General features: G+C 40.6%; 3 protein-coding genes, 1 long non-coding RNA gene and 1 pseudogene across 9 annotated transcripts; 3 read left to right on the plus strand and 2 right to left on the minus strand.

The window, feature by feature from the left end:
- Positions 1–5,477: 5,477 nt before the first annotated feature.
- LOC141577819 (uncharacterized) lies at positions 5,478–6,942 on the plus strand. The gene is made up of 2 exons (XR_012507287.1): positions 5,478–6,341; positions 6,849–6,942. It is a non-coding gene; the product is annotated as an uncharacterized LOC141577819 (long non-coding RNA).
- An 11,135-nt stretch (positions 6,943–18,077) lies between these two features.
- AP4E1 (adaptor related protein complex 4 subunit epsilon 1) lies at positions 18,078–157,722 on the plus strand. Of its 5 annotated transcripts, XM_074366108.1 has the most exons (30): positions 18,081–18,324; positions 20,105–20,176; positions 22,623–22,746; positions 26,728–26,801; positions 27,915–28,036; positions 30,534–30,693; positions 32,270–32,436; positions 35,597–35,670; positions 41,694–41,816; positions 41,920–42,029; positions 44,606–44,745; positions 45,790–45,902; positions 46,014–46,132; positions 49,497–49,799; positions 51,750–51,864; positions 57,096–57,219; positions 61,804–62,062; positions 65,117–65,671; positions 66,761–66,951; positions 68,469–68,626; positions 69,689–69,831; positions 72,996–73,117; positions 134,906–135,128; positions 143,824–143,935; positions 144,466–144,595; positions 145,981–146,208; positions 146,314–146,402; positions 153,105–153,245; positions 156,184–156,222; positions 156,933–157,722. In XM_074366108.1, exons 1-22 carry the CDS (start codon positions 18,175–18,177, stop codon positions 73,053–73,055), a joined length of 3,456 nt encoding a protein of 1,151 aa, XP_074222209.1. In that variant the 5' UTR covers positions 18,081–18,174; the 3' UTR covers positions 73,056–73,117; positions 134,906–135,128; positions 143,824–143,935; positions 144,466–144,595; positions 145,981–146,208; positions 146,314–146,402; positions 153,105–153,245; positions 156,184–156,222; positions 156,933–157,722. The 5 variants fall into 5 exon arrangements, with proteins under 5 accessions (XP_074222208.1, XP_045380333.2, XP_074222209.1 ...); XM_074366107.1 differs by lacking the exons at positions 134,906–135,128; positions 143,824–143,935; positions 144,466–144,595; ... (3 more) ...; positions 156,184–156,222; positions 156,933–157,722 and adding an exon at positions 128,365–128,482 and having other exon boundaries at positions 18,078–18,347; XM_074366109.1 differs by lacking the exons at positions 134,906–135,128; positions 143,824–143,935; positions 144,466–144,595; ... (3 more) ...; positions 156,184–156,222; positions 156,933–157,722 and having other exon boundaries at positions 18,110–18,347.
- LOC123619720 (small nuclear ribonucleoprotein E-like) lies at positions 94,883–95,742 on the plus strand (annotated as a pseudogene).
- Positions 99,896–132,833, minus strand: TNFAIP8L3 (TNF alpha induced protein 8 like 3). Of its 2 annotated transcripts, XM_074366123.1 has the most exons (3): positions 132,640–132,776; positions 111,138–111,239; positions 99,896–101,385 (listed from the first exon to the last, which is right to left on the minus strand). In XM_074366123.1, the coding sequence occupies exons 2-3, from the start codon at positions 111,187–111,189 to the stop codon at positions 100,823–100,825; spliced, it is 615 nt and encodes a 204-aa protein (XP_074222224.1). In that variant the 5' UTR covers positions 111,190–111,239; positions 132,640–132,776; the 3' UTR covers positions 99,896–100,822. The 2 variants fall into 2 exon arrangements, with proteins under 2 accessions (XP_074222224.1, XP_074222223.1); XM_074366122.1 differs by lacking the exon at positions 111,138–111,239 and having other exon boundaries at positions 132,640–132,833.
- A 69,643-nt stretch (positions 157,723–227,365) lies between the features above and the next one.
- LOC141577820 (aromatase-like) lies at positions 227,366–257,046 on the minus strand. The gene is made up of 10 exons (XM_074364811.1): positions 256,985–257,046; positions 254,185–254,370; positions 249,233–249,383; positions 239,689–239,843; positions 236,599–236,775; positions 234,063–234,177; positions 231,809–231,923; positions 231,209–231,371; positions 229,489–229,730; positions 227,366–228,309 (listed from the first exon to the last, which is right to left on the minus strand). The coding sequence occupies exons 2-10, from the start codon at positions 254,330–254,332 to the stop codon at positions 228,052–228,054; spliced, it is 1,524 nt and encodes a 507-aa protein (XP_074220912.1). The 5' UTR covers positions 254,333–254,370; positions 256,985–257,046; the 3' UTR covers positions 227,366–228,051.
- Positions 257,047–273,092: the final 16,046 nt, after the last annotated feature.

Consider the following 273,092-nt stretch of genomic DNA (forward strand, 5'->3'; position numbering starts at 1 on the left):
AGGGAGAAGGAAGAGAGGAAAGACTAAGAACCAGAAGTCACAAGATTGAGGATAAAATGTTGTATTTCAACTTATTCAGGAACAGGGAGAGTAACATTTTAAGTCTAATGCCAGTGACAGCACATTACTCAGGGCCTCCTAATCATTTTATATACGTAAAGTCTCCTAGAAAAAGACTAATTTGGTTTATTGCCACTTTGGGGCCATCCTGGCTCTGGGGCCAGAGTTGTTTTCCTCATCTGTTCCCTCTGGGTGCAGTTAAGTGGCCACCTAGTGACTGGGTTGGGAATTGCAGCTCCCCTACAGCCCTAGGGTGGGGGTGGAGAAGGGGTGGGGCAGAAGTTTACCAATTCTGATGTTGAATGAGACAAATTAGCTTGATAAACCTCTCCCTAACAAAAACCTCCTTAATGATCCATCTTGCAAGCCTGTTTCCTTGTCCAGAAGTATCTCTCATAGACCCTACCCTTAAATTCTCACATTACCTAGCAGGATTACCAAGGGGATAAACTGAAATTACATAAACTGAAACACATAAACGCGGTTTTAAAAAATTACTTCTGTGTTTGTTGTCAAACCCTTGGAATAGGTCAGCGAAGAGGCTCAGAGAGGTAAAGAGGAGGGACTTCACAGGGCTGTTACACTTTCATCCACTTGTTAACAGAAACTGTTCACTGAATTCTACTTGGAGCAAGGTGCTGGGGAAGGATGGATGGATAAGGCCCAAGGAGCACTCTGTCTAGAAGGGAGCTGGACTTGGAGGCAAGAAAAAAGTGTGGGAGTGCAGCGGTGGAGCTGTGCAAAGGACCTCCTGACAGATCCACTGGAGACACTGGGTTCCATATAAGGCAGCACACATTAAAAAAGCACACAGAATTTAAAAGAATATGGTATATCTTTGTAACGGAGTATTATTTTGCTTTAAAATGGAAGGAAATTGACACATTGTACAACATGGATGAACCTTGAGGATATTATGCTAAGTGAAATAAACCAGCCACAAGAGGACAAATAATGTATGATTCACTTATATGAGTTACCCCGAGTAGTCATATTCAATGAGACAGAACATAGAGTGGTGGTTGCCAGGGGCTGGAGGAGGGGCAGATGAAGAGTTGTTTAACGAACACAGAGCTTCAGTTTGAGGAGATGAAAAAGTTCTGGAGACGGGTGGTCATGATGATTGTGGCACAACATTGTGGATATACTTAATACCACTGATCCGTACACTTCAAAATGGTTACAGTGGTAAATTTTATGTCATGTATATTTTACCACAATTTTAAAAAAAGTGCAGAGAAAGAAATGAGAATGAATCAACTATAGCGCCACACAATGTGACATGAAACTCTTACAATGTTGAGCAAATGAAGGCAGACACAAAAGGATGCAGACTGTGTGCCATGTATTAAAAGTCAGGATGGTGGTCACTTCTGAGGGAGGCAGAGATGAGACAGCATGGGCTTCTAGGGTTCTGGTAATGCTTCTGTTTCTCAAGGAGTGACTTTGTAAAAATTAATTGCACTGTATACATATAATCTGTGCAGTTTCTGTACATATATTAAGCTTCGGGTTTTTGTTGTTGATTTATGGGACACAGACAGACTGAAGAGGCATCAGTAGGAGAGTGAACGGATTTCAGACTTTCACAGGAGGAAAGGCTGAATATTTCAGGATGGTAAAAGTAGTTTGTAGTCTTCAAATATCTGAAGGAGTGGCATGTGGAAGACGAAGACGACTTTGTTTGCTATACCCAGAGGGGCAGAACTTGGAGGTGGTGGTGGGAAGGAGGTAGAGGAAGACAAATTCAGCTCATTATAAAGCATGCTTCAGTTGTAGGGTTAGAATGGTATCTCTCAGGAGATCATGCCATCAAGTGGAATGAGCACTGACTTCCAGGCCAGCTGCAATGGGTATGAATCCGGACTTTGCCACTTACTTGGACTATGTCACTCTATCGAGTCTTGGTTTCATATGTAATATGGGGCTAGGACTAACTACCTCGCTGGGCTATTTTCAGGATTAGTGATAATGTATACAAAATGCTTAGCTCAGGCCTTGGCCCATCGGAGATTCTCAATAAGTGATAGAAGTTATTTTCAGTAGAAAATTAAATAGAAAGTGTGTAACACCTGTGTAAAGTGTTAGATTATGTATTCAAACATTGGTCTCTCTTAATCCCAAGAACCTAAGATTCTTTGTAACTCTCCCAAGATCACACAGCTACTAAGTGGCAAGGCCTTCTGTCCCTGAGATCAGTCCACTCCAGCGGGCTGCCTTAGGCAAGAGGGTTACGAGGCCAGCCATAGCCCAGGGGTAATTAGATAACCGCCATCAGCATTAGGCCCTGGGGGATAGGACCCTGTTCCTTTAAATTCTGAGCGTGCTCTGGAAAAGTTCAAAGGGGAAAACCTGGGAAAGTTGTTCAAGTGATGGGCTGTGAACATACCAAGGTTACAGCCTGAGGATATCGTGGGTCTCTGGGGTGAGGGAAAAGGGAAAGGAGTTGGGGAAGGGGCAGACACTGGGGAATTATTTTTAAAAAGTGGATTAAAAACAAAATTTGAAGACAAGCTTGGCCTGCCTCACCATTTTTCAGGGTCCAGATACTATTGGCCAAATTAATAAATCATAAGGCACAAGAAAGAGAGGCTACTTTGAAAACCAGTTTCTTCATTTGTAGGAAAAGCAATAGATTCAATCCACAAAGGAGAGAAAAACCTGAATTAGTTTAGCACTTTCGGCTAAATTTTCCCAAAGCCTCTTTCTTATTCTGACTCCAGGCTTATTAACCTTTACGTTTCCAAAGGAAATGACTTGCTGAAGTGAGGCTTCCCAGTTTTACTCAAGGCTCCCTTCCTGACCTCTGTTGAGTATTTCCGCCTTGAACTTATGCCCTGGAAACAAGGAGAGTCCTTGTGACAAGAGACCTGAGGAAACAAACACCTAGAAACAGTCTCTCTTTGTCTAAGGCATTATACATTCTAGTCAGACTGGCCCTTTGAACTTGTTTTTTCTCTATAGCTGCTCAAGTGTTGTGTCTTGGCCCATACAACTTTCATACTGGATGAAAAATAAATGGTATGAATTTAGCCCACTATACCTTTGGCCTTAGCCAAAGAAAGAAACACCAGCAGCTTCCTTTTGCAAGCAGTGACTTATTTTAGCATTTCCCCTCTTCAGACTAAAGTCCTTGGTAGAAACCAGCATTACAGCCCAAGCCCACACAGAAACCTCAGATTTTAGTCATATGTCTCACAGGATATTACATCACTTTTAGTTTACCAGAGACATTTCCGGAAACACAGAGACCCACTACAAGCTTTTGCCTAAAGGATTTTGGGATGGTGTGTAACTAGATGGCCTTAGTTGGCTGTCCCACTGCAGGTTTTTTCTTCCACCTTGGTCAGCAGGCCTGTCCTTTTCACAGGTGGAGTACAAAGCAGCTGGTTGTCTTACTTTTGGATCCCAAGAAGCCCCTTGTAGATGGTGTTAGGGTCCTGCGGGAAACGATGGCAGACTCAAAATGAGTCATTTGAGGAGAGTATAGTAAAGGGACTACTTACAAAGGTAAACAGGGTTTGGGGGAAGCAACAAGGGATTGGACAGTGTCCCAGAGTTAGTAGCTCTGAGCAGAGAAAAAGGAGTAGTTAGTTACAGCAGTGGTTCTCAAACCGTTTATGTATCAGAATCACCTTGAAGTGATAAAGTCATTTCTTTGGGTTATTCACTGTTTTTTAAACTCTTCAGTGGCAGGACTACTTAAAATCTTAATTTGGAGGCTTTGAATAGGTCAATAAACCACTGCTCTTATTCGCCCTGTGTTCAGAACCTCTTGAGCAATAGACACAGCAATCAGACACATGGAGATAAAAGTGTTAGCTTTGACAGGGGTGGAGTCAAAGTGGAAGAGCCCTACAGGTCAGGGCTTACAACTAGACTTCTCAATGCTTGCCTCCTAGCCCTTCTGGGGAGGCAGGGGTGGGTGCATGTGTGTGGGGCTCAGGGCTGGAGGCACTGTTCCGGTGGGCAGGCAAGTCCCAGGAGAAGATGCAGAAGGGGCCAGGCATGCTTGGTTCCTTCCCTGGTGCCCTAGTCAGCTGAGTCCCTCCTTCCTTGGGGATGCAGGAGAAGGGAATAGCAGGAAGCCAAATGCCCTTCACAACTTTGAAGAAGAAGTGGAGTTTCTATTTTATGGAGCTGGGAGAGGGAGATAATGACTTCCCCCAGCCATAATGCCCTTTAAGGAACATCTTGCTCTTAGCAGTAAGAATGCTGGATGTAATTAATTCTTTCATATGATGTAGGTACTGTATTTTTAAAGACTTGACCCTCATTAGTATATTAGGATAGCCTCATGCCTCAATGGTACTATCACCTCTTTGGAATGCTACTTGTTTCTTTTACCTTGATTTATTTCTGACCCCTTGATCATTTTCTACAGTGCTCTGGATCAGGGCCTGCTTGAAGACTGAGAAAGTTCCCATGCTTTCCTTCTGAGAAGATTCTTGCTTTCTTGTCTATCTTTCTTTCTTTCTTGTCCAGGATCCGGAAGACTATTGGGAAAAGTCCTTACAAAGATTTCCTGGGAACTGGATTTTTAAAACAAGTGTCTGTGGGAAAATATTTTTCAAGTATGAAGGGGCTCTGTTTTTGCCTCTACTTATTTCTCAAGCTCCTTGGGGAAAAGAAAGTATTACAGGTCAAATCTTTTTACAAGTAGGTTCCACCGGACTGTCCGAATACGTGGTATGGATTAGAATTTTGTTTCATTGACAATGGCTTGAATTAAGTTAAACATAAGCTGTGTTGCAGAGGACTCTTGGTTAAATAGAGATTTTCATTGCAAAGGTATTTGTTGTAGAGGAATTTACCTGGTAAACATAGCTGTTTTCCAGCTTAAGTTTTAACCAGGCTGATTCAGACTGGGGAGCAGAAGTGGGAAAACACTGTGGACACAGTCTGCTGGCTAGTGGTCAAGGCAGAGGAAAGAAAACACAGGCAAAGGTCTGTGTGAAATGTGAATCTGAGTCACAGAGGGAGAGGAAGAAAATAGCGTCTGTCATTCTGAAAAAGCTCCTCTTTGGGCAGTTTCTTTTGGCTGTAACAGCTGCCTCTCCCCTGGAGAGTCACAGGGCCTCAGCTGGCTCTTCCTGTCCCATTTTCAGACTTAAAAGGAAAGCCACCTTCAGGCAAATTCTCCCTTCCTCCCAAGAAAGAAAATAAAAGGAAATTGATCTCTGAAGAACCTAGGTGGGTTTTGAAAGAATCCAGGAGAACGCCTTCCCTCAGCCCGGAATGGCTGCAGTCACACTGGGACTTGCTCCTCTGGTGCCCCCTTGGGCATGAGGGTGGAACTGTGTTCTTTAAAGTCACTTAAATCCCCACTATTGCAGTTAGCAGAACTCTATGCAGCATGTCTCCTTTTTCAGGCCTTGCCTCTCAGTGTGAAGAGTTTCCTGACCAACTTCTGGCAGTTCCTAAGGCTTCTCTCTTGAAATTTTTCTCTGGTCACCCCTATAGATCCTCCTTAATATATTCATTTTTCTAAACAAATTCTTTCTTTCTGTTTTTCATGCATCTCTGGTCACTAAGTCCCAGAAAGATCCTGTACAAACGGTCAATCAGTAATGAATAAGAATTTCTAAAATTTATTTAAATATTTTACAGTTTTATTGGGATATAACTTACATACCATAAAATTCACCCATTATAAGCGTACAATGATTTTTTAGTAAATTTATAGTGCTGTACAATCAATGTTCTAGATTTAGAACATTTCCAAAACCCCATAAAGTTCCCTCAGGAGTATCTGCAGTCAATCCTCAATTTCACCTCCAATTTCAGGCAACTAATGATCTGATTTCTGTCTCTACATATTTGCCTTTCCTGATCATATATAAATGGAATCATACGATAAGTAGTGTTTTGTAACTGTCTTCTTTTACTCAGCATAATGTTTTCGAGGTTCATCCATGTTGTAGCATGTGCTTCATTCCTTCATATGACTGAAGAATAGTCCATTGTAGGGATATGCTACATCTTGCTTATCCATCATCAGTTGATGGACATTTGGGTTGTTTCCAGATTTTAGCTATTATGAATAATGCTGCTATGAACATTTATGTACAAATTTTTGTGTGAACATATACTTTCATTTCCCTCGGGTAGATACCTAGTAGTAGAATTCCTGGGAAATTTGTTTAGCTTTTTAAAAAACTATCCAGCTATTTTACAATGTGGCTCATCAAGTTTACTTTTCTACCAGCAATATATGAAGATTTTCCCACATCCTGTCCAACACTTGGTATTGTCCGCCCTTTTGATTACAACCCTGGTAGGTATGTAATGTTATCTTATTGCGGTTTTAATTTGCATTTACCTAAAGACCAAGAGTGTTGAGCATCTTTTCAAGTGCCTGTCAGCCATTCACATATCATCTTTGGTTATATGAGCATTTCCCCTATTTTAAAATTGGATTGTTAACCTTATCAAGAAGTTACAAGGGTTCTCTGTATGTTTTGGATATAAACGCTTTATCAGATATACAACTTGTAATATTTTCTCTCAGTCTGTATCTTGTCTTTTCAACTTATTAAGATTAACTTTTGAAGCAGAAAAGTTTTCAGTTTGATGAGGACCAATTTATCAAATTTTTATTTTGTGGATGGTGCTTTTGATGTTATATTTAAGAACTATGCCGAGCCTAAGGTCATGAAGATTTTATCTTATGCTTTCCTCTAAAACTTTTATAGGTTTACTTTTACATTGAGGTGTAAGATCTTTTTTTGTGTTAATTTTTGTGTACCGTGTAAGACAAAGGTCTAACTTTTTTTTTTTGCGTATAGATATCAAATTGTTCCAGCATCATTTGCTGAAAAGACTGTCCGTTCTCTATTGAACTGCCTTCGCTACTTCATTGAAAATCAATTGACCACAAAAGTAAGAATTTATTCCTGACTCTCAATATTATTCCATTAATGTATATGTCTATCTTTACACCAATATCATACTGTCTTGACTTAAAACTTGCTATTGTAAGTCATCTAGCTTTGTTCTTCGTTTTCAAAATTGCTTTAGATATTCTATATAAAATTTAGGAAGAGCTTTTCTGTTTGTGCCAGAAAGACTGCTGCAGTTTTGCATTGAATCTATGGATCAGTTGGGGAGAACTGCAGTCTTAACAATCTTGATTCTCTCCAATTCATGAACATAAAGTATCTATCCATTCATTTATATCTCCTACCTCTTAACAGAAACAAAAATTGACAAAATTGAAAAGAGAACTACAATGCTACAATAATAGATGGAGACTTCAATATCCACTTTCAGTAGCGGATAAAAACTACACAGAAGATTTATAATGAAATATGGGCCTTGAACAACACTATACACCAATTAGAACTAACAGACATGTACAGAACACTGTGCCCAACAACAGCAGAATACACATTCTTCTCAACTGCAATGGCCTCTAGGATAGAGTATATTTTAGGCTACAACACAAATCTTAATACATTAAAAAGGCATACATACGTGTGAATTATCTTTTCTGACCACAGTGGAGTGAAAGTAGAAATCAATAATAAAAGGAAAACTGGAAATACATGGAAATTAAACAACATACTCTTAACCAATAGGTCAAAGAAGAAATCACAAGGGAGATTAAAAAATACCTTGAGATGAGTGACAAAGAGAACACAACATACCTAGACTTATGGGATGCAGCAAAATAGTGCTAAGAGGGAAATTTATAACTGTAAACATATGCATTAAAAAAGAAAAAGAATTTCAAATCAATAACATAACTGTACACATTAAAAGACTAGAAAAAGAAGAGAAATCTAAACCCAAAGCTAATGGAAGGAAGGAAATAATAAAGATTTCCTGGAGAATAGAAAAACAACAGAAAAATCAATGAAATCAAAATCCAGTCTTCAAAAAGATCAACCAACTTGACAAACCTTTAGCTGGATTGACCAAGAAAAAAAAAGAAACACCAAATAACTAAATTCAGAAATGAAAGAGGGGATATTATAGCTGATGCCACAGAAATGAAAAGAATTATAAGAGAATACTATGAATAGCTGAACCAACAATTTGGATAACTCAGAAGAAATGGATAAATTCCTAGTAACACACAACCTACCAAGACTGAATCATGAAGAAGTAGAAAATCTGAGTAGACCCATAATCAGTAAAGGAATTGAATCAGTAATCAAAAACCTCTCAACAAAGAAAAGCACAGGACCAGATGGTTTCACTGGTGAATCTACTGAACATTTAAAGAACAATGAATATCAATCATCTTTAAATTCCTCCAACAAGTTGAAGAGGAGGGAACACTTCCAGATTCATTTTATGAAGCTAGTATTACCCTGATACCAATGTCAGACAAAGATATTACAAGAAAAAAAAGTTCATGCCAATATCCCTTATGAACATTGATATAAACATCTTCAACAAAATTCTAGCAAACAGAATTCAATAGTATATTCAAGGACTATACACCATGACCAAATGGGATTTATTTTTGGAATATAAGGATGATTCAACATAAAAAAAAATCAATCAATGCAATATACCACATTTACAGAATGAGGAAGTAGCTCATTCAGATTTAATAAAATTATGAATATGATTGAATTCATGCCTGCCATTTTGCTATTTATTCTCTATATACCACATTTTTTCCTGTTCCTCTTTTATTGTCTTTTGTTACAGTTGATAAATATTTTTATATTCTATTTTAATTCCTGTGTTAATGTTTTACTATATTTTTGGAGTTATTCTCTAAGTAGTTGCTCTAGGAGTACAATATGCATCTTAATGTATCATAATCTGTAAATATAATTCTTGATTTTTCAGCTCTTTGACTATCTTGCCACACTGCCTTCTAGCTGCCATTGTTCCTGATGAGAAGTCAGCTGTTAATTGAATTGTTTTCCCCTTTACATGATAAATTGAGTCCTCTCCAGCAGTGAAGCTGTTGGTTTTCATGACTAGCTCCAACCTGGTCGATTATGGTACCACCAAGCTGGCAGGGGCTGGGTCTGGAGAAGCAACCCCAGGGAGGAACACCACAGACTCCCTCTATTCTTACCTGATGTGTAGCTTTTCATAAATTGTAGTTTTTAAGACTTCTCAACTTGCCGTGTACATTTGATTGATTTCTAGAGCACTGAAATGGATGTTTTTGATAATTCTGCTTTATTCTTGTTTTCCATAGAAAGGATATGCTGATGTCCTTTCTTCATCATGTGAGAAGTCCTGCCCAGAAATCCATTTTTATGTTAGGTAAAACTTGCCAAGCAGTCTTCTATAAGATACTAAATTGTTGACTGATAAAAATTTGTTTCATATTTTATAAATGTTTGGGCAATGTTGAGTTAAATAAAATTAAATAGGGTTCTTCATTAAAGGACTTCACCATGTCATGAATAAGCCAAGATGCATTGCACATCTCTAAGAATAGGGTTGTGAGTAGAATATAAGGATGCAGCATTTTCCAACTAATTTAGCCACAGAATACCTTGTACAATGAATATTAACAGTTTAAGAAACAGTTTGATAAATACTAGGATTAATAAACTGTTCAGACTTTAGGACAAATATAGGGATTGGTTATAGTGAAGATGGTCATCAATGAGTATTTCTTTATAATCCTACAAATTATAGCCAGTGCTGGGGAACAAATAACCAGATGCTCTCCTAGCAGCTCTTTCTCTCCATAATTCCTCCCTTGGTTGTTTTAATTCCTTACACTCAGTTCCCACAGATCCCATATCTAAGGCAAACTCTTATCAGCCACACTGACAGAGAAAGTAGGATTGGGGCCTGGATAGGTCTCTGAGTTCCAAGTTCCTTGCTTCCTTCATAAAACAGTTTAAATTTTCCTTATGATTATAAACTTAATATACTATGTTTAGAAATTCAACAAATATTAAAAAGAATAAAGAAAAACTCCACCATCTTAGGCAATCACCTTTACCACTTGGGTATTCATGCTTCCAGATATTTTTCTATGCACATCCCTCCCTCCTATCAGAGTCTTAAAAAAAAAAAAAACAGAAAACAAAGAACAACAAAAACAACAACAACAAGGAAAAAAACGTAAAAAGAGGGCTTATTAAATGCCAGGCACTGTGCCAGTCACTGGGCAAATGGTGATAAGCACCTGATCCCTGCCTTCAAGGAGCATTCAGCCTAGTGCAGGAGAAAGACATTAAATAAATCAGGCAAATAATTTTATATTTACAAACTGTGATAAGTGTGAGACACTATTTTGGTGAAGATGGACTCAAACCAAACACACATATCTTTCGTAATCTGTTTTCTTCACTTATATCAATGTACCTTGAATATCTTTCCATGACAATAAATATAGATTCTGTTCTAGAACTGAGAATAAGAAAAACATGCTCCTATCCCTGAGGGTTCAGTTCTAACAGGGGAGAGAGACATAAAAATGGACCATCTCAATTCAATTTTAGTAGAGGTTGTAAAGTTAGTTAAATTACAAACATGGGTCAGGGAAAGTGTCAAAGAGGAAGTCATACCTGAATTTTGCTTTAAAGGAATAAGTAATAATTTTCCAGTTAAGTAAAAAGTAAAAGAATATTTTCCAGGTCAGTGTGAGCAAAAACATGAAGAGTTAAAAGTCTCACATGTTCAGGGAACTATCAACAGATCGGTATCGCTAAAACAAGAAACGCTAACCAAAGCCTAGTAGGAGAAGAAGCTGGAGAGGTGGGCAATGGGAAAGTCACCAAGGTCTAGATCCCCCAGTAAGGAGTCTGCATTTTAACCATCAGGCTATTTTGAACTGAGAATAATATGATCATACTTCTGAAACAGAAAGCTCTCTCTCAAGGCCCAGCTGAAAGGAAAAGAAATTGTTGGTGGTGGGTGACTAATTAGAAGATTTGTATAATAAACCAGGACAGAGATGAGGTACTAAAGCAAGATGGTGGCAGGGGAAATGGAGCAATAATGGTGTATTAAGCATGTCACTAGGGGTAAACGGAGGCAATTTAGCTAGAGTGGGATATCAGAATTATTGGTGAGAGCTGACGAAAGCTTTGCAGGTAAAACATTGACAAATGTTAAATGCAAAGAGCAAGGGGATGAAGAAAGCTAAATGGAGTTTAGAAGTTGAGGGGATTGGGAATAGGGCAGATGACTTGGAGCCTAGGTGAAAGTCTGGCCAAGGATAGAGGGTGAGAACCGGGGCCATGGATGTGTGTGTTCTGAAACTCCTCTTTCAGGTGGTTCCCACACACATTCCCAGGACAGCATGGCATCCTTGGAGTAAGAGAGCATGAACAGCTGTGGTCTGTTTTCAACAATCCCATCAATTGAGGACAAAACTTTTCAGAAAAATGTTAGATGAAGAAATGAATCCCTGGAGATAAATCCTGAAAAGAAGTGGGCTGAATGCTCTGGGGTCACGGGGGTGGAATCTAAGGCTTTCAAAGTGAAAGCTAATGTTTGTTTGTTTGTTTGTTTATAGTCAGTTTACAATGTTGTGTCAATTTCTGGTGTACAGCACAATTTTTCAGTCATACATGAATATACACTCATATTCTGAAACCTCATGTTTATGTATAAAATACTTCTGAAGAAATAGATTGTAGCAATTGCTTCCAGGGAGGGGGAGGAGTGGCTGGGGGATGGGAAGGGAGGAAGACTTTTTTTGGTAAACTTTTTGTATATTTTGAATTTTGAATAAAGTAAATTTAACATCTATTCAAAATAAGTTTTTAAAAAGGAAGCTGAAGAAATGCATTGAAGACAAATATTTACTACTCTTTGCACATCTGTATATATTTTCAAATGCCACAGCCCTGCTCGGAAAGTTTGTGGTGGGGCTGCTGACGTTATTGTAGGGAATAAACTAGTTTGCCCCCTGCTGTCCTAGGACCACTGCATCTTCTTAAAATGTACAGAGTCACCTCTCTGCCCTATTTTCAGCTCAATAAGAGACACCTTCCTCCCTGACTGGGAGAAAAGGCAGAGGAAATCTAGTTCCGGAGTATTTAATTTAATAGGTTCAGTCCCTGTGATAGTATGTAATTCTGAGTGAAATTACCTGGGACAGAGGTGGAGATGGGAAAAGGAGAAAGAAGAGACCACATTTACAGAAAAAAATGGACAGTCTAAAATTATAAGCTTAAAAGAGAACAGGCATATCCCCTTCATTTTAGGGCAGGACTTGGAGCCAGAGTTTCTGAACAGGAAGCCACAGGCAATCTCATCACTGTCAATAACATGAAAGTACAGGGGAAATGCTCCAGGCTCACAGTCTAGATTCAGGGCTGTAATTTCTGTTCTGTCCCTTGGGTTGTGTGACCTTGGTCAAGTGGCTTCTACAATCAAAGTATCAGAATGCTTTTCTACAAAATTAGGTGACTGGGTGTGTAGACGACCTTCAAATTTTCTTCCAGTTCTCACATCTTATAGTTCTAAGTCTTAGCAGGTCCTGCTATATAATTCAGTAGTTTTTCCTACCAGGAATTTCACTTCTGGTCTTTGACATTTGTTTCTTAGCTCTATTGTTAACTTTTAGCTTTGGTAGGTGGAAGCTAGAGGAGGAAATTGTAGGAATTGGTCGGTATTCAATGATCTTTGTGTCTACGTAACAGGATAGGAAGTTCTGGGTGTTGTTCCAATAATGTCTCCTTCATAATCTGGTCAGTTGGAGATAATTTTGTCTTTTTTTCTAAATTTATCTGCTTTCTAAGAACTTCTCTGTCTACTTCTCTTGAACTGTTCACCTTACCCCTAAACTCTTGCTCTTCACTGGCCTATACTCATACATCGATTGTTGTGACTGAATGATAAATGTAATGATTACTTCAACAAATAACTGAGCACCTACTATGTACTAGATAATCAGTTTTCAAATGTTTTGGTTTCGAGACCTCTCTACATGCTTAAAGAATATTGAGAATCCCCCAAAGCTTTTGTTTATATGAGTTATATCTATAGATATTTGCTGAATTAGAAAGTAAAACTGAGAAAAACTTAAGCTATTAATTGATTTTAAAATAGCAACAATAAATCTATTACGTTAACAGTATTTAAAAAATTAAAAAACAGCTATAGATTCAAAACAAAAAAAAGAGAGGAGTAGCATTGCCTTACAATTTTGTAAATCCCCTGACATCAGTCTTAATCTGAGATGACTGGATTCTCATGCCTGGTTCTGCATTTAATCTGTGGCTTTGGGGTTTATATTAGTTTCCTGGGGCTGCTGTACCAAATTACCACAAACTTGGTGGCTCCAAACAACAGAAATGTTATAGTTATGGAGGCCAGAGGTTCAACTGAGATCAAGGCTTGGGCAGGGAAGCACTCCCTCTGGAAGCTCTAGAGGAAAATTCATTCCTTCAGGTGGCTGCCGGCATTCCTTAATTTGTGACTATATCCTTCAAATCTTTGCCTCTATCTTTATATCAATTTCTCCTCTTTTGTGTGTGGTGGCTTATCTCCCTCTTTTTCTCTTTTATAAGGACATTTATGAGGGTATTTAGGGCCCACTGGGATAATCCAGGACAATCTCTTTATCTCAAGATCCTTAATTTAATCACATCTGCACAAATTTTACATATAAGGTAACATCCACAAATTCCAAACAATAGGACATGTCCATAGCCTTGGGAGACATTATAAGCTTTCCACTGATTGTTATGTTGTTTGAAATTTATGAAGAAAACCCAGTCTCATACAGATATATAGTTTGGGAGCAAAGAGTATTTTAATAGCCTTTTCAAATAATTGTGGTTATTCTTCTTTGATACAATATCCACCCAAACTCTAAAAGCAGTAGTTTCTTAAAGGTTTGTTGCAATGTGGGATTTGAAAACATATCAGTGACCTTTTCATGTTGGGTTATATTAACATCATTGGTCCATATGCACTTTGAATAGATCTTCATGCATAATTTTATAACATCATGCATTGATCATTTGGAAAATATTGTTTCATTGAGTTATATCGATCTTCGGAATTTTGACACATTTAATTATACAATATCAAAAAATAACATGCATTAATGTCACCACTGATCTTATCAGAACAGTTCTTACTTATCAGGAAATTATCAAACTTCTGGTGGCAGATACACATTTTTCAAAATTCTGATTTTCACTTGAAAGCTTGAACTTTCTCAGTGGTAATGAATATTGTCAGGTTTTTCCCTTGAAGTGACAGACTCATTGTTCATTTTCAAGAAAACCATTGTTTGTTAATCAGTTAAAATTGTATTCCATGAAGAAGTGTCTGGTTCAGCTTTCAAGTCAAACAACTGCACCAGTGCTTTTCCCTGAGAGATCCTGGTTGTGCATCAGAACTGCCTCATGTGTACTTTCCATTTTGTCACACACAATATTTAAAAGAAATAAATGTACTCAAGGGTCAATTTTTAATAAAATTAAAAATTCTTACTGCTTAATTAAAGTTATTCTTTGTGGAACAGGCATTTTTAAAAAAAATGAGTGTTTGGTGGTGAAGAGAACACTTGGGAGCATCTGCCTTGATTTGTGCCAAGGTGCCGGCAGTGTAGTCCAGCGTTGATTTTTATACCATTAGTGCAAATATCAGCACAGTTGTTCCAGGATAAACTATGAGACTTAAAAAAAAATTGTAGAATGTTTTATTTCAGTGCCACTTTAGTTTATTGCCAAGCATTTATATAAAAGATCTTCAGGAATTAGTTGGTGCTGACACTGGATAGATATAAGCAAAGAAAAAAGTCTAGCTGCATCTATAATTATATAATTTTTGTCCACCTTAAAGGCAGTATAATCCTGTGGATAGGATGTTAACTTAGTCTTTATGTTTGCAACTAAATTCCTAAGTTGGTGAATTACTGCCTCTTTGGAAAACAGCATTGCTCTGATTTCTTCAACTGATTTTTCATCTTGCAGGCATTCACCCAGGAACGAACAGACTTTTTTAGTCTCTTAGCTATTTTATGCCCTTCTCCAGCCAGTGCAATACAATACTTTAACCTGTAAGATGCTTCAGTGGGTTTTTCATTTCTAGTTTCAGAAGTGATAACAAAAAAAAAGCTTTGGCTTTTAAAGTGGTTATCATGTTTAAAATATTCAATTCCCTTTTCTTTAAACTCTGAACGATTGGTCTCAAAATGATGCCTAAATCTAACTGGCACCATAATAGTATTAGAAATGTTCTGAAGAATAAGACAACATAAGGTAAATTATTAACATCTCTAAAGCAATGGAGAAGAAAGATGGTTTTGTCATGCTTTCCTTTCTCATTTACAGTTCTACCCAGATTCTTCCCCTTACCTGTGTTAGAGAATCCTCTGCTATTCATGTCAATATCATCTTTTTCAGCATCCTTAGCTGTGGGAAGTTGAGAAAGCAAGTCTTCTAATCTCTCTTTTGTGAGCCAATGAAAGAATCTAAAATTTAAAAAAATTACAAGTAAAATTTTATTTTTACTGTAAAATATTAAATTCTAGGAGAATAACAGTTTTAGATAAGATTTAACTATTTGGAAAAGTTTTCAATGAAGTAAAAAAAATGCTTGCAAAACAAGTAAAAAACTGAATTTTTTCTTGTGTTTCTGCATAGGTACAAGGAAAATTTGGAGATTTCAAAAAACGATTTATTGGATGATTAATCAGGTTACAGAGATTAGATACAAATGAATGTTGACAAAATTCTTTCTTAGAAAGAAATGGAAAATTTTATTTGAGACAACCTGAGGATTATAACCTGGGAGACAGTCTCTCAGAGAACACTAAGAGCTGTTCTGAAGAGGTATAGGGGAAGGTCAGTGTATATGTGATTTTGGTGAAGGGGTAAGTGCAATCCAGCACACATCTTAGCAGAGGAATAGATATGTAAATTAATGGTTTCAGTGCTTTTCTAAGTATAAGAAGATGCAAGAAACTGAGTTCATAAAAATTTCTCCTGAAATTATCTAACTACCTGGGGGCCAGTTCTGTCAGTTTTCCAGAGCACAAAGTGTCTCAACCTGATCTTTGCCCTGAATTCCTTTCAGGGTGTATTGTAGGTCAGTGACTGCAGTAACTAATGACTTGATTTTTGTAGAACTGGATGGTGGTCAACATCCTCTATTGTACAATCTCTTCTCTTTTGGTCTTACTTTTGACTGAGGTTTGGGAGGCATTTCGTGACCAATTTGTCTCATGGTGCTAGGAATGCTCATTCCCAGGGCAGGCGAGGATTTCACTGATAGGCCACTCAAGGTACTATTACCAGACTGGGCCCTGTTAACAGTAACCAAAGGCCTCTGGACTGCCTATCTTATTGTCTGTTATGGCCCAAGAACATATGATGATTCCCTCTTGTCGCTCCTTCCCATATCTAGACTTACATTATTAGAATCGTTGATCTTATAGAACTATATATTGGATCAACTGTTTCAAGTCCCCTTATCATCATTAATTTCATCTGAGGCTCAGTCACACATTTGGTAATGCAAGAAACAATCTTGAAAACAGGCCAAATAGAAGTAATATACCTACTAGTACATTAATAAGGTCATAAGTAAGTATGCAAGCTAAGAACTTCCATAGGTGTGGCCCAGTATCTCCCCAGGTCATCTGACCAGTCTGTTCTGCATTAGCTGCTATCTTTCAGGGAAATGCTCTACTGCCATTGTACATAGAGTTCACCTAAGACGTCTGCATGTACAAGGTGAACAGTAGGTCACTGTACCTCCTTACAGGATTGAGAAAGGAATGTTATCTTCTAAGAAGTTACATGGCTGGAGCCAGAAGAATTGAGCAGGTATTTCTGCCATTGGGGAGGTTAGATTAATGAATAACGCAGATGCACAGTGCACACAAAAGAGGAGGGAGGAAGCGCAAACCGGCAGAGGAAAAGTTTATGTTTAAATGTTCCTTGCCTTAAAATATGAATTTTTATTTCATCACGAAGATAGTTTGTAAGAACACACTAGAATCCCTGAGGACAAACTGAGTTAATTCTGAAAACGCACATATTTATACCCTAGACCTTAGAAATTCTGAGTCTATAAAACACAAGAGCAGTACTCAAGCAAACACTCCACCGGCCAATCATCTACCCTCTTGAAAACTTTTCTGTGCATTCTGGAAAGGATGAGGGTGAAAACAGCAAATAACATTTAAATAGTATTAGGAATATAGCTTGACTTCCTAGACGCCCTGTTAGGGTCTTAAAGACCCTCAGAAGTCACCAGACTGCATTCTCAAAACCACTGTACCAGATTCTGTTCTAGGCAGAAGCTGGGGAAATAGCAATGATTAAGATATCCTCTCTCTAGAAAGAGAAGTATTTACGTAGTGGCAACTGTGATCGGTTCTAAAATGGGAAAGAACAGAGCGTTGTAAGCGGGTAGGACGAGGAGACCTATCCTCGTCGGCAGGGCCAGGAAAGTGACATTTAAACAGCGACTTGCAGAGCAGGAGCAGGCGGGAGGCGGGAGGTGGCCACCCGTCCACTTCCCGGTCTTGGCTTGCCTCCTCAAATCCCAGGAAAGGAGGGGTGCATGGGACGGGACAGTGGCCACGAGCCCCAGAACGCGGCGGGCGCTGAACCCGGCAGGATGAATCTGCAAGACAGCCGCGCTGCCATTCAACAACACCGGGGCCCCCAGCACCGCCTAGGCCGAGGAGGCACACGGCGCAGTGCCCCGCACGGCTCCCGCCCCTCGGCGTGTGGTGGTGGGAGGTGGGCTGATGGCCGTCGGTTCCACAGTGAGCGGTGGCCGAAAGGAGCCTAGGAATGTGCACCTCCCGGGGCGGTCTCGGGCAGCGCAGAGACGGCTAAATGGGAAAAGGAGACCTTGGCGGACGCAGTGTAAAGAAGTGGGGCGGGACTGGCTACCTCAAGAACGCCCAGAGACGCACGGGTTGCCCGGGTTGCCGGCGAAACCGGGAGTGTCCCGCCCTCCTACGGCTCCACAGGCGGTCAACATCCGCGCAGGCGCGGCGGGTGGCCTTTCTCTCGCGGACTCTCGCGCCCCCCCGCGGCGTCTCTCGAGAAAGACACTGTGCTTGTCCGTGCGGGGCGCGAATAAAGATTTCTTCTTCAAACAAACAGGAAGTGCTTACGGTGGCCGGGCGGGCGGCAGGGCAGGGGCTGGGCATGAGGCCGAGCGGCGACCGGCGCGCGGGCGGTGGCGGCGGCGGCGATGAGCGACATTGTGGAGAAGACGCTGACGGCACTGCCGGGACTCTTCCTGCAGAACCAGTCAACTGGTGGGCCCGGGGCTGCCAAGGCGTCCTTCTCCTCACGGCTGGGCGGTCTCGTCCGCGGCATCACCGCGCTCACCTCCAAGCACGTAGGTGCCCGTCGGGCCGGAAGGTCAGGAGCGCCTCCCGCGCTGGGAGGCCCGGGTCCCGCGACTAGCCTCCGGGATCGACCCTCCGACGGGGTTCAGAGACCGCGTGTGTGCCTGTCGGTCCTGGTGTCTGTCCGGAAGTATCACTTTCTAGCCCGGACTGACAACTGGGAGGCCAGGTTTCCACGGTTGGCCCTGACACTGACTCATTATTATCTGGCCCAGATCTCTTTAATCTTTGAGTCTCCCTGTGCTTCTTGAACGTTGAGGTGGAAAAGTACCAATATGTATTTAATAGGTTGCTTCGAGGATTAGATGACACATCAACCGTGTAAAAATACCAAGTGCCATGGAAATGACAACATTATTGTTCTAAAAAGTTTCTTTCCCACTGAGGTTCTTTCTCCCAGCTCTATCAACTGCTAGATGTCACACACCAGAACAGACCCTGCCGTCTGTACCTGTTGTTAAATACGTTTGGGGAGCTTGAGGTTCTTAGATAAGACTAACGGGTTGGACAAAGAAAAAGCGTAATTCTCCCCAAATGTAATACTTGCTGAGTAAGTCTCTGCCTCAGATGGGCTTTGAAAACAAGAAATTATAATGGAAGTTATTAAGTTCCCACAGACATTTGGTAGTTGTACAGGTGATGTAAGATAATGATTCAAAGTTTCAAGAATTTTGTATCTTAAAGATCATGTGGTATGTATAATTTGTTCGAAAGATATTTATCGAAGAGGCTTTGTGTTAGACACTGAGGGACTAGAGTAAAACACATTTCCTTTTGCCAAAGAATTGGTCAGTCATAATGGATTTAAGACAAGTATAAGAAATACACAATGAAATATGTCTTAGGAGGGAAAAAAAGACAAAAGGAGGAGGTTTTTCCTTCAAAGTGCTCTGAGGGTTTAAAATGTTCTTTTTAAACTGAAATAAGATGATGCTGTACTAGAGAGGGTCTGCTTCACATCAGAAGTCATAATTTGTGGATTTAATATTGTTTGTCTTTTTGTCATTTAATTTTTATGAGGTGCTGAATGAAATAGTTTATTTTTGGTTTTAAATTGCAGTTTGAAACTGTATATAAGATATCTAAATGTGGCAGTACTTCACTGGTAGTTCTTGGTTAGCTACTAATGGACACTAATGGACATAATTCAGTGTGTGATTTAAAGATAGCATTATACTGGCCAAATTTGGGGCCAATTTTCAAGTGCTTAAGGAGGTGAAATGCAATGCAGATAGTGGAAGTGACCATATTGGTGAATTTATTGTGTATGTAAGAGAGAGAGAGATGGGAAGTGAGGGAAAGGGTGTGAGGAATAAGGAGAAAAGGATAGGGGAGAAGAATATAATTTAAGGGGAAAAGGTTTCTGTTTCTGCCCTCTTACCCTGTTTCTCTATTCCATGAAGAAGGAGAAGGTGTGAGAACCTTATCCTGGGCCACTACATTAAGAATTTCTTTTCTGCTTTCTCTCCACCATTAACTTAAAAAAAGAAAAAGCCAAACATATTTTCTGCTAAGCTGTCCTTAGGGGACAGTAACTAAGTGAAGAAAAGAGGAATGGTGGGCTATCCTGGAAATATTTATTCTTTCCAGGAATGATTCTGAGGGTTGGAGACATGATCTTTAGGCACCTCGTAAGTGCATAGTTTTTATAACTCTCCTTTAAAATAATTTCTTTTTTTATTGAAAATACTATATTTTTCCCTTTGAGAAATACGGTTAACAGTTTAAAAAGACAGTTATTCATGCATTTAAATATTTTCACTTTTTCAGGAGGAAGAGAAATTAATCCAGCAGGAACTGAATAATCTGAAAGCAACTGTTTCTGCTCCTACTACAACTCTGGTAAGTTTGTGTAGTCTGTGCCAGCACATTTTGAATTTGAAATCTGGTCCACTATGGATTCAGTAGTGGCATTAATTGGTCAGTTGTTTAAATATAATTTATCACAGTCAAAATCAGTTATGGATGGTAACAAGTGAGACAAATTAACTTTAGGCTTTTATTGACTGGCTGCAGTAAACGAGGCCGTGCTTGACTGATGTCAGTTCAGTGCCAACATGATGATAGTTACATAAATGTGGCAATACTATGGGACCCAAGTGCCCATCTTATTGTTTTAATGTTGTGCAGTGGAAGAAGCTTAGGATAAATCATTTAAAATAGTATTTTCAGACCTGAATTGATATATTGTAGATCTTTCATTTTATTGTTATGTATCTTGGAGTATAGGTTGGCTGACAAGGTGGAGAAAATGATTTTCTGGCTGTAAAACTGGGTATATTGCACAACAGCTAAATCAAGATTTAATTTTTAAAAAACTTAGTTCCATATAATTTGATTTTCAAACAGCATTTAGCAACTATTTAAGCAGTGGCCACTGTGGAACTGTCCCTCTATAGTTAGATTAAGGCCATTTTTTTTTCTTTTAATTTTCCTGTAGTTTCAGATAATGAGATTTTTCCAAACAACATTTATTCAGCAAATATTTAGTGAGTGCCTCTCTGTGTAAGTTGCTGTGGAATGTTCTCCCAATAAAAATATCGGGGTGTTTATTTTGCATAAGAACATGATCATGTCTGTGAATAACACTTGTAAAGTCTGAGAGAATGTATATACTTCCTTTTATGGTCATGATAATGTGTGGACAAATGAAACTCAAAACATAGTCAGTATGATAGATCTGTGTATATATATGTGTGTGTGTGTGTGTGTGTGTGTAAAGATATGTATATGGTTTTTTGTGTATGCATAAAATCATTGTGTTGTGATACTTGATAGAAATGTTAAGTAGAAGTGGTTTCTCTCTTTTTATTTGGCTTGATTTCAATTTTCTGTAATTAGTATTAGTAAATAAAGTTTTTCTTGCTACCATGCATTAACCTGGTGTTGGCAGAACTAAGATAAGTAGGTAGAAGTTAGGGAGCCAGAGTTTGAAGGAAGATTTTATAATAATTATGGCCATCCAACTCTGAGCATATTTTACAGAACAGGCTGTAAGTTGGTCAGGTAGAGGCTGGATGACAATTTGTTAGAGCAATTGCAAAAGAATTCCTGCATTGGGGAAATACACTTTTTTCTCCAAAAATAAGAGAATAATAATGTATGCAATAGAATTTTACTTAAAGTTCATAATGACTTTTAAAAAACTAAGAGATAAAATATTACAAAATCAGGGTTAATACTTAATGGCTTAAATGAACACTTTCACTCCTCACTGATGCAGAAGCCTTTGAAGAGGGGCTTCCGGTATCTTTTAAGCTTATTTTTTCAGTATGTAGTAGTTTTAATCAGTGAGCTAATGAATTAACTTTTATTACTTTAAATACAAGTGACCTGAATTAAATCTTATTCCCTTAAGATTTTATTATGGTTTCTTTTTAAAGTTACTTCATTTTTACATGTATGTATATATATATATATATACACACACATTTATCAAATATTAAATGTTATCCTTAATTTAAAATGTTTTATTTTAGCATTTCCTAAGCATTTTGTGATTAAGTAACTTTGTAATATATTAACTAATTTTTAAATATAAAAATAGTCAACTTTTCTGATTTAGAAACACTTGTATTTTTTATTTTTAATTATAAGTTGTATAAATATTGAGAATGTAAGATTTTCATACGAATAAAGCAATTTTATAGACTCTCCTAAAGCAACTTATTAGCTTGAATTGTAAATATTGAAAGAACTAGTTAAATTAAATATTGGAATGGCTATACTATTAATGAAATCATAATAATTGGGAGAGTTGTTGAATGCTTATAAAACAAACTATTGCCTATTATATACAGCATAATAATTCTGAAGAAACTCCAGGTGCAGTTTGATCTTTAAACGTGAAAAATATTTTTGTTACAGAAATTATTGCCAACTTGTCGAAGTTCTATAGATGTTTTCATTTGACAAAATATATTAAAATGATGTGCTACATCCTAAAAGCCAGGTCAGATTACCATGGATGAAATTTTGTGAGGACCACGTGTCTCACATTATAACTAAATTTTACATGAGGGAAGCCTAGAATTAAAGATAGCTACAGTTGATTTATTTTCTACAGTTGCCACTAACAAAATATTGAAATAATTTTACTAAAATGAGTATTATTGTTAGTTAAATTTGGGAGTAGCTTTTATTTATAAAATCTGACTTTGGGTGATTAATTTATGATATATATGATATCTCTTCAGTGTCAGGATTCCCCTGATAAATGATTACAACATAATAAAAAAATTAAAGCATTCTAATTATTTGTACAGTTACTGGATATTTTGCTTTTCAGAAAATGATGAAGGAATGTATGGTGAGACTTATTTATTGTGAAATGCTTGGATATGATGCTTCCTTTGGCTATATACATGCAATTAAGTTGGCACAACAAGGGAACCTTTTAGAAAAAAGAGTAGGTATGTATGTATTTAAGACTTTTATACTTAATGTTGTCCTTAAAGTTCTGGCTCTTACATAAAATGAATGATGTAGATATGTAGTATGTTTTCAGAACACTGCCTTGTAAATTCCAAAGCTTTATAAGATAACACTTCAAAAACTCACTGTCTATAAGTGAAATCAGTTTTCCTGATTCATAGCATTTTGGAGAAGATGGAAAGTTACTTGTTCTTGTGATGGTGGTTAGATGACTTTATATATTTGTTAAAACTTATTGAACTATACACTTAAAAGGGTGATTTTCTTATTTGTAATTATACCCCAATAAAGCTGATTTTAAAGTCTGTCTAGTCTCATCAGTTTAATAATCAGAAATGTTTTTTTTTAATAGAATAAAACTGAAATTGACTTGAGTAATTTAAAATATACTGTTCTCAGTTTCACAGATGTTAGCTATGAAGATTAAAGGTATTTTTTAAAATTTTATAATCAACCTTCAGGGCTATTAGGAAAAAAATTCTTTCAAGGACTTAAATCTTGTGTTCATAGTTTCAGCTTTATATCAGAAAGTTTAAGAAGGAAGCAGTTTAGAATAATAGGAGTAGAACATGTTATTTATTCTAAGAAGTTCATAGTGTCATGTTAGGAACCAGCATTCCTCTTAAGTTACAATGACCTGTGCTGTTAGATGTTGGTGGGGTTGGGAGATGTCTTGGTAAAGATTTTGAGACTTTTTGTGCACAGTATTCCACTTGTTGAGCTTCACTCCACCCAAAATACTCTTCTATCTTTTATTTTTTTAACTTCTTTTTAATTGAGTTATAGTCATTTTACAATGTTGTGTCAAATTCCAGTGTAGAGCACAATTTTTTAGTTATACATGAACATACATATATTTATGGTCACATTTTTTTCACTGTGAGCCACCACAATATCTTGTATATATTTCCCTGTGCTATACAGTATAATCTTGTTTATCTATTCTGCATATGCCTGTCAGTATCTACAATTTTGAAATCCCAGTCTTTCCCTTCCCACCCCCCATTTTTTGGGGGGGGTAGGTAATTAGGTTTATTTATTTAATGGAAGTACTGAGGATTGAACCCAGGACCTCATGCATGCTAGGCACATACTGTACCACTGAGCTATACCCTCCACCCCTGTATCTTTTATTTGTTGTATTCTTCCTTCCAAGTGGAATGTCCCGTGGCATCCCGTCTCTCCCTTTCCGTATTCCAAACCAAGTTTTAACTCTTCTGTCATCACTCATTTGGATCCTACCATCTGTTATCTTTTCACGTCTTTTTCCAAACTAATTCTAAGATCCCTAATGTGGGAAATTTTGAAAACAATTGATAGTACTTTGTGCAACTGTTGCTATATTGTGCTTCTTCGACTTTAATGTAATTTTTCATTTTCATTTAAACTTCATTTTTAAAGTATGTAAAAATTACATGTGTTACATGGTTCAGAAGTTAAGACCTGGTAGAAAGGTACAATCAGAGAAGTCTTACTTTCATCTCTAGCCCCTCTACCAGGTTTGCCCCTACCCCCATGGATACCTGTCTTGATTAGTTTCTGATTAATCTTTCCACTGTTTCTTTTTGAAAAGACAAGCAAATGCATGGGTGTGCACTCATATCCTCTTTCTTACGCAAAACAGAGTGTGTGATAGAGATTATTCTACACCTTGTTTTGACATCTTTATATTTCTGTACAGTTTTCATTGGGTGGTTGGGTATACCATGGTATTTTCAGCCAGGTCCCTATTTCTGGGCATATGGGTTGTTTTTACTTTTTGCTCTCATAAATAATGTTGCAGTGAATGACCTTGTACATGTGTTTTTCATAGTTATAGTAGCTGAGTCATTTTTATTAAGATTCCTGACCTTCCTTAGGAAGATACTTTATTGCCACGTAGAGAGAGGTATATCTCTGTGTATCAGATATTCTTCATGTGTGCAAACTAGTGGAAGTTTTTTTTTAAACCTTTTATCTTTAGTCTGGTACTATGGCCTCACCTACTCTCCTGAGATTCCTAAGGCTAGCTTTGGTACTTTCTTTGATGGATAATGCCTTCTTATTTTGTACATGAATATTGTTAAGTAAATACATTTCAGTATTCATTAAGTCAGGCATTATGTTAGGTACTTTAATCTTGAGAGATGGTATTTCATTTTACAGAGGAGAAAACTGAGGCTCAGAAAGGTCAGGTCACTTGTCTAAGGTCATAGAGCTACTAAATGGTGGAGCTAGACTACAAACCAGTTTCTATGAGTCAAAGCATGTATTCTTATCCAATATCTCACTCTTAGTCATATCAAATGTACTCTGTATTCATAATTGTTATTCTTTGTTTTTAAAATAACCTTTTTCTTTTTTTGAGTCACAGAATATCTTTTCCCCTGTTTCCCTAGTGTCAAAAGTTTCCCTGATTGTCAAAACAGGGTATTCTTTGTAACAGATAGAATTGAAGTTTCATTGAGATGGCCCTTGGATTAGTTTGTTGATCTTCTTGTATCTTGGTATTGGTGACTTGAATGTGAGTGATATCTTAGCTGAACAGATGTAATCTGTTCTCAGCAATCTGTTAACACCTAATTCCTGCTTTAAATGTTCTCTAGGGTGTTTCTCTTCTCTTTCTTGGCCTTAGTTTGTTCTTTTTTTCTCTCTAGTGATGGTGGGCATAATAGCTCTGCTCTTCTCACATTCCATGAAGATGTTTCAGGGGGTCATGCTGCTATTCCTTGGTTATGAGAATAGGATGTTTCTGGCAGTTTTCCTATCTTCCCCAACAGACACAGAAATTATGGATGTTAGGTAATGATGGGGATAGTTAACATTTAGAATCTCTAATAAAAGGGCTGGTAGAATTGAGAAGAATGAAAAACAATGAGAATGGGAGTCAGGGAATAGGGTCTCAACATACACTGTGTAGACAGACAGTATTACAGCGTAGAGGTCCCCTCATAGAGGTTAAGAACATGAACTAGCTCCTACTGCCTGGATTGGTGGAGTAGCCATAGACCTCAGGCAGCTAGCCCTTTCGGGCCTCATTATTATATTGGGGATAATAATAATACCTACCTCATAGAGCTGTTGTGAGGATTAAGTGAGGTGAGACTTGCAACATTTTTGACCCATAAGACCTGTCTAACAAATATTATCAATATGAGGGGTGACAGAAAAATGACAGGGGGCATCTGTATTCCATGTGCATGGTATTTGTCACTGTATTAATGTACTTCCTCAATTTTAAGTTATACTTTTTAATGTTTTGATATTAAAATTAAAGTGCTAAAGTCAGTGAGTACATTTAATGTGGTAGACAGTGTTTCTTTCCTCAACAATTATTATTTATTCAATAGTGTATCTTTAAATTGAGAAAATAAGAATTGTTTATTGCCTAATACATGATTTACATCATATGGATTGGTGTTAGGTAGCTCATTCAATAATACAAATAGCTAGTAACTCATTGATTTTTTTTTGTTTGTTTGTTTTTGTGGTTTTTTTGGGAGGGTAATTAGGTTTATTTATTTAGTTAGTTATTTTAATGGAGATACTGGGGATTGAACCCAGGACCTCGAGCATGCTAAGCATGTACTCTAACCATTGAGCTCTACCCTCCCCGCTAGTCACTCTGTTTATTAACTACAGTAGCTATTAGTTTTTAATAATTGTTTTGCTGCAAGACAGAGAATTTTGATTGATTGCAGAGAGATTTACACAGAAAACAGAAGGCAGATATTTCAAATGTCACCTAGCTTCTTTTCCACTTCAGGTATATCCTGTGAAATACATATTTTCAGGATGAAGAATACCTGAAATCTAATTTACTAAAATTTTTGAACTTTATGTTTTGCTCTGTGTTTTTATATTTATCTGTAACTGGTATTTTTGGCACTTAAATTTTGGAGTATATTATTGTCTTAACTTCTTGGGAAAAGCTAATTTTGGGGAGGTAATAATAAGACTTTTCCTCTCAAATTTTATAGGTTATTTAGCTGTTTCTTTATTTCTACATGAAAATCATGAGCTGTTGCTTCTCCTTGTGAATACAGTTGTAAAGGTATGTATTATATATTGGCTAATATGACATCTTAAATTATCCCTTCAGGCATCTGACATTTCTCTTCAATCAAATTGAATTAGGTATTTTTGCAAAAAGGTAGGCTTACAGAATGGGCTTAGAAAGATCTTTTATTTGGATCAGTTTCTTCATCTGTAAGATTAGGATAAATAATAGAACTTAGCCAAGTTGTGAGGGTTAAATGAAACACTACAGAGAGTAGTAGTTGCTACTGCTACTGTTATTATTGTTTCATTTTAAAAAAGGCAGAATTAAGAGTTATAACTCAGATATCCAGACTTTTAGTTAGATTCACTTTCCATGCTGCTGTTTTTTTCTCTAGGATCTGTTCTAAAGGGATATAACCTGAATAATTAAAGTCTTTTAAATTCTAGGAATCATTTTAAAGGCAAACAGTATAATTAGGTAATTGAAATGTACAGATAATAAATAAACAAGTTAATTCACATTCACAATATCTTTTCCTGTTAAATTTTAAACAAAATTGGTACTGAGGTACAATTGAATTGTTGAGCTTTTTCATGTTTATCTTGTGTCAGTTTTTTCATATGCTTGTGTGTGTGTGTGTGTGTGTGTGTGTGTGTAATACTTTCTGAATTTTAAGTCATATACTCTGTTAAGGTTACTAGTAGCATACATTTTTCCAAACTTTCAAAAATACATTTTCAGTTTATATTAGAATTGTTTATAAACTGCATGTATAAGTATATATGAGTGCATGCATTTTATTGTATGCATGAGAATTACTTCCTTTTAAACTTTGACTTATATTATTAACAAGGAAAATTCATTTTTTGTTAGTTTAGAAAAGTTTTAAAGGCTATAATAAAGGAAACTACTTTGGTCAGTGTCAGAATAGAAATACCGTTTCCTTTGGATCGGTTGCTTTTGGGCTGTATTTATCTGTTGACTCTATTAAGGCAAATGGACCAGGGACATTCCTGTAAAGTATGAGGTGAGCCTGAATGTACAAATTAATTATAAATAGTCAGTAGAAAACTATTAAATATGTAGGACCATTGCAATGTTGAGCTCACTATCCCTAGTTTAGAATTTGCACTGAATGTTTTCTTTGCTTAATAATTCTGTCAGGACTTGCAGAGCACAAACCTGGTAGAAGTATGCATGGCACTTACTATCGTCAGCCAGATTTTCCCTCGAGAAATGATTCCAGCTGTTCTTCCATTAATAGAAGATAAACTTCAACATTCTAAGTAAGTAAATTATTTTTGGTTAGGTGTCTACACTATGTATTTCAAAAGAAAAATTTATAATCAGAAATTTATTATAACTTTAACTTAATACTACCAGGATAGAGGACATTCTTTGACTGCCTGATATAATGCGAAAATCCCCAGTATCATCATCCTTTGTTTTTCATGTGGGTTTAGAAAAATGTTAGGCAGCTTTCTAAAGTTAAACCCAGAGACAGTGAGGCTTAGTATCAGGAATTTTTGGCTTTCAGTGGTCCTGTTTTCCCCTTGGCTAGATGAGGTTGGTTAATGCCCCTTAGTTTTCACAAAGTTGTTTTGAAGATAAAGTGAAGTAATGAAAAACCACTGGAAATGGGTCATATGCTATGAATACAGAACTTCTATGTATTTGGAATGCTCTTAGATCAAAATTAAAGCATTCAAAGTCTATTGTATAGCCGATAAATAACCCTTAACTTGTATCTTGCTAGTCTTCTCTTGTAAAATTTCTTAACTTTCTCCTTATCAACTTGATTACTTTTTCATCACACTTGGAATTATTTTGTTTTTGACCAAGTGTCTTAACTTCATAACCTTGAAAGCTAGGAATAAGTTTACAATCACTTGCCATTTTTCCTCTGTGATTGTCGTGTTTTAGTTAAATGTACGTTTTTGAGAAAGATTTTTTTTTTTTTGTTACTCATAATACTTCTTTATTTTGTATACTTCTTTAAGTCAGTATTTTTAGTGTCTGAGATTATAAAATGTCTTATGGTTTGTATTCTTTAAGAAATCTTGGACCATACATTTTTCAGCTAAAATGGTAACTTTTACTAAGAATTGTAGAATAACTTCATAGGTTTTTCAAGCTTGTTACAATGTTTTATTTATGTCAAATAGAACAAATGACAGGTATGGACAATTAGTTACTAGAAATGAAAGGTTAGCTTTGCTTAGATAATTGCAGGTTGATCTGATCATAGCAGAGCATATTTTTATGAAATTTTTCCATGCCACCACTGTTTCGTAGTCATATTTACTCTTTGTGTGAAATCCTTCTGAGAATTGAATTTTTGCTTATTGTTTCCCATATTCTCTAATCTCAAATCTTGGCCTCTCCTGTCTTCTGCTAGTTAGAGTTTAGACTTTTTGAAACCCTGCTCTTGCCATTATGGCCGTGCGTAACTCCATGCTATGGAGTAAAGAGCTAAAGAAGGTGGGACAGAGCTCCAGGTGGGCCAGTGGATATCACAAGATGTGAGACAGGGCTTAGACCTAACTTTTGAATCCCTAGCTATATTTCTGCAGGCCAGGTCTTTTGATATCTTGTGTTAGTGCCAGCACTTAGGGCCAGGCCTCAGGATTCCTGAGCATGTTCAGAGTTTGTATTCATTTTCTTCACCTCACTTTTACCTACTCTCTCCCAGCACTCATATTGGATAACACCCAGCAGCAGTACATTGGGATGTAGTTTACATTTACAGTATTAACACTAATGGCAAATGTGTTGTTAATCTGCTTTTCTTTCTATGTGAAAAGAATTTTCCATCATGACATAGTTTCCCTGGGAAGATGATGGGTTGCTTGTTTATGCAGAAGCTGGATGACCATTTGTTAAGAATCTTATGAAAGGTATTCTTGAGTAGAACACCCAGGATTGCATTGAATAATCTCATTTTTGAGATTCCATGATTTTAGGTAACAGAAATACTTATTAAGGAACCCTAAAAGTAAATACTTCACTGCTGCTATTGTGAACTGGCAGCATGGTCTGCCAATATGAGGTGCGCAGAAATAGGCATGAGAGAGAAAAACAAGGAATTTACTTCCTTGGAAACTGCATTATGTTCGTAGGATAGCAACTGTTTATTTTTGCTTCTTGTGTGCTAGACATTATCTGTTACAAATGAAGTGCAAGACTTGTGTATACTTTCCTCTTCATTGTAATGAGGTTTTTGAAACATGAGCTGGGCAAGGAGAGGAGTAACATCTTTTAATGTAAGTCCCCCCTATACTCCCCTGCCCCCTAAAGTATTTGGAGTATGTTTGCCCATGATATAAAGAAATATGAAAAGCTAGAATGTTAAGGAGACTTTTAATTTAATAAAAAGACTGTTTAATATTACCAGTCAAAATGACCTTTTACAAATTTAAACTTACTGTGGATTCTTTCCCCAATTTCTAGAGATAACGGCTTTCAGAAGTGGAATTAGGGAATTAAGGAATGTTTCTGTTTGTACTGGTTTCGAAAGTAATATGCTTATTACCAAAAAATTTTATAACTAGAAAAATATATAACATGGGCAGTTAAAGTCTCTTGAGGTCTTACCCCCTTGAGATAACCACTTTTTATAGTTTGATGAATTAGAATAAAGAATTAATAGTAAATGTATAATTCTTTCTTTCTTTTTAGATTAAGGTAGTAGCTTGTATTTTGAAATCATCTGGTCCATAGTCTTCTCAAATTGAATGCCTGACAGTTCAGATGGTTTATTTAGTTTTTATTTTTTATCTTTAGGGAGATTATACGAAGAAAAGCTGTCCTGGCGTTATATAAATTCCACCTCATCGCTCCTAATCAAGTGCAGCATATCCATATTAAGTTTCGGAAAGCACTTTGTGACAGAGATGTTGGGGTCATGGCTGCTTCCTTGCACATATACCTTAAGATGATAAAGGTAAGTTGCAACTTTGAGCAGGTACTGAGTAGGTACCATTAGAAAAATACAATTGTGGAATTAAAAGAATACTCAACTTACCAAATTTTTTCAGTAAAATGTTTAATTAACATTTTAAAATTTTATTATTGACATTTTAATAGTAAGTTTTGCACATTGTTGATAGCATGAGTAGTAGACATGTTATAGATTTAGTCTGTTTTTTAACGCCTGAAATATTTTCGTGTTACTAAAGAAATATGGAAAAATGGTAGCTCTAGAAGGTGGTTGAAATTTGCAGATTTGTGGTTTTTCGAGCAGTGACTCCCTTTATACAACTTCATGGGATGTATATAATAGCTTATAGAAATGAGGAGAATTGATGGAGGATGTACAAGGCATAGACTGCAGTGTTAACTCCATACATTGACTCTGTGTTAGAGGAGGAAGGAGGGTTGAATGGTACAGTAAAACATTTTTCTAAATGATGATATGGGCTTATACTAATTCAGCCCCTGTGTATTGCCTGAAATCCTTTGTGTCTGAAAGTATATATTTGTGAGAGATTTCGTCATGCCTCATAATGAAATGAAATATGCTTTTGATACCAATTTAAAATTAAAGAACTGAAGATTATCTTCTCTTTTATGCATTGTGTGTTCCAAAATAGTGGGGTATAAATAGATATTAAATCTTAATTTTCCTCTAACATTTATTAAACTTTGAAAGAGCTATTACCTCTCTTCCAAAAATTTGTCCTTGATACATAATAAAAATTACAATGAAGAATCTAACATTCATTTTGAGGAATGTGTATTTAATTTCCCCAGTCCAGACAGATGGTTACTTACAGTTACTTATAGTGGTGATCAATTTGTAATGTATATAAATGTCAAATCACTATGTTGTACACCTGAAACTAATATAATACTGTGTAACAACTATACTTCAGTTAAAAAAAAAAGATGAAAAAAAATTTCTCCGGTCTAAGAGATTAGTCAGGGAATCAAGGCACACTCATTCAGAATCACAAATATCTTCAAATATTGTAGGGTTAATTAATTTTTAATAAGCAGCCTTACTGATTTTTGGGATTTTGGATGTTATTGTAGGCTGTGCTCTTCCACTTAGGACGTCTTTAGTTCAATTACATGATAAGCCTTTTGCAAACAAAGTTTAGAGATGGTAAACAGGCCTTGATTTTCATCAGAAGCAGAGGTATTACTTCTTTTTTTCAGTATGCCAGTTCTTTTCAGTTTTTGCTTTAATTGCTGATACTAGCTATTAAAGTTTCTAAGATGTAATTATAGAACATTTGAAATGTGATTAAACTGTGTGTGGGGACAAGTAAGAGAGTGGTGGGAGTTTTTTGGGGATGACTCAGCTTCAGATCTGGTAGCCAGAGGAGTTTCATCATGGAAGAAATTATGCAAATTAGAGGACTGTTTCATTAACTGTGAACATTAATCTTCTAAGTGAGCATGTATTCAGTTAGATTACATATGGCATTTCAACTAGGTCTCTTTTATTTTTAAGACAGTATTATTAACAGAAAGTTTTTTGTTTTTATTTTATTTTGTTTTGTTTTTGGATGTAGGAGAATTCATCTGCATATAAAGACTTGACTGGGAGTTTTGTAACAATTTTGAAGCAAGTAGTTGGAGGAAAGCTTCCGGTAGATTTCAATTACCACAGCGTACCAGCACCGTGGTTACAGATTCAGCTGTTGAGGATACTAGGACTTCTAGGGAAAGATGATCAAAGGTAAACTATTCTAAGTAAATTTGAGTTTTAAGTTTTAGTCATCTAGAGGTTTCATGATAAACCAGATTTTCCCATTGCTTCATTGGCTTAATAGTGATACTTAAACCACTGTAAGTAGTCTGTAAATTCAGGTTGCTGGGATAATCCTGTGTCTCTGCTTATCTAAATCCTACTCCTAGGGAAAGGTACTTTGAAGTTCCTTATCTTCTTCGAAACTTTCTTAATCATTCTAGTTTGGAGGTTAGGAAACGTTTTCTGTAGACAGGTAATAACTATTTTAAGCTGTATGTTGCCTATGACAGCCTTTCAACTCTGCTGTCGGATATAGCTCAAAAGCAGCCATAAACAGTATATAAATGAGCACAGCTGTGTTCCAAAAAACCTTTTTATAGACATTAAAATTTGAATTTCATATAATCTTTGTGTCATGAAATTCTATTTTGATATTTTTTCTTTTCATTTTTAAATTTATTTATCTATTTTATTTTTTAGTAGAAGTACTGGTGATTGAACCGAGGACCTCGTGCATGCTGAGCATGTGCTCTGCCACTGAGCTATTACCCGCCCCCCATTCTTTTGATTTTTTTTCCCCCAACCATTTAAAAATGCAAAGACAATTCTTAGTCTGAAGCCATATGAAAACAGACATCTGGCCAAGTTAGGCATGCTCACTATAGTTTGCTGACCCTGTTGCTCTAGTTGGAGCAGCTCATTTGCCTGAATTACTCTTTTAGGCAATAATTTTATTAAACTCTTTGAGTGTCTTTCCAATTGTATGTATTTTTTTATATAAACTTTTTTTATTGAGTTATAGTCATTTTACAATGTTGTGTCAAATTCCAGTGTAGAGCACAATTTTTCAGTTATACATGAACATATGTATGTATTTTTTCTAACTTTTAATTTTGCCATAGTTTTTCAAACTTAAAAGTTTCAGGAGTAGTACAAGGAGCTCCCTTTACCTAGATTCATCAATTATTTATCTTTATCATTCTTTCTCTCTCTGTATGTGCATATGTGCACACATATTCTTTTTAATTAAAATTGTTTTTTTCTGAACTGTTAGAGAGCAAGTCCAACTAGATTTTACTCCCTTTGATAGCAAGGAGCGTGGCTTGAGTCCCTGCTGTGTTTCTGTCTTGAGAAGATATTTGCAGTCAGGTTCTGACTTCAGAGATGCGGTTCTGTTTTATGCAGTAGGATGCATTTACATGCTAATTCTTTAGCCTTGCTTTATCAAAAGATTGTCCTCTAGACTATTGCTCCTGGTAATAAAGCCTCCTCAGAGTCATGTCAGCATGCGTCTTCAGTGAGCTCCTGTTGAGCACTAACTGGGTTGTATCACTCTTGGTATTGCTGTTTTACTTTTTTCTGCTGATGAATCTCAACTTTGATTGAAACCTAGGGTGAAAACCTGGAGGTGATGGAGCAGACTCGCATATTAGAAATGTTTGTCTTATTGTGGAGCTCTAGATGGATTTTGCTGGAATTTTGTTTTAAAATCACAAATTTCATAGTAATGCATCCAGACCTCACTGGTCTAAAAAGATTTAATGCCATCATTTGTTGTCAGGAAATAACTTTGGAGGCATTTAGTGAATTTACTAAATTCATTAACTCATTACCTTCCTTCCTTTTTCATGGGTGAATGTGGAAACTTCAAAGATCAGTATGTTGAATAGAGTTTAGGGAGCTCAGCTGAATAGAAATTAGGCTTAATTAAATGAATAAAGAGTGGAACTCTTTTATAATGTTATGGAACTTTAAAATATTTTATCCTTTGTTGTCCCAACTCTAATGAGATGTTTTCTTAACATAGATTTCTTAAGACATGCTTAGATCAATGTGGCAAAGTGAAAATGTTAAGTTCTTTTATTATAGGATTCTAATGCATTTTATTGAAAGAAGTAATTTACTGGAAATTCTCTTATACTTATGGTCTTTTATATCTGTTGTTTGAATATTTTCCTGTGTTTTATGTCTTCTTAGGTTATTAACATTTAACTCAACCATGTCTGCAAATGTTTCCACATTTCATGTGGTTAATTATGGATGCCAGACATTGGCTTTTAAAATTGAGAAACTAGACTGTAATCTAGGTGTAGTATTACCAGATTTGGTGGGGAGGGATTTGTAATGTCTGTTATATGGTTGTTGTCTGTGGAAGAAATGCTTACGTAATAAAATGAGGAATTTTAGAATATGGTTCTGGATTCTCCCTGGGTATTTATACTTCAGTTAAGATGGAATAAAAGTACATGCACTTCAAATTGAATTTTACAGCTGTATATTTGGGAAAAAAATTTTCTGAGAAAGATGTAACATACATGATATGTAATTTGTATAGCCTCAAATTATTTTGGTAGTTCTGTTTGTTTTACAGTATAGTTTCTCTGCAGGGCACTATTGTCTATATTCTATGTTGATGATGGTTTTTTTTCTATTAGTGCTTTTTTAGTTTATAAACCATACAAAAGTATCAGCTGAGAAGCCATAGTTTCACATTGGCCTCTTGGAGAAGACTTTTCTTTGGAGAAGAGGCTTGCAGGCACAGTGCTAGGGCTGTATAAAGTACTGCATGTTTGTACAGTATGTACTTCACCCTAGTTACTGTAACTATAATCAGTTACTTGAGGATGGTACAAATCTGTTAGTTCCACAGAATATAATTTCTTTATATTTAAATGAAAGTTAAAATTTTCTCTCTGAAGAACCTGGTGCTGCTCAAAGAAAGACTAGTATTTGAATACTTTTTAAAATCAGTATTTAAAATATAGATAATATACTGTCTGGAATAATCTGGATATATGAAGTATTACTGTAGTAACTTGAAACAAATAATTCACTACAAAGAAAATATAAAAGATAGTATGTTCAACCAAAGAAAAACCTGATTTGTAAATTAGGTACAGGTTAAGGAAAGAGTTGATTGACTTCTTTTCATTGACTAGTCAGCTTTGATTAAGCAGGAAATTATAACACTCATGAAAAAGAGTGAATGGAATCTTTAAGAAGTGAAATTCCCATAACTTCATAAAATGAATTTCTTTCACTTCTTTTCTGTAGATCCTCAGTTTTAAAGAGAGAGAAGTTTGAAAAACTATGTTTTATTGGGTTATAATACTATAATTCTGCTGCAAATAAAATATCTTTTAAACAGGACAAGTGAACTAATGTATGATGTTCTTGATGAATCCTTACGAAGAGCTGAGTTAAATCACAATGTCACATATGGTAGGTAACATATGTAAATGCTGTTCTAATGACTAATAGTGTTTTCATTATTAAAGCTAAATCTGTGTTAGAATACTGTAAATTCCAATAGAATTTTAAATGTTAATTTTTAAGGGGGTTTCTGGGTTATTATTTTTCACTGGAAGCATTGAATAACTAATAGAAATAATTTGAAATTACAGCATTGTTTCAAATGTTGACGTAAATTTATTATTATAATTGTCTCTCTTTTTATTTTAAGACTTTATTTTAAAGAAAAATTTTCTCTTTATTGAAAATATTCATCAAGCATCTAATTGACTGTGAAGATAACCCAGTAGATCTATTCCATACTGCAGACAGTTCTTAAACCAATCAGTCAACTAGTCAAATATTTCTTAAGTTTTTGTTATTTATCAGGCCCTGTGCAAAATGCTTGGAATACAACTGTGAAGAAAACAATGTTATCACTGAGCTCACAGCCTAGATAGATGGATAGGGGCAGGTACTATAAACATTACAGAGAAGAATTACAAGTTACTGTGCAGAGCATAGCAGCTAGTCTTAGATGAGGGAAGAACAAGGGAGGCTTTTCTGAAAAAGTGATATTTGAGAAGACAACTGAAGGCTGAGTATAATATAGATAAGGATATGGAATAATAACATTATTTTGTGAGGAGACAATAGCTGTTTACGTTAAATACAATTTTAAAAAGTAATTTAGTGATAGGAGACAAGAGTAAGATGTTGGGGAAAAGGTAGGAGAAATAAGAAAAGTAACCAAAAAAGAAACCTTTAGTCTTAATAGCCAGAGGGAGGAACTGTTCTTTATTGATCGGTCTGAGAACACTCATTGAAGAAATTGACATATTTGGAGATATTTAAAAGATAGAAGTAAAGCACTTTGAATTTTGCATGCTATGGGGAAGAGCAGTAGAAGAGGCATTGAAAGATATAACTCAAATGAGAAGTCATTTATTAACCTAGTAAAATACCATGAAGGAGGGGATGAAGAGCGTTACTTTTTCTTCCAGACAGTGGTAAACTCTGGATCTTTAAGAACAGTTGTTGTAGAAGTTTAGGGTAAACTAGAGGGCAAACATTGAACTAGTTTACTGTAATAAAAGTGCTTGACAAAAATGCAGTAGGAATAAGAAGAAAAGATTGCATGCATAAGACTAGTACAGGAAAAATAATGCACATGGTAGTGAATTGGGATAGGAAATTTTGAAGGATAGATACATGTTTTGTTTTGCATGTATAAATGGTAGTTAAGGCAATAAGATGGGTTTATTCATTTGTCCAATCAATATTTATTGAATGCCTACAAAACAAAAACTTGATTTGTAAACTAGCTACAGATTGAGGGAAGAGTTGATTGACTTACATATTCCTCCATGCTAAGTGTGGAAGATTAAAGGAAGAATAAGGTAGACACAGGCCCTGCCCTTACGAATGTATAGTGTAATGAACCATTGATATTATCTAGGATCCTACTATGTAATAGAAAGAATAAGGGACCAGAGATAAGGATGACCCTTACTGAGTCAGGTGGTTTGTCTAGGAGCTGTAGGAAGGTCCAGAGAAGTGTCAGAATCTTTGTAGATAGCTAAAGTTAAGTTAGAAAGTTTCGCTTGAGATATAATCATGGTCTAGGGTAGGGTTTGAAAGGCTCTCAAGGAATTCTGCTTAAAATCAGTTAAGAATATGCTTTTTTTCTTGTAGAGATTTTTTTTTTGGTAATTGACATTTCAGCTTTAATTTTTTTATTTTTTTGAATAGGTAATATATGCACATGGTTCAAAATTCAAAAGGTACAAAAGGGTATACAGTGAACAGTAAGTGTCCTTTTGACCCTTATCACTCACCACCAAGTTCCCCTTCCTGGAGATAACCACTGTTACCTATTCCTTTCGATTTAGAGAATACTGTATACCTGAGGAAGTTTTTTTTCATGTTCTCCATTAGGACATCCTTTTATTAAGATTGCTGGGACCAACACCAACAATTTATTTCTTTGTAGGCTGTCAGTCCAGTGTTTCACCTTGCCACAGAAACTTAGTTTCTGTTGTTTTGTTTATTTCCTTTATTCATCTTTGCATTGTTCTGCATTTTCCCCATATTTGTATTGATACAGTTTATAGCTTACATTGCCTTTATGAATGGTAGAATATTCTCTTGTAACCTTGATATAAATATTTGATTGCTTAAGAATGTGTATTTTAAATTATAAACTTCATAAGGGCAGGGACTGTGTCTGTCTTATTGATGAGAATGTCCCAGTATCTGGCACTGGATTAATCAGTGAGTAATATGTTTTAATTGAATTAAAAGAAGAGAAAGTTATTTTACTTTTATCAGTTACATTATTAGGTTTCAGCTTTAATACTTTCTAAACCATATTTTTGTGGAAGTTCCATTCTTATAAATTACCTTAGTGCCAAATCAAGAAATAAATCACATCAGGGGCATTTATTGAGTATCTGCTATGTGCCAGGCATTGTATAAAGTGATTTGAAGAAGTGAAAATGTAATCTTTGCCTTCAAGGAATTTACAGTATAATGGAAAAGATTATTTATGCGGTCATAATGCCAGTATAAGGCAGAATGTGAAGGGGAGGTGCAGGGAATAAATATTACAGGAGTCCAGAGGTGGTAAAGATCTCTGTGGCCTTCAGGGCACAGAAGGATTTTTTGATATAATAGGACTCTGAAAGGTAGGTAGGATTAAAATAGCCAGAAGGGAGACTGAAGGGAGTTCTAAGCAGAGGGAACATGAAAGATTGTGTAGAATGGAGAATGTTTAGAACAGTTTCAGAGAACAGTGACTCACCACCCTCATTGGACGATTTGTAGTGGGAGCAGTGGAAAGGCCATATTGTGGAGGTCCTCTCATAGCAGCCAAGTGAGTTTGGACTTCATACTGTATAAATACAGAGGTATGGAATAGTTTTGGGCAGGGTAAAGATAAGATGAGAATGACCTTAGTCAACTATGTAGTGAATTGGAAGAATTATATAAAATGAAGTTCAAGGGATAGAACCATCAAAAGAAGATAGAAGTATTTTCCTTGTTTTTCCCACTAAGTACACAAGACTCTGAAAGGTGGATGAAGAAGGTAGAGTAGTTAGGAACCTTGTCTTGTAAGGAACGACCTTGGCATGCAAGGAATGACAGCAAGGTGAGTACCCTGGGTTTTCTTTTTGCCTCATATACCCCAGACTGGGTACTGGAGAGCCAGCAGTCTGGAAATGCCAACAGGCACAGATAAAAATGCACCAAAAAAAGTCTGCTCTCCAGTCAAAGGGCTAAGAAAAGAAGGGCAGACTAGCAAGATAGAAAACTTTTAGACAGTAGCCCCTCTATGGCAATCAAGCACCACACAGGAAAAGCTATGGACCACCCACAGCAGCAAAGACTGAGTAGAGAGTCAAGGTTTCCACCCTCACCAGATATAATGAGGTGCCCCAACCCTCCTATGGGGCTGGTGGTGGAGAAGCCCAAGAGGGGAGCTGCAGTTTCATCTCTGCCAGGTTTTAAGGGGGGCCCTTCTGTTAGTGGAGATGTGGGAAGGCTGGATTTCGCATTATCCAGGAGTAGGGGATAATGAGGTACCCCTCCCATCTTTACTGAAGTGGTGTTAGAAGCAGCTTATTAAAAGAGTCAAGGCTTTTACCACTGGTCACACATATTGGGGCCAACCCCATTAATCTCAGTAGAGACCACATAGGGAGCAGTAATGGGGTGCCCCTCCCTCTCTACCAAGCGAGATACTCCCATCCCCCACCCAGAAGGAACCAGGATTCCCTCCCTCTCTAAGGAGGCAGAGTGGAGAATCTGGACTACTACCCTCACTGGGCGGTACCCCCATCTCCTTGCCAGAGTGGTAACGGTAGATAACTCACTTAAAACTGAAGTCTGGTCTGAAGGATAAGGTGCCAGTAGAAGTTCTTCAAATTTTGTGCGTAATCCAACCCCAGATATCTATGATAAAGTCACAGTGTCACAAATGTTAGGACATTACTAATTTTTAATTTGGTAATTTTTACTTGATGGTGTTTTTGTTAGGACTTGGGTTGCACCGGAGGAGTAAACAAAGCTCCCTGTTGTGTTTTTTCATTTAGAAATCCTTAGAGGTGCTTTTCTTTTAACCACTGCAGTGAAAAGACAGCAGAGTGACTGCTTTTTCATTTATGGACTTATACTCAGATTTTTGCAGAGATGGAGAATAAAGGGACTTGGCCTCTAAATTATTTAAAAGTAATAAAAACCTATTAAGTTCATTTTCAGCTTATTTATGCCTGTTGACTAATAAATGCATTTTTTGAATATTAAACTAGGTTTTAGAAATCTTATGAGCATCTGAATATAAAAGTTTAAATTTTAGGTGGATAATGAGAAGCTTTTGTTAGTAAAACATTTTGATAGCAGGAGAGCTCTGAATAGCAGAAATCCATAAAGGAAAAATATGTCAGTTATGATAGAAAATGAAGCATCATCATTTTTAATCTTTCTTAGGACTTTCACATAGCTTCAAGGTTTGGCATACTTTTTCTGAAAAGGGGACCAGATAGTAAATATTTTAGGCTTTGTGTAGATTATATAGGTTTCTGTCATACATTTGCCTTTTTTTTAAAAACAACATTTAAAAATGTAATTGTACACCTAAAGCTAATAACGTTATATATCACTTACATCTCAAAAAATGTAAAATCATTCTTAGTTCATAGAAATAGGCTCAGGGCTGGATTTATTGGTAGTTTTTCTGCTCCTGGCTGAGTTGATTAGTCAGTTGCCTAAAGGCTCTCTTTATTTAGTTCATTAAGTCATTAAGTCAGCTTTTTCATAGCACAGAGTAAAGACATTTTACAGCATAACATCTGAATATATAAAGTATCTTTTTAGGTTCATTTGACTTACTATGTAGATTTTCCTTTAATCAAAGTCAGTTCCCTTTTTAAAGAGAGGTTTATTTCTTTAAAATGTTTATTTCTGATTTTTTTCCTCTCCTTTAGGAGGTGTTTGTTTTTGTAAAGTTTTTGACTCAAAACTTATGTGTGTATCAATTGATAGGCACCTTAGCAGTGTAAAATCATAGCTAGTTGAATATTCAGGATCTACCTTATATCTTGTATAGGAAGAAAATGTTTTAAGCTTTTAGAAATGGAGCAGGAGTGATTCTATCAAAGATATGATATGCTTCAACTTGTAGTAGAACTGTCTTTAAGTCTGCTGATTCTGTCTCACTTCTCATACTGTGATTCCACAGGACGTGAAGGTGCCTCAGTGATTGTTCTTTATGATGGCAAAGCTCCAGCTCTTTGACTCATGCTCTTTAAGAGAGTTTAAAATTTTTTTTGTGTCTACTTTGATCCTCTATTATAGTTATCAGATCTTTGACAATATAAGAAAATCAAATTTGAACACTATCAGGATGTTCAGTAGATCTTCTGTATCCTTGAAGGTTAATTTTTAAAAAGTGACCTATTTGAGTAGTGACTCTATTTTGAAATAAATGCTAGAGCACACTAAAATGATTATATTAAAATAAACCACTTTGAAATAAATTCCATATACGGTTTCTGTGTATAAGTGGTAAAACTGTCTGGGAATAAATTATTTTGAAGAATTCAAGGAGTATTGGAAATACCTATTTACATAGGAACAATGAATACATTACTTTGTGTCCATTAGAATGTGAGTTCCTTGGGGGCAGAGGTTTTTGTCACTGCTGTATCCATACTAGTAGAACAATGTCTGGTTCATAGGAGGGTTCAGAAAATACTTGTTGCATGAATGAATATGTCATTCTTATCCTTTAATATATATATAACTCTTTTTAAGTTGTACTGTGGTGATGTAATCCTAATAACTGTGTAAGCCTGAAAATAGTAAATTTTATGTCTTTGAAAAATTTCCGTAAATAAGATTTTTGACTAAAACTGACCTTTTGATTAGTTTGTTTTGTTATGAGTTCTATACAAATATGTTCTTTTATTATGCCTTAATAAGATCCCTGATATTTTTATATTTTATTTCTCTAGCTATTCTGTTTGAATGTGTGCATACAGTTTATTCTGTTTATCCCAAATCAGAATTACTTGAGAAGGCTGCCAAGTGCATTGGAAAATTTGTTTTGTCACCTAAAATAAATCTCAAATATTTAGGTAAGATGGTTGGTCCTTTTGATGGAAATTACAAAGAGAGCTTTTTGAAATTTGCTAGCTATTTGTTTTAAGTCACTTTCCATAATGTAATCTTTGTTTCTAGGACTGAAGGCTCTTACCTATGTTATCCAACAGGATCCTACTCTGGCTCTTCAACACCAGATGACAATAATTGAATGCTTAGACCATCCTGATCCCATTATTAAAAGAGAGGTAAACTGGCATCATGAGTAGTGTACATCAAGTGTTATAGTTTTTAAACTTTTTGTTGGTATTATGGAGAGAGAGTAAAGTAGGCAGTGTGTATGTGTGTGTATGTGTATATGTATATGTCATGTATTTTAACTTTCGAGTGCATTTTGTTCTTTCTACTAAAGTTTATGGAACTTCTCTAAAAAGTATTTGTGTCAGTATCCACAAGAATGGTTTTAAGTTACAAGTTGGAGGAGTTAGGTCCAGTTACCTGTATAGGATTCATTAATATCTTTTTGGTCCAAGAACTGTATCAGTAGAAGATCTGAATTCCATTCCCAGATCTTCATATTAGTACAATTTTAAGATGTAATTTGTGATGATTAAAAAATTTTTGTTATTTTCTTTGACATCTATAAAATGGGTAATACATCTCCTATTAAATATGTAGGAATGTTGAAAGAATTAATAAAGATATCCCTAAAATTATTTGAACTTATTGGAAAGAAAGGTGTATAATTTACTTTTTTTTTCCAACTTTTTCCTTAGACAAAATTGCTTCAGTATCTGCTTGAGTGTCTATGTATATATATCTATTAATTCTCATGTAGAGAAATCTCTTCATTTAAAATGGTATATGGGATCTAGTTAACAAGAGTGGATACTTTTATTTTTGATTTTAAAAATAATAAAAAGAATCTACTAAACACCTAAATTACTTAAAAGCAATGAATTAAAAGTTGAGAGAACACTGTATTGCATTAAATAGTTGTAATTTTTAAAAGATAAGATGAGTTTTGAATTTTAAAAGGTACTAGTTTTAAAACAAAGTACGTATTTATAAATATATATATCTACATGTATATGCATGTATATATATATGTTTTACTTTCATATTTATTGTCTTCTGAAAACTGTTACCTGCCTTGACTGAATCCAGGAAGTTTACAAATGTACTAATTGTTATGTGTAGACATTGTGGAAAATGACAAGGTACCATGGGACAGTAACAAATAATTACATGGCTCTTCCACTTTGAACAGATATAGAGCATGCATTTTCTTTGTGTGGTTAACTACTAAATTGAACAGTGTTGACTTAGGTACAGTTTTCTTATTGCTATATTTAATTACTGGGCTCTCATTTTAAAATGAGAGTCAAAGGGAAATTAGACAACTTTTAAATTTATCAAGTCTGACCTGTTTGGTGCATTACCTGCAGTGAGAAGAGTAGTTTGAATTCTTTGGAGAAGGTGCTATCAGAGGTACCCCAAGAAGGCACTTCAGTACCGTCTCCTCAATGCCACTCTCACTAACCTCTATCAGCAATTATATGGCAAGAACTTTGGTCCTTGGGTATTGGAGTGACCTGTTGTTTGGGGCTGTGAGTCCCCTTTACCTTATTTTATTACCTTTCTTTTTCTTCAAGGAAAAAAAAGGCAAGAAGGAGCTAACAGAAAAGACCTCTAGCCATGCAAATCCTTATAGCCCATTTAGTCCTGGGAATGTTAAATTTCATGGTCTTAGAGTAGGAAGTAAATTTAGTATAGATTATCTAAAAATACAGAACATACAGTTTAGAGTCTACAGGAAGCATGTCTGAAGCATCTTCAAAAGTTGAAAACTACTGATGGAGGGACCTGTGTATTTATAGATTTTAAATGGTGTTAAGGATTAACTGGAACAGTTTTAAAAAAAATTCAAAATCTGTTATCCTTTGTACTTGAAGTCCTGGGTGTTAGGATTGAAAAATTAGAAAGAACCCTAAAAATATTTTGAATGCATTTGACAAGTATGATATGTAGAAATTTTCTTGCAGTTTGTACTGTTGATCCTGAAATGCCAGTAAATGATACTTTCTCATTATTGTCCTTGTCTCATACTGATTTCTGGGAACTATGATATTTTTAGAACTTTAATGTAGGGCCTTAGAAAGCCAGCCAAATGGGGGCTTATTCTGGTACTGGTCTTTCTTCGTCTTGCTTGAGGCACCAAGAGATATATTCCTCAGCCCTGAGAAAGTAGCTATAAAACTTCTTTGAAATCTGAGATTCTGAATATAGGCCCTGCTGGGCTTTGAAACACTTGAGCTTTGTCCATACATTAAAGACCATTTGCCCTTAGCAGACAAACCCATGCAAGTGCTGTTTTTTGTCATTTGGGTAGTGTGGAAAAAGCAGTTTGCAAGGCAGGATTTTTATATATATGTGTGAGTGTGTGTATGTATATGCACATGTACAGCACACAGGGATAAGTAATGTAGATTTAAGAAGCTGTTATGTTTTTAGAAAACATAAACCTTTTAATTTTTTAGTCTTCACATGGCCTTTAATGTAGAGATGTCAAATCATAATTACATCAATAGAATGCTTTTAGACTTTGGAATTAATCATAATTGGGACTTTTTTTTGGACAATAGTTTTACCTTTCTTAACTTCTATTCCGGTTGAAATGTGCATTTCTTGAGCGCCTATTAACTGACAGTTGAGTTACAAAAAAGTAAAAGAATGAACCGTTATAAGCCTATATATTACTGTATTTATTGGTGTTGTCATGCATAGTGTCATAATACTGTTTTTATTTCTGTTTCTTGAATAGACTCTGGAACTTCTTTACAGAATTACTAATGCACAGAATATAACAGTGATTGTCCAGAAGATGCTTGAATATTTACATCAAAGCAAAGAAGAATATATTATTGTCAATTTGGTTGGCAAAATAGCTGAGCTGGCTGAGAAATATCCTTTGTTTGGACCACAAGTCATTCAATACCTTTAGTTACATAATGATTTTATAGACATGGTTACTAGCAGGTTGAGTTCAGAGACACAGCAATAACTTCCATTCCTGATATTGAGGCCTTTCTTGTTGTCAAAAAAAGAAAATTGAATTTGTGTAGACTTCTTAGGGGATGACTTTTTTCCTGGTTCTTTTCATTCCATTGGTATTATCAGCAGGAAGATACCAGAATCTCTGTGTGATCCGTCTTTCAGTCCCTTCTTGTCTTTGACTTTACTTCCTACTCAGTTTCTTTTCTGAGTAAAAGTTCATACTGTTTTGGGGAGATAAGTGGGGCACAGAGGATCAGGATGCTAACATTTATCCTTTATTGTTTAAACTGGAAATTGTCACAATAAAGTAGTTGGGAACTCTATTCACATGTGACTTTCCTTGAGTCAGAGGAACTTTACAGATCACAAGGATATTCCATTCTTTTTAAGATGTCTGCTGTTTAAATCTGAGATTGAATGAATGAATAATGTTGATCAAATTATCTTGGAAATTGCCTAAGTATAGTTTTGTCCTGCCAGTGCTATAGTTCTGGCCAGCAGAGTGATAGAACTTTAGAACTTAAGAGGACCAAATTAGAAAAGAGAATAAACAACTTGTTCAGATAGATGTGCCACAACGTTTAGCCTCCCTGAAGTATATATCATTTTCCTTTATGTATTTGTCCATAGTTAGCTGAAACATTTCTTTAAATTATTTCACTTTTGTTTATTGGATACCTATTACGTGCAAGATAGTATGCTAAATAAAGCAACATGAACTTGGTTTATTAGGGTTATTAAATGAACTTTTACTGAGCACCTATTTTACATTAAGCTGGAGTCCAAAACAGTTTATTGATAGAGGTTAAAGGTATAAATGCTGAACTAGGATGAATTGAAGTGTTTTTTGTTTGTTTGTTTTGAGGGTTATTTTTTTTAAAGGTTGATACAGAAAGGATAATTTTAGTAAGTGGCATTTGGAAGTGTACTTGTTCTTAACACTGTGGACACATATGCTCCTGATAATGCATGGTTTATTCAGACAATGAATGCTGTGTTTTCAGTGGGAGGAGATGTAATGCATCCTGATATTCCCAATAACTTTCTCAGACTGTTAGCAGAAGGTTAGTAAACTATTGTGTTCTGCAATGTAAAGATTTTAAAATTAAGTGCTTTTATTACAGAGTCCTTAGAGAATTTAGAGGAAATTAAAATATGTCTCAATTTCTTTGTAGGTTTTGATGATGAAACAGAAAATCAACAATTAAGGCTTTATGCAGTTCAGTCTTATCTCACTTTACTAGATGTGGAAAATGTGTTCTATCCACAGAGGTTTCTTCAAGTTATGAGCTGGGTGAGCAGAGTACATTAAATTGTAAATGTTTATAACATTATTTTTTATAAAACCAAATGCTAACAGCATTATTTCTTCAGAAATCATTCAGTTCTACTCAGCTAACTCTTTCAGCTGTCAGTTTTCTTCCCCAGTGGCCACCTTCTGTCACTTAACTATTTAATTGTCTATTCATTCTCACTGCCATCTCACTTGGCTGGTCTTTTATATATGGGTACTTATTTGCATGTCTGTCTGTTTCTGCAATACATCTGTTGTGTTTTCTATGTGAATCTATATTTGAATATGTGAATACTCATGTATCTGTGTTATGTTAGTTTTCTATGTTGCATAGTAATGTTACCACAAAATTAGTGCTTAAAACAACATACTTGTGTTATCTCACAGTTTCTGTGGGTGAGGAGTCCAGGCATGGCTTAGCTGGGTTCTCTGCTTAGGGTCTTTCAGGGTTGTAATTAAGGTGTCACTTGGGGCTGCTCTTTCATCTGAAGCTTGACTAGTAAAGAATCTGCTTCCAAACTTACATGTGGTTGTTGGCAAAATCAGTTTGCTTTTTCTGATATCCTTGCCAGCATTTATTACTTGTAGAGGTTTTTTATAATAGTCATTCTCACAGGTATGAGGTGATAATCTCATTGCTGTTTTGATTTGCATTTCTCTAATAATTACCGATGTTCAGCATCTTTTCATGTCCTTGTTGGCCTTCTGTATATCTTCTTTGGAAAAATGTCTGTTTAGGTCTTCTGCCTATTTTTTGATTGGGTTATTTGTTTTTTTGATATTGAGTTGTATGAGTTATTTGTAAATTTTGGACCCCTTGGTGGTCACATCATTTACAAATATTTTTTCCTATTCCATAGGTTGTCTTTTCATTTTGTTGATGACTTCCTTTGCTGTACAAAAGCTTTTAAGTTTGATTATGTCCCATTTGCTTATTTTTGCTTTTACTTCTTTTGCCTTAGGAGACAGATCCAAAAAAAATACTGCTATGATTTATGTCGAAGTGTTCTGCCTTTATTTTCTTCTAGGAATTTTATGGTTTCAGGTCTTACATTTAGGTTTTTAATCCATTTTGAGTTCATTTTTATATATAGTGTGAGGAAATATTCTAATCTCATTGTTTTATATTTAGCTGTCTAGTTTTCCAGCACCACTTACTGAAGAGACTAGCTTTTCTCCATTGTGTATTCTTGTCTCCTTTGTTGTAGATTAATGGACCATAAGTGCATGGGTTAATTCCTACATTTTGATCTTGTACCCTGCAATCTTGCTGAACTCACTTATTAATCTAGAAATTTTTTTGTAGGTTTCTTGAGACCATGTTAAAAAATTTTTGCATCTCTGTTCATGAAGTGTATTGGTCTGTAGTTTTCAAATTTTTTCCTACTCTATCTGTTTGGTTTTGGTATCAGGATAATACTGGCTTCATAAAATGAGTTGAGAGTGGTCTTTCCGCTTCTATTTTCTGGAAAGATTGTGTAGAATGATGTTGTTTCATTTTTTTAAGTGTTTCGAAAATTTCCTGTTATTTTTCCTGTTGCAGATTTCTAGATGGTTTCCATTGTCAATAGAGAAAATACTCTATAATTTCAGTTCTTTAAGTTTGTTGAGGTTTATTTTATGGCCTAAGATATAGTCTGTCTTGTTACATGTTCTGTGAGTGCCTGAAAAGAATGGGTATTCTGCTTATTGTTGAGATATGTATTCTATAAATGTCGATTAAATTCTTTTGGTGATGGTATTGAAACAGCGTGTAGAGATCCGTAACTGTGTGGCCACCACTGATACTGAAGGGGTGGCCTCATTATCTGAGCCACCTTACTTTCAATTAGGCTTCCCCTTACATCACCCCAGCAGAGAGGGGGAGGGCTACCTCTTTATACTTAGGTGGAGGTGAAGTACAGGCTTCCTATGTGGTCTTCACAGACACTGCAGAGGAGTGGGCCTTTTTTACAGCCTGATGAGGATGAAAGTCCTGGCTTCCACTCGCTCTCTCTGTAATCACCCATGTTGGGAAGTTGGAGTGCCTCTAACAGCCTGGAGGGGTGAAAGTCTTGGCTCTCCTCTCCATTTCACTTTTGCTGCTGTGGGAGGGACTAGTTTTTTCTGTAGGGTGCTTGACTGGGGTAGAAAGATTTTTGTCTAAAAGTTTCTGTCTTCGTGGCTCTTTGGCTGGAGGGCAGACTTTTCTTGGGACTTTTTTGTCTGTGCCTATTGGTGTTTCTAGATGCTGGCTCTCCAGCATCTAGAGTATATAAGGCAACAGTTAAGCTAGGGTATATGAGGCAACAGATAAGCCACTGTATTGTTCCTTAGGTACCATGGTCCTTTGTGATCTGCCTTCTTTTCTCTACCTTTCAAAGTCTTTTTATGTGTGTTGTATGTATAATATCAAGTGTTTTTCAGTATACTTAGCAGGAAGATTAGGGGGGAAATGCATCTACTCTATCTTTTCAAAAGCTTAAGTCCATTGATTTTTGAACTGAGTTTTAGGTTACCTGCTCTTCTAAAGCTATCTCCCATCTTTTATTAAACCACTCAAAAAATTACCTAATTATTTGAGGACTGAACTTATGTAGTCCTATTTTCCTATTTCTTTTTTTTCCCTCTTGTTACTAACTATAGATCTCCTCTTGCCTATCACCTTACCTCCCTGTTTTTTTCTTGCTGGTCCAAATATTACACTAAAGATATGAAAATGCTTTATAAATACCATTTAGGAAAGATCTCATACTCCATAAATTAAAACTGTTAAGTTTATTAATGATTCTTAGACCAATGGGGTTATGTATCACTTGAGTAAGTTAGATGTAGGAAAGAATACATAACAGATCAGTGTTCCTCAGAGTTTCTTCTGTGGATCATCTGCATCAGAATCAGCTGATGCTTGTTCAGAATGTATATTTGTAGATCCCCATCACAGACATACTAAATCAGATTATCTGGGGGCAGAGCCTAGAAATCTATTTTTATGAAACACCTCAGGTTGCTCTTACGCATATTAGCATGTGAGAACCACTTGCTTAAATGCTTAATGGAAAATAATAACAGAATGTGAAAGTGCTTGTAAAAACCAACATCTAAACCTGGAAGTTCAAAAGAAAGCTAACTTGTAAAGGTATGCTGCTTCAATATATTGTTAACGATAAAGATGTGGAAAACCTTTTTGTGTTTAGTTCCAATTCTTGGTGTAATTTTGGTCCTAAAATGTACAATTGTATCTTAAATAATTTCTTCACCATGAGAATATGTTTAATCTAGATTATATTTACTCCAGCAGTAGGTTTTGTGTAGATTTCTGAATATGGATGCTGTATAACTTCATATTTGTGTATATATACATATCTCTTTGTTTTACTCATAGGTGTTAGGGGAGTATGCCTACCTCTTAGGTAAGGAAACACCAGAGGAAGTTATAACCAAGCTCTACAGGTTACTTATGAGTGACTCCATTTCTTCAGAAACAAAAGCCTGGTTAATTGCTGCTGTGACCAAATTGACACCGCAAGCACACTCTTCTAATATAGTTGAGAGATTAATCCAGGAATTTACCACATCTTTGGATACTTGTTTGAGACAGCATGCGTTTGAATTAAAACATCTAAATGAAAATGTGGAATTTATGAAGAGCTTGCTTCCAGTTGATAAGAGTTGTGAAGATATGGTGGTGAGACATTTGTGTTCCATCTTTTTAAAAATTCCATTATCTTTAAACAGAAAAATTCTTGCATTTGTGTTGTATCTGGAATATATCAGAATGTAGTTTTGTAGCACTTAAGATGAAGGTTGGAGTTTTTCTCACATTAGTATGAGAGAGAATTTGAGAGCTCCATTCAGTAGTGATTCTAAATAGTCAGGATAACTAATTTTTTCTGGAGAAATGCAGTGAAGGGATTTATATTCTCTGACAGTCTCTTTTAGTATATAGTAATTTGAGAATTTTTAGTTTCTATTCCCTTTGAACTTCTTGAATATGCCATTTTATTATTACTCTTTTTTGTTTGAGACTGTAGGGGAAAAAAAACAGTTCTCCATTTTATTTTGTCCATCTACTATCAAAATCTTTACCGCTTTGGAACCTGATCGCCCACCTTCCCTTCTCCCACCTACTTTCAGCCACTGCCCCTTTTAACCCAAAGTGCTCAGTTACTGCTCACCTCTGAATTTGTACCCGTCCCTCCTTCATGTTGGTATAAATCTGACAACTTACAAAAGAAAGTCAGATTTGTTCAAATTTTTATGTTCGATGTAATACAGTTAAGAAAGAAGAGAGGATGTCCACTAATTCTGACTGAAATGTTCATGGCTTGTATTAATTTTGAACCTTTGTTCATTAATTTTTTTCATTAGCTCCTGAAGGCTAGAGGCCTTGCTTTGACATTTGGTAGGTATTCCAGAGACTATATGAATAAATGTACTATACATAGTATTAAACTAGGAGGTAACTATACTTTCCTTTCTTCCAATAGAAGATAATGATGACATAGCTTTAGCTCTTAAGAATCTTATGGAAATGAAACCTTTCCGAATTCAGAGTGTAATATGCCAGTTAAATGTTTGAGAATTATCTGCTGTTCTCAATGATCTGAGCTGCTTGCATACCCTTGGCTAAACCAAGAAAAGCAAATCTGTGGTTTGTCAAGTCATCACTGCTATATCCTCTTGTGAATCTCATTTTTCTTTTTCTCCTCACTTTTTCTTTTCTCTTTTCCCCCTTACTCTTTCTTCATCTCTTATTTCTTTTTATTAATCATTCTCTTGTACCTTTTTTATTCATGTATTTGTTGAAATTAAGTAATTTTTCACAGATTTATGAAAAATGTTTTTAGGTAGAAGGGAATAGGATAGTTAAAGGTACTGTAGGAAGCTGAATAATGGACCTCCCCAAGATTCACACCTTAATCCCTGGAACCTGAGCATATGTTACTTTATATGGTAAAGGGAACTTTGTAGATGTGATTAAGTTAAGGGTTTATAATGGGGAGATTATCCTGGATTATCTGGGTGGGCATGATACAATCACGAGGGTCCTTATGAAAGTGAGGCAAGGGGTCAGAGAGGAGAAGGCAAAGTAACAATAGTAGCAGTGACTGAAGTGGTGTGGACACAAGCTGAGGAATGCTGGCAACCTCTAGGAGCTGGAAGAGATAAGGATCTTATTCTCCTCTGGAGCCTCTGGAAGGAGCTAGCATTTGCCAACACTTTGTTTTTAGCCCCTAGCAGGAGGAAACTAATACAGATACTATAGCTCATAGTGTATGTGTCTTCTCTAGTAGATTACAAATCTCATGAAGGCAGGACCTGTATCTTCCTTTGTCTCAATCATAGTACCTAAAATGATGCCTTAACATGCTGGATGCTCAAAAAGGTATTCTGCAATGCAGTGAGGTTAATAATAAGTGCGAATGACTTATACTGTTAGATTCTTAGCTGAGTGATTTGATTATAGATGTTTCAGAAAGCTAGAGAGTTTAGTAGCACTTCTAGAATTGAAGTTTTGTTTTTCACTTAAAAATTGTTTTTAGGAAATACGGGCTGAAATTACTTATGTGAATGTACAGCCTACTGTTTAGGGTAAGTTTTTTTAATTCCTAATGTTTGCTTTACATTAATATAGGTGGATTCTTCGTTATCTTTTCTGGATGGTTTTGTGGCTGAAGAACTAAGTCAGGGGGCAGCACCTTATAAACCTCACCACCAACGGCAAGAGGAAAAGCTTTCTCAGGAAAAAGGTAATTTTTCATGGGTTTGTAATGAGCTATATTGTAGTGACTGTGCCACACACCCAGTGGTCCATCAAGAAATGAGGACTGCAGCCTAAATTCCAAATACCAGAGACTGAAATCTTCAGCCTTGCCTAAGAAAACACCTCAATCTTTGAACAGTTTGTGTTGTATAGGGCATTCTCTGTACTAATTTGTTGTGGTGATAAAGCAATTACCAAAACAGCTTATATTTGTATTTATTTTCTAGTCCATACCTGTCTGCCCCATATTTTTTCTTTTCAAAATCCATTCCTTTAAAGAAAAAAAAAATCTGTTGAAGAAGTGTGTGTTAATTTTTAAAAACTTGAATAAAAAATATATAAATGAAAAAAATCATTTTTTATGCACTTGCTATTATAGTCATGTAAGTAAATAACTGAGGATATTTACTTATATTATCTCTCTTTAAATCTGCTTGTTACTTGTTTACCCTGATCTTTTTTGGGGTACACAGGAAAAAAAAAGTTAGCCTGGAGAGGTATTCCCAAAGTCATAGATTCCATGTACATAAGTGCCTAAGATACGGCAGCCATCCCAGAGTTTTAAAAGGACTTTAGGGTAGAATTATCATGTTGGTCACTATGTTAGAGGGCTGACAGATACTAATGCGAGCATATCTACAGAAAAGTTTGAGGAACAAACTGGTTACTGTTGACTAGAGAGTTTCATTTTCATTCTGAGCAATCTTGTATAGCTTAAGCGTGTTAGAATGCTTCCTCCAACAGAATACCTGATCAGTGAGTTTAGGAACAGCTAAGATAGGAAAGAATATCTTTACAGTTAAGAAGTGTAGCCTGTCAGGGAAAGACTTCTGTCATGATTTTAGTAAAGAGGAAATCATTGAGATATTTGGATGGTGAATGGGCATATATATGTGAATAAGGGGAGACCATTAGATATTGAATATTATCTATATAGGAATTCAGAATGTTAATACTGAAAAGTTCAGTGTTGAAAGGTCTTTTTTTTCCTATTTATTATTTAATGATTTTGTTGAGTACTTATTATTTTCCAGGCTCTGTCGTAGGCATTTGAGTACAACTAAATGGTTGATCCTAAAATGAAACCAAAAAGTATAAACAATAACTATAGGCTTGATTTTATCTTTTTTGCAGAAGTATTTGCTCTTTTAAGGTTTTTGACGTATTATTTAGCACAGTGATACCTAGTGGCCTAGAAAATTCAGTTTTCTTTCAAAAAGTAATCAGTTTCCTACTTGTTGAACTCCTCACATATTGATAGACTATGAGGAGGGGGTGGGGAGTAAAGTTTGAATTACAATTGCTGAACCTCTGCCTATAGTGCGTATAGAAGCCTTGATATCTAGGGTATGGAGTAAAAATCTGGAGTTCCAGAAGGGGAGACATGGTCCAGTTGCCTAATTTTCTTATTTTCAAATATCTGGGGGCCATCAGTTGCCATTGTTACTGCAATTCAAGGGAAGGGTAGGGACGGGGAGGTAGGACAAGGAGCCTGATTCCTGGCACTGCCTGTCTTCTCCCTTAAAATAAGTTAAGTGGCTGATGCAAATATAATAACCCTGAAACTCCTCAGTCTAATCCATTCCTTTGCCAAGTACTTTTCTTCCCATGGAATCATTATAAGTGGGGTTAAACTGTCAAATTAATCTCTTCCTCTCTCCTCCCAAATCTTTTTTTCAAAAGTTCTCTAAAGTAAAATTGAAATTTTATGAGTTTAGACTTATATCATGGAAATAGAAATCAGTTGCAAGACAGGGCATAGTGAGTATTTAATAAATACTTGAGGAATAAGTTGTAAAGTTATGTGTCTCATATTTGGATGGCCATAAGACAGAAAATAAAGAGTAGGGGAAAATAGGTATTTTCTGCCTAAAAAGTTATTAATTCTGGAATCCTTTAAGTATCAGCTGGTTCTGATACTAATATTATTTGAAGTTTTTATAAATCATTTGCAGAGAATAGTAGTTAAATGTCACTTTATGAATGATACAGTACTTTGCTCTCTTAGATAGAAAAATACCAAGTCCATAAGAATAAACTTAAGGAAAATATTGTAATATAGTAAGAATTGGCAAAAATAGGTGGGATAGTAGGGAACAAAATTTTATTACCAGTTCCTACCCAAGAAAAGCATTTTGGAACCAGAGTGGATTATTCTATTAAAACATTATTTGAATATATTGTAGCCCCAGTGTTACCAAAAACCAGAGATAGTGAGGGGAAATGGCAGTATAATCTTTTGTCTGTGGAACAATGGCTTTTAGAAAACCACATGAAGTAGAGATTGTTAGAGTCTCAAAAAATAAAATAATAACAGCTGGGGATGGTCAGAGAAGTATAGCCAAGTGATCAAAGTATAAAAGAATTGCAATACAAGGTAAGATAAAAAAGGAGTGTGCATATAATCAAGGCCTCTAAAGTTGTGAAGGTTACAAACGGGTTTTGAATTACTCACTTATGCCCAGGATAGTTTATATTTTTCTCTTTCACTTGGATTACCTTCAGTAACTCGCAAATCCCAAAGGACTCTCTCTGCCTCTAGCTCGTGCTTTCTCTTCTGGATAAATTGTCCTTTGCTCTCATTCTTCATCTGGTTAACTTCTGCATATCCATTAAGTTGCAATTCAGCTACCTTCTTCCTTCTCCTGATTCTATCTGCATACCATTATTCTCTCCTTGCTTCCTAGTTGCACATGAGGTCTTGTACATCTAGTTAACTTCCCCAATTTTTGACCCTCCTTCACCTCTGTAAAGATCTTGGGAAATTTTCACTAAAACATGAAAATAATGTGGTTTGAATTTCATTCTCAATATTGAGCCTTTCCAGACCTTTATTAGATGACAATCTTTAATTGCTTTGTCTCAGGATCAGAATTTTGACTATTTTCTAGATACTGTCCCCTTCCATGTCTGGTCTTCTTTTCCTCTGTTCTCAAACTCTCGATCTCAAATTTTGAATTCTTTCTGCTCTTTACTTAAACGTTTCGTATTTACTTACTCTTTGGCTTAAACTCTTGAAACATTTCTTGAGCTCTTCACTGTTACTGGAAGTGTTAATGCAGAGGCTGGATGACTGACTGTCACATATGCTACTTAAAAGAGGCCAATATGGGATAGAAGGTTAAACCAGATGATTGGAAAGCTTTAAGTGAGAGGATATTCTAGCTGCGAAGGACCTTAGAAAGATTTAGACAAGTGGTTTCCAAACATGATTATGAGTCAGAATCACAAAGAGAGCTTTAAAAAAATGATACAGATTTTTGAGCTCTACTCCTATACCTTCTGTATCTAAATGTCTGAAAGCTTGGCTTACGTATAAAAAAGAATGAGATAATACCATTCACAGCAACATGGATGGACCTAGAGATTATTACCATATCAAGTGAAGTAAGTCAAACAGGAAAAGACAAATGTCATTTGATACCACTTATGTGTAATCTGAAAAAATGATACAAATGAACTTACAAAATGGAAAGAGACTCACAGACATAGAAAAGAGACTTATGGTTACCAGAGGGAAAAGCTGGGGGAGGGATAAATTAGGAGTTTAGGATTAACAGATACATACTACTATATGTAAGTTAGATAAACAAGGTTCTACTGTATAGCACAGGGAACTGTATTCAATATCTTGTAATATCCTATAGTGGAAAAGAGTCTGGAAAAGAATATGTATATGTACATGTATATGTATACCTGAATCACTTTGCTGTACAACAGAAATTAGCATAATATTTTAAATCAACTATACTTCAGTTTAAAAAAAAAGATAGTTGAGAGATTCTGTGAAGTCAGTTTGATCCTGGTTATCAAATCAGCAATTAGAAACTGCTGATCTAGTCCAATCCCTTCACTTTACAGAAAAGAAATTAAGTTCTAGTTCATATATCTTGTTAACACCCAACCTACATCAAGAACTAGTTCTCCTGATTATTAGTTAGCCCATTTTTTTCCTACTGAACAATCATTTCTATATCATTAATTTAGCTAACAAACAAGGTAATTTATTTAGTATTCTTTGGATTAGGTGCTGTTTCCTTTGGAGGAGACAGTATGATATTGTGATTGAGAGTGTAGCTCTAGGACCAGAGTATCTGATTTCTTATCTGGCTCTTTCATTTCTGTCTTTGTAATCTTGGGTGAGTTCATGGCAAACTCTTTGCCACAGTTTCTTCATTTATAAAATGAAGATAATAATTGTGGAAGGTCACATTTTATTTTCTAATATTTTTTTACGATTTAAGAAGGTCCCTTGTATTACAATCCAGATAGTCCAAAAAGATAATGTGCCAGTTATGATTAAGCTTAGCTAAATAGCATATTAGAAAACAGGTAAGCAAAGTGGGGCCTTATACAAGGTTATTGCTCTTTCCTATTAAAGAAACCCAGAAGTAGGCAGCCTAGGATTGATGATAGCTTCATGAATATAAAAGAGGAAGGGAGAGAGGAGGTTTTTTTCTTCCAAGAGGATTCCTTCCAGAAGTTGTGCACAAAATATGTATATAATTTTATTGGTCAGAATTCAGTCACATGGCAAAGGAGTCTGGAAATGACATCTCTTTTCTGGATAGCCATGTACCTAGCTAAGAATCAAGGGTTCTGTTACTTAGAAAGGAGAGTGGACTTTGGCATCTGCTCTACCTGTCTACAATAGGTATCTATCTGCAGTAGCAGTAGAAATTTTCATGGCTCTAATTGAATTCATTTGGGTATATAGACTCAAAGGAATCTGAACCTGGGTAAACCTTGTTCTTTGTAAGGGAGATTTCACATTGAGGGCATCAGTCCATTTGGTACAGGAATGTACCTAAGAGCATTTTGTTAAACAAAACACGGTCATCTCTTCATTCAGAGCTCATTAATTTTTGCATAATAACACCAACTTTTCAGTAGACCTAGTTTACCAATTGTCTTTCTTAATTAAATTCTTTTTTCCCTTTTAAGGGAGGTAAAAAGATAAAAATAAAGGACTGTTTGCCTCTGATCAGCTAATTGTATGGAGACTGTAGTAGATATTCAATAAATCATAGGTACTTTATTATTATTACTATAAGTATTTGATTATATCATCTCCAAAGTCCCTTCTAATTAAAAAATTATCACTGGGTTATAGTCTTCAATTATTTTATTTCAGTAGTGAATGGTACTTTGACAATTTTTTTCATAACTTTTGCTTTGTTTTAAATATGAGCCTCTGTTATTGTTTTAAAATTCCAGTTCTCAATTTTGAACCATATGGACTCTCCTTTTCTTCATCTGGCTTCACTGGACGACAGTCTCCTGCTGGCATTTCTCTTGGTTCAGATGTGTCTGGAAATAGTACCGAGACAGGGCTAAAAGAGTAAGTTCCCTTCTTATTAAAATTGAGAACATGGGAGTGTTTAAATGTCTTTAGATGTTGAAGGATTCCTGAAAGCTAATTCTGCATGGACTGTTGTTTCAGTTGTTTCTATTTGTCGCTCTCAAGGTGTTGATAGTGTACAGTCTGTCCTTGTACTTTAAGAGAGCTTACTTACTTCCAAGACAGAATAGGATGTGTACTAGCTTTATACCTAGTAATGATGTGTATTATCACTGTATATCTTGCTTACACACACACACACACACACACACACACACACACACACTTTAAAGAAGCATATCAACTTATATACCCAGGTGAATTCAGCATATCATTCTGCATTCCTCATAATCTACTTCTTGCAACTATCTCATTGGAAGATTGACACATATAGAGATGAACATAAAATGAGGTGACTGACTTCACTTTAGGAAGCTGTATACTTTGCTCAAAATTCTTTCAGAGCTTTCCAGCCACCCTGAAAATTGGTGATATATTTGTCTAAACATCTTAATGTGGAGCCAAATCTTCCTCCTTTTTAGGTACATTTTGATTTTGGAAATACTAATAAATTACTGAAAATGTGATTAAGTTAATAAAATGAGATAATATATGTAAAGTGTCTCATACAACCCAGTGTATAATAAGTGATTAATAAATAGTAGCTGCCATAATTAATAATTGTCATTGTTACCATTATTCAGAAGCTGAGTTTACCACACAAAATTTTATTGAAATTTTGATTTTTCATTAAATTTTAGTGGTCAATTTGGATATCTTTGGTCACTGTACTGATATGACATAAAGTAAGAAAATGGCTTTCTTGTTGTAAAGGAGCTTCTAAAAGAGTTCAAAAATGTTTGAGTAATGGCAGCATTTTTGGAATACATGTGGTAAAGCTTCATAGGTGACAACTTTGAAAGATGACATTTGAACATTGAGTTCTCATGTTCATTAAGGAGTCAGTCACCTTATTTTATGTCATCTTTGCATTTGTCAGTCTTCCAGTGAGATGGTTATAAGAAGTATTTATCAGAAGAATGACACATAATGAGGAGTGTAGAATGATATGCTGAATGAAATGGCGTAAGTTCAGTTCTCTTATCAGGAAAGAGTTTTTTTAACTGCTCTGTTGGCACCCTTTTTTTCCCCCCAGACTTTTAATTTTGGTATTCCAAACAAGGGGAGCAGATATGGTTTGTGTTCATGTGATGGTCGTGGTGGTAGCAATTAAGTGCCTCAAACAGGGAACAGAGGGGCAAGGGAAAGAGAGACAGAAACTCTCCAAGGGAGAAACATCCCTTTTACCTGCACAACAGATGACAGCATCTGCTTTTGTAGTATTGAACTAGGATCCGGAGAACATGACAGGGCCTTGTAAATCCTGTGTGTGTACATGTACTACCCTCAGAAAAATGACATCTGGCAAAGCTTGAGGAATTCTATATATGCTATATTATTGTGAGGGATCAATTTAAAATTTCTTTCCAAAGAGGACCGCAGCTCACAGATTAGTAACCTATATGGTAATTGACAAGGTGAATCCGCTTTAGAGATGAGATGATTATTTTTCTGTGTTCTCTGGTAACCTAAGAATAAAGTGTAGCAAGCCTAATTTAGAATTTCTTACCTTAAGCCCTAATACAGGGCAGCACCGTACCTCAAATGGGAATTACTAGAGCTAAGTATATCCCTAATCTTTTGAAGGTTGCTTGGCCATAATTTACATATGTGTTTGAATGGTCTGATTAAACATAATACAAAGGTATACCGTATAAAACCATAAATTATATTATTATTGTCAAAATCCAGGCAAAGATGACTCATGTTTAAAAAATTCTTTTATATTATGTTTCATATCATAAAAAGCATATTTTGTGTTTAAAATAGTTTTATGCTGCCCTCTTATATATTTTCCTGCTTCTTTGACTTTCTATGTGTAATTCATGACAAAGAAAATTTATATTGATAATAGGCTCAGATGCAATGATTGTAAGCCAGAAAAATTTAATAGTTTCAGGCTCCTTTTAGGCTCCTTCCCCCCCCCCCCTTTCCTGTTTTGCCTGTTATTGTGGGCTGAATTCCCTGGGAAGAGCATTCTGAGATGGAATTTAGCGTGCAGAACACTAAGGAGTGCCCTTGGCATCAACAACTGGAAGGAACGGGAAAGGAGAGGATTTGGGCAGAAGATGCGATACACTTCCAGCAACAGTGTCTGCCAACCCCAGCCCATCAGAGCTGTCCTGAGTTAGGCTAAAATGAGTAGCCAGGATTCTAAATGTCTATTCATCAACCACTGGATGTGGGCTGCCCTGGAAAGGGGCATGATCTCTGGTAAGGTGACTCTCTGCAGCTGAGGCAAATCCCTAAAAGGATCCAGCAGCTGGGGCAAGAAGTCCTTCACTGAAAGGGGATCTGAATGGAGCATCCCAGTGTCCACCATGCCTATATTTTTGTTGTTGTTGTTAACCTAATGTTTGAATCATTTATTAGTAAAACGTGGGAGTTGCTTTTGTTTTTCTGTTTTTTAAAAGAAAGAATGTATTTTGGTAAACAGGGTTACAGAAACACTATAATCCTGCTGTGGGCATTCATGAATCCCTTTGAGTTGCTGTTGAGCATCTTAGAGATGCTGGGGGTCATTTTACTGGTTCCCATGACCACTTTTTTTGTCTGCTTACATAAGATCAACCAGTTTTCTTCTAAAGGGTTTGATAGATAACTTACAGTTTTTGTTCTCTTTTTAAAAACTTTTTTGAAAACTCTTTTGGTACTTGAAAGAAAGGGAGAAATGAAGATATTTCTAGGGGAACATTCAGCAGTAAAATTGATTGAGGAGGAATGGACTAATTTCTTGTAGGGCGTTCTTTATTATTAGATTTTCTTTTAGCCAATTAGTGCTTAATAGCATTAGTTCTTCACTCAATATGAAGTATAATGACATATTTTTGTTTCTGGCATACTAAAGAAAATCACACTGATCATGATTCTGACAAATTAAAATGGAATAATAATCAGTACAAATATTTCTGAGTCTTTCTTTTAGATTCATTTCATGATTTGTCTCTCTTGCTGTAAAAATTTTAAAAATGTAGTTTTGAGTCTTGATAGGGGTGCTTAAATGAACCAGTGTCAAGGACACATAGTTGTTATATGAAAACAATAGAGGCAGTCTTTGGCTGTTTCAGCCTGCTCTTAGGACTGTCTTAGTCACTCCACATTCACACTTACAGCTTTTGGGACAACAGTAGGTGAGTCCAAATTCCAGTCACTATTTTATACTTCTTTAACTCAGGTGTAAAATAACTTGTGACCTTCAGGCTTTTTCCAAAGTATTACTATTTTCTTTTATAGATCAAACCTTATTTCATTTTTATAAATGTACATTTATAATAGTCAAAAAATGTAGCTAGTGCTTACATTAAAGAAACCTTTTGGCTTAAGTGTAAGTTTACACATAGTACATTTGAATGATTTTTTTTTTTTTGCTCTTAATAGGATTTTATGCAGTGAATATATAAAGGGTTAATTCCATCACTCAGTGATTAGAGCTATGAATCTTGAGTCATTTCTGATCTTTAACCCATCAGAATTAAATATATTTTTGATGAGTCAATGGGTGAAAGGAACTGATTTACAGTAGTTCTATTTTTAGACAACTTATTCAAGCAGTTACATGAAAATTAAATGATCTAAATTTTTAACTAAGTCTAGAGTTCTGTTGCGTTAAATACTTTGGCTGAAGGATTGGGGGAGGTTGGCTATAACTGAAATACTCTTGAGATCTAGGTTTTACTTGTGGCATATAGAATATGAAAGCTATTTCTTTTTTTTTTTCAATACAGTGTGATACTTTATTAACTCAGTGCCAGTATTAATTCTTTAAGTCAAAGTAAGTTATTAAAAATATGAATGCAATGGGTACTTTCATCTTTTTCAGTATTTGCTGCTTTCCTAAAAGAAAACATACTTAGAAAAATAATACAAGTTTGAAATGAAGCCTTTTTTTCTCTTAACTGGTAATGCTACCCACAAGAGTTTTGTTTTATTTTATTTACTTTTTGTCTATTTTTTTATTGAGGTTTACAGTATTGTGTCAATTTCTGGTGTACAGCATAATGTTTCAATCATACGTGTATATACATATATTCCTTTTCATATTCTTTTTCATTATAGGTTACTACAAGATATTGAATAGAGTTCCCTGTGCTATACAGTAGAAACTTGTTGTTTATCTATTTTGTATATAATAGTGTCTGTAAGTCTCGAACTCCCAATTTATCCCTCCCCCCTGTTCTTTACCTCCTGGTAACCATAAATTTGTTTTCTATGTCTGTGATTCTGCTTCTTTTTTGTAAATAAGTTCATTTGTGTCATTTTTTGGATTCTACATGTAAATGATATCATATGGTATTTTTCTGAAAGCTGTTTCTAAAAGATCATGGCAGTGATGTATTTTTTTAAATGCCTCAATTACCTTTAAACAATGGATCAAATTAGTAAATTTTAAGGAAAAAATGCCTTAAGAAGGTAACTATTTAGCAATTATTTAAATTGACTTGATTTCATTATCTATCTCCTTAGGACAAATAGCTTAAAGCTGGAAGGTATAAAGAAATTGTGGGGGAAAGAGGGCTATCTTCCCAAGAAGGGAAGCAAAACTGGTGATGAAACTGAAGCACCACCTGTTCCTCAAGAAACTATGATAATGGAAAATGTAGATCAAACTATGACAAAAAAAGATCAGTCTCAAGTCCCTACCCAATCTAAAGAGGAGAAAGAAAAGCAGCTGCTGGCATCATCATTATTTGTTGGGCTAGGATCAGAAAGTACAGTCAATTTGGTAAGTAGTTATGAGAATCTGTGTCCCCTGTTTTGTACACAAAAACTGGCTCTATAAAAGCTCTTGGCTGTTATCTATACACATGGTGGGAATGACTTCCCCACCTCCAGAGTCACCAGTGACATACCTTTTATATAGAAAGAGAAAAATCTAGTTTATTTGGCTTGAATTAGCTGTTCCCTTTAGTCAGTAAGGGCAAGGATCAGTGTTCAAATTAAGTTACAAACATGACCACAGGTATTCTCACCCCCATGGATAGAGAGGACAGGTCTCAATGGAAAAGGGTCTTGATGTAAATATTGTCAGTAATAGTAGTTCAACAATATTGGTATGTCTATAGGAAAAATACTTCTTAAAATGTTCTTTTTAATAGTGAAAAATAGGAATCAGATGTCTAACAAGGGGAGTGGGTACATAAATCATATTAGCTCTAAATATTTTCATCATTAAGATGATAAATACTGCATTGTAAAATTGAAAAATACTTATACATTTTAAGCAAAAAAGCAGAATATGAAGTTTTACTTATACCTTGTTTATAACTTTTAAGAAAATAAAAGTGTATTGAGATTGAAAGGAATTATACAAAAATGAAAATTATATTCAGGCATTATGATGATGATGATTTCTAAAACTTTTTATGCTGGTAGATTATTGTCTTAGTAAAAGAATGAGAAATTGGAGTGAAGGACATGTGCTATTTTTGAGTATCTGAGAATTCCATGTGTAATTTTCTGTTTGGTGGGCAGGTGAACCTACCTTGTGAAAACTTGTGATGAGAGCTACATTTTCTTCACTTTTAAGTCATGCCAGTTCTTTCATCCTTCTTCTCCTTGGTGAAATTTTCCTTCCGTCTGTCTACACTAGGATAGACTCTAGGCTACACTTTTTGCCTGTATCTCTTTCTTTTCCAGACCCCATTTCTGTCAGACTTGATATTCCTTTCTAAGAAAAAATGAATTCAGCCTGAAAGTGTTACTAAGTAATATACCTTAAGTAACGTCTCAGTCAGCATTTGCAGTTTAGCAGCAAAGTAACTGATCTTGGGTCTTTGAGCTGTCCCAGCAGGCTCTGATGAGGGTCCCAGTGAATGATGTGGCACTGATAGGGCAAGTTCTCAGTGGTCAGAGTGCCTCAAGGTCATAGTGCACCCAGGCTTATGGAGCCCTGATTTGTGTACCTCATTGCTGGTGTTGACAGTTTCTTGCCTTTTGTACAAAGTGCATAGCTTTCAGTTGGAGTTTCCCAGGAGAACATTCAGAGTGACAAGTTAATTACCAGACTTTTTTCTTGTGGGCTTGAAATAAAAAATGTATTTAGGATGTTTTTCTATTTAAATTAGGTTAAATCCTTTTTGGATTACCCCTTAACACTTTTCTTTTCCCCTGAGCTATCAATAGAATAGGTTTTTGTTTTTTTTTAAAAAGGAGTGTATTTCCCTGTTTTGTGCGGCCCTGAACTCTGTCAGGAACTGTGTTATAACTCAGATGGCATCATGTAGAAAGGAGGGGAAGCAATTAATTATGTAAAATTAGCATGTATCCTCTTACCCCTCAACCCTAACTTTTCCTCTGTCACTAGGGCAAAGCAGGCAGGATTGGCACTGGCTATAGTCCCTCTGTATCATAACTCCTTTTGAATGGCTGTTCTTCTCTAGCAATCCTAGTCCCTTCTTATTTTTCTAATGTTTAAAGTCCTTAGTTCCATAGATCAAGACTGTATTGAGTATTTCCTTGTAACTAGCTTTTATTTTTAGGTCTATGCTCCACTTTGAATTAATTGTTTTTACATAGTTCACTGTAAGGGTCAATGTTTTTTCCCATCTTTGCTTTTTATTTCACCTTCATTTTAAAAAATATTTTCTATCAGTCATGAATTTGAGGTAGACTGTTTCTTTTCTTTAATTTAACAAAGATGTCACTCCATTGTCTTCTGACTTGTGTTGCTTGTAACAGCCGATTAGACAGTACAGAAGAAAAGATCATTACACTTGAAGACAAAGTAATAGAAATTATCCAAACTGAAACACAGAAAGAAAAGATAAAACAAAAAACAAACAAAAAACCCCAGGGCATCAACGACCTGAGGAACAGTATCCAGCAGCCCCTCTACTGGAAATGGAAGTCCTCCATTCCCCCTACCCTCCCCAGCTTGGTTTCATTTTTATGTTAATACAATGTTCTTGTTTGATGACTTCTGAATTGAAAGGTAGAAGATAGACTTATCTCTGAGAGTTGGAAGAGATGTTGGAACTTGAGGGGATGAGAGGGTATGAAAAGGAAACTAGAATCCTAGTTAACTAGAATCATGTGAGGGGTGGCCACACAGTGTGAAAGGCCGCAGAAGGATGGACTTAAAGTAGTGCCAGTCTGCTGCATAGATTCCAGAGAGAACTATGAGGCAAGGGGGCACTTGGGCCATTACTCTTCTTACATAGATTTGCAGATATTTCCTTGAGAAGTTTAGCTTAAGGATGACAAATAAACTGTTTCCACTTCCTGAGTCAGTAGCAAACATCACTAGTCACTTACAGAATTCTTTCCTGCTGTGTCTTCTAGTTGGCCACTACCAGTTGATTCTTGAAGTAAAATCAGTTTTTATTCTCTGTTTATTGACTCACAGGTTGTGAAAACATGATTATTATAGATTACTGAACCAAAGTTTGAGCCATACCTATATTTGAGAGTATCTTAGCTTCTTTAGGACATCTGGAAACTCAAGAAATGGCTAGCTTTCTCACTCATTTTGTGTACTATATTCTGGTATTCTGAAGTCTAACAAGTTTTTAGACTTGTTCATGATCAACTTTTTGACCTTATTTCTTTTTCTGGTTTTATGTGTTTTTAGTGAGAAATGTTTTAGCTAATAGTTCAAAGTTATGTAACTGTCAGAATTTTAGGACTTAACATTTTATTCATCTCTGATTCTTTGTTAATCTATGCTTTATAGATAGAACCTTAGCAAGTTAGTAAATTGCTCATTTGAAATTACAGAAAATGTTTAAAACTCATGACTTTGAATGATTTCTTTTTATATTATACTTTATTTTTGCAGCTAGGAAAAGTAGATACTGTCTCTCACAAGTTCAGAAGAAAATCAAAAGTCAAGGAAACGAAAAGTGGGGAAACAACCAGTACTCATAATATGACATGTTCTTCCTTTAGTTCTTCATCAAATATGGCTTATGAAGAAGATTATTATTTGGATAATTTTCAGGATAGAGGAGATAAAGAATTAAAGAAAATTTCTCTTAATTCAGAACTTTTGGATTCTGAGTCACTCTCAGAACTGCCCTTGGTTGAGAAACTCTCAAATTGCAGACTGTCTGCACCCTCTTTGTTTGCTGATAACATGGAAGTTTTTCACCCTCCTCAATCCACTGCAGCCTCGGTTGCCAGTGAAATCTCTTTAACTTCTTCTTTGTTGGAAGAAACCACTGAACACATGCATTCAGATCCTACAGAAGTCTGTAATAATGAAACCATATCAGTGTCTTCCTACAAAATTTGGAAAGATGATTGTTTGTTGATGGTCTGGTCACTTTCGAATAAGAGTGGTTTGGAACTGAAAAATGCTAACTTAGAAATTGCTCCTGTAGAATATTTCAAGGTAAGACAATGAGTGGTTCATTATTTCTGCCTTAAATGAACAGCAATTCTTATTAGTGTTTCTACTGTTGTCTGTTCTGGTTGCTTATAAATTTCTCCCACATCTTTTCTTTCTTCTTTAGCAAAAAAAAGTAAAAGGTGTGAGAGTTTTTAAAATTATTTTAAGTAGGGATGTATTATTCAAAAGAGACAACAAAACATAGTAAAGATTGTTTTGGGGAAGCCCTTAAATATAAAGTGAGCTTCAATGGAGCACAGTAGTTAAGAATGTAGACTCTTGACTTTGAATCTTGCTTCTGCAGCTCATTAGCTGTGTTACATGGTCAAGTTTTATAAATACTTTGTACCTCAGTTTCCTCACATTTAAAATGAAGATATTAATAATGTGAGCCTATGTACTTTACTGACTGCTCAGGCATCAATTCTGTTTCTTCCCTAGCTCCAAGATACTGCCATTGTGATATCTGGAAATATGCTAATTGCATTGTTGTGTGAATGTCCTTGGTGGAGTTATAATGAGATTTAACCAGTAATCAGTATTCCACAAAACTGACCCAGCTTTTCCTATGAGCTAGAATGTATTGAGTGGGATATTACCTGGGCCTGACCTGGGCAGAAATTCGTGCCTCCAGATGTGCATTAGAACCACCCGTGGAACTTAAAAACACAAAACAAACCCAAATTCAGTTGCCTGAGCTTTACTACCAGAGCTTGAGTAAGGGTGGAGAATGAGAAGGGAAGACACCTGAATTTAAAAAAAACTCTTCCTTTTTTTAAAAATCTGTTGCTAGCTAGTGTTGAGAACCATAAGACTAGAATTTAATGGATTTTTTTTGTTGTTAAATTATATAGATGTTTACATTGTAGTGCCATTTACTACATAATTTTGTCCTATGTTCTATTATTTCTTGATTATCTGTATTTGTGAATTTTTCTCAAGTGAAATTGTCAGTTATCTTCATAATGTGGTTCATTATTAACATCTCACAATAGTATGCTGTTTTACCACTTCAATTAAATAGAAAATTGGTATTCATATGATAGTATGTATTGATCCCTGCTTCAATACTTATATTATTTTTATTTACAGATCACTGAGCAACTTGAATGCTGCTTGCCTGTAATAGAAGCAGAAAGTACCCAAAACTTTCAATATAGTGTGCAGATGGAAAAACCTTTTACAGAAGGGAATCTTTCTGGTTTTATAAGTTATCAAATGATGGATACACATTCTGTTCAGCTGGAATTTTCAGTAAATTTATCACTGTTAGATTTCATTAGGTAAATATTTTCTGGAATGTTAATTCAAGTTATCCATTCATTCAGGAAATACTTATTAGCCCTTTTCTCAGGACAGAGCACCATGCTAGATGCTTGGGACTATAACAACTCAAAACCAGACACAGTCCCTACCATTAGGGAGTGTTCAGTCTAGGGAGGAGTCATCAAACAGTCATATAAATGCATATATAATTGTGAATTGTGCTGTAAAGAAAAGGTAAATGTATAATCAATGATTATAATATGAGACCTGATTTAGATTCAGGTTGGTTATTGATCTTGGAAAACTTCTGAGGGAAAGTAATATTAAAGTAATGTTTAAACTGAAATCTCAAAGATTTTTTTTAAAGCTTTTTAAAGTTTCTCTCATTTTTATTTCACTTGATCAATTCTTTCATAAAATCTGTTCATTAATTAAGCCTTAGAGATCTTCAAGAAAACTATTCAACAAAGTTATTGAACTTTTATTGGACATACAGTAACTGTTTAGTATATTTAGTAACACTAGACGCTATGTAGTGTTACCCAAATAATTGAAACCAGCCTTTTAATTCCTCTACTCTCCTTTAGTATTATGAATATATTGTACTACTGTATTCAAACATTTTTAAAATGAGTCCTCTCTGAACCAAGGATGCAGAATACCCATGAATATCTATAAATTTTTTTTAAAGCTTCACATGTTTACTTGTGTTACACTACCATAATGTTTGCCCATTCTTTAAAGTCTTTTAGCAAGAACATGTTTATCAGTTAGTCATAGAGTATTTAATTATGTCCATGGTGCTGAAAAGACAGAATCCAGCCTTCAGAAAGCTTAGTCTATGACTATAAAGGTATGTCCCATGGTGATCATTAGTAACATGAAGAAGCACAGTATATGTGACCCAAACAGTTCTTCTGTATGTATTAGTAAAATCCTCTGTACCTGAAAAAAAATTTTCTTAATTATAAAATCAGTACGTACTTATACAAATTGAAATGCTTCTAGAAAAATTTAAGTAGAATAGAAAAGTTTCCTATAATTCCACCGGAGATACCCACTACTATTTGATCTTTAGTCTCTTGAACCATTTAAAAAATATATTTGTTAAAATCCTTTTTCCTGGTCCATTTTGCTTAAGGTGCTGGGTCTTTGTATTCATACTCTTGTATATAACTTTGATAGAGTATCTCATTTTCCCCAAGTCTAAAGGATACATGAAAGAAAAGTTTTATATTTGAATGATTCATGAATTACTTGGTAAAAGTCTTACTGAAATGACTAATAATATCAGAAAAAAGGATAATTTATTGAAAAGACTTTTGTTCTTTAATAACATCTTTGCTTTCAGTATTTTCTTTAAGATTGGAGGAAGATGGTAAGCATTCTAATCACATTTGGTGTAAAAACAACTTTTGTGGGATCCAGAATTGTAATGGCTTTTTTATTTCCATGAGTCATTTGAAATCTATTTGTTTGCTTAGAATTATTTCATTCTTTTGGACATAAATCTAATTTAAAAAATTATTTTCAGACCATTAAAAATCTCAACTGAAGACTTTGGCAAACTCTGGTTATCCTTCGCAAATGATGTGAAGCAAAATTTAAAAATGTCAGAATCTCAAGCTGCTCTGCCTTCTACCCTGAAGACCCTGCAGCAGGAACTAAGACTTCATGTTGTTGACATTATAGGTTCGTAGAGCTCTGAAAAGGCAATGAATCTTGTATTTATAGGGGCTTTCACATAGTCAGAACACAGATCAGCTCTTAACAAGTATCAGGTTTCTTAGAGCTGTATTTCCTGTTATGAGTATCTTTCAGATGACTGTTATTTAAGAATTTATTAAAGAATTTTTATGTATGGTAAAATTTATTAAAGAATTTTTGTGTATGGTAAAGTATACATAACAAAATTTACCATTTTAAGCATTTTTAAGTGCACAGGTTTGTGGCATTAAGTACATTCATCTTGTGCAACCATCACCAGTATCATCCCCAGAACTTTTTCCTCTTCCCTAACTAATACTCTGTACCCATTAAACACTAGCTCCCCATTGCCCCTCTGTATACAGCCCCTAACAACCACCATTCTATTTTCTGTCTCTATAGAATCTGACTACTCTAGGTACCTCATCTAGGTGGAATCATACAATATTTGTCCTTTGTGATTGGCTTATTTCACTTATAATGTCTTTAAGGTTCATCCATGTTATAGCATATGCCAAAATGTCCTTCCTTTTTAAGCCCGAATACTGTTCCATTGTATGAACATTTTGTTTACCCATTTATCTGCTGTTGTATACTTGGGTTGCTCCCAGCTTTTGGCTATTATGGAAATGCTGCTTCGAACATGGGTGTACAAATATATGAGTCCCTGCTTTCTTTCTTTTGATTATATTCCCAGTAGAATTGCTGAATCATATGGTAATTCTGTATTCAATTTTTGAAAAACTGTGATACTGTTTTCCACAGCAACCACATTATTCATATTTCTGCTAGTAATGCACAGGGTTCCCGTTCCTTCACATCTTCACCAACACTTATTTATTTATTTTAATAATTGCCATCCTAATGGGTGTGAAGGAGTATCTCTTTGTGGTTTTGACTTGTATTTCTTGTATTTGACTTGTATTAACGATCAGTGATGTTGAATATCTTTTTCATGTGCTTATTGGCCAGTTGTAGATCTTCTTTGGAGAAATGTCTATTGAAGTCCTTTTGTATTAAAGAACTTTTAACTCTGTTTTGTTGTAGGCAATGAAGGGCTATTGGCTTGTCAGCTTCTCCCAACCATCCCCTGCTTGCTGCATTTCCGAGTTCACGGTGACATACTAGCCCTGTGGTTCAGATCCTCCTGCTCTACTCTTCCTGACTATTTACTTTATCAGTGTCAAAAGGTGATGGAGGGATCCTAGCAGAAGCTCTGCTTATGTTTTACTCCATCAAAATAAATGGTTTACATAGATAAACTTATTTACCAAAGTAAAAAGAACTCACGGTACTTCTAATGAAAATGGGGATTATTACAAGTTGTGGTTTTATGTATTTTCTTTATGGTTCCTGATCAAGAAAGATCCCCAAGAAGCTATCTCCCTAACCTTCTACTCAGGATTGTACAGTATGTTTGGGTCCCCAAAAAGTGACCTAAGCTAATGTTACAAACTGCTAATGATTTCTATATCACTTAGTATAGAGGGACTGAAAATATTTATTTTGTTACAAATAATTTTATAGCAAATTTACTGTAGTGCTAGCTGATTTTTAGTAAAGCCAAGTCTCAGTTCTCTGCATTAATGGAGGGGAGACATGGAACTGATAATCCCAAACCTAATTCATATTTGGCTTTGGAATGCAGTGTGTATTCTCTGGTAGGCAAGTGATTACTTTGAATTATGTTTTGTTTAGATCAGTGTTGAACTAAATTGGCACAGCACACACTGACAGTTCAGGAGAGCCATGAGCATGTTGGTTATTGGGAGGATCCAATCTGTGATATAGTTTTTGTTGTAACTTGTTACAAATAATTGCAGATAATTTGGTTACAAAATTTGTTCTCCATTTGTGTTTATTTTTAGAATTCTAAGTGAACCACTGTATTCTTGTTTTAAAAACTCAGAGCCATTTACAAAATATTATCATATAGAAACAAAACCTGTAAGAGCACACAGTACTAAAGTAAACAGATATAAAAGGACTTTTTAGTTATGGTAAGTATCTTAGTCACCACTTAGGTTTTTTTTGGCAAATTAAAATTTGTAATTGGAGTATAAATGGCAAAACCATCTTTCCTGGCCTTTGAATCCACTAGTACTCAATTGATACAAAAAAAGAGTAACTGTCTAAGTATACCATACAGGTTCTTCAATAAAATATATCATTTCATGGCCTCTGTTAGAACTATTATCGGTAAAAAGTTAAGCTTAGTATGATTGATAGACCAGAATCTTGAGATTGTACATTAATGTTAAAAACTAAAATAGTGTTTTATAAAACTTTATGGTGCTGTGGAAAATATTTATTATTTCACTTTTTTTGACACTTCACCATGGAGACTATTCAGGTAATATAATTTTAAGTCATTGCAGTTAATACGCTGGTTAATTGGTACTATTCATCATCCAGGTGTGGAATTCTCGTTTTAGGTTATCTCTTTAATCATAGCTGATAAAGATGCTAAGGTGATTCCCCAAAGCTGATAGATTTCATCAGTCATTTGTGTTTAGCATGTTTTTCCCTAAAAATAAAAGCAATGTTTTTAAAATTATTTTTAAGTTATTCATTTAAAAAAATAACACCTTATTAATTTCATGCTTTTTAAAAACATGCAGTAAAACCTTGCTACAAGAGCAATGAAAAGTGACTAGAAATTTCCTGCATAGGTTTCTCCTTTTGAATAGAAGTTCAGATTGATCTGAAGCTCCCAGCAGTGTCATGCTGAAGGGAATGTGCTTTCTCTGGGGTGTGGTGGACACTGGTGGCTAGACTCATCAGCTTTCTCTTTATTCCTACCTCTGTCAGTAGCACCCCCACCCCCCACCCCACCTGATTCTTTATTCTGACAAAGAGATGGGAAGTGCCCTCTCACTTGGCAGAGGAATGTGCCATGTGGTAAAAGAGATGCTTCAGTTTTTTGTGTCCTTATTTCTGTGATTTGCATGGTCATTGAGGCTGGTTCAGGTGTGGCACAGTGGAAGTAAGGGGTCCAGCAGGCAGATGGACAGCTGACTGAGAGAGAGTACAATGAGCTACTGTGCTTTGAAACACAGGTGTTCATGGGTGGCCTACAGTGCTGTGTAATGGTAGGAACGTGGTAGGTTAGGGCTGGGAGCATGATTTTGCTTCTGCCAAAGGAAACATGGTGTCACTTTTGTTCTTTCTGAACCCACTAATTAAAAAGTAGAGTAACAGAATTTCTATTGAAATGTTTAGTAGAATGTTTACATTTATATATTTTTAATAGTTTTAAAAACAAATAATAATAGGAAAGAGCAGATTTTAAAGAACTTGAAAGCAGTATATGTTCTGCCTGAACTAATTCAATGTTCTGAGTTCTAGATCAGGCATCACCAACCTTTTTTGCATTGTGGAAGATACGACTATGAAATGAGAAGAAAGATTTTTGTGGGTAGATCATCTCTTTATTTTATAGTCATCATTTAGTCAAGTAAAGGGACAGTATCTCGGATAAGAGCTGTGGGAGGAGGATACTCAGCTGTGTGAATTCTGTGCAAGACATCTTTGCTGAGAATGCAGGTCGCAACAAGTTTGAATCAGAGGGACAATAAAGGGAAGACACGAAAGTCTTAAGAGCAGATGGAGGAAGAACAATCAGACTTCCACTGGCATAGTCCCTGTAGGATCAGGCAGATTAGTCTCAGGGGACTGTGGGCCCTGAGTAAGGGTCCTTCTGACAAAACTGCAAATGGAAGCTGAGCAGTTACCAAGTGCTAATGTGCCAAGCATGCCAAGCACAGTATATGCTCTGCAGAGAAGCATTATTTTAAAAAATATTCTGTCATCTACCAAAACAGTTATGGTGAAAATTTAGTATTTTATTTTTTCCTTTATTTTTCTTCCTGTCACTAATATTTAAAGATAATTGAGCTATTTGTCTTTTTTTAATGGGTAAACGTGGTCTTTGTCTTATGATTGTGAGCCACTGAAAGCGCATTGAACCTATCTTCATGTCTTAAGGTGTTTTGCTGTGTTAAAATTTTAGGATGGAAAAATACAAGTGAATAACAACTTACTAGGCATTAATTAACTTATTTTGGAGCTGAATTCTGTAATTTGAAAAAATTCACTTAAACATAAAATAAATACAAAGTGATGTATGCTGCTTTTTGGTCTATACATTCTTTATTAGCCAAATAGCTGAATAATGAGTAATACTATTCAGTAATTTGATAAGCATTAGCTTAAAAGAGCAAAAGCAATTGGAATGGGATGAAAAGAGTAATTTACTCATTACAGCCCCAAAGAATCTAGTTTAATTAGTTAAAAGTCAAGATACTGCTGTTTCTGTATGATGTTCAGAGAAAACTTTGTGGGCTTCCGACAGGTTAGAGCATGGATCGATCCTCAGGTGCCTGTCATATCCCCTGCTTTCGTCCTAGCCTGACCAGAGCATTCAGAGCAGTGTTTTGTTTCTATATTGCCTTTCCTCAAGATGCAAGAAACATGGTAAGTCAGATGGAGATTTAGTGTCCAAAGACTCTGAGTCTCCTGGCCATCTCTGCATCATGTATCCTAAAACATAAAGCTAGGCCAGAAATGGTGTTAAATCTCACTTGATTTATTCCTCTTGTTGCCTATAATGTATAGCAGGAAAGAAGTTCTGAGATTTGAAGCCTCATCTTTGGGGCATTGAAGGTAAAATAAGTTTAATGTACCACACTCACTGCAGTAATTAAAAAGGAGGCTCTTGAAGGGAGGGGTGGCCTTCGGCCAAATAGATCGGGGTTAGTGATTGTATGAAAGTTACTTGTTCATGTGCATACATAATGAAAGACTATGAGCTTTTTATGGCTAGGTTTTTATAGTTGTGCCAGTTTGTACCACGTGGGGGAGAGGAAATATGACTGCTTGATGAGACCCTTACCAACCTAAGGCTAAGTCCCATGAGAACTTGCCATGCCATTTTAGAGGTCTCTCTGCCAGTGCAATGTCATTACAGATAGAAATTATGACTTGGAGAAGGGGGACTTTTCTGTAATATGACAGATGTCCATAAAGTCTTATTGGTCTAGAAGGACTTGTTCTAGGACAGAAAGCAGTAGGCAATTGATCAGTGTAATTAAAGACAGGGAGCTAATGAATATGATAAGGCAGACTTACCAGCTAAATTAGTATCTTTGGGGCACTGGAGGTAGAAAATAATGATAATAAGAGAGACAACTATATTGACATTAATAAAGCCAATAGCTTCAGGAAAGTGGTGAAAAACAGGCCCTCTGGGATAAAGCACAGGAAAAGGAGTAAAAGGAAATATGTTTCATTTGCATCACATGGGAAACTATGGTAGGTACATGGGTCTAAGATAAGAGGAGACCCCCCAAAATGAGTCCCAGAGTACCATGAGGAATTAATGCTTATGAACTGAATATAGAGAAGATGGGCCTGGGTGTGGGCAAGTACAGATGATGTCAAACACGTGAGTTTACTGGAACACCTGTAATGCTGAAAAAATAGTGGATCCTTGTCAGTGGTTGCAGCTAGATTGTGGGCTTCCTTCCAAGGGATGGGATCAATTTCTTTGAGTTGTTTTAAACTATTTTCCTAAGTGGATGAGTACTTTTCCTTCCTTAAAACATTAAATTGCCAGTGTGAGTAAATGGCTGATCTCAGAAAGATTTTCCCTGATGGGGTCTGGCAGGACGTGTGCCAAGTGGATAGAGTCTAGGGCCTATAGATTATTTGTATTTCATTGAGAGAAAAATAATTAGAAAACTGTTTAATTGCACATATTCTCCACCCCTTAAATTACGTGACAAGTAGGAACAGAGACAAGGCATAAATATTCTCAGGGAGAGGCATTTGGTCTGATTTGCTACCACATAATTTAATGACAGTAAGGGCAAAACCAGTGACTGGAACAAGCTGGTCCTCGATGATATGTATCAAGGGATAGGAATTTAATGTTTTCATCTTAGTTGACTGATTAATGGTTGATGGGATTAAATAGAAGAGTTTTTGTGAGCTAAAGGAAAGGTGAAATTACTTGAACCCAAATATTGTACCAATCTTCACCTACCGAAGTGATAGGAGTATCTTTTGTTATTCATAAGGAGCCTTTTTGAGCACACTTGAGTTAATGCTAATGAGGTAACTTTAGAGTAAGGCCCCGACAGAGCCTCAGAAAGGGGCTGATCCCCTGAGAGACCAAGTAGTTAGAGAGTTAGAACTTTCAGCCCTACCCACTGACCTCAGGGAAGGGGAGGGTTTGAGGGCTAGAGATTAAACTGTAAAAACTCTTCAACAAAGGGATTTACTGAACTTTTGTGTTGGTGAATGCATCCACATTCTGAGAGGGTGACAGACCCTAGTTGACAGAGACAGATGTTCCTGTGCTTGGCACCCTTCTGTTCCTCAGCAATGCACCTCTTCATCTGGTTTTTCATCTGTATCCTTTATAATGTTCTTTATAATAAGTTGGTAAGCATAAGTAAAGGTTTTTCTGAATTCTGTGAGCCAATCTGGCAAATTAATTAAACCTGAGAAGTGGGTCATGGGACCCTCCAATTATAATCAGTGGGTCAGAAGCACAGGTGACAATCTGGACTTGCCACTGGCATCTGAAGTGGGACTGAACCTTTAACTTGTAAGATTTGATGCTATCTCCAGGTTGATGGTGTCAGAATTAATTTGTAGGACAGCCAGCATTTGTCTGCCCAGAACTGGAAAATTGCTTGGTGGTATGGAAAAACCCCGCATCAATTGACAGATAAAGATTGTATATATTTAGGTTATACAATGTGGTTTTTTTCAAGTTGTGTGGCATGATATAATATCCATTGTGAAATGATTACCACAATCAAGTTAATTAATACATCCATCACTTCACAATTACTTTTGTGAGTGTGTGTGTGGAACACAAATACAGAAAATGCTATTATTAACTGTAGTCACCATGGTGTCTGTTAGACCAGGGAACATTTTTAAAATCCCTTAGCCTAGGCCATAGTCAGAATTTCTGAGGGGTTGAATCCAGGCCTTAGTAATTTTTAAACTCCACAGGTAATTAACAGCATGGAACCAAGTTTGAGAACCACTGTTTTAGATGCTACCTCACCCCACTCTCAGTGGGATTGTTTTTGGTTGTGTTTTCTCCACATTCCCTCCTGCGGTGGAGATTGATTAAAAGTAATTAGTTATTGAGTGTTTGGGTGGTAGGTAATGGCATTATTTGGGAAGATTTGGTAGGTACAGGGGAGGAATCCTGTGTGAGTATATAAAAAGTTGTAGGTCCTATGGCAGTAGCAACTTCGTGTTTGAATTTTCCTAAATCTCCACATAAAAATGGGCAGAGAAACTAGATAGCAAAACCAAAATCCACATAAAAATTTTACAACAAAACTTAAGTGACAAGTTATCCCTATGAGTCCCAACATACAAGCAGGTCGGGACAAGTCACCACAGCCAAAATATATACATATTACTTGGAACTCTGCAGGAGAAAGCAAAAGGAAGCAATTGTATACTAGACCTGAGAACAGGACAACTCCAGACTAGCCAATAGGGGTCTGGAAAGCACAGTAGATCAGTTTGAGATTAGCATCTGAAACTGGAAGGGATTTTGCACAATTCACAGGAAGTAAGTGTAGGGCACAGTAAGATCTGAAGCAATCTAGTGGGTATGAATTCTTGAAAGCAACTGGTCATGGCTCCCTTGCAGAATAGGGCAACATACAGAGGAGAAACTGGTGAGTTATGAAAATTGAGCAGGATACATAGGCTCTGTTGTCAGACTCATTTTTTTTTCCTCTCTTTTTTTTAATTGTGGGAAAATATACATAATAAAACTTTACCATCTTAACCACTTTTAAGTGTACAATTCAGTAGTATTAAGCATGTTTATGTTTTCATACAGATCTCCAGAACTCTTCATCTTGCAAAACTGCAATTCTGTGCCTATTAAACACTAATTCCCCATCCCTCCTCCTAGCCCCTGGCAACCCCCTTTCTGTTGCTTTCTATTTCTGTGAATTTGTCTACTCTAGTACCTCATGGAAGTGGTAACTCAGCTTTAAAAAAAAAAATAAAGAAAAGCACCAAGAGTCAAACAAGACCATTTGGGACCCAGTTGCTTTCCTGTGGTCACCAGATTTTCTCTGGAATCCCTTCATGGTGCCAATGAGAGACACTAGCTGGTGGTTCTTGAAGAGCTTTGTTTTTTTAAGTTACTGATAGTTAAGTTGAACAATGATTGATTCTAAGCCTGGCTGTCTCTCCAACTTCCCCTCTTTTAGTATTGCCCGGACTGCTTATTCTGCATTTCATAACCCAACCTCAAAGCAATACACACTAAAAGCAACAGTCTTGCTCTTAAAATGATAGCATGGTAGAATTTGAGAGATGAGGACTCATCAAGTCTGAGTGGTAAAGTACTGTAGAAATCATTAGGTAACTTGCAGATTGAAATCAGATTGTCAGGTTTTAATTCCTTGCTCCACTAATTGCTAATTTGTGCCTTTAGACAGATTACTTAAATACTCTGTGCTCCAGTTTTTCATCTGTATAATGATGATGATAATACCTACCTTACAGGATTACCATGAAATGAGAGAATACACATAGTGGTTCATGTAGTCATGATCTATCGGTTTCTTGTATCAGTTGATTAATGTCATTAAGGAAAAAAAGTGAAAAAATAGGAGGAGGCAGTAAGGTTGAAGGAAGGAGAGAGTCCAGTTAAAATTGAGGAAATTTAGAACAGCAAGAAAACATCACAAAGCGAGTTGCTATATTTTTTAACATTGTAGAAAAAATGGAAAAAAGAGAGCTTTGTGAAATTAAAAAAGCTCTTCTCAACCATGCCTCCTAAGTATTTAGGAAAATAATTTTATAGAAATATAAACATCAGAAGAATACCATAGTCAAATTCCATATAAACTTATGAGAGAAAGAGACAGGGAGAGCTATTGAGATTAAGAAGTGGAATAATATTCCTACAGAAAAGCACACTAGTATAACATGCTCTCAAAATAGATCAAAACCGTTAATCTGCTGTTTCAAAACAAGCTAAATGAAATTAGGAAAATGATTTAAGATGTGAAATAACAACATAAATTAGAGCTATATAAACTCAGAAATTAAGTGACAGAACTTAGGGAAGAAATAGAAATTTTCAAAAAATTTCAGAACTGAAAACTAAACTAGAAGAAACAAACATGAATAAACACAAAAAATAATGCCTTTGAAGAAGTAGAGGGTGAAAATGGAGATATTTTAAAAGTAAATGAAATAGTAGTAAATATTCAAGACAAAGTGCCAAATATTGAAGATAGGCCAAAAAAAAGGTCCAACATATGGATTATAGGAGTTCCTGAAGAAGAAATCCAAAGCACAGGGCCAAAACAAATACCAAATGTCATAATTCAAGGGAACATTCTGGAAAGTACAATTAAAAAAATGATTTGAAACTGGAGGGAGTACACTGTGTACCTGAGACTCAACCAACAAACACCAAGACAAGACATTCTAGTAAGATTACTAAACTGTTTTTAAAACAGAAAAAATTCTTTGGCCATCTAAGAAAAAGTAGCAAGTGACTCATAAGGAAGAGAAGTTAGATTATTATCGGACTTTCTGACACATACTTTATACCAGAAGAAAATAGGATAATGTATTTTAGATATTCAAGAAGAAGATATGAACCAAGGATTTTACGCTCAGTAAAACTGATCCTCAAGTATAAAGAGCACAAACTGCTATCACCATGTAAATAGTCAAGGAATAGTGTTCCTATGAACTCTTCCTGAGAAGTTTACCAGAGAATAAGACTCACAAGGACTGGTTGTAAGCATTAAGTATTTGGTTGTTTGTAGAACTAGAGGTAAGTGAGGATTAAAAGGGAGAAGGTACAGTATGTAATGGCTATGTGCACTGACATTGCAGATATAGTACAACTGAAAAAGGAGGGGACAGAAAAAACATGCAAAATTTAATACTTTTGTAATTATATCAGTAGTTGTAGTATTAGCTGAGACTCTTTGAGCAATGTAGGGTAAAACAAATGTGTAATTATGGGATACTTTAATTTTATCATAATCTGTATCCTTGAGACCAGAATCCTCAGAGTAGAGGAAGATAAATACATACATAATACAGAAGAGGGTGAGCAAATTCTGTAGTTCTCATTTTGTGTTGAGGATACACACACACACACATACGGCACCCCTACTGCCCAGATTATGGTCCTGAAATGTAACACTTTCCCACTAAAAGGGCTTAATTTCCAGAATATATAAACAGCTCATACAACTTAATAACCAAAGAAACCCAATCCAAAAATTAGCAGAAGATCTAAATAAACATCTCTCCAAAAAAGACATACAAATGGCCAAAAAACACATGAAAAGATGCTCAGTATCATTAATTATTAGAGAGACACAAATCAAAACTACAGTGAGGTATCACCTCACGCCAGTCAGAATGGCCATCATTTAAAAGGTTCACAAACAGTAAATGCTGCAGAGGGTATGGAGAAAAAGGAACCCTCCTACACTGTTGTTGGGAATGTAGTCTGGTGCAGCCATTATAGAAAACAGTATGGAGATTCCTCAAAAAACTAAAAGTAGACTTAACCTATGATCCAGCAATCCCACTCATGGGCATATATCCGGAGGGAACTCTAACTTGAAAAGATACACGCACCCCGATGTTCATAGCACTATTTACAATAGCCAAGACATGGGAACAACTTAAATGTCCATTGAGAGATGACTGGATAAAGAAGTTGTGGTATATTTATACAATGAAATATTACCCATCCATAAAAAAGAATAAAATAATGCCATTTGCAGCAACATGGATGGACCTGATCATCATTCTAGGTGAAGTAAGCCAGAAAGAGAAAGAAAAATACCATATGATATCACTCATAAGTGGAATCTAAAAAAAAAAAAAAAAGACATGAATTTATTTACAAAACAGAAACAGACTCACAGACATAGAAAACAAACTTACGGTTACCAGTGGGGAAAGGAGGTAGGAAGGGATAAATTGGGAGTTCGAGAGTTGCAGATTCTAATTACTATATATAAACAACAAGTTTCTGCGGTATAGCATAGGGAGCTATACTACATATCTTGCAGTAACCTATAATGGAAAAGAATATGAAAAGGAGTATACGTATGTATATGTATGACTGAAACATGCTGTACACCAGAAATTGACACAACATTGTAAACTGACTATACTTCAATTTAAAAAATAAATAATTTTTAAAAAAAGATAGAAACTAAGGCTCCTTGGAGAAATGATTGATTCCAGTCTGGGGCAGAAATTCTACAAGATGAACCTGAAATATCTTTTATACCAGGTAGCAAAAAATCTATCAAAAACCACTAAAGTCATAACAAAGGGCACAGTAGCTAACGTGAAAAGGCTCCCACTGGCCAAAAATGAGATAATTTGAGCTTCAATACAGGTATGCATTGAAATCCAAATATGCTTAAGTCCTTGAGTCCGTAATGCTTACCATTGGAGGATTGCAGGGAATGAATTCATTGTCTTGAAAACTAGCAAATAAAGAGATTAAACCATTGAGTAACCAAATAGTAGATGAAGAGAAGCATCTCTTAATAAACTATTCCTGCTAATAAATGAAAAAACAAATGACAGAATTAGAATATCTACCCTTTGCAATCTTCAGTGAATTAATGGATCTGGGTATTGAACACCAGTGATTGCTAATACCACAAAGAAAGGCAACCAGATGTTTTGTGTCTCCTGCTGAAAGAATACAGATCACCTATGGTCTTAACCAAAGTGATAGAATAATCTGAGTTTATTTAAGTCCCTGGATCTGCTTGTCAGCTTGCAACTCAAAATATAGAGGAGAGAGCAGTAAGTTAAACTGCATCACAAGTTTGCAGTCAGCAAAATCCAGACTGTGGAAAACCCTAGAGGCCTTTCAGCAAATAAGGAAAAGAAAGATGGAATGAAGTCTTCAGATTAAAAGAGACATACCAAGTTTCTTAAAAATGGGCAAGACAACATTATAGTGTCTAGGGATGCACAGTTGAGTATTAAAACTGAAAGAAATGCAAGGAAGTGATTGTAACAAGTGCAGGGCAGTGTTACTGTGGGGCAGGGGAAATTGTGATTGGAATTGGGTACACTGAGGGGCTTCTTGTGTGGTTGGCAAAGTACTATTTCTTAACATGTGTTGTATTACAACAGATTCCGCCTTATTAATAATTTATTAAGTTATCCATTTGTATAGCATGTTTTCTTGTATCTGTGTTTTATTTTACAGTTTAAAAAATGTTTTCTAAAAGTTGCAGGTCATTAAGAGACCTCCAGTAATGAAGTTTGAGCCGTTTTCTATAATGATGGATGTTTTCATGCTGTATTTTTGTTTATTATTCATCTATGCTATGTCTTCCTTGGAGAATATGGAAGCAGCATCACTACCACTATCTGTGGAGCAGGAAACCCATCAGTTGCTCAGCTTTGACTTCTCTCTTTTCCAAAGACTTTTCAAGTTGAACCATCCACAGGTTACGATAGTTCTTTGTCCAGCACATCTCATTCCTTTTCTCCTTCCATTCTTGTTGGTATGGCCAGTGGGATGTTAGCAAACCTAGTATGAGCAGAGGTCTTAAATGCGCATGTGTTTGGTTGGGCTCTTGGATGACAGTGACTTGCCATGAGGGGAGTGTGCCGATAGCTGCTGCTCCTTCTGTGGCATGGCCTGACTCCCTGCTCATTAGGTGGGTGGATAAAGAGAATCCAGCGAAAGTCTCCAGAAAAGAGACAGCAGACCCACTGGCTAAAAGACACCTTGAGTCCCTGAACGAGGCAGAGTTCTTTTCCCTATCAACCTCCTTTGACTGTAAGCTGAATTGAAAATAAGTCTTGGGTTGTGGTTAAGCCACGGGGATTTGGGGGTTATGACACCTAGCAAGCATTACTCTGACTGATGCAGCTGCTTAGACTAGTGTTGTCCAGTATGTTAGCCACTACCCACACGTGGTAACTGAGCCCTTGCAACGTGACTAGTCAGAGCTGAGATGTATTCTGAGTATAAAATAAACATTGGATTTTAAAGATTTAGTACCAAAGATGTAAAATATTAAAATTTTATATTAACAATATTGAAATTAAAATATTTTGAATATGTTAGATGAAAATACATTATTAAAATTGATTTCAGCAATTTCTTTTTATTTTTAATTTGGTTACTAGAAAATTTAAACTTACAGATATAACTGCATTATATTTCTATTGGACAGTGCTGCCTTGGAACTAATGTTCAGCCAAGATCTCAATTTACAGACCTACAACGATCAAATCTAGAAAAAACAATCAGCGGTTATTCTGTTCCTTCCTTGCTGCTAATCCTAATATTAAATCCATTATCCTTAAACTTTAATGGCAATTCTGAAATTATGTCTTCTTAAAAGAAAGAATTTTCCTCAACTTCTGGAAGAGTTTGTTATCTATTCATCCTTGCCTTTGTCTCCTTCCCGTTTCTAACTTACCTTTTCTAAACTGGAATTAATGTGGTTTTCAATTTCATATGTAGTATTCATCTCTAGCGGTTTCATTTGGGCCTTTTTTGTATCTTCATATTCTTTCTGTTCACGTTTTCTTCTGCTTTCTTAAAATATGGAATATTTTAATTTTATTTCATAGAGCTGTATTTTTTTAAAGTATACAAAGGATTTTCCAAGAATATATGTATCAAAGTGTTTTATATATAGTCTCTGAACACATGGATTTAGGGCAAATAGGATTTTTGTGGGGTTTTCTGTACATTCAAATATTTCTGTAAGTCAATTTTGCCAAAAAATGTTATCACTTGAGATATATCATCATGGTGATATAATAGCAAAGAAATTAGATCAAAGATCTAGGCTTTATCCTAACTCCACAACTATAATCAGTCTACTTGAACCTGCATTCCCTCATTGTAAATAATAAGTGTCACATAAATCCATGCCAAAGTGAAAACTACATAAGAAACACTCTAGTAAGAAATACTTCTTTTTCTTTTCAGCCTTCCAGCAATGTTTGAGATAGATATTTATTTCTCCCTTTTTCCAAAGTGGAAACTAAATTTTATCAAGGTTTATGACCTTGTTCACTTGTATTTTTGAATTCAAATTAAGTGTGACTTCAGTGGCTTTTCTCTGCAGTTGGAAGAGGTAAAATGCAATAAAACAGTAGCTGTACTCATTCTAGATGAATAGAAGTAAAGGATCAGTTAGAAAGATAGGCATAGGTGAAGAGATTTAAAACAAACCAAAGGAAGAGAATTAAGAGCTAAGGCGAAGTATATATTTTTAATAGCTGTTGTAATGTCTTTTTTTGGATAATTCCGGCATCTCTCTCATTTCTGTGTTTGTTTCAGAGTCCAGAGTGCAAACAGTTACACATGGGGCCTGTGTCTGTTTCTACTGATTGTATTTTGTCCTGTAATTGGTCATACTTTTCTGCATTTTTGCATGCCTGGTAATTGTTTTACTAGGTGCCAGACATTGTGAATTAAAGCTTGCTGGTGCTGAATTTTACTGTATTCTTTTACGTAGTGTTGGAGTTTGTTCTGGTGCATGGTTAAGTTACTTGGAACCAGACTGATCTTTTCAAGACCTGCCTTTAAGGTCCAGAGCAGTCTTAAGGGTTAATTTATCCCCCCTGAGGCAACAGTCTTCTGAGGATTCTACCTCTGTATCATGAGGGCACTCTGGCTGGTGGAAACGTGAACTTTTTCATCCCCAAATCTAGCCATCCTGGCCTCCCTGGAGCTCTTAGAATTTTTCCTCCCTATCCTGTGCTTTGGAAACTGCTTCTAGGTAGTAGGGTGGGACAGTCACAGGGCTTGCCTTGCTTTTGTTTCCCTTCTCTCAGGGAAATTAGAGTCTTGTGCTGGTTGTTTTTCGATGTCTGAAAAAAATCATGATTTCATGTAATTTCTCTAGTTTCCTGGTTGTTTAAGGCAGAAGGGTAAAATCAAACCCTTGTTACTCTTGGCCAAAAGGTAGTGCCCTAACCAGTTTTTGATTTTATGAAGGACACATTCCTGCCCTATTTGGAATTCCTAAGGCACTTGATCAATTTCAGCATAGCATTTGGAAGGAAGAGGCATGTGTCACTCTGCAGACAAAGAACCCTCCTCTGTATGTTTTAGGTTTGGCTGGGTTATTCAAGATCATAAACCTACAATTAGGCAGTGCACTTAGCATCAAAAGGAAGAGCCCCATATTGTGGCAGCTAAGTGTTGATTAAGAAGGCAGAGTGAAGTAGAAGAGAACTTCTTAAATCTTCCCATCAGAATGAAGCCTCTGAAGACTTGGGTCAGCAAGCCAGACAGGCCAGGAGGGCACAAGCAGAGGCCTTTGCTGGAGCAGCTCCAGGCTAAAAACTCCTTGGTAGGCCAGTCTGAGCTGAACTCTCCCCAGTATTGGCAGTGGTATTTGGGAATATTCTTTGTGGGAGAATGCTGTGGTTTTTCAACATGAATGGTAAGTTTTTTGGGGGGGTGAGGGAGAGAGTGATTGTTTCTTAAAGTTTCCTTCCAAGGACATGAAACTTAAAAATGTTGAAAATGTTTGCTAGCTCCTGGGCTGTCCAACAGAGTATCCCTTCCCAGCCTCTTTTCCAGTTTCAAAGGCATAAGTCAGTAAAGTAGGATATCCCTGAAGAGTTGTCCCTGTAATACCATAGATCTTACCGGTGCTGGCATTTTTGTTAGGTTTTTTTGTTTTTTTTCAATTGAGTGATTCTCAACAAAAATATCTCTTGGTTTAAGAAATGCTATTACTTGTCTGAGTTTCTCTTGTCAAGATGGCTACCAGAGTCATTGCAGATTTGTCCTTTGTACACAGAAGATCAGGAATGGTACATGCTACCACTTCCTCTTCTGATGCCAGGGCAGACGTCTCAGTCTATTACATCCCTCCTGCCGCTGGATTCAGGACTCAGCTTCAGAATTCCTTCTACCATAGCACGTCAGGCACCCACTACTAGTTAGCCTGAATTGACACTAAAAATGAAACTCATTTGTCCTCTGTCTTAAAGAGTACATAGCTGGTTTAAGATATCAACCTCCCTCACATTAGGCGGTTCCCAATTTGTATTCTGCAAGCACCTCTCAGCCTTACCTCTCTATATAATTTATCTACTATCTATAATGACTCTCTACCCCTAATTAAATCCAAAAGGCCTCCAAGGAGAAGTGATTTGTCATCACAACAGCAGGGAAACATTTATTAAGTGCCACTACATCAGAAGCTTGTTCCAAATACGATTATGGGCTTTATTTCCCCAAACCCCTGAAGACAGATACTATTTTCGTATTTTATTGATGAGGAAACTGAGGCTCAGAGAGCTTAAGTGACTTGCCTAAGGTCACACGGATATCTAGAAGCAGAGTTAGAACTTAGACTGGGACTTCATGATCGTCCTTGAATATCCTCTGTCTGTTTTCTTATTTCCTTTTTCCTTTTTCTCTTCCACACCTCTTGCCTTTGGTGAGGAACAGCTGGCCCTTTGGGAGTTCTGCCAATGAGAGGGTGCCATAACTTCTGTGTGTAGATTGACAAGCCTGTCACCGGGAGGGTTCTTCTTTTTCTACTGGGGAGAGACATATTTTGCTTTTTCTTTTCTTGGTTACTTCCAGATTTGAAGCCATTCTGAGTGACGGAAGTCCAGCTAGTCTAAAGGAAATTGAGAAATTACAATGATTTCTTTTTATTTTAGCTCAGTTTGGCAGTTGGGTCAGGAGATTATATAATGCTGTGATTATTTTATTTAATTGAAGCAGGTAATTGTGAAGCCAGAGGAAGACTATTTTTAACAAACTAATTGTTGACGATTGATTATTCACTGGTATTTTTTTGGTCTTGTTTTGTATTAGAACAGTTATCACCAAAATTGAGAGAGAAGCAGATTACTCCAGCATACATCCACAGATACATACACACACAGGTACATATATAATTATTTAATGAAGTAATTATTTCAGCCACATCAACTTGAGATGCTCTGAATATTAAATTTCTCAGCCAGTGTGCCCTGACTGCTCTTAACAGGGCATAATATAGAATCATCAGACCACAGCTCATGTCCAGAGTGCTGGGAGCAAGCCTAGGGCTGCATTGGAGGTCAGGGATGCACGTCTCTATCTGGGGCAAGGGGGTCTGTCTGAGACTGGACGTGAGGCTTTACTGTCAGGCTGAGGAGAGGGGTGCTGCTGCCAGTCCCAGGAGCCTAGAGAGGAGAGGGGGCAAGAGCCAGTTGTCACGCCAGGTGTCTCATGGTTCTTCCTAGACCCCACACAAGAGACTAGAGGAGTTCACGACCCCCAGAGGATTGGGGCTGCAGGAATAGAGAAAGTGGGTGTAGTCTTCCCTCCTTCCCTTCCTTCTTCCCTTATTTCTTTCCTTTCATCGTTTAAGCACCTTTTATAGGTCAGTCATGTGCTAGATCTTGGGGAATGAGAACGGGTCCTTGCCCTTAGGGAGTTCTCAGTTTGGGGGAACTATCCACATGACAGAGTGTAGTGCGGGTAGGGAAACGGGTAACTTCATGAACTGCACAAGGTGTTCGGAGGAGACCTTCTCCTCACTAAGAGTGTGCAGTCTCCTGGTTCCTCAGGTACAGAGGAACCATTACCTATTACTCCAGATTATTTCTTTCTAAGCAGGACTGTATAATTTATGGTGGAAACTAAGACACTTTTGAAAGTGAATAAGAGCTTTAAATATAATTTAAATTATATAATTTTTGAAATATTCATTGATGAAGAAATTGGTTTTATTATATTCATAGATTAATAAAAAGCTATTTCCAACAAATTTTGGGGAAAAAAATAACACAAATCTGTGTACATCAAAGCAAAAGTTAATGTCTTAAATTGATTAGCCAATCATTTAAAAAATAATGTAAGCAGAATTATTTTTCTTGGAACATATTTCCATTTCATAGCCATTTCTGTTCCAGAACATGTCACAGATGTTTTTCTGAAGAATGCATTGAAATATATATCTTATTAATTTTTTTCTCAAAATTGCTCATAATTTTCTTCAAAGTTGCATTTTGTAGTTAATACGTTTGAAATTCTTGATATCACTCTCTGAAGGCCATATATATTTGTTAAATTTTAGCATTTTTATTGATACATAATTTACATAGTGTAAAATCCATCATTTAAAAATGTACAGTTCAGTGTTTTTTTAGTGTATTAACTATGTTGTATAATCATTACCACTATCTAATTTTTGTCAACCCAGAAGGAAAACCTGTGCCTATTAACAGTTAGTACCAATGTCCCCTTCTCCCCAGCCTGTAGCAACTACTAATGTTATTTTATCTCTGTGAATTTGCCTATCCTGTACATATTATAAAAATGGAATCACACCACATGTGGCCTTTTGCGTCTGGCTACTTTCACTTAGCAAAACGTTCATCCATGTTGTAGCATTTAACGATAATTCATTATTTTTTATGGCCAGATAGTATTCCATTGTATGGATATAGTACGTTTTGTTTATCCTCTCCAGTTGGTGGACATTTGGATTGTTTCCACTTTTTGGCTATTATGAACATTTGTGTATAAGTTTTTGCATGAATGCATGTTTTCTGGTCTACTGGGTATACATCCAGGAGTATAATTGCTGAGTTATATGGTAACTCTATGTTGAACTTTCTCAGGAACTGCCACATGGTTTCCCATAGTGGCTGCAGCATTTTACATTCCCAACAGCAATGTATGGCAGCTCACATTTCTCCACAACCTCATCAACACTTGTTATTGTCTATTATTTTTATTATATCTCTCCTAGTGGGTGAATTGACATCTCCTTGTGATTTTGATTTGCATTTCCCTAATTCTAATGATCTTGAGCATCTTCATGTGCTTAACATCACAGCTTTTCTGGAGAAATGACTATTAACCTTTCGCCTGTTTTAAAATTAGGTTATTTCTTGTCTTATTGTTTGGTTATGAGTTCTTTATATATTATGGACATAAGACCCTTCTCAGATGATTTTCAGATATTTTCCCCATTCTGTGGGTTGTCTTTTCACTTTCTTAACAGTCTCCTTTGACAGCTCAAAAGTTTTTAATTTTGATGAATCCAGATTATCTATTTTTGTTCACTGGCTTGTACATTTGGTGTCATATCTAAGAAATCATTGCCTAATCTAAAGTCATGCAGATTTTCACCTCTATTTCCTTCTAAGAGTTTTATAGTTTGTACTCTTACTGATACTTTGTTAAAAGATGACCATCCCAGGATGTATGCTAAAAAGATGGGATGCCAGGATAAGTATATATTGACATTGTCCTTAGCAAGCCAAGGATATATGGTCTCCCTACCTCTGACAGACTGGGGTACGGAGCCGGCTGGGGTAGGGAAGGGCAGGGGCGAGGATTGATTCAATTCATTTCTCTCCTTTATGTTTATTCAAGATCTAGAAAAACTCAAGATTTCTTTGATGCCTAATGGGATCTAGACTGAGTTCCACGGGGGTACAGAAGTACCTTTAAGTAATCTATGAATAGATATTCACCCTCCAGTCCTAAAAAAGGGGGTTACATAGAAATGGAGGTGGGAACATGCCTAAAACCTACTTCAAATTTTCATTCAAACTGGACACCCTGGATCCTGAGAGTTAGTAACGTTGCCTCCTTTTGTGGCTCCTCCAGCCCTAGGGATTGATAGCAGCTTGTGCGCATGGTTATTGCTGATCACTGGGATGCATTAATGTACCCTGTTAGACTTCTCAGCATTTATCAACTTTGTAATCAACTCCCTTCCCAGATTCTCTCTGTTCAAAATGTCTGGTGTGCTTTCTGTTTTCTTGGTCAAACCTTGATTGATTGAGAGCTCTCCCCTATTTTCTTTTTTTCATAATCAATAGGTGCTTAATGTTGCCCACTTCATTTCCATTACAGTGATCTACTTTGGAATATTGAGCCATCTCTTACTGGGTTTTCTGTATTTTGTACACCCTATCTTCTATCTGCTATCAAAACTTACCATGTCAGTATCCCATTATATTGTTTTTCAAGAAAACAGCTAGCTATTTGACATTCAGTTGTGTATACTTCCCAGGAATATTTGAACTTTGCAAAGAAATGTGTGGTAATATGATGCTTTACTCAAAAGAAAGAATCCAAATGTTAGAATTTTAGGCTTTTCCGAGGAACTCCTAAAATCTCACCAAGTATGTAATACTTACATTAAGTTGATCCTTTCTGCTGAGAGATTATCATTTTCTCAAACTGACCAGAATTTGAGAGGCCAAAAATGAAACAAGGTGGGCTCAGAGAGACCATGGATTGAAAACAGCAGAAAGTTTTTTGTTACTAGTTTTTCTGAAGTGGGCTTCCAGGCAAGGCCTGCCGATAACAGAATAGCTAAGTCCTATTCTCTAGGGGTGAAATTGTGGCATGGCGGAGGAATTTGGGTTAATAGCCAGGAAGAGGGCAGTTATGAACAGATGGAGAAATGACTGGGCAGGTAATTGTGTTTGAACTCCAAAGCAGTCAGGTTTTTGTCCTTGTAGGAAGAACTAGAACAAGGAGAGAAGCAGAGGAAGCAAAGGGTGAGGAAAGAAGCATAAGCAGACATGCAGCGTAGTGAATCCTCAACTGCCTCAAGGCAGCCCGTGATACAGCCTGCTACAACCTGAGATCAACATACACCACTCCACCTGGGCACACACCTCCACACACACCCCTTTATATGCAGCCTTGGCTGCCTCCCTCCAGGATCAACCTCCTCTTAAATAGTCATCCAGAAATTCCCCAGAGGAAGGTCCAACAAAGTGACCCGCAGTGAGGGAGTCTTCCAAAGCCCCCAAAGCAGCCATTACCCAAAACAGTCATCTAACACCTTCATTTGTGACTTGCCGTAAATAACCAGCATTAGCAATATTATCTTCATATGAGGAGTTGACTTCATAGTGCTTTAGAGAGTAGCATCATAAATATCTATGAATGTGTTATTTCATTTTCTGTCCAAATTTGTCTGCTCCTACAGAGTTCTGGCCAATTTTAGAAGTTTCCATGTAAATATATGAATATAATGGTAACAAGATAAAACAGAACAAATGAGGTCAAGTATCACATTTAATCCACAAATATTATGATAGAATGAAATTGTTTCATGAGTGGCTAAAGTAAATCTTTGTGTGTGTGTGTGTTGTGGGGGCTGGGGTGATGTGTACAGCCACCAGGCTACAAGGAGAGAAAGGATGCCTAAATAGGGAATGCAAGGAGCAGGCATCTTTAGAACTTCTTTTTTCCCTCTAGTTAATGGTGTTCATCTTTATAAATGATTTGACGGTGACCTAATATACTAGACTCAGGACATTTATGTACATGTAAATTTAAACCAGCACTTTGAGAGTAACCAAAAAATGTTACTTTACAACACTCAGTGCCCTGTGACATGTCTGGAACTGTGCCATTAAAGGAAATTAATTCTGAAATGGAGTTGGTTCCCATTTATTGTCACTGAAAGTCATTCTGGTGAAAAAACGGTTTGTGGCTGACTCGTGAAGTGTTAATTAAGGGAACAAATATACAAATGAGTTAACAATCATTGCTCACTTCAGTTTTCTGAGAAAAAATATGCCTAGGGTCTGATCTGTGGTTTTCTCTTCTTTCCTTGAGTTTAGAATCCTCTCCTGCTCACAGTTACTTTTCCAGCTGTTTGAGACTCTCTGGGGGAACTTTCCTGATGGTTTTGATTCCCAGATGTGCTGCAGGTTTGAAGCTGGCAGGTTTCAGGTTGAGGAGGTTCAAGACCAGTGCCCAGAAGACACATGGGAGGGTTCAGCTGCTGTTTGAATGTCCATGGTATATAGGTAAATTGGTGATAGGGTGGACTAAAACCCACTGCTTAGTGATTTGCTGGCAACTGACTTCCTCTCAAAGGTTTACAGTGAACTCTGATATTATTTCCAGGAAGATGTGGAAGTGAAGGTGATGAGGATATTGATTTGGGACCAGCAGGAATGCCTAGGTCTAGAAAACTTGGTTCTTCCTTTTTCTGAGACTTCTGTTTATTAGGATGGGAGATGTGGCTTTGGAGAGCAGGTTATCTTCCGTATAATCATTACTTTGGAAGTAGCAGCAACAAAGAGGGAATGAAAAAAAAAACAAAAACCCTAATGTACCATTTAGTCTAAAAGAAAAAAAAAAAGCCTACACCTTATATTTCACCAATTTCTTAGATTTATTTTTATTTTTTACTTTTTGTAATGTGGTAGCTGCAGGATCACACTGCATAGTGAATGCCAGTGATCAACACCTTTTAAATGCCTCCCACTTGAGAGTTTGTTCTCCCTTGTCCTGGTTTCAGTGGAAACTCAGCAACCTCTGGGTCCTCTTACAAAGCACAATTGGGGGCTTACAAAGAAATAAGACAAAGGTAGGAACATCTGCAAGTAAATTCACCCAGCAGCTGTTCTGAGGGCTGCAGGTAAACACACCAGATACTCAGAAAGTTTTGAAAGCTGAAGGTGAGGCACAGTGAGCTTATTACAGAACCTGGTGGAACTCAAGGAATCATTTCTGGGATAAACATCCTTATTCAAATGCCACAGACACACTGTTTCCCTCAACATAGAGACTTGCGGCCCAGCAGTTTTTATGTTGGAGCAAAAGATTTGGGTCAGAATCAAAGTTTTAAAGACTTTTTATTGAAGAAGTTCAAAGATTCATTGGCCAGCAGCCAATGTGGTCTGATTTGTTTGCATTTCCTCTGGGAACTCACAGGCAAGCAAGGAGCTGGCCGGCTGCGACTGTGAGGGTTACCCGCTGCCCTGTGGGCCTCTACTCCCTGGGCTTTCACAAGGTGGGGGAGGAGAGCCGGGGGGAACCCGTTCCTTACAAAGGCCCAGTTCAGCAGCCCAGTCAGGCTGCACTTCTCTGCAGAGTAAGAGGCCTACAGTCTCCCCTCCCATCAGCCTGGTGTTTATCAGTCCACAAATAAACCAACAGGGTGAGAGGCAGCAAGAGGAGAGGCGAGAGGGGAATGTCACCACTTCTTATCTCCACTGGTGCTGTTGGGAGGACCTGCTCCAGGCCCAGAGGCATCGAGCATATGTGCTCCTGGGCTGGTTTTCCTTGTTCAAGTTCTTGGAGATGATAAGTTTTGCCAAGAATCTTTCAGGCAATCCTATTGTTTGCAGTTAACCCAGAGAGCTTAGGGGAAATTTGTCAACAGAATTTAACTTAAAAAAAAAAAAGGGAAAAAAAAACTGGCTGTAGTTTTGGGAATTAGAAAAGGAGATTCTTGTGCATCCACACGTGTGTACACATACACAGAGCATGAAGATCCCTCTCTTTTTCTTGGGATTTTGATCACATTGGTAGAAAATTAGGCAAAAATGTGGAAGGATACATGATTGCAAGAAGGTGAGGGGAGGGGTTGAAAGATTTAAAGAGGTGGGTCCCTGGTTCTCCTGGACTGATTTGAGTCCTAACATGTGGCTGATGACCCTTGTTGAACAGAATTTGTGACCTCTTCAATGGGCTGAACACCCAAGTAGGGGGTGGAGCAGGAAAACTGGAGCATACATATATAGATGTGAGAGGGCATGGAGTGAGTAGGCAGGAACCCAAGCGTAGATGTACCAAGAAGGATTCTGGGAAGATGATGGAGTAAGAAGCAACAGGAAGTCAGTCTCCCCACCTAGAACTACAATTGCACTGGCATAATTTGTCTTATGTAGCTATTTTGGAACTCTGGAGTTTGTTTAATAAGGCTTAAAACTTCCAGGGGAAGACCTGGATGGTTAATTTTGGTCAATTTCAGCTCTTAGCACAGTATCAGCTACCCATTCCCTATCCCCATGTGCAGTGGTGCACATGTTCCTGGAGCATCTTAACACACAGCTTGCAGGAACCAAGCTGGGCAAAAAGGACCGTTTCTTCCAAATATCAGGAATCTCTGTCCTGATCACTGATTGCTGCTTCTGATCACAGAGGTGCAGGTGATCATTATTGTCACACCTCCCACCATTGCTGCAAGTGCCTCACCTTCCAGCCGATGTGACTTCTATGGGATTTTAAGAGCCAGCACCCTCCCCTCTTCATATTTCTCCATTTTCCTTTTTGGGAGCCAGATTTCAAAGAGGAGGGCACTCAAAAGCAACTGCCTATATAGGGAAAATTAGAAAGTGACTGTGCATGCCCAGGGAAAAGTGCAGGCTCAGAAAAGATCTGAGAAGACCTTGGGTTTACACCTCAGGTTGATCCTTGGCACAGAGACAGCCTATGACAATAAAACAACAACAAAAAACAATAACAAAACCCAGCAAACCTTGAGAAGGGGGAGAATCTGATTTCCAGAATTACCACATTATTAGATTCAAATGTCCAATTTTCAAGAAAGAAGTCATCAGCCAAGAATCCTATATCCAACAAAACTGTCCTTCAAAATTGAGGGAGAAATTAAGACATTCCCAGAAAAACAAAAGCCGAGGGAGCTCCTTACTAGACCTGTCCTTCAAGAAATGCTCAAGGGAGTGAGTGCTCAATGCACAGTGAAATGAAAAGACACCAGGCAGTAAGTTGAAGCTGTACGAAGACATAAAGATCTCAATGACAGTAAATACATGGGCAATTATAAAAGTGACTTTGCTTATTACCTTGTAATCTCTACAAAGATACATTACTGGAGGTGGACACATTTCAATTTGTAATATATGTCTCAGTAGAAAGTCAGTCCTAACGTTGGATCCCAGTGGGCCCCTGCTAAGCTGGTGACTGGCAGACTATCAGGGCGTACATTGCACAGTTCACTGGTCTTTATGGGTTTTACCTTGCATTTTCTGGCTTTTCCCTTCTGAAATCATGAACTTAGATCTATACTCAAAAATCTTTTTTTTTAAATATATGTATAGTTGATTTACAACATTGTGTTAGTTTCAGGTGTTACAGCAAAGTGATTCTGTTTTTTTTTCAGATTATATTCCATTATAGGTTATTACAAGATATTGAATGAATAATTCCCTGTTCTGTATTATACAGCAAATCCTTATTGCTTATCTATTTTATGTATAGGAACTTGTCTCTGTTAATCCCATACTCCTAATTTTCCCCTCCTTCCCTCTCCCTCTTGGTAACCCTAAGTTTGTTTTCTATGTCTGTGAGTCTGTTTCTGTTTTGTATATCGATTCATTTGTATTTTTTTTAAGATTCCACATGTAAGTGATATCATATAGCATTTGTTTTTGGCTTACTTCACTAATTATAATATTCTCTAGGTCCATCCATGTTGCTGCAATTGGAGTATTTGCAAATATTTCATTCTTTTTTATGACTGAATAATATTCCATTGTGTGTATGCGTATACATGTGTATGTGTGTGTGTGTGTGTGTGTGTGTGTGTGTGTGTGTATAATATATCCCTACCAGCAGTGTAGGAAGGTTCCCTTTTCTCCACACCCTCTCCAGTATTTATTATTTGTAGGCTTTTTAATGATGGCCATTCTGATAGGTGTGAGGTGATGAGGTGATACATCATTTGACTTGCAATTCTCTAATAATTAACAATGCTGAGCATCTCTTCATGTGCCTGTTGGCCATCTCTATGTATTCTTTGGAAAAATGTCTGTTTAGGTCTTCTTCCTACTTTTTGGTTGGGTTGTTTGTTTTTTTGATATTGAGTTGTATGAGTCATTTGTATATTTTGAATATTAATCCTTTGTCAGTTGCATCATTTGCAAATATTTTTTCCTATTGCATAGGTTGTCTTTTTGTTTTATTGATGGCTTTCTTTGCTTTGCAAAAACCTCTAAGCTTGATTATGTCCTATTTGTTTATTTTTGCTTTTATTTCTTTTGCCTTAAGGGACTGACCTAAGAAAATATTGCTACTATTTATATCAGAGAATGTTTTGCCTATGTTCTCTTCTAGGAGTTTTATGGTGTCATGTTTTATATTTAAGTCTTCAAAACATTTGGAGTTTATTTTTGTGTATGGTGTGAGGGAGTGTCCTGACTTCATTGATTTACATATGGCTGTCCAGCTTTCCCAATACCACTTGCCAAAGAGACTGTTTTTTCTCCATTGTATATTCTTGCCTCTTTTGTCATAGATTAATTGACCATAAGTCTGTGGGTTTCTGTTGTGTTCCATTAATCTATATGTCTGTTTTTGTGCCAGTACCATGCTGTTTTGATTTCTGTAGCTTTGTAGTATTGTCTTAAGTCTGGAAGGGTTATGCCTTCAGCTTTGTTCTTTTTCCTCAGGATTGCTTTGGCATTTCTTGGCCTTTGGTGGTTCTATATAAATTTTAGGATTATTTATTCTAGTTCTGTGAAAAATGTCATGGGTGATTTGATAGGGATTGCATTAAATCTGTAGATTGCTTTGGGTAGTATAGCCGTTTGAAACAATATTAATTCTTCCAGTACAAGAGCATGGGATGTCTTTCCATTTCTTTGAATCATCTTCACTTTCCTTTATCAGTGTTTTATAGTTTTCAGTGTATGGGTCTTTCACCTTTTTAGTTAAATTTATATTTAGGGTTTTTTTTTTTTTATGTGATTTTAAAAAGGATTTTTTTTTTTTAACTTTCTACATTCAAAAATCTTGAAGGAGAGCGGTCTTTGTGAGCTTCCACCATGGCGTACCGTGGCCAGGGCCAGAAAGTGCAGAAGGTGATGGTGCAGCCTATCAACCTCATCTTCAGATACTTGCAAAATAGATCTCGGATTCTGGTGTGGCTTTATGAGCAAGTAAATATGCGGATAGAAGGCTGTATCATTGGTTTTGATTAGTATATGAACCTTGTATTAGATGATGCAGATGAGATTCATTCTAAAACAAAGTAAAGAAAACAGCTGGGTTGGATCATGCTAAAAGGAGATAATATTACTCTGCTCCAAAGTGTCTCCAACTAGAAACGATAACTAAAATGAGAAAGAGCAATACAAACACACTCTGCTCCAGAGTGTCTCCGACTAGAAGCGATCACTTGGCGTGAGATGTTGAGAGGGCATTACAGTTCATGTTGGCAGATGGTGTTTCTCTGGGATGTTATTCTGAAGCATTTATTCATATTGTGTTGGCACCCTTACCTTGTTAGCAGGACTACAATAAATGCTAGCTTTTATTAAATGTTAAAAAAAATCTTGAAGGAGATCATTGAGGTGTTATTTCTCAGTCTATTTATAAGTATTGCTTTGTTTTAATAATGGATAGCTTCCCTTCTAAGAAACTTACAATGCAGAAATGCCCAGAGCTTCTGCCCTCCTGTGATGCTCAGGACATGGAACTATGGAACTGAAAGGATTCTTAGATACCTTGTAAAACTGTCTGCTTTCGCAGTTGAGGAAACTGAGGCCCAGAGAGGTGAAGTGTAAGGAAATTGCCAGGTAATGGACAAGCTGAGACTAAACCTCCTGACTCATGGGTTGTTCCATGTTCCATACTTTGTGCTGCCTGTGAAAGCTGAAAAGAAAACAAACCCAAAATACCCATCTCCCCTTTCTCCCCAAATCCAAACTCAACAATGTGTTTCTAAAATCAAGTTGTAAATGTTTCTGAAACACACAGCAAGGGCAGCCCCATCCCATCATGGAGAAGTATGACCCTCTCGGCAGGGAAGCTCCTGCTCTGAGAGGTGGAAGGGGGCCCAGTTACTCCCCAGGGACCAACCCACAAGCTCTTCCTTTACAAGTGACAGAGGCTGGAAGAGTGCTGTCTCCTCTATAACATAGGCTAATTGCGGCTTCCCTGCTAGCCTCAGTGCCTGCTCTGTGCCAAGCTCTGGCTCCCACCCAGCCCCTCCTTGAGATCAAGCCAAACCCCAGACTCCTTTGTCCCAGGACCTGATCCAGAAGGGCCTTAGAGTCAGCAAGAAGGAGCTCTGTACCGCAGCCTAGGGGGCCCTGGCTGCCCAAGCTCTGGCTGCCTGGGTGTGCAGCCAGGACCCCCTCCTCTGTGGAGACCTGCCCCAGTTCAGCAAAGAAAGGACAAGGTAGGGAAAGCATAGGTTAGTAGTGGCACTGAGGTATATATATATATGACTGTATCACTATACCAATGTGATGAGAATATACCACTGCTGGGGGTGGGGTATGGAGTGTGAGAGAGAGCTTGCTCTTGCTGATCCCTCCTTCTTCTGGGACTGGGAGGAGTTCTCAGTGTCACAAGCCTTAAGTTGAGCCAAGGAATAAGCTCTTGGGATCCTGGGACCCCGTGCCTGACACCTGGGCCTCTGCACACCAGCAGGTGCAGCTGGATCTAGGAGAGTGTCAGCAGGTACAGGTGACATCTCTTCTTCACAAGGAGGCTTTGAAAGGTTTCTCCACACTTCCTTTCTCAGGAGGAACAGTGCCTGGTGTGTCCAGTGATGGCCTTTCTTGTGCCTTTGAGATTTTTTATTAGAATTGCCAGGACAAGTTGGTCAGTTCTTTGATTATAGATGGTAGCTCTTCCTGGCCAATTTTCAAAGGGCAGGCAGGGCATGTAGGATCTTGCCTTTTTCTGCAGAAGGCCTATATGTCCCCCAGACACAGGTTCACCCCTCAGCCTTTGAGCCCCCACAAATGAATGAGCCCCTTCAAGGTTAGGGTGACAATCATTCTCTGCAAGCCTGTACTTTCGTATGTTGTGGTAGCATTTCTCAAAATTGAGAACTCGTGGATGCCCAAGCTATGCCTGCAGACCCAGAAAAGAATTAAATTCTTTTCTTTCACTTGAGTTGATCAATTAGCATGAACAACACTGTAAACACAAAGATACCAGACCCTGAAGCCAGATTGCATCACCTGGCTATAAGGTAGTCATCCCTACATGACTCAGAAGGTGCTGATGTTGATTTTGATTTTTTTTTTAACTTGTTAGAATGAAACAAAAATCTAAAAATTCCTTTTAGAATTCATGGACTTTGACCCCCTCCAGCTCACCCCTGCCCCCTAGAACTTTCAGGGATTTCTAGATGCCATTTTGAGGCACAGAGGAAGAGTCTTTCCCCTATCAAGGAAGACCTCCCTCTAAGGAAACAGCAGCAGGTGGCCTGGTTTGGGCTGTGGCCCCCATAGCAGGGTCAGGCAAAACAAAGGAAACACACTGACCATATAGTTCTGAGTTGGGAGTTCCTTCACAATCCTCTCTTTCAAGGCCATCTGATTCATGACTCTGTCAACATCCCAGTCCATTACTGGACAGTTCCTGCTAATGCAGTGTCTTTGCAGCCAGAGTTAGCTGATCCAGAATTTTCCAGTGGAAATTGTTTTGGTTTTTGGTTTTACTCTTGACACCTGGGACCATGCTGAATTTAAAACAAACAAAAAAAGCCCTCAAAGATACTGGGGCAGAGGGCATGTAGGCTTGATTTGAGCTCCTTTCTGTTTTTAATATAATGTATACAAGAAGTTCACTGGAGCAGCCAGTGAATGTACTGATTTGCTTCTGAAATATGTGCAGATGGGGGAGATGGGAGTTTGGAGGAGAAGCACAGATGGAGAAGTCTTTCCATTTTGGTTTATCACTGAGCAGAGACCTGGAGATGCTGAGGGTGTCAAGACTCACAGATGCAAACACAGGGAGGAAGAGTGATGCAGACACATGGCAGGCACAGCGGCCGGGAATGTGTTTCTGCAGGGTTCAGATACACGAAGAACGGACACGACCAGGGCGGAGTAGGGACTTCGGCACAAGTGCCTGGTGTCCTCTCCTGGGGACAGAGCTGAGTGCTCAGGGATGGTTGAACAGGGATGGTTTTTCCAGATGAAACTTCTCCTGCCACCTCCCACCCTTAAATAAAGGCTGAGTCCTGTCTCTGCCCTTGACTTGCTGAGCCAGGCATTGCTCTCTAAAGTGTGTGGGGGGCCTGATCAAGTGAGAGTTTCTGTACTGTTGCTTCTTTTGAAATCAGTTTTCTTTAGGGTGCCCCCTAAGTGTAGATATCCTAATTTTGCTTTTGTGGGTTCTTGCTACTGAAAATTTAGCACAGAGTTCTGAGCACAAATGTACATCTACAGAGTCATGTTTTTAAAAGCATCTGTTGGCCTCTGTCACATTTTTTCCAACCAAAACCACTTTTCAGGGGCACTATGTGACGTAGTTAGAATCCTCAGGACAAACCAATAATGAGATTCACTGGGGACGCCTAAGGCTGTAGAACTTGCGGTCGGCACAGTGCTGCACTTGCTGAGAACTGCTGGTGGAAGTGCTGATCCTTGTCTGATGAGAACAACGAGGACCCCATCCTTCAGAGGAACCTGCTCAGCCCCCCTCTGCTGTCACTGTGGTTTGTGCTATGTGCCTGCAGAGAGGGGAGAACCCACGGTCCTCTTTGGCTGGGGATCCCACCTTCTTCCCTGCTTCCTTTTGGGGCTGAGTTCTCTGGATAGGTCCACCTACTTAGTAAAAAAAAAAAAAAAAGGGACCTGTTTCTAGAACCATTCTTCATACTAGAAAGCAGTCCTCAATCAGATGAGTACACCAAGGCAGGCACTGAGGACTCTGTATGTAAAAATGCAGCTACTGCTGGGCTGCTTGCTGCATAGCGGGCAGGTGGGAAGGAAGGTGCCGCCTGCACCTCCCACCGGCACTGCCCAAATGACCAGCAACTTCCCCAGCCCAGATGTACACAGGGCATCACTGTTCAGTCCTGGGGTCTGCGAGGAGGGGCGAGGCCATGTTTGTCAAACATGGAGACAGGGGCTGACTTAACTCTTCCCTATTTCCCACTGGACATCCTTCCAATGAACTAATTTTGAGTGCTGGTGGCTAAAGAACTTAACTGGTTGGTTTGCACTGATGTTGACATGGGAGCCAGCTGGGGTTGAAAGGCCACAGTAGGTTTAGTGAGCGTCATTTCACACCATCCCACAAACCATCTCTCAGTGCTCCTGCTAGAGGGAGACCATGGGGTGGGATGAATGATGGAGCTGAGCTAACGTGGTATTTTCACTTTACCATCAGATGTAGGACAAGCATAGCGGGACAGGAGGTAATGCAGGAAAGGCAAGTCTCTTAAGGTGGTGGCCCCCAGACAACATTAGAAGGCATATTGAATACATTGTGTGAAAGCAAGGCTTTGAGACATTCCGAGGAGGGGGTCACGTGTCCATGAACTAGCTCCCCTCTGGCCAGGGGCACAGGCCCCTCCCCGTTCACACTCCCTGTGGGGCTATTCCCCCTTAGGGTCTAAGTGCAACACTCGCTCTTTGTTCTCTTCTTCCTTTCAATCCCATTTTTCTTATCACTGTATCTCACTCCCAGGAATTTGATTTTTGAGACAACTCCAAAACATCTTGTTTGAAGGGTACTTTCAATTTATTAACAAACCAGAGAAAACAGCACAAAATGACTGAAAGACCAAGAAAGATGGATAGGGGTTCATTCTGCCCGACTCTCCTGTGCGCGCTGGAATAAACCGTCGCCACGTCTCATGGATGGTGCCCCTCAGATGGGGGAAGGCCGGTCCTGCAGGGACAGAGGGAGCACAGTTCTCTGCTTCTGCATGACAGGTGGGAAACCCTCTCTCCACTCTCCCACCCCCTGGAAAATTTCCCTCTGCAGGACTATAAACCTGAGACCTTTTAAAAAACACAAGTCTTGAAAAACATTTTTCCAATTTGCAGGTATACTTTTTCACACCTTTGGATTCATTTTTATTTTGTTTGAAAGAGCACATCTAGAGACAGATTGCAAACCCAGCCCATTAGAAACTATTGTTCTTTTCTCTGCTGCTTAATAGTCTAGATCCAGGTTGATGCCTGTCATATTTACACTGGAGTTTTAAAAGTGTGAACATACATAATCTCAGTCAGTCCTCCTGTGAGGAGGTAGGCAGGCGGGCAAGATGGTTCCAGGATCCAGAGGATGGAGTTGTAACTGGTGGAGCTGGGAACCAAATCCATGTCCCCTGACTCCTGGTCCAGGGCTCCTTCCTCTCCACAAGAGGAACTGGGCTCACCTTGATGAGCAGGGCAGCTTTTCTGCTTAAAATAGATGGCGTATCCTTTAGACTTGCAAACAAGGGGGATTTTAAGTACAGACCTCATTGAGAGTTCAGGAGATAAACACACCTGCGCTCAATCCAGCATCAACCTCAGAGGGGTGAACAGGATAGAACATGGGTATCTTCAATAAGGGTTTCTTCTTTTCCTGATTCTCACCGGGAACACACTGGGTGCTGTAACTTGAGTACAGCCAAGCCCCGAAGGAAAGAAGGCTGTTCAGAGGACTTTCTCATCTAGCAGTTTATTGATTCCTTCACAAATCCTCTTGAGGTTGGGCCTACAGTCTCCATCCAGACTATAAAGGGTGGAGAGGAACTCCACATCGGCAAAGTGGTTGAAGACGTGGTTGATGCGCCCGTGGGTCCTTGGCGTCAGGTGTCGCTGTACCAGTTCATGCACCAGCTCCTTGCACTCGTGTAGGAGTGTGGAGAGCACGTTCCTATCGAAGGTGTACTCCACCTCATAGAAGCTGACAATGGTCATGGCGGTCTGGTTGAGCTTCTTCCTGAACTTCTCCACAATAACAACCTCCTCTTGACTGAACTGGTTGTTCCGGTAGAGGATCCCAATTTTGATCGCCACCTTGATTAAGTCTTTCATGATCTTGTGAGCTTCCTTCTTGCTGTGGGTGTGCTCTCTGGTGACTTTGTAGAGCTCATCAAAGATCTCACTGCTGGTGTCATCAATCAGCATGTTGGCCACAGTTTTGCTGGCTATTTTGCTCAGAATCTTCTTCTGGGCTTGAAGGGCAAAGTTCTTTGAACTAAAAACATCAGGACCTATAATAAGAAAAATAAAAGTTATAGAAATATGAGAACCTCTTTAATGTTTCTATAAGTGAAACACACTACCTCATGTTCTTACAGCAAAAATTCATGCCTCATACCCCTTCAACTCCTTAATGAATCTCACCCCAGCCTGGTTACCCAACTGTCCTCTCCACATGACATACCTGTTTACCCTCTTGAACCTTTTATTTTTTTAAACATTTTTTCCTCTTAAACCTTTTAAATTATGCTCTCTCCTCTCTGGATGTGGTCGCCTCATGTCCAAACTAAATCCCACTTTTTTAGACCTACTTCACGCAAAAAGCCTTCTTGACTCTATTCACACTCAGAGAATGCCTTACAATGATTATTGCACTGGAAATCATACAGTTTTGCAAATTTATGGGAAGAATTGATTGCTTAATGAGAAGGATGCAGCACCAACGCCAACCCTGTTTCCAGGACAGACCTGGGTAGTTGATCACAGTCGTGTTTTTGACTGAGTCTCAGAATCTATATTCCATTGAGTCTAAGGTGTATTTTATTTTCATATTTGAGATCTTGGAAATTGGGATGTGTCTTATAGTCACTATTGCCAGAAGACAGTTGTGCTGTGGTTGCTTTACCTGTGTGCACATCAATTTACACAGTAAGAGCCAGAGACTTGGGAGAAAAGTCACACGTACTCTTGTAAGAAATGCTGCCTCACCAGTGCCCTCGGCAACATGGAGAACCGTGGTTCTCCCTTCAGCCTCAGTGTGATGGGAATAAACGGTAACTAGTGATTCTTCTTTACCCTGATTTATGCCCTTCCCGAGTTCCAGACAAATGATATTCCTGCCCAGTCTGATCATCTACTATGGTCACCAGACCTTTGTGTGAATAACCTTTGTTCTAAAAACATCAAATGTGTCCTCCAAAACAAATATTTACCAGCATTAAGGATGTTCAAAGGACTGTGCTTCTTCCACAGTAGAAACTTAGTGACTTTTGAGTAATGGTCCTATCAGCACAGTAAGTGTATGCCTTGTCAGGTGACTGTTCTGACAGGAACAATAGAATCTAGATGATTTGTTCTGGAATATCAAAAAATGAGTCATTTCTTTGTAGATACAGTTCCCAAAAATTGCCTGAGGAGAAGGTATTCTGAGAGACTCTCTAGAAATGCATTTACACAGAAGCAATGGACCTACTTGTGTCCAAGCCTCACCGGACGTCCCGAGCCCGGTGCACTGGGGGGCCCACAGCAGCTGTCGTGGAATGAGGGAGCCCTGGCTCTGTGTGAGGCACTTCATGGCTTTAACCCTGCGAGCTGGGTGAAGCTGGTGTTTTTACCGAGGCTTCACTGCTAGCCTGGTTCCAAACCCCGCTCTTTTCACCACCAGTCTTCTCCAGAGCAGTGGTCATCACACGCTGCTCTTATCTCCCCATAAGAATTCTGGAAAGCTATCTCCTTGCACAATTTTATTTAAAAAAATTTTCTTTTAATTTATTGAAGTATGGTCAGTTTACGACGTTGTGACAATTTCTGGTGTAGAACATAATGTTTCAGTCATACGTACACATACATATATTCCTTTTCATTATAGGTTACTATAAGATATTGAATATAGTTCCCTGTGTTTTACAGAAGAAACTTGTTTATCTATTTAATATATAGTAGTTATTATCTTCTCTTTGCACAATTTTAAACTTCACAGCAATTATTTTTCACTTTATGGTTAAATAGTTATAATTTCTAAGTAGATAAAATTTCTAGATATTGTAAATATTAATATTTTTAAATTAACCTGATAAATTATTCTTTCAAAAGTGTTCTGTGTACCCTACATTCCACAGTGATATAACATCCATTGTTGTCCATTTTAAAATGACAGGTGCAAGCTCTTCTAAATTAAAACTGTTACACTATTCTTTTTTCTCTTTGAAATTGTATCTCTATTCTATGACATCCAGAGAACTTCAACTTCAAATATGTTTTTATGCTTGAAAATGTTTTATTTGATCAATCCATCATAATTCTCTATAACCAAAGGATCCATACAAGTTGAAATTTAAATTAAAAGAAGATTCCAGTGACCAAAAGCTCCAATCCCTAAAAACTTCTTCTGGAGAGAGTTATCATTCTAATTATTTTGAGTACAATACAAAGTATTAAACTTTTGATGAAACTTACTAAGCACAAAAGGTAAAGTTTTATTGGCAATGCAACTCTAAATGAGATGGGTAGGGGTGGGTATTGGTGCTTTGATTAAAAGAGGCATCACCAACACCCAGAGCTTCACGTCATCCCTTTGTTTGAACAGGAGGTTTTGCATCCCAGGGTAATGTGTTTGTTCCGGTAAGATTCTTTATGAGTGGGAAGCCCATGACTGAAACAGTGCAAAGAAGGGAGGTCCACCACGCTTTGGCATCAGGTTGTTTCTCAGGAAGATGAGCTTAGAAAAGCATATTGGAGCGAGTAAGAGGAACTGGATCTATAAATCGATTCCCTCAAAACTCTCCTCCTCTGCTTATCGTGTGGAAAGTCTCCGGACTCTCCATGGTGCACACACCAGTTTGAGTTCTGCTCTTTGGTGAGAGCAGCAGCATTCTATGAAATGTTAAGTGGTATTCTTTGCAGGGGGTGGGAATTAAGAGTTTCCTGATCAAATAAGTTTGGAAAACACTGGGTTAAACATTAGAAAGATTCATTGCCTGTGAGACTTTAAAAATATTTCTTCAGTACTCAGTGTTTTATCAGCTCTCAGAGAGCAGTGGGTGTGGTAGGCAGAATAATGACCCCTTCCACCCCCGCCATGATGACCACATCCTAGTCCTGGAACCTGTGCATGGGTTACCTTACCTGGTAAAAGAAACTTTGCAGATAAGATTAAGTTAAGGATTGGGGGATGGAGAAATTACCCTGGATTAGCCAGTGAGTCCGATGTAATCACAAGGGTCTTCATAAGTGAGACAGGGAGAGAGTGAGAGTCAGAAAAGGGGATGTGATGATGGAAGCAGAGGGTTGGAGGGTTGTAATCTCTGGCTTCAGAGATGAAGGAGGGAACCATCAGCCAAGGAATGTGGGTGGCTCCTAGCAGCTGGAAAAGGCAAGGGAACAAACATTCTCCCCTAGAGCCTCCAGAAAAAGTGCAGCCCTGCCAAAACACTGATTTTTAGCCCTGTAAAACCCATTTAGGATTTCTGGTCTCTAGAGCCGTGAGATGATAAATTTGAGTTATCTTAAATCAAATCACTGAGTTGGTGGTAATTCGTTACAGCAGCTATAGGAAACCAGTCCAGGTGAGTAGAGTGTGGTAAAGCATTTCCCAATTTTATCCCATCAGGGAACTCTGTCTTCTGAGTAGAGTGACCAGCTGCCCTGATTTGCCAGGATTGAGGGGTTTCCTGTATGGCTGACTTTCAGGGCTAAAATTGGAAAAGTCCAAGCAAGTTGGGACAGTTGGTCATCCTATTCCCGAGCCACAAGTGATGCATATATCATTGACCTAAAAAAAGGGAGGGAGGAGGGAGTACCAAAGGAAAACTTCAGAAGGAGGAAGATGCTACATCCCTAATATTGAAGGTTGTACCCTCTCAGAAGGGTGAGCTGTACACTCTTGTTGCTATGCTTACCACTCCTCTCTGCTTGTTTTTTAATTCTAGAGTCAATCTTAACCCCTCCCCCCACTTTTTTTTGTCCCTTTTGGGCCAAGGTTTCTTTTTTTTCTCTTGGTTTTCTCTGTAATTATTGAGCATTTACTATTTGTTCAACTCTGCAGGCAGTGCTTTGGGGGAAATCCTGCTCCCTCCCCTGAATATTTAATTGGGTCCTACTCTGAATATGATCCTGCAGGGAGGCAAGATACAGACAAATGAAACAAAATACTTAAACAAGTGAAACAGCCCAAACTGGCATGAGTGCAAACAGCTAGGGGAAGCTCTGTGGGCTCCGAAGGTGGACTTGTATGTGGCTAGGTGGGGCTGGCTACAATGCTAGGAAGCGGTTTCTAAAGGCATGGAAACAGGCCAGTAATTTTCCCCAAATCACAAAGGCCTTGGGTGGTTTCCCTCATAGATTTCCATCCATCTCTCTTGTAAAAGAACGTGTTATTTACCTACAAAGGGACTTGTGGTACAAGCTTCCCATGGGGAGGGCTCAGGAGGGTCACAGGTATTGGATCTCTGAAGCCTTAACGTTTAAGAGGCTAGAGCAGGGGAATTACGGATCACTGAAATTATAAGGGAAGCTTTAAGGAAAAACAACCAACAAGTAAATGCCCACACTCTACCCCATGTCTGTCAGTATTAAAATCTTTAGAAGTCGGGGCAGTAATCACAAGCTCCACGCTGACACGCTGAATGTGGGACCCACTGATCAAGGCATGCCCCAGCGTGTATTTTATAGAATAGTAGTCTTATCAGGCGCTCCAGGCGAGAAGGTTTTGTGGTCAGTTAAATGAGTTTGTAGATGACTATATACTGTGGCTGGCCTTTGATGATGTGCCATACCAGGTAGCTTATAAAAGGCTTTGAGTAGTCCTGCTATAAAGATACCTGTGTGGTTTTGTTCAGTCTACCACTTCTCCAACTTACTGGACCTTAGAAAATATGTTCTCACATGTTTATTTATACATACAAATATATGTTCCCTGCAACATCCTATGGTATACATTATGGGAAGTGCTGGGACAGGATGAAGAGAAATAATATCAAGACACATCTGGTCAGCTCTGACAAGGCCCAGGGATCTGTGGCGGAGGGTTGGGGAGACACTGCTCTTTCCAACATGCATGCAGGATTTAAGGGAGAGTGTGTGCCCTGAGAGAGACCTGGGTGAAGCAGACTTTTTGCACATGGAAATCTTGGGCCTGTTTCCTTCCATCCATCCTTCTGTCTCCTCCTTCTGCAGAGGGACCATGTTGATGACTCACCAGGGAGGAACACTGCAGGCTGAGAGGGAAAGTGTGAGCTTTGGAAGTCAAGGTCAGGAGTGCACTGGGGATATCTGGGGAAACAAGCCTAGCTAGTGTGCACATGTTTGGGAGAAACACCAAGAGATCTCGGAGAGGTTGTGGCAAAAACTGTTCTCTTTTCCCCATGTACAAGCCTTAAGAAGGCTCTTTAGTAAGCAAGGATTCTCTTAACCATGTTTGAACAAAAGTTCCCATTCCCCCGTCATGAAAAGTAATGGATTGTTTACAGTACCTGAGACTCTCCGAGAATGGAAAAAAATGACTATGCAGCTGTTATTACTCAGCTCACCTGACTAGCACCGAGGAAGCTGCAAGTTCATCGTTGTAGAAAAAAGCAGGGGCTTCCTTAAACCAAGATTGATATAGGAGCTCAAGTGAAAGGATTATGAAGTCAGTGCTCTGAGAATAATCACCCTTGGAACATTTACAACAAAAGAAGTACCAGGACTATGTTGGGAAAATGGCGTGATAGTGGGAGAGAATTTGTTTGGAAAAAGAAAGCGAGAGCTAATTTAAGTGGGCCCTTCACTGCGTGGAAAAGTGCTGGGGCCTGTCCGAGCTGATCCTCCAATAATGATGTTCAGCCATAGCACAGGTGATGTTTCCACGTTTCTAGAAAACACTAAGCTCTCCCAGATGGTGAAATGCCAAGTTGGTTGTGAAAACCAGCAGGAAGATCTTACCAAGCCAAGGGTGAGTGGGCAGAAAAGAGGCAGATGAGCTTCTGCATGGGAAAAGCAAGGTAATACATTCTGGGAGAAACAAAGGATGGCTATGAAAGATGACGAGCTGTCAGCTGTCAGCTGTCAGCTTCTGCCCAGAGAAGAGCTAGGAGCATCAACCCAGGATGTGTTGTGGTGGAGAGGGACTGGGGCCAGACTCAGCTCTTCTCTCCTTACTCTCAGGACTTGGTAACTTCTCTACCTCCAGTTAAAGAGTGTGTGGAAAACTTGTATATGAGTATGGATAGCTGGGTCAAAGTTATAAAATTATCACAGTATCACTTCCCTTCTGTAAACAGCTTAGGATAAATGGCAAGGAAGGCTGTTAGCTAAAAATGTTAAGTAGACGTTAGGGGTGGAGATGGTAACCTGAGAGAAACAATCTGTGGTGCTTAATAAGCACCATCATCTGTCAAAGTAGGAGGCCCAGAGCACAAGGAAGGTGGGAGGAGGGTCCCCAGGGCACGGGGAGGGGTAAGATCTGAGCAGAGAGTGATTTGCAGTAGTCCAAGTTTCTGGCACTCAACCACTTACACTTAACTGTTGGAAATAAAAGTTCAAGCAAGCCTCCTGGAGATGGAGCAGCCTCACAAAACTGTTTTGAATGTGAACTTTCATGATGAGCACCCATCCTTCTGCTCACCTGCACTTGCACTCAGAAAAGCTGATTGGACCAGTCATGACCCTCATGCTCCATCCTTCACACCCTCCCCTCTCCCTTCCTGCTTCCTTTTCTGTTCTCTGGGTGAATGATAAGGAAGGGGTTGGCTGTGGGGGGTGAGGTGGTCTGCAGGATGGGATAATCATGCAATGATAAAACACCTTCTAGAGAAGACATTGCCTCTGCTGAAGTTCTAGGTCTCTGTGCAGCTATGGGGACAAAACTATTGAGGAACCTTAAGTAGTTTTTGAAATGCAAACCTAACACTCTTACAGTTTTCAGAAAGACTAACTGAGTTGTTGCATCTCCAGTGGAGTCAAACAGGAAAAAATTTTCCTTCCCTTGTATAAAAGTATGGTTTGTATACTGCCGGAATAGTAAGGAAAAAATGTCACTGGTACATTGAAATGAAATTGTTAAGGGTTGGTGGGGCCTTTTGAGTTAGAGACTAACAAAAATCTTGATCCTCTCCTCCTGCCAAAGAAAATGATCAAAGCTTACCAGCTCATGAAAAATGCGTTAGGTCTAATCCCTTTCATACTTGAATGAAATGGCATTTGTGAGGCTTAAGAAAGGTATTTTGAGATACTTTTAAAGGCATCACCGTAAAATTTAGATGACCTGGGAGGGCTAGGAAATACTTTTCTGACTGCAGGTTAATCCGGCACATCCTTGAGGCCTTCTTAGGTCTGGCCCCTTCCCGACCCTCCAAGAGAGCCACCTGCCTTGAGGACATACCCCCTGGGCTCACCCTGGCTGCTGAGAAGACCTGAGGTCCCCAAATTTCCACCACCTGCAATAAGAAGCAAGCAGCTTGTGGGTCCCATAGCTGGGGGGGGTCACCAAGACTAAGGGCAGCAACCTCTACCCGGCACCGTGAGGGGATATGCAAAGTGAAAACATTAGAACCTTTGTTTCAGTTTCCTTGTTTTCTAATGAGATAGACTAAGCTTTATTAATTTTTAACATACAGGCTGACCTTGGGACCCACTGGCCTGTGGCATTCCAAGGGAAGAGGGAAAGGTCCCCCTCACCCTGGTGGTGGGGGAGTATCTCTCATTTATTTGTTCCTTTTCAGCAGTTCGGATTTATTTTGGCATATGTTTATATGTGCTTGCTTAAATAGACTCACTGATTATATTACTTAGTTCTAACTAAACTAACCCTCATGAAATAGACCAATGGTTTCAAAAGATTCCTGCAAGACACCAAACTGAGGCCTGAAGACAATACGCTAATCATCCAGCACGAGTGAATAGCAAGAAAATGGCAGAGCTGATGATTAGCCCCCTTGTTGTAAGAGCTTTTCTGCAGCCAAATTATAAGGTAAAAGTAATGATCTAATCATGTCTGACAAGAAATGGGCCGTAGACATTTCAAAAATTCTAATAAGATGATGTGCAATACAGATTTCACACACTTTTACTTGCCTTGGGATTGTCGCCAAGGCAGTCGGAAGCCATGTCAATTAGCAAGACAGACGCACTGTGATTTTGATCTTAGCTTGTCCTATGAGTGATAGAAAGAGGCAATAAGGAACAGCCTGGTGACTTTGCAGGAGAGGGATGAGTCAGGGGTGACGCTGAGTACTTCCTCTAGCTTGGGGGATGGGTGGGGTGGAGGACAGTAAGGTGCCACCAACTGAAATAGGTATCTGGGAACATGTGTGGGGGGAAGATGACTTCAGTCCCGAGCACGCTGAGCTCAGTGGGCCCAGGGGGGTATCTGGGTGGAGATGGTCACGTGAGCCTATACAGTAGACACCTCCAACTCAACGTGTCCTACCCTGAGCTTCCCATTTCCCCATCCAAACCCTGTCCATATCCATCAAGCAAGAGACAGTGAAAAGACCCATCTTTGCCTAAATAATTAGCCAGTTAAAGGTCCTGAGGGATAAACAGGTTCTTCCTTTAAAATACAAATTCCTGTTTAGCTGGTTAAAGCATAGTCTCTACTCACTGTATCACTCCAAGTGATTCTCTCTCCCTCTTGAGGCCCACCACCAAACTGCCCCTCCTTCCCCACCAAGAGAATGAATTATTTTAAATGAGAGGAGGAAGTGAGAGGCTAGCTGAGTACAGTAGGATTGGGTTGGAGGGTGGAAGGAGCAAGGGCTGAATTGTCTGAGACAACCAAATGCAGAGGATGGGGTGTGGCATTGGCCAGTCTTCACTGCCTCTGCCACCCACTTTTTGTGGGCAGTCATACTGCCTCCAGCTCGGGCTTGTTTCCCCCGAAGTCCTGCTTTTGGCTCAGGCCTGGGAACAGGGACAGAGTTTTGTTTTGCCCTGGGTAGCTGCTCAACCCTAGAGATTCATTCATCCGACAGCGAGGAATGAGGATTTGGGTGTTTTGGGGGGACCAGGCATGATGAAATTTCCTAGCTATGTTGGACGTTTTAGGGTGCCAAGCAAGGGCATCAAAAGCAATGGTAGTCAAAACAGGGTGCCTCCTACAGGAAAGCAGATTCAGATTGTTGCAATAGCGCACAGTGAATAATTACACTTTAAAAGCAGCGTTTGATGATCTTCAAGATGAAGACCAGATCAAAAAAAATTACTAAGTTTGAAATAACTTATTGTTTCAGGTGAAGTAAAGAAACATCTAGGGGGGAGAGTGTAGCTCAATTGTAGAGTGTGTGCCTAGCATGCACAAGGCCCTGGGTTCAATTCCCAGTACCTCCATTAAAGATAAATAAGTAAATAAACCTAATTGCCTCTCCTCCCCAAAAATAAATAAAAATAAAATTTTTAAAAATTAAAAGAAACGTTGGCAGGGTCAGCTGCGAGACCTTCCAGCTCATTATCTCATCTTGTCTTAGACTCCTCCAATCCACTCATCCATTAGCACTGAGGAATTCATAACTCAACAATCATGTCAGAGATAATGTCAACTACTGAGCACAGATTATATACTCAAGGTAGTGTATACCATGTATTTGATCCTCACAAAAGTTCCGTAAGAGAAAGACTGAGTCCTATTTTATAGATGAGGAAATTGAGGCACAGCAGATTTAAGGAATTCATTCAAAGCTACAAGTCTAGTAAGAGCAGCACTTGGGCCCAAATTCAAATCAACTCTAGACAAAGCCTGCAATCTTTGCCTTCCTGCATCTGTTTCAGAAAATTGTCTCTGGCTCCCCAATGACTGTGATTTCTCACTTACTTGAGACATTAAACTGGCCTCAATTAAAATCCCCAGCTAGCAACGAGATTTACATCTCATCATTTTTTAATACAAAAAAAAGCCAGTCTCATGATGGATAGAACAATACCACATATTCATCACAACTTGAAGGTAGATGTAGCTTTCATTTTTTTAGAGGGAATTCTATATATTTCAACAGAGTTACATGTTGGTTTTGTTTTTCTTATTGATTTTACAGCCAGCTCTGAAAAGTGAATGAGTGATCATTTTACTTACCAGAGCGAACTGAAGCAGATACTTGTGAAGTCACTGGTGGGGGGTGAATCATCTCCAACTCAACAGGTTAATTTTGGAGTTCTGAGAGAGATTTTTGTCTCACTGCAGTAGAGGAGCAACTATCACTAAAAACAACATCTACTCACATGATTTCTTTAAACAAAGCTTATTCGCCCCTTCCCCCACTCTCCCTTGCATCTAACAAACAACTCGGGTCTCTGAATGGTAGCTCATCCTCAGGCGTAATAATAACAGAGTAAGGGGGGGGGGTATAGCTCAGTGGTACAGCATGTGGTTAGCATGCATGAGGTCCTGGGTTCAATTCCCAGTACCTCCATTAAACAAATAAATAATTACCCCCCCCCAAAAACCGAACAAACAAAAAAGTAGTAATAGAGTCCACGTGTGTAGTGAATTATGCACAGTAACTCATTTTTTCTTTGCAACAACTCTATATGCAGGCACTAATATCACCACCATCACCATCATTAACAGCAGCAGCATTTTACATCCAAGGAAACCACGGCAAAGGGAGATTAAGTAGCCTGCTTCAAGCTGCCGTTTAGGGAGTGGCAGAGCTGGACTCAGACCCAGGCAGGACTCAGACCCAGGAGTCCGGGTGCTTCAACCTGCCATGCCAAACTGCCATTCACGACATGATAAACATCCATTAGTTTAAATGCTTTTTTGAATTACTGCCCACTTTCAGATGGAGATCGAGCAGGTTTTTTTTTCCTCAGAGGAGTTAATTTTTTTAAAAAAACCACGAAGCATTTCAAATATAGAGACAAAACAGAAGCTAATATAACAAACTACTTGTGTGGTCACTGTCCACATGGAACAAATCTAAATATGCTGTCCTCAGAGACAGAGTGGGGTGAAGCCCTCTTTGTTTTCAACTCCCGCTCTTTCCCTTCCATTTCCTCAGACCTAACTGCACTTCAGAAGTTGATGTGCCTTCGTCTCATCCTTGTTCTCACACGTTTGCCTCAGGAGTGTGCTTGCATCAGCATTATATTGTTCATACTGTTTTTAACTTCAGAAAAAGGTGTCATATTGCACTTCTGCATCTCTTCATTTAACATCGTTCTTACAAGATTTATTGAATTAGCAGCGTGGTTGCTTATATGAATATATTATATATCCGTGTTTCCTGTTGACAGACATTTACATTCTTCCCACTTTCTGCAAACAAGTCCGCAGACGTGTCTCGCACACACACAAGTGTCTCCCGGGTTCTATATGTAGAACACCACTGCCAGCTTGTACCACAGGCTGCCAATTACTTTGAGATTGCACTAATTTTCACTCCCAGCAGTGGTGTATTAGTTCCTGTGGATCCACTTCCTCATCAACACTTCAGATAATCCAGTCTATAAATTTTTGCCAACTTGCTAAGTACAAAATGGTATCTTGTTTTATTTAATATGCATTTCCCTGAGTGCTATTGAGATTCAATATATTTTTGTGTATATTGAGCATTCAGGTTTTTCTCACTTGTGAATTACTTATTCATATACTCATTTTCCCCCCCAATTGGATTGTATGTCTTTTTCTTGTTAATTTGTAGGGGTTTTTATATATTCTAATCCTCTGCTGATCACATGAGCTGCAACAATCTTTTCCCAGTATGAGGCATTACCTTTTAACTTTATTTATGGTGTCTTTAGCTGTATAGAAATTAAAATTTTTACTATAGTTAAATTTATCAATCTTTTCCTTTATGGTTAGTGGTTTTTTGTATTTTGTGTTAAAAAAAAAATCCTTCCTTGCCATGAGGTGATAAGTGAATCTCATATATTTGCCAAAAGTTTTAAGGTTTTGCTTTTCACATTTAGGTCTTTAACCCATCAGAATTTATTTGTGGATATTGTATGAAATACATTTTTCTCCCCATAATTAAATTTATTTACTAGTTCACCCTTATTCTACTGATCTGTTAGGCCACCTTTATCTGATCAAGTTTCCATACTGCATGTGTCTGAGTTTTTTTTACCCTGTTCTATTGATCAGTTTGTCTACTTCAGTACCAACACCACACTGTCTTAATTACTATAACTCATAAGTCTTGATTAGCCATAGGGACATTCCCCCTTTTTTATCCTTCTTAGAAATTGTCTTGACTATTCTTGCCTTTACTCTTCTGAATGAATGTTAAGATCATTTGCCTAAATGCCACAAACACCCTCTATTAGTCTAGGGTAAACTGGTATCTTTATGATAGTGAGTTCCCATCCTTTAATATGATATATCTCTCCATTTAGTGAGATGTTCCTCTGTGTCCTTCAGTTATGTCCTTCAGTTCGGTTAAAATATCAGGTTATTTATTTATTTATTTATGGAGGTACTGGGGATTGAGCCCCGGACTTTGTGCATGCTATGCAGGCACTCTACCACTGAGCTATAACCTCCCCCTCAATAATGTTTTATCGTCATCTCCGTAAAGCTCCTGCATATCTTTCATTAGATTTACTTCGAGTTACCGTATGGTTTTGGTTGCTGCTGTAAGTGTTATTTTTTTTTCTATTATCGTTTCTAGATGGTTATTAATGATGTATAGGAACCCCACTGATTCCTGTATGATTTAGCTCCAATTAAGAAATTTTCCTGAGTTCTGTTATTAGTTCTAATTATTTTATTTAGCATCTCTTGGATTTTTTTTTATGTGGACAACTGCCTTGCCTGCACAAAATGATTGTTTCCTTCTGCGTCCCATTTCTTCTTCTTGCCTTATTGCACTGGTGGGAAACTCCAGTACAATATTTGAAATAGTAACGGATGCTATCCCTGTCTCGTCCCTGACTTTAATAGGGTTGCTTCTAAAATCCCCCTACCATATATAATGTCTGTTGTGGATTTTTGATGGATACCACTTACCAAGTTAAGGAATCTTTCTTCTGTTCCTATTTTGCTAAGGCTTTGTTTGCTTTAAGGTAAAAATGTGTGTCTAATTTTATCAAACACTTTCTTTGTACCTATTGAGATGATCATATGGTTTACCTCTCTTAATATGTGAATTTAACCAAATATTAAAAGATTTTTTGATTTAAGGCTTCATTGCATTCCCAGGATAAGTCCTGCTTAGTCATGATGCATATGTATTTAATATACTGAGGAATTCTGCTAGTAAACATCATATCCAACATTTTTCAACTATGCTCAAAGGTGAGATTGGTCTATAACTTTTTCCTGGGATAGTCCTTGTCTGATTTTGATGTGACAGTAAACTAGTCTCATAAAATGAATCGGGTTGCTTTCTCTTTTTCTATCCTCTGAGACTGTATGTGTCAGACAAGGATTAACAGTTTTTTGAAGGTTTAGTAAAACACACCCATAAAGCCACTTGTGACCAGTGTGTATTTTTAGAGTGGGGATGAGTGGAGAATCAATGTCTTTAATGTTTATTCAGGTGCAGAAGAGCAGTCATCCCCTAAAACAACACATACCTAACAATTTTTAATTTAACAACTTGTTTTAAGCACTTTAGATTTTTCTTTCTTTCCCTAGAGCATCCACAAAGTAGGTAGTCGCTCTGAATGGCAGATCACTGTCAGGAATAAAGAGACAAACACTATCCACTGGTATAATTTTCAATACTATTCTCCTTGTTTTATTTCAAAAGGGGACACTGAGGAGCTATTTCTCAACATATTTGCTTTCTTTGATAATTCTATTATAAAAACTGATACATGAGCACTGAGAATAGTCAGAAAGTACAGATAAGTTGAAGTCAGAAAATGAGTCCCCCAGAATCCCACTCTGCGTCCTGGTTAGAATGTATATATTCTTCCAGACATTCTCCCAGGCATATGCACTTTAATATTCACAAACATGGGACCAATGAACAGTCTTTTCTTTTTTTTTTTTTTGAACAGTATTTTCTAATCTGCATTTTCACTCAACACTCTGAGGATATCTTTCCATGTCAGTAAATGGATTACATCATCATTTTTTGATGACAGAATGTGCTACCATTTCCTCTCCCAGTCCTCTCTTGATAGACTTCAATATGTTCCCAGTTTTTGCTATGAAGAGTCTGTGGAAAGTAACAAATTGCCCAGCGCCAGGCTACATGTAGGGGGAAAGCATGTCCAAAGGTGTTTCTTGGCACACGGCAGTATTCCCTCTTACTGCTCCTTTCTGAGCCAGGAGGTGGCAGGTGACAACGAGGGGGAGCCCCACAAACAGACCCCTTAACTCCATCTACCCCCACCCCAACCATCCCATCAGAGGCCTGCCTGCTTGTCCGCATCAGTCAGAGGTCATGCTGAAATCAGAAGCCAAAGGACGGCTCACCCCTTCACAAGGATGGCTGTGCCCTAGCCCAACTGGCTGAAGATAGTCAGGCAGATGAGAGCCAGACAGTACCAGCAATGCAGATGGCTGTCCCTAAGGGTGGAGCCCTGGGCCTCTCATGCCCACAGGTGAATCCAACAGACCCTTGCCCAGGTGGAAGAGGCACGGTGACAGCTTGTCTGTCCCAGCTGACGGCCCCCTCCCACTGTGAGCCCCTGGCCAACCCTCACATCCTTCTTCCCAGGGAAGATGGCCCTCGCACCCGACTCCAGCACAGTCCTTTCCCCATGCTGTGCTGAGTTCTTACAGGACCGGTGCTCCCGGGACTCGTGAACCCTCACAACTAGGGTGGTGTCCCCATGTGGGAGTAGTCCAGTAAATGTCTTGTTAAATGAATGACTGAATGAATGGGCTAGCTTGTCCCTGCTCATTCTCGGAGGCCTGCATTCTGTCTGTTCGGGATGCATACTGGAATGAGGTGCTCTTTCAACAAGTGCATGCAGCCTGAACCAAATGTACTAAAAAAAAAGTACTGAATTCAGCATGAGGTCCATCTCCTGCCTGCTTGGCCCAGTCAGGCTCTGACTGTGCCCCACAGGTAGCAGCAACACCTGGGGGGGTCAGATGCACCACCCCACCATGCTCAGTGTTCAGTTCCAGCAGGAACCCTCTCTCCATGGCAGCAGCACCCGTCCCTCCTGCCACCCCCAGAGCCTCCCCATTCACGTCCCTTCATGCTCACAAGCTATTTTAATACTCGGGAGCTACTGGGGATCAGAATAGCACAGGCCACGTCTGTCTCTCTGGGTGATCCTCTCTGCTGGCAGCTCCCAAACCGTTCACTGTGGCAGGCGCTCAAAAAACCCAGGCCCAGGCCACCAGACTGCTAACAAGAACACCAGTAGGAGGCCGCATTCAGAGCTGTGGGAGGATGCCAGCTTGGTAATATGTGAAATTAGTAAATCGACCGATGCAATAAAAATGTCTTTGGAATTCTCCAATTTTTGGATAGATATAAAGGCTACAACGTTAAAAAAAGCAGGCAATAAAGTGGAACAAACTCCAGTCTGTCTTGGAAAAAAATAAACCAAATATGGCCTGAGACAGTGGGTATTTAAGCCTAAAGAACTGAGGCTCTGGGAAGGTGCTGTAATTAGATTAATACACTGATGTGTTAACCTTCAGTTTAGTGAACTTAAAAGAAAAGATAAACGGTTAGCTGTACTAGAGAGGTCGGAACACATGAGGGAGAAGAAACCAGAAGGTATTTCTGGATTGTAGACGATTTGGCAGACAGCACTATGCCTTGCTCAATGTTCTACTTAATTTTTTTTTAGTGAATTATGAATTTTGTACAATGACATTTTTGGATTTCAGTCAATCTGAGAGTGAAACAGTAGGAAAGGGGCATTTCCTCTGTGATACATCATTTATAATACCCCTTACATGTATTCTGTAGTAGCTGGTTTTTTGTCCATGGATTTGAGGTCTGAGATGGGAGTCAAGACACATTCTGGATATCCACTGGTGGTATCTGGCCCAGTGGAATGGTGGTGTTGAGGGGTGTAGTTTGCAGATGGGAGGTGGGATGGCAGATAGCTTGCCGGCCAGCAAGGCCCACTGAGCTTGGGCTTGTAGTTCTGCTGGGACCCCTAACTCCGATGGAACCACTGTGAGTGGGGGAGTGGCTGTGGAGACTTGCCTTTCTGGAATTTACTCATAAATGTGTCTTTCTTGGAGGCTTCCTTTCTAAATTAAACATTCTCCATTCTTGTCTCAAAGGCAGTATAAGCCTCCAAATAAAGTTATTTACACTTCATGGTAATATAAGACAGTATCACCGAAAAGTTTCATGGTTTCAAATCAAGTCCCTGGGTGCAGTCACTCTAAGATGCTGATGATGGCTGTCTGGGAGGGGTCAGGATGTCAGGACTGTGGCAATGGAGTTACTCCCCAAATACAGGGAAAACCCCAATACAGGGGACACCACTGAGCCAACCCCTGGTCCTGTCTCTAGACACTGAGCCTGCAGCAGGCACAGAGGAGAGAGCCCAGTCTCCCCCAAGGGCACTCACTGTGTGCCATGGGCCCAAGTCTCCACCTTCCTGGTTTCTCCGTCTATTATATGAGGGAGCTGGGCTAATGATTCTGCTAATTTCTTTTATATTCTCAATTTAATAATAACATCTTCAGAACCAGAAACTGGAGTTCTTAAATCCATAAAAAAAAAGAGCACCGGGAATACACGAGATGTGAGCTGATGCTGGTGAGAGGGACTCAGCTTTCCAGCTCTAACCCTCCATCCACCAGGCTCTCTCCCAGCTCTGCAGCTGTCAGTGCTTTAGCAGTGGAATACCTCCTGCTTTCCCTCCTTCGGAAAACCTGGGGCATGGACCTTGGAGCCTCCAGCTTTCCTTTTCTGTGGCTTCCCTTCCCCTCCCCCTCCTCCCCCTCCCCCGATTTCCTGGGGCCCTCGACTCCTGTCAGACGTCAGCCTGTGCTGGCCACAGAGCAGCGGTCAGCAGGCTCTCCCCAAGGCCTCTCCCTGTGCTGACCTCAGCTCCCACAGACCAAGCCGCAGACAGCTAGCCCCAGCCGGCTGCCCTGTGCTGACGCAGCTGCAAACGGGAGTCCTATCCAAAAGCTAGGACCAGTTCTTCCCATCAGGCCTTGCATCCCTGTCGTCCCACCTCTCTGCCTCCAAGAGAAAGTGGCTCATCCTTTCCCCAAGTCTCACCAGGTTTTGCTTGGTGCATCTTCTCCCCAGATCTAAGCACCCCTGCTGCCCTCCCTCCGCAGAGCCCTCCCTCTATCCAGAACAGACTCTCTACACGGAGTCTGTTCAAGGATGTCCCCCCTGGTGTCACCTGTTTGTTCACCACAAGTTTCAGGAAAGGGAGGGCCTGGATTGCCGTGTCTACTGGCACACAGGAACTCAATAATAGATTTAAACCTCAAAACCCAACAGTGACTGGTCAGCCCAGGAAGTGAGGTCATGGGGGAGAGGATGGGGACTGAGGAGAGGAGAGCTCGGGGGCCCAGGAAGAGGCTTGAGGAGGGATGGCTGCAGGAGGGCAGAGGAGCTGTGGTCCTGTCTCTGCTTGCTTTCACCCCAAACTCAGTGGCACTAGCTCTCACAAAGTCACCAAGTGACCTTCTGATTGTTACTGAGGAGTGTTTGGAAACATGGGAGGGTGTTTTTGTGGTCACAGCATGGGAGTAGAGGGTTCTACAGGCATTAGTGGGTGCGGCCAGATATGCCAACTATCCTGTGATTTCTGGGACAGGGGATGCCACTGGCATCCTCATCCTCAGCTTACCTGACCTCTAGGAGCATGGGAGCCTCTCTCCATCTCTGCTTTCCTGATCCCCTCCTCTTGGTCCTTCCCAGCCTCTTCCAGGGCTGCTTTCCCTCTGTCCAAGCCTGATGTCTGAGCTTACTCAGGGCCCCCTTCTCTCTTGCGACACACTCTCCCTGTGTGTGAGATGTCACCCCTTGCCCAGGTGCTGATCCCTTCTTGATATGCCCCCCAGCCCAGGAGCCTCTCCTGAGGCCCACCCCCACATATGACTGCTGGCCAGACCTCTCACCTCCACGTGTTCAAAACTTCCCTCATTTCCTACCTCCCCTCTCCTCTTGTACTGTGTGGCCCTGCTACTGCCCTGTGTCCAGACAAGAACCTGGGGGCCATCCTTGCCTTCTTTTTCTCCTTCACCTCTTTACCTAATGGGGCATCAGACTGTCAATTCAGCTTCCTTAATATCTTCCAACGTATCCACCTCTCTCTGTCTCATTGACACCATCTTAGTACCGACTCCCACCATTTCTCATCGGCAGTATTGTCTGTTTCCTCATTCATCTCTCTACCCTAGCTTTCATTCTATTTCCTGCCCTGGGCTCAGAGCTGGCTTTGATGATGCTGCTCTGCCAGTAAGAACACTGACTGGGTTTCCATAACCTTGACAATGAAGTCCAGTTTTTTAAGGAATCTCCCACACTGTTTTCACAAAGTTCTTAGCAGAGTATAAAATTCTCCTCAATAGGTTCAAACATATCAACTAATCTACCTCTTCAGTTGTCTTTCTTGGAGATTTTTCTGGGAGCGCTCTGTGCCCTGGCTCAAATCCAGGTGCATTTCCTTCTAAGCTTGCTCCAGGCTGTCATCCCAGGTCTCCCTTCCTCCTTCATCCCTTCTCTTCTGTGCCCATCTCCTGCTTCTTGGATCTCACAGCTTCCTCTATTTTAACATACTCCCCATTTCAGGGAACATCTAATCTAGCACAGTGTCAGCAAACGACCTTAAAGATCCAGAGAATAAAGAGCCAAAGTAGCAAAGGGTACCTATATAACCATTCACAACGTAACCATCAAAAATGCTTTTAGCTTGTGGGACATACAAAAACAAGTGGCTGCCAGACTTGGCCTGGGGGCCTCCTAATCTAGCAGCTCCAAAAGCAGGGAACATGGTGAGGCAATTTTTTTTGAAATCTCTTACAATAACTTTAGTCCACTCCCACACTTTGACTGATGGTGTGACTGGGTTCAGAACTCTACATCAGAAATCACCCACCTTGAGAATTCAAACACATCGCACCACTGTTGTTGAGCCCTCGGCGTTGCTATTTAGAAAACTAGTTCATTGTTAAGGGTCTGGTTTTTCTCTCTGGAAGCTTTCACTTCATGACTTGTCTCTAGGCATAGCCACAAGTCTCGGAGTTTCCACTGCCTTCATCTCTCTAGCACCCAGGAGGGCTTGGGGTGGGTGGGTGGGGGGCCCCAAGGCAGAGGAAACTGAGAGGAGCACCAGGTGGGAGGGGCTGCAGGGAAGGGGAGCATCGAGGATGAGGCCGAGATCTGGGACCAGGGAGACAGAGTGGAGGGGAGGTCAGAAGCAGGACTTGCTTCTCGGGTAGAGGTGAGAGGTCAGTGGGCCCCTGCTGGAAGCTGGCTATTCTCAAAGTTTTGGACTCATTTTAAAAGGGGTTACTCTCCAGGTGGGAGACCAAGAAGACTAGGCCAGCTGTCCCTGCAGACCCGCTGTAGGTCAAGTGACTCTGGAGAGAACAGGCCTGGCCTTCAGCCCCTCGCCCCTCTGGCTTTCCTGCCACATGACCTGACTCCCTGACCACCTGACCAGCTGCTCTTAGTCCTTGCCCAGCCTCCATCTGGTCTGTATGACAGTCTCAGGCCCTTATGACCACCTACTGTCATCCCTCTTCAGACTTGGCTCAGACCTCAGCCACTGTCACTGGGGTATAACAATTTGGCAGAGCTCTTTTTATGTGAAGAGGTTTATTTATTTATTTTTTTTAACAAAAGTGAAACAAAGAAAACCAGACTCCTTCACTCAACCCATGAGCCTCAGCCCATCACTGACTTACCTCCTGGGGGGAAGAGAAAGCCAGGGTGACAGCTCTTGGGACTTGATGCCTGGGTGTGTACTAACACCTACTGGTCTTGGGATGTACCGTTCATCATTCTTGGCATAAACACCTGCTTTCTCTAAGAATTCACTTCTATCTCAGTCATTCTGCCTCTCATATTCTCTGATCTCTCCTTTAAAAATCATAGCAGTTATATTCACTCAGTTGCCATTATTAAGGTGGTACGGCTGCTTAATAAGGAAACTGATACTGCTTTCCACTTGAAAATTAAGAAAGTTGGAGTGTTTTTCTTTTTTTCAGTGGGAGGAGGAGCTTTTCTGGAAAGTTGAAAACTTGTAGTTAATATAATACATATATTTTTATACCTGAAAAGGGATAAAATAATCAGTTTTCATAATGTAGATCAAGAAAGACAAAATCGTGGCAGATGGGGAGTACCAGTCATTAAGAGTGGTTGGGACTAATTTAAAACTGGATTAAAAACTCTGATAAATGTGAGTCTGAAGGGTGAGCACTTCTGTTTCCTGCCAGCATCCGGACTGGCAGGAATAAAATAAGGTAGAGCTAGGGTGGTAGTAAAGAATACTGGGGCCATGATACCTCTTTTTCAGCTCCAAGATGCACAAGAAATCTCCAATACATTTCTGTCTGATTCCTTTAGAAACAGATACATATAATACTTAATGTCATACAACTTTTCAATAACGATTTTTTGGGAAAGGCAGACCCATTATAGGGGTGGCAGACCAGTACCTCCTAAAAGCTAACAAGCCTGTTTATAACATAATTTTAAATGCCCCCTTCTTTTTCAAAATTGTAAAAGTAATAAAGACACAAAAATGTGTAGGTGAACAAGTGCAAAGTGAAAGTCAGTCATGTTTGGGATGGGGGTCAAGGAGGGAGTGAGGGTCAGGGATGCCAGCTGCGCACGCTGCTGGTCAGCGAGCAACAGCAAGGCCATAGTCCAGAGCCCCAGCAGCTGAGTCAGCCAGCTCACCCCGCAGCTCCGTTTGGCCCATGAGGCTCTGGTGCCCTTGGCCTGTCTGTAGGCTTCAAATAGATCAGCTCATTACCTGCCCCGACTGTTTACACTTCCTCTTCCTGGCATGAGAGCCCATGAGGCCCAGGCTGGGTGGGCTCAGAGGGGAGGGTGTGATGGGGTGGACACGAGAGGGAGGGCAAAGCCAAAGGCAGGGCAATGGGTGAGCAGGAAGAGGACTGAGGAGAGAAGCATGGAACATGCTCCTCCGACTCCCCATTGAGTCAGCAGGAGCCCATGTCTGGTCCGGTGGGGAAGAGGATCGCGGGGGAACAGAGGGAAGAACGAGCTTCAGGGAAGAAAGTGGAGGAACCTGGGACAAAACTGCAAGAAAGTAGAAGGATGAGCAGAGGACAGGGCCACTGGATCTCATTTGGTGGTGGTGTTTAAAATAACAGCCCGCGAAAGTGATACATACTCATTGAGGAAAAATTTGGAAGGAAAGTACAAGGAAGTAAATTATTACCTATAAACTCATCATATAGAGTGATTAATTCTGTTCCAGCATTTTAACAAAAGTTTATGCGTGTGAATGTGAAGAAGGGAGTTTCCTCACCTTCTTTATATTAAAAAAGGGTGTACGTGTATATAGGGTGTGTGTCTGTATGTATTTATAATAAATAAATATACATGTATATAGCAAAATTGGGACCATAGATTATCAAGTTTTCTTCATACATTATAATGTAAACACCTATATCATTATGTTTTTCAAATTAATTTTTCTTAACAGCTGAGTAAATATTCCTTTGTGTGGAAATGTCATTACGTATTTAATCATTCAATAAGTATTCAATTGAACATTTAATTAAATATTTGTTTAGGATGGATATTTATTTTTGTTTCTGCCCCCCTTTTGGTGGGGGCATCGTTAAATAGTGAAAATTACCACTTACTTTGTAATGTGGGGTAATCTAATCTCTGTGAATCTGTTTCTTTATCTGTAAGCTGTGACTAACGCCTGCTTTATCCATGTCCTGGTTTTGCTATGCGATCGTGTGTGTAGGATATTTCATTGTTCTTATGACTTCACAGTTGTTTAACTTTCAGTACTTGGTGGCTGTTGAGGCCACCAGAAGAGCTGAGAGAAAGTGATGGAAAGGTAACAGGTGTGGCTGTGCTGAGTTGGGGTGTCTCCTGGACAGTGAGGAGATGAGGTCCTTTGAAAGGCAGGATTCTTGCTCCGGAGAGGGGACTGGGTTAGACCACAGCTTTGGGAATCTTCAGCTTCATGCTGTAAAAATAGGTGGTCTTTTCCAGAGAAAGGTGTATTGTCAGAAAAGAAAAGGCCAAGAGCTCAGCCTTAGGAGACACAGGTAGGAAAAAGATATTAATGAGAGATGCATGGGAGAAATTGAGGAGGGATGCGGGAAAGCCAGGATTATGTACAGTCAGAGAAGTTAAGAGGAAAAAAACAATCAGGAAAATTCAGGTTTAATTCCCGTCAGGTACTGCTCTGGGCTCTCTCAAAGTTGACTCTGTGTTAACTTTGCTCTGCTTGCTTCGTTTGACTGAGATTGAATCACTGGATTAAATCCTAAGAGTAAGAGAGGCTAACACAGATAAACAAGTTTCCCCTTTTCCTTACAAAAATGAAAAATCTATCTAAACAAAGACTAAAAACATAATTGGAGAACTAGACGCGAACAAATCTATTCCTGAAGCTGGAATTTATTAACTCAAATTAGCCTTTGCAGTTGTCACTGTGCATCTGTAAAACCTACCAAATTCCTCTGGGTATTAAAAAACGTACAGACCTTCTGAGGGCTCCATGTAGGGCCAGGCACAAGGGAAGGGCTCAGGGTGGGCCTGTGGTGTCTACCTGTGGGCAGCTGTGCCAGGAGGGAGAAAGCTCAGGAGAGGAAAAGGGGGGATGGGGCGGGAAGAACACCGTGGAAGGCGTAGGAAGGAACAGAGCAGGCGTCCCTTCGATATCCCAACACCCAGAATAACTCTGATCCTCTTTAAAAATTACATATGTTTGGGGGGAATGATAGAGGAGCCAGAGAATCTGGCCTTCGATTCTAGTTCTGACGCTGCCTGGCAGTGTAGCCAATGTTTTTAGTGTCCCCAAGAAAACATTTCAGAAGGGGGACTCTTTTTCTCTATAAGGCCCCCTCCCTCCCCAATTAAGTTCTCTTGCATCTTTTCTGGATTGTTTTTGCACTACACTCGTTCCTTTGGAAAAGCACATCTACTCTTAGGGCTCAATCTAACTTTCTTCTTTGTATTGTTTTCACATATACTTCCATGAACTTGCATTCCTTTGGTTGGAAAATAATGTTACGAGAAAGCGATAAGTAAGAGACAGAAACTCAAACCCAGGTCTTCTAACTCAGAATCTCAAGTCCTCGTCACCGGGCTACAGTCTTGTCTTTGAGTTTTCTCTCATCTTCGAATCCTACTGGTCACCATGACCTGGGGACTCTATATCTGAAATGATTCTAAATGCTGGTGTGGAAAAAAGTAGCTTAGGACCCAGCTTAAGTGTACTCTGTTAGATGTGTCTTTGGCACATCTCTTAAGTCTGCTTTTCAACCTTTCTCTCCTCTCAGTGTTTGCCACGTTCATCACTCACCAGGTTCCCAGGACCCTGGACATGCACGTGGCTGTAGGGTCCTTCCAGAACCTTCTCTCCCTGGCAGCTGCTTTGTGCTGCTCTCCTCATCTTCCCTCCCGAACCACCACCGCTCACCAGCCCCTGTTCTGGAGCCCATGATTGCCCACTGGGCTGATGCCGGCAATGCCTGCAGCTTAAAACAGGGCCTTCTGGAGATGTGATGTCCTAATCGAACAGAAGTTGCCTAATGAAGGAACCCAGTGGTCACAGGGCCCTGTGGGAGGGGTTGTGAAGTTATGTGGCATCTGCAATCTAACAACATAGTTTACCTGGTACAAGAACACCATATTTGGAGTTAGACCGACTTCATATCCACTGACAAGCTGCACATCCTTGAGCAAGTTACTTAATCTCTCTGTGCCTCAGTTTCCTGGTCTATAAAATGGGGCTATTTATAGTACCTAGCTCAGAAGGCCTGTATAAGGCTTAAATACTATAACCAGTTAACCCACTCTCAAATACATTGTATGTGCTTAATATAAAATAAATACGTGAATATTCAAAACATCACTATTATTTTACCTTCAGTACTAGCCCTTTGGGGCTGGACTCCGGTTGGCAAAGACCATCCTCACAATTTCTCATCTTCTTTGATATTTGCCACAACTTCTTAAACCTACTTTTTCTACCCTGTAACCCAAACCCCAGTCTTCTCTCCCTGACTTTCTTAATGCTATTCCAAGGAAGCTAAGGAACCAGACTCAAACATGGTAGGAAAATGCAGCTGCAGAGGCCTTGCCTGCAGATGGCCCCCACCATTTCCCTCCCATATTCTTCACTGAAAATCTGTTTACCTTCCCAGCATAACCTCCAGGCCCCAAATCAGGAATGTGGGATGTATGTGCTCACCAGAACACCCCTTTACAGAATTTCCTCCCGCACATGAAACTGGATGCCTCTGCTATAAAAATATCAGCTGGGAGTCTCCATAAAGCGACCAAAATGCCTCCTTTCAGGGCTAGAATGGTTTCTCAGAAAGCATATTTTACTTTTGAGAAGACAATCTAGAAGTTGTGGCTGCTTCTGTGGTTTTTCAACTGTTTAAACCAGTATTTGGACACCACCAAAGTGTCTCCTTTTTTTTTTCCTGGAGAACTGAATTACAAAATACTGGTTTCTATTAGGGTGTGTCTAGCACTTTCTGTGCCGCCAAGCCTTCCACTTCTATAGTCTGCACACTAGATTTTCCATGAACAGGCTCAAATTTATTCCCAAGCAATGATGTTTTAGGAAACCCAATATGAACATGAAGATTGTTCTAAAGCAATTTCAGAATTTGTGCCATGAAGTTAGTTGCCTAAAAAGAACCTCTCTGATCTATAAAAACATATACACTTGGGGGGCATGTCTTAATATATGTAAGGGGGAAAGGGTATTTATTCTCCTTGTATTTTTTTTAGATTGGGTTGTCACAGGAAACTTACTATTTTTTTTTAATTCTTCTTCCCTCTCCTTTATTTCTACACTTGTACAAAATACAGGCCAAACACCCACCTACACAGGCATTTTACAGAAAGAGTTGGAAGCCAAGTGACTGAAAAACAAAACAAAATTTGTGTATATAGTGTCTTTACAGAGATTTACATGTGAATTCAAATGGGAGCCAGTGGTAACTCTGGAGGAAAATGAACCAGTTAGTGATAAGCGCTAATGGAAAGTGTGACTATAATTTGGTTTTGCTGACAAATAAAAAAGCAGGTGCCATATTTTTCAGGAGAAAAATAACATAGGAAACAGAGCTTTATATTTACATACTCATACGCATTCTCTCTTCATCTCCAGAAACTTACATGATTTTTGGCCACAGCCACGACAACACCCAATTTTACGTGTTGAGTATGTCTTCTCCTTTTAGTCGTCTGAGTCAGGGGGCCCCACTGGGCCCGGCTAGGCTTCTCATAGGCTCCAGTCCTTGCCACCGTCTCTGTTTCCCTGGCTCTTTCTCTCCTCCCTCTAAATCCTTCATGCCTTCAAGGCTCTCTTCAAGGCCCACCTCCTCCATGAAGCCCTCCCACCAGAACCCCAAACCATGATGTCCCCTGCTCCAAATCCTACACTGTTTATTGCTGATAACACCCAGTCCGGCAGATTGCTTTAGGTGGGTGTTTTCTCTCCCTAACATGGCTGCAAGCCTCTGGAGGGCAGGGGCACATCTAATTCCATTCCTGTTTGCTACCATAGCACCCTGCACGCACTGAACACAAAACAGATGATCAGCCAGTATCTATTGGGCTGCATGGACTGAACAGTTGCGTGTAGAGCTATGAGGTCTAGAATGGCTCATTTCATCTGGCAATCTAAATTGCCCGAATGAGGTCTAGATAAAGTTTATAGCTCAACAACTATCCCCTGAACTCTGCCAGTAGACAGGGCTGCCATCCCTCACAAAACATCCCTGACGATCTTTGGAGGCCACCCGTGGTGGATGCTGTGATGTGCTGTCCAAGTTCCCCTTCAGGAATGAAGGACCAAGCACTTGCAAGCTGCCCCTTAGCTGAAGGGAGCAGCTGCGCCCAAGATCCAGGGATGGCCTGCATCTAATGACTGATTGTTATGTCGAGGGATATAAAGGCCTGGCCCCTCATCCCAACTCAATTCTGAAGGGCTTTCCAGCTCCAGAGCTCGAGACTGTTGTTGGTCTCAGCTTCTTGCTCTGCCCAGTTCAGTGTCCCTCCCCTCCCCTTCTCTTCTCTTCCCCAGGTATTTATCCCAAGAGTATCCCCAAATAAACCCCCTGCATGTTAACCTCCATCTCAGAGTCTCGTTTCTGGGGAACCAACCTACAACATCATCTGTACATCCATCCAGCAAGCCAGCCAGCCAGCCATCAACCTACCACTGTGTTTAGGGGACACGGATGGTATTGGCGAGAGGTGACACAGGTAAAAAAGACCCTGTCCTTGCCCTAGGGACCTAAGGCCAATACAAGAGACGAGACACGTGCAGAATAACCGTAAAGCACACAATGCACAGTCGCTGGCGTCAAGAGAGAACATAAGTACAGAAACATGGCCAGGGTATAATCCCAGGACGGGGGGTCAGAGTCTTCCTGCATCGCCTTAAGCTGTGGCCATCAGCACATGCATCCTATCTCCCCATCCGATCCCAAGCCCTGAAGACAGAATGGACTGGGTCCTCATCTCTCCTTGCACTCCCCATACTTCCCAACATAGCGTCCCAGACAGTGCAAGAAATCCTAAAACACCAAAGCAAAACAAAAAACTGAAGGAAAGCTTTGGCAGTTCTACTTTATAGGACAGGTTTCTGGCTGCCTGTCTGGTCTTTTAGTGCAGAGTTCTCAGGAGGCTTCTGAAGGTGCCCATTCATTTATTATGTCCATAAAATCTTGGGAACATGAAAGCACAAGACAAGGTCCTGACCCTCACAGTAGTTATAGCCCACTGTGTGGAAGAGGCAGAGGCCCCTGAAAATGTCCAGAAACAAGAAAAAGACCTGGAACTATGATGAATAACCAAGTAGTACGTCATCCCCAGGTAGTCCCTGCCCTCCATAGGCCAGTCCGTCAATTGTCAATCTGTCAGTCAACAAAGGTACTGAGCGGCCTCCACAATTAACCTAATAATTAGAATCAACAAACTAGAACCTCATGATCCCCTGGAACCGATGCCCCAGCATGATTTATTGTGTACGGGGGGGAAGCGCCTTTAAGCAAAAGCAAGCAATCACTGCTAAGTGTCTGACGGAAAGAGAGGAGCACTGGGCAGTGGGGAAGCCCGACTCCTGCCTTCCCCTGCCCGCAGCCCAACTCACAAGCCAGCCTCCTTCCACTCACCCTCCCCTTTCACTGCTTGTGTCCAATCTGTCACCAATGTCCGTTGTTTGTATCTCTGAAATGATATTTGCATCCTTCCTCTTCTGCCTCACAGAGTGCTACCACCCCTTCTGATTCTGTGGCCAGACCCTGGCAGCCGAGGCTCCAAGCCTAGGACATGCCCGCACATCGTGTCTGTCAGATGGGGCTTCTGGAAACCCAGCTCTCGGCCGGTCACGTCACTGCTGTACTGTCAGTTCAGTGGGGGCTCCTTCAGCACCATTAGGACCGAGTTACTAAGACTTCCTAGTAAGTGGCCCTCTCTACACTCATGTAACTTTATTTCCCTCGTACGCCCTAGCCCTCCTCTGCAGAGGCCTCCCTGTTTATCTGTGGCGTCAAGTGGTTTCTGATTTCTGGAACACCTCTTGGCCACCTATTGAATCCTACTCACTCCGTGCCACTCTGTTCACATGGACCAAGCTTAGGACCTAGGGGATGGGAAGGACAGGAAGGGCAAAGTCAGGGGCCTGCTCTTTTCTCACTTCTTTTATTATCTTGAAGTTTCCCCGCCACATCTTGACTCCATTGTGTGGAAGTGCTTTTCTGCAGCAGCTACCCAGCCCGAGGATGTCCCATCAGCTTGACTGCCCTGGACTATCTAGCTGAGGGTGGAAGGGGCTTGTCTACCTTCTGCTGGGTAGACCATCTCGGTCTTACAAGCCAGCAAGGGAAAAAGCTGACGCTGCTAATGTTTACTCGCTTGTTTCTTCTTAGAAAAGACTCTCAATCACCGCCGAGTTAATACACCCAGCTCTGGGGTTTCCGAGGGATGGATGGTGGGTTTGTCAAAGGAGAGACTGCCAAGTTGGGTCTCTGGAAAGAATCCAGTGCTCCATAAACCCTGTCTCTTTCCTAATCATAGAAAGAACCATAAAATGACAGAAAAGCAGAGGAGAGCTAGGGGCAGCAGGATGACACAGAAGCACCATCCTGAACTTCCTGAAAAACAGAAAATGCTGACAAAGACGAATCTCATCCACCTCCCCTCCCTTCACCTCCTATGCAGGCTGTTGCTCGATGAGAGAGGTGGGAAGCAGCTACTGGGGAGATCTTTGGCAAAGTCTCTTAAAAGGGCTACGGTGAAGAGTAGGTGGTGCTCAGAGATTTCCTCGCTCCTCTGCTAATTTTTCACCAGGAAGGCTAGGAGATGAGCAAAAATGGAGAAGAATGGTGAGTACCTCCTGTGCCTTGTTACCTTGAAGGGAAAAGGTGCACCAGTGTGTGTGGAGGGACTACCTGCTCTTCTATTAGAAGTAGCACAAAGTGGCCAGTCTCCAGGTTAGCAGGGGGACTGGCTAAGGGGTTCTCTAGTTTGTGCAGCTTTCCCTAGAGCTGGAAAAAAAGGATAGTGAAAGCAGGAGTATTGAATGTCCCCATCTTTATGTCTTGAGCTAGAAGATGATGAGGATGAGAAGAAATAACCTAAAAATAACCTCCCCCAAATAAACAAGCAAACAAACACATCTGCAAACACACACTCACATGCCAGAGAGAATGAGAGTGAAAAGGAGAAAATTCAAAACAAATCTCTTTAGGCAATTACATTAATGTGATAATAATGACAACAACACTAACTGTTTTACACGTGACTAGTGATTCACATTTTACAAAGCACCGGGGGTACATTATTTACTAATATTCTTACAACAAGTAATCCAATCAGGTGATAATAAAAATAGCGGCTACCATTTATTGAATGATTACCAGGAAGAACACCTTTCATGCTTTATTTTATCTAATCCTCACACTCCCTTGTGGTACCATTTTACAGAGGGGGACACTGAGGTTTAGAGAGGTTAAGTAACTTGCCCATCAGGTAGAGACTGAGACCCAGGTCTTTCTGATTCAACAGTCCAGGTTCTGGATCTTAATAAGGTCTGTCTTATGGCAGGGATTTTCCACAGGTTCAGGAAGGGGAGGGCGTGGAGGAGATGAAGCAGCTCTTCATCTCAGCTCCCCATGAGGTAGGTACACACACATACATACACACATATACACACACACACGCACACACACACACGAATATTCCAAGAGTTCCTGCTTCCTGCTGTCCTTCTCAGTTACAAACCCATCCAGCATGCACAGATACAGGTCCACAGATGAATCTCATGTTCCTTACAGGGACAACAGTCAAGCCCTATGGATAATTTAACCTGTATCTGAGGCTGCAACAAGAGTTTTCATTTGATAGGATGCAGCCACAGCAAGGTGATGAATTAGCATCTAGTTTTGAAGCTCTATCACGAAGAATACTTTAACACTGAAAATAATGAGTGAGTCTGAATGCCATTTAGCAGAATGGCTGGCGACATTCAAATAAATATTCAGTTTGTGAGATTCAAGCACAGAGAAGAAGAAATGGCTGTAGAAAACAGAAAGGCACAAACAAATGGTGACAGCTCACAGAGCTGGCTGCCCGATTCTTCATTGGACCCACCCATCTGACCTCAGTGGTCACGTTTGTGGTTAGTTGTGCAAGGTCTTCTGCCACAAACTGACATGAACACACACTGGAATACTCCTTGCTGGGCAGGCTGTGGGACCCTTAAGAACTCTTTCTCTTCCCTTTCATCCAAGTATCAACTTTTCAGAGTGTTTCCTCCCTCCTCCATTCTCCTCCTCCCCTCCTCTTCATCTAAGCCTCCTTATCCTCCTCCCCCTCTCCATCAACCCGCGTAAGAGATCTGAGGATGGGTGCAGGGAGAGCATGTTAGTTCCCGGGATTTTGAGAGAGTAAGTGTCAATGTACTGCTCCCCCTGCCTCCTTTTGAGCTCTGGAGATATACTTAGATATACACAAAATACCCACTGGAACTTTTAAATGATGTGAAGAGATCCACAAGCCACCTGTAAAACAAAATCTTGGCGCTTTATAGTCACAGAAACATAGAACTTTGCAAAGGGCTCATGTTTATTGATTATGACCATACATACCTACACAAAGCAGGTGGCCCTTGCACACACACAGAAATCCTTACGCACAGGCATCCTGGCGTTGCCACCTTTCTTTACCACCATCCTTATCCCTTCCCACTTGGCTGAAGGTATTGAACATAGCCAGCCGCCCTGTGAAAGGCTGAGGGGTATGATGCAGTAGAAAGGGAGTCACTCTGCCCTTGGCTACTACTCCCTGGCTGTGATTCGTGGTTAAGCCATTGAGCCTTTCTGAACCTCTATAAAATGGAGATAATAACCACCTGGCTAGGTGCTGTGAGGATGAAGGGTTCTTGGCACAGCTTCTGGCTCTGTCCTGCCTGATTCCTGAGCCTACCTTTCCAACATCCACTCCTGGGCTGATGGTGCCTCCTGTCATTTGGTCCCCATCCTCAGGACACTGATCTGACACTGGGTAGAGTGGAGACTACTCGGGGACTTTGAGTCTGTTCCAGGAGGGTCCCTGCTCTCAGGTCACAGGTCTGTTGGCCAGTGCTAGCTTGCAGGGCCACGCGGCCGCAGGGAACCACGCGCACGGGGGAGGGCGACTGAGTCTCGGGCCCGTGTAGGTGGGCGGCGGGCGGAGCCGGCCGGTGGAGGTGGGCAGAGCCCAGCGGTAAGTCGACCCAAGGCTGTGGGTGGCTTCCTCCTGTTGCTCAGTATCAGGGAGAGGCGGGGGAGGACGTTCGTTTTAATCTAAGTAAGCATCCACCCATCTCTTCGATAAGTATCGATTGTCAAAAGCTGGCTGGGCCTCTTAAAGGCCAAGCCCGTCCCCCGCGTGCCCCCACGTCTGTGTTCCCAGACCCTCGGCGGGGACCTGCTCCGCGCGTGCGGCGCAGCCATGGGCCAACGCTTCTGCACTGGCTCGTCTAGTAGCCTCGGGAACCGCAGCCACAAGCTGTGGTTTGACTCTGCCCGCCCACTCGCGGGGCCTTTCCTTCCCAGAGTCTCCTGTCACGCCCTCGGAGCGGATCACCTGTTCCGCAGCGTCCCTGGAGCCCGGGGTTCGAGCACCCGGCCGGCGCTTGGAAAGTTATTTCAAAAGGCAGATGTGTTGCAACATTCTCTGGAACAAACTACAGGACGCGGATTTCCCGAACCCTGCCCCACCCCCACCCAGCCCAGCGACCGGAGCTCACCGCCGGAGCCCAGCAGCGCGGAGAGCCACCCGCAAATGCACCTACTCTCCCTCCTGCGCCCAAGTGCATAGGGAGAAAGCCCTAAAGCAACTCACGGCACGGAGCCATCCCAGTCCCGGCCTGGAAGGGATGGGGCTGCTGGGGATCGGCCTCCCGCCTGGCAGCTCCGGTAAATACTCGCGATTTCCCGCTCTGGCCTCCCCTCCTCTCCGCCCCAGCCCTCCCGGCTGGGCTGCCGTGGCCCCTAGTACCTGCGGCTGTCCCGGGTTCGCCCTCGCTCTGCTCGCCGGAATCCGAATCCATGCTGTGGGCTGCCGGCCGGGCGTCCACAGCTGCCCGCCAGTCCGCGGGGCGCTCGGGGCTGGCGTGCTGGCTCTGGCTGCCGCGTCGCACTCGGTCCGGGCAGGGCGCCGCGGCCGGGGCCAGGGGTCCGCTCCGCAGAAGCGAGCGCCGCCTGCGCTCCGCTCTTGGCTCCCCGCGCCCGCTGGCCGGTGCCTGCGCGCGAGGCGAGCGCGGGGCGGAGGGTGGGGCTCGCCGGGAGAGCGCGGGGAGGGCGGGGAGGCGCGAGCGGGGAGGAGCGGGAACGTCCGGCGCCCTGTGGGCTCCAAGACAGGGGTTAAATACCCCCGGGCGGCGCCGCTCGTCCACCCGCGCCCCGCGTCGGACGCCCGGAACCCTGGACTTGGGGAGAACGGCGAGGTCGTGCGAGTCGGAGAGGCCGAGCCCCTACCCTTGGGGGTGGCTAAATTTGCAGGCTTCTTAGGTGAAAAAGCTCCTCTACACAAGTAGGAAAGGAGAGGTTCTGAGTGGGAGTCTTCGGGCTGCCGAGGCTCGAGTCCGACTCCACAGTTTGGAGACCTTGGGCAAGTGACTCAACTTCTCTGTGTCTGTTTCCTCACTTGGAGAATGGAGAAAATGAGAGTTCCATTTTGTCCGGGATGCTGTGAGAGGAGTAAATAAAATAATGCGTGTGCGGGGCCAAGAGGAGGGCCTGGCACCTAGCAAGCGAGGAAGTAAACAGCGCACGGCAGGTAGTGCTAACCGCGGTGCTGCTGCTCCCGGCCTGGCCGTGGGCGCGGCCGGCTGGGCGAGCCGCCCTGGAGCCGGTTCCCGGGACTGGGAGCTCTGCTCGCGTCCAAGGCGGGACCGCCCTACTTGCCAGTCAGGGAGCCAGGCCACTTAGAGGCCTGACTCGAGGTGCGAGAACAGATTTTAAAACTTTCTTTGTCTTTAATACAGTGCTAAACTTCCTCAATATCCCCCTCCTTCCACTTTCTAAAAGAAAAAAAAGAGGGAAGCGTTTGTGAATTTACTTAATAATTGAGAGACTAAACGAGGGTGAAAACACACGGAACTGTAAGGCCTGAGGGATCCTTTGTTGTTTAATTCTTGATTATCCACGCAGTCTTATTTTCTCCCTGAATAATCAGCTCCAGCATTCACATAACCTCAGGCCGACTTCTCTACACATAAAATGTGAGGAGAGACCACAAACTCACTTTACTGACTTGAGCAAAATGAAATCGGGAAGAGAAAAGTCTACTAAAAAGCGCCATTTATTGTTTCCTGTCTGCACTCGTTTAATCTCTACAACGACCCATTGAAGAATTTAAGTCCAACCATTTGAAAAAAAAAATTTTTTTTTTTTGGTCTAAAACGGTTGAAAGTTGGCAGTTTCATAGAATTTAACCTAAATTGTTATCTGCATTTCGAAATGTGGAAACTGAGTCTCAGAGTAGAAACTTTCCTGTGGTCTCAGGTCCAGTAAATAGGTGAACTGGGACCTGAAATCAGGGCTCTCTGAGTCAGAACCTACTCCTGACCACTAAGGTTACATGTGAGTTTGGCCTCTTGGCTACCTGGAGGCTACCTCCTTTGGTGAAGGTATGGGCTTCACAGAGTGCAAATGCAGCTCTCCTTTGTGTTCTCAGAAAATGTTTTCTGGATGGCCAAACTGATAGACTTTGGCTGGTAAAAGCTGGATGGATTTCGATGGAGGGGGTCAAAAGAATCCCACACTAGGAATGTGATCTTAGGCAAATGGCTTAACCTCCCTCAGTTTCTTCAGGTGCGGGCATCTCCTTGGGGTGGTTGTAAGGGAGTGAATAAAACAGTGAGTGTGGAAGCTACCACCCAATGCCTGGCACCCAGCTGATGTTTGATAAATGGAAAGAACACTAGTGAGATCTAATGGATCCTGTTTAGAAACACAAAATATTTTAAAATCACATTTTTAAGCAAAGAGAAAAAAGTAACAGCAACATTTGGATAAAACTCAAAAAACAAATAGCTGGGATCATTTATAAAGTTTGGCTTCATAGCTTTGCAGTCTGAAGGAAAAACAATGATGATAGCATCAGAGAACGGAGCATGTTGGATTGAAAAGGCATCCAGCTTCCTCTAAGGGCTTTGCCTAGATTCAACAACAGGAAATGTGAAACTTTCTCTGTTCCCTTAGACCTCCTTTCCTGGCACTTGGTGGAAGCTTTTTTTGTTTTTGTTTGTTTTGATGGACAGGTGGTCTGGGTTGAAGACAGAAATACCACTGAGACATCTATGCATCTCAGTACAAACACTACTGGAACGTAACAAAAGTAGACAACGTACTGGGAGTGCACATCTACAACAGAGATATATCCATCAGTCATTTGATCTTTGCTGAGTACCTAGTACATTTCAGCCCTAAGATGAAATTCTGGAGGGCAGTGGGCTGGTCTATGGAGGCTGAAAGGTCTATGAGGTGAGTCTTTAATAAACTACATCTATTCATTTATCTGTCCCTATATTCAGTCAGAGTATATTTCTGCAAAAGGAGGCAGACAGAATGAAATATTGAATGTGGAATTAAACAATGGAAAAGAGAGATCCAAACTAAATAAGATCTCCATTCCAATTTCCTATGATATGCAATCTGTTGTCATGGGATAGCAAGACAAAGGGAAATGACTGCTGGCACGCATGTGTATTTAATGAGGAACATTAGTGGAACATACCTTATCTGTCCTCCCAGGGTGGAAAAAATCTGTATAAGAGAAGGAAGTCCTTAAAATAGTATCCCTCAACCATTACCCCCAGAAAAACAGTGAAATCTGAGGTGGTGAATCTCCTTTATAGACCAACCCTAGTATATTTCTTTAAAAGAAAAAAAGAAAGAGAAAGCTCTTAGAAAAGAGGAAAGGACTTCTGTAGTCCCTCTGGGTATTTTTAGAAAAATGGCATCACTTTGCAGATTTGAATCTAGAGTCTGAGAGTTATAAACCACTTTCCTCAATGTTTCCACTACATCTTTTCAGCCTGGCTACTCTTTAGACACAAAAATTTCTAACTCTTATGGGTCATTTCTTAGCTTCAGCTAACAAAATCGGTGGCTCTTTTTAGGGTACTTGCCTGTCTGGTGGGAAAAGCATACCTTACCTATTTGTAAGGTGTCAAGAAACAGATAATAAAATAGATCCATTTCTGCTAACACAGTAATACTCCTTTAAGCCAAGCCAGTGCTATGACTCATCTGCCTGTCTCCTTTTGTGGGATGGAAAGGGAGCTGTCTGCAAACCTTCAGCAAGCAGCCTCGAGAAGGGAGGGAGGTTCCTCTCACAAGCCAGGGTTGCTGTTCTGCTTCAGAAACCCACAGGGTTCTGGAACCCTCGCTTCTCTGGGCTGAAGTGGCCCTTAGTACTTTGGAATGAGATCTTGGCCAGGACAGCCCAATTTTTAGTAATTTGTCTCAAGGTAAATGCTGGCACCAGGGAAGCTTCTGCCCAGAGCCAAGGTGCCCTCCATGGGACTCTAGGGAAGCTGGACAGTCGGGTCTGAGCTGGCTTCATATCCATCTGGCAGAACAAGATGTTGGAAGACAGCCTTGGGAGAGGGAGCTTTTTAAAATTTTTTTTTTCTGGCTAGCAAAAATAAGTTTTATTCCCTTCTACCACCTTATTTTGAAAGCAATGTGCATCACTGTAGAAAAATTGGAAAACACTTAAAAGCAAAAAAGAAGAAAATTTGAAAATCCATTCATAATTCCACCAGTTGCAATAACTGTTAACATGTCTTTTGAAAAATTTCCCTCTTTGTGTGTAGAGCATTCTGCTTTTGTAACTTGCTTTTTTCTTTTAACAATAGTGATCATTCCATCTACTCTCTGACAATATGATTTTTAATAGCTGCACAATATTCTACTGTATGGATGTTCCATAAGGTATTTAAACAATCCTGTTGTTGGGCATACAGGGTGTTTCCAATTTTCCGCTCAAATAGACAGCATCAGTGAACATCCTCATGTCCACATCTTTGCATACATCTTTAATCAGTGTCTGTGAACCTTCAGCAGCCTCCTTTGTCCTTGGGAGAAAGAAACAGGACAGAAAATTATAGCTAACAAAATAATTGTTATATATCCTGAAACTTGAAGTTTATCAAGAATTTTAATGAGCATGATCCTTCTTGGCAGAGGGTGGGTTAGTTGGGTTCATTTTTGCCTTTATCAAGCATTGATTGAGCCCACAGGGAGTTCCTATAGGTTGAGGAGAGGAATGGACATCCTTCTACATTTTCTTTGTGGGCATTGTGTCTTCTGCACAGGCCCATCCATGTGCAGGCACCCTGTGGGAGGCAAAGGTCGATGAGGCTGGAAACTTGGATATCAGGCTGTTCTCCCAGGTTTTTAGCTTCTGTGCTCATGAGCTGTCTGCAGGACAGCTTTCTGAGCAGCAAGTGCAGTAATAGTGTCTCTAAAGCACTGATTTGGAGGGAGAGGGAAATTGAGAAAGAGGAAGGAAGAAGACAAAGAGGGAGAGAGAAGTAAACTCTACTGGCCCAATATCTGTTTGTCCCAGCTTCCTGTGGGGTTGTCTGTAAGTCTTTTACACAGCTGGACCAGGATCATAGGTTCAGCCTCGCTGGGAGTCTTCCCGATTGCATATGGTGTCTTGTTCCACCTGTGGCATTCACTTTCGGGGCTGTACTGGAGCTGCTGTTAAACAACCCACGGCTCCTCTGTGGGCACCCTGGTTGACTGTGTTAGTTGTGTTCTCTGTCTTCCCATCTTCCTGGATCCTTAGCTCTGTGATGTGGAAAGGGGCAATTTATTCCCACTGGGGAGAAGAGAAAGTCAAGACCCACGAGTCTTAAGCAGCAACTAGAGTCCCTACAGGTTTTAGGAAGATAAGAGAGTGCCCAAAGATTGGATAGGGATAATACTGCCCCAGTTTTCAAAAGTAAGAAAGGAGTGGAATTCAGGAATAACAGATTGCCGTTCTCTAGCAAAAATCTGGAGCAGACATGTTTATAAACATTCAAAGAAGAAAGCGATGATCACCGGCAACCAACATAGGTTCATTATCATGTCCCATTAAAATGACCATGTTAACTTTTTAAAGGGTCATTAGGTATATAAATCAGGATAATTTTATTCAACTTTAAGGCAGCAAGTATTAGTTAAGCACCCTCTGTGCTTCAGGTACAAAGTGAAGGGAACTGACTGCCGTGGATACTGTATGTTATGGTTTAAGTAAAGAATCTGATGAAGTCTTGCGTAATTCCCTTGCTGGTAGATTAATCTAGAACTGGTTGAACAGCACTACCTGGTGAGCTTTGATTCATGGTTCTGAATCAACTTGGAGGGAGGCCTCCCGTTGAGTGGCACAGAGCTCTGTCCTGGGCTGTGGTCTAGTCTACTCTTTTTTTTTTTTTTTTGCCCTTTAAGTCAGTGTTTTAGAGGATGAATTTGGTTGTGCTTATCAGATATATAGTTGCCCTTCTAGGAGTGGTCAGGGAAGACTTGGAATCACATAGAAAAGGGACATGGGTCTTGATTGTCTGTAAACTCCACGAGTCAACAGTGGGATAACAGCTGCCTTGCTACAAGAAGGGCAGGAATAGTCCTCTGTATTTGAGCTGGTACTATGGACACCAGGGGTCTTGTGAACATCTGGTGCCACATTTTAAGGAGACAAATCAGAATGCTCCCAGAGGAAGGGAACCAGAACAACAAAGAAGGCTTGAAAAACATTCTGTATGACATTTGAGTTTCAGGCTGAGAAAGAAAGAAAACAAGACATGACTGGATGGGTGTATTCAAATGTGTGAAGACCTAGACCCTAGGCTGATGCAGTACTAATAGGTAGATGTTATAAGAAAATAGAACTTGGATCTAGGGCCGGTCCTGGCCTGCTTGTCATCAGATCCACCCTTTCCCGTTCTCTACTCTGAATAGAGGAGGGGCTGACCCTTGCAGGCTGTGTTTGCCATCCTGTAATCCAGTTTTCCAGCTGGATCCAGACAATGTGAGGCACTGGCAGAAGATTGGAGGGCAGGGCAAGGGAGAGCCGGGATATTCTCTCCAATCCTCTACCCCTCAGTTCTCAGCACCTCTGACAGTGGGTGTCTCTCCTCCATGGCTCCAGCTCCCACCAGGTGGACCCACTGTAGTTTCAGCTTCCATCAGATGACCACAGCCTCTGGGTTCCAGTAACAGCACTGCCCCCCTTTTGTTCCTCCAGCCCAAGGTGGCAGTGGCTTCCTGCTGTTACTAATATCTAGGTTCTCTTACTGTCCTCTGGCTTCTCAGCTCTTCCATCACCTCTATAGCCAGTTCTCTGTGTTACTCCTTTGAAAATTATACATTTTCAGAGTTGAGACTAGAATTCAAGTCTCCTGACTCCTAGATCAGCACTCTTCATTTGATGTTAGCTCTCTCCTCCTGCATATATCTTTATTAAACATCCACCCAGGGTTTATATTAGTCATTCTTCTGATTTATGGGAGGGAAAATTGAGTCTCCTAAATCCTTTTTAAAAAAAAATCTTATAATTATGTGACAGCCTATTTCAATAATGCTTACTTGCTAATTATTTCACAGAACAAATAATGCTCGCCAAGTGTTGAGTGGAACCTTTTCTGCCTCCTTTCAAAGCATTTTCTACTTAGAAAGCTAAATACATGTTCCAATCTGGAAGATTCCATTTATGTAAGTCTCTGATTTCATAATGTGTGTTGAATCGAGGGCTGTAGAAGAGGGAGGGAATGTTTGAGGTCACCTAGTCTAACCCCATCACTTTAGATATGAAGAAACAGGTTCAGAAAGATGGAGTGGTTTGCCCAATGTTAGAGGCAGGAGTGGGACTGGAACCCAGGTCTCTGGACTGAGTTCAGGACACTCATCATACCACCATGCTCCTTTATGGGCCAATTACTCTCCTTCACTACATCCAGTTTTCAATCTGCTTCTGCCTTCAGTTCCCAGATCTCTTCCCCAGTGCTGATCTTTCCCCTCTTTGCAGCTCCTAGTTACCCGTGTTTTAGTAGCCCATCTCTACTTGGCATGGAATTCTCAAAAGCAGGACTCTACCAACCCCTCTTTTAAATTTCTTTATCTCATGAACAACTTCCTTTGGTTCCCTCCCCTCTTACCCCTTCCCCTTCTTTTCTGGATTCTCAAACTTTCTATTCTTCTCCCCTCTCTAGCCAACATTTTCTTTCCCACCAAGTCTTCTCTTGGCATTGTCCTTTAATTGGTCCCTCCCTTTTGTGTTCAAAGCCAATCTGCCCAGTTGAAGCCATCAGCACTTCTAAGGGAGGAATCTTTCAAGCGCTGGATCTGATTTCTGGTTGCCAAAAACCTTTGATCATTCTCTGAGGAAAAATATAAATTCATGTCATCTTTTGGCAGAACTCCTGGGCCTGTCCTGGTTACTTCCCTGGCCTTTTGATTGTGGGTATGATCATCTGAACACCTCAAACAGTATAGCATAGATGAGAAATCCTCCCATAGCCAAGAACATAACATTTATTTTAGTTCAGACCATTAACACGTTTCATCCCATGGGGATTTCCAAAGTGTCAACTTTTTCCTTTGGCTGTCAGTATCAATGTTTGCTGGTTTTTAGATCTTTCCAAATTTGTGTTATCTAGACATGCATGAATGGTTAGATTTATTGAGGGTCTTTCAGGATAACATCATTACAGTACAATATTTGAGTCACAGTGACCTTGTTCAAATGAACTAATCCTATCCCCAAACAGACACATTGACACCGTATTTCCAGTTGGCTTAATTATACTCTTTTATCCTGCCAAATTTTGTGTTACTTTCTTCCAGTGTGGATTTTGTCAAGTCACATACTTGTCAAGAATCCAGGAACTCAGTTCACCCTTCACATTCCTGTAACTCACACTTTTTCTCTTGGTGAAGTTGATAAGGCCAAGGATCAAATATTGGGCTTCTGTCTCAGAAAACAAGTGCAGGTTCTGCTGCAGGAGTTAACAGGAATAGGAGGTGGCCCAGAGGAAAGAGGGCAGCCTTGGACACCAGGATCCTAACCCCACCCTGCTCTCCTTTCCCGGATACAGAGTAGAGATGGGGTCAGAACAACACTGACTCTCAGTTCCAAACAATTGCATTTTCCCAAAATCTCCATTGTTACCCAAGGTGTCAACAGTTCCCCAGACTTGTAGTCTTTAAATTAGTTCTGTGATTTTTGTCTTACTTTTACTTTGGCATCCACAGTCCTATTGAGTTCTAATGCTATTTCGTCCACAAGTCTCTTCATTTCACCCTTTCCTTTACAAATCCACAGTCTCCCTCCTCCCAGCTCTCCACCTGTGTCTTGATTGCTGAACAACACTTTTGCTAGCCTTGCCTAAATCCCCCTCTACCCAAGCCAGAGCTTGAGGTCCCTCAGCCATCACTCTTTTTCATCTGAGAGCTTACGTCTTTACCATCCCGCTCTGCTCCCTACGCACAGGAGAGCCTTGAGTATGTATCAAAACAAAGAACTAGCCAGAGTCTAAGCAATGATGTGTTTGTTCCACGTTCACCCCATTTCAGTCTTTCCATGCCTCCTGCCTTAATTTCTCTGGCTCTCTGTTTGCTGCAGCTCTGTCTTTGGTGTTTGGGCACTTCGCATCCCGCTCCCTCCTCCCCATCCCCAGGATAAGGCCTGTCTCCTTCCTGCCAGCTGGGATGCTTTGCTGTGATGGCTGGGGATGTTTTGACTCTCTGGCTTGGCCTTAGGCACTTCTCCCCAGAATTGCCCTCATGGGAACTTTGGACCAGCATGCCCTGGTATTTCTGGAACCGACATTTTCTTGGCTTTGCCTCTGGACCACTAAATGTTGGGTAATTTCTGCCGTGTTGGAGTGAAAACACCTGGAGTTTTGTCCTTGCTGTTCGTGAACTTGATGTGTGACTTTAAATAAGTCAGGACTGTCTGTCCCAGCCCTCTTCAGTTGCCAATTCTGAGGACCTTCAGCTTGCCATCCTGCATGCCTTGAACATACCCCCCACTTCCTTGCTAATGCCTGAGCCTGTCCTGACCAAGTCCCTTTCCCCTCATAAGGTGAAGGAGGGCACAAGTCTTGTTTGTGACCTGGCATCCAGCATGCCCTGGGTCCCTGTGGATTCACTGACCCACGGTTTCTCCTTTGGCTCTGCCTCACAGACTGTGTAAATCAGTGTACTTGGGTCTGGCCTTCGGTTCCCAGCTTGCTCTCCCGTGTTCTTCTTGGGATGGTCGCGCCACCTTCGACACTGACTCTGAGGTCTGACCATTTCCTATTACTTGAGGTGACACAAACAAGGCAGTTTTTATCTCTAGAACATTTGCCTAGTACCACCTGCCGTTTGTAGGCTCTTTGCTTCAAGGTGAATTTGATTGGATATTTTTGAGTGGCCAATTTTTTTTTTAAAAACCATCAGTTGTCTTACAGCACCTTTCCAGAATATAACCAAGGACCAGGAGAAGTCAGAAAGTAAAGACCCTTGAGCTATCAGAAAAGGTGTCTTTTACTTAGAGGGGAGTCCCTTAGGCTCTCACTCATTGTCTAGTTTTCTTTCCTTACCCCCAAATTCTGTTAGGTGTGAGAACAAAAGTGGTGGGGAGTGGCCACTCCAGGCAGCATCAGAGCCAGAGTGGAGGAGCTTCTGTCCTCACCCACATCCCCTGGGCACTCACTTCCCCTCTGTCCTACTGGCTCCCCACTGCAAGCACCTGCAGGCTTCTAGGAGGGTAGGGGACCTAATGGGAGCAACCGTCAAAGAATGGTAGACAGAATTTGGAAACAAAAACCTAGGCTTCCGCCCTTTGTATGGGACAGATCTGCACAGTCCTGTAGAGGGCCCAGGTGCCCACTGGGGTAACTTTCACCTTTAAGTAACGCCCCTGTCTGGGCTGCCTTCCCTTTCCTGTTGCTCTCCCAGCCCCCTGCTGAAGCTTCCTGGAGTCACCTCCCAAATAAACAACTTGCTCTCAAATCCTCCTCTCAGGGTCCATGTCTCAGGAAGCTACCCTAAATCACGTGGCAAGTATAAATGGCCGAGAGATGATGGAAAGAGAAAATAGAAGACCTTTGAAAAAGCAGAGGCAAAAACTAAAGTATTGGGGTCCAGGGTTCATTTAGCAGGGACCGCTGGGACAAGAGCATGCCACACTGAGGGCTCTAGTGGTGATCTGAGGATAGTGTATTCTCTCTTGGAGGCTGGGGAAGTAAGTACAACACTTTAGAAAGGTTTCTGCCTGAAATAGTAAAAGTAGGTTGTGATGCTGAAAGGAATAGTTCATTGGCTCGCTAGATGCCTGAGTTTCCCGGATGCCCCTTTCCCTGATAGCCAGGGTTTATTGGGTTTTCAGTTGAACTAAAATCATAGCTTTCAAGCTTCAAAGCTCCTGGTTCCCGCAGTTTGGTTCTTTGAGATTTGTATTCTTCATGTTTTTCATAGTCTTTGATTTCATCCCTTCCCATCCCCTGTTTGCATAATGGAGTTCTCTTTTAAAAATCTGCCTTCCCACAGAAGCCCCATTCCCCCCTGGGCCATTTCAATGGCCTTTCTTGTGCACCATTGTCTCATTCATGGGGTTTGGGGATTCACTCTGCGTTCAGTATTCCAAGGGCCAGTGCACTGAGATTTGTACTTCTGTTTTGTTTCCAATCCAAATTGATTATTTTTTTCAGTTTTCATCCAGATGTTTGATATCATGTAAACACAGCTTGAAAGTGTTCCTGAACTGCTTACAGATGTATACCAGTGAAATCCTTTCCAAATTATATATAATGATGCTCTATTTATATCTGTGTCATAGTCTCTGGTTTGAGTTTTAACTATAAGACTAAATTGGAAAGAAAGTGAAAAATTCACATGTGTGGGTGATTTGTCTACTTGATTAAAGACTCTGGTTATTTGAAAATATTCAGGAATTGACATAATTTTCCACTAAATGCTAGCATGTCTGCAGCTATGGTGTTATAAACTCAATGTTTGTGCCCCCATTCATGTGCCGAAGCCCTAACCTCTGATGTGATGGTATTTAGAGACGAGTTCTTCTGGAGGTGATTAGGGTTAGTGAGGTCATGGGTGTGGGGCCCTTATAATGGGATTAGTGCCCTTGTAGGAAGAAACACCAAAGAACTTTCTCTCTTTTTCTCCCTGTGCTCACATAAAGAAGGGGTCATGTGAACACTCAGTGAAAAGGTGGCCATCTGCGACCCTAGAGAACTCTCACTGGAACCTGACCATCCTGGCACCTTGATCTCAGACTTCCAGCCTCCTGAACTGTGAGTAAATAAAATTTCTGTTGTTTAAACACCCATTTTCTGGTATTTTGTTATGTGGCTTGAGCACATGGGGACCCAAAACTGTTAATCCATTTAGTGTATGGTCACTGTGACTCTCAAACCTGCTCTATACTATTTAGACCAAGCCAAGACTTCCTCACTTGGTATTTGGCATCAGAAAGACCCCTTTAAGGCCTTTAGATCTACTTTAGTAGATCTAAAGCCTTATCAAAGGCTTGGTTGCAGATACAGTATTTATGGGTGATTCCATAAAGGATATTATAGCAGATTGTATTTTCCTAAGATGGCAGCAACAATATCTCCCATCCACATGCTTATCAGCAATGTGACCTTAACAGGTCGCCTATGAAGAAGTGGGGTCTTTGTCCTCTCCCCACAGCTTGAGTGGGCTTATGGCTTTCTGGTAACCAACTGAATGCAGTGAAAGGGACTTTGTATACTTCTGAAGCTAAGCAAGAAGTATGCAAAGATACAGCTTCTGTCTGGCTCTCTGGCACTCTCCCCTTCAGAGCCCTGAGTCGCTGTGTAAGAATTCCAACTACCTTGAGGACTCCATGCAGTGAGGAAGCCTTGGCCATGTGAAGAGGCAGTGTGTGAGCTCTCCTGTCCCAGCCAATAACCAGATCAACCACCAGACTTGTAAGTGAAGATGCCTTCATTTTCCAGGTTTTGAGTTGCCCCTAGGTGAGTCCCCAACATTGTGGAATGGAAACAAGCTACCCCTGTTGTACCCTGTCCAAATTTCTGGCCCATAAAATTATAAGCAAAATAAAATTGTAGTTGTAAGTTACTAAGTTTTAGGGGAATTTGTTATGCGTCTATAGTAACTGGAACAAATGTACATTTCATTGTTTCTTGTGAGTAAAATCTCACCCCCGGATCAAGCCAGACCAATAAAAACCCACCTTGTTTGGATCTTTCTTGAGCAGCCCTCAGGTGTGGTGTCCTCGTTTGTACCAACAGGCAGGATCAGAGGCAGCTCTTCTGCAGAGATACTGTTGAGGATGGGACAGAGTTCACTTAGAGCTTAGTGCAGGGTGTTTCCTGGAAACAAGTGGTGTCTTGCAAACACTTGCAAATACTATTATTGCTCAGTTTTCCCTTTTTGCTTTGGCTTCTTTGGAAGTACAGGACTGACTTCATGACTAATCTGTAATACCTAATCTAATTTTTTTGTATCCTGCTGTATCTGTTTTTGTAAGCCCCCTAACAATGCTTTTGGAACAAGGTGGGGTATTAATGAATTAATGGGGGAATGAATGTGCCTCAAATCACTCTGGTATTTGAAAGTGTTACGTTATTAGACTGAGCTAGTTCCAACATATAGCTTCATTATAACTAAAAAATCAAACATCTTACATTATCTAAAACAAAAATACAAGAGCCAAAAGGGGCCATCTAGACCAGAAGTTAAAAGAAATATTAATCCACTACAGAGTAATATAGCATCATTTATTAAGCAAAACAATGAGGCATTTAGACAGGCAAGTGTATTTATTGAGCCCCCACTAGCTCCCAGGCATTTTCTAGATCCTTTATGAATGTAATTTAATCACATTTAATCATGATAGCCCCATGGACGTAAGGTTATCTCATGTTGAAAATGAAAAAAAAAATGAGGCTCAGAGAGGTTAGTAAGCTTGTCCCAGACACACAGCCATGTGAGAGAGCTAGGGTTCAAACTCCATTCCCTTTCCAGTTACAGTGGGGGTTGAGGACAACTTGGAGGCCCACATGAGTTAGGATACTTCTCCAGGCATAAATCAAATCCTGTTCCAGTGCAGACGCATCTCTTTCGTGGGTATGGGGTTTTGTTGCAAGTGGTCGTGGCAGAGGAGGGCTCCAGTGTCCTGGGGTACAGCAGGCAGGAGAGGCCCAGCTGCTGGAGGAGAGGAAGCAGTGACATGCCTGCAAGGGACAGCCTCTTATACAATCCCTGCTTTCTGAGCCCACACTTTCAGAACGGGTGTTTTATTTTCTTTTTCCCCTTCCATATTATCACCACCATGCTCCACCCTCTTCAGGAAAATATTGTTGCTTCTTCAAGGAGGCTCCCCGGAAGACCTCTCCGATGTTGGCCACAGCCGTGGGTGAGGTTTCTGTCACACACACCAGTGTGGCAGCCCTCTTGTTTCTGGGCACTGTTACACGGAGAGGTATTTGCCATTTCTCCCCACATATGGATGGAAACTAGAGAAATGCCTTCTTGGTATTGGAATGATTCCTCTCAATGGATTCAGCCAGGAGATGGGGTAAGGGTCATGCCCATGGGCTTCTGGGTGGGGCCTGCACACCCTTGCGTTTCACATCAGGAATCATTCATGGTAATGATACCCTGCTGCTGCATCTTTTCCCAGGAGGTGATTTCAAGCACCAGAGAGAAGAAACCCTGACCTGTGGGCAAGAACTCCATCCAAGCCCTAGCCACCTGCTGTGGTTTATCTGGGTAATGCCACTGAAACTATGACTTAAATCCTCAAACTTCTCTAATGACTTGTCTGCATAAATGACCTTCTGAGAAAGCATGATGTGGTTCAAGGGATGTGATTTGGGTAAGCCGAACAGCTTGACACCTTCTGCCCTGCTGGCCAAGGTGCCTAAAGTCCCACCGTCAGAGATTCAGGCCACTGAACCAAAAGGGTTCAGTGTACGAGAGCCTCCTAATAAAAACATCCCTGGAAGGATACCTGCAGCAGGTGCACGGGAGCCCCAGGCTCAGCTGCTGCCTCCTCTGTGCTCAGCCCCTCCTCCCCGCTCCCAGTGCACTAGCAACTAGCACGTGTGACCTGCATTTGCCATGCGTCCTCAGCCCTGGTCAGTTCTGGAGCCAGCTCAGATGTTAGTGTCCTTCACTACCAGCAGATGGGGTTTGGCAGTTCACTCACTCACTCCCTCATTTATTCATTCACTCATTCATTCATCCAGTTTTTATTGAGCAACTACATGCTAGACATTTGGCTGACCCCAGGGATGCTGGAGTGAACATGGTCCCTGCCCTCGTGCAGTGTACATAGTGGTGTAGGAGGTAGACAAGTTCATCAGTAAATGTGTCCTGGGTCAATGGTGATGAGTGCTATGAAGAAAATAAGGAGCCAGAGAGTGAAAGGGATGGGGGAAGGTATGTGATATTTCACATGGGGAGACAGCGAAGTTCTCTTGAATGAGGTGACAAGCTGTATGCAGTGAGTGTGCCAGTGAGCCAGGAACACGGGGAAAGGCATCCCAGGCAGAGGGAGCAGCTGGGGCACAGGGTGTGCCGGGGCCTAGAGGCCCCGGGAGGCATGTAGAAACAGTAGGTGAGGAGAACAGAGAAGGTGGTGGGCAGGAGGCAGTCACTCCTCCTTCCCTGTCCGAGTGCCTGGAAGGCTTGGCGTAAACCCTGGCAGACAGCACTTGCCAGGCTGCAGCCTCTCTCTCAGAGGGCCAGGGAGCTCTATCCAGAGCCCCAGCTTTCCTGAACCAGGCCCTGGAAGCTGCCTGCCAGGTCCCCTGGGGCTGTTAACACTGCCCCTCCCCTCTGCATCAGCAAGTACCATCCTCTGCAAGTAGCACCCCCACCCCCCATGGCCCCTAACACTCTCACTTGGCCACCCCTCATCCCCATCCCTGACACCAGGGTGGGAGGAGGTCACCTTGCAGGTTAGTTCTCCTCAGCCCCAGCCCTGCTGAGTCCCAACTTCTGTGGCACTCCCCATGTTCCCAGCCAATCCTCCGACCCTATTCCTGGGGTTGGCCTGTTTGCATGGAATCACTGCAGGGGAAAAGAGCTATGAAAGGGCTTGTGAACAAACACCTTCCACCTCACAGTTTTGTCCAGGTCCTACCCTGAGTAAGCATCTCCTGCCCTTGGGAAATTCATTAAGTGCTTGGTATGTGCTAGGCATTGTGCTTTACATGTGACAAGATTTCCCAATGAGACAGGTTTTACTAAATCTAATCCCCATTTTACAGATGAGGAAATGGAGGCCCAGAAAGGCTAAAACATTTGCCCAAGGTCACACGGCTGGTAAGTGGTAAAGTTTTGGTTGAAACCAAATCTGTCTTTCCCCAAGGCCCCTCCCAGAAAAACAATCAGAGTTGAGTGTATTCAGAAAGAGGTTTTGAATTGATAGTTGTAACAGGGCTGGCTCTGCTGTCCTGGATGCTCTCCACCCAGGCCTGGAGGAGCTGATCTGTGCATCTTGCCCACATTGTTCACCCACCAGGAATGGAGATCCTGGAAACTCTCCTGCTGTCCCTCACCAGTGACAGCTCTGCTATGCCAGCGCCCAAAATGCTGCTGCTCCTCTGGCCCAGAGTTCCCTGATCACAAAGAGAAAAAAGCCTGCATTTGTAGTACTTCTGATGTGTAAATGTTCTTTTTCCTGGCCCTGCTACCTGACCTCTTACATCAAACTTTGGCCTTCGGGGTACCAAGACTTGGGAACACAAAGCTAATTATGGCTTGGTCTCTGCCGTCACAGGCACCTCAAAGAGAGGACGTCTTGAGATGGCTGCCCTGACCCCTGTTTTCCTGAGGAAAAGCCCACATTGCTGTCTTGCCCCGTGATTCCCTTCAGATCGGCAGATACTTATTACGCACCTATTACCTGTGAGGTTTGGTCTTGGGTCTACTTAGAATATAGAGAGAAATGAGACCTTAGTCTTAAAGCATCAATTAGATAGACTGGGGACTGGAGGGAGAAGCAGCGTACATGGAAGATAAGTGCCCCAAAAAGCTACTAGCTGACAAAAAAGTGCTTCTTCTTGCTTAGCTATATGCTTAAAAATAAAGCAAAAGTTAAAGACAGTGTTAATAAGATGAGTCTGAAATGATATAAATTTTTTTCATATAATATTCAAACTGCAAATTATTCTTTAGTAAACTGTTTTTTTGTTTTTGTTTTTTGGAAAACTTCCACATATATCTAACATGGGTCTTTGAGAGATTTTCTGTAAGTCTGTTTTTGTTTGTCTCCAGATGTAAAACTCGTAGGGAAAGTAGACACCCTGTTTCTAGGAGTAATGGCAAAAACAGAATTGTATAGGTTCCCTCGGTTCCTTTAGAGATGGCGCAGTATAATTTGTTTTCTGTTGCTGTGTGGTTCGGATCTCCCCACTTCCTCAGGGATTGCTGGTGAGGCTCCTGACCAGTCTGAGAGGGTCCAGCCGTCCCCAGGGGTGCTTCGAGGAGATAATTTCTTCAGGTGGCATCTTTGGGCACAAGGAGGAGTGAGCTTCTGGAGGGGAGTGTGATTTGGAAGGTGCCCAGAATCCCCCTCTGTCATCAAGTGTGGCCTCAACAACCTGTACCTAAAATTCCATCACTAAGTGTTTATTCCCCTTGGTGATGTTTTCAAACTTTTTTTGAGGGGGTGATGGAGCAATGCAATGGAGTTCTTTCTGCAAATTAACTCTGGTATCAAAGGCCTGGATGACCAGAACTCAGATGTGCATTAGGGAGCTCCCTCACTTTGCATTCTAGACATCCCTAGACATTCCCCCTTTGCCATGCTACCTATTTCTGCAGCCTGATGAAGCCCTGGGTGTGACAGTCTTGTGGTCTCCTCAGCTTTTGGCTCCTGTGCCCCATTTTCTCTCACATCCATCCTGATGCAGAGCTCAGCCACACTCCAGTTTCCACCAGGTGCCCATCATGGCAAGGGTTTCATGAGTTTTGCAGCCATCCCTTAAGATTTTGTGGAGATCAAAGGGGAGTTCACTCTGCTGTCAGGCTCACCCCTTTGTCCTCTGTCTTCTCTCACACCCCGATTCTCCTGGGGCTCCAAAATCTTCTCCTTGCATTTAGATTACCCACTGATGGCCCCAGTTCAGCTGGCCCCCCTGAATCGTCCACTCCCCCACTGAACATGCTCCTCCTGCTTCCAGAAAGACTCCATCATCTTCCTGCTGCACAAGTAGAAGATCAGAGTCACCCTTGCTGCTCCTCCCTCTCTGTGTCTCATGTCCAAATACCAAGTCTAGTCTACCCTGAATATCCCCATTTCTCCAGGCTGGATGGAATTCATTATGTAGGGGTAGGTAGGAATAATCTACTGGTGGGACTGGGGGCTTGTTTCCAGCTATAGGTGCATGGCCAACATCCTGGGTTAAATTTGAGTATCTGTTTACTTGGGGTGACTTTTGGAGGTCAGTTGATGGAGATTATGGGCAATGGCTAAAGTACCCCCACCCCTTCACCACCACAATTACTTTTCTTTTTATATATTTATTTATTTATTAAAATATATTTTTATTGAAGTATAGTCAGTTAACAATGTTGTGTCAATTTCTGGTGTATAGCACAATGCTTCAGTCATATAGGAACATACATATATTCACTTTCATGTTCTTTTTCACCATAAGTTACAAGATATTGAATATAGTTCCCTATGCTATACAGTATAAACTGGTTGTTTATCTATTTTATATGTGTTAGTTAGTATCTGCAAATCTCAAACTCCCAATTTATCCCTTCCCACCCACTTCCCCCAACTGGTAACCATTTGTTTTCTATGTCTGTGAGTCTGTTTCTGTTTTGTAAATAAGTTCATTTGTCTTCACAGGTACTTTTCTTAATCTCCACCCCACTGTCCCCACTGTAAGGCGCAGGACAACTGCATGGCCTCCCATCCAGATTCCCGGTCCCTCTGCTCCTTCTGGTCCATTCTCCACACAGCCTTTAGGACTGGGTTTCTGGAAGCTGAATTCAATCCAGTTGTTCCTCAGCTTACTAGTCCTCACTGCCCTTCAGCTAAAGACCCAAATCCTTTTCATGACCCACAGGGACCCCAGTCTGGGCCTACCTCTCCAGCATCACTCTCACTGCTCCCAAGTCCTTGTTCTTCATTGGAGCCACAGGGACCTATGTTTAGTGCCCTGCATGCACTCATGGTATTCACACAGGCTACTCCATCTGTCTGTAATGTTCTCCATCCCCATCACCTGGGGAAGCCCTCTGTGTCTCAGCTTAATCTCCTGGTTAGACATCACTTTCTCTGGGATGGGTCCCTCATGTCATAGGCTACCTACAGGGTGCTGGCTTAGGGATTTTTTGCTGACACTTAGATTGAGGGCTTCCCTTGCTGACAGTATGTGGCAGTCCCACTGTCCTGAAAGGCCAACCTGTCCAAAGTTGTATCCCTAATGTCTGGCACAGGTTTGCCATGTAGTAGGTGCTCAGTAAATATGTGCTGAATAAATGAGTGAATGAATAAATGAGCAGAGTGCCAAAACGGTATTTCCATATGAAAATAGATCTCGTGGTGTTTCTTCTGGAACAGAGACAACAGGCGGGGGGAGGGGTGTGTGTGCATGGTCATTTACCTGAGGTTGCTCTGAGACATTGCTGGAGGATTAGAAATACTGTGTGTAAAGCCCAGAGCACAGCACCTGGGACTCAGTAAGCTTTCACTGAAGGACACTTTCCATCCCCTCTTGTCCTCTTTATACCCAACTTCCCCCCAAACCCTCAACCTCTGACAACGAATTGAATTAGAGACAAGAAGCAGAGAGTTCAGAGAAGTGGGTTTCTGCGCCTGGGAGGGAGAAACTTCTAACAGAATATTCTGGAAATGGAATGGGATTCTGGTGACATCCCTTCCCTGAACTCATATGATGTTGAAACAGAGGCCCCACATCCCAGAGATGTGGGTAGGGGGTGGGCCAGATGTCTTTTAGGTTTCCCTGCCTCTCCACGAAGCTCTGAATTCTATTATGTCATTAAAGAAAATTCTTTTGTTGCCTTGATTTAAAATAGATGTAGAGATGCTGCAAATTCAAGTATAAGAGAGATCTCAGGAAAATCACGTTACTAGGAAACCAAAAAGGTTCAGCATTCTTTCAAGAGAATTTCTATTCTGCCACCATATATATTTTTCCTGGGGTCTTGCAAAACCAAATTCTTTATCTGTGGCAGCCTTCTCTGGGCCGGACTCCCTCCCACAATGAGTCTTGGCCATTGAGCGCCAAAAGGCATTTGTTGGCTACTGCCTTTCCTGCTCTTTTAGGTATTAAGGCAGAAAGTTTTCCAGCATACTTCTTATTACAAGCACGAGTGTGGATTTATTCTGGACATTTTGGGCTTTATCAGTAAAGCATATGAGATGTCTAGGTCATCCTTTCTCAACCTTGGCACTATGACATTTTAGTCCAGATAGTTCTTTTGTTGTGAGAGGCTGACCTGTGCATTATATGCTGTTTTAGTAGCATCCTTGGCCTCTACCAGTTAGATTCCAGTAGCACCTCCCCAGTTGTGACAACCCAAAATGTCTCCAGATGTTGTCAAATGTCCCCTGGGGAAGCAAAATGACACATGGTTGAGAACCACTGGTTTAAATAAAAAGACTGGCAGTCAGTCAGTCATCTAGATGCTCTGTTGGTCTGGGTAACTAACACACTGAACCTGAAATCCAGTTTTTCTGACCTTATAACATGGGCTTAGGATGCAGGATTAAAAGCAAGGATCAAGAAGCCAAATGACCTGGATTCAAATCTTGACCCTCTTACCTCTGAGCTATTAGCTTCTGTAAGCTTTAGTTTCCTCATCTGTGAAATGGAGCAATAGGAGCATTTACCCTACTGGATGGTCAAGGGATTAAATGAGGTAATGTTTGTAAAGTGCTTATTATAGTACCTGACAGTTAATAAGGCTGCAATCCATGTGGCCTATTACTGTTTGTGACAAAAATTTCTCAGGCTGAAAAAGATGATTGTTTAGCAGATAACTTAAAAACCTGCATGCATTCTGCACTAGACAGCATAGGCTAAGTACTGTAACAAACAACTCTGAAGTTTAAGTGGCTGAACACAATAAAAACTTATTTCTCACCCACCCAATAGTCCATCACTGGTGTTTCTGGTAGGGTTGCTCTCCTGGGTAGTGCCAAGCAGTGACTAGGGGTTCCTTCTATCTTGTGGCACCTCTACAAAGATCCTTCCTGAGTATGAATGTTCTGTTAAAAAAAAAAAGACTTCTGGGATCAAGTAAATTTGAGAAATAATGCACTTACACCTTCTTTCTTGGAGATTCAAAGTTTTCATTAACAAACGAAGGACTCTGATGAGCTCTAAAGTGAAGAAACCTGCTGAACTTTGTTTAACCTAGTGTTTCTCAATAAGTCAGATCTATTTGGGCATCTCACTCCCCCTTTTTTATTTGCCCTATCAGCTATTAGCATCCCATGGAACAAGTGCCTGTGGAATGGCCAGTGGGAAATCCGAACCTTGGTTTTGAGCAGAGAAATGACGTGGTCTGACTGGTGTTTCAGGAAGGGAATTCCGGTCTCAGCTTGAGGGATGGTTTGTAAAGGTAAGTGACTCACGAAGGAGGGTTTTGTCACAAGGACAGGGTCCTGAACCAGGGCAGTGGCAGGGGGCTGGGAGAAGAGGGACTGGAGATTTCACGTGTCTTAGTCTGATCGAGCTGCCATAACAAAATACCGCAGGCTGGGTAGTTTAAATGACAGGCATTTATTTTTCACAGCTGGGGAGGCTGGGAAGTCCAAGATCAAGATTCTGGCAGGTCTGTGTTCTGGGGAACTCTCTTTCTGGCTTGCAGATGGCCGCCTTCTTGCTGTGTCCTCACACAGCGGAGAGAGAGCTCTGGTGTCTCTTCCTCTTCCTAGAAGGACACTGATCTCATCAGGGGGGCTCCACCCTAGTGATCTCATCTAAATCTGATCACCTCCCCAAGGTTCACCTTCCGATGTCATCACAGTGGGAGGTTAGGGCTTCAGTGTACGAATTTTGGGGGGACACAAACATTCAGTTCATAACAAGACATTTCATTAGTAGAATTACTTGGACTTTGCAGGTAGGTGACTGTGGAAATGAAAATGTCACTACTGTCTATCTCATGTGACAGAAAAGATAAAACACAGAACTTGGGGGTTTGGAGGGAAGATGATGACACTCTGACATAGGTGAGATCATCTAGGGGAAATGTGTCAAAGAGCAGAGCAGAAGGCTCCGGGTGGCATCTGGTGTGGCTTGGAAATGAGCAGTCAGAGGGGAGGGAGAAGGGCTGGGGCTGCAGCCTGTCCCAGAAGCCATGGAAACATGCATTTCAAGAAGGCCAATGCAGGTATTAAATGCTGCAGAGGAGTCTTCTAGGAAAGGAAAAGAAAAGCCACCATTGGATTTGATCTACATTTAAGAGCACAATGTTATAGGGTGGGGAAGTGGGAACTGACTTCAAGGCTTAAAGAGGCAATATAGCTGGCAAAGGGTGGACACCTCTCTGGGAGGTTTGGCTGGATGGGAGGGGGTGGGGGGATTTTAGGGGAGAGAGTTCTGAACCTCTCTGTTGGGAAGGAGGCCAGGAGTAAGAAGGAGACAGAAGACACCAGAGAAAGGGGCCTGGGAGAGGGAAAAGGAAGCCATGTTCTCTGAGACGAGAGCAGCGGGCAATGTTGGGAGTAATGCAGAGAAATCGTAAGATGCAAGGCAGGAAAATGGAGGGAGTTCTCTTTCTTTTCAGGGGTGTAGACAGTGAGGGCATATGTTAGGACACAAGAGGAAGAAGGGATGTGTGAGAGGTGCTTCTGAAGAGACACCGCTAAGCTCCCAACACTTGTTTTACAAGCAGATTTTTTTTTTCCCAAAGTGGAAGCATCTTTATTGCTTGTGTTGACCATGAATAATATTTATAAAATTCCTAATTATTCAAAAATAATAGACAGATGATAGTGAAAATTGAAATTTGCTTATGAGCTCACATTCCAGAAATAACCACCATTAGGTATGTATCTTTTCAGGTTTGTCTCTCTCTCTCTCCCCATCTCCATTTCTCTCTCTTGTGGTTTTGTTACAAAAATGGGATTGTGCCTACTGCTTTGCCCCCTACTTTTAAAAACCAATTCTGGACATCTTTTTATGTCTATTCACATGATTCCTACCTTTTCATCATTTTAATGACTGCACAGAATTCCATTTTATGGATACATCATAAACATTTCCATGTAACCTTAAATTACATGGTTTTAAATGTTTTAAGGGCCAACTGGGGTTACACCCACTCAGGACTAGGCACACATAAACATTTCTGAAGACAGAAAGAAATCAGCCACAGGCTCTGGTGTCTTCTTGGGAAACAACTCTGTTGTTCACAGTTGTTCCTTACTATGGTTCCTTTAGGAGCTGTTTGTTCTCACTTTTATAGTTAAACATAGTTTCTGCAGAATCATTCTCAGAACAATCGCTCCTTATAATATGTTATATTTTATTTTTAAATGAAGACACACTGCCTCCTCATACGAGACATTTGGAAGAACTCAGCAGCACTTTTGCGGCATTCCTACCAAACAGACATTACTCTGAATCTAATGATGACAAAATACCAGACAAACCCAACTGAGGATATTCTAACAAAGTAACTAGTTACTCTTGCAACTTTTCTGTAAGTCTGAAACAACGTCTAAAAAAAAAATTTTTTTGAATGAAACTATAAATAACTCTTTCATTTTTATTACTGCCAAAAGACCTAGATATGCAGTCTGAAATGTTTACTTGGAAATGGTTGACTCATGATTCATTAATCTTCAGAAAAATCGCAGAAATTTAGCTTTCTTTGTCAGTGTTGCAGATCACTCACCATCTTCCGTGATCGGCTCCGGTGACACAATCAATCAGCTCACCACTCTCTCCCACGCTTAGTCTCCTCTCATTGAATTAGTCCTTCCATCCACTGACTTCCCAAACATCAAAAAAAAAAAAACAAAACAAACAAACAAACAAAAAACTGTGTATATTCTATCTACCTGACCATGATGTGTATCTATAACATTTCAGGGTCGGATCAGTAATTGTGGACATTTTCCTAAAACTCCATATTTCATCCTCACCCCGTCGTACAGTGATGGTATAATAATATGTAGATTTGAATACTCCCTTCTTTCATCTTGATTAGGAGAATGCTGTCTTTATGCCTCAACTTTTGCTCCCTATGTTTCATTCTCAGCCTCCCTGCCTCCAGCTCAAAGCTTAGGAGAATTTCCATCTGTCAGAAGTGTTCCGAGACTTTTACGATATAGAAAGATTGGGGCAGAGAGGTTGGAGGAAAAGGGGAAGAACCTTGACCAGAAAATGGAACTCTAAAGTAGTGTGTTTGGAGGAAGAGAAGGAACAGAAACAGTATCTAAGAAATGTTTCTGGGAGTTATGAATGGGAGAGAGGGGAGTAAAAGACTGGAATTCTTTTTGTTGTTAACCTTTACTGTTTGGACTGTGATTTTTTTTTTTTTTTTATAGTAACTCCATATAGAGGTTGGACACATGGATCTGGGATTGGTAAGGGTTATGTTATTCCTAACCTTTCAGCAGCTCCCTTTTGCCTACAAAATAACTTATAAACTCTTTAATCTTATCATTCAAGCCCCTTACTCCATCCCTAATCTGGCCCTTTGTGACCTTACATCCCTTGTAGGAATGCTCCTCTCTAACTAAGTTGACAGACTCACTGTCCCCCAACTAAGCTGTGTGCTGTGCACACTGTGCCTTTTCTCACCTCTCCCTCACTTGGAGTCTGGCTTACAAGTCTCTCTTTTTGAAAACTGGCTCCCCTGGAAGCCCTAGGCTTGAGAGGGTATCTCACTTCTCTGTGTACCTACAGCACTCCTTGGCTCATCTTGCTCTGTAGTTCTTACTTTACCATCTCTTCTTGTTAGCTACCTTGTCCTGTGTGTGACTGACCTCTCACAGCAGAAGTGCCTCCCCCACAGTGCTACCTCAGTGGCTGACACTAATGGGCGTCACACCTTTCCATGATCTTAGTGACTGCCCCATTTGACTAAACCACTTCCCACTGCCCGACTTTGGCAGCCAGAGGCTCTCTGAGCTCTAATTCTCCCTGTCCAGAGAGTTGGGTGCTACTTACACTGCATCCCCTTCCACCCTTTGATTTACTTTAGAACATTTTAACCAATATTTGAAAGCACTTTCTACTCCCTTTCCCCATGGTTGTGTCATTGACTAGGACTTTGATCATGTTATATTTGCAGATTTCACCTTTAAGAAGGTTATCATCTAACATGCACCCCAATGCTCCTGGCAGCACAATTTACAATAGCCAAGACATGGAAGCAACCTAAATATCCATCGACAGATCAATGGATAAAGAAGATGTGGTGTTTACATACAATGGAATACTATTCAGCCACAAAAAGAATGAAATAATGCCATTTGCAGCAACATGGATGGATCTAGAGATTCTCATACTAAGTGAAATGAATCAAACAGAAAAAGACAAGTATCATATGATATATGTAATCTAAAATATGATACAAAACAGAAACAGACTCACAAACATAGGAAACAAACTTATGGTTACCAAAGGGGATGGGGGATGAGGAATAAATTGAGTTTGGGATTAGCAGATACAAACTACTATATATAAAATTAATAAAAAACAAGATCCTACTGTATAGCACAGGGAACTATATCCTGTAATAAACCATAATCGAAAAGAATATGAAAGAGTATGTGTGTGTGTGTGTGTGTGTGTGTGTATGTATGTGTGTGTGTATATATATATATATAAGCTGAATCACTTTGCTGTACACCAGAAACTAACACAACATTGTAAATCAACTATACTTCAATAAAAAATTTAAAAATTAGCAGGATCAAAATGGAGTAGTAAAAATGGCAAGACCAAATCATCTCTGCTTATTTTTGGAATTTTGCATTTTTAATAAAACAATTTTCCAAGTTTTAATAAACTAATTTTCCAATTATTGAGAAATAATTGACATACATCTCTGATAAGTTTAAGAGTACAGCATGATGGTTTGATTTACATGTGTATATTGTGAAATGATTACCACTGTAGTTTCAGCTAACATCCATCTTCTCATGTTGATACAATAAAAGAAAGAAAAAAAGGAAAATAAAATTAAAAAAAAAGTTACCATCTTCTCTCCCTAAATCTTGGGTATGCTGACCCCAGGCATTGGGAACTCAAACACATGATCTGTCCTATAAGGCAAAGTCTGCTTGAGATCTTTCCATCATAGCATCTTCAGCCTTTTTTGTATAATAATTTTTCTTTATTAAGACATTTAAATATATTAAATAATCCTTATACTTAAAGATCATATTTTATAGCAACTTTTAAAGAAATCAATATGCCAGAATATTATTTTATTACAAATCCCTCCTTTATATGCAGTAACCAAAAGCTATTCCTGGCTGTTTTGTTCCCTATGGTTAGGTCACTTTAAGATCTTTCTGGCTACTTATTTTTCTGCACCACAAACATCAAGTGTTTACGTATCTTCTGTCAGCTTCCATTTCGTTCAAAGGAGAGACTTTACTGCGCCTTTCTTTACTCATCCTTCCTGTTACTCACCCCCCCCCCCCGCCGCCGCCGCCGCCTTTATAATATTAAACGGAAGGTAGAAAGTTTTGTATAGTGTGTGCCTGTGCTGAAAGTGTTAGGGCCCCTTCGAGTCAGTCCCCAACAAGGGTCTTCCTGCCCTATGTGTCCCTCACACCAACAGAACAAGACTGAATTTGATTTGGAAGCAAATAAGTTTATTCTTTGATCAAATAATAGAGACATGTGAGCTATCGCTCTGGGATACACATTCACCAGAAAGGCTCTCTACCAGAGGGCGGCTTTAAACGGTTCTTGTCAGCAGCGCGGGGTTCTCCCTGGGTGGTCGCCGCCATCTTGAGCTTCAGTGTCGTGTGCAGCGCTTCTGCACACGGCCCGCCGAGCGGAGCCCAGCGAGGTGCCACGTGCAGCGTCTCCTCACACGCCCGCCACCGCCGCCATCTTGAGCTGCAGCTGCCCTGTCTCCTGCGTCAGCAGCGTCTCTACACACAGAACGCCAAGCTGAGGTGCTATTGTTGTCATTTCCCGTGAGGAAGTCTCATTTGAAGTGCCTGGTACAGTACCTCTTGCACGCGGTACCCCATGCACAAGCGAAGCGAGAGGAAGCACAAAGGACGACAAAAGGTTAGACTTCATGGTATTACCCAGATTGTGTTTTTAATTTTCGGGGAATTGTTAATGGGCTTTGCCGGTGACAAAAGCTTAACAGGGCCACTTAACTAGGATCTTTCCAGTCCTGGGACACCTCAGTTTGAATTTATTTCCTTCCCTCCCTTCCCAAAGTTTTGTGAAGAAGCCGTGCAAGTCAGACAGACCCATCACTTACTAGCTGTGTGACCGGAAGTCACCCGGTCCCCTTTCCTCAGCTGTAGGACGCGGATACCACCCTCTTCATGTATTCCTGTAATCAAAATGCCCTCGGCGGGGTGCTTGGCATATAGGAGGAGTTTAAGAGATGTGAAATCCTTTCCACTCTCTTTCTATGTAAGCAATATCTTAGAACAGCGGCCCTCATACTAATATGTGTAAGAAACATGTGTGGTCCTGGGGAAAAAATGGATTCCAGTGCCCCATCCCCAGTGAGTCTGACTCACTAGGTCTGGAAGGCGCCTTTTCAATAACCCGTGATTCTAATGCAGGTGGTTGATAAACCGCCCTCTGAGAGATCCTGCCTTTTATTAGTTTTTGTTTTTGTTTTTTTTTTAGTAAAGGTAGATTTATTTAGAGAGACATACTACATAGAGTGTAGGCTGTTTCATAAGGCGAGAGAAAGGCCACGAGGTGTCGGGGTTGAGTGCTCAGGTTAAAGTAGAAGTAGATGCACACGCCGTAGAGTGCAGGCCCTCTCTGAAGACGAGGGAGCAAGAGGGGCTGAGGTTCTGCTTTAGAATCATGAAAGTACATGAAGGTAGAGACTGAAGGGCTTCTAGATTACCTCATGCCACACTCACTCCCCATTTGCTTGGCAGAGACACTGAGTTCGGGTGACTCACCCAAGGTCACACGGGGAGGCAGTGGCTGAGCTAAACTGGGAACTCATGTTCCCTGACTCACAGGGCGACTGGCTGCGCCAGGCGGCCACCTCCTCTCTATTAGGAAACAGAGTCTTTCCTGGCTCCAGTTGAGGTTGCCCTGAGCAACTCCCTGGCAATGAATTAAGGGCTCAGACTTCTTAGCGGAAAGGTCTTATAGAAATTGTTTTCTGTAAGGAGTACTCTTGTGTAGCAGCCTATAGATCCTTTCCATTGCCTTGTTGAGAGCACCTTCAGTTTAGGAAAGATTTATTCAGTTATTTCTTTGATAATAGTGGGTATCTCCCTGCCTTTCTAAATTTTCTTCCAGTATCCTTAATTGAAGGCTGCGGTGCCTTTTGATGAAAAACATTTCCTTTGCTCATTTTAACCCTTTCATTGTAAAGCAAAACACAAATATAAAGACCACACAAAACAAATTATGGGTGAGTGGATTGTTAAAAGGCAAACATCCTTCCAACCACCACCCAGGTAAAGTCAGAATTCTGTCAGCTACCCCAGGAGCCCTTCCATGTACCCTGTCCCAATGACAAACTCCTCCATCTCTCCAAAAGTAAGTACAGTCATGGCTTTTATGGTAATCACTTACTTGCATAGCTTTACAGTTTAATTACCCCGATTGTGCATCTTTAGATACCAGGGTTTAATTTTGCTCTTAAAAAAATTAATCTGTCTCTTAAATCTCTTTTAAACTGCACATTTCTATCCATCCCTTTTTTTCTTTTTACAGTTTGTCTTTTGAAGAACCTGATTTATTTGACCTGTAGAGTTTCTCAGTCTTGATTTTGCCGATTATCAGAGGTTTGATCAAACTCATAACTGATCGTTTAACTGGATTATTAGTGTTATGTATTCTTTCATCAGGAGGCGCATAATGTCTGCTTCTCACTCTTTTTCTCTAACGTTAGCAGTCATTGATGTTCAATGCTTTGATCCATTAATTTGTTGGAGGTTGTAAGATGGTGACATTCTATCATTTCATTTTCGTTAATTTATTGGAATAATTGTATAAGAAGAGGCCACTTCTCCTCTTCTACTTTTTAATTGGCTGCATTTTCACCAGGGTGAAAAATACATTCTCCATTATCCCTTGTATCTAGGTGTGACCATATGACTAAGTTCTGGGCAATGAGCTATAAATGGAAGTGTCCTGTGCAGCTCCTAGAAAGTCTCTTTGAAGTGAGAGAAGGATATTGTTTTGGCCTATCTTCCTTCCTATGGAGGCAAATATATGGGGGACTAATGCAAGATGAGGGCTAGTTAGTAAACTTTGTAGACTCCTCTGGTGTTCCTCTGGGCTGATAATGGTCTAGAGCTGTCTCTGGTGATTAACTTCATGTGTCAATTTCTGGTGTACAGCACAATGTCCCAGTCATGCATATATGTATACATGTATTCATTTTCATATTCTTTTTCATTAAGGATTATTATAAGATATCAAATATAGTTCCCTGTGCTATACAGAAGAAATTTGTTTTTTAATCTATTTTTATGTATAGTGGCTAACATTTTCAAATCTCAAACTCTGAAATTTATCCCTTCCCATGTGACTAACTTCTGTCCTTCCTGTTAGAGAGGGGTGTGGGGACACCTTTACCCATTTATGTCCTGCTTTTAGGCAAACAGATGGAGGGCAGAAACTTTTATTTGCTCCTCAATTGCCTTCAGCTCATGAATCCTTATGTCAGAGTGGCATATTTTGGATGGCGTATTCTGCTGTCCTTCACTTTGATGGATTTAAAATTTTGGTATGAGTTTGTTAGCTGTTGTAACAAAGTACTGCAAACTGGGTGGCTTAAAACCATAGAAATATATTCTCTCACGGTTTTGGAGGCAAGAAGTTTGAAATCAAGGTGTTGGCAGGGCCATGCTCCCTCTGAAGCCTCTAGGGGAAAGTCCTTCTTTGCCTCTTCCTAGATTCTGGTGGTTTCTGGTAACATTTGGTATTCCTTGGCATGTAACCTCATCACTTCAATCTCTGTCTTCATCATCACATGGCATTCTCCCTGAGTGTCTGGCTCTCTGTGTCTTCTCTTTTTATAAGGACATCAGTCATATTGATTGGCCCACTCTAATTAGTATGACCTCATCTTAACTAATTACATCTACAAAGACCCTATTTCCAAATAAGATCATACTCACAGGGACCTGGGGTTAGGACTTCCCCTCTTTGTGGGGACACAGTTCAGTCCAAAACAATGCCTTGTGCTCCTTCAAGTGGAGTAAGTGGGCAACTGGCTTTATGGATCTGTAGTGATAAAACTATGGAGTGAGGGGAAGATGGCAAGAAACAAATAGTGACAGCTGAATGTGCTCAATTGTCAAAGATATGAAGGAAATATAAGCAGAGAACTGGAAGGTGTGGGCTGTGGGGGAGGGAGGGCAGAGGGGCCCACAGAGAAGAGTTAAAATTGACTCTGATGCTGAGTGAGATCCTTCAGGCAGACACGGAGTAATATGGGCAGAAGCATGAAGACTTGAGCTCTCACTGGCACCCAGGGACTGACCATGCTGTCTTTGGTGTGGCTAGAGAGGAGGGTGTTGTGTGACTTTGGGTCTTAAAGGATTTGGATTTGCATTCAAGTCTTGGCGTGTAATCCTAAGGCAGAGGTGAACAGCTGAGGGCTTTTAGTGGGATCCATGAGATAAGATTTGAGTTTTAAATAAAGGCTAGCCAGCCAGCATTGTAAGTGGACTGAAGATATTTTTGTGGAAGTTCTGGTGAGCCTCGGAAGGCACCAGCTGCCCTGGCTGCCCCATTCTCCCTCACATTCTTACTCTGATACCTGACCTTGATACCCACTCTGGCTCCTATGGTTTTGCTGACCATCTGGCCTGAGAGCCCATACAAGAGTTTTGGCTTTGTTTATCCACCCCTCCCCTCCCTGTAAGCCTGTGGGATTTCCACATCTACATTGTGGTGTTGGGAGTGGGAAGGGGGGTAGGTTGAACATTAACAAGATGATGCAGGTGAAAGCACTTATTAAACTGGAAAATATTTTACACAAGTTTGGCTTGGGAGTGTGATAGACCTGGTGCACTTTTTTTTTTTTAAAAACAGCTCTATTGTATTTATTTCTGGTATACAGCACAGTGATTCAGTTGTACGTATATATTCCTTTTCATAATCTTTTTCATTATAGGCTATTACAAAGTATTGAATACAGCTCCATGTGTTATACAGTATAAACTTGTTTACGTATTTTTTATATATTATTTAGTATCTGCAAATACTGAACTCCCAGTTTATCCCTCCCCACCCCTTTCCCCCGCTGGTAGCCGTAAGTTTGTTTTCTATGTCTGTGAGTCTTTTTCTATCTTGTAAATAAGTTCATTTGTGTCTTTTTTTTTTTTTTAGATACCACATATAAGCGATATTATATGGTATTTTTCTTTTTCTTTCTGGCTTACTTCATTTAGTATGACAATCTCCAGGTCCATCCATGTTGCTGCCAATGGTGTTACTTTATTCTTTTTTAATGGTTCCATCGAGTATTCCATTGAATATATATATACCACAACTTCTTTATCCACTCATCTATTAATGAGCCTTTAGGTTGCTTTCATATCTTGGCTGTTATAAATAGTGCTGCTCTGAACATTGGGGTACATGTATCTTTTTGAATTAGAGTTCCCTCTGGATATATGGCCAGAAGTAGGATTGTTGAATCATATGGTAAGTCTATTTTTAGTTTTTTAAGGAATCTCTGCACAGTTTTCCATAATGGCTGCACCAAACTTCATTCCCACAAACAGAGTATGAGGGTTCCCTTTTCTCCACACCCTCTCCAGCATTTATTGTTTGTGGATTTTTTAATGATGGCCATTATTGCATTTCTCTGATAATTAGCAATACTGAGCATTTTTTCATGTGCCTATTCACCATTGTCCTATTTCATGTGCTTATTGGCTATGACTTCAGTGGATAAATGTTTAGGTCTTCTGCCCATTTTTGATTGGGTTATTTATTTTTTTGTTATTGAGTTGTATAATCTGTTTGTATATTCTGGATATTAAGCCCTCATCAGTTATATCATTTGCAAATATTTTCTTCCAGTCTGTAGGTTTTCTTTTTTGCTTTGTGAATAGTTTCCTTTGGTGTGTAAAAGCTTGTAAGTTTAATTAGGTCCCATTTGTTTATTTTTGCTTTTATTCCTATTGCCCGGGTAGACTGCCCTAAAAGAACATTGCTGAGATTTATATCAGAGAATGTTTTGCCTATGTTTTCTTTTAGGAGGTTTATGATGTCTTGTTTTACGCTTAAGACTTTAAGCCATTTTGAGTTTATTTTTGTGTATGGTATAAGGGTGTGTTATAACTTCATTGAGTTACATGCGGCTGTCCAGCTTTCCCAACACCATTGTCAAAGAGACTGTCTTTTCTCCACTGTATGTTATTCCCTCTTTTGTCAAAGATTAATTGACCATAGATGTGTGGGTTTATTTCTGGACTGTCTTTTCTGTTCCATTGATCCATATGTCTGTTTTTATGCTAGTACCATGCTGTTTTGATTACTGTAGCTTTGTAGTATTATCTGAAGACCATGATCTAATTTTAGAACATTTTCATCATCCCCAAGAGAAACCTTGTACCTGAGCACATCCTGACTCCACCCTTTAAGAGCTGTACAGCTGTGGGCAACTTATTTAACCTCTCTGAGCACCTGTTTTCTTCTCTTGTAGGTGGGAATAGTAAGGTACAATTTCATGGGCCTATTCAAGGGATGAATGAAATGGTACATAGCACCCTTAGCACATAGCGTAGCACAGGGTAGGCCCTCAATAAATTTGAGTTCCCTAAATTAATTTTGGCAGTTGTTTTTCTGGGCCTTAGGAATCCCCCCTGAGCAGTTATTTATGAATCAATCATTGTCCCAGCATCCATTTTTAAAAAAAAATTGAAGTATAGTTGATTTACAATATTGTGTTAGTTTTAGGTTATGACATAGTGATTCTGTGTTTTTTTGGTTTTTTGCCGATTATATTCCATTATAGGTTATTACAAGATGTTGGGTAATTCTTTGTGGTATACAGTAAATCCTTGTTGCTTATCTATTCTATGTATAGAATAGATCGTATCTCTTAATCCAATACCCCAAATTTGTTCCTCTTGCACTCCCTCTTTTCTTTGGTAACTGTAAATTTGATTTCCATGTTTATGAGTCTGTTTCTCTTTTGTATATGCTTTCATTTGTATTATTTTTTAGATTCCACATATGAGTGATATCATATAGTATTTGTCTTTGTCTGTCTGACTTACTTCACTAAGCATAATTTTCTCTAGGTCCATCTATGTTGCTGCAAATGGGAATATCTTATTCCTTTTTATGGTTGAGTTATAGTCCATTATATATACACCACATCTTCTTAAGCCAGTTATCTGTTGATGGGCACTTGGGTTATTTCCACATCTGGGCTATTATTGTAAATAGTGCTACTATGAACACTGAGATGCACGTCTTTTCAAATTAGTGTTTTCATTTTTTTCTGGATATATACCCAGGAGTAGAATTGCTAGATCATATGATAGTTCTGGTTTTTGTTTGTTTGCTTGTTTGTTAGTTTTAATGAACCTCTGTACTGTTCTCCATAGTGACTGTACCAATTTACATTCCCACCAATAGCATGTGAGGGTTCCCTTTTCTCCACACCCTCTCCAACATTTATTTGTAGCCTTTTTGATCACAGCCATTCTGACAACAATTTTTTTTCTTAAGAGCTCACAGTCCTTATGCTTAACCTAATGTTTTAAACATCTCTCCCAATGCCTGCAATACACCATACCTCACATGCACATGTACACAGATACACTAATACAATACACATGAACTAAGCAAGCTTTGAGAGATACAGAGAATTTCTGCAATATTTCTATGCTTGTAAAGCTAATTGCTCTTTAAATATTTAATCTATCAATCTATCTATATCTGAAGTTTCTAATTTGTATTTCTTTAACTGAAAGGGCTTATTGCTCTTTCAGAAGATATACAGTAGAACTATCCACGGGCAAAATTATAAATTAGGCAAGGTTGTATTTAGTGTCTCTCTAACTTAGAATCAATAATAACAATTTCTTGGCCTGCTCCCATGTGCCAGGTTTAGAGTTGAATATTTTTATGTGCATCTCTTTATCTTTGGCTTACCTCTGAAAGTTAAGTCAGTATTCATATCACAAAGTAGAAATTATAATCACCCCCATTTTTGTAGGGCAGGAGAAAGGAGGCCAAGAGAAGGTGTGTCACTTGCCCATGGGTGTACAGCAAGTAGAGGTGTCAGGATTTGAATTCAGGACCTCCTGCAATGATGGGTTAACACATAGCTTCAGTTTAGGCTCTCTCCAAATGCCTCCAGGAATCTACTTTTAGAAGACAGGTAAATTATTCTCAGAAGCATCAATGGATAATAAGGCAGGTCATTACTCCCAGTTACTTCCATTTTGGTAGGGGCTGCCACCTTAACGGCTTAAGCAATCCTCTCAATCCTGGAATAGTAACAGAATTACCCAGGGAGCTGTAAAAATATTTAGATTTCCTGGCTCCACTACAGTCTGCTTATAGTGGAATTTTTTAGGATGGATTTTAGAATCTGTATTTTTGGAAAGCTTCCAAGATACCATTTTAGACAGAAAATTTAGAAACTATAAAATAAAGGAGTACAAGAAAATACAGGCATTTTATAATTTAAATTTTACTACAAGCAAAGTTGATACACATGATAGTTTGGGGAACATAGTCGTAACACATATGGCAGGTGGTAGGTGTATGAGTTGAGGGACCAGTAACTGCTATACATGTAAACCCATCACTCCCTATGGCTTAACACAATAGAAATGAGTTTCTCGCTTATACAAAGTCCATGACAGGTGGCCCTTTGGGATCTCTCTTCCCAGCAGGGATTCAGGAACCCAGGCTCTTTCCATTTTGTGCACCTCCATCGTTAACGTGTGGCTTCCAAGGTTGCTGGGGAAGGACAATTAGGAGGGACACTCACAAGTTGCGGTTTTATAGGCTGGGCCTGGGAGTAGAACACACTTCAGCAACTAGAACTCAGTCTGTGGTTATGTCTAAGCACTAGAAAGGCTGGGACATATAGTCTGGCTGCTCCTACGAGGATGAAGAAACAGGTTAGGTGAACTGTTAGCCTGTCTTCCAAAGGGTTAATATCTTACAAATTGATAATAAAAAGGCAAACAATCTAATTAAGAATGGGCAGAGGATAAGGACAGACTGTTCATAAAAGCACAAACCCAAATGACTAATGAACATTAAAAAGATGCTCAAGCATTCTGCTAGACAGGGAAATGCAAAAAAATAATAAAGTAACAATGGGTTATCACTTTCCACCCATCAGGTTGACACAAATTAGAGTGATAACACCTACTACTGGTAGGAAGCAGATGAGAATACACTTATGCATTGTTGGTAGAGAGAGAGATTGCTACAACATTTTGGAAAGAAATCTAGCATTAGCAATTAAACTAAAAGGCACACATCATTTCAGCCTCACAATTCCATTACAGAGAATAGAATTATTCTTTCATAGAATAGAAGCAGGGTGTATGGGTAGATATATCCTAGAATATTTATTGCTTAGTGACAAAAATAGGACATAAAGTTTCCACAATAAGGGAATATTCCAATGCATTATGATTATCAATATTCTGGAATGTTTTGAAGTTTTAAAAAAGATGATTAAGGTACTCCCATGAGGTATTATTAAATGAGAAAATCAAGAGTCAGAGAAATGTATATGATTTCATTTTTAAAAAAGGATAAATCAAAGGATAATCCATATCTCCCTTTTAAAGTTATGATTATTATCATCATCAGCAACCTATGCCTGTGTATTTATGTACATATGATTGATGAGCATAGAGAAAGGTTGCTAACATTGGTGACCCGGGCCACGGACTGTGGGTATCAGGGAACAGAGGTGGAGTAAGAAGGTAACCTCCCCTCTGCAAAACTACATTTAAAGAAGTAACAATAAAAAATAGCTTGTGTGATAAGACCTAATTAAACTTATATGTATATATTATATATATTAATAAGGAAATGCATGAAGTTTTGGTCTTTGATGTGTTAGTAGTGGTTATCTCAGGGTAGAGTTTCAGGTGAGTTTTTGTTTTCTTTGTATCTTTATATATTGTTCAAAATGTTACAATAAACATTTATTATATAAACAGGGGGAGACCAATGAGCTTTTTCATGATATAAAACATAAAAAGCTTCCTGAGTGATTCTGATGATTAACCAGGCCTCATCATCAGGGTTTGACTTGGGAAGCTCAAAAAATGGAATTTCAAGCCTCAGAAATCAGAGTGTTAAGAAAGCAATTCTGAGTGAGGGGCCCCTGCTGGGACTCCAGAAACCACCCACCATGGGTCACTTCCTACTTGCAGCATGCTGAGACTAGCTCTGAGGGGAAATGATGATCAGCTGGGGCATGAGGTGTTTGAGGAGTGTGAGGATTGACTCCTGCCTGGTAAGCATCGGATTATGGTTCAGGTGCTGGCTTCTGATATCTGAAAGTTGTAGGTTGGGGATAGGGCAGCTGGTGGAGAGGTGGGTGGCAGGAAAGTGGTGGTGCTCAGGGGTGGGGCAAAGACCTGGTTGCAGCACAGACTGGGGTTTGAATCTGGGCCTTGCCATACTCTAGACACATGACCTTGGACCTGTTCCTCCAGCTCCCTGGGCCTGAATTTTCTCATTATGAAAGTGAGGATAATGATGTCTCCATGGTAGGTTTGTTGTCAGGAAGGGAGACAGTATGTGTGGGTGCTGGAGGTGGACCAGACAGTTTTATATGTGTATCAGCTTGTGAGAAAGCTCATGTCCATGGTCCTGGGGGGCCCATTGCTCAGCTCAGTGGGTAGTGGAGAGGTGAGGGGCATCAGCAAGGCGAGGTATGGGGGCTCTCTCCTGTAGTAGCCCTGGCTTGAGGACGTTCAGGCCACTGGGAAAGGTGAGAGGCCCAGGCAAGCCTGGCTGATGGTCTCTATCTCTTCTTGCCCATCATACCCTCTGGACTCAGTTTCCTGTACTTTCCCTCCTCCTTTCCTTCAGTAAATTCTTGTGGACTGTAATTAGGTGAGTGTGATGGACTGAATGTGTCCCCACCAAACTGATATGTTGAAACCCCAACCGCCAATGTGGCTGTATTTGGAAATGAGGTCTCCAAGGGAGTAACTAAATTTAAATGAGGTCATAGGGCAAGGAGGCTTGACCTGATAGAATTTGTGTCCTTTTAAAAAAGAGACCCCAGAGAGCTCTTTCTCTCTTTGCTAATACACCAAGGAAAGGCCATGTGAGGACACAGCAAGAAGGTGGCCGTCTTCAGACCAGGAAGAGAGGCTTCACTAGGAACTGAATTCTGCTGGAACCTTGATCTCAGACTTTCCAGCCTCCAAAACTGTTAGGAAATACATTTCTCTTGTTTAAGCCACCTAGTCTGTGGTCTTTTGTGAGATTTCTAGTTGTAAATAATAAGATTCCTTTATTCCGTTGACTGTTCCAATGTGCTACTCAAGATTGACATAGAGTCCAGGACCAGTCCAGGACCCTCAAGATGTTCTGGGCCCAGCAAGGAGACAGATGAGTAAACAGAATGAACGCTGTTTACACTGGGTGCTCTGGGAGCAAAGAGAAGGGTATGGAGACTCAGTGCACATGGCCCAGTATTTGCTAATGGGATCCCTGGATATGTTTTCTTTGGCCTTAGTAGTATTTTAAAAATTGGGAAATCTTACATAAAAATCTAGACTTCTATCTTCTCTTGAAAATTCAGACTCTGGTCACACTGGGCCTGCATTTCCACAGCTACCACCTTCAGAGATACTGTTCACCACTCTTCCATTGCTCCCTATTATTTACTTGCTCATTCTGATGCCCTCCCTTCTGTCACCTGTCATGTGGGATCCCTGAGGTAAATGGTGCCTTTTTTATGCTCATAAATGTACACAATTAATTGTGGATTTTCCCTCTGTGTTAGCCAGCAAGCCAGGTTAACTCAAATGAGGTCCAAAGCCAAAATGCTGACACAATGAAGTTCTCCTAGCACCAGACTGAATCACTGATGCAGGAAATTTCAGAGTTGGGAGGGACTTGCGGATCAGGTAGTATAAGCATCTCACTTCCCTATGTGGAAGCAGATACCCAGAGAAGTGAAGTCACCCACCCCAGGTCACACAGCTAGAGAGCAGATAGCAGCCAGGATGAGAGCTTGACTTCCCTGATGCCTAGTCAGATGCTTTTGCATTCTGATAAATCATTTTCTCCCCTACTATTATCTTGTTAGAAAAAGAGAAGTATCAGTTTGCCACACGGACTTGGGAAAGTATTGTCATGTGATGTTTAATCCATGTTCAGGCCCTTTTCTTCGCACTGTCAGAGGAATTAACAAAAGAAAATTATTGGAAAGTGTTAGCTGTGTATTATGGCTTCCAAGCCCATGAGCACAGATGTCCACTGGCAAAGTTAAAATAAAATTGGAAGAAATTAAAACTCATTTTGTTTTCCAGGCCCTGGTAATAAAAAATTCTTGCTGCAGATGAGTGCTCAAGCTCAGTCTCCTCCCCCTTATTATCAAACAAAAGCAGAACACAACAAAAATAGAAACTAATGCAGAAATCTGCTCTGGTTTCTTCTTTTGTGTACCAATGTTTTTGTTGGTGAAATCACATTATGGAGCGTCCATTACAATGGCTTATCTTTCTAGGCCCCAAGGTAACTATTAAGGATGTAAAGGGATGGCCCATTGTAAAGCAGGATGGCATGACAGCCCTATCTCTTTGGGTCTCTGTGCCTCAAATTTGTGGAGAGAGTAATTGAAAATGAAATCCATCAAAGAATGACCAAGATGAGAAGCTGTATCATCTGGTTGTTAAGGCTATGGGTTTTGGAGCCAGACTTCCTGGGTTCAAATTCCAGCTCTGTCACTGACCAGCAGCCTGACTTTGGGCTGATACTTAACCATTTGGTGTCCTTATTTTCTTACTGGTAAACAGGGATGATGATTCTATACCCTCCTTCCAGGGTTATTTTGAGAACTCAGAACACTAAACCCCAGTGTCTGGCTAGATAATTGTTAGTTGGACCATTCTGGCAGGTTACCAAGATTCTCCCCTTGACCAAAGACTTGTTAGGCTCCTCTGAACTCTCTTTTTAATTAGGCTTTGACCCTGGGCTTCCATGTCTGTTCTTGCCAAGCCTGGTTTTAGGAAGAATCCTGCTAAGTCAGTTCAGAGAAAATCCCCCATCCCTGATACCCAGTTACCCTTGATAAATGATCAGATTTCTCATTTCCCATCTTTGGTATCTGGTCACCCTGGCCTGCCTTTAGTAAGAATCCTGTTAAGTTGGTTTAGCAAGAGTCCCCTTACCATTGATGTCTCCTCTTAGTAATTTTCCATCCACTGTCCCCTCACTCTGCTCATTGGCTGTGAATTCCCACTTGTCCTTGTTGTATTTTGGAGTTGAGCTCCATCTCTGTCCTATTGCAATACCCCTATTGCAGTGCACGGGGTTCTTTATGTTCACTCTCATTTAATTTTTGCAAAAAGCCTGTGGTTAGGCAATACTTCCTAATTTCACAGATGAGGAACTGGAATCAGAGTGGTTAAAGACTGCCCCAAATCAGCCTGGGGAGTCAGTGCTGGAGAGTAGCTTTGAGGCTGGAGCATGTGACCATGCCCCCAGGCACTGTGGGAGGCTTGACGAGAGCGTGGATGAAGAATGGGACGCAGGAGAAGAGATGGGGATGGATCTCATATTCGAAATAATACAGGGCCACACATATAGGAGTCTTTGAGGAGTTGTTGGGGGTCACGGATTAGACTTTCCTGAGCTGACACATCAGGCTGAAAACATTTGCTAGGCTAGTAAGGGTGATGGGGAAGATGAGAGGGAGTGTGGGTGTGTGTATATGTGCGTGTGCATGCATTCATGCGTGCATGTCTAAGAGAGAGATTGGGTAAATTTTCTGTACTATTTCCTATGTTTCAGCCCAGAGGTTACTCACCGCCTCTTCCTGAAAGAGAATTCTTGATCTCTGAGCTGGTGTCCATAGATTCCATGATCTGTTAACCCTGATCCCACTCTCTGTGAGAGACTGTGCTTTGGCGAGAGGGACCCTTAACCTTTGGGTCATAGAGCACCTGAGCTGGAGGTTGAGCAGTATACGCTCTTCAGTTTAAGTTTGATGGAATTTAGATCCCGGGAGGGTAAATTGATTTCTTTAGTTTGTCAAAGAAGCAGAGTTGGTTTATAAACTAGATATCCTGATTTATTAATTCATTTGATAAATAGATATTGTGCTTTTGTTCTGTGTCAGCACTGTTCTGGGCCCCTAGGCACTGTCCTTTCAGGAGCCTCTTAGAATCCTACCTTCTCCATTTGAGCATAAGATTCCATTTCTTCTTTGCTTCTTTTCCTAGTTCATCATTGAATACCCACTAGGCCTTAGGCCCTACTGGGGCAGTGGCAGAATCAGATGAGCTCTTAACAACTTGGAGATTATGGTCGAGCACCCTCCCCTGTCTGTAGGCCCCCAGATGGCTGGGCTCAGCCATGCTCTCTCTGCTTGCCCACTGCCATCAGCCCTCACCCCCCCAAACCCCCTACCAGATGTCTGCTTGTTTCTCTCTACCCTTGCACATCCACATTTCTAGCATTTGTCATTCATATCGACAGCCTTCAGTTTCTTCCTTCTGCCAACTCGTTTTTGGGCTGTCTCCAATCTGCCTCTTTCCAAAGAATTAAGTGGCTCATCCAAGGTCACATGGCTCAAGTCTTTGGGCTCAGACTGGATGTGAATTCACTCACAGGGGGAAGGATCTATTATTTTTTTGAAAGCTTACCAGAAATGTAACATATCCCATATATAAATTCCTTTATTTTAGAAATTCAAGCTTTAAAAAATAAACCCAAATGCCTCATATTTTACTTTTCCACGCAGCTCTGCCCTTTTCACATACTGTTTCTTTCCCAAATCACCACCTTGGCCCTCAAGCCCTTTTTTCCTGCCCGTTAAGGAGACCCGAGTTTGAATTCCAGTCCCACCCCTCAGTAGTGCTATGACTTTGGGCAAATTGCATAACTAGCATTTGTGGGCCTCAGTTTCCCTTTCTGTAAAACTGGAAACCATTACTCACCTCCCTAGTTGCTGAGATCGTATGTGAAAATGCATAGCAAGTACATAGTAAATATTAATTTCTTTCTCCTTTGGCTGTCCCCAAAGGATTTCTATTTTTTTTTTTAAATGGAGGTACTGGGAATTGACCAGGACCTTGTGCATGCTAAGCATGTATTCTACCACTGAGGTATACCCTCTTCCTCAAAGGATTTCTTCTCATAGAGGGGGATATCCATCTTCTTTTTTTTCTGTTTTAGAATGTTGTTACTCACCCTTTATGCTGGGAGTGGTGTTTGTCACCGAGAAGCCAAGTTTGGCTCACATTTGTTAGGGTGTGAAATAGTGTTGAGGGATTCTACTGGGATTGGATGGCACTAGAAAGGAGCTGGTCACCTTCCCCACCTGTGTGGACCAGCTGCAAGTCCCTTGGGGAGCCTTTGCCCTACCCTGAAGGAGGGGCTGTTTGTGACCCCTCTCTGGCCCCCATTGCATGTGCTGTCCATCCCAGGCCTCAGGGAAGCCAAACAGGAAGTGAACACTATCACATGGGCAACGCCCGGAATCGCCAGCCAGGGGACAGGGCTCAGCTCTGCACTTGATGGGTGTGCCTATGTGCATGTGTGTGTATATGTGCATGTGTGGGTGCATGTATGTGTTTTCTCACAGCTCCACAAGAACCTGTCAGGTGGAGGACAGGGAAGAAGTGGAGGAAGGATTTAGTCTAGGTCTGGGGAGCCAGGATACCTCTGTCCCGCCTCCTCATTCAACCACAAGGGATTAGCTGAATGACCTCTTCTACTTTGATTCTGTGATGCTCATGAGACCTGCTCTCAGCTAGCTTCCAGTCACTTCATCTGGGCACAGGGCTGTGGGTCTGCTTGGTGGCCTGGCTCCAGAGCCGAGGATGTCAGCCTGACAGTGATCTGCACAGGCAGCTGTCTCTGAGCACAAAGCCACAAGTGCACCAGAGGGGCAGAGGTTAGGGTAGAGAGCTATTAGGGGCAGCTGGGTGAGGTGCGCCAGACCTCACAACTGCCTGCAGGGAAACCCAGAGCAGGCCCAGCAGACCTCCAGGGAGGGCTGGTGGTTGCTCACTGCCTATCTTAGGCAGGCCATCTGGACTCAGCTACACCCTCTCTTTACACTCGTCCCTATAGCCATCACTCTAAGCATCAGCCCTCCTCCTCAGTCTCCCACAGGAACGTGTATGTCTTCTGTTCTTTTTGTCCATTTGTGAAAATGCAAGTACATTGCTGCCTGAGAATGACATGTGAGTCCCCTCCAGGCCTCAGTGCAACCCCTGGGACCAGGAAGCTCTGCTGTGACACGAAACTGGGTAATAGTGGCTTTGCCTATTGTAACTAAGTTCATGTGCCCCATATTCATATGTCTACTTTGACGAAGTCTCCAGAAATGTCTGAATCCTGTAATTTAGGTTGCAGGAGCTCTGGTGCTGCGATTGGTGTTGGGGGGAAGGCCACTCCTTGGCTTTCACTGTGGAACTATAAGACCTGAACCACTCTCGGCTCCAGGATTGGCCATGGCCCATGCTCTGACTTCAGGAAGATGCTGGACTTCAGACGTATCCAGGGGATAGTCCTTGTGGATATTCCTGAAAATACTTTCCCCAACACTTTAGAGCTTAATTCTCTTACTTATGAATTTGTAACGCTAGTGTCTAGCAGAGTACCAGTAGTAGTAGGAGCGTCGTAAAAGAATGTTGAGTGAATGGGGTTTGGATACCTGGTAAATGTTATGTCATGTTTATCTTAATGTACAGGAGTGTTCAGTCTTTCCTAATGAATAAGCACGTGGCAAGGCTGGACAGGGTAACTGAAGAGAGCTCGTGTCAGTTTGGAAGTTGGTCTGTACTAGGCTTTACTTGCTCCTCCAATTAAGGGATGGCAGTTTTATATGACTTACTTTCAGCCACCATCAGAAACCCAAACAAGGTGGTCCAGCCCTGAGAGTTCAGAGCAGAATTATGTCCTCAAACTGTTGGTGTCTTAGTCTCCCTGGGTTCTGTCTGAGGAGTCTGTACATAGACCAGGCATCACTTTCTGAGTGGCTGTCCCTCCTGTGAGCAGCCTTGGAAATGGAGTGGCTGCTGTCATTGGACTGTTGGAGCCTCATGGGAATCTGGAATGTCCTCAAGCTGAGAATATTGTTATTAGGAAACATAAGTGTCACCTGCAGAACCCCAAGAGTCAGAGGGAGAGAAGGAGAGCAAATAGGAGCTTGTCTCACTCTGCCCAGGGAATTTCTCTGTCTCTTCAAAAGAAGGAAGCAAAGGCTGACAGTCCCATTTGCCTCTGAAGACATGAGGAAAATCTGCATGGGCTGTACTGCTCAGCGTGAACTGGAAACTCGGCAAATGAGGCACTCAGACTCAGAAATCATCAGACCTTGAAGGGACCCTGGAGAGCATTTCTGTTGACCCCCTCATTTTAGAAGTGTGTTGCTTAATTTCCAAACAGTTGGGGATTTTCTTGTTACCTTTTTTGTTATTGATTCTAGCTTAACTCTGCTATCATCAGAGATTGTACCCTGTAGGGTTTCAGTCCTTTGAATTGTGTTGAGACTTGCTTTATGTTCCCAAGAATGATCAATTTTGTACATGTAAAATTTTGGCACACTTGTGTATCCTGCAGTTGTTGGGTACAACAGTCTTTATGAGTCAATTAGATCAAGTTTGTATATTTTGGTGTTCAAATCTTGGATATTTTTGTCATTTTTTTCCCCCTGCTTGTTCTATCAGTTACCGAGAGGCATGTTAAATCTTCCATTATGACTTCTGGAGTACATATTTCTCTTTAATTCTGTCAAGTTTTGCTTTGTATTTTTCAAGTTGTGCTGTAAGGTACAGTTGAATTTAGAATTGCTATGGCCTCTTGGGGGACTGAATTTTTAGCATTATGAGTTGCTCCTCTTCATCTTTAGTAATGATTTTTGCCTCAAAGTCTGCGTTATCTGGTATTAGTTCAGCTTCACTGTTTTCCTTAGGTTTTTGCTTATGTGATATATCTTTTTCCTTCCTTTACTTCACCTTCCTCTATCTTGATATTTGAAGTATCTTTTATAAGCAGTATAGTTGAGTTTTATGATAATTTCTGTCTTTTGATCGATATATTAGGACTATTTACATTTAATATGATTATTGATACATTGGGGTTAAATTTTATCATTTTACTTTTTAAATTTTCTTTTGTCTCACCTGTTCTATATTCCTTTCCCTCTTTTTCCCCTTTGCCTTCCTTTGGAAAATCAACTACTTTATACATTTTTGTAATTTTTACTGAAATTTAAAAATTTTTATTGAAGTGAAATTCATATAACATAAAATTAACAATTTAAAAATGAGCAATGCAGTGGCATGTAGTACATTCACAGTGTTGTGCAACCACCACATCTATCTAGTTCCAAAATATTCTCATCACCCCAAGAGGAAACCCCATGTCCACTAAGCAGTTCCTCCCCATTTCCCACTCCCCTTGTCCCTGGTAACCACAAATGTATATTTTGTCTCCATGGATTATAGATAAATGAAGTGTATTTATTGTTGAATTTCCTCCTCTACCACCTTATAATTATACATCCTTTTACTCTTTGTTTAGAGGTTACCTCAGTGATGATAGCACACATCCATGACTTACTAGATTTTACTTTAAGTTAGAACTTTTATAGCTTCCAGGGCAAGGGAAATGTTTAGATACACTGCAGTTTTTGTTTCTTCAACCCTGTGCAGCTGCTGAGAGCAGAAGTTACCTTCCCAAACTCTTAGGTTATTCTTTCTGCTGGGGTTTTTATTCACTCACCCTGAACTACTTATGAATCAGCAAGAATATTGTGGGGAGAAGTGTTGGCAGATTGTTGAACTCACTTCACTTGATTCCCTTCTCTTGGAGATCCTGTCTCCTCAAGGATTGGTTGCCATGGTTTCTCTCCAACACTTTTAAACATGTTTTGCCTTTTGTATTTTGTCTAGCTTTTTGAGATGTTCTCAGTGGTAGGGTCGGTCTGCAACAAGCTACTCTGCCTTTATCAGGGGCAGCAATCTGGCTCTCTCATTGTGTAGCAAGGAAACAGGTCTGGAGGAAGTAAGTGGTTGTCTAGTTTCATAGTGCTGATTAAGGCAGAGCTGGAATTAGAGCTCTGGTCTCCTGATGCCCATTCCAGTGTTTCTACCACAGTACGCTGGGCAGCAAGGTGACCTGAGTCTATCAATCACTCATCCAAGCCATAATTCATTCATTCATCAAATATTCTTCAGGGGCCTGATGTGTGCCAAGCACTGGGAAAAATAAATGTCTCTTTTTTCCTAACTGCTTTTAAGATTTTCTCTTTGTCTTTGTTTTCAGCAGTTTTATGGCATGGCAGATGGGGCTTTCTTTGTATTTACTCTGTGTATAGATGTACATAATTCATACATCATCTTAAATCTGTGGATTGGGGTTTTTCATCAGTTTTGGAAAATTCTCAGCCATTATGTCTTCAAATATTCCTTCTGCTTCATGCTTTTCACCGCTTGTTCGGAGACTTCAATTATATGTGTGTAATACCTTCAAGAATTATACAGCCTTGGTGGAGGGGTCAGAGGTAGGCAAATATATTATTTAAGAAATAGATTTAGCTGCCTGTTGCAGAGACATGGAATAAGAGTTGCTTAAATAAAATGGTTTATTTCTCTGTTAGCTGATATGCTGGAGGTAGGCATTCCAGGTTTGGTGTGGTAGCTGTGCTTCATCAGGTGTTACCCTTATCTGCCAGCACCAAGAGGGCTTACAGTATAACTCGACTCCAGTCAGAAGGATGGAGGTAGTGGGAAAGACGACCATAACCCTTCTTTTCACAGTTTCTCTCTGGAAGTTGTCTACCTCATGTTCTTTCACATCACATTGCATAGAATTTTGTCACTTGGCCACAACTAACTGCAAGGGAGGCTGTGAAATGTCTTTGTTCTGAAAGTTCACTTCTTGGGCTAAAATTTAGGGAATCTACTCTTATGAGACCCTTGGAGACAATTATCGGCCTCTTCCACAACAAGTAATCATGATTCAAGGCAACAGGTGCCAAGCTGAGGCCTCAGAGGAAGAAGTTAGAAAAGGTGTCACAAAACAAGTAACATTTGTCTGGGCATTGAAGGATGAATAGGAGTTCACTGAGTGGAAAATGATAAATGGGAACTCCAGATAGGGATACTAGCATAAGCACTAACTCCTGAGAGTAGAGCCCACATATTTTCATCTTTCTAACCCCAGTGCCTGGTACATAATAGGCTACTATATAGATGTTGTAAATAGAATCAATTGTGAGGGCAGAGAGAGAGAAGGAGATTTTTGCTCTAGAGGCTGGAGGCCTAGGGGAATTGAAAAGGCAGTAATAAGTGTCATAATAGGTGTCATATTGTGGAAGTGGGACAGGATTCATGCCATTATAGATATATTGAGATTTAAGGTGAAATTGAGCGTACCAAGTTGAAATTGCTTGATAGGCTGGTGGGAGACAGAAAGGACTGGAGATGTGGGTTTGAGAGCTGTCCTTGGCAGAGTGATAATTGAGATTGTTAGAAGGCTACTTTCTTCTAAGGAGAAAAGATATTGAGGGTTAAAAGTCTCAATTCTTTTAGTTTCCTTTGCTTAAGAAAAATCTCTTCCAACTTCCCAGACTGTCATCTTCCCTGACATCTGAGGGAAAAGAGGTCTGCATTCTAGTGAGTTTGGATCTGAGAAGGGACTACACTGGGGAAAGCAGAACTTGTTTTTAGGCTTCTTCCAAGTTAAGTTTATAGACATTTCAAAGTCTAGGCTGAGATATCATAAGAAGCAGCAGACTGTCTGTCCACCCAAAGACCCCCTCAGAAGGGCATTGCCATAGTGGACTGTCCATCACCCAGGTTTAGACTCTGCCTTGTGGGCTTGCACAATGGTCCTCCCCACTGTCTCAACACTGATCAGTCCACTCAGGCTGACAGAGTTTTCAAGACACAGACTCCAAGTCTGAATGTCAATGTGCTGATTGAAAATAAGAAATTGTAACTGCCAGATGAACACCTGTTTAGGCACTCTCTGTCTACAGACGAGGTGCACAGAAAGGCAAATGAGAATCACAGTGTCTCTTGATGAGGATGAGAAAGGGAAGAGAGGATTTAGTTACAGGATGTGGGTTTCCTTTAAGGGCACCAGTTTCCAGCAGCCCTACACATCCATCTCTCCAGGAAGGAAATGTCCTTCCAGGTGGAACAGAGCTTGTGAGACCCTGAAAAGTCTCCTTCTCCCAGCACAGAGCTTGGGTGAGCACTGCCAGTAACTACTTCTAGGGATTTTCAGGCTGAACAACTTCCTTCAGATTGAGACAGTCTTTCTTAAACTATCTTGATACCATCAGGTCTTGTTTGGGTGGGAACCAGGCTGCCTAGGGTATCTGCTGTAGGTCAGGTTCTCTGGAAAGCAGACTCTGAGACAGAGACTTATGTGCATTGGGGAGTGTTTTGGGGAAGAACAGGGATGGTGGAGTGAAGGAGGCAGGATTGGGAAGAGGGAGTTGACAAAGGTCAGCCAATCCCATGGGAGGCCTGGAGTGGTCCCTTAGAGTGGTTCTGTATCAAAGTAAGGGGCCCAGGCTTTGTTCCCTGCATCCATCACTGGATGTGGGTCATCTATGGAAGTGGGTCATGACTTTGGATGAGGCAGCTGTCTTCAGCTGAGCACAAGTCCTAGAGGAAAACTCATCTGAGCCATCAGATGCCAACACTCCTGCAGCTAGGGTAATCGATGCCTCAGTCCTACAACTTCAGTCCACACTGTCACTTGTGAATAGGAGCCTTATTCCCAGGGCCTGATTCACAGGGACTGTTGATCCCCATCCAAACCTAGCCATATCAGAGCAGCAGCATGTGAAAGAGAGCCAGACATGGCTGCATGGGATTTCACTCATTTAAAACCTTATTATTAGTTCTTATTGCCTCAGACATCCTCAGGGATGATAGGTCCACATGGTAAAGGGAACATATGGCCATCATATCCGATGATGCGGTCAGAATCTGGATCATTGCCACCCTAGGCGGGTGCCTCCTCTCCCGCCGTGCAGAGGGACTGCTGTCCCTGAGTCCTGAACCTTCCATTCATTCTTCTGTGCCTTTCCTCCTGCAGCTCCCTCTGTCTGGGGAGCTCTCTGTCTAGTCTTCCCTGATGTCTAGCTGATAAGTATCTATTCACCTTTGAGCATCCAGAGTGAATGTCATCTTTTCTTGGAAACCTCCCCAGGACAGATCTTCCCACTGCCGAACAGAATTTCTCTTGTCCTCTCTGGGCCCTCAGAACACCCGTTATCCCTGCCTTAGGCAGCTGTCTGCATAATTGTGGGTCTGCTGGTCTGTCTTCCTCCTGCTGAGCTAAGGCCGGGGACTGGATGTCACCCCATCTGTATCTCTGAGCAGAGAGCCGTACAGACTTGGGAGATGAGCTGAATGGATGAAGGACAGAGCTCTGAAAGTTTGTGAGTCAGGAATGAAGGAGAGCAGGCAGGCTGAAAGAGAAGGCGTGGTGGATCAAAATAGAAGGAGTTCATGTCAGGAAGTCCAGCAGGAAAACTCCTCACCCTTCTTGACCTGATCTGCACCGTTTCACCTGAAACATTCTATAAATAACACCCTCTCCCTGGTCCACAGGGGGTACTGCCCTCATCTGTCTACCCCGTGCCCAGTGAGGTGGCTGAATATAGCAGCAGTCGGTGCCCAGTCAAAATGTGTTGAGTAAATGAGCAAATCCAGAATTCAGGGCTAAAGACCAGGATTGGGATTTGGCAGTAAGAGGCAAGATTGATTTAAAAATGTCTTGAAAGCTGAAATGATAGGCTTGGATGACAGGCTGTTGTAGCTGGAGAAGAAGGAGGGCACGTGTCCCAGGTGAAGACAGGTTTGAAGCCAGAAGAATCAAGTCAGGTTTTGACGTAAGAGTATGGTCAGCTCACATGGTCCATACAGTCAACTCAAGTCAACAAAGCAGCACTCTGGTTAACAGAAAATATGGAAATCACGTTGGAGAGCAGAAGAGGGCACAGCACATAGATCAGGTCAGAGCTCCTGTTCTTTGTGGTGCTTCACTTCAGATACTGCAGGATTTTTAAAGATCTTTCAAATACGATGTGCTTCTGATCAGAAATGGCACATAGTTTGGTGCTGGCCTGCCCCGAGTGCTCTGGCCTCTCAGTGGCTGTCACATGGCGCCTTCTCTTACTGTTTTCTGTTAAGAAATGTTCACTAGGTGGCAACAGAGACTCACTTGTCTCCCTGCAAAGTGGATGCTTTCTGATAAACTACAAAATTAGCCTCGTATATTCCAGCTCTATAAAAATAAATTCCTGTTTGTATAAAGCCACACAGAGCTTCATTATATAAAACAGTGGAAATTTTATCAAAGATATATATAAAGAGTGGAAAAACCATTCAAAATAGATACACAAACAAACTTAATGACCGTTTTTCTCTAATCAGGCACTATCTTGCCTGACTTTTCCTGAGAAACATGTCACTCAAGGAATTCTAGCAGGCTCTCCTTCAGAGTTCTGTCTGTCTGCCTCAGCTTCTGCTCTAGGATTTTGTGAAACTTATTTCTGCCTTTTCTGAGGTTTGAAAGAAACTGCACTGTTTTTCTCTTTCTTCCTACACAGATTTTCACACAAAACACAGACAGAGCCTTGTCGTAGGGGTTACTTGATTAAGCACTTGAAGGTGGACAGCGTAGGCTGTTTAAGCTTCTTGAACAGAAGTACTGATTTTGTGGAGCTCAGGTGAGCCAGCAAGTTTGCTGATTTCATCTTTCTCCCCCATAAAATGAGGACTATCATAACATTTCCAATATAAGGTTGTTTGAAGATTGGATAAGAAGAGGACAGGAGACACTCTGAAAATTGCAAATCGGTGTACCAATGTTGTAGATCAATAGATCTCTTTAAAAAAGATGCTGCTCTCAAAGAGAAACTGTTCATTTAATTTTAAAGAGCATGCTAGTTTTGAGGGTTTCTTTCACAAGTGTGACAATTGTGGCACAATCCACACATTTTCAGTGTGGAGGGCCTGCTCCACCCCTCCTCTGGAGTCTAGAACATGGACCTCAGCTGCCATTCTTTTAGAAGCCAACACGAAGTCCCATGTGCTGTCTGCCAGGAAAATGGGCTGAACAGCTGTTTCATTGGGAAGAGGCAGTTATGAAGTTGGAAGTTTCCTGGAGCTGGTCATTGCCATAATTAGAGAACGTTAAATATCAGAAGTTATTTTTCCACTTCTATCTCTGGTGCAAAACAGGAGACATCCTGTCAAACGGGCGGTAACACTTGGTCTGGAGTGCAGAGATGGCCTGGGCTGGATTCCATGTAGCCTGTACTGAGTGCTATGGCAGCACACAGGGTACTCTTCACTGCTGAGGTCGCCACTCAGCTGGAAGTGCAGGAGTCAGGGTGAGATCAGGGAAGAGCTCACAGGGTTGGCCTGATGGCCTGGGTTATGTCTCTGGACTGCACAGGGCTTTTTTCATTTAAAAATTTGAGCTAGCATTTAACAACTAAGAACTTTCATACGTTAAATCTGGATTTCTGGCCTCTCTTAAAAATTGGATGATGAAGCAACATGGATCTTTTTTATTACTAAAGTATAGTTGACTTATAATACTGTGTTATTTTCAAGTGTACAGCAAAGTGATTCATTTATACACACACACATACATATATTCTTTTTTCAGATTCTTCTCCATTATAGGTTACTAGGAGATAATTGAATATAATTCCTTGCGCTATACAGTCAGTCCTTGTTTATCTGTTTTATATATAGTGATGTGTATCTGTTAATCCTAAACTAATTTATCCCCTCCCTTTCCCCTTTGGTAACTGTAAATTCACTTTCCTATGTCTGAGTCTGTTATTGTTTTGTAAATATGTTCATTTGTATCATTTTAAAGATTTTCCCTATAAGTGGTATCATATAATATTTGTCTTTCTCTGACTGATTTACTTCATTTAGTGTGATAATCTCTAGATCCATCCATGCTGCTGCAAATGGCAGTATTTCATTCTTTTTTTTAACGACTGAGAAATGTTCCACTGTGTGTATACACACACACACACACATACATACATACATACATACATACATACATACACATATGGACCTTTAGGTTACTTCCATACCTTGGCTATTGTAAATAGTGCTGCTGTGAACATTGGGGACCATGTATCTTTTTGAATTAGAGTTTTTGTCTTTTCTGGATTATGCCCAGACGTGGGATTGCTGGATCATATGCTAACTCTATTTTTAGTTTTTTAAGGTATCTCCATACTGTTCTCCATAGTGGTTGTTCCAATTTATATTTCCACCAACAGTGAAAGAGGATTCTCTTTTCTCCAAGCCCTCTCCAGCATTTATTATCCTCATTGTAGTTTTAATTTGCATTTCTCTAATAGTTAGCAATGTTGAGCATATTTCATGTGCCTGTTGGCCATCTGTATGTCTTCTATGGAGAAATGTCTATTCAGGTCTTCTGCCCAACTTATGATTGGGTTGTTTGTTTTTCTGATATTGAGCTGTATTAGCCGTTTGTATATTTTGGAAATTAAGCCCTTGTCAGTCGCATTGTTGGCCAATATTTTCTTCGAATCTGTAGGTTCCCTTTTTGTTTTATTGATGGTTTTCTTTGCTGTGCAGAAGCTTATAAGTGTGATTAAGTCCTATTTGTTTATTTTTTGCTTTTATTTCTTAGCAAAATGGATCTTAATTATCACACAGAGGCCACTGATTGGTGCTGAGGGGCAGCTGTTCCTTTAGTGAGGCACAAGGTAGGCGGTTTGCCCCAGTCCCCACCTTTCCCTATTTTATTATCCCCAGGACTGTGCTTCACTCATTTCTGTCACCTTCCTGGCCCCCTTTGGCATGTGAGTTCGCAACCTCGAATATAGACTATGAAAAGGTCGGGATTACGCATAGCTGCATTAAATACAATTTTTTTTCCTTTTAAGGGCAATGTGGTGACTGCAGAGCCCAGACCCTAAGTGGATGTGTGGTTATGACTTTTGACAAGCACTGCAAAATCTTCTGTATTTTACCCTTCAGTCTCACTTTCATTCTCACTGTCTCTTCACTTGTATTAACTGGAGCTAATATAGTTAAGACAAGCTGAAGCAGCTTTTTTTTTTTTAAAGAAAGTATTTTATTTATATATTTGTATTTATATATTTATATATATTTGTTCCAAAAGTCAGTGTACTGAGTGTTTTATTTCATTCCATCAAGAGGGGGAAAAAAAAGAGAACTGCCTGAAGCTGCTTTTGGTGTGTGGCCCTAGACCCTAGATTCATTTCCTACCATTGAAAGTTGGTGATTGATAATAGAAAGAAAATCCTCTTCCTCCCACTAAGTAATAAAAGCTTAGAGAACTTATTAACTATTTGAGTATAAACATTTAACTGTATATAAGCAGCAAGCAGAATATATATATGATCGGAAAGAAGAAGTCATTTGCAATAGTGAAAAACAGATAAAATATACTCCAAATAAATTTAATCATATAAATAGATTTATATCAAAAACACATTTAAAATGCTTTATTAAGCCACAACAAAAAAGGAGGATACATGAGGCAGTGGGAAGATAGACTCAGTGGTAGAGCCTGTGCTTCACATGCACCTGGTCCTAGGTTCAATTCCAAGTACCTCTGAATAAATAGATACATAAATAATGTATGAAGTTGTCTGCCACAGTACTTGACACAAATTAGTCAATAAATGATTTTTTTTAAAAAGAGAATACAAAAGAAGTCTTAAACATTGGAAAGTTCTGCTATGTTTGAGCTTCCATTTATTTGAGAAGACTCAGTATCAAAAGATGTCATCTCCCTAAATTAATTCAGAAATGTATTATTTACCTGATAAAAATCATATTTTTAAGCATATAAATGGAACCTAATGTCACATGAGAAACAAATAAGCATATTTTTGGAGAGAAAAATTTTGGAAAAGAAAAAGAGTAGGAGAGATACTGGTCATACCAGACACTAAAACATTATAAATCTGTAATAATTAAAAACAATACAGTAAAAATGCATAACTAGATTATTATTACAGACTAGAAAGTCAGGCCAAATACATATGGGAATTTAGTATATGATAAAAAGATGCATCCAATTAGGGAAAAGGTAAATTATTCATATAATAGTGTTCAGTCAGTTAGATCGAAAGAAATTGGATCTCTAACTCGCTTCCTACAACAAGTAAAATTCCAGACGGATCAAATATATAAATGTAAAAAATGAAATAATATAAGTAGTATGTGAAAATGTGAGAAATTTGACTAATAACACCAGAATATCAAAGGGTCCTGTAATAAATCTCTCACACACACATACACACACAAATTGGTAAATTCTACTACATAGAAACAACAAAAAATATTGTGCATAAAAAAGGATGCTCAAACAAAAGTAAAAGACAAAGGGGCAAACACAAAATTGAGAAAATGATTGCAACTTGTGTAACTGATAAAGGGCTATCTTCCAAAACATATTTCTTTCTTTTTTTAAAATTGAAGTACTGTCAGTTATAATGTGTCAATTTCTGGTGTATAGCAGAATGTCCAGTCATGCATATACATATGTATATTTTCATATTTTTTCATTAAAGGTTATTATAAGATATTGAATATAGTTCCCTGTGCTATACAGGAGAAACTTTTTAAAAAATCTATTTTTATATATAGTGGCTAACATTTGTAAATCTCAAACCCCCAAATTTATCCCTTCCAACCCCATTTCCCCAGTAACCATAGATTGTTTACTATGTCTAAGAGTCTGTTTCTGTTTTATAGATGAGTTCAAAGTGTCCTTTTTTTTTTTTCAGATTCCACATATGAGTGATATCATATGGTATTTTTCTTTCTCTTACTTCACTTAGAATGATGATCTCTAGGTCCATCCATGCTGTTGTAAATGGCATTATTTTATTTTTTTATGGCTGAGTAGTATTCCATTGTATAAATATACCATAACTTCTTATCCAGCTATCTGTTGATGGACATTTATGTTGCTTCCATGTTTTGGCTATTGTATGTAGTGCTGCTATGAACATTGGGTGTGTGTATCTTTTCAAATTAGAGTTCCCTCTGGATATATACCCAGAAGTGGGATTGCTGGATCATATAGTAGGTCTATTTTTAGTTTTTTGAGGAATCGCCATAGTGTTTTCCATAATGGCTGCACCAAAGTACATTCTCACCAGCAGTGTAGGAGGGTTCCCTTTTCTCCACACACTCTCCAGCATTTATCATTCATGGACTTTTGAATGATGGCCATTCTGACTGGTGTGAAGTGATACTTCATTATAGTTTTGATATGCATTTCTCTGATAATTATTGATATTGAGCATTTTTCCATGTATGGCCATTTGTATGTCTTAATTGGAGAATTGCTTGTTTAGGTCTTCTGCCCATTTTTGGATTGGGTTGTTTGGGTTTTTTTGTTATTATGTTGTATGAGCTGTTTATATATTCTGGAAATTAAGCCTTTGTCAGTCGCATCATTTGCAAATATTTTCTCCCATTCTGTAGGTTGTCATTTTGTTTTGCTTATGGTTTCCTTTTCTGTGCAAAAGCTTATAAATTTAATTAGGTCCCATTTGTTTATTTTTGCTCTTATTTTTATTGCCTGGGTAGACTGCCCTAGGAGAACATTGCTGAGATTTATGTCAGAGAATGTTTTGCTTATGTTTTCTTCTAGGAGGTTTATCATGTCTTGTCTTATATTTAAGTCTTTAAGCCATTTTGAATTTATTTTCGTGTATGGAGTGAGGGAGTGTTCTGACTTCATTGGTTTACATGCTGCTATCTAGCAAAACATATTTCCTTATTCTGTAATTATTTCTTAGTATAAAAAAAACTCCTGTTAGTAGATGTGAAATGGACAAATCATAAAATTGAACACTTTTAAAAAGGAAATACAAATGATTCAAACATGAAAATATATTCAATTTTAGTCCTTAATAACAGAAATGTGGTTAAAGTTATGATATTTTATTTTTTTAACCTATTGGGTTAGCAAAGATTGTTAAACTAGAAAAACAAGGGACTTTCAAAGATGAAGGCTTGTGAGCTAAGAAAATGGAGTCTATGCTTTTAAGAATTACTCTGTTTGGATTTTGGACTTCCTGAAGAAATGTAGATGTCCGTAAAGTAAGTTGACATGTTAGAGTGTGCAACAATATCACAATAATAATTGCTGTAGGCAAAAATCATCAGTAGATGCTAAAATTATTGCACAAAAGCATGATTGAGATCTAGAGCATTTATATAGTTTCAAAGTATCTCCCTATAAGCTACATATTAATTACAAAGTGTAAAGTAATAACTTTACAGTAGTGAACCCAGATATTCGCCATCCTTTAAGGGAGCCCAACTAGCCACATGTGGAAGATCTGAGGCTCCTCGTGACAGTATGTGATGTGTGTGAGTAAAGAAGCCTGATTCAGATGATTCCAGCCTTTAGACTTTAAGTTTTCCAGCTGAGATCCCCAGCATCATAGGGCAGAGACAAGCCATCCCTGATGCTCCTTGTCCAAACTTCTAAACCCCAGAATCCACAAGCATAATTAATGGCTGTTTAATGAGGTTGTGTTTGGGATAATTTCTTATGTAGCCCTAGTACCTGGAACAGGTGGTGTCTGCCAGATTTCTCTACCATAAAGTTACCATTTCCCTCTTGGTAAGTAGTAAATAATTTATAGGGAAATACTTGAGACCATGTAAATATTCGATTCCTCGTCAGACTTTCACCCTCATCAAACTAGTCTTCATGTCCACTGATGATATTCTTTTTTTTTCTTTTTTTAATTGATGATTTTCTAATTCCATTATTCCTTCTATATTTATTAATTAGCATTTTTCTGAAAGTAAGAGCTTCATCTTTACCCCCACTTATGTATGTATGCATGTATCTGTTCTTAACAATGTGATCTCATGGATTCTTATTCAGTGGAATATAATGCATTATTATCATTAATGCTCAAATTGTCCCATATTTGGCCAGTGGAAGTTCATTTGAGCTGATTCTTTGTCATTTTCTCAACTACTCATTGAGCACCTCCTTAGTTTCTATACAGAAGATGTTCCAGTCTCATCTTGTGCTTGAAAAGCTTCAGTCTTGGAATATAAGACTTTTCTCCAAGGAGCCCTGATTTGTTTTAGTGAAGAATGGTATTAAGAAACCAAGACACAGGGAGAGGGTATAGCTCAGTGGTAGAAAGCATGCTTAGCATGTGCAAGGTCCTGGGTTCAATCCCCAAAACCTCCACTAAAAAATAAACAAACAAACCTAGTTACTGCCCCCCCCAAAGAAATCAAGACATAAGTGCTAGGTTTGCTCATTGCTGTTGGGTTTCATTGCCTCTGAGTGCTCTTAGTGGACAGATCTAGAAAATATATTTATCTATTAAAAAACATTTATTTATATTAAAAAGCATGTCTATATATTAAAAACCCTACTTCCAATTCTAATCCATAGCCAGAGAGCTCTCTAATCTTCCCTCTTTCTATGTTTGTAACTATTTTCCCTGATAGTAAGAAAACTAGCTCCTAGTCTCCTTTATATATTTACTCATTTGCTCAAACCTAGGGTACAGAGAAACTATTTTCAGAATTGCTCTTGTGCCACTGAGAAAAGCAGTCTACTATCTGTAGTTCAGCATTTGTTTTCAGTCAGTTTTTAGTCAAAATTTATATAGGGTGAAATGCACATAAGTGTACAGTTTGATATATTTTTGACAAATGAACATATACACACTCCTATTGAGGCATAGAACATTTCCATCACTGCAGAAAGTCCCCTCATGCCCTTCTTTAGTCTATCCTCCCAGGAGTAACCACTCTTCTGATTTTTTTTCACTGTAGATAGCTTTGCCTTTTGTAGAACTTCATATAAATAGATTCATACATTGTTTACTCTTTTATGGCTGGCTTCTCCACTCAGCATAATGTCTATGAAATTCGTCCATCTTCTATCAGTAGTTCATTCCTGTTCATTGCTGAGTAGTATCCATCTTATACCACAGTTCATGTATCCCATTTCCTGGGGGTAGAAATTTGGATTGTGCCGTGTTTTTGATCCTTATGAATAAAACTGCTGAAAATATTCTTATACAATCCTTCTTGTGGGTGTACATTTTCATTTCTCTTGAGCAAACACTTAGGTGCAAAAGTGCAGTAGGTTCATGCTTGACTGTGTAAGAAAATAACCTTTCCAAAGTTGGACCATTTTACACTCCCACCAGCAGTTTATGAGAGTTTTAGTTGCTTCACATCTTTGTCTACTTTTAGTATTTTCAATCCTTTTAATTTTAGTCATTCTAGTATTTTTAACTTTTACTTTTTTTTGATTGGCAATGACTTTGTGCATTCTTCTCCTACTTTTAAATCATGGGCATCCCCAAGGCTTGGGTTTTGGCTCACTCTCTGCTCTCCCTCTACTTTGGATTTAGTTCAGGGAGTGGGAGTAGTTGTATAGTTCTTAAGATTTTTGCAATTAAGCTTGAAGAAATGGATCAAAAAGTTCAAGGATGCTCTTTACATTCCTAATTCAGATTTACATAAGCTTTTGTTAATGAGACAAAAATTTTGTAATTACATGTGCATATAATTTACTTGGGTTTGTTCTGTTTTGTAAAGCTGATTTCAATTATAGATATTTATAAAGAAAATGAGTATCTGGCATTGTTTACATGCTAACACTTTCAGAGTTTTTATGAAAATTACACAAGTGGAAAAATGAATTCTCATGAAGATTTTTTAGCAGTCTTTTTATTTTTAGGAAGTAATGAAAACTATTGAAGGCTAGCATCAACATATTGCCAGACTGATAATTGTACTGGGTGTTTTCAAAATACTTTCCTTTGTGCATACTTTAAGTATGGCCACCACATCTCCATACGGTATTATCTGCACTTTATAGTTGGAGAAATGGGGGCCTTAGAGAGGTGAAGCAACTTGCTTAAGGTCTCACAGTTGGTAGCAGATCAGGAATTAAAACCAAGGAGTCTGTGTCATGGCCCATGCTGATTCCATTAGGAACTGCCAGGCCTCCTTGTGAGCCCCATGTGTTCCTTGGCCCTAAAAGCATCTTGTTTCTTTGTTTCAAACAGCACCATGAAATGGCTTGGGGCCAGATCCAGCCAGGGAGAGGGAATGTCTAAATTCAGTTGAGGGTGGGAGTGGTAGACCCCAGAACTTTCAGGAAGGGGCAGAATGTCTCCACTGGCTTCCCCTAGAGAGAGACGCAGCTTCAGCTGAGCATCTGTGGGGAAAGGCATTGTGAACAGGGGTCTCCGACCGACACTTGTTGCAGAAACAGTTGCATGATAGGGGGCTGAAGGAGGCCCTGTTGCATTCCTGGGACTCAGGAATCTCCGTCAGGATGGCCGGGATCTGGGTTGGAATGTTCAGGTGCGCTGAGCCCACCCTCACTCCTGGATGCAGTGACAAAATATCTTCACCTTCTCCTGTCTGCTTCTCTAGTCAGAGAATTTCAGTCATTTCAAGGCAGCCTCTATCCATATTTCAAGGCCTTTCACCTGGGTCCACAATTTCAGTGCCATTTCTCAATTTTCCATAGACTAATGTGTCTGGCAGTATGTTTTCAAGTACTACATTTTTCAGGGATATATCTGTCTTACAGTTGGGATTTGACTGTGCAAAGTAAGACTGCATTGCTAACATACTGATTTTTAAAAAGTTTTTTCATTTCTATCAATTTGTAGCCAAATTCTCATTTGACAACAATTTCTTACGCATCTTAACACAGTTACACTTAGGCCTCATACCTACAAGTCTGGGCAGAGTAGAGCAGAGTCTCTGGCCTGGGGTTTTGATGTGGAGAGAGAAAAAATAGAGATATTGTGGATAAGACTGACAGGCCTGGAGACAGCACAGTATGGGGACACTGGAGCTTAGCTGCCGGACAATGAAGCCAGGAATCAAGAGCTGGGACAGGGAGCAGAGGCAGGGTGCCTGAGGCCCCTTCCTGTCCACTCCTCTTTTGCTTCCTCCCCTGGAGCCAGGGAGATTTGCAGAGCCTGATGTGTTCTCCCTGCAAGGGCTGCGACTTACAGAAACTGCTCCATCACATGCAGCCGCTTTCTTGCCACAGAACATAGCTTTGTACATTGCCTACTATGATTCACAAGACAGAGCTTTAAAAGGAACCCTATCTCAGTGTTTGTCCTTTCCTGGAAAGTGTTTGGGTTAGATTCATTTCTGTGACCCCAGAGTGGGTATTGGGGAATGTGTCATCCAGAATGAATGGATGTGATCTACTTAGCAGGATTATAATGAATTCATTTGGGATTATTTATTTTCCCCTTCTCTCCACCATAACTGACTGAGGGTTCAGCAGGGTAGGTTTACCAGAGGGTGAGAACCCTGGCAGGCATAACCAGTGGTTGTGATGGTGGACAGCTTTTGTCCTGATCAATTCAGAACACCTGTACCCCCAGCCATGGTCCTCCCTCCAATCATGCAGTACTCTTGGAGCACCAGTACAAGATCTGTGTCTCCTCTGTACCCCAGCTCCAAGAGATCTTGTCTAGAGTAGAGATGGAATATCTTCCCTGGGGTCAAACTTTAAAGGGCAAAGTCTTGCTAAAGCCAGAGGAGATTGCCTTGCTGCAAGTGTCTTCTCAACATGGCCCTGGCCAAGTGGTTTGAAGAATATTTAGCACATCATGTCGATAGTCAGAGATCTAACGGGGTTTACAAATTTTAATTTTCCTTTTCTCTAGTTTCTCAGCCAGGACTGATGCCTCAGGGATGTCAAATCTTGTTAAAATAAGAAAATAGATGGTAGAAAGGGAATTTTTAACTGCCTTAGAATAGCAAATTTTAGCAAAGTCTGGGAGTTAAACAGCAAGGGACGGCCAAGTTTGGAATATAATGAGAGTCGTTATCCTCACCTGGCCTCAGAAGGCACAGGATTGGAGAATGTTAGTGGAGGCAGCAGCAGAGCAGAGGAGGGATTTAAGGAAAATGTGTGGAACATGGTTGACTTCCCTAAATTTCCCTTCCTTCCCTTCTTTCCTTAGGGAAAAAGGATTCAAAGTTGGCAGTAGAATGTATACATTCCTGTACTACTTGAGTACTTTATCACACATGGGTGCTGGTTTTCTCTAAATAAAAAATAATGCTGCAGCGGTAAGACTCAGAGTGAGTTTTTCTGAGATGGTTTTATTAAATACTGGTGGACAATGCTGGAAAGTCATTTGGCAACATGCTTCAAGAGCCTTGAAACATGCATGCCCCTTTACTCTGTTTTCATTTTTAGGAGTGTATCATAGGAAATAATAATTGCAGAATTTTTAATAGGGAAAATTGAACACATCTTCTTATATATCTAATGACAGGGAAATTCTAAAAAATCAAAATCAGATTAGATACCAAAATGTTAACGTTGGTCATCTCTGGGTGTGGTATAGGATCACAACCCCTAATTAGAGCCTTTAGTGTCAGATGCTCTCATGGACGGAATGTTTGTGTCCCCCCACAGTTCATATGTTGAAGCCTATATGGTATTTGGAGTTGGGGCCTTTGGGAGGTAATTAGGTTTCTGTGAGGTCAGGAGTGTGGAATCCCCATGGGGGTTGGTGCCCTTATAAGAAGAGGAAGAGATACTGGAGCTTCCTCTCTCCACCATACGACAGCACAGTGAGAAAGCAGCTGTCTGCAAACCAGGAAGAGGACTCTGGTCAGGAACAGAATCTGCGGCTCCCCAGCCTCCAGAACTGTGGAAAATGTCTGCTGTTTAAGCCTCTCAGTTCAGTTCCATTCAGTTCCCATCAGTTCAGGTCAAGTTTTCTCACCACATTTTTGGTTTTCAGAGCTCTTGCATTTGCCATTTCTGTGAGGAAAGCACATGCAGGGAAGGCTTCCCCCCAGAGGCAGGGCCTCTGGACTCCCCACTGCTTGTGGCCCAGGAAATAAGGGGGCTCTGAGTCTGTGCTGCAGGCCCTGATGTTTAGGTTTGGAGGAGCAGTGTGAGGGGGTAGGTGTGGAAAGCTTACTTTTGTTTCATGCTTAGAGTTTTCTCTTATATAGATAGTTCTTCTTGCAAAGAGTGTGGGCACCCATCCTAGACTCCCAGCAAACCCCGTAGTTAACATTGTATCAAGGCACATTCTGGGTATTTGCTCAATATAATTGGTTAGTTTTTCCATCAGATCACTATCTGAAAAAGCCAGGTCTCTTGTTTCTTCTATTTTTCTGCATACATGTTGGCACTGGCATCCCTGTTACAGTCTCTTTATTGTCTTTATTCACATTGCCTGATTCCGTTGCCTGGACCACTCCCCTGCTGCATGTATACGTTGTGTCTAAATCCAATTTAGTCTCACTTCCACATTTGTTTTAAGTATATAGATTCCCCAAGCTTCACCTTATTAACTCCTTCTCATTTTAACTTCTGTATTAGAATTATGTCCAGAATAGAGTTCACTTGCTTTCTCTATGGGAAGGTAACTTTGTTGAGCTTACTCATTATGGTTGCTTTGCTAATGCCCATAAAATTAGATGTTTGCTTTGTAGAAATCTGACAGAACTTAGATAACTTTTTTTCTGGTTGAGAAATGTTTCTGTTTCGTAGAAAAGGTATCCTCAAGAGTCATGGTTTTGTTGCTGTGTAGGGCGTTAAGGCTAATCTGTATCTAATTTAGCAGTCTCATTTCCCTGTTTCCTTTATCCCCGACTCTGTCTCATTTTATTGTATTCTCCCTTGAACCAGCTTTTTCATCTTGCCTTTCCTCGTTGATGAATTACGGAAATCTTTTTACACATGTTCCTTACATATTTATATGAAAATTACATTTTTTGCATTTAAAAAATTAATTGGTACCCCCAAATATGACTGAGATTGAATTTCTCATCACTCTGAAGAGTCATCGAACCTAGATTTATTTGAGTTAGAAAAATGAAGTGAAATTCTTTCTCCTAAGTGTGGTGGTTTAAAGACCAGCTTTAAGGGTAGGAAATCACAGGGCTAGGGAGCAGCCCCTCAATATTGCTTGAGGACAGTGTTTTTAGCTTAAGAGAATAAAATAGACATTGATCTAAAAGTGGATAGGATAGTGTACTACTGTGCAGTACAAATTACAACATTCACTCACTTATTCAGTCATTTTTCTTGCCCAGTACACATTTATTGAGCATCAATATTTACTTGACATTGTTCTAGAATCTAGATAAGTGCTGGGAATACTGAAATGACTTAGACAAAGCTCCTGTCCTAAGAAGCACCCAGAGTAATGGGGGAGAAAGAGACATATAGAATCAGTGATGTGAGACTGAAGGTGGATGCACAGAGTGTCATGGGAGCAGCATATAGTGGGTAGAAGCATGGGTATTATGGAGGTGTCCAGAATTACTCCCCACACACCTCAAGAGGTTGCTTAGATTGAGTCTTAAAGTGTGAGTAGGAGTTAAGAGATGAAGTTGAGAAAAGACCATTTTGGGCAGAGGAGCATGGCAAGTATGTATAGAGGTCCTTGTCCCAAGATCATTGGGTGTGAGGCAGGAAGTGGCATGTGCTTCCTAGCAAGCTTTTATTTATGTGACAGTTCATTTCATGCATCCACTTGAATATGTCATGGGATGCCCAGATACCTGGTTAAACATTATTTCTGGGTTTGTCCATGAGGGTGTTTGAGGAAGAGATTAACATTTGATTTTGGTGGACTGGGTAAAGCATTGTGCCCTCCCCAAAGTGGATGGGTATCATCTAATCTGTTTGAGGCCCTTCAGGGACAAAAAGGTGAAGGAAGGTTAAATTCTCTTATGTCTGACTGATGAGTTAAGATGTCAGCCTTGCCCTTGAACTGGGACTTAGACCTCTGTGCTCCTGGTTCTTAGGGCTTTAAACTCAGACTAGAATTTCCTGGGTCTCCAGCTTGATGATGGCAGATCATGGGACTTCTCAGCCTCCATAGTTGTGTGAACCAATTCCTTATAATAAATTTCATCCCATTAGTTCTATTTTTCTGGAGAACCCTGATACACAGTTTATGTTCAGAATGTTAATTGATGTTCTCCCTCACCCTATCCTGAACTCATAATTTTTTTTCACTTCCATCCTAAGAACTTTCTTTCTCTGTTCAAATGGCAATTAGAAAAGTTAGCTCCTTTGAAGGGACAGGGTCCCTTATAGAATCAGAATAGAAGCAGCAGCACATCCTGGTCTCACATTCAAGGTTTTCAGTGTAAGAATACTTCTCAAGCATTGTGTGAGCACATTTCCAACCCCTCAGATTGGCTATCACTTCTGTGGCTTTGGGGAGAACAGGCGGAGTAGAAACACCAGGAAGAGGCCTGAGGAGTTTGTCTTTTCCAGCTCTGTTTCTCTGTTCTGGGAGTCCTTAGGGAGCCAGTTTTACTGAGCAAGTCTAGTTGTCAGTTGAGGGTGGCCAGTGAGGAGGACCCACCAGAGATCGTTGCCTGTGGGACTCCTCTCTGTCCCCCCAAACTTGTCTCAGCTCCTTATTCACACTGGTAGCCCACTCTCCATGGCCCAGAATACTGGTGGACCCACTATATAATAGATAATGGGGCTGTAGATACCCAGGGGTGAGGTGTTGTGGAAGTGAGAACTCCTGTACCTGGGCAAGATGAGAGGAGGAAGAGCTAGCAGACGTCACTCCTCAAGTGGAACAAAGTAGACTTGCTTCTTTGATGACTGCTATCAATTAATCAGTGTCTAATCCATAAGAGGGTGCTGAGTGTTTCACTTATGTTCAGGCAGTGGTGGCAGGAGGAGGACGGAAGCGGTGCCTCTGAGGATGGCAGTTTGACAGGCTGGAGAACCTGGATTATTCAGGTGTCAGATGTGGTCATGTCAAGTTGACCCCTTAGGTTTTTTATCAGTTAGGAACTGAGTGTGTTTATGTATTAGTTATCCATTACTGTGTAACAAATTTAATATCTTAAAACAGAGCAAACATTTATTATCTCCCAGTTTATGTGGGTCAGAAGTTCAGGCACAGCTTACGTGATGGTTCTGGCTGGAGGTCTCTGTTGAGATTGCAGTCAGGAGTTCAATAGGGACTTCAGTCATCTGAAGGCTTGATGAGGTAGCGAATCTGCTTCTAAGAGTTCATTCACATGGCTAGCAAGTTGATGCTGGCTGTTGGGGGGAGGGCTCAGTTCTTTGCCACATGTCCTTCTCCACAGGGCTGTTTGAATGTCCTCAACACACAGCTGTTGACTTCCCCCAGAGTGAGTGATCCAAGAGAAAGCAAGGCAGAATCCACCATGTCTTTTAGAACCTAGCCTCAGAGGTTACACACCATCATTTCCTCAATATCCTGTTGGTTACACAGATCAGCTCTATCCATTGTGGGAAAGGACTAGACAAGAACACAGATACCAAGAGGTGAGGGTCATTGGAAGCCAGTTCGGAAGCTGGCTGTCACACTATCATAGTAACAGAGACCTGAAATAACAAGTGATATTTTTATATTTTATGTGGGGTTTTATTTTTCTTCACATAAAATAAATCTGTAGGTGGACATCATCATCCCAGACATCTTATATCTCTCTGCACTCTCATTCTCAGGGTTGCCTCATGGTCCCAAGAGGGCTTCTACAGCTCCTATCATCATGTCTGAGTTCCAGTTAGCAAGAAGGAAGGAGGAAATGCCAAAGGGCCTCCCAGTTGAGTCATTTGCTCTTTTAAGGAGCCTTCCCAAATGTCTCATTCAATAACTTATGCCTATATATCATTGGCCAGAATTTAGTTATGTAGCCATTCTTAACTGAAGGATAGGCTTGGAAACATAGTTTTTTATCTTGGCACATTGCCACCACCTCTCCCCAACCCCCCCCCCCCCAATCAGTATAATACTGAAGAAGGAAGGTAGACCGGAAGTGAGGAAGGCTTCTTTTCTATTGTCATACCACTCCCGCCCCTTGTCTAGGGTTTATGACATCATGGGTCCCCTCCTGCTGCCTTTCCGCCCCATCCTTAGGGTCCCTGCTACAGACTTGGCATCCAGTATACTTATATAGCTCTCTAAGTTTATTAGGCTGACTATGGTTTGGTTCTGAGTTGGCAAGGAGGTTGCCTTCTAGAATCTTCCATGGCTTGGCTGCTAAACTGTAGAACCTGGGGACCAGAAGTTACCCCACTTAATTCTCATGACATATCCATGAGATGGTACCATTATCCTCATTCTCCAAAAAAGAAAGGGACCTACAGCTTGAGAGCAAGTCCATGGACTGGGAAGGTCATTTCAGGTGGAGTCCGTGGCAGTAACAAGGAGGTAAAACAAGCAGTTTGTTAAAGGATGTGGTTTGCTTGGCTGGAGTGGAGTAAATGTGTTAAGTAGATTTTACAATAGTCTTTTTTCCCCAGAGTATAATAGATTTATACTGAGCTGTTGTTAAAGATTTTCTCTTGTGCTTTCAGTAAGGGAAATCTGCTGGTCAGACCTGATTGTGCCATAGCCTCATAGAAAAAGGGAGAGACTCGTGAAATGGATTGAAAACTGGCCATGATGATACAGTCATGATGATGTGGTTAATGGATTGGTGAGGCAGCCTTGCTCTTGTTGGGCAGTGGCTTCTGGGCGGGGCCAACACTGCTTTTTTTTATTAAGATGTGGAATTTGCTCTGTGTGTTGTGTACATGGGAAGTGGAGGAAAGGGCGTTAGGGTGGGAGAGAAACAAAGTTGTATTTCTAGAAGAAATGAATACAGAATTAATGTTTTTAAATTTTTTATTTAACTAAAATAAATGAATTATGTGTAATTGGAAGTGATTCCAGGCCTCAAGGCATTCATGGGGGCACCTTCCCCTCTCTTGGAGTTCTCTCTGGTAGACTAGGTCTCTCTCTCATTGCTTTCCAGGTCCTGGGAGTGTACATCAGAATATCTTTAGATGGGGGAGCTTTGTCAATTTTTTCCACCCCTCCTCCCAATATGATACTCTATGGAGGTCACTTGGAGGTTATTGCCACTGTGTTATGCAAAATTTCCTCAGGTAGGATTCTGACACCAATTCCAATGTCTGTGTTATGCAAAATTTCCTCAGGTAGGATTCTGACACCAATTCCAATGTGTGGGGTTTTTTCCCCCTCAAACCAAGCAATTCTTTGACCCCAGCTGGGTGTCCTATACTCTAACTCAATTCTGACACTGTCTACCTGGAGATAACATCGGATCCCACAGCTTAAAGGCTCAGTTCCACAAGACTGTCCCTTGCCCTCCAGATGCCAAATGTGAGTCCAAGTTGTCACCTGTGATTTGGACTAACCAGCCATAGATCTGAGGTTCTCATGATCCCACATCCTGTTTGATTTATTTGCTAGAGAGTCTTACAGAAATCAGAGTAACACTTTACTTATCAGATTACCAGTTTATTATAAAAGGATATAATTCAGGAATAGCCAGATGGAAGAGATGCATAGGGCAAGGTATGAGGAAGGGCCCAGAGCTTCCATGCTGAGTTTGCCTCTCTCCTCAAATCTCCATGTGTTCACCAATAGGGAGGCTTTCTGAACCCCATCCTTTTGGGGTTTTTTGAAAGCTTCATTGCATAGGCATAATTGATTAAATCATTGGCCACTGGTGATTGAGCTCAATGTTCAACCACCTCTCCCCTCCCTGAAAGTCAGGAGTGGGACTGAAAGTTCTAATCCCCTTATCATATGGCTGATTCTCCTGGCAACCAGCCATCATCCTTAAGTGCCATCCAAAAGGCACCTTATTAACATAAACTCAGGTGTGGTTGAAAAGGTTTTATTATAAATATCTACACCTTTATTGTTCTTATCACTTAGGAAATTCTAAGAACTTTAGGAACTCTGTGCCAGTTTAGTATAAATCACACCAGGGTATCACCCCAGGGTATTCCACTATGAACCTCTTCATGCATCATCTATAGCCCCACCAAAATCTATTTGACTTCTTTATTCAAAGAATCCACCCTCTTTGTTTCTGGAGTTTTCTCATTAAGGGACTATTGGCATTTTCCAGCCATGCATTGCCATCCAATATGTCTGAAATGGTGGAAAGGAAAGTGCTTGGTATTACTGAGTAAGATTCAGATTAATGCTTTAGAAACATGGGTTGCGGAGGAGGGCTTGGTTCCAGTCCCCAGGTGGCACTGCACCCTGCATCATGGCTGAGCTCAGGGAGGCCTGGCAAGGACACGCCTATGAAACAGATAGCTTCGCCTGTGGTCTTTAACCTCTCTTCTCCTTAGAGAGCCTCCATCTCTGTGAAATCTCTTTCTCATGACTTTGTGGTTAATGAAGCCTGTGTGTTTGGGTTCTGCTCTAGGGCTTATAGAGTTCTGTCTGTCAGAGCCTGCCTTTTCCTCTGGCTTGTGCATCCTTGTCAGGCTGAACGAGCTCTTCCCCTGGGAAGCCCTCCTGATGACAGCTGGACCCTCTGGTAACTTTCCACACACTCTCCGTCTGTCCTTACCAACCACCCGGTGCCCAAAATGCCATTCTTGCCTTAATGTGATTGATTTCTTAATGTGAAATCCCAATTGGGTTCTCTAATAGTCATTATTTCTCTAAGATCCACAGTTATAATCATGTTAGCAAACCTAAAAATTACAATTTTGGAAACAGCAGTTATTAGTTCATACTTGCTCACAGTGTTATAAACCACAGCCATATTCCCACAGTAGTAATAGGGGTTACCATTTATAGAGTGCTTATGATGTTAGGCACTAACATTTTATATTCTTTTGTCGAGTTAACTCTCTGAGGTAGGAGACACTATTTACAGATGGAGAGATGGAGGGTCAGGGAGGTTAAACAAATTACTGAGTGTCACACAGTTGATAAGTGGCAGGGGCAGGGACTGCCTGATTACATGACCAATAATCTCCCACTGCCAGGGCTGCCACACTACATAATGTCTGGTGATGTTGTCTGTGACTAGTTTCTCTCTTCTGGGAAGATGGGAGAATGCCCTAGACTCTTTACATCTGGCATGGTTGTCAGTGGTGGCTGGGAGTCCAGTTAAGATCAGTCTAGGGAAAATTAATGTTAAGACTCCTCCTTATGGGACCCTGAACACCATCGAGACTGGAGCACCTTTTCCCACTGCCATCCTTCTCCTCCTGTTGGCCATTGGGAGAAAGAAAGACAGGGAAGAAGCAATGACCAGGGCCTACTTGTGAATGCAGGTTGGCCATTCTGCCTCCTTTGGCATATTGCTGAAGTTTTTCAACCCCTTCTGGAGGCAAAATCGTGTTTTGTTTTGTGTTGGGGTGGGAGAGAGGGGGACAGCAGTTTGGTCCTTTGATTTCTTGAAGGCACAGGAGGTCATGTCTGTCTCAGCCTCAGAAGCAGCTACCATCTCTCTTGCTTTCCTGTCTGGCTTTGCAGCCACCCTGGGACTAAGGATGGTGCTTAGGCTTTTGAGAAGAAAGTCTGTCCAAATAAGATATGGGTCAACTGGAAGGCATTGTTCCAAGAAAAACTTGCCTGTTCTTTATAGTTTAGTATGTATGATCATCCTGGCAACAGTTCTTCTGTCTTTACTGGAGGGAAGAAGAAGGAAGGTTTGTCAGACTTTCTCAAGAAGTAAATTACAGCATGGAATTCTGTTGACCTGTGTTCAGTTCTCTTTTGAAAATTCTAGGCTGTCAAGAGCAGGCAGCTTTTCCAACACAGCTGCATTATTCACAGCAGCAGGACAACAACTCCTCCTGCTGCCCTGCCTATATTGCTTATGGGATTTTGTGTATGTGCATGTTTTTTATTCTATTTTTCCATCTGGTGACTTTTGTTTTCTTCTAAATGGTGCTGTTTAAATGCTTTCCGCAAATGCAGTCTTGAAAATAAACACACTGAATGGATAAGAACAAAAGAAGATCCATTCTCAATGCTGATCACTGTTGAGAGGTTCCCTCAGCTGCAGGAAGATGGGGGCCGAGTGGATGAGTGGATTGTCAGAGTGGAATACCACCCAAAGGTGCTGCTGGGAGTGGAATCCAGTCAGAGCACATGAACAGTGTCCTGACACCTCTTTGTACTGAAGGTCTCACCACCTGGGCGCTCATGATCAACCATGGGCCTTGAAAAATTAGGAGGCTCACCTCCCAGTTGACAATTCTCAAAAGCCCTTTTTGCCTACAGAAACTCCCAATAGAAAGAAGAGTGTAGCTAGATTGTCATTTCATCCCTCGGGGACTTCCCTGTTCACCTCCTTTCCTACATTCCCCAACCACTCCACTATGATCACTGCCTTAGTTTGGGCTCCCCCAGAAGCATGTGCTGAGACAAGATTTGAGCACAAGTAACTGATTTGGGAGGGGCCAAAAACCCCAGTAGGAAAATGATACAGGGAAGGAAAGCAGTCAACAAAGGGTACATTCATAGCTCGGCTATTAGAGCAGGCAAACAGAGCTCAGTCCTGAGGGGAGCTCTGGAAAACCGTGTCAGGCACATCCCTCAGAATGCTTCCACTGAGGGTGAGAGAGCTGGGGCATTGATACACCAAATTCAAGGAGCCTGGGTTGAGGGCTACTCCCTGGACTTGTTAATTTTCCACACTTCTGAAACTTCCTTGCATGTGAGTTGAGGATTTTTCCATAATTCTGGACAAAAGGCCCAGGCACATGCATACAGAGACGGGCAATTTGAGGTTGGCTGGAATGAACTGATCTGAGGAATGTGTCTGGGGCACTGACAGTGTTCTCAACCCACATATGGCTCAAGGTAAGCAACTCCCTCTGAGTCGGAGTGATAGAGCCACATCTGAAGGGTTTCTTCCCATTCATGGTATTTTTTGTTTACCACCATCAAGCTACCCCACATCAGAGCTACGCTCCTTTTCCCCACCAGTGTACCTTCTTGATAATTGCAAATAATTGATTCCTTGCCTTTCCAGATGAAGGTGTCAAGCATTATGGCTTGAAGGCTATGGTAGAAATGGCCACAGGGCCCTGGGCCTCAGCTGCTCTGTGAGAAGCAGCTTTTGCTGACAGCAGGACCTCGGTTGTCATTGGTGGTGACTCCAGGCCTTGCTTCCTCCCCAGGAGTACGCAGCCCGCCAGAGATGTGGCAGACTATGGGACCTGTATCAGTGACACTGCCTTTAGCAGCAGTAACAGAAAACCTTAGTTCAAACTGGTTTAAACAAACAAAAACTTTATTCTATTTCATGAACAGAAAGTTTGAGGTAGAGAGCTCCAGGTTAAGTTCAGTGGTTTTGGTTCTTTTTGTCTCCCAGCTTTGTCATCTTCAGTGTGCTGATCTTGTTTTTGGGTATCTCCCTTCCTTGTAAGTAGGCTGCTGCAGGTCTAGGTCTTACGTACAAATGTACAAATGTACATGCCCCTTATAACCTGCCACCAGGATGTGGAAGCCCAAACCATACCACACAGACACACAGCTGGAAGAGGCCCTGTTTAGATGTTCTGGCCAACAGCGAGCTGATGTCCCAGCTATCAACCAGCACTAACAGCCAGAATGTGAGTGAGGATACCTCCAGATGATTCAGCCTCCCTAGTCATTGAGTTTTCCCATCTGAGGCTCTGGACGCAGTTGGACAGAGACAAGCCATCCCCATGTTATGCTGCCTGTTATTGATCCACAGAAACCAAGAGCATAATATTGTTTTATGTCACTAAGTTTTGGAGTGGTTTTCTGTGTAGCAGTAGGAACTGAAACATCGTTCCTGGTGGCATTTGCGTCAGTCATGAGAGAAATCTGAGGGAAATTAGAGGGGTTTGCACTGTTTGTTATCTGCTGCTGTCCACATCTCAGAGAAGGGCCCAGAATCCACAGGGGAAAGGAAAAGCTGACACCATGCCCTGACACTTGGCTAAAGCCAGGAAGATTTCTTTCCAAGGATGATGGGTTCTATTATCCTGGAGACACCAAGAGAGGGTTTTCCAAGAAAGGTTTTTAAGATTGGGGCTCATTGGAAGGTCCTTAAAAGATGGTCTCAGAGGTTTCTGAAGACTCCCAGATCCCACTGGCTTTACCCTCAGAATGCGTCAGAATCTGACCACCTCTCACCATCTCCAGTGAGCACTCTGTTCCAATCATTTTTTGTCTGAACTACTGCAGTTGGCTCCTGAGTGATCTCCCTGCTTCTCCCCTGCCCCACTACATTTCATCATCCATGAAGTAGCCAGAGTGTTTTTTTTCAAACATGTCAGGTTGTAATTAGTCTGCTCACAACCTCCCCCATTTCCCTGAGCATAAAAGGCTTTACTTAATCTGTACCTCCTGCTACTCTTCAACTTGAACTTTGACATGCTTATCCTCTGTGCACTCTGGTCCAGCCAGATGGCCTCCTGTAGTTTCTCAAATATGCCAAGTACCCTTTTACCACAGGGCCTTTGCACTGCTCTTTCCTTCATCCAGAATTTTCTTCACCCCAGATAGTTGCATGGCTTACTATCTCACCTAACTTCAGGTTTTATACAAATGCCCTCTGAATGAGACCTTCTCTGACCACACTAAGTATATGTGCATTACCTTCCTTCCCTAGTTCTCCAAATCGTTTTTCCCTTCTTTGATTTACTCTATAAAATATTTTATCTCTATCTAACATTACTGTGTATTTCACCTATGTTTAGCATCTGACTGCCCCCACTGGAATTTCAGGTCTGTGAGAACAGGGAGTTTTGTCTCTTTCATTCAGCCTTTTAATAGATCCACAAGAAATATTTGTTGAATGCTTAAATTATCTGACCTCTCAGCATCAGTCCTATATTTTCAACTTCTGGCTGAACAGCACCACCTAGAGGTCCTGTTCACACTTCAGACCCACCATTCTATATACACACCCTCACAGCCTAGGTCTAGGATCAGGCCCTCCCTGGGTGCCCTGTGTACTGTGGGATTGATTATCTTAGCTCAGATTTAAATCCCAGCTTCACGTCACTTCCCAGCAGAAAGAGGAGGTAACCCGTCCCAACTCATGAAGTTGTCAGAAAGGTGGAAATGCTAAGCCCTCGGGATTATATCTGGCAGAGATCAAATGCTCAGTAAATGCCAGCCATTATTGTGACCACCCTGAGCTACTTTTTCCTCTTACAGGAATACCTTAATTCACCTTTGTGTATGTGGTTAAGAATTGTGAAATATTTACTTTTGCTTTTTATAAATTAATGAGAACCTGACTTGTTTAGACTAGGTTATATCTCACCTAGTGCAGATTACAATGCCTCCTTTATGTCCAGGGAGAACAATAGTAATAAATAATGCTCCATTGATCAAAAAACTCAGAGTCATAGCATTTCCTCACTGCATCCTGCATGAGGATCTGCAGGGTCTTCCACTGACGGTAACAGTGAAATAGCTACTATTTATCACATCCTGAGGGCAGAGATGGTGCTAAGAGTTCAACATACATCACCTTACTTAATTTTCACATCCCTGTCCCAACCAGAAAGGTAGGTACCATGGTCTTATCCACATTTTAAAGAAGCAGAAGTGAAACTTGGGAAATTAAAACTCATCCAGATAAATGGGCAGAGAAAGGAATTAAACCCCAGTCCTTCAAGATCTAGTGTTATGTCTCCAGCTTAGATTTTTTCTTTCTCTTTTGCAGGCCTCTGAGTCACTACGGCAGACTGAGAGGGTGCCCATAGCTCTGGCTTTGCAGAGTCCTGCCCTCCCCCACTGTTAATTGCTTTCAGGCTGGCCAGAGTTCCTTCCAAGGTCCAGCCAGCCTTCGCTCTCTTGCCAACCCTGGGCAGGAAGCAAAGCATAGGCCAAACCTGGAGCTCTGGCCTCACGCCTGCAGCCTGAGGAACACCTGGCCCCTTGCCGGCAGATTTTCAGTAAAGCAAAGACTAGACCCTCTTTAGGAAACCCCAGGGCCACAAATCTGAACCTGTTCTCTTCCTGTGTGTTAGAGGATTAAAAAAAAAAAAAGTGAATCATGATTCGCATGCAAACATAAGATGAAAACATATCAAAGAATTTATCTAGAATGGGAGGGCATAGCTCAGTGGTAGAGTGCATGCTTAGCTTGCCTGAGGTTCTGGATTCAGTCCTCAGTACTTACACTTAAATAAGTAAATGAGTGAATAAGTGATTGAATGAATGCATAAATGAATGTATAAATAAACCTAATTACCACCCCCTGAAAAAACAAACAAAACAAAAATTTTTAAGGAAAATTTTATCTAACTCACTGATTGAGTGCAATAATAAGATGTTGTAACTGGTCAAAGGAGAAGTCAAAACAACCACAAGTTTCTATAGGGCAATGTTGAAGTAACTTTGTATATGGACTTGAAACTTGCTTTATTATTTTTTGAGGGGTTTCCAGAATTTATTTGCCTGTCTTTAGACAAGAATTCTCTGCAGCACTATCCTTTATTTACAATTTCCAGAGTTGTAAAATAACTCAAAAAGGCTATGAAAGGTACGGAGCCTTCATAGAATGGATAATTTGAGAAGACTCCAGCATCCCTTTGAAAGACTATCCAATAATCTCCTTTGCTTATTCCAAAGTCTTACATTTTTCCTTCCATTTGAATGATTTTTCCTTGGGTCATCTTTATTTCCTGGTTTCTGGGAGAGAGTTTTTCTCTCTGTTGGGAAGCCTTCGATTGTGGGTTTAGGGACTGGGAGGTCTGGGGTTCAGATCTCTAGTCTGCATTTACTAGGCATGTGGCCTCATTGAAATCACTTAACTCGTGAGTCCACCTCTTACAATGGGTGTGAGGATTCAAATGTCCAGGACGCAGATAGAACCAAACCCTTACTGGCTATACTCTGTGCCAGACATGGATCCAAATTCAATGTAGTCAATCTTATCACAACCCTATTTTGCAGATGTGGAAACTGAGGAACTGGAGTTGAAGGCACTGACCCTGGGTCATGCTGCCAGGTCATGTGGTAGAGCTGGGATTCAAACCCAGACAATCTGGCTCTGCTCCCACACTCAACAGCACTCAGGAGATGAAGGTGCCATGGCACTGCTTAGTTTCTCTAATCTGACCAAGTCTCACGTGATTGAGTTGACTGACTACCCTAAGAAGCCATCTATGGAGTTGGTGGTCACACCTGTACTCCCTGGCCACTTTCTACTTCTGTTTGGCCCTCAGGTGGGTGCCCCATGGACCACTGCTTTCCCTGGGACCCACTGCACCAAGCCCCCCCCCCCAGGTCTGCTTGTGTTGTTGTTTTTGCTTGTATTGAAATCTAATGTAAAACTTGTAGAAAAATGCACAGCTCAATGAATTTTCACAAAGTGAACATTTATGCATAATGGCAGCAGATCAAGAAACAGAACATGACTGATACCCCAGAAACCAGTCTGTGCCCTGTGCTAGTCACTACCCAAAGGGTACCACCATCCTGATGGCTAACACCATAGTGCACCTGCCTCTGATCCTTATGTAGAGGCAACCATATAGTCTTCATTCTTTGGTGTCTGGCTTCTTTCAACATTCTATTCATGAGATTTATTATCCATATTGGATCTAGTTGTACTTTGTTCATTCTCACTGCTGTCTGTATGAAAACACCATTTATTTTCCATTCTATGAATGCTAGACATTTTGGTAGTTTCCAGTTTATGGTTCCATCATATACCTTTTGGCTCAGATTTTTGTGGGGTCTGCTTAGTTTTTCCAAGAAAGGTAGTGAGTTGTTTGGCCAAGACATTCTTAACAGCTGGGTCAGCCTGCTTCTCTGTTGCCACAGTCAGCAATTCTTCTTCTGTTCCTTTTCTTCCTTTAGGTCAAGTGCGCCAGCCCACCCTCAGCCCCTTCCATGTGTGCTGAGCCCTGCTGTATTTTAACACATGTGGTGACCAGCTCCTTGTGTCCATCACTTCCTCCCTTCTTTCCTTCTCTGCCTGCACTGGGAGATGCCCTGGGCAGAGCTTTTATTTCCACCTGTTTCTCTTGCTCCCACAGAGCACAGAGCCTGTCTTCTCAGAGCTATTTTGAGAGTTGCTGTCTCTGCTTCCTCCCCCTTCCCCTCAGGCCTCACTAGTCACTTCTTTACCTGTGAATATTTTTTTTTTTTTTGGAGGGGGTGCTGCAGCTCTCCTTTCCCCAAAGTGCTCCAGTCTCTGACCAGTGCTTCCTGTCAGTAAGGCAGCAGCCCACAGCTCTAAAGGAGCAGGGCAGGTCAAAGACACATCCAGTGGCTTAGTAAACCCTGACTATCAGTAGAATCTGAGAACCAAGCAAAAAGAACACAAATCTGCTGGCTATAAGGGAGAAAAGAGCAGCCAAGAGATTTGGTGCTGAGCTTCCTCATTACAAGGATGACAAAAGAAACCAGAGACTACAGAGTAACCGCTGTTAAGATAATAAAAGACAAAAACAGATAAAACATGAAAGACAATAATGGTGACATTTATGAAGAACTATCATATTCGTTATTCTGTCTCCTAAACATCTGGCTCAGTGCCTTATGCATAGTAAGTGCTCAATAAATACATACTTTCGGGATCCGTTAATAAAGTAAAATCACTATCAACTGCTGGCTAATACACTGAGTACATACTATGTGACAAGCAAATTCTAATCTGTGCCCCTCATCAACCCCACAGATCGGCTGTATGATTCCCTTCATTTTCAGATGTGGAAACCAAGTATCAGAATAACTTCCCCAAGGTCACAGCTCATCTACTGTCTGGTGATGACTTAAACTCAAGTGCTCTGTCTGGAGCCAGCCAGCTTCATTCAGCGCTAAGGAATCTGAAATGATACAGCAAATGAGCATCTGTAACTATTTTCATTTTACTAGACTGTAAAACCAATCATACTGGCTTTTTACTGCTGATCCCTGGCTGGAAACCAAGGCAGACTGCCCTCCCCTCTGCTAGCAGCTGCCAGACTGCACAGCTGATAAACCTCTTCCATATGTGTCCCCTACTGGCAGATGTGAGGACAACAGGGCTTCCTCCCAGCTTGTAGCAAGAGCATTTCCAATGAGAGTGAGTGAGGCTTAGGCCCACTGCTTGGCTCTTCTGCTGATCCAGAGGGTGGTGTATTACCCAAACCTCAGACTGGGAGCTGTGTCTGACAAAAAGAAATGCCTAGATTGGTTGCTGTCCTGGCATATCTAGTCTGTGTGATCACTTGACATAGGGAGGAGGCAGCATGGAGGAACGAAAGACCTGTTTGAAAAGCATTGGAGTGAAATTCAGGAGACTTGGGTTTTAGTCCCAGGAGGGCCACCTACCAAAGCATCAGGTACCCACTCTGGATCTGTTTCCCCATTTGCAAAATGAGGCATTAGACCATATGACTCCAATGGCCCTTAAGTCCAAAACTTCACCTGTAAGTCCTTTAATACTTCCCCTCATCAGCTTTCCTTCTCAGACCTCAGGTTCTCATCTCAAATCTCCTCCCCAACCCCCATTCACTGTCTCTGAGCTGCTGACCTGCATCCCCCTGGGGCTGGACAACTTGTTCTGCACCAGGTGTCACCTGTTCCTCCTGATCCTGAGAACAGCCTCAGAACCTTTGCATGAGGTCTCCAGGCTCACAGGAACTGAGAATGGGAATCTTCAGAAAGTAAACTGGGCTGCACTGGTTGGCATTCAGGCCAGCTTGCCTCCCAGCCCCTGGGAGACCAAAATCAGGATGTAGAAAAAGAGAAGCAGCAGAAACCAACAGTTTATTTGGGGATTTGTTGGGTACTGGAGATGGAGTCTGATGTAATAACAAATCTTTGCACACTGTGGTAGTTTACCAAGCATTCTGTGTGTCATGGAAGAACCTTGCAGGGAAGGCGTTTTCTCACCCATGTCTGTATGAGGGAATTGAGGTCCAGAGATCTGCAGTCTCCAGTCACACAGCCCACAACAACAATACTTTGAATATACTTAGAAATAAGCATTTTAAAACCGAATGGCTGGGTGAAGACCCAGGGCCGGGTCACCCACACTTGGCTCAGAGCTCGGCTCATCAGACATCTGCAAGGCTTAAAGAGTCCCACACACTGGTAATTAATCCCAGAGGAAGGTGATCTCAGTGAGGATAGGCCCACTCACCCCTTCTTCCTGATGAGAGCACCCCCTCTCCTCTGGAATGATTGTGCACCTGGGTTTGTTACATAAGCGTAGGTGTCCCCTGGATTAATTACATATCCTAGACTCAGCTGGATCAGGCTTGTCCTGCTATTCTGACTGGCCTGTACTCATCTTCCCTGAACCTCAGTTTCCTCATCTATAAGATGGAGATGGTAATACCCACCATGCAGGCATAGGGAAGAATAAAAACAAGGTGTGTGGGAAAATCATTTGACAATGCCCCGCCAAGTGTTAGAACTTGGTAGGGAGGAGGTAGAGGAACTTACTGGCCAGCCCCTTCCTGTCTCCTGTCTCACCTATGCATTTCTTTTTTTTTTCAGTTTTCAGTTTTATCAGGTAGAATTGTTACAATTTGACTGTACATATACAATATATTGCGTGTAAATACATATATACAGTTTATTGCACATATTTTTAAAATTTACATGTATGTACTGTTCATTGTTTCTAAGAACATTTAGAGCTTTAGCTTTTTAAACTTACATAGTTATCAAAGGAATAAAGCCAACCACAAAATCGAATTAATTCAAAAGGATACATACACCCCACTATTAGCAGCAACATTATTTATAACTGCCAAGATATGGTAGCATCCTAAGAGCACATCAATAGATGAATGGATAAAGAAGATGCAGCATACATATGTAATGGAATACAACTAACCCATAAAAAAGGATATTTTGCCATTTGCAGCCCTTCATTCACTTTTTTTTTCACTTCAAAAACCAGAATTTTATAACTGGCGTAAACATTTCCATTGCATCAAAAACAAAAGAATCACGGAAGTGATGATGGCAGATGCCAAACAGAGGATTTGTGTGTCTGTGTACGGGATCCTTTTTCTTAATTCATTGAGAGGCACAAAGGGACATACACAGTTTGATTTCTTTTAAGAGTTTGCTGTGAGCATCAGAAGGGTGGAGAAGGCACATGTAACTGATCCCTGTATCAGGAAGAAAGTCCAGGATTCCCAGGAGGGTTATGTAGTGCATTCACTGAGCAGGGTGAGATCCCCTGTGGTAGCTTCTGTGAGCATCAGAAGTGCTGTGCCTCTTTGGAATTATACAGCGTGGTATTCACAACCTTGGGGCAAGTGGCTGCTGGCTTTGGGTTTCAGGTGGTCTCTTTATGGAATAGAACTGAGTACAAGGAAGAACAGGGTGCATTTCTTTCCAGAGCCTTATCCTCAGGGTTCCACGGAAATTACAGCCACACAGGGAACTGAATACCTGACCAAACAGGGATGAAGACAAGTGCAGGTGTGGAGTATGGCGATAGGGGTCTTGGGTGTGAAGTAGGAGTGTAAAAACCTCATCTGAACAGTGCTTCTGGAATTTAACATGCAACCAAAGTCCTTGGGGAGTGTGTTACAGTACAGATTTGAGTTGGTCCTGAAAGTGCCCGATCTATTATGCTCCCAGGTGCTACTGCTGCTGCTCGGTGGGCTTCACCACCACATACTTTGCTCTCCTTAGATCACCTAGGTCTTCATCAGGAGGACCTGGGGGCCTGTTAAAGATGCAGAATCTCAGGCTCCACCCACATCTATTGAGTTAGGATCCCACACATACTTAGTAAGAAAATCCCCAGATGTTCATTTTGACTCAGATTCAAGTTTAGGAAGCAGTGCTCTAGAAAGTGAGAACTGGCAGTTGTGCCCCAGGGGGTGCAGTGGGTTGAATGATGGGCCCCAAATATGTCCACATCCAAATCTCTGAAACGTGTGAATGGACTTTATTTGGAAAATAAGATGTAATGTGATTAAAGATCTTGATATGAGATCATTCTGGATTACCTGGGTTGGCCCCAATCCAATGATGAGTGTGTTCAGGAGAGAAAGCCAGAGGGAGAAATTTGAGACAGACACAGAGGAGGAGGCAGCATGACTACAGAGGCTGAGATTAGAGTGATGTGGCCACAAGCTAAAGAGGCCAAGAAGACACTGGAGATGTGGGAAAGATTTTCCTATGGAGACTCCTGAGAGAGCAGCGCTGCCCATTCCCTGATGTCAGACTCTGGCCTTCAGAACCATGAAGGAATACATTTCTGATATTTTAAGCCTCCTAGTTTTTGGTAGTTTGTTAGGGTCTTCTTGGGAAGCTGATTCAGGAAGGAAAAGCCACACCTCAGCTACACAAGAGATTGTTGTGGTAAAAGATAAGTGGGTGCCTCAGGTTTACCAGCTGAAAATAAAAGGCCCATTAAACCAATGAATCAGTGATTTCTGCTGAGAGCAATTCAGGAAGGTGACTGGGGATGTAAGAGAAAGAGGAAGGAGAGAACAGAGGTTCAGGAAGAAGGAGGGAAATCTGGGAGGTGGGTTTGCAGAGCATGAAGAAAGAGAAGGACGAAAGCAAACAAACACACAACAGAATTTCTGGGAGAGGACAGCATGCCTGGGACCAGCAGCCAGGGCAGGGTTTCCCTGATCTGAGCCAGGCTGAGGGACACTGCAGAAGGAAAGGGCTAAAAAGAGTATTCTTGTGGAAGGAGCCACAAAAGATCTACAGGTAGGAGGGCAGGCTACCAAGGGGAATAGAATGAGATCTAAGAAGGATAACCAAGAATAATTGCTTTGAAATATGACACCATATGCTCTTTTGATTGACTTGGAATCGAGTTAGACTTACATGCATGCATAGAGTTACCTCTGCTGGTAACCAGGGGGCCTCAGATGTGATCTTTAGGCACAAAATACCATATATTTGGGATCCTTGTGATATGGACTGATTATTAAGCTAAGAAGGTCTTGTGTAAGACAGCCCCTTAATACTGTGTGTTACACAAGATCAGCTTTTTGGCTTCCTTTAGAAAATGTTCAAGTGCTCAGCACTTGGCTGTGGAGCTGGTACCAACTCATAGATTTGTGGAATCTCAGTGGCTGAAGGGGGTCCTAAGGTTCATCTAGTGCAAATCCCTTATGAGCAGGAACCCCTTTTCTAGTGGCCATTACAGAGAAGTATCCAGCTCCTCCTGCTTGGCTATGATTCTCTTGTTCTAAATGTGTAGCCAGAGATTGTTCACTGTTTCAGGCTGGTTCAGTGGCAGTTAGTGGACTGCAAAGGCCGCATTTTAGGGTATGTACATATGACACCGATTATTCTTTTGACTCTGATAGAACTTGCGTTCCTTATTGGCTCAAAGGTTCTTCCCTCATTCATCCACCAAAAATGTATTGAGTTCAGGCTGTTTGTCAGACATGAGGTGAGTAAAACATAAAGGACTAGAGAAAACATATTGATCAATTCCTTTTGACTCCATAATATAGACAAATCGGTATAACTGGTTTGACCCACCCTTGGCTGGTGGTTGGTCCCAAGTCATTGTTTTTGGGCTCATTCTCATGGTGGAGTGGCTGATCAGAGCAAAGACAGGAGAACAAATTTGTCACTGTTCTGCCACCTGAATTTCTGCCACCCCATTCCCCAATTTTAACACATACACCAATGAAAAATTATAGACACCTGTATTTATGTTTGTTTTTTCAAAGGACCAAATCCCACTTTCAGTTAGTATAGCATTCAGGGAAGATTATGGACTTTGGGATAACTCAGGAGTTTAATTTTCTGGATAAGAGAGCATGGACAGGTTACTCTTTGAGAACACAGAAGGAAAAATCACCCTCACCTGCATAATTATGGGCAGGGATTTCTCTAAAGTGACAGTTGATTTCTCTTTGCCTGTTTTTGGTTGTTTCTAGAGCACTAAGAGTAGTAAAGTAGTAGCGGGCTGCGTTTGGGGAAGGTGGTAAGCTTGCCAGAGGGGAATTGTTGGTGGCCAGGGAAGGTGTTCATTTCCACTGGGAAGGGAGATGCTAGTGAGCCCAGCCCAGCTCATGGATGACTTTGGTTTTGCTGGCACTGTGTTTTATGAACCTTGAACTTGAAGGCCTTGTAGGTGAGCAATGCTCCTTTTCTCCCACAAGCTCTGCTTAGAGCTGGCCTTTTTGACCTGCCTCATTCCTCTAGACTTTCTGATTGGAGAACCCTTACAACCTAGACACCACTGTATAGGTGGGACCAGCTTCATGTGTGGGTGAAGTAGGTGCTGTCATTTTAGGGGTATCTGGTAGGCAGCACCTCCTCTCCTTTCTCTCCTTCCACAAGCCCTGGTTGCAGATATAGTTCTTTTAGGCAATTCCTTAGAATACGAAAAATTTATGTTGACAGGAAGGAACATATTTTGAGTATTACCTATGCTTTATAACCTAAATAGATAAGCTTAGCAGTTTAAGAGAAAATTTGGGGGAGCAAGTTTTGATAAGAGAACCTGAGACACTGACCATATGTGTTGGGGTTTGTGTGAGGAGGTTTGAGAAACTTTACCAAGCAGGTATCAAAGGAAGACAAATGGATAGAAGGGCAGAATTTATCTGCAAAATGGAAATAATGCCAGCCTCATAGTATTGAGAATTAAATGAAATGATTACCTAAAGGGATTAATACAATGAGGAAGTTACTATTGTTTTCTTGGCTTGAAGGGTGAACACATTTCACAATAAACTGGAATGGGAAAGAGGCAGAAGAGGGAGGCATTCTCAGCTCCTCATCCATCCAAGCTTAACTAGGCTAGAAGAGGAAGCCTATGTGCTTATCCCTGGCTGAGTCTCCTCCATGCCAAACACCTGGCTATTTGGAAAGAATGAGACAAGAGACTGACAGTTTCCTTCATATCTGATATCCATGCCAAAAGAAGAAATTGCATAACAGCTGTCCACCATAATGGGCTTCTTAGCATTTGTCAATTTGGCCAAAATGGAGAGGATTTTATGGCCATCATGAGGTCTGTATTGCCCTCTGTCTGTTTATAGTAAATAACTCTTTTTTTCCATTCTCAATTTTTTTCATGTAGTGTCACATCTGAAATGAACTGAAATAGGGCAAAATTAGAAATGTGCCTAGTGGTTAGGTAAGAGCTTAATGAAATCTGATAATTTCCTGTTGAGGCAGCTGATGGAATCAACACATCAATATTACCACCTTATGCTAAGTGAAGTTTTACAGCACTTTCCCATGCACTACTTCTCTTGAGAAAGATCCTCCAAACATATGTGGGAAGTGGTTAAGGCAGCTAGAATCATCCAGATTTTATGGATGAAGAAACTGAGATATTCCAGACTCAGATATCTTGGGTAATGAGGTAGGGAATGAACAAGACTTGAAAGTTTACCCAACATCACATGGTGGAGAGCCGGGAACCTGCGTCTAGACTCCTCAGCCTTCCAGCAGTGAGTCCTGCCACAAAGAGGTGAAATGCCAGAGGAGCCAAGACTTTGGGATGAGAAATGGACTAGAACCCAGATCCTTTACTGGCTGAGGGTTTTTTTTTTTTCTTTTATGTTTCAGGATTTCCTTCTTTTTAAAGGCTAATATTTCATTACATGTATATACTACATTTTATATATACACTCATCTACTGGTGGACACTTGGGTTGCTTCCACATTTTGGCTATTGTGATTAATGCTGCTATAAACATGAGTATACAAGTATCTGTTCAAATCCCCTTTTTTTCAATTCTTTTGTGTTTATCCCCAGAAGTGGAATTGCTGGATCATATGGTAATTCTATGTTTAATTTTTTAAGCATCACTATACCATGTTCCACAGTTCATTCACTGTTTTTTGACCTGGAAATTAATATCACTTTCCAAAATGATTGCATTCTTTCTTTATTTTTTAATTTTTAATTGAAGTATAGTTGGTTTACAATGTTAATTTGTGGTATACAGCATAGTGATTCAGTTATACATATATATTTATATATATATATATATATATATATATATATATTCCTTTTCATATTCTTTTTCATTATAGGCCATTACAAAGTACTGAATATAGTTCCCTGTGCTATGCAGTAGGACCTTATTTTTTATCTCTTTTATATATAGTAGTTAGTATCTGTAAATCTCGAACTCCCAGTTTAATCCTCCCCACTTTCTTTTCTCCCTTGTAACCATAAGTTTGTTTTCTATGTCTGTGGGTCTGCCTCTCTTTTGTAAATAAGTTCATTTGTGTCCTTTTTTTTTTTTTTAGATTCTACATATAAATGATATCATATGGTATTTTTCTGTGTCTGACTTACTTCACTTCCATCCATGTTGCTGCAAATGGCACTATTTTATTCTTTTTTTTTGGCAGAGTAGTAGTCTATTGTATATATAGCACAATTTCTTTATCCAGTCATCCATCAATGGACATTTCATTTACTTCCTTGTGTTGGCTATTGTAAATAGTACTTCTATGAACATTGGGGTGCATGTATCTTTTCAAATTGGAGCCCCCTTTGGATATTTGCCCAGGAGCGGGATTGCTGGGTCATAGAGTAAGTCTATTTTCAATTTTTAAAGGAATCTCCATAATGTTTTCCATAATGGCTTCATCAAACTGCATTCCTACCAACAGTGTAGGCAGGTTCCCTTTTCTCCACACCCTCTCCAGCGTTAATTGTTTGTGGACTTTTAAATGATGACCATTCGACTGGTGTGAGGTGTTACATCGTTGTAGTTTGGATTTGCATTTCTCTGATAATTAATGACATTGAGAATTTTTTCATGTACCTATTGGCCATTTGTATGTCTTCATTGGATAAATGTTTAATTCTCCTACCTTTTTGGATTGGGTTGTTTGTTTTTTGTTACTGAGTTGTATGAGCTGTTTATATATTCTGGAAATTAAGCCTTTGTCAGTTGCATTGTTTGCAGATATTTTCTCTCATTCCATAGGTTGTCTTTTGTTTAATTTATGGTTTTCTTTGCTATTAAAAAGCTTGTAAGTTTAATTAGGTCCCATTTGTTTATTTTTGCTTTTATTTTTATTGCTTGAGTGAACTGCCCTAGGAGAACATTGCTATGATTTATATCAGAGAATGCTTTGCCAATGTTCTCTTCTAGGTGTTTTGTGGTGTCGTCTTATGTGTAAGTCTTTGCACCATTTTGAGTTTATTTTTGTGTATGGTGTGAGGGAGTGTTCTAACTTCATTGATTTACATACAGCTGTCCACCTTTCCAGACACTACTTGCCGAAGATACTGTATTTTCTCCATTGTATGTTCTTGCCTCCTTTGTCAATGATTATTTGACTGTAAGTGTGTGGGTTTATATCTGGATTCTATTCTGTCCCATTGATCCATATGTCTGGTTTTGTGCTAATGCCATGCTGTTTTGATTACTGTAGCTCTGTAGTATTGTCAGAAGTCTGAGAGGTTTGTTCCTCCAGCTTCATTCACTTTCTTTACCAGTTTTGGCAGTTCTGGGTCTTTTGTGATTCCATATAAATTTTGGGATTATTTGTTCTAGTTCTGTGAAAAATGACCTGGGTAATTCGATAGATATCACATTAGGTCTGTAGATTGCTTTGTGTAGTATAGCCATTTTAACAATATTAATTCTTCCAATTTAAGAGCATGGGATCTCTTTCCATTTCCTTAAATCATCTTTAATTTCCTTACTGTTTTTTTTAACATTTTTTATTGATTTATAATCATTTTACAATGTTGTGTCAAATTCGTGTTCAGCACAATTTTTCAGTTATTCATGGACATATACACACTCATTGTCACATTTTTTTCTCTGTGAGTTATCGTAACATTTTGTGTATATTTCCCTGTGCTATACAGTGTAGTCTATTCTACAATTTTGAAATCCCAGTCTATCCCTTCCCACCCTCCACCCCCCTGGTAACCACAAGTCTGTATTCTCTGTCTGTGAGTCTATTTCTGTCCTTTATTTACGCTTTGTTTTTGTTTGTTTGTTTGTTTTTGTTTTTGTTTTTTAGATTCCACATATGAGCGATCTCATATGGTATTTTTCTTTCTCTTTCTGGCTTACTTCACTTAGAATGACATTCTCCAGGAGCATCCACGTTGCTGCAAATGGCATTATGTTGTCGGGTTTTATGGCTGAGTAGTATTCCATTGTATAAATATACCACTTCTTCTTTATCCAGTCACCTGTTGATGGACATTTAGGCTGTTTCCATGTTTTGGCTATTGTAAATAGTGCTGCTATGAACATTGGGGTGCAGGTGTCATCCTGAAGTAGATTTCCTTTTGGATACAAGCCCAGGAATGGGATTCCTGGGTCATATGGTAAGTGTATTCCTAGTCTTTTGAGGAATCTCCACACTGTTTTCCATAGTGGCTGCACCAAACTGCATTCCCACCAGCAGTGTAGGAGGGTTCCCCTTTCTCCACAGCCTCTCCAGCATTTGTCATTTGTGGATTTTTGAATGACGGCCATTCTGACTGGTGTGAGGTGATACCTCATTGTAGTTTTGATTTGCATTTCTCTGATAATTAGTGATACTGAGCATTTTTTCATGTGCTTTTTGATCATTTGTATGTCTTCCTTGGAGAATTGTTTGTTTAGGTCTTCTGCCCATTTTTGGATTGGGTTGTTTATTTTTTTCTTATTGAGTCATATGAGCTGCTTATATATTCTGGAGATCAAGCCTTTGTCGGTTTCACTTGCAAAAATTTTCTCCCATTCCGTAGGTTTTCTTCTTGTTTTACTTCTGGTTTCCTTTGCTGTGCAGAAGCTTGTAAGTTTCATTAGGTCCCATTTGTTTATTCTTGCTTTTATTTCTTCTAGGAGAAAATTTTTTAAATGTATGTCAGATAATGTTTTGCCTATGTTTTCCTCTAGGAGGTTTATTGTATCTTGTCTTATGTTTAAGTCTTTAATCCATTTTGAGTTGATTTTTGTATATGGTGTAAGGGAGTGTTCTAGCTTCATTGTTTTACATGCTGCTGTCCAGTTTTCCCAACACCATTTGCTGAAGAGACTGTCTTTATTCCAATGTATATTCTTGCCTCCTTTGTCAAAGATGAGTTGACCAAAAGTTTGTGGGTTCATTTCTGGGCTCTCTATTCTGTTCCATTGGTCTATATGTCTGTTTTGGTACCAATACCATGCTGTCTTGATGACTGTAGCTCTATAGTATTGTCTGAAGTCTGGGAGAGTTATTCCTCCAGCCTCTTTCTTTCTCTTCAGTAATGCTTTGGCAATTCTAGGTCTTTGATGGTTCCATATGAATTTTATTATGATTTTTTCTAGTTCTGTGAAATACGTCCTGGGTAATTGGATAGGGATTGCATTAAATCTGTAGATTGCCTTGGGCAGTGTGACCATTTTAACAATATTGATTCTTCCAATCCAAGAGCATGGAATATCTTTCCATTTTTTAAAGTCTTCTTTAATTTCCTTCATCAATGGTTTATAGTTTTCTGTGTATAATTCTTTCACCTCCTTGGTTAGATTTATTCCTGGGTATTTTATTACTTTGGGTGCTATTTTAAAGGGGATTGTTTCTTTACTTTCTTCTGTTGATTTATCGTTAGTGTAAAGAAATGCAACTGATTTTTGAACATTAATTTTGTAACCTGCTACCTTGCTGAATTCTTCAATCAGCTCTAGTAGCTTTTGTGTGGACCTTTTAGGGTTTTCTATATATAGTAACATGTCATCAGCATATAATGACACTTTTACCTCTTCTTTTCCAATTTGGATCCCTTTTATTTCTTTCTCTTGCCTGACTGCTGTGGCTAGGACTTCCAGGACTATGTTGAATAGGAGTGGTGATAGTGGGCATCCTTGTCTTGTCCCAGATTTTAGTGGGAAGCTTTTGAGTTTTTCACCGTTGAGTACTATGCTGGCTGTAGGTTTGTCATATATAGCTTTTATGATGTTGAGATATGTTCCCTCTATACCCACTTTGGCGAGAGTTTTTATCATAAATGGGTGTTGAATTTTATCAAATGCTTTTTCTGCATCGATTGAGATGATCATGTGGTTTTTGTCCTTTCTCTTGTTGATGTGATGTATTACACTGATTGATTTGTGTATGTTGAACCAGCCTTGTGTCCCTGGGATGAACCCCACTTGGTCATGATGTATAATCTTTTTTATGTGTTGTTGGATTCTATTTGCTAAAATTTTGGTGAGGATTTTGGCGTCTATGTTCATCAGTGATATTGGCCTATAATTCTCTTTTTTTGTAGTGTCTTTGCCTGGTTTTGGTATCAGGGTGATGGTGGCTTCATAGAATGAGTTTGGGAGTATTCCCTCCTTTTCAATCGTCTGGAAGAGTTTGAGAAGGACTGGTATGAGTTCTTCTTTGTATGTTTGGTAGAATTCCCCGGTGAAGCCGTCCGGTCCTGGACTTTTATTTGTAGGGAGGTTTTTAATTGCTATTTCTATTTCCTTTCTAGTGATCGGATTGTTCAAGTGTTCAGATTCTTCTTGATTCAGTTTTGGTGGACAGTATGTTTCCAGAAACTTGTCCATCTCCTCTAGGTTATCCAGTTTGGTTCCATATAGTTTTTCATAATATTCTCGTATGATATTCTGTATTTCTATTTTGTTTGTTGTAATTTCTCCATTTTCCTTTCTTATTTTGCTAATTTGTGCTCTCTCTTTTTTCTTCTTTGTGAGTTTGGCCAGAGGTTTGTCGATTTTATTTACTTTTTCAAAAAACCAGCTTTTGGTTTGGTTGATTTTTTTCTATGGTCTTGTTAATCTCTATTGTATTTAATTCCTCTCTGATCTTTATTATTTCCTTCCTTCTGCTGCTTTTTGGGGCTTTTTGTTCTTCTTTTTCTAATTCATTCAGGTGGTGGGTTAAATTGTTTATTTGAGATTGTTCTTCTTTTTTGAGGAAGGCCTGTATCGCTATAAACTTCCCTCTTAGCACTGCCTTTGCTGTGTCCCATAGGTTTTGAGTGGTTGTGCTTTCATTATCATTTGTCTCAAGGTATTTTTTAATTTCAGCTTTGATTTCCTCATTGATCAATTGTTTTTTCAATAACATATTGTTTAATCTCCATGCTTTCCTTTTTTTCTCCTTTGTTTCTCTGTTGTTGATTTCCAGTTTCATGGCATTGTGGTCAGTAAAGAGATAATTTCTATCTTCTTAAAATTGTTGAGGTTTCTTTTGTGCCCAAGTACATGATCGATCCTGGAAAATGTTCCATGTGCACTTGAAAAGAATGTATATCCTATTTTTGGGGGGTGTAATGCTCTGAAAATATCCACCAAATCTTGTTTTTCTATTGTAGTATTTAATTTCTCTGTTGCCTTGTTTATTTTCTGTCTGGAAGATCTGTCTAGTGATGTTAATGCAGTGTTAAAATCTCCAACTATGATTGTATTCCCATCAATATCCCCCTTTATCTCTGTTAGTAATTCTTGTATGTACTTAGGTGCTCCTATATTGGGTGCATATATATTAACGAGTGTAATATCCTCATCTTGTATCACTCCTTTAATCATTATAAAATGTCCTTCTTTATCTTTCTTTATGGCCTTTGTTTTAAAGTCTATTTTGTCTGAAATCAGTACTGCAACACCTGCTTTTTTGGCTTTTCCATTTGCATGGAATATCCTTTTCCATCCTTTCACTCTCAATCTATATGTGTCCTTCTCCCTAAAGTGGGTCTCTTATATGCAGCATATTGAAGGTTCTTGCTTTATTATCCAGTCTGCCACTCTGTGTCTTTTGACTGGAGCATTTAGTCCATTAACATTTACAGTAATTAATGATAGATGTGTGTTTATTGCCATTTTGAACTTATCTTTGCAGTTGAATTGGTATATCCTCTTTGTTCCTTTCTTCTTCCTTTTGTGGTTTGGTAATTTTCCTTTGTATTATCATGGATTTTATTTAATTTTTGTGACTCCTTTGTAAATTTTTGGCTTGTGGTTACCCTTTTTTGTAAATCTATCAACCCATTACTATAACTGTTTTTATTAAACTGATAGTAACATGATCTCAAACCCATCCTACTGTTAAAAAAATTTAAAAAAGAAAGAAAAAAATATTCTATATTTCCCTGCCTCCCTCTCCCACTCTCAGTGATTTGTATGTCTTCTTTTATAATTTCATGTTTACTTTATTTGTAATTCATGAGTTATCACCTTTCCAGTTGTGTGTTTCTCATTTCTGTAGCATCCTGCTGCTTTTCTATTTAGAATAGCCCTTTCAATATTTCTTTTAGCATGGGTTTAGTGTTGCTAAACTCCTGCAGCTTTTTTTTTGTCTGTGAAACTCTTTATTTCTCCTTCTATCCTCAAGGATAGCCTTGCTGGATAAAGGATCCTAGGCTTCATCTTTTTTTCATTCAGGGCTTTGAATATATCTTGCCACTCCCTTCTGGCCTGTAGTGTTTGTGTAGAGAAATCAGCTGAGAGCCTTATGGGGGTTCCCTTGTAACTTACTCTTTGCTTTTCTCTTGCTGCCTTTAGAATCATTTCTTTATCCTTGACTCTGGCCATCTTGATTATGATATGTCTTGGTGTGGGTCTATTTGGGTTCTTCGTGTTTGGGACCCTCTGAGCTTCCTGTACTTGGATATCTGATTCCTTCTTTAAGTTTGGGAAGTTTTCAGTCATGATTTCTTCAAAAACCTTTTCAATCCCCTTTGATCTTTCTTCTCCTTCTGGGACCCCTATTATGCGAAGATTGGGACGCTTTATATTATCCCATAGGTCCCTTATGCTATTTTCATTATTTTTTATTTGCTTCTCTTGTAGTTCTTCTGAATGGGTGCTTTCTATTGCCCTGTCTTCTAGATCACTAATTCGTTCCTCTGCATTATCTAGTTGGCTTTGCACAGCTATTAGATCATTCCTCATCTCTGTCAATGAGTTTCCCCATTCTACTTGGCTCTTCTTTATCGCTTCAATTTCATTTTTGACATATTTTATATCTCTAAACACTACCTCTTTTAATTCCTTCAGCAATTCGATCACTCCTTTTTTGAAATCTTGATCTAGTAGGCTATCGATGTCTATTTCGTTGATCTTTCTTTCAGGGGATTTCTCTTGTTCTTTTAATTGGGAAAGGTTTTTCTGCTTCTTCATCTTGCTCATACCTCTTTGGCACTGTGGTTTATGGAGAATCAGTTGTGTATTTTGGTCCTTAAGGATTTTATCTATTGATGCCTATTTAGGAATAGAACTTAGGAAAAAAAGAAAAAAAAAATAAGAGAGGGAGAGAAAGAATTTTAAAAGAAGGGAGAAAGAGGGTTTGAAAACAGTGTATAATGAATAATAGAAGAGTGAGTTGAAGCAGAGTATTAATCGGGTTGAGACGTCCTTTAGAAACCTTTACAAAAAAAGGGGGGGGATGAATAGATGTATTTGAAACCTGTGTCTAATCAATAGCAGGACATCAAAACCCAAGAGAAATAGAAATGAATTAAGAAGTAAATATTAAGAGAGTAATAGAAAATAGAACAGGTAAAAACAGATTTAAAAAAAAGGGGGGGGGTTTGTCGGTGTTCTCCTGGAGTCTGTGTGCTTTTAATGTGAAGTCTTTCTGTCTTCGTCCTGTTTTGGAAGCTCAGCTTGCTGTTTTCAGAGGCCCTCCGTTGGCGCCCTCTTCTGTGCTGCTCCCAGCACCTGTCGGCAAGCTGATCACGCCTCCTCCTAACACTGGGTCAGGTGCAGCTCTCCTCTGCTGTGGGCGGGCGGGTCGCTGCCCCTCCGGATGCCGCAGTCAGATGTTGCAGACTGGCCGGGTAGGAGGGCGGGTCGTGCCCCCTCCCAGCACCTCGGTCAGGGGCGCTGTGTTCCTGCCCGAAAGGTGGGGGGCCACTCTCGCTCTACCTGCACCGCCGGTAGCTCCGCTACTCTGTGCGGCTGCGCGCTCCGCCCTGGTCGGCGCTCCGCGGGTGGGCTCGGGGAAGACCTAGGGACAGCCCTGTCCCTGCTCCGAGCCAAAACCCAGCTCCTTGTTTGTCTTTGTGGAGCAAGTTCTCTGAGGGACCAGGATGGAAGGATCCTATCTGCCCCGGGCTGCAGGCCAGTCTCAGTCTGGCCTTTGAGGCTGCTAAGCCCTTCGGTGTGGATGCAGGTTTCGCCCCCGCCCCCGCCTGGGTGCTCAGCGCGGAGGATATGGCGGCTGTGCCTGAGCCCCGCCTCTCTTTCCCCGAAAACTTTCCGCGGGTTTTCAGAGATGGGGGTGTGCACCCTTCCCCCGAGAGCACATCAACCTTGCTGTTTTATGGAGGGCCCAGGTTGTTCTGCCCTGTGCACCCACAGCCACGGCTCGCAGCCCCTTGCGTTCCCCCGGGGCTGCCTCCGTGCAGCCACTTCCGTCCTCCGCCCTGCTTGTGCAGCCTGGCTGTGCCCGTTTAACTTAGTTCTGTTAGTCAAGGGCTGCTCTGTACAGATCCGAGCTTCGGAGGCTCCCCCTCCGTCCCGCTGGCCTCTCAGTTGGAGAGGGGAGACCCAGCGAGCGAGCGCCAGTCCTCCTTTGTCGCTCCTTCCCCGCGGGACCCGTCCCGTGCTGCTTTGCCTTTTGTTCTTTCTTTTTTCCTTTTCTCCTACCAGATTTTTGGCGTCTTTATCTTTTGAAGAGGGCGATGTTCTGTCGGAGTTCCACAGGTGCTCTGGTTGGCTGAGTGGGTCTGTAGATGTGGGTCTTGGTGTATTTGTGGGAGAGGGTGACCTGCGAGCGTCCTTCTATTCCGCCATCTTCTCCGTCTCTCCAATTTCCTTACTGTTTTATAGTTCTCTGTATATAAGTCTTTCACCTCCTTGGTCAGGTTTATTCCTATCTATTTTTTCTTTTTTGATGCAATTTTAATAGGGATTTTTTTTTTTTTTTACTTTCCTTTTCTGATATTTCATTGTTGGTGTAAAGAAATGCAACAGATATCTGTATGTTAATCTTGTATATTGCTACCTCGCTGATTTTATTTACCAGCGGTAGTAGTCTTTGTGTGGAGTCTTTAGGGTTTTCTATATATAGTATCCTGTCATCTGCATATAGTGACAATTTTACCTCTTCTTTCCAATTTGGGTTGCTTTTATTTATTTTTCTTGTCTGATTTCTGTGCTAAGACTTCCACTACTATGTTGAATAGAAGTGGGGAGAGTGGGCATCCTTATCTTGTTCCAGATTTTAGCAGGAAGGCTTTCAGCCTTTCACCGTTGAGTATTATGTTGGCCGTGGATTTGTCACATGTGGGTTTTATTATGTTGAGATATCTTTCCTCTGTACACATTTTGGTAAGCGTTTCTATCATGAATGGATGTTGAATTTCATCAGATGCTTTTTCTGTATCTATTGAGATGATCATGTGATTTTTGTCCTTTTTGTTGATGTGGTGTATTCCATTGAGTGATTTACATATGTTGAGGGATCCTGATGTCCCTGGGATAAATCCAACTTGATATAATGTACAATCTTTTTACTGTGTTGTTGAATTCAGTTTGCTAGTATTTTATTGAGAATTTTTGCATATATAGTCATCAAAGGTACTGGCCTGTAATTTTCTTCTTTGGTTGTGTCTTTGTCTGGTTTTGGTATCAGGGTGATGATGGCTCCATAGAATGAGTTTGGGAGTGTTCCCTCCTCTTCAGTCCTTTGGAAGAACTTGAGAAAGACTAGTATATGTTCTTCTTTGTATGTTTGAGTTTGGTAGAATTTTCCAGTGAACCCATCTGGTCCTGGACATTTTTTTTTATTTTTTGGAAGGGAGGTTTTTTGTTTTGTTTTTTAAACTGATTCTATTTCACTTCTAGTGATCTGTCTGTTCAAATTATCTGTTTCTTCTTGATTCAATTTTGGTGGCCTGTATGTTTTCAGAAACTTGTCCATTTCTTCTAGGATGTCCAATTTGTTGCCATATAGCTATTCATAGTATTCTCTCATTATTTTTCATATTTCTGTGGTGATATTGTAATTTCTCCTCTTTCATTTCTTATGCTATTTATTTATGTCCTCTCTCCTTTCTTGGTGATCCTGGCCAGAGGTTTGTCAATTTTGTTTACTCTCTCAAAAGGCCAGCTCTGAGTTTGATTTTTTTCTTTTTTTTTAAAAAAAAATCTTTATTTTATCTATTTTGTCCCTGATCATTTTCTTTCTTTCCTTCTGCTAACTTTAGGCTTTGTTTGTTCTTCTTTTCTAATTCTTTTAGGTGGTAGGTTAGGTTATTTATTTGAGATTTTTCTCATTTTTTGAGAAAGCTGGCTGAGTTCTTGAGAGCAAGCCTCCCAAACTCCCTGTTCATCATCTTCTCATTAATACAATGTGGGGCTTCCTGGGTCAGTCATACTGATTTAAGAGTTGACATGAAGCTTAAAATGAGATCACAGATGCTGAAGCATCTGGTACACCTTCTGCCCACTCCTCTGCATGAAGAGGTTTCAGGGTGTCATGATCACCCTATTTACTGAACATCATTATCATCAGGCCCAAGGCTTATTGAAAGGTTGCCTTATACCAGACATTGTGCTGAGAGTGTCACATAAATTATCCTTTGTAATTTTCATAGCAACTTTATGAGGTAATTAGTATTCTAATTGAATTGATGAGAAAACTGGATATGGAAAGATTAAACAGCTTGAGCAAAGTGTATATTTAAGAAAATGCTGAGCCTAGAGTCAAGGCTTCCCAGCCTCCTTATTTAGAGATTCACAGAGCTGAAAAGAACTTTAAAAATCACCTGTGCCACAGGCTTAACTACAATGTCTCATAACTTAAGAACTTAAAGAGTCTACTAAGTCCAACTGAAAGTACACAAATTCAGTTCAAGTTGTTACTTTGACACAGTTAATTTAGCAAGTCTTTCTGCAAGTGCAGGTGAGAGACCCAGTCCTAGAGACCAACAAATACAGGAGATTGAGGAAGGCCCAGCTTGGATTCTTTCTAGTAGGCTAGTGTCACACACTTACTTGAAATATTAGCATCATTAATGGTGAGGGATGCTGTTTAGAAATAAAAAGTGATAGTTTCCAACTGGCATTTCTCAGTGTGTAGGGCCTTTTTGAATGAAACAATTTTCCACTTGGGAGACAGAAAAGTAGAATGTCAGTTGAAAGCAGAAAGGAGGTGTCTGGAACATCGAAAGATACGAGACTACAGTTGTCGTCACAATTTGAAAATGATGGAGCCCTCATATGCTTGCATTTCACTGATAATTTATACAGCCTAGTTCTTTGAGAGCTGGTGAAAACAGAATCCACTGCACATTCAGAGTGACAGTTAAGTACTTAACAATCAGGCAAAATTCTGAAGAGAAAACAGGATTTTCAAACATAAGTTCACCAGCCCACTGAAAAGTCACTGATGTTCCAGATTTCTTAGGCCAGGCCTGTACAAACATATGAGGTTTGTCAATACAGGACAAACAAGAGTTTCAAGCTGAATAACTACACAGACAATTTGAATCTGAGAGTGTTTGGTTAGAAAATGCAAGCCAGCAGTTCCCCTCTTCCCATTGTCCCCTTTCCCCCAGCCCACCCCAGTGTTCCCCCAGCATATTTTTCTATCCTCATTAGCTATGTTCAACTATATCCTCCTTCAACTTCACTTTGCTGTATAGATGATGGCCTTGGCTGCATATGTACATGTTAAAGTGCAGTAGATGTTCAAAAGAATTGGATGTGTGAAGTACACTAATCCAGAGTCTGTTTTTCTCCTCTGTGCAGCTCCAGCCAAAGACATAGTAAACTGTAATCATTTATAATCATTGAGTGAATTAATGTGGGTACATTAAGTTAAAAATCCAAGCTTTTCTTTTCACGAGTCTCAGTTATTAAGATGCTTGTCTAGACTTGGCAACAGACATATCCAGGTACACAGGACTATTTCCCCATATGTTTAGATCATATAGATGATCCAGATAATTCCAAGTTCAGATATTTCCTAATTTTTTGTTGAAGTATAGTTGATTTGCAATATTATTTCAGTTTACAGCAAAGTGCAAATATTTTTCTTCTTTACTAATGCCTACCCTTGAATTCTTAGGATACTTGCCTCGCCTTTACTTAGTTTCTGGGTCAGTTAGAAGATCTCTGATCAAGAGTGTTGGTTCATTACTGATCTTGGGAGTAAATACGGTGAATAAAAATGAGGGATGAGCATGGATTCTGAAAGAAAGAAAAGAGCTCCTTCTCTCAGGAGCTTACACTGTCATTCTATACTCACCTCTTGCCCTATTGCCAAACAGCCGGATGAAAAGAATATTCAGGCTGACTCAATGGCAAACATTAACATGTTTTTAAATGAGTTTAATTTTTCAGATTTTAAATGGCCTTCAGTAGACACATTCATATTGGCGCTATGACACACAAAAAAGTAGATTGTGGAAAATCACTCATCTATCTGACTCCCTCTGTAGATCTAATTCCAAGGTGTAAAACTTATCCATGGTTACAGATCTGTAATCAAGAAAGAGAGGGTCAAATGGGAGGGAGGGAGAAGGATAATGGAGTGGGAGCTGTCCTTAGAAGTTTGAATCCACTGGGTTATAGAATCAGATATAGATTCAGAGGACTTCCCCTCCCCCAAATCATTGGTGCTGTGGTAAGACTTAATAGATGCTATTACCTAAAGTTATCTCTTGGTTAGTGCACTCATGGAGCTAAGCAACAACACAAACATAAAAAAAGAATTTTATCTTTATTTGAAACACATCGTGTGACCTTTCTTTCCTACAGCAGATATATGGTCTGGCTGAGACATAAATTGAGCGATTGGTAAAGGAGAGTCTTTGATTTTATGTTTGCCACAAACAAATCACAATTAGATAAATAAGAGTTAATTGAATATAATTCATAGGCAAAATCAAACACTGAATTTGTAAGTATTTCTCCAAGGGTATGAATGTTGCAGTCCCCAATGCCACTGAAAACCAAATCAAAACCCCTTTATTCACACTAGCATGTGTGTTTGGCTTTAGGTACTCATATGTTGGCCTGGCCTTTGTAATTTACATGAGCATTCCCCCCTGCCGCAGATAGTAAAAAGCTCCTATCTCAAGGTAGTTAGTGTGAAATCAGGCGTAAGTTTTGCGGACGACCTATCTTCCCCAATGCTTTGGATTTCGGTCTTTAAGACTGCAGCTTCTTGCACAAACACTTGGCCTCCATGTTTTCTCTTGCAGTCTGGTTTCTGGTGTAGATAAGCTCAGAAGAGTAGTATCTCCTGGCTTGCTGACAACTCATAGGAGATAAGCCTATAAAATGCTATGAAATGTTCATGTGAGGAGGACCTCTTGGTAAAGATGGTGGTTTCCATGTGGAATACTGTTCAGCAATGTTCCAGGGCAGGCATTGATCAACATTCTTTAGTGCTCGAGGGACTTGTCTGAATTTCTTGGGATGAAAATCATTTCCAGTAGGTCCCTGGTCTTGCAGGTCTCATCTGGGTGCAAGGATAAGTCATTATTCTTTTGTATCTTTTCAACACACTGGCCTTGCAATGTCTCCACACGGAAGCGTTTCAGAAGCGTGACCAGGGTGACCTTCATCATCACCATGGCGATGTACTTTCCCGCACAGGCCCGGGGCCCAAAGCCAAATGGCTGAAAGTACCTGTAAGGAACCTAGGAAAACAGTCAGACAGTTAGCCAGAGTAGTAAGGCTAGAGCCATGCCTCCCTGTCTGACTCACCCTGAAAACACAGTCAGAACGCTTGGTTTTGGCCTCTTGGCCATACGGCTCCTTCACGGAGAGGAGTGACTAACTCAGAGAAGCCCCTTTGTCCATCCAGTTTGATTCACTCCTTGATAGAGACACAGCCTCGGACAGGAAAATACTCAGCTAGCTCTGTGGGACGTCCACAGCGTCACTACTCTTCTGCCCGTCACGGAGACAAAGATCGTTTTTGTGCCAGGCCATAGAGCCTGGTGACAGGGACAAACGTAGGCAGAGGTGTAGATTCCCTGCCTATTAGTTCCAAGCATCTGCATATTTTTAGTTATACAAATATTTAATGGGACTCCTCTGTCTTTCTCATCCCCATTTGGATTTACACAGTGCCTGGCACTTAATAGATCCTCAGTAAGTTTTTTTTTGACCAACTGCCAACGTGCTGCAGGTTGCTCATTTAGAAACAGGATGAATTAGAGAACTGGTTTAATTGAGATCATGTCTCTTCCCCATTGAAAACGGAAAAAGAGGCACAGGGGAACTATCTGGATAATTCAGGTTAAAAAACCTCATTGCCTAAACTTGACATAATGAAGGCAGAATCTCTAGCACACTTCAATTATAGAAAAAGTCCAAGCTGAGGCTCTCCCAGTTCCCAAGCTGGTTTAGAATGGGGCCTACTGCTTGTGGGGCCATTTGGGGAACCAAAGGCAGACTGCAAACACCGAATCTGTTCATCTCATCTGATTTGCAGCTGAAGCACATACGGATTTCGAAGGCTTGGGTGATGCTGCAGCTGAATCTACATGATTCTAAAGTGATCAGTTTAAATGGAAAAGCGGGTTGGTTAGATTAAACAAAATTTGCTGAATTTTAGGCAGATTTAAGGGCCTGAATTTTTCACATTTTGACCTATTGTGTGGCCTCCATGAAGACATTTCCCAGAACTGGAGACCCAGCCTCCTTGGCTTGAGGACAGACATGGTGGCCGTGTTCCAAACTAGGGGAAACATGCTGTCCTGGTGAGGTGGGAAGGGAATGAGTAAATAGAATGAAAAGCACATGGTACAAACACAGAACCAGAGCGGATTTAACAGCTGACATTTTCAAGTGTTTTAAGGAAGGGCTCTTACATTCTTGGCAAAGTTTTCCAGAGTAAATTCATTGGGCTTGGGGAAAAACTCGAGTCTATGCATTCTTCCAATATTCAGGATAATGTTGGTCCCCTTTTTCACCGGGTAGCCATCGATGACATCATCCTCTAAGGCTTTGCGCATGACCAGGTCCACAACAGGCTGGTACCTCATGCTCTCATAAATAAAGTTTTCAACCACTTTCAGTTTTTGCATATCATCAATCCTCATGTCTCTTTCACCTGTGGGAGCAGATAAAAAGGATAAAGGACGTCATGTTAGTTTCAACATGTGATGAGTATTAAAATTCCTGTACTTTCCGCAGAACAGTTTGCTCTTGGTTGAAAAAATTTATATCGTTGATTCTAATGTAAACCAGCAACCTGGGCCAAGTATGTTATGTTTGATCTACAGAATGTCTTACGAAAATTCAGATTTGAAGTCAATTATTTTAACACATGAGTTTTTCAGAGAAAAGTCTGAATTTGTAGAAAAATTTTAAAAACCGGGTAACGTTGGATCCACATTCCCGCCTGGCAACAATGGGCTGAAGTTGAGTGTCTGATGAACCTTTTAGAGGGGCGTCCTCTCTGCAGCATCACGTAGAGCTACCCAGTCTGCTTCAAACATTTATCTGCCTGGCCTCTGTGGTTTGTGAGTTTTGTCTCCTACTCTAAATTCTAGAAGACATTCATGCCTTCTCTAGTCAGAGTGAGACGGTGAGTTTAATCAGGTTCAAAGTAATTTTCTCTTCTGGTGTCCTATGCAGTCATCTGTCAGAACATATCACTGAGAGTCCCTCCTCCCCATCTCATCAAGGACGTGATTTGGTACAGTGGCAAATCCTCTTCTCCCCACTACAGTGAAAGGCATGCCTCTGGAGAATTAACGGACACCCCGGCTGTCTCAGATTGGCCTGACACTGGTCACAGATGCTCAGATGACTCCCAAAGTTGAAAAAGCTTCCAAGCATCCTCAAATGGGGTACCACTTTTGCAGAATCAAAATCAACCCAGGGTCCTGAGGCATCCCTGTCTCCTGTACAACTGTGATATTCAGGAAAGTCTCACTTGGTCAGAGAACTCTTACAGCCCAGCTCCTCACATACTGCTCTCTGTACACTTAAGAGTCTAATGGGCATGTTTATCTGGGATGGGGAGGTAGAGGGAAGATGATGGAGAAGATAACCAAAGGCATTCCTTAGGTTCAGGCTGCTTGAAAGCCAGAAACACTGCCATAAGGGGTAGCCATTTCCCTGGGTGGACCCTCAAAAGCCTTTTGCCTCTGATAGGTAGCAGATCCTTGTGGATGATCCCATTTTTTTTTAAATACAGATAAATTAAACCATATATACATGTTCATGTGGCCAATAAAAAAAGACCTTGAAGAATACACAGCAGAATATTAACAGTGGTTCCCCATGGTTATGGGATGAGACGGGGGAGCAGGGTGGAAGGAATCAGCTGATACTGTTTTCTACTTTACACATCTCTCTATTATTTGAAATTTTTCAACAAGCATTTTTTGATAATTAGGAAAACACAGAAAGACCTATCATTTTGACATATCTGGCATAGTGAAAATGCGACACAATGACTTGCTTTTTTGCTCTCTGGGTGGATTCTAATAAAGATTTTGACCTAAGATTCTTAGGACATAGAAACTGATATTCCGAAAGAATAGTTTTCTAAGCTGTATGATTTATTTGATAAATTTTTACCAACAACAGTCTGGATTTCCTTCATTACTGCCTCTTCAACCTGGGGATGCTTTGCAATGAGAAACAGCATGAAGAATACAGAGACAGACATGGTGTCCGGTGCTGCGATCAGCATTTCCAATATGCACTGGTTCACATTCTCTTTTGTCAGGTCACCACGTCTCTGAACAATTGCAAAGGGGGAGAAACATTGGTAAAGTGAATAAATGTTTCAGAACAGGAGGGGAGGTGGCACTCAAGGATCAACAACCTCAACAAAATGAAATCATAGAAATTACATCTCTAGGATTGAAATGAACATTTTTTGTAACAATCTTCAGCTGAAAGCTGAATAATTCAACCATTTTCTATATGTTTAGTGTTTTTGGACTTCCTGGTTTTTTTATATTTTGTATTGTGCAGACACAGAATAGTTTAAATCTTAAAGGTCAGACCTACCAGGATGTCTAATAGTGGGCTATTTGGGTTGGGCATTATAAAAATAGTAGACCAAGTATTTAAATGCAGAAATATGGAACAATAAACAGGATTGGATTTTTAGACACCTGTACATAGTCATACACATGTTGTTTGGGAATTATGGTTAGTCCAGGTGTGTACCTCGGCAAAAATCAATTCAGTGGCGAAATCCATGCAGTCTTCCAGTTTCTCTGTTGTGGAAATCCTGTGTCTTTTTTCTTCTATCAGAATTTCCATAGCATCTTTCAAATCCTTGCTGGAAATAAAAAGTGAAAATGTAATCTATCGGTAGTCAGTTAGGACATCTAGAAAAATGGATTCATTTGCATTTGTTTAAATAAAATGATCTAATTTAATCGAAGCAATTAGTGCCCATGAATAACTGAATTTATACTTAATTCTTTGCAAATATTCTTAAATTACATATATATTACACTTCAAGTTAAGAAACTAGAGTTAGCCAGGATATGTGAATATTGGTAGCAAAATCAAGGCTATAACATCTAGTTAAGAGTTAAAAACTGGTACCAAAAGGCTAAATCCAATATATTTTTTAAAGTATTGGTATGATAGAGAAAGAAAAATATTATATGATCTCACTTACTGATAGTATCGTAAAAAAAAACAAAAAAGCAAGCTCATAGATACATGGAACAGATTGTTGTTTACCAAGGCACGAAGTAGGGGTTGGGAGCAAAATGAGTGATGGAGAGCACCAAAAGGTACAAACCTGAGTTACAATGAGAAGTCGTGTGGATTTAATGTGCAGTGTGGTGACTACAGTTAATATACTATATTGCATATTTGAAGGTTGCTAAGAAAATAGATCTTAAAAGTTCTCATCAGAAGAAGAATGTTATAACTATACATAGTGACAGATGTTAACTAGACTTATAATAATCATTTTGCAATATATACCAATATCAAATCATTATGTTGTACAATGGAAACTAATGTAATGTTATATGTCTTTTATATCTTAATGAAAACAAACACTGGCATTATTGCAAGGGTAAGGGGAGAAGAAGACTAAAAAAATCCTCTAGCTCTTTACTGCTCTAGAACATAGGAGATATAAACTAGTTTAGTAATCATTGGCAAATGTTGTATACATAGGGAGTGTTGATGAGCTAATTTTAATGAAATGGAACAGAACCATTATACAGTCTCATGCAAGAAGTTTCTGTGGGCCTGCTGACCATACCAAAGTTAAACTAATGACCAAGTTTAGCTGCTGACCAATAAGACTCTTCAAAACACCAAAAAATCAGACCATAGTGAACACAGGAACCCTTTACCATCTTGGTTCAAGTCACAATAAGCTCTGGTGGAAACTAAGTGAAATGTATAAAGAGCCAAGTGTCCGAATCATCCACCTGATATACATCAACTACTTGAGAAGATATAAATAACATCAAGTTGACATCCGCCCTGGAGGCTAATATTACTAATTTCAAAACATACAGGCAGGATGAAGTTGGGCCTTCAAACAAGTCTGGGAACTTTTAGAGATGGAGAGTTTAAGATGGTCACAAAGACCCGGGGAAGATACGAACAGAGGGATGGAGAAAGCTAACATATTTAGTGCCTACTATGTGTTATGCTCAGTGCTAATGGCCCTACATATATGGATCTCATTCACCTATATCCCACCCTGGAAGGTAGGATATATTTTACTTTAAATCATTTCCCAAGGTCATTTGGTTACTAAGTAGAGATAGGATGCAAACCAGGTCTGTCTTCCTCTAGATCCCCTGGGCTTTCCACTGGTGGTTAGAGGTGGCAGTGTTTATTGGCTGGCAGCTACACTCTGAAAACACATAGATTATCCTGTAGACTATTGGGCATTTGTCCAGTCTTCTGCTAGACTAGTCTGAGACCACAGTATTTAAGCCATTTAATTACAATCACAGGATCCCTAAGATAAAATACACATAACTAAATATCTCCCACTTTTTATTGAAGTGCATTATGAAAACATTATTTTGTGACTACTGTCAATTCAGGTTGAATTAAGTGAAATTCATTTAGAGGCAACAAAACAATAAAATGATACCATGTTTCCATTTTTCCAGACATGCAAAGAGAATTTTGACAAATAATAATGACAGGTTCAGGTAACCCTTCTCTTCAACACAAACACTGCAGTGTCCCAGTCCCAGAGATGGAGCTCTCAGCCTCCTACGTGAAAAGCTGCCCCAGGACAAAGGCTTCCCTTACTCCGTGGTCTGGCCACATGCTGCCAAATTGCTGTAAGTGTTTCATCAGCAACTTAATCAACAGCTCCCTTGAGGTTCTGGAGAGGAGAAAGCTTGCCGAAGAGCCCAGCAATATCTAAGACACAGCACACACCCGTCCAGTCCCACCGAAAAGTTTTCCAAAGTGTGTTACTTACACAGACTTTTCATACTTCCTGTGTAACCAAGAAAACTTAAAGAAGATGTCTGGTTTGAGAAGGAGAGCTTGCCACGCATCAAAATAACCCTGGATTTTAGGCACGATGGCACTTTCTGGAAAAGACAGAAAAAGAGAAGAGCAGTTGAGCAAAAATGTGAGCCCAAGAAGGTTATGCTGGTCGGAGAAGATGCCGTAGACTCTCCTACCATCTGGGATTCTAAGCAGGGCACGGTTCCACTTTCAGTGGGCGTTTCAGCCACGTGAATGTCACTACACAAATCAACAGTGATTTATTCTGCTTGGCATCTAGATTGGCGAAGTTAACCAAGATTTGCCATTTTCAACTTTGTATTAAGAGATATGCTGGATTCTCACATGCTTCTCCTTGCCTGAGATTCCACCTCCCTCCTGTTTCCCTGACCATGGGAAATAAGAAGGGTCCTAGTAATTATGGCTGTTGTGGCCTTGATTCTGGCACATGAAAAGGAAAAAATCACACCACTGTGCTGTTTATATTTTGGTCCAGTGGGTAGAATTCATCTTGGACTCTTCAAGGCCTTGTTCTGAGTCTCGTGCACAGTCAGCTCTTAAAGGATGTTTTGAAATAAATTGAATACTAGAGAAAAGAAAACCTCTACTGTATTCAAATTATACAAAAGGAAAGGGTATAGACATTTATTTTCAACTGCTAAAGATCAGATATAAGGCAAGGCAATGTATAAATGAGACTTCTGTTAGTCCTGACAGTCTTGCTAGGGGAGTGATATGTCATCATTTTGCAGAGACAAAAACTGCAATTCATAGAAATGAAGAAGCTTACCCAACACTGCACAGCCAGTGTGGCAGGTAAGCCCTGGGCTGGAGCCTGGTTCTATCTGACCTCAGAGCAATGTCCTTTCCTCTTTGTTGAACTGGGTCTCTCAGGCAAATTGAGAGTTTGACAAGGACCGGAGAGCAGCAGGAATATACACATACACAATTTGTATGAGCTAAGCAGGTTCTTAGCACCAGTGTCTGTGTCCATAAGTTAACAGAGCTGTACAATTCCCTTCATTTGATCCCTCCTAAGAATCAAGGCTAACAGGGAACCGAGGAGCAGGAACTTATATGTAGCTGTCAAGCCTTGGGAGAGATGTGTGTGGAACAGGCAAGCAGGACTTTCAGAGTCTCTGTCTTAAAGCAGATCAGGCAAGAGGCTGTGACTCAAGTCCTCAGAGTGGACAGGGCTCCCAACTTAATGTCAGTCAGATAAGAATTTTAAGACTCTTGTAAGGAATAATTAAACAGCGGGGGAGATGAGGCAAGGAGAGTGGAGAAAGAGGGAGGTCGTATCGCTTGTCTGCTTGTCCCAGTGTGGTCAGTCAGGGAACAGGTGTTAAAGCTCAGCTGGTTTGGACAAGTGAGAACACTGTGCCTGTTCTTAACGCCTATGATGTGCTTCCTCAGATCTGCACGTGGTGCGTGGTCACACTTCCTTTGGGGTAATGTTCAGATGTCCTCTCCACAGAGGCCTTCCTACCACCCTCTCCACAATAGCCTCAGCCTCCCCCAGACCTCCCCTTCACTTTCTAGCACTTTGCCCTGCTTTGTTTTCCCTTCAAGGCACCTATTATTGCCTCATGTATTACTAGATGGTTACCTGTTTACTGTCCATAACCCCACTGGGATGTAAACTCTTTGAAGGCAAGAACTTTTTGTAGTTCACTGCTCTGTCCCCAGAACCTATGACTGACATAAAATAGACAATCAATAAATATTAGTTGAATGAATGTATGACTGAATGAACCCTGCTAGAAATCAAGTCAGGAGAAATTCCATTCAGCTGACAACAGCAGAATGGAATGAAGGCACACGAGTAATGTTTGTTCTTCTGTTAGCGGTAGAGTTGCATGTATGTATTATAGTATTTGTTTCTGTAATGTAGTGTGGAAAGCAGCTTTTTGATTGAGACATCCTGCCAGAGTTGTTCTAAACGCTAAATGACAAACTTTGTGTGCAGCAACTTTTTATACTACTTGGCACATAGTAGATACTAAATTAATGTTACTTACCATTATCATTTCCAGCAGCAGCTGCACCTTTATTATCAGTTAGAGTCAAAGTTCTCACACTTGGTGGCTTCAAAAGAGAGGTATCTATGTATATTTATGTCCACATGTGTTGCATGTGTTTGTGTGTATATAAATGTATGTAGATATCATGCTCAAAAGGGTGGATGGAAATGGTTAAATACATAGGTTTGGTGATAGGGTATGTTCATGACCAAAGAAATGATCACGTCTGTTAACTGTGGGTAGAATCGTATTTCCTAGAGCAATGAGGAGTGATAGAAAAGAAATAAGCCCCTAGTATGGATTTTATAATCTTGTAACTGAGCAAGGCAGACACACCAGGAAGAAATTTTAGGAATGTTAGAAACATTCAAAGAAGAGCAGTGTACAAAACAGCCTGTATTGACTTGGGTACATTACCCTTCTCATGCCCTGTTGAATAAAGGGCAGAATGTCAAGTCCCAGGAATGAAAATTTCAGTACCGTCCAGGGGGATCCCCAGGAAGAGCATGTTAGAGGTGTCTAGCATGATGCGCCGCATCAGGGTCAACACGTCCACGTAGCCCATCTCATCGCGGACCTCCTCCAACCTGTCGAGGTGCTTTGTGATGGAATCAGCACAGACTGTCACCATGCGCACCAGGCCAGGGCCGGACAAAGCTGAAGGGTACACATCAGAGACAGAGTGAGCTATCTCTCAACTCCAGGACACACAAAATCAGGCGATGTGGGCTTTTTCTGGTTGAAGATTAATTGCTCAGAAACTTTTATTCAATAATTGGGTGTAAATTGTTATCTTATTTTTTATTCTTCTACATTCTGCTAATTTTCTACTAGCATGTATCACCTTTATGATAAAAAATAAACGAATAAATGAGTAAATAAGTAAATATTTTAAAAACACACTTCAAAGTTACACTTTAGTTCTAACTATGACAAATCATTTGTGAGATTGCAAATAAAGCATTTAGTAATTGTGGTTATAAATCACAAAGCACGGATTTTCCATATTTATTGTATACATTTCCCTCTAAAGAAGGTTTGGATTTGGCCAGGGTGATATTGTACGTTTCAGTGGGTATCAGAATATTGCTACAGAACTATTTAAAGTGTATCTTATCTTTTTTATCTAAGGTACTTCCTGTTTAATTGTAGGTCATATGTGTAAAATGCTAGTCTTAAAAATTTACCAGTCATAACCTTCTCTTAATTTTGGTTTCTTCCCAAGCTATTCCCAGATTTATTGTACACAGTCAATGCTGTAACAGTGAAGCAATTTTTTGTTGGCTTAGCAGTCTTCCTCATAGGACTGGGAACGCTTTCAGGGCAGTGACAACCTATTATATTAGCATTGTACTTTAAGTCCACAGTATGTGGTGTCCCTCTCTTTGGTGTCAAAGAGAGGAATGAATGAATGAGTGAATGAATAGATGAATGAATGAATGAAACCAGGTAGAGGGAACTGGCTGTGATATATCCAGTTGCTCTGCTCATGACCATCTGAGCAACTAAGGGGTCGAGATGGTATGTGGTCTAACATGAGAGTTTAACTCTTGTTTTTAAATAGTTTGTTTATTTAAATTGATATTGTAAAAACATGTAAATCCAATATTTTGATAAGTGTATTTTGAAATGAATTTAGAAGTGATCCTAATACTTATGTTTTTACTTCTATATTTTAGAATGTACAATAATTTAAGTTAAGAACTAATTCTTTATCCTTAAGAGAATAAAGTTTTATCGAAAATGGCAAAAGTTAAGAAAATGTAAATATTTATACAGAAGGAGGATTAAGTTATATTATGTATGTTAAATAGATTCCATTATTTGTATAATCATGAAGTTTCAAGAGAAAAGTATATGGTATATTTGCAGTACACACACAGACACAGACACAGAAACACAACTTCTTCCTTCACATTATCCCCTTTATCTCCTAGGAGGTTATATACTGTTTATATATCTTCCTTTGTTTCACTAAAACTTGGACTCTAGTAATTCTCTGGCTTTTTTCATCATAGAATTTTTTTTAATTTACCACACTTTTTATCTAGCTCCCTCATAATGATGATGTGCATTGATTTAAGTCCCTGGAATTACCCAGGCTCTTCTTTGTTGCTTCATGGCAGTGAAACTGATAAAAACTGATCTCAGGCAGGAAATCAAACAAACTTGATGGCTATTTATGAGCTTCTAGGAAGATCTCAAGAGAGTTTAACTCTTAAAATCCTCCTTTTTCTCTTTGTTCAAAGTTTCTTTAAGCTGTTTTTAGGAGTAACCTCTCTTTTTTATATCTTTTTTATTCAGACTTGCTGTTAAAGTCAGAGTCTTTAAACAAAACAAATCAGCTGTGCTACAGAGGCCCCTGAAGGCAGACTTTGCAAAACAGGAAACCTGGTGAGTGGTCCTAGACTGTAACCATTTCCGTGCCTGTATAAAAAGGAAAGTTTTGTTGGCAGCATACTTCCTGATTTTAGGAGGGACTTGGCACATATGAAAGACCAGGATGCTATTTCCAGGTGACTGTCACATCCACAAGTGGGACAAACGGTTTCTTAATTGACTTTGTTAATTTGTTAAGCAGCAATAGGAAACCAAGACAATGGAGTCTATGACAGAATTGTGCTGAGTGTTGGTGATGGGCAGCTCTGCAGTTGGAAGATCACCTCTCTGCTGGGACAGGCATAGCTTTTCACTGTCTCAGCAGCCACATAGGAGGCACCTAGGTTCACTGCCGAGGCTGGCTGGAGAGAAGAGTATCCATGGTGCATGGTCAGACCTACAACCCATCTCGCAACCCAGACCTACAATTCCATCACTGAGACGGTTTCCAGACACTTGTTTGATCTTAATGTCAAAGATTCGTCATGCTTATTCACAAAGGCTTCAATTCCAGCAGCATGTAGTAAAGGAGGAAATCACTAGATAAAGAGGCTTGTGGTCTGGTCCCTGCTCATACATTCCTCGCTATGTTGCCTGGGGTTTAAGCAGAAGTTGTCTACAAATATATTTCCTTAAATATAAAACTCAGAGGCTGAATAAGATGATATATACAGGCCTCCCTATTGTCTGTTAAAATATCTGGAATGCCAGCCACAGATACAGCAAACATTGGCTATGTTAAATCAAATAATATGGATGACACATTGAAGCGCCCTTAAGTGTATAGTATATAGACTTTAAATATTAAGTATATAGTATGCCAATTCTCCTTCACATTCATCAAATTGTGCATCAAGAAGAACAGAATTTGTGGAGGTTAAATATTTAGGCTCTGGGGTTGTCTCTTAATGTGACCATCTGTGATTGGTGGAAAGTGTGCGAGATACTTAACCTCTGTTTGCCTCAGTTTTCTCATTTGTTAAACACAAGTGATAAGAGTATATACCACTTGGGGTTGTGGTGGGATTAAAGTGTGATCAAGTGCTTAAAACAGTGCCTACTATACAGATAGTACATATATGATGAATATTAGCTCTTACTATTTCAAACTGAGGCAGCAGAAGTTAAAAATGATTTCAAAAAAGGATTATTCTAAGAGAAAGAGCAGGATGTAGCGAGATAGCTGAGTACCTTTCATAAAGTAGGTCCTAACAGCTTTCCACATGACTGGATTGTTGTTAAATATGATGCCTTTCTCATGCATGCCGATAAACTGCAATCCAAGTTTGCTGCCGAATCGGGAGACGTAGTGATTGTGCTTCATTACGTGGAACACACCTGAGGACCTGCAGAGAAGGCAAACCTCGAGTTTAATTGTCAAATGTCAGTTGAACTCACTGTGAAGTGTTTGTCTACCATGGGGCCTCTGTTAGCAAAAGCATGTTGATCTAAATGAAATGCATAATTTCTAGTATTCAGATTAAATAAGCACTTGTGTTAGCACAAGAACCTCTTTCTCCAGTTCACACATTTTTATCTACCTGCTTTCTTAGTATCACTTAAGATAAAACACACACACACACACACACACACACACAGTATTTGTTACTTCTTTTTCTTCTCTAACTCCAAGTCACTAAAATACTACCCTGCACTGTGGTCAGAGCTGCAAGGCTTTAAGAAATGAACCCTCCACGCCACCATATACCTGAGAGCATCCATCCCCCACGCAGCCCTTCTCCAGACAGTGTGGCCCCTGCAGAAGTGAGCCTCAGAACTGGGAGTTGCTGGTTAACTGAAGCCTTACCTCTTTAGTGTGGAAACAGCCCTTCTTCCTTGTGCCACCCACCCCCCAGTGTCCCCCAATCAGGCCTGGCCCTCCAATGGGGTATCATTCTGGGATGGAAGGATATCTCCTGGGCTCCTCTGATTTGGGCTTGACTGGGGTGGGCCTGGAAGACTCTCTGTGATGGTGACAGCAGCTCTCTTAGGGCTCTGCATCCATCACGACTCATGAAGGTCTCCAGGGTCACAGAGTTCTCCCAGGACACAGGGCGTGCTGAGCCACTAGATAGCCCTCGATGTGGCAACCCTGCAACCTGGCCTATAGCCCAGGCTTCCTTGAACTTCCTGGGTCCTCTTCCAGTGCCTCCTATCCCCACCCCAGGCCCAGCTTTTAAAGTCTGTGATGGATCTTCGAGGAACTAGGAAAGAGGAGGCAGCCCCTCCCCCCATCTCCTCTGCCAGGACTCTCTTCCTGCCCCCAATCTCCGTCCAATTTGGGCACGATAAGGCAATGAGAGTTACAAAATGTTGTAAAATCCTAGCTGAAGAAGTCATGGGGCCTGCACATGTGAGGAGAATATTATCTTCTTAGGATAGTGGTCCAGAAGTCTTCTGCAGAAGAGTCACTTTGTTCAGAAGATGGTTTATTAAGACTGCTTAGAAGTTAGGCTGTGACATTGGATGGGTAAATGGATCATTGAAATAATTTAATAATTGGGAGGATAAAGGATAAGTGGATAGTTACTGTCTTCAGGATAGAGGTGGGGTGGGTTTATTGGATGGTGGATACAAGCAGCACAGGAGAGGGTAGAGGAGAAAGAGCTGGGATGAACCTATGTGTGTGAGGGTTTAGGGAGGAGAGGACTCCTGGTTCTCTGCTCAGCAAAAGAGGGACTTCGGGAAAAAGAATGTCTGTTGGGAACTCACGAGGTTGAGAATTGGGAGTGGGTGGTATAAACCTTTTCTCATCTACCAAGTGAAAAATGAAGAAATGCTGCAGGTGACTGTATTTCCTGTGGAAAGGGGCTGAGGCTGGAAAAGTTTAGTGCGGGGCCCAGAGAGAAGCAGGCTACGTGGGTGAAGCCTAAGTGGTGTCTGTGACCATATGAGCTTCCTTCAGGAAACTGGAAGTCCAAGTGTCCTGAGTTAATAAGCTACACGGTTAGCCCTCTATGGTGTGTCACATGAAGGGGCCATGAATACTGATGGGATGGGGTTTATCTGAACATAGAGGAGGTAATAAGCAGGACATGTGGTGTTTGTATGTCGATTGTTTCCATAAGTGCCAATCCAGTATCTATATTGTCGGCAAAGAATGGACACAAACTCCACTTGGAGAAGTCAAACCAGATTATCTGAAGGTACAGAGGAAAGTCAGTGCAGTGAGGATACAAGTCAGACAGACCAGGGCAGAAGGAAGTGCAGGCTGCCGCCCCAAAACCCTTAGCCACAGGGTTGTCTGGTTATGATGAGTGAGGGAGGAAAGAAATGTCACCTCTCAGTACCTCCCTCCAAGGTCCAGCCTTTTTATCCATAACCCTCGTAACGTCACCTCTGAGGCATGGGGCCCTCGACCGACCCTGTGCTGTTGAGGAGAAAGGACCAGAGTTTGTGCTCAGGCACAGGCAAGTTCTCATATATCACCCTCTGCCTCTCTGTCCTAACAAAGGTCTAACAAACACATCTTCCAGACTCTTCTACAGGGGAAGATAACCAGCTTTTCAGATTACAGGGTTTAAGCCACAGTATTTTTACGTGGGGACATGGCCAATTGCAAATTCCCCTTAGTAACAGGTAAGCATGGGAGAGTGACTTCTCTCCATACGTGATTCTGCAGCTTCAAAAAATTAAAATAGTTAAAATAGATCCCCCAGAGCTTTCCCACATGGGGATTATCAATTATCCCATATCTCCAAGGCCAGGGTGGGGTTCAGAGACACAGATCACAACAGTAGAAAGCGGCAAAACATTTGAGCAGAGGAATAAAAAGAAAATATGCACTTTATTGCAGGACAGTAAAATAAATTTATAAACACTTTTTGATACTGCAAAGGAGGGAGAATCTGGCTATCTTCTGGCACGTAGGGGCTAGGAGATAGAAGGAATTGCACTGTGCTCGATTGTGCAAATTCCAGATGCATAATGTATTTCTGGGGTTAGCCTTATTTTAGATGCTATTTTTTCTTACTTTGGTGAACTTAATACTGTTGAACTTTTCATGTGTTGATTTTAATTTTGCTTCTTCTCCACTTCACTGAAAGTTTGTTTCTCAACTGCAAATTCTCCTACTGCTGGTGTTTCCAGAACATACAACCCTCTGAGATGGGGACTGGCTACCATAGGCTATGTAACTGGTGCTTACATGGCACGGAATGGACGTCTCCTTACTTGTTTGTCTCTGCAAGTTAACAGTTGGCTCCCAAAAGGAGGACTCTGCCTTCATGAGGTTGTTCAGTGACTGCCTGTGAAAATGCTTTCCCCTGGGAGACACTGGGCCAAAAGAGCTCACCTCTGGCTGAGTAGACTAGCCTGTGGGCTAAGTATTAGCCAAACCCTGACATTTGTGATGGATTCCAAAGTCCTATTTGAACATTAAAAGAGAGCCCCTAAAATGATGGCAGTGCTGAGTAAGGAAAACAGAATTACTATATTAATGAATCATTATTTTATCTCTTTCAGGGAAAAAAAAAAACCTTATTTTCAAATAAAATGCTCTCTACTAAGTCAAATATACTCTTGATTTAATTCCAGATAATATTCATCAGATTATCTGAATTTTGCACAAATTTTTCCCTTCCTAGTAGCTGTAAAAAAAAAAAAAAAAAAAAAGTCCGTATTTTTCTATCTGTATTCCACGGTGTTAGTTTGACCAAAAGATAGCCCAAATTTTGTCCTGTATGGAAAAAGATCCTGCTATAGAAAGGACTGAAGTTCTTCATTAAGTTTTCAGGACTCTCACTTTCTTTCCTCCCCCTACCTCATTCTATAATTAACGCAGAAAGTAATTTGTATACTCTTTTATTCACAAAGTTGTATCTACACATTTTAAGCACTTAGGAAACTAGCAGAGTAGTATTTTTCTGTTCTGACCCTAGAGCTCTTGCATATTTCATAAAAGACATTGGCCTGCCCGTTTCTTTGGAGGAATTCCTCAATAATTTAAAAAAGGGAATAAGACACCCCAACTTCACCCAATTAAATGTTAGTTAATAAAGAGCTAATGATTAAAATCAGTGTGTCCTCTAGGGGGCACCACCCTCTCAGTTATTCTGAGGCAGAGGCTCTGGCTTGGCAGAGAACACAGCAGGAAAGCCACAAGGGATACACATGCAGAGGGAAGTGTGACTGGCTGAGGACAAGCAATTTAAAACCTCAAAAATAGGCTGGCCCTGTCTAACCGGAGTAAATCAGGAAAGTGGAGACGAGAAGGTTGGTGAAGAACTAGGGATGCCAGCCCAGAGTACTCTGGGGGCGGACAGCAGAGACCTCCTTCCCACAGTGTGGGCCGGCCTGTACCACCAGGTGAGGGGGATGTTGTATTGATTGACTGACTGGGACAGTGAGGATTTCTCACTGCTGAGCAGAGACCGAGTCCCCAAGCTCAAAGGGACAGTGGGTAGGTTAGATGTCTTGTCCCTGGGGTCATTATTCTTCTTTAAAGGTGACTTTAAAAGTCAAAAGACAGCTCCCAAGATGGCATACTTACTGTCTCTTCAAAACGAAAAGTTGCCAGAAAGTAAGTTCTTGGGTGGTAAGGAGGAAGCCACCCTCCTGTTCTGAGTTTAAAGAACTCACACACTTGTGGCCAGATTCAAGTGTGATGAGTACTAGAAATATGGGGGAGACAATCAATGGAATAATTGGTAGCAAACATTTAAATACACTTGCCTTGCGTAGACCTGTCCTGTGCTCCATCAATCCTACGAACTATTCCCTGTCCTTTGCCCTCTAATATCCTCACTTACCCAGCTTCAATACTGGGGTCATTGCAAGAGAAAAAGAATCCTTATAACAGAGATCTGACGGTGACCACCCTAACCTGATCAAATTTCCTACCAGTTATATGGGACTGCCTTTCCTGGTCTCCTGTTGTGATGCAATAGGAAGTGCCCAGGACTAACAAGAAAGCTTTGTGACAAAACGTTTAACCTGAATCACACTGAGCCTTTTGAACTAGTGTTCAGCTTGTAAGCAATGCAGGGAATCAAGAGTATGTTAAATAACACAATAATGAGACAATGAGCAAAATTTGGAAAGTGGGACATCCTGTAAGACAACAGAGCTCATCTCTTCGGAAGGTCAAGGTCGTGGGGGCAAAACGTAGGAGGACTGCTCTTTCAATTTTCGTGTTCATTTCAACTGTTCTACAAGGGAGGTGGAAAAATATTTAACTGTGAATCATTAGAGTCTCTCCCTTCCACGCATCCTCAATTTCCTTGACCTTCCCCATGCTGTGTTCTAGTTGCCTGGTAAAACCTCAACTCTGGCTAAATCCAACTCTTAGCTCACTGTGTGCTGGCACCTGGCAGCTGAATGGGGCTGGGGAAAAATCCATACGTGCAGAGGTGCGCGCACATACACACAGGCAGGACTCAGTTAAGTTCAAGTGGGCCCTTGGTGCACAAGGCAGTTCTACTACATTTCCTAGTCCATCCAATCTCACCTTTTTGGATAACTATTTTATTCTTCGCCCTCTCTCCACTAAGCTCCATTCCCTCCCCACTCAGCCTCAGCTAAAGACTTTATTTCCTGTGTTACTAAAAAGCATAAGCAACTAGAATCTCTGCACCCTTCAACCACCAGGATCTGTGCCCATGTGTTCAACCTTCCCTCCTGTTACTGTGGATGAACTTCTGTGTCCCTTGTCAAGGCCAGCCCCACTTGTCACGTGGAGCCCCTTCACATCTTCCCTAACACACTCCTTTCTCCTGTATCATCAGTTTTCCTCTGTAATTCATCATTCCCATCAAAACACACGTTATAATATCCTGTATCTTAACAAACAAAAGCTCCTTGGACAGAACGTCCCTTTCAGCTCTGTTCCATTTCTCTGCCTTCCTTACGACAAACTCCTTGGAAGGGTTGTCTGTACCTGCTGCCTCTGATTCTTCTCCCTGGATTCTCCACTAGGGTCAGACTTTTGCCGCTGCCACTTTATTGAAACTGCTCTTGCCAAAGAGACTCATGACCTCCCTGGTGCTAAATACAATGCTCCTGTCTCTGTCCAGTCATGTGACACCATCCGGAAGGTTGACAATTCCATCCTCCCTGACCGCATTCCTCACCTGGCTTTCAGACCATCACACTCTCCTAGTTTTTCTGTTCTCTGTGTGGCTGCCCTTCTCAGCCTCCTTTGCTAGTTTCTGACTACAGTGGAGGGTCTGAAGGCTCAGACCTTCTTTCTTAACCTCCCATTCAACTGTGTCCTCTAGGTGAGTCAAGTCAAAATATCCGAAATAGGATCCTGTTACCTCACCCTCCCAGACTCGCTCCAGACATCTCATCTTCTATATAGCACTTCTCTACCTGCTTATAGTGTGACAACCACCCTGGTTTGTCCAGGAATGTCTCAGCTTTGGCGTTAAAAGTCCCACATCGTGGGACATCCACTAGTCCCAGGCAAAGCAAGACACTTGGTCACCTTACTGATAACATATGTTTTACCTTTTCACCGTTGGTGTGTTAGCAATGTAACAGTATATTTGTCCAGAAGGGTAGGGATTTGGGGCTGGTTTGTTCATGATTACTGATGTACACAAGAAGTTCTCAATAAATATTTGTTTAGTGAATGAATGGAGAGTGAATAATGACTATGATAGGTTAGCATCATCCAGTACTTGGCATATAGTCAGTTCTCAATAAATGCATATTTGCAGAATAACTAATGAATTCACTGTAAATTTATATATAATTAAAACAGACATATAAATAGTATAACCATAATGGTATATAAATTGCTAACAGACTCACAGATATGACCCTAGTTAGCATGTTAAATGCCAAGTCCCCTTGGAATGCATGCTACTTACATTCTTGTTTGATATTCATGACAAACACTAATATATACACACGACCTATAGTGTCTTGCATGACGTCTGTAGACCCTCATTCGTTTAGAGCATCCCTGCCCAGGGAATCGAGCATATTTTATCCACAGATGACCAGGTGGATCTTCCCCCAAAGCTCCCAGTTGCTTCAGCAGAATCCTTCCTGACGTCCCCCCACCTGAAGTTCTGCAGCCCCCACCACTTCAGGACTTAGCTAGTTTGAGAAGTTGGGCCATAATCTCAGCACAGTTGTAATGACTACAGATGTCATATTTTTCAGAAGAGGAAAAATCTGGCAAACTATCCAAAGAAAAAGAAAAAGCTTTGTGAGGTCCAGTGGGGTCTTTTCAAGAAGTACGGGTAGTTCTGGAAGGACCAGAAGAGCAGGCAGGGAAGGAGATGGGGACAAACATGTCCTATTCCTGAGGGGAGCTCAGCCCTTAACAACAAAATTGAGCAGCTCAGAGGCAATTAAGGAGAACACGGAGGCTCCGACCAGAGAAAAGCCTGTGAGGACAGGACAAGGAAGGAGCTGGGGGAGCGGGGAGAGGGGCGGAGTGGGTTGTTGTCCAGGTCCTCAGCGTGAATCAGCACCTGACTCTGTCAGGGTCGCTAAGGTCACGTTCCCGATGAGGACAACAGAGTGGTCAGAAGCCACGGGCACCGTAACGAGATTCCTATTTCAGGAATTGGCTTTGGGGTTCCTGGGAATTTATTTGGTGATCTAAGTATCTAGTGTGTACAAGCAGTTTCTGTTCTGGTCCTCCAGTCCTTCCTCACGTGCTTCCTTCTTCCCTCCAGGTCTGGACTTGCACTCCCACCCCCTGAGCTAGACTTAAGGGTAAGACAGTGAGACAAAACCATTCCAACCTGCTTAGCTATTTTCCCTAACCCCAGGGAAGGGCCCCACTGCCCTGGAAGCATCTTACTTTCTCTTCTCCCTCAAGCTTCGCACGCAGCACACTGGAATCACCTGGGGAGCTGTAGACACTACTGATGCCTGGGTCCCCCCACCCAGAGACTGTAAAAGTTGGGGTGAGGCCCGGGCAGTGGGTGACTTTAATGTGCAGCCAGGGTGAGAAGCACTGCTCTAGGTCCTGAGCTGCAGGCAGTAGCCTTTCGGAGAAATAGCCTGTGGGTCCCTTCACCTGTGTCTGAGGGCAGGGGGTGACAGGGAAGGCAGATACTGACTTGAGGAGGGCTAGAAGGCAGTTTGCGGTGCTGGGGAATGAAAGAGCAGGACCTGTGTCCCAGTCCCCCAAGCCCAGTTATCATCGGTTCTAGGACATTTTGAGACTAGTCAGTTGTAAAAGTGAGTCAAGTATTGATTTTGAAAATGAGAACATACCAAATGCACTCCAGTTTATCTGAGCAGCGCTCAGTAGACCAAGGGAAGTAAAATGAAGGACTAACTCTGCTCTTGTAATTAGAGCAGTGGATCTCCAACTGGAGTGTGCCTCAGAGTCACCTGGGGTGCTTGTGAAAAGAGATCTCTGGGCCTCACCCCCAGACCCTTATTTAGTGAGCCAGGGTGGGACCCAAGTATGGGCGTTTTTCACAAGTTCTCAGGTATGTGGATATTGCTGATGGAGGGACCCCGCTCTTAGAACCACAGCCTTGGACTGTTTCACTATGAACCCAATGAAACAACATTTCCACCTGAGGCTATTTATGTTTAATTGTATAAACGTGGTCTGCCTTAGCGATTCTTTGAAGTTTTACAACGCCACACCGAGCGAAACAGAGAAAACCCAGGTGGCTATCTAGGCACCGGTTTGGTCGAAAATAGCATTCTGGTAGAGTAAGAAATATTTGGAAGGGTAGCAGATTTTTCTTCCCTGCTCCCCTTTTTCATGTATTTGGTTCAAAGAATTGGGCTTTGAGTTCATCATGGTGTTTTACAAAATGATGTTTGTCATCTTGGCCTGAAAAAAAACCCAATGTAGTTTCCAGAAATGCTTCACTTACTTTTGGGCGATAGTGTGTATCTGATCAAATAATTCTAATATCAGTAAAAACCTCTTGCTCAGTTTTAGTTTGTGGGTAAATCTTGTCAAGGATTATAAATATAAAAACTCATTAATGTGACAACTTAGAGGTAGCTTTGCTGACAAGCTGGGAAATAGAGCTGAACGTCTAGAACATCTGCTGATGTTTGCTTTCTTTTAAACTGTGCGTTTTCTATGATCATTCAATAAGAAAATGAGTATTTCACAAAAGTAATTCTTCACAGTCAGTGCATATTTGGTTAATCCTCGAGTGAATTCAATCTGCTAAAGTTATCCAGAAAATATAACAGAGCAGGGAGAGTGAGGGGAACATTTTTTCATAGGTAATGTTGTTCCTGGTTTGCATAATGTCACTCACAAGGACACTGGCACCCAGTCACCAATAGGGTAGCAGCATATGAATGGTGCCTTCTTCCACTGACTACCCTTCTAGAGTTTCTCAGTGCCCTGGCATTAGAAACACATTTGGAAATAGATACAGTCAGATTTCTTTGTCTCAGGTTTTTGTTTCTGTTATTGTTCTTTGTTTTAATGGTTATTTTAGGGATAAAACTCAACATCTTAGGAAAGCAAATGAGATGATACCTCTCCCTAAAGTATGTTTTGTCAAAGCCGAATCACGTGCATCTGAGTTTCTATATTCACTGTTCAGGGAGAGTTTGAATAATTTTGCAGCTCTCCAGAATTCTTTATCTGTGTACCTGGGGCTTCAAGCAAAGCCTAATCATTGCACTTGTCTACAATTTCAGATTTTTATCTAGAAATTACTCACCTTCATATAAGTAGTAAAAATATAGAAACAAAGATGGCCAGATATCACAATAAGTTTCTTCTTTAAAAGAGAAAACCCCAGCCTTGATTATAAAATATGTGCCTGATTAGTAACGGACTTACTTGCTGATAATGAGTGTTTCCTCTCCACATATCCAGACTCTCATGAATTCTCCGTACATCTTGTTGTAGTAGTTGGAGGCACTGCCGATCCCCATCCACAGGAACCTGCAGTGGGAAATGAGGGGCCCAATTCCCAGACAATAGCCAGGACCTAGGGAAGTCATCAGATCACAGTCAGTATTTCAGCAACACCAAAAAGACAAACTGCTTGAAGTTACTGCTGTTTCCTGTTGTTGTTATCTAAACGTTCTTTTACATCTTCTGATGTATATAGGTGAATCACACATTTGAAAAACGATTAAAACAACAGCATAAGCTTAACATGAGGATCTGCGGCTCCATGAGTAAAAAACAGTCCAAGGTACGCACCACTCCAGTTACATTTGGTCTCTATCATTTCATTCCGAATCAACTGGAGCAGGTGTCTACTCTTTTCTTGCTGTGTTAAGTGGTGTCCGTGAGTTTCAAATGCAGCTCAGTCAGTCCCTCTAGTAACAAGCATGAAAGCCAGAACAAGTGATGTGTTGACGGATCGATCTGGCTGCCTAGTTTTATCTGAAAACTTTGCGTTTGAAAGTACAAGTCTATGAAATGGGTGGGTTTGAATTAGGTTGTGTTTTGGTGTCATCCTTTTAACTGTGAGGAACATGGTCTGCAAAGATAATGTGCAAACAAAAAGCATTCATTTCTTTTTTTTTTTTTTCCTCTTTCGAAAAGGATTCCGTTTAAGAAAAGAATCTCAGCTAAATCTCATTAGACCAAATAAAGTTAAGCACTGAGGAATGAGGCAGTGGGTCTGATCAGTGTCCAGACCAGAGTCTGAGTTCAGTGATGTGGTTTTACTGAAGAGCAGTGGCCCTCACACCCTTGCTTATGTAGACGGTGACAGAATTGTGAAGAGCACGAATCCAGTGAACAGCCAGCGAACTTGCTGTTGTTTATATCAGAGAACAAACAGGGTGGCTGATTTTAGTGGTGGTGGTGAAAAGTGAGTCAGAAACTTTTTGGAATGGTTTTAGGAGCTTTATTGTAAAGTTACAACATTTCTATCTCTTACTCCTTTAATTCCATTCTTTCAGTGAAATGGTCATGAAGCCAAACTCACACAACTGACCAGGATAGTACAGTGATGTCACATTATGGACAAGAGTTACGTAATTATCTATGAAATCTGATTTTTTGTGTAAATCATCTAAATTGAAGTTTAGCCCCAAATTTGGCAAAAAGGTTTACTCATAACCTTGCAGTAGCTGGGTAAATGTGGACAAGACTGTCAGAATTTTTTTTTTTTTGTCTTTAAATTTCTTCGTTAATGTCTATAGGACAAAAACAAGGATTTGGGTTCTTTGGGTCAAAAGTTCTTAATCTTAGAATTGTTCTGATAACACTGTATTGTTAGTAAATAACTGACAATATTAAAATAATGTCATTAAGTTCTCAAAAAGAATTAAGCAAGCAGTTTTGATTTTATACATATTTCCTTAAAATGTCATCAGATATACTGACCTCTTATTAACTGAAATATGCAAAATAACAATATACTTTACTAAATATTTATAGCTTAAAACATTGTAGATACTCAATAAATTTTTCCTGAATGAATTTTTGAAGTTAATTAGACATGTGTAAAGGATAAAGTTTTCAGTGTTATCCTTATTTAGAGTATTTTAGATGTTATTACATTTTCATAAAAATGGAAAAATATCATTTTATCTCATACATTCAGTCCATGTGAAGTCAAACATCTTTCTATTTGGGAATAGACTTAGTCAACAAACACTTACTTAGCATAAACATATGCTAAGCCCATAAGCAACAAAAACGTATAAATGAAAGGCAGTGCTTTTTATGTTTTATTTAAAAGTTTGGTGCTATATAGGAAGTCTTAGTATTTAGGAACCACAATTCAAATTTCAAATATGACAGTGGAGACCTGTATCTGCTGAAAAGGAGAGATTATACTGAACTCTGCTTAGGTTGGGAACCTGAGTGCTCTAAGCAGAAGAGACGCAGAGTTTGGAGTCCTCAGCGACCAGCCATAGGCAGCCTTACTCATCCAGGAGACACTGAGCCGCTGCTAGGTAAAAACACTAGCTCTAAGTTAGAGACTGGAGATGGTATGATAAGTATAACTAGTGTGATTCTTTCATTTACTTGTATATTTTACACCCTCCAGCTAGAGAGAAGGATGCTCTAGGAGGGGAGAGATTTTGGTAGGCTATTAGGTAAATACTGGTTGCATCCACATTAAGCTGCCTTCTGCTTCTCAGATTCAGGAGTGCTTATCTAGGCATGCGGTGACTGCGGGAGCCTCTTGCACACCCTGAGAGGAGCAGGAAATACTTCACTGCATTTTTCTGCAGGAACAGCCTCCATGAAGCCAACAGCTGGGACTTCCCACCCACTGTGGCATTCCATGCTAGGTATACACCCTAAAGAAACCTGTGCACACAAACATTCATAGCAGCACTGTTCACAGTAGCCCCTAACTGGAGACACCCCAAATGTTCATCAACAGTAGAATGGACGATTAAACCATGAGATGTTCATGCATACCATATGAACTGCAGCTGCATGCCACAACCTGGATGAATCTTATAGGCATAAAAGTGATCAAAAAAGCAAGATAGAAGAATAGTAATGTAAGATTCTATTGCTAAAACATGTGAAACCAGGCAAAATCAAGGTATATTGTTTGGAATGTGAAATTAGGTGAAAAAAACTATAAAGTAGCAAGAGAGTGATCGTCACAAAATAGATGATTGTTTACTTCTAGAGGTGAGAGAGGGTATGATTGAAAAGGCACCTGAGGAGCTTCTGGGATGCTGCTAACATTTCTTGTGCTGGACTGTGAGGACCCATTTATTTGTGCACTTTTCTGTAAAACAGATTTTTTAATGGGGAAAGGGGGACTTTGTTGCCATGTCCTTTACCCAGTGCCTCCTAGGGATGTGGTGCTCAGGGCAGAGAGAGGTTCTTGGGGAGAGGATGCACGTGTACGTTTGGGCATGGCCCTGTGTCCTTGGGGAAGGGACAGCTGCCAGGTGCCAGGTAACCTGGAATCTTGGGCAGAGATCTTTGAACTGGGGCAGTTTCCCCAAATTGAAGCTTACAAAACCCTCAAGTAGGAGTGACTCTTTTCTCCCCCAGCCATCATAGCCCTCCCTGGCACTAAGTCCTTTGCCTACGTGTGTCATCTTTGCACACTCCTTGGCCCCTTGCCCCCAGCATCAGATATCCTAGGGCCTCTCGGTAAATGGAGGTTGAAGAAGCTTATATCTGAGTCCCAGTTTCATCACTTACTAGCTGTGGACATCTACCCTCTGTAAGTATTAAGTTTCTTCATCTGCAAAATAGGCCTCAGCACACCCACCTCACCAGAATACCAGGAGGTTCACAAGAGAACATGGCTGAAACTGCATGAAACTGCTTTGAAAACTGTAACTTACTTAAGGGCTTTGGCTTATTATACCACCTGTTAATTCTTTGGTTTTCACTGACCTTGAGAATCTCCAACCTATAAAACCAAGAACCCAGAGAGAGACAGTGGTTGGAGGAATCTAGCAAAAGAAATCCGAAAGTATTGGTCAGTAAGAACCATCCAACAAGAACAGTGTCCTGACCTTCCTTTCCCCAGCCAGGAGTCACAGGATCTCAGTCTGGGCCACTAGAGGGCTCTGACCAGACTTCACATTTTCCCAGGGAAAGCATAGAACTAGAAGCTCCCTGGTAGCAAAATGATCATCCACCTGGGGTTTAGGACTTCCTGGTGCCCCCCCCCCCCCCTTCCCAGTTTCCTTCCTGCTGAGGTGCTGGCAAGTGATTTCCCTTCTCTGGTCTTTAGCCCCTCACCTTTGGAAAGAGGAGTTTGAACACAGTTTCTCATACTTATCATAGGGAGTTGCCTGGACAAGGCAGATGCCCTTTCTGGTCTCAGTTTTCCCTTCCCCAGATGAAGGGTTTGGGCTCCTCACTTTGCTCTCAACTCTGACTGCTCAGGAAGATCACTTTGGGAGATTTTTTAAAAATCCACATGAGGACTCACCTCAGGCAGGGTTGAGAACCACAGGACTATGTGCTCTAGAATCCAGACCCAGGACACTTTGCACCAACCCCACACTCCCACTCAGCATCACCCTGTGAAGAGGCCCACCACACGTGAAAGTGTTTAATGACCATGCCTTATCATATGTCCTATTGGATTGTGGTCACATGTCTGCCATGAGGAATTTTCCCAGATAACTAAAATACAGTCTGGTTATTTGTAAGTTAATCTGATAGTGTGGAGTGGTGGGGTTTCTACTGTAATTATCTGGGTAATTATATGATGTTCTACTTTTGATTGATCCACAGAGCTTGTTGAAGTTTCTTTCAGGGTGTGATGGTTCCAAGGGAACTCTAGTGGTCCCATTTTTCTTCCACTGTCCACGTCCCACCCAGCCCTTGTAGTGGCACCAATATTACAACCCAAGAATAAAAGAAAATGAAGAGCGGGATAGAGAAGGACTAAGTTCAAGAAAGGGAGAGGCAGAAGACAGGGATGAGGGAAAGTGGGAGGGAGAAGGAAGGGAGTACAGAAGGCATTCCAGAAATATTTTCACCTTCAGAGCAAAACCGGAGTATATTTGAGTAAAGAGGAAAAAACGCCCTAGAATTTTACCTTGCTCCATCCCTTCTTAAACTTACTTTAAAGGGTACTTGTGTCAATTCTATTTTACTAAAGCAAAGTGCAGACTGAAAGGGAGTATCTAAGATGTTTTTTAATAGTTTATTTAACATGTGCAGATAACTGGCTTAAAAATATTCTCCTGAGTCCTCACTCGCTAACATTGTCATTGTGTTTAGCCATCTCCTCAGCTTTGTTCTTTGTCCTTTTATAAAATTTCCTTTACCCTCATGGACCAAAAGCCCAAGCAAAAAATCTTAGGTACAGAACTAAATGACTGACTTACCTGGTATTGAGGATGTGTTTTTATAATTCCAAACCAAGAGGAGAAAGCCAGTTAACAGCAGGATTGCCATAGCGGCAACAGGCACACCTCCGGACACCGTGCTGGTGATGTTATAATAATGCATTGGGTTCAGCATTTCCAAAACCATCTCGTATTGCTTGATCTCAGGGGAAGCAATTTAAAGTCCTGTGGAAATTAGAGGGCCAGAAAAATTAGAGAACTCCTCAAAACGTACATTTAGGAATCCTGTTGCATCAGAGGATGCTGTACTGTAGAGATGGGTGCTTTGTTTTATAACGTGATTGGACACTTAGACAAGACAAAATTGTGGTTACAAGTCAAAAGAAGCAAGCCCAAGAAAGATCTTTTGGCTTGAAGTGCAGCATTTCTGATCTTGGTAGAGTCTCAGGTTCGTTTAGGTGGTTGGTCTAATAGAACCATATCATCTTGCCCTTGAGTGGGTAGAGTGACTGAAATCCCAATTAAGAGCCAAATTTCTTACCAAAATATATGAAAATTAAGCTCATTCCAGAGGTAGAGTCATTCCGTGACTTAGGCTATCTTTTCCCCCAGAGGGAAATCAGTTAAAAAGCAATTCCTCACCCACCTCTTGCTCAAAATTACATCCTCTAAGTAGTAAGCTTGTCTAGTAAGAAGGAAAACATCTAACTTCTCACTATGTTCATCCATTCTTTTTCTGAGTCATTGAGCAACTTTTTGATCTTACCTTACACTCTTTACCATATAGATTGATTTCACCATTTCACTTAGTTCTTATTCTGAGGTTTTCTCTGATTCCTTCACATGGAATATATTTCTCTGTTGTCTCATTTTGCCTAATTCACTGTTTTTATTCTTATGTGATTTGTTGGTTGGTTTTGTTCCCCAATCATGGTGAAGTGACTTGCTTATGAAGGGAATGTTCTATGGGACCCAGTGTTGCACTCCCCTCTGGTCACCCAAGTAGTATGCTTTAGGGGTGCCCCCCTGTGGGCTGCGTGGGTCTACCTGTTGTAGGAGGCTGACTGCTGTGGGAATGGCGATTGACAGGGCTGTGCCCTGGTCAGGTTGGTTGCCAGGTCCTGCCTTGGGCATAGGCTGCCACCTGCAGGTAGGCGGGGCTGGGTCATGAAGTGACTGGCTACAGAGCCCTGGGAAAGGGGGGTCCTTGGGCTAATGCTGGCATAGTGTTGGGCAGAGCTTGACCCTTGGGTGGCGAGCTGTGGGTCCAGGGCTCCCAGAATTGGGTCACTCTGTTGATGGGTGGGGCCACGGTTTGGGAGGACACCAGGCTCTTCCTGGTGGGCAGAGCCAATCCTGACATGGCTGGCTGTGAGGTCTGGGGTGACCCAGAGCAAGCGACAGCCTGCTGGTGAGTGAGCCCAGATCCTGACATGGCTGGCTTGTTGCCCAAGGTGTCTTGGAGCTGGTTTAGGCCTGTTGTTGGGCAAAGCTGAGGCTCAGGGCATTGGGGATGATACTGACCTTCTGGTAGGTGAGGTGGGTCTTGACACATTGGCTGCAGGGTCGTGGTGGTTCTGGGGCTGTTGTCATCCCACTGGTGGGTGGGGCTGGGCCCAGGTATTTCAGGGGCTCATTCCTAACCACAGGTGGGTGAAGCCGAGGTCTGGGGTTTGTACTGGCAAACTGATGAGTAGAGCAGTGTCCAGGTTTCTCTGGCTACAGGGCTGCTATTTCTGGACCTGATGTTGGTCTGTTGGTGGGTAGTGCCAAGACCCAGGGTGTCCTGGGGTTCATGCTGGCCCACTGTTGAGTGCATCAGATACTGACACAGCTGACTACAGGGCCTGCTTGTGGGTGAGACCAGGTCCTAGGCCTAGTGGTGCCTCACTGGTGGGTGGATCTTTGTGTCTGGCTTGGAGATCTGGGGTTTCTATTGCAGGTGCTGGCCTGCCGAAGGGCAGTGCCAGGGCCAAGTGGGTCTCGGGTCTAGTGCCACCCACCGGTGGGCAGGGCTGTGTCCCAGGTTCTCTGGCTGCAGTGCCTTGGGCTTTCAGGAGTTAGTGTCAGCCTGAAGGTGGGTGGGGCCAGGGCTGGAGTCTAACCCCTAGTGGTGAGATCAGGTTTAGGGCTAATGCAGGCCTTCTGGTGGGTGGGCTGAATATGATATCTAGCTTCATGGTCCTGGACATACTAGGGATACTGGTGAGTACATCCAGTCCTGGGGCCGCTGGATGTTCAGGTATGCTTTAACAGCTGGCCTGCTGGAGGGTGGGGCATTGTCCCCGCCCAGCTAACTGCCTGGCTTGGGGCTTTCCAAGACTGAAGCAGACTCGCTGGTGGGAGAGGCCAGGTCCGTGGACCAATAATCTAGATGGAGAATTCCACAATGGTAGTTACCGGCACCAGTGTTCTCTTGGTGGAATGCTCTCTCATTAATGACTGCTGCCAACGTCTAAGTCTCTAAGCTCAGTTTGAATTGCCTCCTGCCTCTCTGGGAGGCTCTGCAAGATCAACAAGTAGGTCTGACCCAGGCTTCTTTCAAATTACTGCTTCTGCCCTTGGTCCAGAGCGTGTGAGGTTTTGTGTGCGCCCTTTAGGACTGGAGTCTATTTCCCACAGCCCTCTGTCTCTCCTGAAAGTAGACCCACTGGCCTTAAAGTCATATGTTCTAGGGGCTCATCTTCCTGGTGTACGGTGTCCTGCTGGGGAGCCCAGTGTGAGGCTCAGACCCCTGGCTCATTGAGGAGCACCTCTGCAATTATGATTATCCTCCCCTCAGTGGGTTGCCCACCCTGGGAGATAGGTCTTGACTATACCGCGTCTCTGCCCCTCCTACCTGTCTCGTTGTGGTTCCTTCTTTTTAGCTGTAGTAGTAGAAGGTCCTTTCTGATAATCTTCAGGTCTTTCTCATCAATAGTTGCTCTGTAAATATTTATAATTTTGACTTGCCTATGGGAGGAGGGGAGTTCAGTTTCTTCCAATCAGCTTCTTGGCCACACCCCTCTTCTGATGAGACTGAAGGAATGTTTGCAGTTTCTGTAGGCGTGCCCTTTGTTAATTTCATTATAGGGTCTATGGCTAACAGCACTAAGCAGCCTGAGGGCCTGGGAAGAAAGCAAGAATGTGCAGGGTTGGGGGAAAGGATGGGGCTGGTTGGGCCAGGCATGGTCTTGGAAAGAGAGATGATTTGGCTCTGGGAGGATAGGGGTGCATGCTAGCCACAGGCAGGAGGGAGATAGGAGTAGGAGCCTGGGGTGGCCTGGGGAGGAACAGTGGAAAGAGGTCCTCCGGGAGAGCTGATTCGGGGAGCAAGCTGAAGTCAGAATTAGCCCAACACTGAAGAATGAACAGAAAGTCCAGGAGAGTCCTACTGCTGTCGTTTGTTCCTTACGTATGTTGTACTTATATCCTCAAGTGCTTTTGTTCTTTTAAAGATTTTAAATTATGAGATACAGACACACACATAGATATACACGATTTAGCCAGCCATGGATGCCCTTCCTATTTGCCACATTGACTTTAGATCCCCTGCCTGTCATTTTAGAGAACTAGAACTGAACAACTAAGTCCAAGCCCCCATCCCCCTCTTCTCTCTGCATTAGTGCCCACCCTCCAGAATTCAGCACTCATCCTTGTTGTGCATGGTTTTAAATGTGCCCCCGCTTTGCGGGACCTCTGATGGGAATGTCTGTAATCAGAGCCCTTGGTGCTGCAGAGAGAGCCACAGGTGGAGATGGACATACAGGTTCAAGGCAGATGCTTCTGGGAAGGAGGGGTTGTTCAGGATAAGGAAGTCTTGGGGAGCTCCAAGTGCCTGAGGACAGGTGGAGGAGGCAAAGAGCTCTTCAGGGCTGCAGCTGGGCAGGCTGAGGGCTGCAGAAGAGCTGCAGGTGGTGGGTTGGCAAGGGTGGATTTTCCCAGGGAAGTGCTGGAGACTGGTGTAACCCCTCTCCCAGTGACCTCATGTGTGACCCTTTCCTGTGACCCATAAGCCATCAGAAAAACAACAAAAATAATGAAATGCCCAGAAACCAGTGAAGGTTCTGCAGTGTGCAGGTGCTGGTTGGTGTGGGGGGTGCAGGGGTTGGGAAGGGGTACCATGGGCTTCTGGCTACTCCCCCAGTGCTGGTCTCAGCACCAGAGGATGTGCATCTGGGCTTCTTGCCCTCTTTTTCTGTTTTTCTCAAATGCTGGGACTGAAATGTAGAGAGCAGAGACTTGCACATGTGTGAAGTAATTAGACAGTAATCCAGTAATTCTGTTTCACTGATCCAGTGACACTCACCAACACCACGTCAGGCCCTGGAGAGTATATAGAGTATACCAGATCGATTCTGTCCCCAGGAAGCTCGCAGTCTCTGGGCACCCCGCCTTGGGTCCCAGCCCCATGAGGGGCTGCTGTGGGAGAACAATCCTGGCCAGCCTGGAGGACCACAAAGTGTATCTGGTTCCTGCTGATGGGACAGAGACACGCGACTGCTCTAGGCACCAAGGGGCTTTTAAGCTGAGAGTCAGCAGAAGCGAGGGCAGGAGTGGGTGAAAGGCACGTGGAAAAGGGCGTGTGAGACTTGAGCTGGAAAGGAGAAGCTTTGTTGAAGTGATGGCTGACCAGCTCTCCATGGAGTCCCCAACCCTTAGGGGCCTCTGTAGGCTTCTTCATGGCAATGTGGTTGGGGACAACTGCAGGTGTCATCAACCCAAGTAACCAGGAGACCCCATTAATGGGAACTCATGGATTTTACTACTCATTAGCTTCCCCTGCTGACCTACAGTGTCTTAGCAACTATTTCAAGGTTCCCTCTTTCCTCAAAGATTTCTGGACATTCTGTGCCTTTCTGATGTGACCCCAGGCCTCTGCTGACCCCAAATGAGGATCCTCTAGCCCCCCCCTTCCCTTCCCACTGAATCCCAGTTTACCCATGAGTCAGAGCCCCATTTTTGTACACCATTAATAAAGTCTTCAGATCCATATCTATTAGGAGATGTAACTAGATGCTGGGATGCTTCACCTCACACCCTGCATGAGAGGTGTCCAAATCTGCATGTGGTCCCAGCTGGAACTCCTGAGACAGAAGACAGGATGAGGGGTGGGGAGGACGCAGTCATGGGTGAGCACCTGCTATGACGCCAGGATCTAGGCCTCTTAGGTGTGTCATCTCATTTCAACCGACCCTGGGGCTACATTCCTATCCTCATTTTTCAAATGGGGACAGTGAGACTCAGTATTTCCATGACAGCACAATTGGCACAGCTGGGAAGCAGCAGAACTGGCCAGATCTGCCTGGCTCCGAAGCTCCTTCCATCACACCTTTTTGTCTTTCTTCTTTCCTCACTTCCCAGAGTTGCGGAGAAGGAAGTAGAGCTGGCAATCTGCACACACAGGTTCTGATCCGAGGCTGGTATTTGGGGAGCTCTCTACCAGGAGAACTTGGTTCTTCTCCTGACTCTCCACAGCCCTTCTCTGGGCCTCAGGCATCCATCTGTAGAATGGGAGTGTCATTCTGTTCATCTCCAAGGTCCCTCTAGTGGTGACGTGACATGCTTTGTGGATCTGCACCCACTCTTCCTCATCAAGGATGAGAGAGCCTAGAAAGATGCCATTCCCAGGCTGGAGTGCCCTGTGCCATGTCTGAGCAGCTGGACCTTGGAGGGGCTTCCTGGGTGGACCCGGGCTGCTTAGAAACCAGCAATAGTGGCTGGAGAGATGAAGAGTCCTGTCTTCAGGTTTTGGGGGCCTTATTTTATATTTAAAGGAGGCATATTTTCTTCTTTTTGTGCTATAACTAGCCAGCTTTACAGTATGAAGTAAACAAGCGGACAGCAAATAGACAAATGTATATGACATAATTCTGATTGGGAGGAGTGTGGCATAGCTGTTTTCTAGGGAGGCCTGGCTGCCAGCTGTGAGATGGTGGACATGTCACTTCATCACTCTGGGCCTTGGCTTCCTTGTTTGCTCAGGAGTTGCCTGGATTAGGTAGTGGGAGGTCTGGCTTTACTTGGCTTTGTGAATGAAATGGTAAATTTGAGTAGCAGCAGGGCCACTCCATGGGCATGTGATGTCACGTGTGGGTCCTCTACTTAGAAGTGCCCTGTGCTTGGTTTAATGTTCTGCTGTCACTGTGCCACTGTCTTGATTTTAATACCTTTTTTTTTTTTTTTTTTTGAATAAAGCCCTCACATTTTGACTTTGCTCTGGGTCCCACAGATGGTGAAGCTGGTCCTGGTTTGCATTGCCTGTTCTCTGCTCCAAGGGCCTGGAGCCCTCGACAATTGTGAGGTGGGGATTTCCCCCTGCCCTTCAGATAACCTTTCTGATCCTCTTCTGTCATCTGGGAGCTAAGGCCTCCTGCAGACACTGGGTGCTTCTCCAGGGCCTACATCCTGTCCTCCTGTGTGTGCCCATCTATGGCTCCATCCTCCCGCCCCCACCAGCACCAGCACTTTTTCCTGCTTCTTTTAGTGACCTCAATTCTGTGCCTGCCCATGGTAGGGTCTTAGTGAACATTTGTGGACTAAGTGTTTCACTAAATATGTGATTGATTAAGCATGGGTGGAATGGCTCAGCCAATGTCCTGGTGCAAGGTGCCCTGGTCTAGGATTGAGTTCTGGGCTCTGCTCACAACACTTCCTGAGCCTCCTTTTCCTGAGGAGCAATAGAGAGGCTTGGGGAGATAGTTGGAGCTCTCCACCAGCACTGCCACTCTGAGACAACACCTCTACAGTAATGTCACCAGGTCCAGCTGACACAGACACCTGTCCTGGAGGAGGTCACCTAATCCGACAGAGTGACCAAAGGCTGAACATGTTCTCTGCTAGACCTCTGGGGCCCCACACTTCATAGAGGAGCAGGATGTAACTCAGGGTTGAGAAGAGAGATTAGGGAGAATATGAATGTGGTGCAGAGATGAAAGCAATTTCCTAAATTCCATCTTGAAATCAATTTTCAACAACAGAGACTTAGGAACACCCCTCTCCCCACAGAGAAATACCAGATTGTGAGAGACAGGAGATGTCTATTCTGTTTTTCAAACATAGCACATGAAAGGTAATATCTTGGCCTCCTGCTCTCAGGGCAAGAAGTTGAGTGGCTGTTCTTCACGGCACCAAGCAGGCTGGGCAGGCTTGATTTTGACTGGCTGTTTGCTTTCAATATTGCCACAGAAAAAAGTTAATCATAAATCTAAGAAAGAAATGGAAAATTTTATTTGACTATTATAACCCAGGAGCCAGTTTCTCCAAGAGCTCTGAGACTTGCTTCAAAGAGGCACCCAGGAGGTTGGTATACATGTGATTTTGGCAAAGGGGCACGAACAGTGAAGCCCTCATCTCAGTGGAAGATTGCCACTTCTCATGAGGAACAAACAGTTTATGGCTTCAGTGCTTTTCTAACTATGGGAAGATGCCAGAAACTGGATGCATATCAATTTCTTTTGAAAATCTCTCTAAAGTCCTGTTCCACCAGTTTTCCCACAGCACAGAGTGCCTCATACTGATCCTCATCCTGAATGCCTCAACTTCAGTGGCTTGATTCTTGTAGAACTGGATGGTGGGCAACATTCTTTATTTTACAGTCCTTTCCCTGTTTTTAGGCCTGAATTTCATCCAAGGGTTGGAAGGCTTTTTGTGATCAGTTTGTCCAAAGGTGCTGGGAATGTTTATCCCCACGTCAGGTGAGGTACTCATTGACGAGGCCACTTATTACTGGGGTAGGCCCTGGTAACAGCGGATAGAAGCCCCTGGACTGCCTGTCTCACGAGTCTGCTGTGGTCCAGGAAATGATTCCCTCCTGTTGCTCCTTCCCATGTCTAGTGTTGATCTTGTAGGATTCCATGTTTGGTCAATACTTTCAAGTCATCTAATCATCATTAATTTTATCTGAGACTCAGTGACACATCTAGTAATGCAAGAAACAATAATCTTGTAAAAGGAGACAAGTAGAAGTAATATAGCTAGTAACATTAATGAGGCCACAAGTAAGTATTTAAGGTAAGAACTTCTGTTAGGTGTCGTGCAGTATCTCCCCAGGTCTTCTGACCTGTGTGGTCTCCACCAAATGCTATATTTAAGGGAAGTGATACATTGGCATTGTGCGTAGAGTTCACCAAAGATGTCTGCACACACAAGGTGAGTAGTGGGTTATCTTGATGCCTGACAGGATTGAGAAAGAGATGTTCTCTTCTAAGAAGCTACCTAGCAGGGTTCAGAGGAGAAAAAATGATCTTCACGGCTAAGCAGGTATTACTGTCATTGGAGAGGTCTGATTAATGCATGATACAGATGCACAGTGCACACTAGACAGAAGGAAGGGGCCAAAGGGCAGATAAAAATTTTTATGTTTAAATTTCTCTGGTCTTGCCTTAAAATGTGAATTTTTATTTCATCAACATGAGTGAATTTCCTGTTGAGGTTTTAAAGTGAAGTCAGAAGGCAGTTACCAGGAAAACCATCTCCTTTATTCCAAAGAGGTTGTTCACAGAAATCTTGCTTTAGTATGTCAACTATATCTCCTCATAGGAGGGCCTTGGTCCTGTTCACTCCAGGGAGGGTTCTCAATTCCTTTCATTTCCTTTACTTCTGAAAAATCTCTTCAACCTCCCAACAGTCATCTTCCCTGACATCTGAGGGAAAAGAGGTCTGTTTCCTAGTGAATTTGGTCTGAGACTGGGCTGTACTGGGGAAGGCAGAGCTGTTTCTGGGTTCCCTCTGAATTAAGTTTATAGATATTTCAAAGTCTAGGCTGAGATATCATAAGAAGCAGCAGACTGTCTGTCCACCCAAAGACCCCCTCAGAAGGGCATTGCCATAGTGGACTGTCCATCACCTAGGTTTAGACTCTGCCTTGTGGGCTTGCACAATGGTCCTCCTCACTGTCTCAGCACTGACTAGTTCACTCAGACTGATGGAGTTTTCAGGAGACAGACTCTAAGTCTAGATGTCAATGTGCTGATTGAAAATAAGAAATTGTAACTGCCAGATGAACACCTGTTTAGGCACTCTCTGTCTACAGACGAGGTGCACAGAAAGGTAAATGAGAATCACAGTGTCTCTTGATGAGGATGAGAAAGGGAAGAGAGGATTTAGTTACAGGATGTGGATTTCCTTTAAGGGCACCAGTTTCCAGCAGCCCTACACATCCATCTCTCCAGGAAGGAAATGTCCTTCCAGGTGGAGCAGAGCTTGTGAGACCCTGAAAAGTCTTCTCCCAGCACAGAGCTTGGGTGAGCATTGACAGTAACTACCTCTATGACGTTTCCATGACTGACCAACTTCCTTCAGCTTGAGACAGTCTTTCTTAAACTATCTTGATACCATCAGGTCTTGTTTGAATGGGAACCAGGCTGCCTAGGGTATCTGCTGTAGGTCAGGTTCTCTGGAAAGCAGACTCTGAGACAGAGACTTATGTGCATTGGGGAGTGTTTTGGGGAAGAACAGGGATGGTGGAGTGAAGGAGGCAGGATTGGGAAGAGGGAGTTGACAAAGGTCAGCCAATCCCATGGGAGGCCTGGAGTGGTCCCTTAGAGTGGTTCTGTATCAAAGTAAGGGGCCCAGGCTTTGTTCCCTGCATCCATCACTGGATGTGGGTCATCTATGGAAGTGGGTCATGACTTTGGATGAGGCAGCTGTCTTCAGCTGAGCACAAGTCCTAGAGGAAAACTCATCTGAGCCATCAGATGCCAACACTCCTGCAGCTAGGGTAATCGATGCCTCAGTCCTACAACTTCAGTCCACACTGTCACTTGTGAATAGGAGCCTTATTCCCAGGGCCTGATTCACAGGGACTGTTGATCCCCATCCAAACCTAGCCATGTCAGAGCAGCAGCATGTGAAAGAGAGCCAGACATGGCTGCATGGGATTTCACTCATTTAAAACCTTATTATTAGTTCTTATTGCCTCAGACATCCTCAGGGATGATAGGTCCACATGGTAAAGGGAACATATGGCCATCATATCCGATGATGCGGTCAGAATCTGGATCATTGCCACCCTAGGCGGGTGCCTCCTCTCCCGCCGTGCAGAGGGACTGCTGTCCCTGAGTCCTGAACCTTCCATTCATTCTTCTGAGCCTTTCCTCCTGCAGCTCCCTCTGTCTGGGGAGCTCTCTGTCTAGTCTTCCCTGATGTCTAGCTGATAAGTATCTATTCACCTTTGAGCATCCAGAGTGAATGTCATCTTTTCTTGGAAACCTCCCCAGGACAGATCTTCCCACTGCCGAACAGAGTTTCTCTTGTCCTCTCTGGGCCCTCAGAACACCCATTACTCCTGCCTTAGGCAGCTGTCTGCATAATTGTGGGTCTGCTGGTCTGTCTTCCTCCTGCTGAGCTAAGGCCGGGGACTGGATGTCACCCCATCTGTATCTCTGAGCAGAGAGCCGTACAGACTTGGGAGATGAGCTGAATGGATGAAGGACAGAGCTCTGAAAGTTTGTGAGTCAGGAATGAAGGAGAGCAGGCAGGCTGAAAGAGAAGGCGTGGTGGATCAAAATAGAAGGAGTTCATGTCAGGAAGTCCAGCAGGAAAACTCCTCACCCTTCTTGACCTGATCTGCACCGTTTCACCTGAAACATTCTATAAATAACACCCTCTCCCTGGTCCACAGGGGGTACTGCCCTCATCTGTCTACCCCGTGCCCAGTGAGGTGGCTGAATATAGCAGCAGTCGGTGCCCAGTCAAAATGTGTTGAGTAAATGAGCAAATCCAGAATTCAGGGCTAAAGGCCAGGATTGCGATTTGGCAGTAAGAGGCAAGATTGATTTAAAAATGTCTTGAAAGCTGAAATGATAGGCTTGGATGACAGGCTGTTGTAGCTGGAGAAGAAGGAGGGCATGTGTCCCAGGTGAAGACAGGTTTGAAGCCAGAAGAATCAAGTCAGGGTTTTGATGTAGAGGATGGTCAGCTCACATGGTCCATACAGTCAACTCAAGTCAACAAAGCAGCACTCTGGTTAACAGAAAATATGGAAATCACGTTGGAGAGCAGAAGAGGGCACAGCACATAGATCAGGTCAGAGCTCCTGTTGTTTGTGGTGCTTCACTTCAGATACTGCAGGATTTTTAAAGATCTTTCAAATACGATGTGCTTCTGATCAGAAATGGCACATAGTTTGGTGCTGGCCTGCTGAGTGCTCTGGTCTCTTAGTGGCTGTCACATGGAGCCTTCTTTTGATGTTTTCCGTTTAGAAATGTTCACTAGGTGGTGACTCACTTGCCTCCCTGCAGAGCACCTGCTTTTTGATAAACTACAAAATTAGCCCTGTATATTTCAACTCTATAAAAATAGAATCCTTTTTATTAAAAACCACACAGAACTTTATTATATAAAGCAGTTTAAAATTTACCAGTTATATATATAAAGAGTGGAAAAATCATTCAGAATAAACATGCAAACAAATATAATGACCATTTTTCTCTAACCAGGCACTATTTAGCCTCACTTTTCCCGAGGAACTCATCACTCAAGTGGTTCTAGCAGGCTTTCAGAGTTTCAGAACTTTCAGAGTTCTGTCTGTCTGCCTCAGTTTCTGTTCCAGGATTTTGTGAAGTTTATTTCTACCTTCTCTGAGGTTTGAAGGAAGCGGCAGTATTTTTCTTTCTTTTCACACAGATTTTCACACGAAATAGGGACAGAGGCTTATGGTGAGGGTTACTTGATTAACCACTTGAAGATGGACAGAGAAGTCTGTTTAAACTGCCTGAACAGACGCAATGATTTTGTGGAGCTCAGGCAAGCCAGCAAACCTTGCTGATCTCGTTTTTCTCACCCATATAATGAGGATTATCATAACATCTCCAACATAGGGTTATTTTAAGATTAGGTAATAAGAGGACAGAAAATAGTCTTTTGCTTTTCTATATAGACCTAGATTCATTTTTTACTATTATGTGTGGTGATTGATATAGAAAGAAATAAAATCCTCTTCCTTCCGTTAAGTGACCTAAACTTAGAGAACTTATGAACTATTTATAAACATTTATGTATAAGCAGTAATCAGTTATAAGACTGGATGGGAGAAAAGAATTTATTTACAATAGTGATGAAACAGATAAAATACTCCCCCAAATAAATATAATCATAAAATAGATGTACATCAAAAGCACATCTAAAATGCTATTTTAAGCCACACCAAAAAGGGGGATACAAAATAAGCCTTGAGCAACAGAAAGGTCTGCTAGGTTTGAACTTCTGTATACTTGAGAAGACTTTGATACTGATACATCAGTATCAAAAGATGTAAAGCCTCCTTAAATTAATCCAGAAATATATTACTTTCCTAATATAACCGACATTTTTATGCATACAAACCAAATCAAAGGTCACAAAAAAAAGAAACAAGCATATTCTTAGAAATACTGTGGGGAAAAAACTAATGTAGATATACTGATCATACTAGGTATTATTTTACGTCTATTATAATTAAAACAACATAGTAAAATTGCATGACTAAATCCTTAATATAGACTAGAAAGTAAGATAAACACATATGGGAGTTTATTACACGATAAGAGTTACGTCAGTTAGGGAAGAGGTAAGTTATTCATTTAATAGTGTTCAGACAACTGGATCATTACATGAAAAAGGAAAGTTGGATCTCTAACTCATTTCTAACACCAAACTGAATTCCAGATAGACAAAATAAAAGAAACATAAAGAATGAGATAATAAAAAATAGTATGTGAAAATATGAGTGATTTGACTAGTAATAGCAGAATGGGAAAGAGTCTGCTAATACACCCACACAGAGACACACACAAATTGGTAAATTCTACTACATAGAAATAACAAAAAATTGTGCATAAAAGATACTCAACCAAAATTACGAGAAAGGGAAACACAAACCTGGAAAAAATGCTTGCAACATGTATAACTGATGAAGGCTGTTTTTCATAATATATTTTCACATATATATTTCATAATATATTTCTTTATTCCATAGTTATTTCTTTATGTATAAAAAACTGCAAGCAAATATAAAATGGAGAAATAAGAACAAATAGTTAACAAAAATTAAATACAAACAATTCAGACATGAAAAGATGCTTAATTTCAGTATGTAATAATAGAAATGCAGTTCAAGGAATAATGAGGTATCTTTTTTTTTTTAGTAGCCTAGTGGATTAGCAAAGACTGTCAATGTAGAAAAACAAGGGACTTTTTCAAAGGTGAAGCCTTGTAAGCCAAACAAATGGATTCTCTGCTTCCAAGAATTACTCTGTTTTGGTTTTGGACTAATTGAAGAAATGTGTATGTCTGTGAAGTAAACTGGCATGTAAAATTCAGTTTGCAACAATACTGCAATAATAATTATTGCAGGCAAAAATTCTCAGTAGATGCTAAAGTTAGTGGAAGAGTCATGACTGAGATGTAGTGTATTTATACAGTCTCAAACTATCTCCCTATAAGCTACTTACTAATAACAAAGTGAGAAGTTGTAACTGTACCGTAGTTAATACAGGTAGCCACCATCCTGTAGGAAGCCCAAGAGGGTCCAAGGCTCCCAGTGACAGACAACATCAAATACATGATGTACGTGAGTAACAGAGCCTTCAGATAATTCTAGCCTTTCGACTTCAAGTTTTCTAGCTGAAACTCCCAACGTCATGGAGTTCAGACAAGTCATCCCTGATGTTCCTTGTCTAAGTTCCTAAACCCACAATCCATAAGCATAATAAATGGCTGTTTAATAATGGTGAACTTGGGGATAATTTGTTATGTAGCCCTAGCCCCTGAAACAGATGGTGTCTGCCAGATTTCTCTAACATTAAGTTACCATTTTCCCATTTGTAAGAAGTAAATAATTTGTAAGGAAATACTTTGAGACTATCTATATATTCTGTTCCTCATTAAACTGTCATCCTCATCAAACTAGTTTCAGTGTCCAATGATGATTCTCTAATTCCATCATACCTTCTATATTTATTATAGCATTTTTTCCATAAGGAAGAGCTTTATCTGTTCCCCTGCTTAATACATGTATATATGTATTTATGTATGTATATATGTCCTCTCATGGGTTCTTATTTTATTTTCTTATTTTACTCAGTGGAATATTATGCATTTTTATTACTGATGCTCAAATTGTGGCAGATTTGGCGAGTGGAGATTACTTTGAGCTGATCCTGGGCCATTTTCCCAGCTACTCATTGAGCATCTCCTTAGTTTCTGGTACAAAGAAATGTTCCAAGCTATTTTGTGCTATTTATGATCCAGTTATGGAATACAAGACTTTCCCTTCAAGGAGCCCAGGCTCATTTTAGTGAAGAATGGTATTTCAAAAGACAAAAGAATGGTATTCCAAGACATAAGTGCTAGATGTGCTCATTACTGTTGGAATGTCAGTACTTCTAAGCATGTTCAGTGGACAGAGCTAGAAAATGTATTTATTGATCTATTTACCTATTAAAAATCAGGAGTTCATACTGATACCTTCAATTCCAATCCATTACCGGAGAACATTCTTACCTCACACTTTTCCATATCTGTATCTTTTTTCTCTGATAGTAAGAAATCTGGCACTGAGTGCTCAAGCCTTTAATACACAGAAAGTACTTTCAGAATTCCTAACTCATGCCACCAAGGCAGTGAACAGCCTGACATGTCAGGCAGATTGTAGCCTGAGCTTTCTGGAGGAGAAAGTAAGAGTTGAGTGAGCATGTGCTAGACTGAAAGCCCAGAGATAAAGTTTCTTTCTTGTCTTGATGTCCATTAGCTATGTGGCCTTACACAGAGTTCTTAACTTCTAAGTCTTCAACGTTTGTAGCGGGTAGCTCTTTTTGCTCCAGCAATAACATACCATAAATCTATGAGAACAGTAAGAACCATGTAAAGAATTTCTCCTGAATCCTTGAGATATGATTAATTCCTAAAAAGAAAAGATGCGATTGTTTCATCTAAATGAATTTGTCACTTTTATTTCCATGATCTATCACTGCAAGATCTTTTGAAAGGTGTGGGTTGATTACTTCTTTTCTTTCTTTTGTTTTCTTGTGATTAAAAGAGGGAACCTCCTTTGATTGTATTTATGGCCAGTTTTAAATTATCTACGTTCGTATCATAAACAAGTAGAAGCTTTGAGAAGGCATCAGCATTGAGTGTACCTCTTCCTTAGACTGGGTGAAAAGCAGGTTGTGTCATAAGAGCTGTTTCCTGCCCTGCGTGTTAAGTGCTTCTGACCCAAGTCGCCTGATGGGGAACATGCTCATAAAGGCCTCAGAGAGTGCAGAGCAGGACACATCTCACTGGAAAACATCAATAACCAAATGGAAAACCAAAAATACTCTGACAGGTTGTGAAGATGGGAACTTTAGTGCTGCCATAGCATTGAACTGAAAAGCATTAGGTTGATGCTGTTTGTAGGTATCTGCATCCAGCATTTGTCTTGGAAATGTCCCATCTCTGGTCATGTAAACCAAGTCACAGATGATTCAGCCAAGGAGGCGAATGAAGCCAAGAGGAATAGGGCAAAGACTGATTTGTACCCATGAAGCAGCCAAAGCTCAATCTTAATGGACTCCAGAGAAGACCTAAGCAATGATAGTCCTAAGTTACAATGTTTTTATTAATTTGTGGTTTACAAAAATTTCCTGCCATTATCATTTGCTATTGGCCTCAATTGCAGTAAGAATGGCAGGATGGATTTCTGTGTTTACTATTGCTCAGCCTTTCCACATAGTACAAGCAACACTGGACAAAGAGTCAGTGTCCCTCCATGCTGTTCCCCTACCGACTTATCTGTATATCCGTGGACGAGCCATTAAGGTTCTTTAGGCATCATTTTCCACACTGAGCAGAGTTGGGGTTGGAGACAAGGGCTAACACATATGATGTGTTAATGATCTTAAAAGCTATGCAGCTCTGAGGGTCTTTGAGGCTCTGATTCATTTGAGGGTCTTGATTATAGTCTGACATAATTGGAAGTATAGTTGACTTACAATATTGTGTTAGCTTCAGGTATATAGCGAAATGTTTCAGTTATATATATAGGATTATATCCCTTTATAGGTTATTTCAAGGTATTAAATATAGTTTCCTGTGCAATGCAGTAAATCCTTGCTGCTTACCTATTTTATATATAGTAGCTTGTATCTGTTAATCCCATACTCCTAACTTGTCCCTCCTTCCCTTTGTCTCATCTTTGGTAACCCTAAATTTGTTTTATAGGTGTATAAGTCTGTTTCTGTTTTGTATTTAGATTTATTTGTATTATTTTTTACATTCCACATACAAGTGACATCATAGAGTGTCTGTCCTTTCCATATTCTTTTCCATTATACATCATTACAAGATACTGAATATAGTTATGTGTGCTATACAGTAGATCCTTGTTGTTTATCTATTTTATATATAGTAGTGTGTATATGTTAATCCCAAACTTCTAATTTGTCACCCCCTCCCTTTCCCTTTAGTAACAAGTTTGTTTCGTATGTCTGTGAATCTATTTCTAGTTTGTAAATAAGTTCATTTGTATCATTTTTTTTTTAGATTCCACATCTAAGTAATATCATATGATATCACTTTTCTCTGTCTGACTTACTTTGCTTAGTATGATAATCTCTAGGTCCATCCATGTTGCTACAAATGGCATTATGACATTCTTTTTATGGCTGAGTAATATTCCATCATACATATACAACATCTTTATCCATTTATCTGTCAGTGGACCTTTGGGTTGCTTCCATGTCTTAGCTATTGTAAACAGTGCTGCTTTGAACATTGTGGTGCTTGTATCTTTTCAAATTAGCAGTTTCTCTGGGTATATCTCCAGGAGTGGGATTGATTGCTGGATTATATAGTAACTGTATTTTTAGTTTTTTAAGGAACCTCCATACCGTTCCCCATAGTGGCCACACCAATTTACATTCCCACCAACAGTGTAGGAAAGTTCCTTTTTCTCCATACCCTCTCCAACATTTATTATTTGTTGACTTTTTAATGATGGCCATTATGACTAGTATGAAGTGATAACCTCATTGTGGTTTTGATCTGCATTTCTCTAATAATTTGCAACACTGAACATTTTTTCATATGCCTGTTGGCCATCTATATGTCTTCTTTGGAAAAATGTCTCTTTAGGTCTTGTGCCCATTTTTTTGATTGGGTTGTTGTTGTTGTTTTGACATTAAGTTGTATAAACTGTTTGTATATTTTGGATATTAACCTTTTGTTGGCTGCATCATTTCCAAATATTTTCTTCCATTCCATTGGTTGACTTTTTGTTTTGTTTATGGTTTCCTTTGCTATGCAAAAGCTTTTTAGTTTGATTAGATCTCTCTTTTTTTTTTAACTTTTGCTTTTATTTCTTTTGCCTTGGGAGACTGATCTAAGGAAATATGGCTATGATTTATGTCAGAGAATGTTTTGCCTATTCTAGGAATTTTATGGTGTTATGTCGTATATTTAGATCTCTAATAAACTATTTGGGATTTACTTTTGTATATGCTGTGAGAGAGTGTTCTAATTTCATTGATTTATATTTATCATAAATAGCTTTTACTATGTTGAGACATGTTCTCTCTATACCCACTTTGGTGAGATTTTTAATCATGATTGGATGTTGAATTTTGTCAGATGATTTTTCTGCATCTATTGAGATGGTCATGTGGTTTTTGTCGTTTCTTTTGTTAGTGTGGTGTATCACAATGATTGATTTTCATATGTTGAACCACAGTTGTGACCCTGGAATGAATGAAACTTAATCATGGTGTATGATGTTTTTTTATGTATTGTTGGATTGGTTTGCTAATATTTTGTTGGGATTTTTGCACCTATTCATCAGTGATACTGGCCCATAATTTTCCTTTTGGGGGTGTGTGTCTTTGTCTGGTTTTGGTATCAGGGGGATGGTGGATTCCTAGATTAATTTGGGTGTATTCTTTCTTCTTCACTCTTTTGGAATATTTTGATAAAGATTGATATAATTTCTCCTCTGTATGTTTGTTAGAAATCCCCAGTGAAGTTTGTTTGCATGCATGCAGGGAGTTGTTTGTTTTTTGTTTGTTTATTTTGGTTTTTTTACAGATTCTGTTTCACTTCTAGTGATTAGTCTGACCAAATTATCTGTTTCTTCTTGACTCAATTGTGGCAGGCTGTATGTTTCTAGAAAATTGCCCATTTCTTCTAGGTTATCCAGTCTGTTGGTATATAACTAATTATAGTATACTGTTAATGAATTTTTATATTTCTGTGGTATCCGTTGTTATTTCTCTTCTTAGCATTTGCTAATTTGGCCAAAATGGAGAGGATTTTATGGCCATCATGAAGTCTGGTTTGCCCTCTGTGAGTTTATGGTAAATTACTCCTTTTTTCTCGTTCTTTATTTTTTTCATGCAGTGCCACATCTGAAATGAACTGAAACAGGGCAAAACTAAAAATGTGCCTAGTGGTTAGGTAATAGCTTAATGAAATCTGATAATTTCCTGTTGAGGCAGCTGATGGAATCGACACATCAATACTACCACCTTATGCTAAGTGAGGTTTTACAGCACTTTCCCATGCACTACTTCTCTTGAGAAAGATCCTCCAAACATATGTGGGAAGTGGTTAAGGCAGCTAGAATCATCCAGATTTTATGGATGAAGAAACAGATATTCCAGACTCAGATATCTTGGATAATGAGCAAGACTTGAAAGGGTTTACCCAACATGGTGGAGAGCTGCGAACTTGGGACTAGACCCCTCAGCCTTCCAGTAGTGAGTCCTGCCACAAAGAGGTGGCATGCCGGAGGGGTCAAGGCTTTGGGGTGAGAAATGGACTAGAACCCAGCTCCTCTACTGGCTGAGTTCTTGAAGGCAAGTCTCCCAAACTCCCTGGTCATCATCTTCTCGTCAATACAATATGGGGCTTCCTGGGGCAATTACACCCATGTGCAGGAAGCTAAAGATGAGATCACAGATGCTGAAGCATCTGGTACATCTTCTGCTCCCTCCTCTGCATGAAAAGAGTTTTCA

The sequence above is a fragment of the Camelus bactrianus genome, chromosome 6, assembly GCF_048773025.1.
Source record: "Camelus bactrianus isolate YW-2024 breed Bactrian camel chromosome 6, ASM4877302v1, whole genome shotgun sequence".
Taxonomy (NCBI): Eukaryota; Metazoa; Chordata; class Mammalia; order Artiodactyla; family Camelidae; genus Camelus; species Camelus bactrianus.

What these genes read in the sequence shown, in the direction of transcription:
- LOC141577820 (XM_074364811.1), bottom strand. Translation starts at nt 254,332, where the DNA reads ATGGTTTTGGAAATGCTGAACCCAATGCATTATTATAACATCACCAGC. An exon ending in GAAACACTCATTATCAGCAA is followed by an intron (nt 239,844 to 249,232) that starts GTAAGTCCGTTA and finishes CCTTCTCTGCAG; the next exon opens with GTCCTCAGGTGTGTTCCACG. An exon ending in AGGAAGTATGAAAAGTCTGT is followed by an intron (nt 231,924 to 234,062) that starts GTAAGTAACACA and finishes TTTTATTTCCAG; the next exon opens with CAAGGATTTGAAAGATGCTA.
- AP4E1 (XM_074366107.1), top strand. Translation starts at nt 18,129, where the DNA reads ATGAGGCCGAGCGGCGACCGGCGCGCGGGCGGTGGCGGCGGCGGCGAT. An exon ending in CTGCTCCTACTACAACTCTG is followed by an intron (nt 20,177 to 22,622) that starts GTAAGTTTGTGT and finishes TTTGCTTTTCAG; the next exon opens with AAAATGATGAAGGAATGTAT. An exon ending in AATAAATCTCAAATATTTAG is followed by an intron (nt 41,817 to 41,919) that starts GTAAGATGGTTG and finishes CTTTGTTTCTAG; the next exon opens with GACTGAAGGCTCTTACCTAT.
- TNFAIP8L3 (XM_074366122.1), bottom strand. Translation starts at nt 132,691, where the DNA reads ATGGATTCGGATTCCGGCGAGCAGAGCGAGGGCGAACCCGGGACAGCC. An exon ending in CGAACCCGGGACAGCCGCAG is followed by an intron (nt 101,386 to 132,639) that starts GTACTAGGGGCC and finishes TTCTTATTATAG; the next exon opens with GTCCTGATGTTTTTAGTTCA.